Source organism: Manis javanica, chromosome 8 (genome assembly GCF_040802235.1).
Source record: "Manis javanica isolate MJ-LG chromosome 8, MJ_LKY, whole genome shotgun sequence".
NCBI lineage: Eukaryota > Metazoa > Chordata > Mammalia > Pholidota > Manidae > Manis > Manis javanica.
This window is the reverse complement of record NC_133163.1, coordinates 5,741,673-6,029,223: the sequence shown is the minus strand read 5'-3', so window position 1 is coordinate 6,029,223 and position 287,551 is coordinate 5,741,673. Positions and strand designations below refer to the sequence as shown.

Genomic DNA, 287,551 nt, shown 5'->3' with positions numbered 1-287,551 from the left:
CCTGGGCCCTGTGGCCGCAGGTTCCAGCCCAGCATGCACAGGCCATGGTTTACAGTTGGGCAAGCCCTGCATCTCTCCAGAGTAGCCCCTGACAGGACTGAGGGTGTTTGCCTGGTTTGACAGGTGGGTGTTGGCCATGGGATGGGAAGAGGCCGCAGTGACACAAAGCTGTTGCCGATGGTAACTGGAGTCTTTCCTCAGCCAATCATTCCACCTGGACCTCAGTACAAATTATTGTTTTCAATTACCACCTGTGTATTCCTTCCCATGCAACTTATTGATGTAAAATTACAGCTACACCGGTATAAATAAGTTATGCTGCAGTTGTAAAATGGAAGAAATTTTGTTGTAGCAATTATGTTCAGCAAGATGACAAAATAAATTTCCAGAGCTGTGCCTGCAGTAACCTGGGGAATTTAAACCTCATAATTTCCATTCATTTCAGATAATTTGGAGTAATTTCTATATGTAATAACTTTGTAATGAAAAACACAGCGGTACTGAAGTGATTTCGTTCCATTTTTTTCTCCTATGGTATACATGGCACAAAATAAATGATAAAAATAATATTTCCTTTTTATATGTGTATGTGTTGAGTAATTCCTTCAGCAAAAAATCATAAACTAATACCCGGACTAAATCTCTGTCCACAAAATGAAAAATAAATTGAGTTAAAGAAAGTGAGAAAGTATAAAAGGCTTTGGATGTTTTATTGTGAGTTTATTGAATTGTCTATTCCCATGCTCCTTCTGATCTCTAAGGGTTATAGTTCCCAAGTAAGGGGCAAATGCAGGCGAGCCCCGAGACTCCTGGGTGGTGGGGGTGGCAAGCAGGCTCCGACAGCTAGAATATCCATGCCAGGTGGCGATGTCTCCCCCAGAAAAACGTTAGGAAACACAGTCTCCTCCTGACATGAGCTGGGCTGTTCCCAGTTGCTGCTTTATCAAGGTTTTTAGCTGCGACTCTCTCTGCAACTGGAAATAATGACCTAACAGGCTGGCCAGTGGTCACATAGATCTTCCTTTAATTAAAGACATGGCAAGGTGTGCGGCGTTCCCTAGCTGCACCAGTCTCTGCCCAGCCTCTGATTCGACACCCACCACTGGTGCACACAGCCCCCAAATGCCCCACCTAATCCACGTAATCCCGCAGAGGCTCCCACTGGGTTGTTAGAAGGTGATAAACTTTACAGTGGCTGCATTAGCTCCCAGCGCCATGCAATCAGCCTCAGCTGGCACCACAGCATTCACCAAGGGGTTCCTGTAAATGAAACACAGACACTGGGTCTGGATGAGGCATCTACTCCCTACAACCTGCCTCCCAGAAGTGATGGCCAGGCCGATTGTCAGCACCCCACCTCAAGCCAAGAGAGCAGCCTGTTGCCTCAAACTAGAGGCTCCCCTCTGACCTGCAAAATCCTGCCACTGCCAGCAGCCAGAGGTGCAAACCCGGAGCATCAGGCTGTGGAAAGGCACCCAGTGGCTGCATGGTCTGGGGAGAGGAGACAGGGCAGCATTCTTTTCTCAGGCTCAGTGAGCCCCCTATCAGATAGGGCTTCAGAACACCGGGGAGCTGCCTCTCAGCAGCCCATCTCAGCAGAGGTAAGGGGCATGTGCAAAGTGCCTGGCCCAGGCTCTGGCACATAGCAGTCCCTTCATAAACATCCCTGCGATTCATTCTTTCAACAGCGCACATTAATGGTTGGGGGGGGGCCTGCTATGCGCCAGGCACCAAGTGGGGTTCTGGAGCCCAGAGACAGCAGTACTGAGTCATGGTTGGTACCCAGATTCCTCACTCAGACAAACCTGAATCTGACGCACTGTCCCTGTTTGGAGGAATGTGCAAGGAGAAACAAACATCAGGACATGGTTACAGGGCCTGCAGAGGCCGCAAGAGTATTACCGGTGCCTTGAGTGCCACGAGAACAAAGGAGTAGGTGGCAGGGGTCCTGGGCACAGATTCCAGAATTCCAAGACCCTCAAGGCCTACCAGGTCAAGAGAGACAATCTAATGAGACCATTCACAGTTTATCTTATCTGTGCTGGGAAGAGAAGGCCCTTCACCTCTGGGAGCCCGAGGCACATCGCTAACAGGCAGATCCAGAAGCAACCCCAGGCTGTCTCTGTACGGCCACCACGCCATCCTCCACCCAGATCCCATCACCAGCCATCCTGTAAGGCCACAGCAGCAGCAGGCAGCTGGGGACACGATGAGATGTGGAACTGCAACAGCCAAAGCAACGTTAGTGCAGGATGAGGACACAGAGCACGAGCGAGGAACAACGCCTCCAAAGGGGTTAGTAGAAGAGGGTTTTTGTTTTTTCTTTTGGGTCAGTAAAATCTAGGAAAACATGACCACCACTCAGAAACCCAGTCCTTAAGGCAGAAAGAATCAAAAGATCTGGAGATGCTGAGTGTCCAGGAGGGCTGAGCGGAAGGAACGGGCGTGTGCAGCAGAGGGGGGCGGACTAGACCAACACTTCTGCAGGGTTCATTTTGGAACAGACAAGCAGTGCATGTGGGGGCAGAGCGCGACAGGGGACAAAGCCCTTTCACTTCCCCTAGTGTGTCCTTCCACACTTGTGAGAGTGCGGGGCACAGGACACCACAACCTGTTCCCCAACCTCCAAGAGGCGCTGTACCCACCATTAGCTGGGAGACCTCAGCAGCCACTTCCTTTCTCGGCACCCCAGGTCATCCTATATTACATCCAAGACTGTTGTGTGGCGTACATCAGATTGTATCTGAAACCTGTCACAGGGCGTGGCAAGTAGCAGGCATTTAATAAATTACATGCATGATGATCACACTCACATTCAACCCAACGTATGGCTCACACTTCAGCACCTCATTTCAGGAGTGAAAAGGGGAAACCTCCCCAGGTTTCCATCATGAACATATTCAATACTGAGGATGCACTTACTATGTGCCAGGGACTGGGCTAACCGCTGGGAATACCCAGAGGAAAGCATCATAGTCTTCTTCTGCGAGGGGATTACAGCACGACCCTGCGCTCCCAGCTCCTCCAAGCCGATGGCCGGAGTCTGCCCGCTCCCCTCGGCCTGCGGCAGGCACGTAGTAGGGTATGAATAATGAGCCAGCCAGACCTCGATACAAGACCTCGTACGTCTGCAAACGTACGAGGCCCGGAAAAAGGTAAGGCACACAAAACAGGCTGGGAGGGAGCCCCAAAGAGTGTTAGCAGGCACCATCTCAGAGATGGGGACCCGCAGGCCATTGTCCTTGCCTTCTCTCAGTGTCCAACTTCCCCATAGCTGGCGTTTATGGCTTTTATGATCAGCTCCCCAATATGAACACAAAAGTGGTGCTGCTGTATTTCAAGGGTGGGGCTGCGGCGTGAATAGACCACCTGGGAAAAAAAGCCGGAAGGAGATCCGGAGGGCCAGCCATGGTTGCATCAGGATGATGGGACAGCAGGGGCTTCTAAAAGAACTTTATTTCCAAAATCTCCTAAAATGCCGTTAAAGACTTGCCACACATTTTAATAAACTTTTGTAAAAGAATCGAGGGAGCCACCACCAGGCTGTGAAGGGCTTCGTGGGGCTGTCCAGAGCCCAGTGCAGACTGAAACATGGTCCTGACCTGGGACCATCCCGGGTGCAGGGGGACCCAGGGCCAAGTCGAACAGCACCCCTTTGAGAAGCTGCCGTGTTGTCTCCTCATCCCCTTTGGTCTGGGAGCCTCCATCACCTCCCAGGCTAAGGCAAGACTCTCAGAAGTCCAAAGTTGCTGATTTTAAATGCCACCTGCTGGGGACGCCGGCGACATGGAGCCCAGGCTTCCCACGTGGTTGCAGCCTCCGGAAGCAGCCTCTCGGGCTCTGTGCTGGGTGTGTGCTAAGTGTGGGGTACTTGGAGACGCTCACAATGAAGAATGTCCTCTTGAAGCTTCCCCCTCCTTCCCACCTTCTGTCATCCGGGGAGATAATTCATTTATGCAGCTTTCACAGAAGACTGACATTTTCGACTTTTTTAGCAGAATAAATTTATAAGGTAAATTAGGGGGTGGGAGCCCTAGTGTCCTAGGCAGATTCAAACTGGTAATTACAAAGGGCCTAATTATGTATTCACCACGGAGCCTTCTGGAACAGGGAAGGCTATGGGGTGGCTCTCCTTCCCCCTGCAGAGGACGTTCCCTGGAAACCTTCGCAACCAGCGTCTGAGATGCTGTTGCTTGGAGCCTGGGCTGCCGCGGGGAAGCGCTCTGTCTCAGGTCCCTGCGCCCTGAGATACGTGGGGAAAATCCTGACGTTCGTCAGGGCGCCCAGGTTTTTACCCAACAGCGATGAGGTCAAATACTTTTCAGATTAAGGGTCCTGACTTGGGTAAAATAAAACTCAAAAGAAAAAAAAAGGGAGAGAGAGAAGTAGTTTTCTTTTAAATCTTGCCACCTCTTCCCTCCGTTTTTCCTGGAGTTCCACATCTACTTCTACAAGCCTAAGGTATCAAAATGATCACTGTCACGGCCGTGTGACCTGCTTGGCAGGATACCCCATGGGAGAGGGAAATATCTTATTTACTTCTCTGTCTCAGCATGGGGTCTGGCCTCAATATAGCCTCTGAATGAAAGAATGAATGAAGGGCCAGCGAAAGCGCACAATGGCCCTTGGAAGAGAAAGACCCTGGGCCTCGGCAAAGTGGTGAACTGGGCAAAAACCATGCCCTCCTCAGGACATGTTTGGCAGTGTAAGCGCACTCCTCATGCAAAGCCCCCTCCAGGCGGCTGGCTGCCTCATCTTCCAATGCCTTCCCTGTCCTCAAAGTGTCTGGGCGTTCACCTGTGGCTCTCTTGTGGGTTGCATTGTGTCCCCACCACATATGTTGGAGTCCTGCCTCCTTGAAAGTGACCTTGTTTGGAAATAGGGTCATTGCAGATGTGAAGAGTTAAGGGGAGGTCATACTGGATTAGGGCAAACCTTAATCCAATGTGACTGGTGTCCTTATAAGGACAGGACACACAGAGCGACACACAGGGAGAAGACAAGGATGTGCACAGGGACAAGGATGCCCAGCAGCCTCCAAAACCTGGAAGCAGCCAGGAAGCATCCTCCCCTGAAGCCCTCCGAGGGAGCCTGGCCCTGTCCTCACCTTGACTTCAGGCTTCTGGCCTCCAAAACTGTGAGGCAATGAATCTCTCTTGCTTGCAGCCCCCTAGTCTGCATGGCTTTGTCCCAGCAGCCCCGGGACGCTGACGCATGCACCTGCTGTGAGCAAGGCCCAGGCAGCAGAGCTGGGCAACGTGGAGGAGGGCCCTGCTTTCAGGGCTGAGGCCCCAGGCCTTTCCTGCAGCCCACAAGTGCTACATTTGCCAAGAGAATTTTGACAAGAACTGCTGGCCCTCCTTGTCACCCCCCAAATGAGTAGTGATGACTGGACTAGAAATACCTCAAGGCCAAGAGCTGGTAGGTTCACCCTGCCATCCAGAACCCCAACTCATCCATCCCACACCAGCCTCTCTTCCTGGCTCAGTGCTGGGCATATGCTTCAAATCCCAATCACAGTGACAGCCACCCTACAGGGGAGGGAATTCTCGGAAGCTCAAGAGCCTGCCAGCCGCCCTCGGGTCACACCCCCCAGTAAGCACACACTCAAAAAAGCCAGCACCTTCCGTAACTCTTCAGCCACTTGAGGTGTTAGCTTGGTGTGTGGCTGGGTTTCATTTTCAGTTTGGGGTTTAATACAAGAATAGAAACAAGAGACAAGAAAGAGCTGACTACTTCATAGCAGTGGTAGCAGATGACCACACAGTGCCAAGGAAGATGGAACTGGATACAAGACAGATCTCTGCACTGGCACCATTTGCATAAAGCATGGCGCACCCCCCACCCCTGGAGTCACCCAGGCAAGTAAACCCAGCCCTGCTCCTGCACGTGGATGATCAGAAGGAAACCTTTACCTTTCTCCCCAGGTACCCTCTTAAGGGAGCTCAGGCCAGGCCAGGACAGACTCGGGATGGCTCTGCTGCTTGGCCCCTGTGTGAGCAGCTGCAGAGAGGTGATGGGGAATTCACACTTCTCAGAAGTGCTGGGTTCACACCCAGACACAGGCGGCTGCAACTTTGACCAAACGGATGCGCAAATGGCCATGGTGAGGGGATGTCGCCCTGTCAGACTCTGAACCTCCAGGGAAAGTGGAGTCATGGGGCTGGGGTTCCAGACGGGACCTAACAGTCTGTGTCCCTGCTGCGTGCCAGGCACTGGTGGGACATTCACACCCACTCCCCAACACGCCCACCCTATGAGATGTTGGTATCCCACTTCACAGGAAGGGAAGCCAAGCCATGCAGCTAGCCAGTAGCAGCAAAGCCAGGCTGGCGGCCATAACCAGCTACTCTCTGACCGTAAGAGGTTCACACAAGAAACAACTGAAGTTTCCATGAAGATATAGGCTTTGCTGGCTGGCAGCCCTGCTACCTCTCCAGCTGCTCCTTGTGGCCTCCGGGGCCACTGCAGGGGAAAAGGGACTTCAGAGAGTCACACAGGTTCTTAACTGCTTCAGCCCAGAAGTGGCACACATCACTTCTACTCACAGCCCATGGGCCTGAGCTAGTCACGTGACCCAACCTAACTGCAACGGGAAACGTCAACAGGCTGCCTGGAATACTGCACGGGATCAGATACCTGTCCCAAGGAAAAGGGCAAATCGGCCTTAACTTGCAGTTTCTTCCCCAGCTGGTGTGAGGAAGGGGAATATGGCTCCGTGACAGTGACATGCCCAGTTGGTTGCATAGCTACTCAGGAGTCCTACTCTGGGCCAGCCGGGTTTTTCCCATCCTCCGAGAGTTACCGATGGCACTGTTCTGTACCCAGCTTGCACCGGGGAAGTGCGGGGCCTTCGGGGAAACACAGAGGTCTCCATCTGGGAGCCTCTGCTCCTCGGTGCTTGACTCTCATCAGGAGCAGCAGACCTGCAGGACTCGGAGCTGACCAGTCGGCCCCTCAGAAGGAGTGGGGCACAGGGGAGCCCTCTGGGCCAGAAAAGGGTCCGTTTGACATGCCCATCAAAAGAGACTTTCGAACTCTAGAAGGTGTGTGGGATAATGTGAAACACGCAGGCTTCACTTCAAACCCTCAAAATAATGTTTGATGGACGGATTTAGAACAGAGAACTTTTCCGCTGGGAGGAGCCACGAGATGATGCTGTCCACCTACCTCGGGAGGGAGTCTGAGGCCAGGGGAAGAGGGGGCGCCTCCGTGCCCCTGATCCCAGGCGGTGGCTGCAGCCCCCACCAATCCCCAAATCCCTTTTCAGCCTGTCAATCAACAAATGAGAAACAAGTTGTAAAGAAACCATAGGACTTTGACTGCAGTGGACCCACAAAGTCTTGGAGAAAGCGCCTGAGTCCCTGTCACCTAGGACAGACTGCGTGGCAGGGAAACAGAGGGGGTGCAGGGAACCTTCAATGATCAGGAAGAAAGGGGCCACTCAGGGCTTCGCTCCTTCTGGGCTGTCCACCCCCGGTCTCCCCGCATTGCTGCCACCCACGCCCTGTGCCAGCGAGAGGCCAGCCTCACCTCAGACAGGCCGTCTCCCCTCAGAAAGGCCCTAAAGAAACCAGGGACCGACTCAGGAGGGATGTGGGTCCAGGTGGTAAGGAGCTCCGTCCTATTCCACATGGGCACCACCTTCATTGAGGCATGTTGGGATTTCCCTGGGAGGTGCCCTTTCCGCGGGGCCCCCTGGCACACAGGCCACCAGTGCCGGGTCTCACTGCTCTGCTTTGTTCTCCTGGGACCAGAGGCCCAGATGCCACCAAATGCGCGAAACCAAAACCCTCCAAACTGCAAAGGGGTCTTGTCACCGTGGGTTGGGGTGGACGCAATTCCACCATTAACACTTAGGGTGAAAGGAATCCAGGAGATGGTGGTTTAAGCAGACAGGGAAACTGAGGCCCACCGGCGGGGCACTCTGAGTCCAGCCTCAGCCCCAGCCGGGCCACCTTCACCACTTTGCAGGTCCCTGCAGACCCAGCACGGTGCTCGCATGGCCTCCATCCCCACACGGCTTCCCTCTGCCTGGGGCTCCGGCAGGTCCTGAGCAGGCACGCACAGGGCCTCCCCCCGAAAGCACACCCTCACCCTCCTCCAGCAGGTGCTCGCTCCATCCTCTGCTCCACCCAGTCCTGCTCCTGCTCCAGTCGCAACCATCCCAGCTCCCCAGGGCTTCCCCCTGCCCCTCACCTGTGCAGAGACTGCCACTCACTCACTGGCGTCCCGCCTCCAGCCCAAGGAGATTCCAGATGAATGCATGGACCAGCCAGTGCTGGAGCAGTGGGGGAGGAGTAACCCGGGGGCGCTAGGGGGTGACCGGGGGAGCAGGCATTAGGACAGCGAGGACTGAGTCCAGCGAGAGCCGAGGTGGCTGCGAGCAGGCAGCAGGGGCCCCCCACCCGCCACCCCCCAAGATGCCACCTCTGCAGAAAGGTGAGGCCAACACGAGCAGAATACAAAAGTGAATGTACAGCAGGTCACCACAAAGAAAAAGAAATATTAGAAAATACTCCATGATATTTTTAATAAAAGGTAAAGAACAAAAGGAACATAGAGATGGACAGAGAAAGAAGAAAGGGAGGGAGGGATTAAAAAGAGAAGAAGGAAAGAAGCGGTTTACAGGGAGGGAGAGACTGGAAAGACAGACTGGAAGGAGACGTGCTGGCTCATGTCCAGGAACCAGACGCTAAAGGCCCCCAAAGGAATCTAAGCAGAGGTGGACATAGTAGAACGTGGTGTCCCAACACTCTGGAGTTAGCCTGGGTTGGAGTTAGAAAGGGTTGAAGGGGTTGACCATGGCCTTGAGACGCCAGCAAGGGGCCAAGAACGGGCCCAGATTCGAGAAGGGCTGCCCACCTGGACACAGACTGGGGTGCAGGGTGGCAGAAAGGAGCAGGTCCCCTACTGAGCAGAGCCCTGGGGGCTGCTGGGGCTCTTTGCTTCGCACCAGCCTCCCGCCCCCACAGAGCAAGCCCAGGCACAGCTCTCCCCGCCGCCCAGGTGGCCGAGAGGGACCCACACACCACCTCCGCAGCATGTCTCATGGACAGGCCAACAGGGGGCCAAGACCCCCCTGACCTGCATCTGCGCAGCCAGCCAGGAAATATCCTCCTCCTCTGGCCTCTGCAAAACGCAAGCCTCACTTTGTTTTCATGTCGTCTTAAACATGTCCTGAGGCTCTGCTACATGTGAAGGCTCATGAGGTGGGAGATAAGGGTTGTCAGGGAAACTGAATTCAAATCAGAGCTCTGGTACTCCCTTGCAGCGTGACCTCGGGCAAGGGGCTTCACCCCCCCAAGCCTCAGGTTGCTCATCTCTAAAGTGGGAATCATAGCAGGACTCTGAAAACCCACTGGGATAATGCAAATGAAAATACCAAGTTTAGTATCTGGTTTTACAAGGTGCCTGATAGATGTAAACAGAGCCCAGATAAATGACTAATACCACGGAGAAGGAAGCAAGTTCCAAGGAGTTGTCTGTCGTGCAAAAACAAAGGCAAGGTCATGGGAAGCTTCCCAGAGGCCCCTTCACCTCCCTTCCAAGGCTCATCACTTCCTCCAGGAAGACTTCCCTGACTGCTTAGCTGGGTCAGGCCCCACCTCAGGACTCCCAGCAGCCTCTGAGCTTCATCCGTCACATGTGTCACTCACTAGGTTGTGAATCACTCACTGGGTTGTGAATCTCTCTAAGTCCACCTCTGCTGCCAAAATAAATGGCCTGGGGGGCCAGAGATGAAGGCCTCTTCGCCTCTGAGCCCCCAGAGTGCCATAGTAATGACGCATTCTCAGTATAGGGCGAACGGCTTGCATATTAGTGGCTTTAATTAAAACACACTGCAATATTTCCACATCTCCCCCAGGTACCACTCCATTTCCCCAAGAAAAGCAAATTCTTAGAAGAAGGCATCTATACACTAGGTTGAATTATTGTCTTCTTACTCTCTTGAAGCTACTCCATCAGCTCTGGCTCCCCAGCTCTGCCCAGCTGCTCTTGTCAAGGTCACCAGTGATCTCCACATTGCTAAATCCAGCGGTCACACTCTATCCTCACTGTGCAGACCATCGGCACCTGTGGCCCAGCTGACGTCTCCGTCCTCTTTGGTGGGCTTCAAGGAGGTCGGTGTCCTGGCTTTTCCTTCCCGTCTCTGCTCAGCATTGTCTTTTCTGGTCCCTCCTCATCTCTCAACTCTGGACACAGGACCGTCCCGGGGGGCATCCCTGGGTCCTCATCTCAATGTACACTCACTCCTTGGTGACGTCAACCTTCAAGTGGCTTTAAATGCTATCCTCATGCAAGTGACCCTCAAATTTATATCCCTACCCACCAATCTGCTTCCACATACCAACCACCCACTCCGCCTTCCCCACCAAGTGCCTAATCATACCCATCTCGAGCTGAGTTCTGAACTCTGTCACCCCCTCACTCAGCAGATGGCCAGTGCCCAGGCAAAAGCCCTCAGTCCTCCTGGCCTTTCCCTTTCTCCCACACCCCACACCCAAGCCATCGGTGTGGCCTTAAAAGCCTTTCCAGATACGCCATTTCTCACCACCCACACGCCACCCCCCTGGACCAAGAGCTTCCTAGTTGTTTTTTTTCTCTCCATCCTTGATTCTATTCTTAATAAGCAGTCTGACCCTTGAAACATACCTTTGAAACATCCCAGGATACAGTGTTAAGGCAAGGAGTGCAAGAGCATCTACAGCACACTTCATTTGCTGTAAGAGAAACATCCTTGCCTGTGTCACCAGAAAGCAGCCAAGGTTGGCCACGGCATCACTTCACTAGGCTGCCATAGCAAAGAACCGTAGACCGAACAGCTTAAACCACAGAAAAGTATTTCCTTACAGTTTGGAGGCTGGAGGTCTGAGACCAAAGCGTCAGCAGGGCTGGTTTCTTCTGCAGCCCCCTCCTTGGCTTGCAGACGGCCACCTTCCCTCTGTGCTTGTCTATGTCCTAATCTCCCCTCCCAAAAGGACACCAGTCATATGGTTCAGGGCTCACCCAGGTGACCTCATCTTACAGTAATCACCTCTCCAAAGACCCCATCTCCAAATACAGTCACCCTCTGAGGTGCTGAGGGTTAGGGCTTCAACCTATGGATTTGCAAGTATGCAATTCAGACAGTAACAGCTACCTACAGGCTTTGGATGACAGTGGGCCGCGAGACCGAGGAATAACACTTCCTGACTATAATATTCTGCATGGTCCTGACCACGTTAACGGTACACCTGTTCAGAAAAGAAAACCAACAGGGTTGGGGAGAACCAGAATACAAACAGAATACAGAGATATATTTCAAATAAAATACAAGTATACTGAAGGAGAAATCTAAGTAAGCTTTGAACAGAGTATTGACTTTATATGCCCCCAGACGATAGAAAAACTACTTTAAATAAATACTGAATTCTAATTAGTAGGCTTCCTTTTTGCAAAGGAAGGGGTTAGCAATTCTGAAAGGACTCTGCACATTTTAGGATGGAACAAGTAAGTGAACATATTGATCACAGGTGCTGGGGGTTTTTTTTTACTGTCAAGAAAGGAGTAGCTAACACAGAAAGGGGGAAAAGTAAAATGAACCAAGAGGCTTTGTGTGGAATTGGAGGTGTACCGGTGTGGACTCCTGGATTTAAGAAAGATAGAGACAGAAGTAAACATAAATGCGTGTGTAGTGTGTGTGCGCATGTGTGGCAGGGGAACACGCGTAAAATGTCCCAGTTCTATCTTCTAAAGGAGCAGAGTAGCAATGAGCATATGCATGGAGCTGAGGAGGTTTAGAAATACCACTGTCCACTAAGAGGGATCAATGGCTGCTTCCAGAGCCGGGACAGGGAAAGTACAAGATGAGCTTCAAACATCTTTTTGTGGCAAAAAGTAAGGAAGTACTCGAGAAAATGATGGAGCATTTCGAAGACCAGACTGAAGGGGCTTCCCAGGGGCAAATCTAGGACAATGCGAGCATCAAAATAAATACTGGCAACAAATGATTATGACCTATAGAACAAAGTAAGGATCTGTGCATCCACACTGACTCATAAATAATTGAGAACATAAGAAGAAGAACTATTCCTTACAATGTAAAGCCAACTAATGAAAGTAGAAAGAATGACGCAATTAGAAAACCACCACTGGACAGTAATAATAATAAACAAATTCACGCAGGAGTCATTAATAGATGCCAAAACTAGGAGAAAAGCATCTGAGGAATGACAAGATATTTAAATAGTCTCTGTCTTCTCATGTGATACTTTTTAACTACAAGAAGTAAAATAGTCAGTACACTGGAGAAACCTGGCAGATACCCTTTTAACCAATTGACTGAAGTTAACATCTCCAGCGACAGGACTAATTGACAGCACGTGTCTCTTGATATGATGCACCGAGGACACATCACTTCTGTGGCATTCCTGCCCAAAATGCCTAATGGGAGCACAAACATGAGCCATCAACAAGCTCAATCTACTAATAACTGGGTGCTGACCAGTTATTCATGACAAAATAACTGGTCAGCATCATGAAACAGGAGACTGACGAGGTGGGGCAAATGAGTACCAGGTGGCCCTCCGTTTTCTTCTAGCCTCAAGGATATTACTGGGACAACTGGTAAAATCTAAATAAAGACTGACTTTGGTTTAGATAATCGTTTTGAACCAATATTAGTTTCCTGACTTTGATGATCAGACTGTGATTATGTGAGAGTAATCCTTGTTTTTTAGGAAGTACAGACCCTGAAAAATGCAGAAGTAAAGAGGCATCATATCTACATCTTATTTTTAAATAGCTCAGGAGAGAGAGAAATAGAGAGAGAGGAAGAATGAGGGGAAGCGAATGTCGTGAGGTCTTACCATTTGGGGTGTCTGCAAGGGGAGTCTCTGAAAAGCATTTGTCCTCTTCTCGCAGCTTTTGTGTAAGTCTGAAATTATATCAGGTAATTAGTCAATGAAGGTAGTAAATTGCAAAACCACTCCTGGCACTTCCTATCTTCCCACTATGATTTATTTTGTTCTGCAGCAGTTATTCACATATCAATATGGCATATTGTACTTATTTTCTTATTATCTCTCTTCACCTACCAGAACATAAGCCCCACGAGGGCAGAGAATTGGATCCATTTTGTTCACTGTGTTCCCAGCACCTAAATCAGTGATCGCAACAGAACTGTAATAATAAATGTTTGTTAGATGTGCAATTTGCACTGTTGTGCTGAGTATTTGTTGAGTGACTTTGTGGGAGAAATGAACGTTAAGCTGTGCCTGAAAATGATGTCCTCTCTAGCTAAAGACATCTCTCAGGAGAGGGACTCAGAGTCAGTATTCAAAGGCAGACATTAGCGGGGAGATCCTGAGAGAGCAGCCCCCACAGCGTCACTGGAACCTGTTTTGTTGCGTGGCTTGTTCAACCTGGTTCTGATGAGTCTCTTCCCCCCTCCAACAGGAGCAAGGCCCTGTTGGCAGCACCCCATGAGAAATGCCCAACACATGGCTCTTCTTAGCCCCCAAGGCGAAATGGAAATGAATTCACCAGTAGCCACCAGAACCCACCAAGACCCAGGACTACGAGTAGAAACTCCCTGTCTTACCTGACGGCTTCAGCCCTGGGCAAGTTCTCTTGATTTAGTGAGACGGGAAAATGACAATGGAATGTTCTGGGGGTGAAAGAGTTTATACCCAACTTTATTCCCACAGTGGCAGATCAATCACTAGAATCCTGTCCACTCAGAGCGAGTCTGTATGCAGCAAGCCGGGCTCTGCCTCTAGGCCCCTCTGTCTGCACAGCCGTCCTCTGGGCCCCTCTGTCCGCACAGCCATCCCGCACAGCTGTCCTCTGGGCCTCTGTCCTCAGTGCTGCCACCACTCCAGCCTCTGCTCTGCTCTCCTGCAGCCTTGCAGCCCTGCCACCGTGTAGCCCAGAGCACTGGGCGGAGCTCTATATATAGAGTCAACAGCAATGTACTGCCCACAGGTGTGCAGTGAGCTAGTCAACCAGGGCCAGGTGAGAATCCTGGCCAAAGGAACTCTCATTTTATCCACAGCAATGTTTCAAAAATGACACAAAGAGAGATTTAAAATATGACTAGCATACAAGTATTTTTAAATATTTTGTAATTTAAAATCTTCCCCTAAATAAATGTCCAGGCACATACAGTTTCCCTGAAGAATTCTTTCAAGTATTTAAATGAGAAGTAAGGTCAATATTATACAAACTTTTCCAGAGAATAAGATTATGCTGGTCTCATAGTATTAATTGGAAAACATGCCCTCTTTTTCTGTTCTCAGGAAAATTTGTTTATAGCACATTATATAGAGAGGAAAAAGAAAATTAAATAGTGACTTCTCATCAGAAACAATAAAGGTTGAAATGTATTGAAATTTTATATTTGAAGTAGTCAAAGAAATATAAAACTGTCACCAGAAAACCGTCCTTCAAACATGAAAGCAAAATAGAAACCAAAAAAATTAGTCCTAGAAGAAAACTGTAGGGAGAGGACACTAGACGGTAATCTGGGTCTCTGTGAAAGAAGAGCAAGGATCAGAAATGGCAAATATGTGGATAAATTTTAGGATGTGTATGTTTCCTATCTTAATGTCTTTAAAAGGCATATGACTGTTTAAATCAAAACTCGCAATACTGTGTTGAATACATACCATTGCAATATATATGATGAATGAATATGATAAATGAAACTATTGTTTCAAGATTCCTACATTTTATCTGAAGTATTTCAACATAAACTCTAAGTAGATAAGTTAAAGGTGACTATTTTCATCTCAGGATACTCATTTAAGAAATAATGCTCATAAATACAGCTATAAATCCAATAGATGAATTTAAGGAAAGCATCAGAAAATTTGATCACCACAGAAAAGAGAAAGAGAGAAACAGAACACGACAAAGATAGAGGAGACGTAGAAAACATATCAAAGTGATGGACCCAAACCCTAGGAATTAGGTTAAATACAAAGACATGGGCTGTTTGAATGTAAAATGATGCAAAAGATAGACCATGCAAACAGTGAGCATAAAAAATGTGGAATGGCTGTATTAAAATTACACAAAGCAGACTTTATAATAGGAAGAATTACTAAAGAGAAAAGAGACATTTCATAATAATACAAGAATCAATAGGGCAGGAAAATGTAAAAATCATAAATACATGTGCACTTAAAAACAGGGCTTCAAAATACATGAAGCAAGACTGATAGAATTAAAGGAAAGAAGAGACATATCAACAATCACAGTTGGAGATTTTAAAACATATTTTTAAAGTAAATGGTAGAACCGGAGAGAAAAAATCAATAAGGATATGGAAGATTTAACAATACTATAAAGCACGTTAACTAATTGATATTTACAGGATAATCCAGTCAACATCTGCAGAATGCACATTCTTTTAAAGTGCATACAGAATGTTCTCCAAGATAGACCGTATACTGGGTCTTAAAATAAGTCTCACGGGTAAGATTCCTCAAGGGAGGAACAACTAAGACAGGCACAGTTGCAGGGGGGCCATCAGGTGAGAAATTGGGGATCAACAGAGGTGAGGCCTAGAACCTCACCCCCCTGTTTTGAGAGAAATCTTCTGCATTCATGGATGTTTTGTTGCCCTTGTCTAGCTCGGATTAACACATAGTCTACAGGCACACACCTGATCATCTACATTTGCCCTCTTACAGCACTAAACTATGTTTTCTACCTTTATCTTGCATCTACCTACCACTTCAGCATTTTATTTAAAAAATAATAATAATAAGGGAGAAATGTGGGATTCACATATAAATCAAGTATAAAAATCAAACGAATAATCATAATTGACCTGATTGTTTATAGTTCATGATGCATGATCAACACCAAAAGTTTCTGTGATATGACTGCCCTTGCCCTGTTCACCATGTAAGAACTTATTCACTATGTAAGAACTTGTTCACCATGTAAGAACTTGTTCGTTATGCTTCAGAAGATTGGAGACTGTTGAGAATTAGGCTTGGGGTTGATTAATGATTGTGCATTGAGTCCCCTATACAGAATTTTACTGTTGTTAACAACCATATGATCATTAAATATGAGAGATGCCCTCTCAAAAAAAATAATAATAAAAAAAATAAAATAAGTCTCAATAGATTTCAAAAGGTTGAACCCTTACAGAGTACATGTTCTGACTAAAATGGAGTTAAATTAATTATCAATAACAATGAGATGCCTAAATAGCCCAAGGTATTTGGAAATTAAACAACATACTTCTAAATAACCCCTGGGTCAACAAAGAAATTTCAATCAAAATAGAAAATACTTTGAATCAAATGATAATAAAAACACACGTGAAGATGTGAAGATGTGTGAGATATAGATAAAGCGATGCTAACAGGGAAAGTTATGGTTTAAAATGCACACAGTAGAAAAAAAGAAAGGCCCCAAATCTGTGCTGTACTACATTGAAAAGCTTTAAGAAAAGGATTGAAATCAAAGTAAGCAGAAACAAATAAATAATAAAGAGAAGTCAATGAAATAAAAAAACAAACAGCAGAGCGAATCAGTGAAACATATTAGTTAGTTTTTTGACAAGATCAGCAAAATTGATAAACTCTAGCTAGAGTAATCAAGAAAACAAGTACCAGTTTCAAGAATGAAAGGGGGAACACAGCCACAAATCGCACAGACATGAAAAGGATAGCAGGCAGTGGTGTGCTGCATGCCAGCTCCGGCGAGGGGAAAAAGAGGTTCGATTTGCGGTGTCTGCTGATTTCCGTGTTGTGAATACTGCCTCCATGGCTGCTTTTGGGCTATCAGTGTAACATCACTCACTGACTGCGAAGTTAGAAAGATGCTCACCACTGACTCTTGTAAGCTTTTCAGAACTGGCTTCACACATCAGTATCCCTCACAAAAATAAACATAAAAATCCTTACTAAAATACTGTAAAAAAAAAAACTTCATGCCAATAAATTCAACTTAAGTGAAACAAATTTTTGAAAGTCATGAATTATCAAAAGTAACTCAAAAAGAAATCAAAACAAGTAGCCCATAACCACTACTGGCGTTGAATGTGTAATTTAAAAATCCTCTGACCAAAAGCAATGCCTGGCGAATGTACCTGCACTGGTGATTTCTATCAACCATTTAAGGAATAGATAATACCAGTCCTACACAAACTCTTTTGGAAAGTAGAGAAGGAAGAAATACTTCCTAATTCATTTTCGGAGACCCTGACACCAACATCAGACAAAGATATTATAAGAAAAGGAACCTATAAACCATATCCCTTACAAAATGCACACAAGTCTTCATAAATACTAGCAAGTCAAATCTGGCAATACATAAAAATGATAATACATCATAACCAAGGAGAGTTTATCCCAGAAATGAAAAGTTGATTTAAGATTTGAAAAATCAATCAACGTAGTTTATCATATCAGTAGAATAAAGGAGAAAAACCACAGGATCATTGCAATAAATGCAGAAAAGTCATTTGTAAAAATTCAACATTCATGCATGTTTAAAAACTCAGCAAACTACAAATGGAAGGAAACTTCCGCATCCTGATAAAGGGTACATACATGAAACTCCAGCTCACATCATAACTTAACATAAAAGATGGAATGGTTTCCCCCAAAGACTAGGAGCAAGGCAATATATTGAGTCAAATGCAATGTACACATGCCTTCTCATCCACTCTTCTACAGAAGTGGAAGACACAGGTACAAAAGACAGGTTTGAGATTGTGCAAAGCCACGTTATTCATTATAGGCCCAGAATGGAAACAACTCAAGCGTCTATCTGTAGTAGAATGGATAAATAAATTGTAGTATGGTCATAAAATGGAATACTATAGGTCAACAAGGCAAAAAATGAACTACTGATATATGCAATAATATGGGTGAATCTCTTGAAGCCAGATAGGTACACAACATCTACATACTGTATTAGTCCATATATATGAAGTTCAAAAACAATGTCACCAGAGAGGTAACATTGGAGGGAAAGCAGTGACTGCAGGGGAACATCAAGGGGCTCCTGGGATGCTTTCCATGCCCTGATATATGTGGTGGTTCCATAAATGGGTTGACTTTCAAGAAATTCATTAGTTTATATGATTATGGTCTGTGTGTGGCTTTCTATGTATGTTACACTTCCATTTTTTAATTACTTTAAATGATGGTGCATCTACGCTATAAAATGTCATAGAACCATATTTGAATGTGATAATATTCCCTATATGTACTTATTTGATAATCTCCTCAAGACATCTTAAGGGAAAATAATTTTAAAATCATATTGCATAATATTAAACTCTAGAATGATCAATTTTATTTTACACTTAAGTGTGTGTATACATACACACACACACATACATTTTAGATGGATGGACAGATAAAAAGATGTTAAGTTGATAGTACTGAAGGAAGCATGAGGATACGATACATTCAAAATTCACAAGTGAGAGTCCCAACCTGGATGAAACTTTTCACAGGAAATATCTAAGTCAGTTACCTATCAAGTCTGGGCTCACCAGAGTAATCTATCTTGTGTGTAAGCTGCTGTCTGTAGATAATTTTGAAACAATAATAAAAACAACTAAAAGTTGACCTGGTTTTTGTGAACACCATGCACTGGCCATTTTAAATAATGCCAGTAATAAAATACTCCCCTGGGAAAGGTATCTTTACTTGCTCTAAGTTCTAAATAATTGCTGCTATCACATTTGAGTTTTAATAATATGTAGACAAGTTTCAAATTAGCACATTTTTATTACTTACCTTTTATTGAATATTATGTCCTATGTTAATTGAAGGGACTTCCAGTTGAATGGCTTGCACCCAATACACATGAACTTAGTTACCTGTGTTCATTTAGGAAGTTAGTTCATGTGTCTGGGAATTGCTCAAGCTTACAAACTGAGAGGTATATTTTTGTTTGGAACTGTACCCTTTAGTTCATACATTAAATGTTTTACCAAATTAAATATATTTAACATTGTTATTTCTTTTTGAATTGTTCATTGATTTAGAACTAAATAGCAATCAAAAAAACTGATTATTACTGATTACTGTATGATTATTACTGTTATATTGAGGAGGGACAATGTTAAAAAATCATCTGTTTCAGGTGTTATAGTCAATGTTCCTACTTCACAGGGATACTGTAAGGATTTGGTGTGAAATGTATACAAAGTTCATGGCACACTGCCTAATGCACAGCAGATGCTTGATGCATGGTGACTCTCATTATTAATATTCAGAAGCAATTGGTCCCATTCTATCTTCTCTACTCTCCCCCCCTCTGTTTCCAGACTTCGCTTGAGAAGTTGAGATTCAAATTGAGATCAAAGTTCCAACTATGTGCCAAGCCCTGTGATTAGTAGTTTATATGCATCACCTCATTTATTTCTACAAAAACTCTATTAGCACTATTTTTATCCCTATCTAATATATTATAAAACTACAGAGAGTTGAAGTAATTTCTCAAATGTATTTGTGAATAAATGGAAGTTGGATGCTTTTCTGATATTAATCCTGCAAGCTGTGATCACCGTCGCCAACTTCCTCACCATCTTCACTGTCACCATCATCACCACCACCACTTACACACACTACCGTATGCACATGCTTTGTCTGCTATACTCCATACGAAGCCACTTCTCAGCTCTTCATTCCTTCCCACACTTCACAACTTTCATCTGGGAGCATTTCCCATCCGTTTAAAGAATATTCTTTAAAATTCCTTTAGTGAGGGCCTATTGGTGGCAAATTTTCAGGTTTTGTTTATTTAAATGTAACTGTATTTAATCCCCATTGTTAAAAGATGTTTTCACTGGGTATAGAATCCCAGGTTGGCAATTATTTCTTTTTCTCAGCCCATTTAAGATCTCATTCCCAGCATTCTGGCTCCTACGCCTTTATGTCTAATCTATCTTTTCTCCCCTGCTTATAACACCTCTTGCTGGTTTTTAGGGCCTTGCTCTTGCATTGTGCATGGTTGGTTTTTTTTAATTTAACTTGTTCGGAATTTATTGGGCTTCTGAGGATTGTTCTTTCCTCGATTCTGGAAAGTTCTCAGCCATTATCTCCTGACATGGTTGGCTTTGCCCCATTCCTTCCCCCCCTCCCACCATCTCCAATCTCTCCTCCCTTCTTCTCTCCTCTCCTTTCCTCTTGGAGATGTGATCAGACTGCATTTGAACTCCCCACCCTACCTTTTAGGTCTGTTGGCCTCTTGTCCACATTTTCCGTATCTTTGTGTCTTTGGGCTAATTGTCAATGATTTCCTTATATCTACCTTCAAGTTTACTAATTATTTCTTAAGCTTCATCTAAACTGCTATTAAATCTGTCCATTGAGTTTTTAAGTCCAATTATTATATGTATTTTTTTCATTTCTCAGAGTTTGTTTTCTAATCTACTTCCTTCTTACTGATTTTAAACCTCCTCTAACTTCTAAAATACACTAAGCACAAATTTTTGCATTTATTGTATAATCCTAATATCTGAAGTTTTTCATAATATGATTATCTGATTCTGTTCTCTCTCTTACCCCTCTGTCTCCTGTTCCTCATGCGTCTAGTGATTTTTAAATCAGAGTTGCTCATTTTCCATGGATCTTTAACTCTGGAAAGTTTTTAAAGCCTGGGATGAACGTGGTTTCCTCTTGATAGAATTTGTGTTCTTTTCTGTCAGATACCTGGGATCATTCCCAGGATGGGGCCACTTTAAGTAAAGTCTTGAAGTTCTTCGGGGTCCCCGGTTGTGTGAATTCAGGCTACAAACTATCCTTAGTTACAAATCCTCAGAGGAAGTTCCATTTCCCTTTCCCCCAGCCCCAAGGTCCGAGACAGGCAGTCTCCCTTGCATTCTTGGGAACGGGGGTGGGCTGGTTATTAGTCCACTCTTTCATAGAAGGTGTGCCCCTCTGTGTCCCTAGCTTCATATGGAACTTCTCATCTTGGGCAGGTCCTAAGTTGTGCCCTCTTATTCCCTTGCCTCCAGGGCAGATAACATCACTGCTCAAATACACCTGGTTCCACAGATGCTCCCAAGTCAAAAGCTAGCTTCAGTCCTCAGCTGGCCTTCCCAAGCCTCTGTCTTCACTTATTTCCTGGCTGAGTGTACCTTACTTTCTCATCAGCTCATGGATGTATTTGAGATTCTTTCAATCCGAGATTTTTGGTTGTTTCAAGTAATAGAAATGTCCATGTGGTCCTTAGTGTTGCCAGAAATTCCTGGGCCTCAATTTTCCTGTCTTCAGCCGTGAGTCATTCCATGAGGGAGTGACAGTTGAGGTTAGAAGGAAGGCTGGTACTAGATGGTTAATGCCGCCAATGCCAAGCTGAGCCATTTCTGCCCTCTTCTTAGGCACTGGGGAGCCCTGGTAGTTGTGTGAACAGGCGAGTGACACAATCAACCAAATTGAGACAGAAATTATGTCTGCTTCACCATCAATTTATGTCCAACATCTAGCACACTGAAGGCACCCCACAAACATTTGATGAATGAATGAATGGGTGGATGTATGAAGTCTCTTGGCCTGGCCTCTAAATTGAGGCCATACAATACGCCTCTGCTAGTTTACTCTGGATTTGCTGTTAGCTGCATATCTGGATAGCACCTTAAATAATTTTAATAAACATTTCCAAGCATGCATTCTCTGAGTGTTTCCTGCTGTCCGTGGCTACTCACTGGCAGCTCCAGAATCCCCTCCTTGTCCTTGACGAGCTGTCCTGGACATGCTCTAGCAATCCCTGGACATCCGGCCAATTTTCCAACAAGTCTTTCCTCGCTACTGTCTTTTTCAGCCCAGCCCAGCTCCCCTGTTAGGTGTACGGGGACCAGATCCCACCTCCCAGCCATGGGGATGAGCCCACAGTCCAGTCTGGGCCCGCTGATCACGTCTGATTGGTCCAGAAGTGACTGTGGGATGCAAGGTGGCCTGTTGTTTTCTGGGTGGAGCTGATGGAGAAGAGTCCTTTCCTCTCAGTCACTAAGCTGGAAGGGTATGATCTGGAACTGCCTCAGGCTAGAAACTCCCCAAAGTCTGCTCTGTATACACATGCAGGGAAAAACAGAGAGTAAAAGATGGAGAGAGAGAGAGAGAGAGAGAGAGAGAGAGAGAGAGAGAGAGAGAGAGAGAAAATAAGCCAGCAGTGCTGTCTAAGCCTCTACCTCCATCTCCAGGAATCCTGCGTCAGCCGCACCTCGTCCTGGAGGATATTTTATCACATGAGCTCTTTTCCCCCTTAAGGTTTTTTGAGTTGGAACCCTGTCATTCTCAATCAAAAGGATTTCAATTAATTCAGACAACTCTGCAGGGTGTGTTAGTTTGAGGATATTTGTTCCTTGTTCATTTATTTATTCAATCAAATGAATACAGTTTTCTACCAATTTCTTCGGGTAACTGGTGGCACAGAAGTTTCTCAGATACCACCTCCACCTGCTGTTCTCCAGCCTCCTGTAACTGTCAGGAACAGGTGCCCTGGCCACCAAGCAACATGTGAGATGACAGGTAAGTAAGGATAACCTGGCCACCAAGCATCGTGTGTGCGTGTGTGTGTGTGTATGTTGGTAGATACATATGTGGTAATACATATGTGTGTGGTGACCTCATCAGATCATGGGAAAGAAGTTGGTCCATGCCTGGCCCATGTTAACTGCTACTATTTGTACATGATGGAGAGCAGGTTAGTGGGATGAGGGGCAGGGGATGAAGAAAGAGGGATGTGGGATTATATGGAGGGGCTCCAAGAGAAGACCTCTGCTTCTGGACTGTGGTGGTTCTGAAATGAATCTGCATGTGTGACAACATGCCATAGGACTACACACCAAAACATGCCCAAAGACCAGCGCACCCAGAAATGTGAAATTTGAGTTAAGGTTTCTCATCCAGTTCATCATAGTGAGCCAACCCAGTTCCTGGTTTTGATAACATACATAGTCCTGTCAGACTTCACCACTGGAAGAGGCTGAGTAATGGGTGAAGGGTGGTGGGTAAAATGGCAACTGTTTTTGTGGTTTCCTTGTGAGTCTATAATTATTTAAAGATAATATTTAAGTTAAAAAGAAATGTGGGCAAAATAAAAACCCCTCAGAAGTGCAGGTAGTGCCTGTCACTGCTGTTGTAGATATGTTGCAATGTAATTTTCACTCGTCGCTTGAAATCCCATCATTTGAAATTATAACAGTTGGTAGATCTGATCATTGGCTGCATCTTACTATTTAATGCATTCATAAAGAAGCACGGGTATGTCTATATCTCAGGTTTGTTTTTAAATATCTTGATATCTGTATTTCAGGATAACCAGTTTCCTTGGTAGCCTTCTGGTTTTGAATTATGTATTAAGAAAGCCTGGTTCTGAAAAGGGGGCCACTTGACTGCCTAGCCTCTCAGCAAGGAGAAGATTAAGAGCCTTGCCTGGTACACAGAGTCAAAGCTGACAACCTTGGGCCAGAGAAGGAAACTAAGGCCCGGGCAAGGTGGTTAGCACAGCAATGCAAGGTCTCTGATTCCCAGACTCACTCGGGAGAAAAACCTCTCTTCCAGGAGGAAAAGAAAGTTCCTCTCCCCACCACCACTGGCCACCCCTGGGTAGGTGTTTATTCTGCCAGGTGGAGTCCATCTGGGTCCACTCTGGGGCCACACGGTGGCCTTTGAGACAGAGAACAATGCCACATTGTGGCCCTGGCTTCAGATGAAAGAGAAACTTGGCCTGGTTGCCCAGGCAGCCGCGACTGCCCTCCTAATACTAATACAAAGAGGGTGCGCCCACCCCACCCTAGCCACTTTCGCTGTTGCGGCAGTTGTGAAGACTGTGATCCCGCTGCCTTCTAATGGACGGTCAAAGGCCAGCGCGCCGGGCACTTTTATTGTCTGCTGCCTCAGTAATCTTTACCCTCCCGATGGCCAAAGGGCTGAAGCCCAGAGAGACAAAGCAAACATGGGCTGGGCACCAGGCTAGAGCGACTCAAGGCCACCAGGACTGGAGGGGGGCCATTCACTGCTTCCACTGCCCCCGCTATAGCTGCCCAGCACCCCTAAGCCACAGAGCTGGTCCAAATGCCAGGGTTGAATGCCCAAGGCCAGCCCCCAGGATAACACCAAAATCTCTCTCTTGCTGGGAGTGCAATAAGGGAGCCCCGGGCAATGGCTGCTAGCTTGTGACTGCAGGTTCAGGGAAAGAGGGCACATGCCACACCAGCCATGCTCACCCCAGCCTGTGGCCAAGGTGCAGAGCTGGCTGGCACCACTCTAGGAGCAAACACTTCTGCTGGGGTCAGCCAAGGGGAGAAAGGGACTAAGTGAGCAGTAAGATCCAGCCAATGACCACATACATCCCTATCGAACAGGCCTGGGGCTCGCCCGCCTCCCTCACTCATCTGCTCATTCCCCCTGGGGCCTCAGTCGACTCACCTGTGAAACGGAGGCACTGACATGCCTCAGTGTCCCTGTAGGCTGCTGCCATGTACTGAGCATTCGCCACCGCCAAGGACATACTTAACTCAATTCTGACAACGTCCAAGAAGTGGGACTCCCCGTCCACGCTTCGCAACAGGAAAGTAGAGTAGAGAGAGGTGGACTTGCCCAGTGGCGACGCCAAGATCTGCCAAAGGGTCTCAGTGATCCCAAAGCTGCCCTCTTTCCACTCAACTGCACCTGAAGACCCTCCTGGCCAACGTGGACTGAGCCCACTCACGGCGGTGCTGAGACGGAGACCACAGCTCCACCTGGAAGATGAGGACAGTGGAGCTCCGTCCCTGTACTGTGAGCAGTGTGTTCCAGTTCACGCCTGAGTCCGCTGATACCACATCCTTTCACTTCCTCTCAAACTGAGGAGGGCTGCCCACATCCATGGAAAACTATTCTTGTTGCTCTCATGAGAGCATTTAGACACAAAGCCGAGGACCGAATCCATTTTAAGGTGCAAAGACAGAGCCCCAAGATTCCCTAATGGGCCCTGGCGAATCAAGGGTACCTGTCCCTGTCAGCAACCTCACTCTCTGATCAGAGCTCTTGTCACCGTGCAGGGAAAGGACAGAGTAAGAGAAATGGACCGAATCTAACCCCATCCCCACCCCAACGGCAGGGGCTGCAGATGGGGGGAAATACGCTGGAGGTATATAGGGTGCTATTATTCTGGTTGGGATTCCCTGATCCCATTTCTCCACAAAGCTGGGTGGGCAGCTCCAGGTCTCTTGTGCTGACAGAACTTCCGCCATCTCTGGGTGTCCAGGGCTGGGGCCCCAGCCAAGCCCTCACCAACCCTGCTAATAAAGTTACCTTCTGTGCCTGGGGCAGAAGGTCAGGAAAAAGCCAGCAACAGTTTGAAGAAGGTTATGGTCTTGGGATCTGCACCAGGGTGGGGCACAGGGAGGGAGAAAGATAAGAGTGGACAATAAAAGATAGGCAGAAAGAGACAGCGAGGGGGAGGCTGGCACAGGAGTGTGGCCCCTGGTGGTGCCCTCTATTTACAGCCCATAAAGGGCACATAAACAGGCATCAGCGGCAGTCTTATCTCCCCTTCTGGATCTGTGAATGATCGTCCAGAGCCCGCCACTGGCCTCAGAAACCACAGCTGCCCTGGCCACACAGTGGGAACCGAGTCATCAGCAACAGGAAGCCCTGGATGGAGGCTCTGCCCAGCCCTGCCCACAGGCTGGACAGTCCTGGACCGGTCAGCTTCCCCCTGGGGCTGCAAAGCCTTGGCTGCTGGGCAGCAAGGCCCTGGACGTTTTCTGTGAAACATGCTCTCCTCTAGGCCAGGGCGACCCCCTCCAGGAGAGGGTCCAGGAAGGACAGTGACCTCCCTTCCAACCGGGAGGCGGCCAGGACCAGCGCGACATGTGGCTGGACTGCAGGGTCATGCCGGAAAGGGGAACTGACTGGTGCTTTCTGCACCTTTGTGAATGACTTAGCAGCACCCAAAGCAGCCCGGAGAACATTGTAGGCACCCCGTAAACGGTGAATGCTTTTACTACTCATGATCCACAATAATCCTCGTATTAGCCGGTGAGATGCGCCTGACTCTGGCCCCACGAGAATGCACCTTGTCGGCCTCCAGTCTCGGGGAGCTCCATTGACCTGCACCCCACCCCAAGCCCCTGTGGTGCTCTGGAAACCACCATCTCCACTTTTGCAGCAAAGTCAAGGCCTGACTTCCCATGCGCTGCTCCCGTTCAAGGGCTGAGCAGGGCAGGGTCCTCACACCTCTCAAGGGCCAGTGGGCATGGTGGCCTCAGGTCCCCTTCTAGGATCCTTCTGAAATACGTAGGGGTATCATGGATATGGAACGGGGTTCTTCCCAATGCCCAGGCACATGCAGCCAGGGCCCAGGGCCGCTCGGGGGTTAGATGGCTGACCCTGCTGACCCTTCTCCGTGTGCCACCACCGGCCCACCCCACAACCCATTCTCTGCCCTGCTCTGTGGCCCAGGGGCTGCCAGCCAGCACTGTTGGGGTGGCTTTGCCATCTGACATCCTGCTGAGCCCAGCAGTGGGGAGCCCCACTGGGGCAGAGGAGGATGGGCAGAGCGAGAGCCTGGGTATTTCTTGGCTTTCTTAGCTTTGTGCTGCACGGCTGCAGCTTTTGTCCGATGGCCCCCTCCCCTGCCAGCTGGGGCTCCCAGCTTCCCGCCATGGCTCCCCACCCGGGCGCTGCAGTGACCCTGCTGGGCCATTTGCCAGCTCACGCCTCTGTAAAGGGCCTGCTGCTGCTCCTTCCCTTCCTGTCTGGGACCCTGCTCACTGCAGGACTGGGGCTGGAGGCGCTCACCCTCAGCACAGCTGAACGGCCAGCAGAAGCCCGGTGGCCCTTGACCCTCACCCCGGGCCACAAGAGCAGGTGTCCTCCCTCCCACACCTGCCCACCAGAGCGTCTCCCAGTCAGCCATCTTCTTGGGTGGCAGGGTGGCTGCCCACCCGAGCCCCCCTGGGAAGGGAAAGAGAACAGGAGAGGTGCACAGTGTCAGAGAGAGTGCACAGCAAGCACCGCTGTGTGTGATGCGGCACGTGAGGGTCCCCACGGGCCAAGAAGACACAGAGTGAGGGGATGCAGCCTGAGCTCTGGCTGCCTCCTCACCCGAGATGGCCACCTCGGATGGGACGGGGCGCTGGTGGGCATCCAGAGACCACGGGATGACCTAATGCCAGGAGCCAGGCCACGGGTGGGCAGGCTGAAGAGAGTCAGTTCTACAACACCAGGGACCTGTGGCCCTGGTGACCCCATACCCACCCCCTGAGGAGAGCCAGCACCTGCACCAGGCTGGCCACCCAGGGGACGTCAGGTCTGCCGTCAAGGGCGAGGGAGCCCTGTGCTAGGTGGGAGGCTGGAGTTCTTAGCTGCCCTGGATTTTGCCCAAGGGCCCAAGGGGTTAAAAGAAAGGGCAGAGGAGATGTGACATGTCAAGATGGGCCAGAGAGGGGAGAAAGCAAAGTCGTTGGTCCCTGGGGTTTAAAGAGCAGGTTTAAAAACCTGAGAGAAAATTATCCTGGCTGGCAAAGCTAGAAATCAGACAATGACTGGTCACCCTCTGCCTGCCCCCACACCTCCTACCCCTGTGCTCTGTCCCCTCCTTGGGACACAGGTCCGTGCCTCCCTGTCTCGTGCTAATACCACAGCCCCAGGTGAGGCACTGCACTCCCCATGCTCCAGGGGAACCTGACAGAGGGGCCGGCGCAACACACTGTCTCCTTCTGGCAGGGGCCTGGGATCCAGAGCAGCCTTGTGCCTGTCTCCAGCTCTTGAACATTCAATGCATACCTGCTACACATCCATTCTGCAGTCTATACGCATCTTACTCGGTTCTCACAACGGCTTGGGGCCTCCACATGCTGCATGACCCTGTAGCTCTCTGAACCTCAGTTTCTTCCATTTAAAATGGGCCTCATAACACCCTCGTGGCTGTCTTAGACTGCAGATTGGGGGGATATGCATCCAGACTGCTTTGGAAATGGAGTGTCGCGAGCCCTCTGAGGGCACAGACCTGCCCTGTCTTGGCACCCAAGCTCCATGGATAAAGCCTGACATGGTGGGGAGGAAACCCCTGGGAAGCATTTGCTAGGAAAATGAATGTAGTTTATTCACCTCTTTTTTATAAATAACTTTTGGGCTTACTATTTTTAAATAAAAGATTAAAGATACAGGTAAGTGGCATTTTGTGGAAACCCAAATTACAAGGATTAGCTGCAACATGATGTGTCGTCATGAATGAAGTCTGTGAATGAACAGAACTGGCATTAAGGTAGCCCCCACCCCACCCCCCATTTTAAGGGTCAACAAAAAATCGCACAACTCCAATGTGGGCAGGGCAGAGGGCACTGTTAATGATGTGCTCCAGCTCTCACCACAAGGGGGTGCCACTCTAGCTGGTAATCCCTTCCTGGGCCCTGGTCCTGCTGCCCTTCTGGTGGGAGGCCTGAACCTGGTGCGCTCCTGTCTCAGGAAGGCCAGGCTGGAGGCCCAGGGCAGCTGCAGGGTGTGGTCTGTGGGGCTGTCACACGGGCCCCAGTGCTGGGGGGCCAGGGGCCGCAGAGGGGTGACGCTCCAGAGTCAGAGCCTGGGCCCCCGGCTGACCACACAGGCGGGCCGCCTGGGCAGAGCCTTTGTGGAGGGGGTGAGAAAACACCCCTGAGCTGAGCCTCAAGCTGGGTTCTCACCTCCACCTACCATGTGGAGGCCCCTGCCGCCACTTCCTCCCCCGACTGTCCTTAGTCACCAAGGTCCTGACTGGTCACTCCGCTGGCGCCCTAGGACAGCATTAAGGATTCGGAAGGACACGCTTGCCCTGAAGAGCCATTCCTGGAGGCACCTCACTCAGGCACACCTACCCGGCTGCAGCTGTCAGGGCTCCACGGGAGGTCGCATACCCAGCACAGGGAGAAGCCCCCAGCAGCTCGGGGTGAGCAGGCAGCCCTGGGGGTCCCTGCCTCGGTGATGCTGAGACAAAGCACCTTCCCAGCTGTTCCTGTCCTGCTCCCAGGCCACTCTGCTCAGGAGCCAGGCCAGAGGACCCCGGGTCAGCTCACTGAGGACACCTGGCTTTCCTCACCCTTGTGGGTGGTACCACTGCCTGGTCACAGGTGTCAGCAGCTACACACTCAGTCTGTGACCAGACACACCCCAGGGGCCCCTGGGGCTGCTCTGCCAGGCCTTCTCATTCCGCAGCTGGCTTACTGGGGGCGTTGGTGGGCACATGCGCACACGCACACGCACTCAGACATGTGTGCACACAGGCACACGCACCCACACACGCCTCCCCCAGCACAGGGGGCCTCAGGGAAGAGGAGTCTGAGGTTTCCAGGGCCTGCTTGCCGACATGTCTGGAACCCCAGTTCTCCCGGTCCACCCCCCCCCCAGCCCAGTTCCCTCCTCTTTCAGTCCTGAGACCCACCCACAGGTCCTGTCCCAGGGAAGTAAGTCATACTTCCTCCCCAGCAGCCTGCCTGCCGTCCTAGCCTGGTTACCGGGGGAAGCCTCTTCTGGCATGAGAGTGGCGCTGCGTGCCAGGACCCAGACCCTGGCCTCTGGCTGGTCGCCTGGCCTCAGTCCTGGCCTCACCTACTTACGTCTTCCTGTGTGATCCTGGGCAAAACTCACCTAACACCTCTGAGCCTCCATGTCTTCCTGTTTTGAAATCTCAAACACATGCACAGGTGGAAACACACCTCCACCACCTCTGCTACTTCTGCCTAATTCTAGCTTACTCAACTGCCCCTTCCTCCCAGAAGTCCTCTTTGATCTCCCTAGGCAGTCAGCGCCTTTACCCTCTGGTCCTGTTGTCTGTGTCACTGTTCCTGTGACACTCCCTGCCTGCTGTGACTGCCCAAGGGCAGAAGCTGGTGTGACCCTGGTGCCCAAAACTGGGGGCCACGCAGAGCCAGGTGGTAGCACCTCTCTGGAAGGCCCCTGGCACCACAGGGACCAGGAAGGGGTGGGAAGCAGGCTGTAAGGATGCAGGTTTCCCATCTGCTGGGTTCGCTCCTCCCCTCCTGCAGCTTTTGCGTGGTGACCCCAGTACCCCGTGTTTCCCAACCCCCCCAAGGCTCCAGGAGGCATCCTCCTCTGGAACACGTTTGGGTCCTGGGGACTCTGCAGAAGCTCCCCCTACCCAAGGCAGTTCTCCCTCCAGGCGCCCCCATTTCCTGCTCCCTGGCTGCCGCTGGCCTGGCGTGCTTCCAGCCCTCCTCCCCAGGACTGCCACCCGACCCTTGGCTCAGGCAGCATCTGTCCCCCCTCAAATCTCCTGCCTGCCTGGGCTCCAACTCCCAGCCCCTGCCCTCTAAGCCACCCTGTTGGAGGGAAGAGAGCAGGCCACAGATTGAGATGCTGAGGTCTGAGCTCGGCCCCTGATGTCACCGTTGCACCTGGGCCTCAGCGCTCTTACCTGCAGACTGGCGACAGAGGCCCTGGCCACGAGAGGGCCATGGCAGCGCAAGTGAGCGCGGGCGCCCACCCCAGACCTCCCATCATGCTGCTTCTGTTTCCTGTTTCCCTGCACCCCGACTGAGCCAGGCCCCTCCTGCACGGCCCTTTCCACTCCTTACCCTCTAGTGCCTCCTCCTCCAGGAAGCCTTTCAGTTGCCCAGCCTTAGGGATGGCTTTCCCCCCAGACCCCTCAACCCAGGTGCAAGCTCTGAGCGTCATGAGCCTGCCTGGTTCTCCTCATTTGCCTCCTGTCTATTCATTTCTTAACTTTTCAGTCTCTTTGAAGGCGAAGAGAGGTTTTGCCCACAAGGGATTGCCTGGTGGGCACCCGGCCTGGGGGTCAGGGGAGCCCTGACTCTTCCCCTTGCAGCTGCAAATCACTCCACCTCTCCCAGCCTCAGTTCCTCATCTGTGCAGTCGGGGTAAAATGGGTGCCGCCTTGCAGGGCGCAGTGAGGGCTCATGGGTAACACGCCTGAGTACTTAGCCCAGGACTCGGCATGTGGCTGATGTTTAATAAATGGCAACTTAGAAAACAAAGCCCAAACCATCAGGCCTCTTCCTCTTCCTCCTGTTTTCCTGTTTGGCTGGAACGTGTGGATCCCAGTCCTCGGCCACCTAGTGGCAGTGGCTCGGGTGATTCCGACTGCCGGCAAGCCTCTTTCCCCTCTGGGCCTCTCTGTGAGTCTGGGCATTGCCAGCCTGGTAGTGCAGGAGCCCGGACTATTCCGGGGCAGCAGGACAGCTCCGCCAGCCCCAGCCCCAGGCAGTGGGGCACCCAGGGCACACGCTCCGAGCCTGCCTAGGCCTCCAGCTGAACCCAAAGGGCTGGCAGGCGTCCAGAGAGGCCAGCACGTGGCAAAGGACATCAGGAACTGGCCCTGCCACTCCGCCTCAGCTACTGGGGGCCACAGCTGCCCAGTGGGTGCAAACCCCAGGGAGGAACACATCTCAGAGACACTAAGATATGAGAAAATGTGCACATTAGCGTTAAGGAGAAGCTGTCCTGGTGTCTGGGTCTGCTCAGCCGCCATAGCAGAATGCCACCGACGGGGGGGCTTCCACACAGAAATGTATGTCTCACAGGTCTGGAGGCTGGATGTCCGAGATCATTCTGAGGCCTCTTCTCTTGGCTTGGAGGTGGCCTTTGCTCAGTGGGGGCGGTGCGAGAAGGTGAGACTTCGGCATTTCTTCTGAGGAGCACCCAATCCTATCAGATAGGGGTTCCACTCTGATGACTTCATTTAGCAATTCCTTCTTTAGAGGCCCCAGCTCCAAATACAGCCACCCTGGGGGTTGGAGCTTCAACATATGAATTTGGGGGACACAGACATTTAGACCATAGGGCAGGCGACAGCGGCACAGTCTGAATTCAGAGCCCAGTCAATCCGGGGTGTCTGCCCCGGCCCCAAATGGGAGAGTCAGAAGGGAAGCAAGAGAGAATCGCCCCCCAAGGGTCCTCAGGCAGCTTACCCTTCACCCTTCGGCTTCAGCCCAGAGAGGGGGACGGGCCAACCACTCGGTGTTCCGGGACCTTCCCATGGGACTCCTCCTGGGCACACGTGCAGGACGTGGCTGTGCACACATAGCCACATGTGCACACAGATATTCAGGTATGTTCTCCAGGACACGTGTGTTGTTTTGTGGCCACATGTACATACAAGATCACATGTGAACTCACACACTGCATTTCCCTATACCCTCCCCTACATTTTGCTGTTATGCTCTTTTATGACAAGGTTTCCTACCAAATCTGAATTCCTGTCCTTGTCCTATCGCTTCAAGATTTATATATTCAAGATTCTGGCTTTTAAGGTCCCAAACGTGCAGAAGCAAACAGGAACCTGAATAGGAATGTGTGTGAGTCACCAGGGACTTCGAAGTCAATCACTGTTCGACTGGCAGGCCCAGGGCCCGGTGTCTCGTTATCAGAATTCCACATTGGTGGCTCCCCAGATGTCAAGACGGGGGCCTGGGACAAGGCAGGTTTACAGGGACCTGGAAGCCCAGTGGCCCTGCCTGGGGAGACCCTGGATGTGAATGGGAGCCTCAATTTGTCCTCGTCAGCTGAGACCCATCTCCACTCCCAGATTAACCCAGAAGACAGGCTGGGCCAGACCTTAATTTGAGTCCAAGCTCCATATGCATTAGCTGTGTGACCCATGGCAAGTTACCTACCTTCTCTGAGCCTCGGTGTCATCATCCATAAAATGGGGATAATAGTGAGGATTAAATGAAATAATGTACACAAAGTGCTTAACACAGAGCTACTATTAAACACTAGCTACTATTATTGTTATTATTGTCAGTCAAGGGTCAGGGGACTGGGCCCCTCAGGCTCTATTTGCCTGAAGCACAGAGAAGCCACCTGGGAAGGAATTGACTCTCAGAAGAGGTGAATGAGGCCCAGGGACCTCAGGTCCTAGGAAGAAGATGAGTCTGGGTCAGGACCCTGGGCCCCTCCAGCTCCCCCTGGGTGCCATGGCTGTACCCTAGAGCCGCAGAGCCTGCTCTTACCTCTGGCAGGTGCTGGGGGTGACTTGGCTCTTGGGGTCCAGTCGAGGTGACCCTGGCTCTGGAAGCCACAAAAGGCAGTGTCTGAAGGTCCCTGGGGGACTAGAGCCAGAGAGGGGAATGGCAGGCCTAAGGGGGGCGTCGGGGGGGGCTTCACTTCCTGCTACAGCAAGCAGAGCTGGACCACAGAAATATCCCCTGGTTCCTGCATCCTAACCCTGATATTATGGAACGGGAACCATATTTGCTCTTCCTTATTGGCAAGAAAGCAAAAAGGTGAATCGGGACATACAGCGCGAGCCCCCAGGAGGACACTCCAGCCTTCTCCTGCCCCCCGTGTGTTCCTAAGGATGGTCCCCGCCGTGCCCTTTTACCTGTGCAGACTTACAGAAAACGATGCTGTTTGTTTACTCCACAAGAATTTCCCAAGGACCCTACAGACACCAGACGCTGGGGATTCTGTGTCAGACAAGGCAGACCCCTTCCCTACCCACAGCAGCTGGCCATCCCTCAGGGAGCCAGGTGCCCGGACCTGAAGGGGCACAGCTTTGGAGCCAATGGACAAGCTAGGCTTCAGATCCCAGCTCGGCTGCCCACTGGGCTGGACTCTGCTTGACCATCTGTGGGGTGGGCATGGCCAGCCTGACTCACGTGGTTCCTGGGAGGTTCATGAAAGGAGACGCCTTTTTGTGAAGTTTCAACAAGTAAAACTGAACAACATACCTCTTCTAATACTTACATGTGAAAAACTATGTGATTTTCTTTTTTCATTTCAAACACAGGAGTCAGGAGTGCGGTCACCCAGGCAGAGCGTGAGCCAGGGCCCTCAGTAGAAGCAAGTCACTGACAATTTCAGCTCTCACGGTGGATGGTGGGGCCATGGGGTTTACTAGTTACATACATGTGACATAAACATGCCCTGGAACCATCAGGAGCGAGCGGCATAAACCAAGGACCCTAATGATCCGATCCTGTGTTCCTGAGGTTCTGGAAGGAATTAAGACAGAATGAAATGGTGCCCGTAAGGCACCTGGCTCATAGGAGGCACTTAACAAATGCCTCCTCCCCATCTTCCTTCCTGAAATATGACATTTCCCTTGCTTTTAAAAAGCGGATTTGTGCCATCCCAGGGAATTTCAGATGAGACAAAAAGCACATCTCCGTCCTGAAAAACCAGTCTGCTTCCTCCACAGCTGCTCAGTCATCACAGTGGCAGGTGACAAGCGTCTACTGTGGCGACCTGTGCTGGGCCCGCCCAGCACCTTGGCTGTCTGCAGCGAGGCCACCTGCGCCCGGCGAGGCCCTCCGCAGGCTGATGCACATGGGACCAGCCACAGGGAGCAGCTGCCGCTCCAGGGGCGGCCGTGACAAGAGCTTCAGATTCCCTGTCACCAGGTTCCCCAGACGGGCAGAGCCACCAGTGACCAGACATGCACACACACGGACAGGCAGACAGAGACTGATTAGAAGGAAGCGGCTCCCGTGAGTAGGGGGGCTGGCAAGCACCAAGATGTGCATCCATCACGCGGGAGATCCGGACAGTCCACGCGGCAGTCTCGGGCCAAATCCTAAGGCCGGAGGCCCGCGGGGGGCACACTGGGTGTTGCCCACGGGAGGTCTGGCAGGATGAAGGCCCTGGAAAAACCAACATTTCAGTTCAAAGGCAGGAAAAAAGGGGATGTTCCGGCCAGAAGGCATTCTGGCAGGAGGGATTCCCTCTTAGCTGGAGGAGGACCGGCCTTTTGGGGTAGGGGTGGGGGCTATTCAGGCCTTCAACTGACTGGGGACAGCCCACCCGGCCCACGTTAGGAGTACACTGGTTTTCTCCGTCTACTGACTTCAGTGTTAATCTCATCCAAAACGCCCTCACAGGAACGCCCTGAATAGTGTTTGAGCAGATGTCTGAGCACCCCGAGGCCCAGTGAAGTTGCCACACAAAAGTAACCACATGGGAGCTCAGCGTCAGGGCACCTGCTCACCCTGGACCCATAGATGGGGCCTGGCTGAGCTGCCCTTCAGCACTACGCCCCTGTGCACGTTAGAGACAGAATCAGAAGCCTCTGGGACGGTTCCTGTTGAGCTGACCCAAGGAGGAGGCTGGCAGCCTCACTGCCCGACCTCTTCTGTGTGTAGGTTGGCAGATTCAGCAAATAAAAATACGGGACAGCCAGTCAAATGTAAGTCAGGAAACTGATGAGCAACTGCCTCAGTAGAAGTATGTCCCTGCAATACCTGCCTACATTTGACAGGCTCACCCCTTCCGGCCTCACCGTTGTTTCCGCTTTATCCTGACTCCCCCAGTTCCTTCGGGCCTGGGGGCTGTGGCTTCCCACCTCAGCCTCCCCTGGCAGAACTCTCTCCTCTGCTTGGACCTAAGCGATTTGTTCCCCGCCCCCCCCCCCCCCCCCCCCACCGTGCTCAGCTCCTGATTTAGACCTTGCGGGCTGAGCAAGCCTCATTGCTCCTGTGTCCTGGCAGGTGTCCTGAATGGCCCCAGGTCACTCCTCCAAGTGTGTCTGTGGGCTCTGAAGGTGCTAGAAGCCTAGGTGCTCTGAGCCCAGCACATGAAGAGCCTATAATGGAAATGTTAGTGCTGCAGCCACCCAGTGAGATACTTCTGTTTGGTGGCACCTACACCTCAGCCCCCATCAGACATGCTCACCTGGCCTGTGTCTGATCAGCCATAAGAGATGAGTACCCCAGACTGAGTTGGGGGAAGCAGGCCCCACCTTCCAGGGAAGGTCACTCATGTGACCTTCAGCGAGCCATTCACCTTTGCTGTTATTTCCTCATCACCAGAGTCCTGCTCGTCAGCCTCAAGTTTGTTCTCCCACCCAAAATCCTGCGATTCTGTTTCTGATGCACCAGATAATCTGGCTAGTGTCAGGAGAGAGAGGCTCAAGCAAGATTCAATCTGCCCCAGAATAAACATTCATCCATTTGTTCAACAAACAGCGAAGGTTTGCTCATTGATGGCGCTTAGAACGAAATCACCCACACACTTGAAATGTTCACAAATGCTGACTTTCAACGATGCCAATTTTGTGGTGAAAACATTGGAGAGAGTGGTCTGGTCTTCCGAGACAAGATGCCGGCCAAGCCTCTCCGGCTAACGCCAAAAGGATCTGGTTGATCTTGACATTGTGTAGAGCCTACATTTTGCCATTTTATTTGCGTTATGCTTAGAGGAACAGACAGAAGAATGAGGGATGGACGCCGAGATAAAGGGGATCTCAGGTAGAGAGCCATGGTGATGGAGAACCATCTGACCCTTCTCTGGATCCTGCAGGACACAAAGGGAATCCTTGTTGGACAGCTGCGAACGGGTCAATAATCAACTTTCCCCACCTGCTGTGAATCAACATCATCTTAGTGGTGCAAAGTTTTTCCCCAAATGACAGAGTATTCTTAGGTTTCCCCATAGGAACAATTTATAAGGTCTTCAGAACCTCCATGACAGTAATAAAAGTCATTCAAGCCTGAAAGAACCATTAAAAATCAAACTGGGGTAAGTGTAATAAATCACCTTCACCAAATATCTTAGCACAGATGGGGAGCCTGAGGCTCAGAGAGGGAAAGCGACTCACCAAGGTTGCACAGGTGGGTGAGGTGGCTGACAGAGGACCCCCACTCAGGTCACCAAGCCAAATGAAGAGATCGTAAAAGTACTCGTGGCCACGTCACGGGGACCTTGCCCCCCAAACCACCGAGATACCAGTTTGTACACTGCAGAAAGCAGTGGCACCATGTCCATAGCCAGAAAGCCACGTCCATCTGCCCTGCTTCAGGCCACGTGGGGGCTTTTACAGTGGCAGGGTGGTGGGAGTCCCTGCACCAGTTATTATTAATTGAATGGCCCTAGAAAACCAGACATGAGTTTCAAAGGGACTCTCCCTGCAGGTTTTAGACAGGGACAGTCAGATGATGGAAAGTCTATGCTGAGACCACACATATATCAGGCTGGCTGTGACAGTGTCTGGAATCCAGGCCGCAGGTGGAGCCCTGCTAACCCCTCCATCAAGTCCTGACACGCCGCCTGCATCTCCCCGAGTCTCTGCGCCTGAGAAAGGGGTGGCCCCAATACACAGAGGAGATGAATTCTAGGAATTTGATCTTTCAACACCCAAGAAGCTGGAGCCTGGGGCCAGAAATTCCTGCCTCTTTAAGTGGCTTTGGTGTTTCTGGGACATGACATCCCTGCCCTTGATTCTCATCAGCCCTCCTTCATTCATCCATCCATGGAGGCAGGGAGCACCTACTGTGTGTCAGGCCTGCAGCCACTGGGCCTCAGACTGAGCACCGCCATGCATCCCCACCCCCTCTGTGCCCAACACCCTATGCCCAATTTCAGGGCACACAGCACCCCACTTTGCACCTGCCCTTGACATCTGTGAAACCCCCACCTGACTGTGACACTCACAGGTGGTGACCAACAGAGGACAGGATCCAGTTAAGGTGAGGTCATGTGTGTGGACCCTAACCCAATGTGGCCACATCTGTGTAAAAGGAGAAACGTGGACCCACACACAGGGACACACCAGGTGAAGATGACGGCAGAAATCAGCACGATGTGTCTACAGTCCAAGGAATTCCAAACGCTGCCAGTGACACCCCGAAAGCTCAGGGAGAAGCTGGGAGCAGGTTCTCCCTCCCAGCCCTTGGAAGGAACCAGCTCAGCTGACACCTTGGCCTTGACTTCCAGCATCCGGAACTGCAGGAATGTAACTTTCTGCCGCTTAAGCTGCCCGGCGTGTGGTCTTTGGGGCGGCAGCCCTAGTGAAAGCACACATGTTAGCAGAGGTCTGGTGGGATCCGACATGGCAGCGAGCTGAGCGCCAGGGAAAGAGGCTGGGCTGCAGAGTCGGTGCGTGATGATGATAAACAGCTCACAGCGCACTTCTGGGCAGTAGGCATCCTCTATGACACGGTCTGTGCTCTCTCACCGGCCTTGCAAGGCAGGCACTGGAACCACCCTCTATTTAGAGAGGAGGACACAGAGGTCACCCACTGGCTTGCTGGGCAGGGGTGGGATCTGCACCCAGGCCATCCTGCTCCAGAGCGGGCTCCGTGTTCGGTCAGGCAAGCATGTGTTGGTCCCAGTTCTGCCTCAACCAAATGGGGGCCCCCATGCCCTCCTGGAGAGGTGGTGAGGAAAGGGGCCAGGTGAAGTGCCCAGGACTGAGCCTGCAGAAGTGACTTGCCTTGGGGGTGACTGCAATGAAGATTCATGCACTGCCAGCTCCAGGACAAGGCTGAGCATGCTCCAGACCATCTGACAGGAACAGAGGGAGGGCGGGCGGGGTGGATGGGAGCGGGGTGGCCTCCTGAAGCAGTGGCCATGCCTTCACAGCTGGCCGGAAGGCTGTGGTTTGCAGACCATGACACCCACAGCCTGAGTCTTGTCTCCAGGAGGCCTCTTTGCAAGCCCCTGGCAAAGCGCCTTCCACCCCTTTGCCACATTAGGACTCGGTGCTTGGGCCCGTGTCCGCTGGCCTCACATGCCAGATGCTCCCAGTCCCCGTGCCCTTCACAGGACCAAGGCGCCCACTGCCCCTCTGCCATTTCACCCTGGACTTTGAAAGGCAGGGTTAAGGCCTCTCCTTACGGTCACCCCTCTCACCCTCTGGCACATCCAAAGGCAGTTTGAGACAGTGGGGACAGAGGGGACAAGCACACAGGAGGCCCACCCTTGGGCCACCTCTCTGAATTGTAAGGGTAAGCCACCTCCTCTCTCACCTTATTGTCCTGGCCTTAAGCCCCTCTAGAAAGGAGCCCACTGCCCATCCCGATAATCCACCCCCCACCCCACTGCTTTGGGGTTGTCCTTCCAAAATACGGCCATGCTAGGGCCCACACCCAGGCCTCGACGGCCCCTCAGGGCCCTCAGGAGACAGGCTGGCACTCCCTCCCACCTGGCTTCTCAGCCTCAACCGCCGTCGCCGCTGACCAGGACCCCCAGCCACGCATCTCGCACATCCGCCTCTCCCTCTGCCGCTGCTGCTTCATCCTGCCACAAGGCCCTTCCTCCTCTTCCCAAATCCATTCCTCAACACCCTTGGCCACTGTGAAGGCTCCCCGAGAGCCTGGAGCGACCTCCCGACTTCCTCTCCCCTTCTCACCCAACACTCCACCCTGCCCTAGAGGTCAGATTAAGTTCCCTAAAATGTGCCGAAGACCATGTGCCTCTCCTGCTCAAAAACCATCCATGGCTCCCACCACTTGTGAGAAAGCCCCCACTCTCTGCCTTCCCGTGCCTGCTGCCAGCCACCCCCCACCCCCCCGCTCCCGCTCACAGGCTGCACTCATTCTACACCCTTTTTGGGGCTGGATGGACCTGGGTTTAATTTCTACTCCTTTGTAACCTTGGCCATGTCACTAAATGTCTGTCTCCAGGTCTTTGTGGGAAATATTCAACTATGTGAGTCTCTAAAGACCCTCACACTCTGAGATACTAGTGCCGGGGGAGAGGCCAGTTGTCAGAGTCCCTTCGCAGGGCCACCATGCATTCAGGAGCCAGCCAGCAGCCACCAATAACTTTTGCACGGGGCTCATGTGCATGACCCTGTGGTTTGATCTGCAGAAACCACTAACCTTTGGAGTCTCAGAGAGGATTAAAATAGGAAACCATCTCCGCCTCCCACGCGGGGCAGACAGTTTTCACAGCTCACACGGCACTTCAGCTCACTCAGAGAACTGCGGCTGCCGCTTTAGCATTTTCAGACGTGATGATCAATACTTAAAAATGGATAAAAATGGAAAGGTGAGTGGCGATGCCGGCAGGATGTCTGCTTACCGAAAGCCTTCACCTGCCCGCAGGAACATCTCCTCTTACTTCTGGACAGGTCCAAGGTAGGACCAGCACACACACACACACACGTACACAAGCATTTGTACAAAAATGTGCATAAAGAAATGCATGTAAACATACACTCACAAACATCCACAAATCTACACAGAGCCAAACCCACATGTATACCCTAACCTACCCACAGGCCCATCCAATGGCCAGATGCACACCAGGTGTCCCACCCACACACATGTACATGCCCCACTCTCTTCTTAGGGTGATGCCCACCTTGACCCTGTGTCCACACCCCAGAGCGCCGCCTCTGGACTCTGATCTGCCTCTAGTCAAAACACGAAGACAGACCCGCACACAGCCTCGCGCCTTCTCTGTTATCTAACACATAAGCACATGTCGGCATAAGCTGCATACACATAAGTGTCCACTCCAGGGTGACTTCCTGAGAAGTGGAGGGGGCTCCAGTGTTGGGGCTCCTCCCTTGCAGGGCCCCTCAGCAGGTCTGAAAGGAGCTGCGCGTGGTGGGCATGGGGAAGTCGAGGCTGGAAGACCGGCCCCAGCTAGGCTGTTTTACTACACTGCCACCAGAAGAAGAGAGACTCATCACCCTGCATTTGGGAGCTGAGGTGGCCCTGGGGAGACCCTAGAGGTCATCCCCTTCTCCCATCCTGCGAACAGGGAGACTGAGGCCCAGGGATAGGAGCAGGTGAGAGGCCTGCTCCCAGGCTGGCCCTTTGTTCACACCTAGTATCCTTGCCCCTCGTGCTGGCACACAGGTGGCCTTTCCTCCTGCTGCCAGAAGGTGGTGGGCAAGTGTTTAGGCCTTGACCTCTACCTACCCCAAGTGCTGAGCTCTGGGAGGTGTCCTTTGGTCATGGGTAAATGCCGATGGAAGCCTCAGGGTGTAGAAATGAAAGTCGCAACTCTGTCCCGTAGGAGCTCCAGGGCTGGGGAGCCAGGTGTGCCCGGAGGCCGAGGCTGGACAGAATGCACAGGGGGCGGGGCCTCCAGGGCAGAGGGGCCCGGAGAGCCTTCAGGAGCGGCAAGTGGCCTGGCACGGCTAGAGCGGGTGGGGCAGGCTGCTGGCACTTGCCCATGGCTTGCCTGAGCGCCAGGATGGGCTTCTGGCATCAAAGTCACTTCTTCTGGAGCTGCTGGCTCCAAAAACACCGAGGAGGAACTTCCCTCCGTTCCTAGCTAGCAGTTTGCTTTCTGGGCAACCTTTACCATCTCCGAGTTACATGCTCGAAGGAGATTTCAGGGTGTCACGCTGACATTTCAACTCCTCCAAGCTGCTCGTCACCTCCGTGTTTTATTTCTATGCAGCGTATAAGAGGGTGGTGTCTGGCCAGCCCTGGAGGCCAAGGAGCAGGTCTGGCTTTTTCTTGGGGAACATTTGAAAAGCTTTTGGCAGGACCTTGAATGCATGTGAGAGGGGGCTGCCAGGCCCACTGGAAAACTACAGAGAGGGAAGTAAAAAGAGTTCCAGAAAGCAAGGGCACCTCCTGAGCCTACAGTCTAAGGAAAGCACCTGCCAGGAGGCTTCCCCAGCCATGGCTAAGATGTAGACAGGACCGTAACCTGGGAAAGGCAACCTCCCTGTTTGATGCAATGCAACCCAGGGCCAGCCAGGCTCCCACCCCTGCAGGAGGTTTGTCTGCTTGATGAGGGTCTTGGAGCCTCAGTCTCAAGATCTACAAAACCAGGCCAATAATCAGTAGCTCATAGGGGCTCTGTGCTTTGTAAAATGGAAAGCACCATCTGTACATAAGGGATTATTGTTCTCTAGTGGCAGACAGACAAAGGATGAACCTGAATCCCAGAGTCACTACCAGGAGCAGAGCCGCCCACCAAACGGGACGGATGTAGGAACCGGGGACCCTCTCCTGTCTTAGGATACCACAGTATTTAGAGGACACCTCTGTTAGCACAGCTTCCCCTGCCTCCCAGGATAGTGCCCACTGCCTGAGAGCATCATTTCATGTGTGATGCAACTGAACAGCAGCCGGTAAGCTGGGTTTTGGGAGCATAAAAGGAGCAGAAGCCAGCCTGGAGGAGGCCCAGGGCAGAGCATGGGAAAACCGAGTGACCAGTCTTTCAAGATGTCTTCATTGGAAGGTCACTCGGGGTGAAGGGAGATTTTTTTAAAAGATCTTGAGCTGGTTTAAATATTGATGGGAAGGAGCCAGGTGTGGGAGAGGAGAAAGGTGAAGTATGGTCAGGGGGAAACTGATTGTCTAAGGTCCCTGAAAAGGGGAAGAGACGGGATTTGGTGTGCAGGGTGGGGGGACTGGCTGTGTGAGCTACCCATCTCAAGGGGTAGCTATCAGGGTTAATAATATGAACGCTTATAAGCCAAGTACTTAGTGAGGTAGTCAGCACATAGTAAAAGCTATTCTGTGTTAAATAATATTATTTAAGAATTGGGAATAAATGTTCATTGGTCAAATGCCTTTCAGGCATCTTTTGAGATAATCACATATGTTTTTTTTCTTAGGTAACCTACTGATGCAATTTCTTATACTAATAGATTTTCCTTAACATTAAACCATTCTTATATTCCTGGGACAAAGTCTATGTCCCAGGGGACTTTGATGAATAATTAACATGCTATTGAATTTGACTTGTATTTTACTTAGAATTTTCACATCTGTGTTTATAAGACAGGTCAATCATTTTATTTTGAGGTTAGCTTTGATGTTTGGTGACATGATTATTTTAGTTTTGCAAGATTATTTGGGTAGTTTTTGGTCTTTTCTATGCTTCTGAAGAATTATACATCTGTTCCTTAAATATTCTAAGTGGCTTATATATAAAACTACCTAGCCTGCAACCTTCTTTTAAAGGTATTTTTATGAAAATTTCAATGTGTTCTAAAATTATTGAAGTTTTTGATATCTTCTCAAGACATTTGGTAATTCATAGTGTTCCAGATAATTGCCTATTTTCATTTAGATTTTCAAGGTATTAGCATAATTATATATATATATATTATTCTTTTACTGCAATTATGTCCTCTTTGACACATTGTAGTTTGTATTTTTTATTTAATTGAAGTCACCAGATTTTTGAAGTTTTTGTATATTTCAAATAAACTCACATTAGTTGGCTGTTTCTCACTGCATTAACTTTAGCTTTAACTTTTTTGTATTGAGGTTGCTTTTCCTCCTTTTCTAATTTATTGGTTGAATACTTAAATCATTACATGTTTTAGTGTTCTGTTTTGATAAATATTGCATTTAATACTATGAATCTGCCTTGAAGAATAGCTTTATTCTTATCAGGTATAGTGGTTTTATTTTCATTACTTTCCAAATATTCTGTAAATGTATTTTATTCCTCTATGTTCCCATAGTTAAGAACACTTTTCTTAAAAAAAAGAGTTATGCTTTAATTTTATTTTGATCAGAAAATGTGATCTCTGAAATTTATGTTGTTGGAATACAATGGGAATTTTTTTATGGCCTCACATATCCTGGGCTCTGGTCAATGTCCCATGGATGCTTGAAAATAAGGTGCATTCTTGCCTGCTGGAACAAAGGTGGACATTTTATTGATATTATCCTTCTGAGAGTCCTTGCCTTTCATTAGATTATTTAACTCATTTCCAGCCTTATTTCTGTTTTCTAATTTTATGCTTCCTGTGTCTTGGCTCCTTATTATTCTCTGCTCTCTCTTTCTTGCTCTCTATGTAAAGCTTTGCTCCCTTTTACCTGCTGTGGTTGGAAGGGAGGAAGGAGGAGCTACAGAGGAAATGTCTGGGGGATGGATCTGTTCACTCTCTCGCGTGTAGTCATGCCTAGGCTGGTGTCCACTTGTGCCAAAAGGTAAGGACTCATACCCCTAAGGTATGCAGTTTCCTGAATGTCTACTATCCCTCAAAGAGCTGTTTGTTAGATGCTTGCCACATTGTGTTAAAAGATTCACATACTCCCTGGAGCTGGCGCCCTTAGGACTTCAGCCTCCTCCCAGCAGTGGTCCAGCTTCGCACAAACTCTACAAGTGTGTGTGTGTGTGTGTGTGTGCCTTCCTCTGTGTTACACCAATGTGACAAACCCTTCTGCCCTGGCTTTGTCATCTACTACATTAGGGGGCAACATTTTAGTTCTATTAGTGATCACCTTAAAAATAATCAAATGTACACGCAAGCTTACATTTCTACACTTGCACAAGTCAAGACCAATAGAACAATACTTGACTGATTGCTATGCATTGTCCATAATTTCTCATGCTTTACTCCTTCCCTGCCCCCAGGTCTTTGTTGTTTCAGTCTGGGGTTATAGATCCAGCCCTTTTCTCAGGCAGTTTTTAATGTTATAAGTCTTTTCTTTTTTTTCATGAATTTCGGGGCCTTCTTCATTCAACTGTGCCGCTCTGTTTAGAGTGGAGTTTGTCCCTAAGCCTGCGTGTTCGGTCAGCCTGCGGGGCTTCCATTCCTGAGGTCTTGGTTCTGATTCCCCTCCCGGGTGGCTGTCCATCTTCGTCTAATTATTTTCTGAGGAAGTAAAATGAGCCGTATTTCTCCTAGTCTGCCTATCTAAGGGCACTTCCCTGCAGCCTCCACTCATGAAAGACACTTGGCTGGTACATAACTCTGCCCACAATCTTCTCCCCTCACAAATCTAAAGAGAACCCTTTGTTTCTTCAAGTGTGTAGGATTCAGAGGAGAAGTCTGAAGCGAGCCTGTTTTTAAGTCATTCTTAGGTAACTGCTTTCTAATATCTGTCTCCTCAGGGAAGAAAACTTGCAAAACACAAAGAAAACTAACTCGTCACCTACAGTCACATCACACAGAGGTAAGACTGTGAATATGTCAGTGGGCATCTCTTTCTCATCTTTTCCGCTCAGACGTTAAGACACAACCGTATCTACAAAGCTGAGCAGAGAACAAGAGCCACGGACAAAAAAATATATCGACAGATAATGTTTGATTAAACTTTTCAACTATTCGGAAGAGAATTAGGATGGGAATCTGATTCTATGCAACTTTTATTAGTAGAAAACCACTTTCTCTTTGTGCTTCTAAAATTCATTTTAAACCAATATTTAATGAATATCCATGGGGACTGGAAACAACTTTAATTCCTAATGGGTATGTGTGGACCGCATGCCTCACTGTAGGAGGAAACGGAATCCACCATTCGTGCGGTGGTGCCAGCATGTGCCCAGGGCCAGGCTGGCTGGGAAGCAGGACCTTCACCTCCCTCCCTCATGTGCGCCCTCATCTGACCTGTGGTGAAGGCCTGTCCTGTCCAGCTAGCCTATCTGCTTTGCTCCCTTTCCCCTGCCCCAGTCTAGCTGGGGCCACCCACCTCTCATGGGGGCATGGGGACCACTACCTGTCTTGTCTGTTCCGCTCTCCTCACCCCAGATATATCACTGGGCTCACAGCTCGCCGATGCTTCAACAGAACCTCTGGTTCTTTGCATCTCTTGTGTTCTCTCTTCCAGAATGTTCTTACCTTCCTTGACCATCTCCTCACCATCACCTCAGCCTAATTACCCCCTCCCTCCCAGTTCAGCATTATTTCTATGCCTTATCCAAATACCACCTCCTCGAGGAAGTCTTCTCCAACTTCCACTAAACTCCCCAGCACTTTCTCCGTCCTTCTCAGAAACACTTGCCACATTATAGGATGGTTCTAAGAGGTGTTTTCCTGATGACCAAAATATTTTCCAAACCAAAATCCAGCGTGTATAATCTGTCTAGAGCAAATAGGCTTTGAGAGAGAAAGAAAAAAATAAAACAACACCACTTAATGAACTTGGAGCTTTTCCAGAAAATCTAGGATATGTGATTGCTAGATTGTTCTTCCTCCACCAAGAGAAAGTAAAACAAAATGGAGCCAGCGGACCTGCTTAACCATTTGCTATCCAGGCAGGCACATCACCCCTACAGCCTCCAGCATGTCACTGTGAAATGACTGTAATTACAGTGTCATCGGGAGTACTTGATAGGAAAAAGAGGGACAGTGGTTAATGTGCTTATAATGAATGAAAATGAGCTTTGGAAATTACAAACTCTGTGAGTGGCTTCACGAGTGTCTTCTCTTTGTGTCCCCCTTCATCCCCAGTGTCCCAGTTTTTTGTGAGGTTCAGGGAAAATCCCCTCCACCGGCCTGAGAATTTCTGTCATCACCATGTAACCGTTTTCCCCTCTTATGGAAAACAGATGGGACTAACAGATTGCAGCTATTGTCTCCTGTTCTTAAGCAAGGTACACAAGGATCTGTGTGTCCCCTTGCAGAAGACAGGCTCTATAACTGCCACAGGGAAGGGAACGTGTGAGGGCTGCAAATATCCTCAGAGTTCCTCTTTGTTTAGAAGTCAAGCCTGCTTGGTGTATCAATCAGGATTGCGCTCAACCACATGTGACTGAAAACCCAAAATAACAGTGACTAAGGCACCGGAGAAATTTATTTCTCTTTCACATTAAAGAGATCCAGAAGTAGGAAATGCAGGACTGACATGAGGGACACAGGACCATCAAGAATCTGGGCTCTTTCTAGCACTCTGCTCCACCATCACTAAAGTGAGACCCTCATGATCTAAAATGGCTGCTAGAGTTCCAGCCATCACATCCATGTCCCAGACAGCAGGACAGGGGAAGGATTGAAGAAGGGCATGCTCCTAACTTTCTAAGGTGAACTTTGAAAGTTGCACAGAACACTTCTTCTTATCCTTAATTAGCCATAATTTTTTCATTTTGCTGCAAAGAAAACAGGAAAGCAGTCTTTTGGATAGGTAGCAATTGTGTGAGCTAAAAATCAAGGTACTGAGATGGCCCTAAACTCAGCTGGAAGAAGATTCCAGGGACTCCTGAAGGGGAAAGCAGGGTGAGGAACAAGAGATCTTGCTAGGTGCCTTTGGCTTTTTTGAGGGGTGGGAGTGGGGGTTTTTGATGGGATGTGGTCTGATTCAGCCACCCTGGCACAGAAGGAAGTATCTAAAATGCCTATTAGGAGTCCCAGCCAATCCACTGGACCATCCTTCTCTGGTGACTGTTATGAAAATCTCCTACCTCAAGGGAGAGTGTCTGAGTTGCATTTCTGTTGTGACCTAGGGACCAAAGCCTGGAGCTCTGGATTGTGACAGGAGGAGACTTTAGGAAGGGAAGCATGACATTTCACTCCAGGACCCACACAGATGAGGGGCTCTGAGTGTGATTAATGCAGATAGTAAAAGGGACGTGTGTTAATATCTGTATCCTAAGCTGCTGAAAGAGGAACTATTTGTTACATGTTCCTCTTTATGTTACATGTTATCCTAAGCTGCTGAAAGAGGAACTAAATGTTACATGTAGAAACATGGAGTGTGGTCTGACTGTTCAGGGGGCCCGAGTCTCTCTTTTGCTGGGGAAACCTCAGGTATAAATGCAGGAGGGTGTGAGGGGGGCAAGCTGGAACACATGAGCCTGTGTGAGCACATAAGCCTGACACTTGATCCTACACATACAAAGAGCAGGTGCCAAGAAGTGTGGAGCAGGAAGGGCACTTAAGGTCACATGCATGCACACACACACACACACACACACACACACATGCACACCTATATGTTCATGCACACACACACACACACATATACACACAAGCATGCACACACAACACACACATACACACACGTGCATGCACACACACACTCATACATACACACACACACATGCACACATAGTCTTCCAGAGAGGAAAGGACTTGGCCAAGGAGGCACAGGATGGAACCTGTTAACAGGAGATAACCCGAGAGGGAGATAACTGTGCCCAAAGCTACAAATGTGGGGAAATAAACTCCAGCCACCATTTGCCCAGGAAGATGGAGATGATTCTCCAGGAAGCAGATAAGCCAGGGCCCAGGAAGTGGCGCCCCATCCAGGGGCTCCCTGATGACTATCACTTCACAAGGCCTGTCCCAAAGTCTGGAACCCAGCTTGAATTCAGCAAGTGGGGAAATCTGCAGAGATGTGGACATGGCCACCCAGGTTCCCAAGCAGAGGGATGGCAAAGTAGGACATGTGTGACCACGGGGCAAGTCAATCTGTCCTGAAAAAGGGCCAAGCCAAGTGTTCCAAAGTCCTCCACGTCTGTCCCCTGGAGACAGAGCTGAACATGGACTGATGGTAACACTGAGCCAGCCCCCAGGGCCCTGACCCCAGACACCTGAGGAATCTCGGGCAGCTCACATAACATTCCTGGGACTCTGTGCCCTCATATGCCACACAGGATGCCTGAACTAAGTGATCTCAAAGGGCCACGGCAGCTCTGAGAGTCCTGCTCTCTATGGAAGTCAGCGGGGACAGCATAAGCCTAGTAGGGCCAGGAAGGGGCGGGGGGAAGGGGAGGGAGGGGCAGCACCCAGGGCACCTGTGTACTGAGTGTAATTTCCATCTCCAAGTGCCATTTCTCCTCTCTGTGCCTCCCTCATCAGCTAAATGAAAAGGAAAACCTCTGCTCTGACTACCTTATAGGATTGTTGTTAGGATCAAGGCATAATGCCTTGCCAACTGGCAGGCACTAAGTACCAGGCACAGGTGGGCATTTTTTAAACGTTGTTTTTAGTTAACTGGATGGGGAATGGAGAGGCGCAGACTCCAGGCATGTGACCCTGGGTGAGCCCCTGCTCTCTGGCCTGCTCCTCACTGTTGCAGTGGGACATCAGTGCACCGGATCCCTGCACTCATGGGCCACTCTTCTGTGAACCAGATGTTGCCTCACCTGAGCGTCCAACACCCTGAGAGGTAGGAAGTACCCCCATGTGCTGGGACTCTCGGTCCTGCACTGAGCGTGGTGACCTGCTGATGTCACCATCTGCAACTCCGCAGAGGTAGCCAGGGAGGTAGGAGAGGATTTGTTCATATTGTAGTATGTAGGACTGCCCACTAAGTTATTACATTTGTGTTTTATTTGACTCTAAGTGCCGTGCTGATGAATAAATGTTCCCAGAGGAGGCATCTGTCTTGCTTATCCTGGCTGTAGCTCATTTATGTGTCCATCTTGGCTTGCTTGAGTTATAAACCATTTTAGATAGCTGGAAAGAAGTGAATCCTATGCCATCTGTCCTTTTTGACTCCATCACCCTATTTGGGCGATGTATTTTTTAACCCCTGAGGGCTAGCCTCTAGGGGTACAAAGCAAAACAAGATTTTGTAGAATACCGTACTGTTCTGCCAAGGGTTTGTAACACTTGGTACTGTCACATGGAATTGGATGGGGTTCTATGCCATGTTCTAGGTAACAAGGTGCGGTTCCCAGATTTGCCAGTGGAGTTCCAGGAAGACTGGTAGGGTTTCTCCCACCACTTCCCAAGCTAGGGGAGAGATCCCACTCAGTCTCAGATGGGAGCTGAATAGGGAAGATGGGAGCCTAGCAGGTTTGGGGAGATGGTAGGTGCAAAAGGCTTAGGGTGCTGAGATTCAGGTGGCCAAGCCAAGGCCACTTACCCAAGGAAAAGCCACTGAGTGGAGGTCCCAGGCACAGAGTGGGGTCTAAGTGGGGCACCTAGGAGGAGGCAGGGCCTGGACCAGAGCCTTTCTAGAAGACAGTGAACGAAGGGGTCCAGCCTCTGGGAGACCCTGACAGGCCAGGCCAGAGGCTAAGGCAGAACAGCCAGGTCCTGCATTCTGGAGGGTAATCAGCGACCACAACAGGCAGTGACGATTAGAAAATGCACTGGATCTGAGAGCTAACTACATCGAAGGAAAAAACATTTCATTATATCCCTGAAATATTAATCTCCTAATACTGCTCTTTACTCTCAGTCTTTCCTTCCCCAGCCCCCAGGGCTCATGGGCCGTCCCTCCCCTCCTCCTGCCCCGGAGCTCAGCCCTAGGCACAGAGCCCTCGCGCCTGAAGCAGCCCGGCAACACCAAGACCCCCGTGAAAGTGTCACAGGGCCAGGAAATCGTTCCATATTCCCAGGGGCTGAATGGAAATGCAGTTTCAGCCCCTCTCCGGCCTCTTGAACAGACTCGAAAAGCACACGGTTTTGCTCTTAGTGGCCCTCATCAGTGTGGCTACACCAGCAGCTACTAACAGCTTTATATATCTTTGCTTAAAACTCCAGAGAACAAATCAAATATTTCCTTAAAATTTCATGGGGTTTAGGAGACACCTTTTTCTAAAACGTGGAGTTCCTGGTGGAAGCAGAGGTAGATTAAGCCAAAAGGGAACCCCTGGCCTTTCTCCATGTCCTCATCCGCTCCGGGACCCTGGGGTCCGGAGAGTGGGACCCCTGCTTCATCACACCCGCCATTTGCCTAACTCGAACTGGAGCTCAAAGGGGGTAAGAATCCCACCAATGTATGCGCTTCATGCACAAATGTGGGGCCAGTGCTCCCTGTTTCCTTCTCCCTCCTACTACTGCAGACCCATAGCCCCTCCTCTGGCAAAGTCACACACACACACACACACACGACATGTCCACAGCACAAGTACACGTGTGCACACACATACACACATGCACACAAGCCCGGGGATTTGGGGGGGTCCTCCAGAAGGTCTTACATAGGTTTATACACAAGAACAGAAGCTTCGGGCCAGTCGTGGGGTGTGCCCACTGTCTCACTATGGGTCCGGCCCTCCCATCACCTAAACCCACCCACCTGCCTGGCCCCAGCACACCTGGAGGGCACCCGCTGCTTCCTCAGGTCACCCTGCATCCCTGACACTACTGCTGCCCCACTACTGCCCTCGGGCTGGGGCTTGGGCTGGGGCGTGCGACAGTCTCCAGGCCACTGACAGGGGTCCCGGCAAAGGTGGAAAAGGATTCCCCCCACACTACTGTTCCCTTCCGCACCCAGGTGGGGGAGGCTCGTGCACCCAGGCCTCATCTGCACTGTCCCTATGCTGACTAGTAAGGTCTGAATAGGAGAAGCTTATGGGTAGTCATCAAAAGAGTGCCAATGGAAAACAGCAGTGTTCATTCATCCACTAAACAGTTACCTTTTAACGACACCATGCTAGGTGCTTTCTGTAGATGAATTAGATTCACACATTTTAGAGCTTAATCTGGCAGAGGAATCAAACACAGCAATAAATTATTCAGAAAGGTATATTAAAGTACAGAGAATTGGTCAACTCTCTGTAAATGGCCAGAACTCTTTTTGGCTTTGTGGGTCATGTGATCTCTGTCACACCTACTCAACTATGCCATTGTTGAGCAGCCTTAGACACTGTGTATGTGAATGGGTGTGTGTACCAATAAAACTTTATTTACAAAAACAGGCAGTAGGCCACATTTAGCCCTCAGGCTATGGTTTGCTAACCCTCAGTGTACGGTAATGTTAGCTGCTGCTATAGACAAACTTGAAAATGTCCTGATAGAAGTTTCTCTTTCACTTATGAAAAACCCTAAACAGGCATTTCTGGTTAGTGGGCAGTTGTCCTCTAAGCTTTGATTCAGATTCCAGACTCCTGCCACCCAGATTCCAGCATCTTCCAGCGTAGCTCTGAGGGCACTCTGCTCGCTAAGCCCTTGAGAGGACAAAAGAGAGGACAGGAGTCCTGCTTTTGGGCGCCTTGCCTCTAAGTGGCACACGTCACTCCCCACAGGCCCAGCTGGTGAACACCAGTCACGAGGTCCCCGAGATGCCCAGGGACCTGGGAAAGTCCCTCCCAGCCACGACTCCACCCTGAGGCCAGCTGCATGGCCTTGGTGAACACCTGGCCTTCTCTGCCACAGACAGGTGATAGGAAATTATTGGAAGGAGGTACAAGGCACAGAAGAAGGCCTGATATAGTCTGGAAAGAACTGAGGTTTTGAGGCACTGAAGTTTCTTGGATGCACGAGGGTGAAAAGGGCCTTATGAACTGACAGCCCAAAAGAAGACGGGCAGGCAGCTGACAGCCAGCAGTGAGGGGGAGGCCGGTCCCGAGCAAGGAGGCCCTGGGCCAGGGTCCGAGGATGCAGGCCTCCTCTTTAAGGCCACAGAGAGCCAGGGGTGGGGTGATTTTATTAGATGTGTATCATAGAAGAGTTATTCTTGTGTGGTGGAGATAAGAGAACTTGGAGGCAGGGAAATGAGAGTTCCTCAATGGTATTTACAAGCAGGGAAAGAAGGAGGGCTCTAGGTCACTTCAGGATGTACAGCTACAAATTGTGTCCACAGTTAGGCATGCGTGTTTCTCGGCTCATGAGTGGGTGGGTGGTGAGGACACTCACAGAGATCAGAAAGCCATGAGGTGCAGATGTGGAGAGAGGAGATGAGGTTTTTGGACTTGCTGAACCATCTGTGGTAGGGGACACCCAGATGAAGAGAGAAAGGGCATCAAGGCCGGGCCCCGAGGGCTGCCCACTGAGTTCTGGACATCAGGGCACCAGTGAGGCGGCAGGGGTGCATCTGCGAGACAGTGCCTGCCCCAAGGAGCTGTCTGGGGAGAGGGCGGACCAGGCACGGCGCAGGTGGTATGTCACAATCTACACGAGAGAACATCGATTTCAAACAGGTGGGCCATACAAACCAGCGAGAAGAGACGGAAAAAAGACCTTGACACCCATTCATCAGCGGTTGCGGATCAACAAGACCAGATGTTGCTGCACCAAAAATGCAAAGAATTTCATAATTTATCCTGCAGACAAGAGATCCTGTTAAGGTTGGGGCAGGCAGCCTGGAGTTGCAGGTCAGCCCGGAACTCTCAGGTGGGTGGGGGTGGGGAATGTACCCACCAGTTACCAGCTGATGCCTGGCGGTGTCAGACACACACCTCCATCGATGCCTGCCATGGGGCAGAGATGCCACTGTGGAAAAGCAGCAATATCAGGATCCAGATGTCCCCGAGCTAGGCTCCTAGAAGGGGCCCATGTGACCCCAACTTTCTGAACATCCCTCCTCTGGTGCCCTTGTGACTGAAACCCCAGTGTGGCTCTTGCCCCTCTTCCAGGGGCCAGGCCCTCTCCTGGGCAGGCCACCCCCATGTTGCTGAGTCTCCGCACAGCCCAGGCCTCAGGGACTGCTCCCGCTGTTTGCCTGGGGTCAGGGGCAGGGGAGGGAGTCCAGGGGCAGAGAAGGAAGGGATGTGCCCAAGCCCCCACTGCCGGGACCCCACAGGAGCCATTTGCACACAAGCTTTGGAGTTAGAACTGAGGATCTACAAAATAATGAGTTATAAGAAATATATACTGGGCCATTCAGAACAACCAAATATAAATTTCCCACGCATATTTGGTCTCCATCCACAGTTCTGAAAAGACTTCAGAGCCTTGAAGGTGACATGGGAGTCTTGTCACATTAATGAGAGACTCTTAGACCCCACCCAAGGGCAGGGGCTGGAGGCTGATGATTTAGACAATCCTGACTAGGCAGTGAAGCCCTTACAGAGGGTTCTGAGGAAAGGAGGTCTCCCTTTGGTACCCTGCTTCTCTGCAGGAGAGAGCCAGAACGCCTCCTCGCGCCACCGAGCCAGGCCCCAGCTCCGTGAGGATAGAAGCCCCTGTTTTTGTAACCCTGACCTGTGTATCTCTTCGCCTGGCTGGTAACCTGTGTCCTTTACAGTATCCTTCATAAAACTGGCAAATGTAAGTGTTTTCCTGAGTTCTGTGAGCCGCTCTAGCAGATTAATGGAACCTAAGGGCGAGGTCATGGGAACCTCCAGTCTGCAGCTAGTTGGTCAGAAACACAGTAAGAGCCTGGGGCTTTCCACTCAAGCTTGGAGTTGGGGGGTGGAGGGCAGTCTTGTAGGATGGAGCCCTTAACCTGGGGAATTGGTGCTGTCTCCGGGCAGACTGAGAACTGAGTTGAGATCCTGGACACCCATTGGTGTTCGAGAATCACTTGGTGTTGTGCACGGGAAGACCGCCACCACCCCACACAAGCATTAGAATCAGGTCCGGTGATCTGAGAGGAGTTTCTGGGTGTTGAACAGAGAATCACATGAGTTATTATGTCTCAAGTGCTTAAAGAATGAATGGTCAATTAAAAAACCCAGTTGGGACTCTCAAACCCAGTTCATTCTGTTAGGCTGGACTGGTTCCCAAGGGGCCTGCAATGGTGTATCAGTGGTGCCTGGCTATTTTACACAGGCAGCGTTACCCATAATGGGTAATAATTTCTTTCTGAATTTCCAGAGCTATGACATTTACTCTCACAGCAAAGCCTTGTGTTCTGTGAAATCAAGGCCTCTCACCTAGGGGTGGGGGGGTCCTGGATTCAAACTGAGCCCGGGGCATGTTGAGGAGAGATTGGGAATGTGGGCTTGGCACCCCCACAGGCCAAATTCTCAGCAACACATCACAAGGTTCATACACCATGACCATGTGGGGTTGATCTCTGCAAGCAAGGACTCATCAACATGCACAAATCAATCAATGTGTATTAACAGAAAGGAAGATAAAAATCATACAATCATCTCAATAAATGCAGAAAAAGCATTTGACAAAATACAACATCCATTTATGATAAAAAGCTCAACAAACCAGGGACAGAAGGAACATACCCCAACGTAATAAAGGCTGTCTATGGCAAATCGCAGCTGACACCATGTTCAGTGGTGAAAGGCTGAAAGCTTCCCCTCCAAGAGCAAGAACATGGTAGATGCCCACTCTCCCCACTCCAGTTCTCCAAGTCTTAGCTTGGAGCAGTCAGGCAAGACAAAGGAAAGGAGGAAGTAAGATGGTCTGTATTTGGAGATGGCACACTCTTATACAGAGGAAATTCTAAAATCTCCACTAAAAATAACTGTTGGAACTAATCAACAGATTCAGAAACTTACAGAAATCAATTGCATTTCTATACACCAAGGACAAAACATCTGAAAAATAAACTATCCCATTCACAATGGCATCAAAAAATAAAATACTTAGGAATACATTTAACCAAGGGAGTGAAAGATCCTTTCCATTCCACTGAAGCACAGTGGAAACTACAAGACTTTGATGAAAGAAAGTGGCAAACAAATGGAAAGATTCCATGTTCAGAGATCAGAAGAATTACTATTGCTAACAGGGCCATACTACCCAAAGCCATCAACAGGTTCAATGTGATTCCTATCAAAATTCTCCCCCAAATCGCTCCTTGAGAGGGACCTCACTAAGCCATCAGCCACCACAGACCCCCTCCCACCTTCCAGCTGCCTGCAGCCATGGCTGCTGTTGTCCTCTGCCCACCAAGAGCCCTGTGGGGACAGTCTCTGAAGCACCCACGGGAGGGGACGTTGGCAGCCGGGAGGTCTGCACTCAAGCCCCCGAACAGACAATGATGAGCGCCAGCAGGGCAGGGAGACGGACGTATAAATGACCATCTACAGGCCCGCAATGGCCCCTGGAGGGTAGGTCTCTGCTCCTCTGTGCCCAGCCTGGGCCTGGCAGGTGGCAGGTGCCTGAGATGCATATGTGGTGGGGTCTGGAGGAAGGGGTGCATAGAGGAATACTGAGGGGAGGGAGGCAGGCGTTTGGTGGGAAAGAACAGATTCTAGGTCGGGGCATTCCTCTGGGGTGGCAGAGGGTCCCGGGTGGCTGCCTCGCTGGGCCTTAGGGAGAAGTCCCCACCCACGTTCTGTGTGGGCCTGGCCGCCCTCCCCCAAGGCCGGGTCAGGCATCCTTTCCCACAGCCCCGACTGCAGGTTCTCACCCACTTTCTGTGCCCCTCGCCAGGCTGGGACCTCCGTGGGTGCAGGGACACAAGGCCAGGCACGTGGAGAGCATTCAGCTCTATTTGGGCGAGGAGTGGACGGGCCTCTCTGAGGTTGGGGGCTGGAACAGGGCTGGATAGAGGCGGCGGTGGAAGGGGGAGGGGCTCCCCTGCTCCCCCCACCCCCACCCCGGGCCCCTTCGGTCCCGAGTGGCTGGGACCCAGCGAGGAAGCCGGCCGGCAGCGGCATCCAGACTGCCGGGAGTGGTGACTCAGCTGCCATCTGCTATTTAACGAGAAGATGACAAGCCAGTTGGCGTGCTTCCCCCCTTGTCTTTAATATGGCGAATCGAAAAATGTGACTTTCTTGATCTGTATTTTAATGATTCTGACTTGCTCACTCTTACTTCTCTTAATTCAGCAGTAAATAAAGCTGTGATTTGCCCAGGAATCCCTACTAGGTTTTGTTTAAAATTTTGCTTTGGGGGTTTGGGTCTTTATCGGGGGGCTAGGAGGGTTTTGCCACTTCACACCCTTCCCGACTGCCCCGGAAGAGGCCGGTTCAATTCAGGGTTTGCTCCTTGACTCACAAAGAAATAGGGGCTGGGAACCCTGGGAACACCCACCCCAAATGCAGCCCATTTTAGAGAAAACGGGCGCCGTGTCAGGTGACACCCTGGCCGCGCAGGGAGGTTGAAGCCGAGGGTGCCCGGTCCCAGGCGGGCCGTAGCTGGCCCCGCGGGACCCCGGGCAGGCCCCTCTCCGTCTCAAGCCTCAGGTGTGGGGCTGTGGGAGGAAGGCGGCCTGGCCGATCCCCGGGGGGCCTGGGATTCAGCTCTACATTTCGGGTTCTCCTGGGCAGACTCTCTGTGGTTTGGGTGAGCACAACGTTCTAACGTTCCGGAGGGGACCCTGCCCCCACCACGCGCTGCTCACCTGACCTGGGGCGCCCTGCCCGGGTGCGGACATTCCTTGGGCTCAGGTCTGGGGATGGGAAGCATGACCGTGCCCACTGCCCTCACCGAGCCCTGAGGACCGAGGGCTGCCATCCGTGCAGGTGCCCTGCTGGGCTCCCCTCTGGGGCGGAGGCACCAGGAGAGCACCGGTCCCTGACCCTCAAGCCCATCTGTCGTCGGGAGGGGCTTACTGGGGGCACCCCCCCCTCGCCTGGGCCCTGGGCCTCTGACCCGCTAGCCCGGAGCAGGCTTTCAGTAGCTTCCAGCCAGGGAGGCCATTAGACTCGTGAGAACACAGCTTGCGGAGCGTAACAAACCAGAGACTGAATCTCTGAATGAGCCGTCCGGCCTTAGGCGAGAGACTCCTAGGACTCAGTTTCTCCGTCTGTGCGGCAGGGCTGGAATGCCCGCTCACCATGGGCAGGAGGAGCCCACGAAACCGTGTGCCACATCACGGGGGCCACTGGGTCTTGAGACGACATTGCTGCGTTTTCCTCATGTGCGACAAGCTCGGCTCAAGCGCCCAGGCACCGGGCACCCTGCCCCCGGCTTGGAGCCAGCAGACCCCCGCCTGTCGGAGCCCCCCGCGGGAGAGGGCTGCGATCCGGCCACGTGCTCTGCCGCAGGCCAAGAGCCCCACTCACGTGACCATCGGCAGTGGATTGATGAAATTAAGCACAGATGGCTACTTTGTTGTTGTTCTTTGAACTGACAGCTGCTGGTATAAAAATAAATTAAATTAAATTTCACATAAGTTAGACTTTTTTGTGTGTGTTTTTTTTTTTAAGTGATCTAAGTTTTTTGTGTTGTTGTCGTTAAATTGTTTTCTTTCTTTTTAACATACGGAGGCAGAGAAAACTCTAGGGCAGTAGAAACAAGAGTTTCAAGGAGAACACCCCAATGGGACGCCCGGACTTGGAGAAAAGTCCCATCTCACCTTCCCACAGCCCCACGTCCTTCAAACCTTTGAAGTCAGAGAGGGGCAGGGTTAAAAAAAAAAAAATTGGCTCCTTTGTTTTAAGAGCTAAGGACCAGGGAGTCAAACAGGGCTGGCTTTGAATCCACGTTCACAACCAGCTAACCACGTGCCCTTGGCCGAGTCATTCACCTTCCCTGCAGCCCCATGTTTCCTATCTGAGGGACAGATAATGCCAGTGCCTCCCTGGAAGGCACCTCAGTGCTCAGCAATTCTTGGCTTATTACAAACTGCATGACCTTGAATGAATAGAGATCTGTAGTCCCAAGGGCGGATTCTTATGAAGCCTATATGCAAGAGTATATGGGAAGAAGCCCCCAGGGCCACCTGTCTCCCAGCCAGCTCTCAGAAACCACCCCCAAGGCCAGCCTCACCTATCCACTCAACCCCTTCCACCCCCGTTCCCCACACCCTGTGCTCCAGGTGTGCACTGGGCACAACCACATGCATACACAGAAGTGGGGGCTTGGCCTGGGTCTGGAGTGGGCGGCCTCCATCCCGCCCCTGTGGCTATGTTCTTGGGCAGCCCACCTCCTGGCCCCAGCTGACTGGTCCTGAGGCATCATTTGGCCCAGGCAGGGCAATCAAAGCCCTTCCCTGGGAGAGAGAGAGAGAACCCTTGTGTGGTGGGTGATAAGCTGTGCACCTCTGGAGAGGTGGTCTGGAGAGAATGAGGCCAGCCTGTGAATGTGGCAGAGGTGGGAGATTGGAGAGGAGGTCGGGTCTGCTCTCCTGCAGCCCCCCTCCCTCCTCACCATTCCCCCAGTTCAGCTGCTCAACCTGGCTGCAGCTTCTTCCTCTCTAAGCTTGCTTCAGCTTGGTGGCTGTCACTGTGCCCCAAATGCTGCATGCATCCATCCCTGGCCAGAGGATGAGGATACGCTACTGATGACAGTAGTAGGTAGAGTCCATGAAAGATCACAGGAGGGCTGAGACAGTAAGTGGCAGGTGCCCAGGAAGCGACAGGCCAGCTCTCCAGAGAGTGTGACAGCTGCCTGGGGGAGGCAGTGCTAGAACAAGGCAGGAAGGACAGGGTGGCTTTGGACATGGGGACAGGGGGACTTCCAAACAGAAGGAGCAGTGTGAGCAATGGCACGGGGAGGGGAAAGATAGGCATGCAGCCACGTGCAAGGTGGGGTGAAGGGAAGATGGGAAATGATGCCAGGGAGGTGGGCAGGGTCAGATCATAGAAGGCCTATGCGTCATGCTAAGGGGTAAATGTTTCTCTACAGTGAGGAATGGCCAGAATGTGAGCGTGCATGTGTGCACACACACACACACACACACACACACCACTGCTCTTCCCTCTCAATCCTCTGGCAGGCACTTCTTATTGACCCAAGCATTCCTCCCCTCTAAGGTGAGACATGGCTTCAGAAGCCTTCTTAAAGATCAATGTTCCAGGCTGACTGGAGGTGGCATGTGGAGTACAATCTATTTGCCACTCCAGTCATGCAGGATGCTCCGGCTCTGCACACACCCACCACCCGCACCCTGCCCTCAGGAGACTGACTTGGTGCTGCCTGGGTGTTAGCAGGGGCACTGAAGGCCGCTGGGAGGAATCAAGCGAAGAGGCAGGGAGATGAGACAGGCAGCCATAGAAATAAACCAAATAGCCATGGTAGGATCAGAGGCCAAGATGGAGGAAAGGAGAGGCATGAGAAACTTTGAAGGGCTTGGCATTGGCTGGAGGTGAAGAAGATGAGAAGGGGAAACTGAGGACGAGTCCAGGCTCGCACCTGGGGCCTGGGGGCAGGATTGGGTCTGGGCAGATTTGGGTAACAGCTTTGCAAAGAACCTGTGACCCCTCTAGGGGCCACATTTCCAAGCCAAGCCTCCAGCAAGAGGGCTCTAGCCCCACATCTCCGGGGATGAGTTCTCAGGAAGGGTGCCGGCGTAGCCCAGAGGGTGGAGGAAAATAAGCAGGAGGCCTGAAGGTTGGGAAGGAAGGTGAGCTCATCTGCCCCCAGGAAACAGCTTCCTGAGAATCTAAAGGTATGACCAGGCCCAGCGAGCTGGCTGCTCAGCCACTACTGGCTTTAGACAAGACCCTCCCCTTCCCTGGGCCTCCCACTGCTGTCCATAAATAAGGGAATGGATAAGACCAGCGGCTTTCAAGTTTGTTTTGTTAAGCAGTTGAACCCTTTTCTTAAATTCCACAAAAGCCCCTAAGTATATAGAAAGGGGTCCCAACTTAAAACCACACTCCACCTCTGTCTAGTGAGAGGGGGCAAAGAACCACACTTTGGGTATTAGCAGCTCCCTGCCCTGAGGGCAGAGGTGTGCTCCTTTACAGAAAGAAGAAAATCAGAGCCACTGCATTTCAAGGGCAGGAAAGGGGAGCAAGGCCCCTGAGAGAGGGAAGCGGCCCAATGCAGGGCCCTGGCCCACCCCAGTTCTGATGAAGCACCCCAGGCACAGGTTCCCTGGACCCTGGCAGCCTGTGGGACTGAAGTGCTGGCCTCAAATCCCGTGACCCAAGCTTGGCCTGGGGACAGGGAGCACGGGCCTCCTCCACTGGGCAACAGGGAGCCCGCATCCTCCGACAGACAGATGGGACAGTTCTGGACAGCACAGAGCCCCCCAGGAGGGAGCACAGGGCTGGACTCGGGCGCACCGGGTCGAGAAGGAGGATGAGCTGGCCCCCTTCCCGGATGCCTGCGCTCCAGGCTGGCGCAGCTCTGGGGAAAGGGCAGAGCCGCCCAAGCGGAGGCCCCGGACGCCCCGTTGAGGGAGGAGCACTACTGCTTCATTAGAAAGGTCGCGCACCACGGCCACATTTTCATCAGTTTACAGGGTGCTTCTTAGAACTCATTTTATGCCAACCAGGAAACAGAAGTTGCTCTTGTTGGAGAAAGATGACCATTCCTGGATCTCATGATTGCCCACCTGCCCCAGCAAGGTGGCCCTCGGACCCAAAATACATGGTGGGAAACCCCAGGCGCAGAGAATTTCTAAGACTACCCACTCCCCCACCCACACACTCAAAATGTTATTCTCCATGGGGCCTGGAGAAAGCTCTGGACTAGAAGTCAGAAAAACAGGGTTCCTGGGCCCCGCTCTGCTGTATAACAGCCAAGTGGCCCTGCGACAATCGCTTCTCACCAGCGCATTCTGATAGAACTTTCTGCAATGTCAAAATATTCCATACCGCACTGTCCAGCCACTAGCCACAGGTGCCTATTGAGCATCTGAAATGTGGCTGATACGACCGAAGAACTGAACATTTGAAATGTTATTAAATTGTAATAGCTACATGTGGCACCCATGCTGGCAGTCCAGCTTCCAATGCTGAGTCTCTATTTTCTAATCTATAAAATGGGGCTGTGAATCCCTACCACTCAAGGGATGTGAGGGGTGAAAAGAGCTAATAGGTACAAAGGAACTTCACAAACTAAAAACTGGTGACACGTGGTCACCGTGCTGGAGCACAGGGCACTCCTGACTCTGACGACAACACGTTATTCAGCAGGAACTGGGGCTGATGGATCCTTTCCCACAGGAAGCTGACAAGTCAGTCCAGCTGTTTGCAAATGCAGGTGCTTTTATTTTCACCCACGGAGGGGAGAAGAGGCAGAGGGTAAAACAGAGACCCCAGGTCAAGCACAGCATGACGCTTCTCCTGACTTGGTTTCCCAATTTTTTAGGAACAGAAGTTGGATCAGGTGAGCTTTTTGGTATGTAACTGGTTTGATGCTCTCTGGTTTCAAAAAATCTGTATAACAATAACAATCATTTGATGATGATAAACAGCAGTAGCAACTACCACTTTACAAATGCTTTGCACTTGTGTTTTAATCCCCATCAGTGAGGTACGGTTTATTGCCTTCCTTGGATAGATGATGAAGCCGAGGCTCAGAGAGACGAAGCGGCTTGCGCCAACTCAGCACGCAGCCAGCACAGCCCGAGCCACCCTCCTGCACAGCTCACAGTCCGATTCTACCTGTGACATCGCATCACTCCCTCCTTACAGGGGCTGGCAGACCTGAGGCTGCCCCATGCCTGGAGTCACAACTCTCAACCTTGTAGGCAGCACCTGATCACATCCCTCAGTCAAAAGTGGGGACCAAGGCCTTGAGGACAAAAGGAATTCACTTCAGCCACATGGCCAGTGAGCAGGGGTACATCAGACTAAAAGTGGCTCAGGGGAGGTCAGAGAAAGGTTGCTTCCCATTGTGATGGGCTCCTTGCTGACACAGGCAGGCCTGGGTGTGGAAGGAGCCCCTGCAGCAGACAGAAAGACCGCTTGAGGGAAAAGTCCACTGAGCACTGCCGGCTGAGCAACCTTTGTGGAAAATGACCGCTGCCCCCTTCCCCAGCACAGGGAAGCCGCTTTAGATGCAGCTGTCGGTACTCTGGGGCACTTCTGTCCAAGGGCTGAATCCAAGGACTCACATCCAAGGTCCTCGCTGCTTATTGAGCACAGGTGCTTGTGATAGTCAGCAGTCCTGGCCAGGTGAGGGCCACCCTGCTGCCAAAAAGGCCCCTAGGAAGGGCATGGAGCTATGGACTGGGAACAAGTCCCTCCCTCCATGGGGCTGGACCTCAGGCCTGGGTCCCTGGCCACATGGCCAGAACAGCCTGGCAGCTGCCCGTCCCAGTAGCACTGAGAGAAGAGGATTTCAAGTAAATTAAAAACAAGCATGTGTGTTTCTCCTTTGCCCATCTGTGGCAGTTTCTCGAAGCACCAGCTCTTGGAGAGGGGAAGGAACAAGGCGGAAGTAAAATGGCTCTTGGAGAAGCTGGAAAAATTAGCAATTAGGAGGGAAAATTGTAATGAGAAAATGAGCCTTAATAAGGCAAACACAATACTGCAGCGGCTTTTTTCTTGCTCTCTCGCCGAAAACAAGCGGTGACTTCATGTCTGGGTTTCTCTGCTTTCTTGTGGCAGAGCCAACTGGGAAAGAGCTGGAGAAAAATGCCTCCGTTGTCCCTAGACAGCGGCCCTAGCATCCAGGAAAGAGAAGGCTCCCTGAATGACGGTGAGCAGGAGAGTCCGATGGCGCCTCACGTGGGACACCTGCTCCACTCTGGGTGCTGCACGCTGGGCACACACTCCGCTAGTCAGGATGGGCTCGCTCGTGCTACACTAACTACCCGGATTCTCAGTGGCTTAACCCAGCAACATCTATATCTCACTCATGCTATAAATCTGACACAGGTCGCTCAGCATGGTCCTTCAGGGACCTGGTTCAGCCAGAGGGTCTGTCCTGACACCCACTTGCATGGTTGTCATCTTGGGGGCAAGGGAAGGAGTGGGTACTGAACCTCTGGCTCATTCCTCCAGTTCACTGCCTAAGCCAGTCACATGGCCACACCTAACTTCAAGGGGGCAGGAAACTATAATCCTAATGAGCCCAAATGAAGACCTGGAAAATCTGTGACCAGCCCTAATGACCCCCACACGTGTGTCATCCACCCCTCGGGTAGGCAGCAGTTACTAATGCTACTGTCCTCGCCTCCCAGGGAAGACTGAGCCTCAAAGATGGGACATGATGAGTTCACTCACTCACCCATGTATTCACCTAGGCTCGGCCACCTAGGTGTACATTCATTCAACAACTAATATATCTTGGCTTCCTGATTTTCTGTAATTCATCAACATCCAGCCAGCATTTCTTGAGAATAAGCACTGGGCCAGGCACCAGAGGGGAACAGAACACATAGTCCCTGCAATTATGGAGTTCATGCTCTGGGGGTAGACAGACTAAAAAGAAAGCATGTGAATAAATAAGAAAGCGACAGATTATGAAACCTAAGAAGGAAATTATTAGAACAGTGAGATGAGCATTCTGGATGAATGAATGAGTATACACGTGAGGGAATGAACATTTTTCTCACTTACCCCTCAAGACCCAGCTCAAGGGCTAGACAGACAACCAAGAGTGGGATGCTGGAATCAGAAGTCAAGGTGCAGGTTCCATTTCTGCCACTTTCTAGAAATATAAGTTAAATTACTTAATCTCTGTGGGCCTCAGTTTCCCCACTCTATGAAGAGGATAAAGTAACCTGCAAAGAAGTCTTTACTTAAAGAGATTATATACAGTGTCCAGCATAAGCCAGGTACCCAGTACATATTAAATAAATGGTGGCTGGCACTCTAATTACTGCCACTCACAGAACATAGATCAGATGAAGGGAGAGAAGCCCTAGAGGTGACTCAGATGCAAAAAAATTGAGCAGGAAACTGGTGGGGGCTCGGCTCTGCTCCTGGCTGGGCCGCCTTCCAGTCTGCAAAGTGGGAAGTTTGGGTTTTGCCTGGGCCTATGATTAACATCTTTAAGGGCCAGCAGACAGATACCCTCAGTGTGGAACAGCAGCCTCTTTTATAAATATTGATACTGATCAGTATCGCTGGGCCTTGCTTGCAGAACTTCAGCAGTCTGCAGACCCTGGAATTCATCCATGGTGACATTGCTGAAAGCCTGTACCTGGCTGGCTGCCCCCGAGCAGGCCTCTAGCCACCTCCAGAGGACCGGTCCAGGGACCCATCGAGGGCTCACCTGGCACCATCCAGGAATTCAGCCCCAGGGTACCAGCAGGACGCCTGAGCAGAGCCCTCTGCCACAGGTCAGGGGCAGGGCCTTCACTGAGCATTTAGAGTGCCCCGTGAGCAGCTCTGATCGGCTCAGGTTGCTGCCCTCTGCAGTCGCCTTTGGCTCCACCCACAAGCCCTGGCCCAGCCAGCTATGCAGGCTGGGAACGCCGTGGCACTGCACTCAGGACAGCGAGTGGTGCCTATTCAAGGCCCCGCTGCCAGGAGAGCTTGGTCACCTGGGCTGCCGCAGCCCCTTGCCCCGCACTGATCATGGGGAGCCACTTCCTCTTTCACCCGCAGAATGGGGCAAGTGGACTGACAACCCCTCCTGGTCCTGATCTGATCACCTTACACCCACGCGGGGTCTGATTCCTGGCCAACTCCTGCCCCATCCAGGAAAGGGCAGCCCAGCCACCACACGCGTGGACCTCAAGGACACAAGGGGAAGGGAAGGGCATCCCAGAAGGTGGCCTGAAGCTCCCAGCCCCTTAGATACACAGCAGGCAGGCAGCACCTGGGACACATCATCTGGCCTCTCCAAGCCATTTCCTCTCCAGCTGGCATTTCAAGCACCGGCCCAGCTAGCGGGGCACCAGCCCCATACCGTCTGTGGACTGAAGGCTTCTCTCTGCAGAGGATTAGAAGGGAAGTGAATTAAGGCCCAGAGTAGCCGAGCGTTTCCGGCCCTCCCACAGCCAAGCCGGTCCCTTCTAGCCCGGAAAGGCCAGCGCGGGAGAAACAGCTGGGCCGCCTGTGCAGTGTAAGTTAATGGGAGTTATAATTTCTCCGGTGCCTCGGTCTAGAAATGGGAGTGATGTGCATAATTTATGGGGGTCTGAGTCTGCGCAGCCAGGCGGGGCGCCTGCCTCCTCACAGTTGGATGGATGTGAGAGAAAAGTAAAGCACTCCAGGGGGGGCCTGCCCAGAGCTGCCGTCCTGGCCCGGATCCTCAGCCCAGCTCTTTGGAAAACTGAGCACCCGGGGGTGGAGGAGGGGCCTCGAGCTACCACTGCCCTGGGCTCCAGTTTCCTGGGGCAGCAACGTGTAAAGGGATGCCCAGTGTTTTCACTGGTTGTGACGTTTACAGCTTGGAGTCAGTCCAGCTGGAGAGGAGGCATTCCAGCAGCCATGGGATCCTCTCATTTGCCCTCAGTCCTGATGCCAAGCTGGGTGTTTATTTTTTCAACTTCCCCCCCTAGAATATCAGCTCTATGAGGGCAAAGGTCCCTGTGGGTTTCATTGACTGCTGTTGCCTCGGCATATAGAATAAGGTGCGGTCCATATGTACTCAGTAAATATTTGTCGAATGACAGAGCAAGCTCAGGATCTCAGCAGAATGAAGGAGACGGGGTGTAGAGTTCAACGAGAGATGCGTGTTTGACTCCTAGTTCTACCACAGACCTGCTGTGTGACCTTGAACAACTTAAACCTCTTTTTAAACTCTGTACCTCTCTTTCCTTCTCTGCAAAGTGGTAATTACTGGGTTGTTATCTTGGAACCCTAATGGGGCATCCTCAAGTCGGGAACGAGGCTAGTGAAGAAGACATGGCAGCCATGAGGCCCGGCTCTAGAGTCCAAGCCACTGACCAATGGTTTCCAACCAGAGCAGATTCTGCCCTTGCCCTGTCCCACCCAGGAGACATTTAGCAATGGACACATTTTTCATTGTAACAGGGGAGGAATGCTACTGACATCTAATGGATGCAGGCCAGGGCTGTGGCCGAACGCCCTGCAATGCACAGGACAGACCCCTGACAGAGGATTACCCGACCCAAAATGTCAGTAGTGCTAAGGTTGAGAAACCCTGGTCTAGACCACGGAGGGTGTCAGGGCCTCAGATTCCCCATCTGCAAAATGGGAGGAAGTAAAGGTGATCATAGTATGGGTGGACTTCCACCGACTCAGAGCCTCCCAGCCTCCAAACCTGCCATTGTTCAGAGGGTAGGAGGAGAGGGGACGGTGGGCAACAGGTGCCTCCCAGGGAGAGTATGCTCCCCTGAGCTCCTGAGGGAGTGGGTGGGTGGGTGGGGGGCTCAGGGTCTCTCCCCCAACGTCAGTCAGCACAGGAAGGGGGAGCAAGGGCAGCCCTGATGGATGGCGAGCAACCATGTCCCTAGAAAGAAAAGATCTTCCCCATGTTTCTTCCTTAATTATACCTTTAAAGGCAAACCAGACATCAGTCTTCACTCCTGCCAGGTGCCCCACTAACCACGTTTCCTTAGATGGGCCCTGCCCCCAGGAAGCTCAGGGAGGGCCCAGTGAGCTCTGCACAGGGTAACTGGGCGCTCAGGTGTCCAGACTGGGGAACAGTAGGTTCCAGAACCACCTCCACACTTCCAGAGCCACAGACTCTGAGGGTCAGGAAATGCCAAGGTTCCAGATCCACCCACCAGGGCTCTACAGCCAATGGCCGTTTGATTCGGGAACTGCACACCATGGCGCTGGGCCCTCTAGAACCATGCCCAGGAGCTCGAGGCAGCAAAGGTTCAGGAGCAGTGAGTCCCCTGACTCTGGAAGCAGGGGCTTGAGCATGCTACCTCTTGCTTAGGGACCCTGTTCCCACTGACCTCGTGCGGTCCAAGCCATCACAGAGACCCAGGGCTGCCAGCCGCACGGTTCTGCGTGTTGCAGTTGCATGGCTGACCGAGTGCTAAGACTAGGGTGCCCAGAATCCCATGTTTTCCTGCTGGGGTCAGCTCCCTGCAGGAAGTGAGGGAGGAGTGTCGGCCACCCCGGAAGATCCCACACAGGCCAGGCACCCAGGGCTGGCTCCCTCTGGAAGCGCATCCTTTAGGGCTTCTACTAGCAGGAACACAGCTGAGCCGTTTTGTCCAGGAGTCTGGTTGGAAAGAGCCCTTGTGCTCAATAATACATTCCCCCAAATGAGGACATCCATCAGGTGGCAGAGGCAGCCGGCAGCCCCGCCTGGGTCAGGCCAGGACGGTGCATCTGTCCCGGCACAAGGCACAGGCTGCCTCCCAGAGCCCTGCCGCTTCCCCAGCCCATGGGGGCCTTTAGTGAGGCGACAGCTCAGCCAGCCTGACAGGCTCCGCTCCTCTGCCCAGCAGCCTGAATATTCCACGCGCCTGAATAATGCAGGCCTCCCCCACCAGCACACCACCTGGGGCTGCCGGGAAGTGTGGAGGGAAAGGCAGTGGGATTGGGATTTTCTCCCAGCCCGTGACTGCGCTGAGCTGAGGAGGTTCCTGCTAGGCTAGGGCCCAGGCCTGATAACATGCGGGCTCGGGGTATGGGGAGAGGGGCCAGGGGCGCCTCCCCTCTCCCACCCTCCGGGGCGTTTAAAGCATCTGTGAGTTGGAAGGGAAAGAGGGAGGTGGGAGCCAGGTCTCGACCCCGTGACTCACTAACTGTGGGCCCTGCACGAACCACTTGGCATCACTGAGTCTGTTTCCAAATCTGCACACTGAAGATACCACCTTGGGGCATGAAATGAGGCTGGATGTAGGAGAGGAAAGTGCCAACGGGAAATTTCAACATGCATTACCTCCCTCTGCTCGCCCACGTGGCATCGCCACCCCCACCCTCAGCCCCACCGCACCATCCTCACATCCTTGGACCAAGCAGGGGCCGGAGGCCTTGCGTTCGTCACACCCGCTGTTCTGACCGTAAAACATCCTGACCGCTTCACAGAGTATGTCTGGCCCACAGATTTGGGGGCTGGAAAGGAGGAACTTTGCTGGAGACAGTCAGAATGTCTAGCTGCAGAGGTCAAAGAAGAGAGTCCCCAAACCTTGCTGCCCGGCTCTTTAAAAACTCCTTTGTTTTTTAAATTAAAAAAAAAATAGTATATGCTCATTATAACAATTCAAATAAAAGCATACTTAAAACCCTAACAGCCTCTCCCACCCCAGCATAATCCCATAAGAACAATGATAACCAAGTGAATTAACACACATTCATTTCTGTTTCCATGTTAATAGACTGCTCGGGCTGCCGCAAAATAGTACCGCACACTCAGTGGCTTAAACAATAGGAATTCATTGTTCTCAATCATCTGATCTCACTTGATGTGCAAGAAAAAGGTATCTGCAGGGCTGTGTCCCTCTGAAGGTTCCAGAGAAGGATATGTTCCAACCCTCTTTCCTGACTTGTAGTCGTTTCTCAGCTTGTTGGACAGTATCACTCTGTTCTACACGTGGTGTTTCCCTGTGAGGGTATTTTGTCCAAACATCTCCTTTTTGTAAGGACTCCAGCCATGCTGGGTTAGGGACCACCCTATTTCAGTGTGACCTCATCTTAACTCATTTCATCTGCAGAGACTTTATCTCCAAGCAGGGGCTGTCCTTAGGTACTGGGGGTTAAGAACTTCAGAGGGACACAATTCAACCCATAACACTTCTGCAACTTTCTTGTTTCACTTAAGCATTTATCATAAAAAATCTCTCCAGGTCAGTATATTGTTACAGCTCATATATATTCAGCCATAAAAAAGAAAGAGAGCTTGCCACTTACCACAACATGGATGGTCGTAGAGGGTATTACGCTCACTGAAATAAGCCAGGTGGAGAAAGACAAGTACCATATGATTTCACTTATTTGTGGAATCTAAAAACAAAACAAAACAAAATGAACAAAACAGCAGTAGACTTGTAGACACTGAGAAGTGACTGGTGGTTACCATGGGGGAGGGGATGAGGTGGGTGGTGGAGTGAATGAGGGGGATGAAGGGCTCAAAAATCTCAATTCATAATATGAGTTGGTCACAGGGATGGAAATACACATGGAGAAGTTAGCCAGTGGTTCCATAACATCTTTCTTTGTTGACAGACAATAACTGCACTGGTTGGGATAAGGATGTAATAATGTGGGTAACTGTTTAACCACTGTGTTGTATATTTGAAACCAATATAAGATTGTGTACCAACTATACTTCAATTATATATATATATATATATATATATATATATATATATATATATATATATATAGTTACATAGTTATATTATTATAGCTCATTCTTTCAACAAACAAAAACAGCTTTATTGAGATATAATTCACATACCATACAACTGACCCACTCAAAGCATGTAACTCAACGGCTTTTAGTATACTCAAAGATGTGTACAGTGGACATCACAGTCAATTTTAGGACATTTTTATCATCTCAAAAAGAAACCCCTATTATTTAACTACTGTTCACCCACTTACCATGCATCCCCTAAGTTCCCTATCCATCCCAGCCCCCAGCAACCACTAATTTATTTCATGTCTATAGATTTGCCTATTCTGTGCATTTCATATAAAAGGAGTCATATACTATGTGGTCTTTTGTGGCTGGCTTTTTTCACTTAGCATAGTATTTTAAAGGTTCATCCATGCTGTAGCATGAATCAGTACTTCATTCCTTTTTGTAACAGAATAATATTCCATTGTATGGATACAGTACATTTTGTTTATCTGTTCATTAGTTGATGGGCATTTGTATTGTTTCTAACTTCTGGCTATAAATAATGATGCAATGAACATCCATATAAATAAATATCTGTATACAAGTTTTTGTGTGGACAAGTATTTTCATTCTTCTTGGGCATATACTGAGTAGTAGACTTGCTGAGTAATACGCTAACTTTGCTTTCATCATTTGCCAGATGGTTTTTAAACATGGCTGCGCCATTTTACGTACCCAACAGCTATGTGTGATGGTTCTAATTTCTGTATACCCTCATCATCACTTGTTATTATCTCACTTTCTAATCTCGCCATCCTGGTGGGTGTGATGTCTCATAGTTGGGCTTATATTTTACTAATGACGATGATGTTGAGCATCTTTTCAGCTGCTTATTAACCATTTGTATATCTTCTTTGGAGAAATGTCTATTCAAGTCCTTTGGCCATATTTAAATTGGATAATTTGTTTCTTTATTATTTATTGTTACATGAGTTCTTTATATATCTTGCATATGATTCTCTTATCAGATATACATGATTTGCAAATACTTTCTCCCATTCTGTCATGGGTTGTCTTTTAACTCTATTGATATTTTTGAAACAAAAAGCTGTAATTTTGATGAAGTCTATCAATCCATTCCTTTGTTGCCCTTTCTTTTCTTTTGTTGCTCTTCTGTCGTATGCCTCTGATGTCATAGCTAAGAATCCACTGCCATAACTGAGGTCATAAAGACTTACCCATGTAGGTTTTTCTTAATTGAAGTATAGTTGACATAATGCTATATCAGTGTCAGGTATACAGCATCATGCTTCAAAATTTATATATTACAAAATGCTCAGCACAAGTACAGTTACACAGTTACCATCTGCCCTTGTGTCTTCTTCTAAGAGTTTCGTGACTTCGGTCTAGTTTACTTTGGTTCATCAGGCCATTTTGAGTTAATTTTTGTATGCGGTGTGAGGTAAAGATCCAACTTCATTCTCTTGCATGTGACTATCCAGTTGACCCACCATTTATTGAAAAGACTGTAATTTTCCCCATTGAATGGTCTTGGCACCTTTGTAGAAAATTTTTTAAAAATCAGTTCACTGAAGACACATGGGTTTATTTCTAGACTCTCAACTCTGTTCCACTGACCTATATGTACAGCCTCATGCCCATACCACAGTCTTCATTACTGTTGCTTTGTCATAAGCTTAGAAATCAGAAGTGTGTCTTCCAACTTTCTCTTTTTCAAGATTCTTTAGCCATTCTGAATCCCTTGCAATTCTATATGCACTTTAAAAATTATCTTGGCTATTTCTATAAAGAAATTAGCTGAGACTCTGATAGGGATTATGTTGAATCTGTAGATAATTTGAAAAGCATCGCCATCTTAACAATACTAAATCTTACAATCTATGTAAGTGGGATGTTTTGCCATTCATTTAGATTTTAATTTCTTTCAACAGTGTTTTGTAGTTTTCAGAGTATAAGTGTTGTGCTTCTTTTTTAAAGTTTATTCCTAAGTATTTTATTCTTTTTGATGCTATCATGAATGAAAAGTTTCAAGTATTTTTTAAAATATTTTTTTAAAACTTCTGTTCCCGTTGCAAATGTGATGATTTTCCCATTTCTGTTTCTGTTTATTGCAAATATAAAGAAAATCTTTTTTTGTTACTTATGTATCTGGAATCCAGCCACCTTAGCTTTTTGTTATTGAATTGCTTGAATTTTCTAGATACATAATCATACAACCTGCAAATAAGGACAGTTGTATCACTTCTTTTCACATATAGAATAAAGACAATCTTCTTTGTTCATTTTCTTCAAAATTACATTAACTAGAACAATGTTGAGTAATAATGGTAATAACGCATCCTCTCTTGGTCCTAAGTGGCCTTAGAACTTTTGTTTGCTGTTCAGTCTGGGTGACCCTTACATGTTTAAGTAGTTTTCTTATATTCCATTTTACTTAGGAGAGTATAGTATTTAAAATCATTGTCTGGAATCAGACACTATAAATCTCAATTATAAGTTACTAAATTTGTCACCTTAAAGAACTTATTCAATCTCTTTCCTTATCTGTAAAGTGGGACTAATAATGGTTCTAACCTTACAGTTGTTATGATGACTGCATCATTCCTCTATCTTCTGACGTTCAGGGTGCCAAAGGGAAGTATGATTTTAATCTAGACTCAACTCTAGTAGTTTAACCTTATTCCTCTGCCTGGAATTTTGAAAGCTTTAAAAAATTTTTCCCTGGAATTTAGGAATTTTGCCAGGCTAATCCTGCCTGAAATGTGGTGTGCCCTATTGATCTGAAAACGTTTGGGAGTCTATTGAGGCGGGTAAAAGGCAGTGACCTCAGACTTGTGTACTTGGTCATGATATCATTCATCTGTGAGTGCCAAAATTAAATATTTTTTTAAATTCTAGGCTATGATGATGTCAGTTATTGATGCTGATGTAGAACAACAGGAACTTTATATACTGGTGGGAGTGTAAATTACCAAAACCACTTTTTACACTATGTAATAAAGTTGATGAAATGAATATCCCGTGACCCAGCTTTTCCACCCCAGGGTGTAAACCTTAGAGGATTCTGGCCCATGAATCCTCTGGGATTCCACCCAAATTTCCACCCAAAAGGAAACCACCCAAATTTCATCAGGAGAAGAAGGAACCCACAAACTGTGGTCTACTCATAGGACAGAATGCCACACATGGTGAAAAAGAATGAACCGCTCCATGTATGATCTTGGGAACATCACTTGGAGCAAAAAAACAAAGAGGGCAGAAGGATAGGTACAAAATACTCAATCACAGAAGGATCAAAAGCGCGCAAAACTAAACATCGCCATGCTTAGGGCCACACACACGTGGTAAACAATGATAAAAACCGCGAGAATGATAAAAGACTAAAAATTATGGCGTACGATTGCTGAATGAGGGAAGGCAGGCAGAGGACGGGACCTGGGAGGGTCCACAGAGAGCTTCAAAGTTGGTATCACCCTGTTTCTTAAGCAAGGAGGTGGGTACACAAGGGTTCCTATATGGTTACTCTTTATACCTCGTGCATTTTCACAAATGCTCTTTTGTTAGCCTGTCTAACTGAGCAAACATTTTATAAAGAATGTGGCTCATGAGGGGGGAAGGGGCTTGCTGTGAAAGGGGCAGGCAGTAGCCAGAGGGCCATGTGGGGTTGGGATGGCCGCATACCAGTGTGGGAGTGGTAACAGGGATCTGTTCAGGGGCATTGTTTGTAAGAGAATTTAAAACATACTCAAACCAACTAGCATCAGTGGTCCAGACAGCACCAGGTGCCCACCTTCCACAGAGAGTCCGTTCATGACTGCACACTTTCTCTGCACCATGTCACAATGCAAAGAATTAATACTTTTCTCCACTCTAATATCCCCAATAAATCTATAAATTCAACACAATCCCTATCAAAATCTGATCAAGATTTTAATAGGATTTGACAAGCTGATTCTAATATTCAGAGGGAAGAGTAAATGTTCAAGAATAGCCGAGACAGCTTGAAAAATGAAAAAACAAAGAGGGGAATTTTGCCCGACAAGATGTCAAAGCATATTATAAAGTAATTTTAATAAATATAATGTGATATTAGGACATGAATAGATAAATAGATCCTTGGAATAAAAAACAGAAGGTCAAAAAAAACAGGCCCAGGTATATATTGGAATTTAATATATGAACAAAGGTGGTATTTCAAATCAGTGGGGAAACGGTGGATTATTCAATAAATACTGAAATAATTTACTACCTGAGAAAAATAAAATTCCCACTTCATATCGTTAACAAAAATTCGTGGCATAAAGACAAATGTTTTTTAAAAACCTGCAAAAGTAATAAAAGAAAACATAAGAGAATACATTTATGACCCCAAGGAATCAAACAAGATTTAAAGAAAAGAAAAATTAATAAATTTCACTACAGAATTTAAAAGTCTGTATGAAGAAAGATAATATGAAGTTAAAGGAGAAGTGACAGATTTACAATATATACAACAAACTAAGGATTAATGCCCAAAATATATAAAGAAATTCCTTTAACAAGAAAATAAGGAGAAGATATGAATAGACAAGATGTAGAACAGAAATTATAAAGGGTTGAGACACATATCAGAAGATGCTCAACTTATTAGTTAAAAAGGAAAATGCAAATTAATTTGACATATTTTTTCCCCATCAGATCGGCAAAAAATTTGAATGTTTCAACACCAAGTGTTAGAGAGCATGTAGGGAAATAGGTTCTCTCATACACTGCTGGTGAGATTATAAATGGGTAAAGTTACTTTTGGGATCAGTCTGGCAATCTCCATTTAAATGGAATATGCAGCCTGCCTGCCTTCTTTTTTTCTTGAATACTCAGATCAAAAGCCCCTGGATAAGGCTGAGCAGGGTAATGCCCACCAGAGGGAGGAAGGCAGCAGCCCAGCAAGGGAGTGGGAAACTGAACAGGTCTAAGCTAGGTGAGATTTTCCACGTTGAGGGCCAAAATCATGGTACATCAAGGGCCCAGTGGGGTGAGAGGGCATCTGGGCAGCCGAGCCTGGGGTTTTGGAGCACAGCAGAGAGAGCAGGGTGAGAGTGGCCACCTCCTGGGGGACTGGTCCCATAAGCAGACGTCCTGAGGGTACATGGGAGCCTGGATTCTCACTGTCAGAGGAGAGAGTTACGGATATGGAAAGGAAGAAAACTAGGATAAACTCCATGGTACTGCAATGGAATCAGAGGTGTGAAATATGCATAGAGAGCATACAGATGTAAATGGGTGTGTGTCAACAGGTCTGCGTTTAGCTCTGTCCAGAGACAGCCTGGGAGGCCAACACCCCAATAATAACGAGCACACCTACTGTGCAGATCCTGGCTGCTAATTCTAAGGCCCACAAAACAGAAACAGGAACAGGGCTCCTTGGAGAAACAGTTGATTATTGACAAGATGCATCTGTAATATCTTGTTCCAACAGAAGATAAGGAAGTGCTCAAGGAATGATGAGGACGCCAGGAACACCTGGAAAGGCTGGCCCGCTGGCCAGGTAAGGGGCACGTTGAATACTGAAATAAGGCAAAAAACAATCATAATAATGGTAGTAATAGGTGAGGAATGAGGTATTTCCATATCACACACACAAAATCAACACTCCCCCCTTGCACACACCTAAGTACTTCCTAGTTACAGAGAGGAATGGAGTCACTCTGCAGTTGGCAAATCTTTCCTGACTGAATGAACAAAGCCACCCTCGCTGGCCACAGGACGACTGCAAGTCTTGTACCTCCTCAGGGGGTGCAGCGAGCAGAACAAAGCCACTTCTGCTGTGCTCCTGAGGAAGATGCAGAACCTGGATCTAACCATGAATAAATAAGACACATCCCAAATGAGGGGCACCCTATCACATCACATAACAGGCTGGCATCCTCCGAGTGTCCAAGTCAGGAAAGCCAAGGGACTACAGAACTGAGGCGACAGGATGCCCGGATGTGAGACGTAGTCTGGACCCTTTCGCTATAAAGGGCGTTGTCAGGACACTAGCTGAGAGCTCTCTGAGCTTCTCCTGCTCCTCCTGACCTTTTGTGGGTGTGGCTGGGGGTGAGGCGGCCAGGAGCTCCCCAAGGGGTGGCCGGGTCTGTATCTGTCACCAGGGAGGCGCTGGCATGTTGTAGGCACTTTGTAGGTGATCTTTAAAAGGGGAGCGTTGGAGTCACAAAGCCAACCTGCCTAGCAGGGAAGGGCTGCTCCTGGAACTGTGTTCACCTCTTGATTCTTTGAGAACTACGTCAGCTTTGTGATTTGTGACAAAATCTTGTAACTCAGCTTCAGTTTTCTTGTTGCTAAAATGGAAACAATAATAAGTTCGACTGGAAAATCTGTTGCAGCTACGTGGAGAGAAGCTGAGCTCCCAGTGTCCATGACAGGACCCCTGGGCCGTACCCTTCCTCTCCTTCTAGACCAGTCTATGCTGGCTCCTGTCTCCCAGGGCCCTAAGGGCCCTGTGATCAGCCAGCCCTTGAGCCAGACACCTGGGGGCCAGGACAAACCAGCCATGGTCCTGCCTTCAGTCTGATGGGAGCAGCAGACCATAAACCAGGACACAGTGGAACACATGCCTGGGGGACCCCCAGGGAAAGAGAGAGGACGGCTGCCCTGGGTTTGAAGAGAGAAACCACTGGACTGGACTGAGGCAGGGCCCAGGCGTCCATTTCATCCCGGGGCCCCACACAGCGTGGAGTGGCATCAGTGACAAGCCCAAGCCACCCTCAGTTTGAGTCTCTGCTCTGTGCTAAGCAACCCATTGAAAGGATTTCACGAAACCCATAAAGCAAGCTTGCAAATAAGTGCTATTCCTGCCCCATTTTATAGATGAAGCAATTGAGGCATGGGGAGGTAAACTCACCTGCCCAGGCAGCTGTGACTTGAACACAGGCCTGCCTGCTTCCCATACTGCAGCCACAGAGAATGGACAATGAGGTCAGGGGGCCCTTCTGCAGAAACGCCAGCCTCCCCAGAGCTGGCTCCTTGCCTGGCCACTGGCCGGGGCCAGCGTCTGCCTGCGGCGAGGGCTCCTGTGCAGCCGAGAAGGGGCCGATGAGCACCTCAGTTAGCCCAGAAGGATTTGCATGTTTTTATTAAAACTGTCACAGGAAGTCCAGACATTTGAAGCACTGCTGAGCATATACACATTTGATATTAATTAAAACCTAAGATGACAGACTCCAGGAAAAGGAATAATTTTCTTCTCTCGGATAAATGACCTTTCAGGAGAGCTTGTTCTTCAGCTCCGGGTGGTTGTTACCAGAAATTATTGAGTGTCTTCAGTGAGGCTGGGATCGCCAGCTCTAGTCACAGAGTCCGGCCTCCTGGCAAGGGGAGGGGCTGCCCTCCCCAGGCCCCCTGGCCACCTGCTTCACCTGCCAAGCCACGAGTGATGTCCACGGTGAACAAAGAACAAACTCCGTTGAGGATGCAGCTCTCTGCCTCTCAGGGGCCCCTGCAGCCGCCCAGAGGGCAAGTCCTCACCCAGCTCCTCAGCTTCCCAGCAACGGGACCTCCCGCTTCTCATTGGCCTCATCTCAGGCCCACGGCCACGGCCACCCCTGACCTTGGTCACCCCTCCACAATGCAGCTCCAGCCCCTTTCCGTCTGTCCCCCCCACCGCACCCCTGCCCCAGCACCCTCACTTTGCAGTTCTGGGGCTCAGCCCAGAGACCCCACCTTTTCATCAGCCTACCCCCCACCTCTAAAGGGCTCGCCTGCGACTGCCCCCAGAGAAGGCCTCAGGCCCTCACGCCCCGGCCCCTCTTCCTCTAAACCCCAAACTGCGGCCAGCATTTTGCAAGTGGGCTGACCTTCATCCTCCATTCTGACACCAAAGCAGCCCGCGCGGCCAGAGAAGAGCATGCCCGCTGTACTAGCGGGCTCCCTGGAATCAGCGCTCACTGGGCCTCCTGGCACACTCACTTGGCCCACACCCCCGTGTGCCAGCTCTGCCGCCCGCGGGACCGCCTTTCCCCCTTTCCCAGATGTCTGCTCCTGCTCCCAGGCCTACTTGCCCTCCCCTCGCCTCCCTCCCCCGCAGTGTGCACACTCTGCCTGTCCCCCAGGAAGTGCCCCTTGGCCTATCCGCTGGTCATTTATTAGGCTGACTGGCCACCAGTGTTCCCCACGGCTGACCACTCTGCCCAGATGCCCCCTTTTCTCCCGCCCACGGGCATGGCCCTCCTGATTTCCCTCCCACTCCCCAGCCTAAGTGTCAGGCCGCCCTGGTCCAGGACCCTCCTCCCAGTGCACTGGCACGCAGGCAATCCTGTGCAGACCACCTGAGCCTCCATGTACCACCGCCGCCCTGCCAAGCACTGGTCCTGGGCCTGGACTGAGCACAGCTAGGGCACAGGCAGACCAGGCGAGAGGGAGCAACCCTGGCCCAGGATTCCCCACCAGGGTGGTGCACAGTTGCACTTCTAGTGGGGGTCCCAGGGGACCGTCAGGGAGGCTCAAGAGCCCTCTGTTCCCAAAGCCAGACTAGGCAGGAAGCCTGAGGCTGCAGGGGCCTAGGCCTGCCTGGACACATGCCAGGGCCACCTCCCAGGGGCCTGTGCACCTCACTGTCCACCAGACACCAGGGCAGGAACTGGCCCCTCAGACCTGAGCCCCTCCGCATCTGTCACCCTCGGCTTGTAGGCTGAGGCGGCCTGGTCCAAAGTACTGTTTGGGAGCGAATGCTGCAAAACCAGGAGGAGCCTGGTGTGTCTGGACGCGCACCCTGGGCTCCAGGGCCTCCCTGCCCGCATGGCTCCACCTGCAGCTCTGCCCCCGTGCTCCCACCGTCTTCCTCACCCCAGAAACAGCTATCACGTCCCTGCAGCCCGGCCCACACCAGGTACTGCCCTGCTCACAGCCAGCCCAGCGTCTGGGCGCCCCAGTCCGCTTGCTCTCCCCACCCGGCCGCTGGCCTCTCATTGCCCTTGCCGCGCCCCCAGGCTCCTTTCCAGCCTAGGGGACCTGGGGCAGCTGCCCGATCATAGCTCAGCACGCATCACCTTCCTGAAGCCGCCCCCCAACCCCCAGCCACCTGACAACCTGCCCCGGCTTCTTTCCCTGGGGGTTCTCCTCATCCTCTGAAGTCATCTTACCTGCTCCCTGGTTTGCTGTGTGGTTCTCCCTGTAGAGCAGGAGCCCCACAAGGCCCCGAAGCTGTAGCCTGTCTCCCTGACGCAGGGCCCAGGCGGCGCAGGGGCCGCACAGGCCAGGGAGCGGACATGCCCAGCCCCAGCTCGGCGGGAGCCTGAGTCCAGCACTGGCTTTTCTCTCGGGGCCTTGATTTCCTCATCCACAAAGTGCACAACACCCCAACCTGCAACCCCACCTAGCTGGGGGCCATGCGGAAGATCAGACCCGATTGCATCTCGTCCGGGTAAGGGGCGCAAAGTTTCCTACATGACCTGGCCTCACACAGGCTCCCTCTGCAGGGCTGCTGGCGAAAGCTGAGGAACTCCCACCGTCCGCCCACTCTGTGCTCCGTAAGCCTGTTTATTTTCACAAAAAGGTGTCTGGTGTCCCGAGCTATCTGTGCATGCCATCTGTGTCAGTCCGCGCACGCACTGCGGTGATCAACACCAAGCCCCTCCTAATGGAGAGAAAGCTTCTTTAGGAGTACTATTTTTTGCAAGATAAATAGCTGGTGGGAAAGAAATACCACATAATAGAATACAGTCACGGAAGAGAATAATATAGCTGGGTGCAGAGTGGGTAGTGAAAATAGTTCAGTTTGCTTTTAACTAAGAGGAAAGAGAGGTGAGAAGTGGCAACCTCGGGGTGGAATTTCCCAGGCAAATGCCTGGCCCTGGAAGGCGTTCTTCTCACCAGTGACGGTGTCGGGGAAGGAGAATGCACCAGTCACAAGGCATAATAGCTTCATCTTCCCATTAACTGGGAGGGAACGAGTTTGCCCTCTGTGGGCCTCGGTGTGCCTCCTCTAGGCATGAGGGTAATAAAATCTACCTTCTGGACATATAGATTTAGCATGCGTGGCCAGGGCATGGGGGCGAAGGGATCTGCACACTCTCATGGGGAAACAAGGAGTGGTTTCCAGTGGAGAATTCGGGGAGATGGTGAAGGCATAGTGAGGCCCATCACATCTTTACATCCCCCTGCTTGGAGAAATGAACGTCCTTCAGGGAGGGGCACTGGGGGATGTCTTTATGATCCAGGGTTCAGAAACACGATGTCCCAAAGCCGAATCTGAGGAATCTCTGGCCTTGGGGCATTTTTTTTTGTGGAGGCAGACAAAAACAGATCTTTAAGCTCCCTGGGAAGGCCAGTGGGAGAGGCAGCAGGAAGGGCCTACTGACTTTGGGGAGGTGCCACCTGGGCTACATTATGCAGGAAAAGAGTTTTGGTTGTCATGGCAAGCTGTGACTTGATCACTCCGATGTGAGGTCAGAAGGGCCACTCCTAAGACACCAGCAGGAGCTGCTATTGGCTGAGCTTGAAAACATGCCTGAAAAACCCTGTCCTTTTCCTTGGGTGGTCGACCAGGCTCTCAGCATCTCATTTGGAAAACCAGAAAGCACCACTTGGACCCTCTGTACCACTACAGATTTGTCTGATGTTTCATCAGCAGTGGACCGAGGGTGTGCATCTTGGCAAGAATCTCACGGAGGCCACACTGTCCTGCTCAGTGTCCTGTTTGGGGATTCATGGTACCCGCGTCTCATCACTGTTGACATGGTCCTTGGCACTCAGTCTGCTGGGATTCTCCGCTGTAAAGTTCCTGTCTTTCCTTGGTAATTAATAAATTCTTGGGGCATGTACTCTGAGACCATGCAAATCTTGTTTCTGCACAGATGAGCAGATACCTGTGTATCCCCTCCTTTATCACAAGAATAATAAGCTATAGAAACACTCTCTTACTTTTCTATTTTTGTTGAATCCTATGTCCATACCAGGTCACAGAGGCCTTCGTTCCCTTCTCTACAGCTGCGCAGTCCTCCATCATGTGGAGGAACCAGGGTTTATTCAACCCCTCTCCTACTGATGACCTTTGGAGGGGTTCCCAATATTTTGCCATCGCCAACAGCCCTGTGATGAGTGACCGTGCACACCTCCTATGGCACCGTTGCAGGTGTACCTTCAGGATAGATTCCTCGGCGTGGGAGCACTGCACAAACAGGTGAGCACGTGTGCAGTCATGTTTGGTGTTGCCAAGTTTCCCTTTGAAAGGCTTGCACGAATTTGCGCGAGAGGGCCATGCCATGTTGCATGCGGGGTCTATTTCCCCACAACCTTGCCAACAGAATGTGTGCTCGGTTTAATTTTTGTTCAACTGTTGGGGAGAAATGGTACTTTGGTGTCTCTCTAAACCGCATTTCTCAATGATGAGCAAGCTGGGGGGGCACTTCTTATGTTTGAGGCCTTTATGTGTGTGAATTGTCTGTCCATGTCTTCTCCCCATTTCTCTTGCAAGGTTTTGGTCCTTCTGCCTCTTAATTCTTAAGAGTTATGTATATAGTAGAGATACAGTGTTTTGCCCACGGTGATTGCTGTAAACATTTCCTCCCAATTTGTTGGGAGAAAACATCTTCTGACTTTGTCCTGGCAGGGTTTTTTTTCCATGCAATTAAAAAAAAAGTTATCTGGTCAAATCCATCCATCGTGTCTTGCCCCTGGGCTTTGAGGGACAGTTAGAAAACCTTCCCCCAGCCCGGCACAGTCCTTCATCAAGGACCCTGGGGCAAGAAAGGGCAGGCAGAGGATGCCAGGCTTTGCTGGAAACAAGACGGGGCCAGTTTCAGGGAGTTTGGGAGGATTGCAAAGGGACTCGCACAGGTGGCCCCTGCACACTTCTGCTTTGGGTAGATGTGCCAAAATTGAGGTAAACACCCATGCTTCGCGAAGACTCAGATTATTTCATGCGAGGTCCAACTGTGCGGGTCCCTGCCCTCACCGGGCACCCCTGGAGGGAGGAGGGGCCAGAGGGGCCGAGCATGTGGGCATGCATGTGTGTGTGTGTGTGGTGCTGTGGCCGCTCCATGTTATGGCGCCGCTCACCCATCTCACAGATGGGAACCTGATGTTCCGTCAAATAACCTGCCACTGTCAAAGAGGCAGTGGTGGAAGAGCTGGTCCCAGTCCACCTCCCTTCCTCCTCAGCTCTGAGGCTGTTGGTGGCTGGGCCTGCTCACTTCCCTCAGGGCCACTGCTGCAGATGCCTGGGCACCTTCCGCTCCTGCCCAGGGCCCTGCTACACCAGGCAGGGCCCTATAGGGACCTCGCCAAAACTCAGAGGGCCTCCCTAGAGAAAAGCAAGCTTCTTTCGCCTGCCAGGGGAGGTGCTGTGACAGGCCGCAGTCCCCTTCTGAGGGGTCCTCCTCATCAGCCCGGGCTCTTGCTCCAGCCTCAGAATGGCCGGGCACCACCCACCCCAACCACCTTCCTGTCCACTGGGGAAGCTGCTGCTGTGTGCTGGGGGTAGGCTCCCTCACTGCCTCCTCTGGGCGGCCCTTGTGTGGGCACTTGTCCTTCTGATGTGCCCAGAGAAGCCCTGACCCCACCCAGTTTGGGGGTTTGGCCCCCTGTAAATACTGAGCAAATCATACGGTAAAATCTCTAAAGCAACCTATTGTGGAAAAGGGAGCAGAGAGACGGGGCAGCAGAGAGCAGCGGCCCCAGTGATGGGCAGGGACGGAAAGCAGGGGAGCAGGAGGACAGAGGAAGGAGGGACCAGGGAAGATGCCACGTGGGGCATCTTGCAGACTGCAGGGGCAGGTCCCCTAGCAGGGCAGAGGTCAAAGGGAAGAAAAATGAAAGCCAGAGTAGCCTCTCTATAGTTTCTTGTAGGCCACATGGCCTATTTTAGCACCAAGCCCCACAGAGGGCTCCTGGCGTCAGGTGTGCCCAGATTTCACGTGGTGCACAGCCTGCAGGGTACTTCGTTTGGGGCACAAGCTGCTCTGCTCTCTCACTTTCCCTCCGTGGCATCTGCATGCAGGTGGCCCTCACTGCACACAGTTCCTGAGGACCTGGTGCTAACGGGGGTTTTGTAAACCAAGTCAAATTGTCTCCCAGCTACTAATCTTTAGGAAAGTGATCTGTCCTTGAAACTATGTAACCACCCTCTGAGCTTCTGTCCATCAAGGCATCTGCCCACACTGTTCTCAGGCACGACCTTGGTGGAAGTGCTGAGAGTAAAGCATTATAGTCAGTCACCATTCTAATAATTTGCCGAATTACATATATTTTTAAAAGACTACTTTTTGCTGTTCATAGTTCCAAGCCCTCTTGCTGAGCTAAACAGCTAGAACTCCTTTTTTCTTTGGCATTATTCTGGGCGCCTGCGAGGTACAGCAGACAGACAGACGTGTAAATAGGGCCTCGGTATCAACTGCAAAGTGAAATTGTGGCCAGGGCACCGCGGAGATGGCGTCAGTTGTAGAGCTAAGCGTAAAGGACAGGTGGGGACGACATCAGGGCCTGGAGCCTATGGGGCGAAAGAGGCTGGGTACTGCATCCTTGGTGCTTGTTGGATAAAGGAATGCAACGGGAATGTGGTTGTTACCTAACGGTTCCATAACGCTGTGCTCATCTGTGCTGAGCAGCCCTTTACACAACACGGTGACCACAGCAAGCCCCGAGCATACCCCGTGCAAACAAAGCCCACCTTCTGCATCAGGCTCTTGTCTATACCTGGGAAGATACCTGCTCTCGGCGGGGAATCCGCACCTGGCGGGCCCGTCGCAGCCGGCACTGCCACCAGGGGGCGCAATCAGAGCAGGGGACAGGGGATTGCCCAGAAGGGGGCTCCCATGAAGGCCTGTGGGGAGTTGGGACCCCAGACTGGAGAGGCGTGCAGGTTTGGTGCTGATGCGGGTGGAAAAGGAGGTATAGGTTTTTTTGGTGGACTTTGCTGATTCCCAGGCCGTGAACAGGTAAAAACCCCCTTCCTCACCCACACACCTGGGTGGTTCAATCTGGGGGGGCTACGCAGCAGTGTGGAGGAAGGGGCTAGAGCGCTCCCCACCATCAGCTGGCACCCTTGGCCTCTGGTTCCGGTGACCCAGCCGCCTTGATTGCTCTTTCTGCCTGTCGTCTGTGGGTTCATTTGAGGGACGCCGCCAAGCAGGTGAAACTCTGGTTAACTCACGTTGTACTTTGTGCAAGTTGGCAGAAATTACTTATTTTAAAATATGCAGATTCAATAGTTGAAGCCTGCAGTCTACATAATTGAATGACTAGAATCCTGAGATGATTTAACAAGCGCATATACTCATATTATCCTACTAACTGCACATATTATTTGGGCTTAATTTTTCTATTTCCTCAGCTTGTAATCTACTTTCCTTCCCATCAGATACACAGCATTCTATTCTTCCAGTATCAGCTGTTTTATAATCATCACCCTGACAGCAGAACTACATCCTTGTATTCATTTAATAACTATTTATCATACCCTATCTTCCCATTTTCAAAAAGGAATAAGTTAAGTGCTCCAGAAATTGGAAAAAAATTGAAATTTGACCTTTATTAACTGGGTTAATTGTCAAAATCTCTGCTTGTAAAAAAAATTAATGACCAAAAAGTGTAACTTTTAGAGTTTCAAAGATTAGGTTAATGTCCAAAGAAGTATAAACTTTGACCTTTTTGACACATGTCGTAAGTAACATCTACCCTAATAAATTGCTAGCTGTGAGCAATTATAAAATTTTCCCAGTATCCAATCACGCAGTTTAATTGCTGCTGGAAATTCTGGCTTCCTTACAGATAACCTGGAGAATGACTTGATGCCTCTGGGAGTCATTTTGTATTTGTTTCGGGGAGGTATTTGTTCATTTGGATTTCCAGACCCTGAAATGTCCATGGATGGAAGCCTCAGCACCTTGACCAAAGGCCCCTGCGGCAGCCAGCATAGGGCTTGCCATGGGAACCAAGAGGAAGCAGAAACCTGGGACCCTCTCATTTCCTGGTGACTTGTCTACTTTAGGTAGACTGGGGTAGCTGTGGCCCTGTGATTTTTTGTCTTATTGACAGACAGTCAAGTCCACCCCAAATGGACAGGGAGTTTTGAATGCCACCATTTGGGGACCAGTGTGTGGAAATGGGACCCAGCCCCCCACCATTCACGCTCTCATACACCATTCTCAGCACAGGTCTTGGTTTCAGCAGAGGACACAGGGACTGCTCTGTCGTTTATGGAGTAACCCCCCCCACCAACTGTGAGGCTGTGGTCCCCTCGTGTACTTCCCTCCTGTGATGTACCCCCCATTGCTGGGGATATGGAAGATCCCAGAATGTTGGAAAACCTGGAAACATAGTATCTACAAACATGAAGATGATCCTGGTTCCCTGAGGCATCTTTTCAAAGCATTTAAATTGTGAAAAGAAATCAGAGAATTAAATCCTCTATTATTTGGTGTACTATATATAAAGTACACCTTATAAGAAATAAGAAATGCACCTTAGCCAAGGGAGGGGGGGTAAAGGTTAGAAAGAAACACAGGTAATCTATGACTTTGCATACTGGGGAATGAGAAGCCCCGGCCAGTCCCTTTCTGTTGGGAATAGAAGAAAGGAATGTCCGAGAAGACCTAGTCTGAGCAGCCTCCCCAGCAGGCCCTCTGCTGCCGCCAGGGATGCACTGGGTGTGGTCCTGGTCCTCAGTAGGTTCCCAGCCCACAAGCTCCCCCAGCCCACAAGCTCCCCCTGCCACGTTTGGTACCCTAAGCCAAGGACAGTGCCGTACACATCAGACACTCACTGTCAGCTGAGCCAGTGGCCGTCACAGACTGGAAGCACATTAGGAAAAACTGGCACAAGACTGCATTACCACATCTCACTTTCCCACCAGCTCAGCACAGTGAGATGACCCAGGCTTTGTCATCTATGGGACAGGGCTTCTGCTGCCCACCTCTGCCATGCAGGTAAGCAGGTGACAGCAGATCACATCCACATGGGCCTAATGGGGAAGGACCTGCACTTTGAGGGCCTTGAGTCTCACTGCCTGGAGCCTCAGAGCAGAGTGGAAGTAACCCATGTTTCTCCTCTGCTGGAAACTAGGGTTCCAGGATGCCCTTTCTCACCCCTTGTCCCTTCCCCAAGCCAACTTCTGTTGAATGGTGTAAGGTGAATACCCAAAGGAGGGGAGAGCTCTTATGTCACCACAAAGAGCTGTGAGCCACATATCACTTGGCTTCTGGCATACTGAGTACCCAACCCAGCCAACTTGCACAGAGTAGCCAGGCCCACCTGTCAAACGGGCTTTGCCAAGATGGTAGCTTTTGTTCACATCCTTGGCACGGGAGTCACTGGCCCCCCCAGCATCTCAACATGCAGCAAAAATGCACACAACCAGGCTGCTCTCCACCTCCAAAGATGCTCAGTGCCCCAGTCTAGCAAAACTCCCATTGTGCAGTCTTTATGTAAAACGCCACCTTTGTTTGAGCCCATGCCTCTGTTAGGGCTCCTGCCTGGTAAGGGAGGAGGACAGAGGGGGAGAAGGGCGGGAGGGTGACAAACGTGCCCAGCCCCACACAAGAGGGCAGGGCATGAATTCCTATTGCCCCTTCCCCCTGCAACCACATCTCAAAAACACCCAGTCAGGACCTTTTAAAACCCGAGGAGGGTCCCACCCACCTCCCGTGACTGTAATCACACTGCGGTCTTAATGGTGTAGCACTTAATGCATTAGTAACAGAAGCCCAAAGCTAGTCTTTTGACAATCACCAATGACCAAAATACAACTTTCCTTGTAATTTTGTACGAAAAAGCAGTAACTTTCTCTAGATGCATGTCAGGATTCACTTGACAGCATGATCTGGTGCCAGCTGGAGTATTACTTCCAAAACGAGGCCTGTGGAGGCAGCGCGGTCGCCACCGCTGTCTCTGGCAGTGCCGGCAGTTGTCATCTGCACCCGTGTTCAGAGGCGAGCTTGTTTTGAGTCGCCTGTGAAGATTTACTTGAAAATTTAGAGCCAAGAAATTCAGAGGTGCCTGCTACAGGATGGCTCTTCATACTTAAAAATATGTATGTAAAAAATAAGTAAATGAAATGTCTTCAGTCTAAGATACCTGCCAAGTGTGGGTGACGACGGTGAATGTGACAGTGACACGCTGAACTGAGGCCTCCAAGCTGGAAACACAGGGCTGATGGCAGACTTCACTGTCCACGCGAGACCTCTCTCTTCCAGGATACAAAGCTTGACTTCTACTATTGAGTTCACAGGCTCACTGCCTTACCCATCCCGTAACACTGGGAGCCATTTATTGAATAAGTCCTATGACCCTGACACGATGCTAGACTGACATATTGTTGCGGGTTGTGTGGTTACTCCATTTTGCAGATATGAAAACCGAGGCCCCGGGCATTAGGACACTTGCCAAGGGCTAAGCCCACACCAGGGAGCAGAGTGGGTGAGGGCTCTGCACTAGGGCGGCCTGACTTTGACGCCCGTGCTATCTGGGCAGGCAGATTCTTCTCAGGGCTGAAGTCTTACAATAGGCTTGAAGGCAAACTCCCGACGGGCCTCCAAGTCTTGCTAGTTACACTGCAGTGAGTCTGCTCATCAGCTCCTTTTAGGAAAAGCAAGTTTGGATGAATGGAAGGTGGAGAGTGTAGGCATGGGGAGCTCCTGGGGGTCCCAGGACCCCCTGTGCAGAAGGAGGGAAGGGGGGCAGGGGACAAACCTCCCACCGTCTGGAGGTGCACACCAGTGGCTTTTGGGGCATTGAGGCAGAGGCTGCACCCTAAAGGCAGCTCCTCCAAACCATGTGTTGTTAAGATGGAAAGAGATGTCCTGGGGTGCAAGTCACATCACAGTGGACGACTTGACACGATTCCTTCTGACAGAAGATAAATAATAAGTTAGGGGAAGACACGGAGTCACAGTGGCCAGTGCAGACTTAGTTTTTAGCATCTGACGCAGGACCTTGGGTGCCCACAGCTAAGCTGGGTGGCCAATGGAGTAAACCTCATTGGAAACATGCCTGGAAAGACTTGGGTGAGCCCACGTGGTGGGGGACTGCACCAAGAAGGCAGAGCCCCTCGGGAACAATCCTTACACCCCAGCTAGCAGACCCTTAAAATGAGCAGTGGCTCCAGGGCTGCTGTGCCACTGCATGGAGACAGTGCCCCGAGGGTGGCTGCGGAGACCCTGCCCTGCAGGAGGTACCCGGACACAACTCCAAGCTGATGCGCAACTGACAGGACCAGTGCTTTGGGGCTGGCCCTGGGCCACCCCCTTCCTGGCCCGCTTCCGCATGGCTGGCCAACTGCCTTTCCAACCTCTCCATGTGACTAACAGGTGGCAGGTCGTGCAATGACTGAGTGGCTCGGGAATGGAATACTGGCTACTCTAGTCATTCGAAATTCCCCCAATCCTGCGGCTCTTATCTGGTCCTGCCACTCACCCAGCTTCACAACTTGCCCCCTTTCAACCAGAACACTCTTGAAGAGTCAGGGCACAAGCAGGAACAAGAAAGCAGCGGAAGGAGTGAGGTCTTAATGCCCACTTGGTGCTAGAGGTAGGGCCTCCTACCATGGGAGTGGCTGTCCCATCCATGCGGAAACCATCCCTGGTCGCAGCTCTAGGCCTGGACCATGCCACCTAACTTCCCTGTTGCCCGAAGCTGAAGAGCACAAGCTCCGAGAGAGTATTATACACACATATACCCACATCCATTTGTGCATATGCATACATGTATGTTCATGTGCATAAAATGGATAGATGGATGGACACACACATGCACACATGGATGTGCTAGAGCTGGACCACGAGTGGCCCCCAGTGAGGCTAAAAGAGACTGGGAGCAAAGACTCAGAGTTGGAGCTGAGTGTGACGATGTGTGCTAAATTGGCCATCTCCACAAACCACACCAAGGAGTCACAAACATAGGCTTCTCTGCTTTTTCATCTTGTTTCTGAACAAAACACCAATGGTGGCATTTGTGTTTAAAGGAGCTGACGATCGCTGTGTTTTTCCACCTAAGAAAGCCTACTCATTACAGGCAGGGCCCCTGCCCGGGCTCAGCATCCAGCCTCCCACCAGGATTTCTCTGGGAGGCCTGAGCTTCCTGGCAAAGTGCAGGGTCTACCCCCTCTCTTGAAACACCTGCCTGGGTGATTTGTTCAAATGGCTGCCTCACCACCTCAAGGGCAACAAGGATTTCCAAGGAATCTATGAGTGAGCCACAGAAGCTGGCAGCACCAGAGTGCAACTGTTGCTAAGTCCGGGCCTGAAGTTCCCTCATCCACGGGCACGTGCAAGCTGCCACCTGAAGAGCTGGGTGACTTTGCTGCCCCAAGTCCCACTAACATCTTCGCCTCCCAGGATCAGCTCAGAGTAAGAAAACCATACCAACCAACATGTACTGAATGCTCAGCACATAGAAGACACTCTACCAGAAGCTTTTATATGCATTACCTCGCTTGGTCATCCCAGCAGCTGCCAGAGGCAGGACACAAGACACCCTAAAAGGAAGTAACATGCCAGGCCTGCCCCCATCCCCAGGTCCCAGGGCTAGCAGGAGGGCAGGCTGTCACTGGAACCTGTGTGTGTTCTGAACCTGCACGCCCAGCCACCATGGGCAGCCTCCCCTGGTCTCTGCAAAATGATTAATAAAATCAGAGTACCCGGACATTTAAAATACCCTCTTCATGTCCGCCGCCCCGCTGACGGCCGGCAGCCTGCCCACATCCACCTGAGCAGTGAGTGTGGCCCCTCCTTCTGATCCACTGGCTGTGACTACGCCGTCTACAGATTCCTGAGAGGTCCCAGTCCTCCTTCACCCGTCAGTTCCTCAAATACATGCCTTCCGGAATCATGTTCCCACGAGGCTTCCTCTTCTGCCCAGCATGCCCAGGACCAGCGCTAAAGCTTCATTTAAATAACAAATTCACCCACAGTACATTTAAATACAACTCTGAGCTCCTCAAACTCAATGCATATGCAGAATGTTAGGAAAACACTGTATAAGATGCTGCTGGTTACATCAGCAGGATAAGCCCCAATGAGGTTATTGATTCCACTCTATACCGACCTGAAATTGACATTTAAATACAACTGAGCCAAATTCTTGGGCCAGGTAATAAGCTGTAGCCCATTAAACATGTTCATTTGACCAGTCAATAATGTAAACATGGCCCAAGAGATGCCACAAACAGCCTCTCACCAGAGCCATGGCTGGGGCCGACACCTTTCCATCCGGGCACTCAGGAACTCACTCCCTCAAAGCAACCACACTGATTCCCTGGTGTCTGTGGCCAGTGCTATTTTTAGCTCTGAGCTCAAGTCATAGGTACTCTCTTTGGATTGGTTTTTAAAAATTCTTTCACTCCAACATGTATGTATGAACCACCAACAAATATAATAAGCAATGATTCACAGGAAATTAATTCTCTCATTTTTAAATGGGGGTTTACTATAGCATAACCCTGTGTGTTGGGAACCTCGGGTTTATTTTTAATGCGTCACCCCATGTCTCAAAAACAAAAAATTACATACATCTTCTGGTGAGCCTATTCTAAAATCTATGGGAAGTCACCTATCAATTGCCAGTTTGTGTGGAAAGACTGGGTGGTTTTTCTAGGCTGGTGAAATATAATTGCTAACTGTTTACACAAATAACACACAGAGCTAACGAAACAGAAGCAGAAGCTGGCTTTTTTCCAATGACTAGCCTGAACAGCCTCATATCCAAAAGCATTAAGAAAGTAAACTTTAAAATGATTTGAGGAAAAGGTCTATTTTCGTGACAGATGGCAATGAGGGTTCTTCAATGCCAATTTCATCACTTACCCTCAATTTTCAAATGCTTAAGTTGTGGCAAGTGTTGATGCCAACCGTCAGCACACCAGCACTGATGTGCCCTGACTTCATGGGGCAAAGAGGGTAGCCAGCGTTTGCTGGGGTCCTGCCGACCTTCAACCACTGTGCCAGGCCCTTCTGCCCCAGAGGAAAGTTGTGCTGTTCACAGATACCTGCCTTCCAACACTGCAAAAATTCTGTTCAGTATCACTTTTATGTCACAAACACAGAGAGTGTCCTCAATTAGGAGCCTAACTTACACGATCAATTTCCGGTTTGATAGCCTTGGCCAGCAGACCCTGTCCATGAAGGACTAATGGGCAGAACAGTCTTCAGGTTCTAAAAACAAATTCAGCACCATCTTTCACCATACAAGTAAATGTAGAGAGAGGCCCAGGAGGGGACACACTGCCATGCCTGTTAGCAGTGCCATGAGGGCAAGAACTTGCACCCCAACTCCAGACCCCAGTGCCCTTCAGGGCCTTCTGGACCCCAATCTTTCCAAGGAATATTTTGAGCACCATCGCACCTCATAATGCTGCTTTATACCTGGGCTTTATATATAATTTCAAAGAACACACCTAATAGCTGGGCTTGAAAACTGTCCATCCGATGAGGGAACGTCTACAGGCGAGTCAGGCATGAAAGTCTTGGTCTCCGGGGTGTCTGCGCCAAGCAGAAAACTCCTTCAGTGCCACAGTCCTTCTTGCCTTCTGGGAATTAATATGGGAGTTTCACAGACAACTTCACATTTTTGGTAAAGGATGTCAGGCATAAGACTGATGGTATTGGCAACCACAGGCACACTCTTACTAAGAAGTTCAAATCGTGTACACATCAGCCATGTAGGGAAGCTACAGGCCCTCAACACCAGTACATGTTGCCAACCTCACGGTCAGATCAAAGCTGCCACTGGCATCGATGGAGCAGGCGGACCTGACCCACCCAGCTCTCTACAGCCAGGGGTCCTCAGTAAAGAAGCAAGCAATGTATCTGCTGATCTGTGTCTTTGCCAAGGAGAAACACTGACAACATTCTTAAAACTACCTATAGGCAGGAAGCAATGCTTGCCAAAATGGTTAGGTGAATAATTTATGTAGTGTTTTTCAAAATAAGTGATGTACTTAATAGTTAGGACATCAGAGACAATGTAAAACTTTGTAGGTGAGGAAGACAGGCAATGTGTGACCTGGACACTGGTGGCCTTCAGAAGACAGATCCCATCCCCACCCCAGGTCCCCATCCCAAGCCTTTACTTCCCCTAAAACGCAAGTGTTTCTCTTTTGTGTGTCCCTGCTGCCACCAGGCCCTCTCCAGGGAGCACCGCGTGGCCTGGTGCGGGAGCTGACTAGAGGCCTTTTATGCATCTGCGAGTTTCCAGGGCCAGCCTGACACACAGCACGGGCCAGTTCAAACACTGCCCAGGAGGTAGGTAGGAGGGGCTGCATAGGAAGGGCTTGATGCAAAGGGCCTGGCCCACTCTGAAGGAAAGGAACAGACAAAAACATTAATCATGTTTTCCTTTTAATAAGGCTTTTTACTCAAAAGTGTAGCTTTGAAAATCTCTAGCTTGTTGTGAAAACCAGAAGAGCCAGGGAGCCGCCTCACTCTGACACCACTACGGGAAGCTGTGGCCACCGTGTTTGTAATCTCTCCATCACCAACGCTGGAAATCAAATGCACCACTTTAAAATCAGAGTCAACATTTAAAACTAGGAGGATGATGCATGTCCTATTTTGATTTGAGGAGAAAGGACAAGTTCTTAATACAGTGAAACAAAACACACAAAGTAAACAAATCTTTAGAAATCACTAGATCTGTGTATGTGTGTATTTATATAATTAGGATTATCATCAACATTTAAAACTATGAAAAATAAGGTTGCCACCTTACCTGTTCTTTTGGTACTGGGGTGTTTTTTTTTTTTAAGGGGGAAAAAAAGATTTTGCCAGACTCTCAAGTTTCCTAACCTGCAGCCTGATCTCCGCCGTGCCACTGCCCCACCTCCACACTGGCGCCCAGCGCACCACCGTCAAGTCCTGTTGGCAGGAGGCAGAGCCGGCTCTAATTCTGCTTGTCAAGATGACAGGCCCACAAAAGCACAGCCGTGAGAGGGACTGAATTCTTCCCCAGGAAGAAAATACAAGTGCCCACGACGGGTCTGCAGAATCTTCCAAGGCGCCTCTTCGCCTTTGTTGCCGTGGTTTGAGAGCTTGTCTGTTTTGCCCGGGAACAAGATGGCAATCTCAATCCAAAGGGAAGCTAGATTTTTAAATAACTTAAAAAATCATTTTCATATAAAGCAGCAAAAACATATTTTCCTCTCTGTGGAAAGAAAAATGTGAACAAGGAAACACAGCAATGTAAATGGACTGTTCACAAACGTTTACTAAACTGAATTCCCCAGCAGCCGGCGCCCCTCAGAGCTACCCTTTAACGTCCCCAGTGCTGTCTGAAGAAGATCCTTTGGCGTCTTCAGTTGCTCTTTTACTTTCCTCTTGATTTACATTTTCCTTTCCTGACCTGGCCCCGTTGGGGATAGAGTTTTCACCATTTACAAGCCCATTTTCCACGGCCTTTGCCCTGCTGACAGCCTCCGAGAGGCTGAGGGCCTCCTGCCCGCCGGCCTCCTCCTCCAGGTTCCTCAGCACCAGGGGCAGCCGTGCCCCGGCCGCACCCATTTCCAGCGGTCCGGGGCTACTCTCCTCGTACTTGGGGAGCAGGGCCTTCGCCTCCATCTGTCTGCGGTAGTATTCCCGGTTCACGGCTGCACTCTTCACTGCTTTTTCCAAAATCTCTTTCTCACCTAAGCGCAACTTGACAGCCATGGTGGCCCGAACAGAAAGGTCACGGTTTTTCAAGAAGGACTTGTCTTCCTGAAAAATGAAATACAGCAAAACTAATTAGAAGACGCCTAAATCAGCAAAAACACAGTGACAGAAGGCAGATCAGTTGGTACCGATAATGGGGACATAAAGGAAATCTGGGGGGTGTGACAGAAGGCTCTAGAACTTGACTGTTGAGGTGGTTGCAGGACTATATATGTCTATAAAAATGTTCACTTTAGAAGTGTACTTGATGAAACCATCATGACACAAGATAAGTCTAAACCAAACAATGCTCTGACACCTGTGACAGAGGACTCCGCTTACTCTCAGGACTGTCCTGTCGGGTACAGCGATGGAGCCCCGGGGCTCAATGCCGGCCTGAATGAGTGAATGAAGGAGGGCCTGAAGTTACTGGTTTGATGGTAAACTTTAAAAGCACAAGTGTCTCAATGTGATCCTTGGTAAGTGCAAACATGCTGAGTGGAGAGATATTAATAAGTTGAATGGAAAATGTCAAATACCCAATGGTTTGCTGAAGAATTATAGTAATTTACATTTAGGGAGGAAATCTCTTACTAAAAGTCTTTAAAACATGACAAAGCTCATTCAAGCCATCTAATTACCTCAATAGTTGTTTTGTATGTTTTTAGAAGAAGCAAGGCTCGATCTTCAAGAAATGTCCAAAGTCTGACTTCATTGTCCCAGCTGACAGGGTATTCAGAGTTGCCCAAGGTGAAGATTCTGTCGATAGCATTATCTCCTAGCAAATGCTCCTTCAGTTCTTCTACAAGAAATGCAAATGGCCGTCTGTTAGGGGGGCAGCATTACTTCTCATTTTAACAAGAAATCCACCTTAGAAAATACAATCTCTAACATCATCTTCTTGTGGGTAAAAGCTCTCTCCCTATTCAATCAACCAGGCCATTTCTTGACCCTCCAGAGGAGAGCCAGAGATAAGTTTCAAGAAGGAAAAAGAGGCGACATCTTCGTGATTTGGAATCCAGATCAAGCCCTGGCAGAGCACACACTCCCTTTTTCCCTGTTCCTATGTGGGACCCTGAGAGCCTTTAGACTGGCTCACAACACACCTTTAAAGGACCATCTACAGTGACATACCTCCGTCTAACAATAGCCTTCTTGCAAGCATACACTCAGTCACAACTGGGTCAAAAGACATTTAGGTGAGCAATGTAAACAGTAAGAGCGAACAGCACAACGATCTGACAATCCTTCTCAATTTAAATCAGATCGGTGCTTATTCCAGTAGTTGACCTGACAGAGCTATTTATCTCATCTTATAACAAGTAAGCCACAAACTGAAAGAAACAAGAAAATGGACTATGAAAATCTTAGTTAATGAAAAATGTGTTTTATCCCTCACTGGTCTGGAATTTAAGTAGGAATTTACAAATAAACACAACTGAACATCTCAATTACCTTCAAATATATTTAAGAAGAGGCAAGAATTCAGCTACTGCTCTGAGCATTCTATCTCCTGGCACATTATCTTCAAGAGACCAAAACATGCCGATCCTTTTCATGTTCAAGAAATATACCCATGCTTCTTATGTAATTATAAGACAGTATCTCTTTCAGAGCGAAATGCCCCACAGCTGTCACTATTTACAATGCAAATGGAAGAACTTCTGCTGCCAGCAAACCAAACTTTTATTAGTATTAGTTAGAGTAATTCAAAGGACACATTGATTGTCTTGACATGCCAAATTGTCTTTCTATGACTAAAGAGAAACTAAAGAGAATCAACGGACCTAAAATGATTCCAGCAGGTTTTCTTTAAAAAAAAAAAAAAGTTAATCTAATGTTCAAAATAGAAATGTATTAAGCTGCATTTGTTAGCAAAAGATCATGGCACAATTCAGAATTTTCAGGTTTTGGTCCCTCAGTTCATATTCTTTCTATAAAGTAATGAAGATTTAAAAACTTTCCACAGTGGCAGAACTTCTTTTCAGGAGACCCCAATATTAAGGTTACTATTCTTTTTTTCTTCCTCAACACACTCAACCTTTGCCTCCAGCGCAGGCAAAGGGGAGGCAGAAGCAGCACCTTTTCTCCGGACTCACTGCAGAAAGGGAGAATCAGAACCAACGAGAGGGGCCTGAAATAGTGTCGCCAGGAGACCCGCCTTGGGACACTGGGGAAGCGACCCAAAGGCTTCAGGAGTGGGTCTCCCTCCCTGCTTTCCTCTAGCTAACAAACCCTTGCCCGAGTCCCCGCACTTCGGCGTCGGCCCGACTCTCTGAGGGGCGTCTCGCCTTCTCCCGGCCTCCGTGGGAATGTGTGCCTGTTCACCCCAGAGGCGGGCCGGAGACCTCGCTCGTAGGCCTGGCCCCAGGTCGATCACTGGTTCCTCCTGACCCCTAGGGTGCCAGGATCTGTTCCACGGATTTAGTCATTTGTGAAGCTGCACAGTGGCTGCCTGGGGCGTGGGCTCTGGGTTCCGAGTCAGGCTCACCCCTGCTAACTGAGTGGCCAGATCACAGATCACTCATTCTTGGACTGGAGTTTCATTTAGCATGGTACCTGGCACACAGTGGGTGCTCACAAATTACAGGCACTGTCATCACCACCCTTTCTCTTAATTATAAATCCCTTCAGGGTATGATCTGTGACCTTCGGTTTTGTAACCCAGTATTACAGTGTATGAAAAGCCCAGAGCCAACCCTTACCTGGTGTTCACTAAGTTGGATTGATGAACACTAAATACACAATTGCCAAAAGCTCTCACTTGAGTGATGCTGAGTCTACAGCAAAAATGGCTTTAGCAATACACATTATTTAACTCTTTCTGTGCCTGATTAGAGGCTACAGACAAGAACATTATACTCTTTAAATGGATTCTGTTTGCAGTGTTATCTACTCTGACTGTATGCTAAAAGGCCTGCTGGCAACTGCAGATTCAGAATACAGAGCTGGTTAACAAATGAAGTCCTGTGGCCCACGTGGGCCATTGCTGACCACATGGCTTCACAGTGTCAGGGATCACTGCCTCTAGGCGAATTAGACAGAAGTATACTGTGGGGAAAATAAGGCTCTGTCACTCTTGGCTAATAAGCACATCAAACACACCCATCTACAAATACATAATTTTGATACATTTAAGACAATCCAAGGTGTTTTAAATTTTCTTCCACTGCAGTAGAGAATTGTTTTATTATAAGAGAATACTGACAACACATCAAGGATTTAATAAAACATTTAATCCACTTCCTTCTCCAATACTGGCATCTTACCTCCCCCCAGAAAGGGCTTTAGTTTTAAGCAATTTTATCCTTAACCTGAAACCCTAATGCTTTATTTATACTTTATGAATCTTTAAAAAGTCAACATTTTTTTTAAATGATTTACCTTCCGTCATGCAGAATACTCGGAGAAAAGCCAGGAGCTGGGCAGAGATGGGTGGCTCCGTGAAATGCAGCGCAAACACGCTGGAACTGACAAGAGCAGGAAGCCAGATCAATCACGCTGTGTGGGCACCCGCTTGCTCCCAAGTGAAATCCCTAAACCCACGATCCACGTGCTCGTCCACTGGGCCGGGCACGAGTTACTCCAGTGCCTCATCTGAACCATGAAAGCAGAGTCTTCAGCCCGTGCCAAACGCAGAGGGCAGGCATGGACTGGCCGCTGAGGCCCGCGGCAGGCACCTCTGCAGGCAGCTCTCACGGCCTAACAGCCTCATATTCGGGTGCACACAACACACTGAGAGAATCAAGCACACCCACGGTGCTGAGACAATGTCAACAATAACTTAGGTTTAGTTCACATTTTTATCATTAATTAAATATTGCCAAGTTCAATAAAAAAGTCTGGATAATCCATTTTCACTAAACTTGGTTCCTCCATTCTCTGGAGAACTAATACATCATAATTCTTATCTTTTTTATCATTTTGTACCTCAAATGCAAGAAAATCTTTAAGAATTTAACCAGGAATTCTTGAAATCACTGAGGGACATGACTTCATTACAGAAACTAATGGTGGCTAAGAACTAAATTGAAACAAACTGATCCAGGTCAGTCACCCTTTCAAGGTGGAGAAAATGAATGCTACCAAAGTAATTAATTACTTAATTTTATGAGGATTTGTGGCGATATTCTCTAGAACTGGTTGTGAATGCTCCCAATGACATATTATGTTTATATGAAAATGATGGTAAATCACCATGCATCTCAATGCTTCAAATATGTAATAGGGACAAGGGGACGAAGACAAACTACTGCAAAGATATTTTATTAACACACCAATTAGAAACTATGCAACTGGAAATATTTCAGGTACCACAGGAAAAAGCTGACCGATTTTGTCTACGTACGTGGGGATGCCAGCGCGAGCCAAGACCTCAGCCTTCATGGCATAGAGTCTGTCACTTTTACTCACTCCAAGCTTTATTTTCACTCTGTCGTGTGAATTATTGTCAAAGAAAAAACCACTGTGGATCACAAACTCTGCATTTGACCGAGTGCCATAAAAAATGTAAATCTGAGATGCAGTAAAGAAAAAATAAAGGGATATAAAAGAAACTTAACATCCATTCTCAATACAGAGCCGGGCAAAGGATCAGTTCTCAAATAGTGCAACCTCACACTAACCAGACCACATACACCTATTCTGAGTATCTCCTGTAGGCAGGGTGAACTCACCAATACCTGCAGCTGCCCAACTTCCCAAGCTGTCTGATGGAAAGGAGCCCCCACCCAGCCACCGGTGGCACAGGCCTGACTAGCACACAGAGGAAGGAGCAGCCCAGGGCCCAGAGGGTACCCAGCCTGCCTCACAATCCCCTTCTCCTTCTGAGGGACACCAAAACCATTACTTTACGACTATACTTCACAATTCACCACCGTCTTCCTCTCCTTTTAATACAACAGAGTCTCTTCTGCAGCAGAAGTTAAAGCAAGGTCTGTCTCATTTCTAGACCCTGTGGCCATTCTGCCCCTGGCAGGAGGGTCACTACCAACTTTCTGCAGAAGGAACAGATCAATACTTTGTCAGACTACTGTTTTTCATTCTGTCCCAATTGCAACACCAATGGTTTATGTGACTCCTCTGTCTTGTATTATCTGCTTGGCCATAAGGCTGATAGGTAGAATGCAGGTATTTGTAGATGTGTATTTTCAAACTTACTGAAAGGTTTAACCCTGCCCAAATTATTAGATAAAAATTCACAAATTAAACTCAAAGTACAAGAAGACAGATCTCTGGGTCCCAATGCCCTTATGTTCTTGCCACTTAAATAAATTGCCTCTTTATAAAGAAGGTTCTAATCAACAGAACAGGAAATGAAAACAGTGCAGTTTATGCAATTGAAAAATTTGTTCTGTTGTCACAACAAAATATTTTCAGTTGACAGCATTATAAATATTAGGCCAATTGTACAAATAACTGCATTTAAATCTTTTTTTTCTTTGCTGACCAAAGTTCCAGTTTGAGGCAAAATATGTTTATTACAACTTTAGGCCCCAAAATGTGTTTCCAAAACAATCCTAAAATATAAATCCCCAACTTTTCTGCCCAACTTAAATACCTTGTTAATGGTATCAACATGACATGAATTCAGTGCCCCCTGGGTAGCCTGTAAGATACCACATGAGATGAAACCAACCTGCTCTCCAGCCCGGAAATCCTGCAGCGCCACGCACTCGCAGCGGTCATCCTCCAGGTTGTAGCCAGTGGTGATCTAGGCAGGGAGAGAGGATGGAATGATAACAAATCAAAGAGATCGACACACAGGAGGCTTTTTTGATGATGAGAGCATAAAAGATATCCAAAGGTACTGGAGAGGGTATACCAAGGTGCTTTATAAAACTGACAAAGAACAGCTTGGTTATTTTAATTGATTCTGTTGACACCAGGAATTCCTATGGGAGATTCCATACCTGAAGTAAAGGATGAACTCTTAGGAAAATATATTGCATAGACAATCATTTGCTGGTCTCAACCAAACAATCATTTATTACAAAGTTACTGCCTTTGAGCCCACAGACTGAAGGAGTATCTCCACCTCTAGAAAAACTCTAATTGACTGGCAAACATCATCTTTCCTTCGTATTTGGCACTAAGAAACAGAAGTGGGTCTTCTATTGGACAAAGAACCAGGGAAAAAGCTGTTTCTGAATTAAGTACATATTTTACTCTGAAATTAGAGAAATTAAAACTTTCAGATAAGGCAAGGAAAAATAACTTAGCTGTATCCTATTCACATTTTGTTTTCATAGCTGTTACAGATTTTATTATCTGTAGGGTTTTTTTCTTTATTGAAGTATAGCTGATATACATTATTATATTGGTTTCAAGTATACAAATAGTGACTCGACAGTTATCTATATTATTAAATGCTCGCCCCAACTAGTGTAGTTAGTATCTGTCAACAAAGAAAGATGTTACAGAACTACCGACTGTATCTACAGTCCTCCGCTCTACCGGCTGAGCTGTGGACAGAAGTACCTATTCATTTTCTTTCTGTTGAGAGCTATATTGTGAGTGTTTCTGAGCACATTACAAATAAATACAGAAAATCCACTAACTACATGAAAAGCCACAGCTTGTCCTCGTCTCTCCTGTCCTAGTGGGAGCCAAGCAACGTCATGGTCGCGGCACACAAGCACCAAGACCTTCTTCGCACCACGACTGGTCAGCATTTTATCTGCTGAATTATCCTTTGGATTATTTCCTTCCCTGTCAGTGCCCTGCATGGCTGAGGTCCTTACTCTTTCTTGCTTGCTTATGATTTGCAAAAACCTTCCAACTGGTCTCAAATTCCAGTACTGTCCCTCCTGTATCCATAGCAAAATTACAACACTGACCTCCTGTTTAAAACCCTTCAGTGCCTTCAGAAAAAAAAATCCCCGTTCTTGAGCAAGACCAAGGGGATCTTTACAAAGGGGCCTCCACCTCCCTCTGGCTTTTCTACAAGCCACTTGCCTGCCAGGCAGGCTCCCTCGTGCCTGGAACTACCTTCGCGTTTTGCCTGAGCCAGGGCTTCTTTGGGGACGCCTCCCCTCACCCACCCACCTCTCCACCCCTCCCTCCCCCAATCCCCTGACGTCCCTCCCACCCAACACCGGGTATTTCTCTGTGTACCTGCCCCACTGTCAGCCCTGGAGCACCCTTTTGACTGCATCCCTGGTGCTTAGCAGACTGTACCTAACACCTAACATTGCCTTTGAGAATATTTACTTGATGCATGAACCCCCAGAGCAAAGAAAAGGGTCCCCAATTCATATTATAAGCTCCTGCTCAGAAGAGTCTGTCTCTCAGAGCAGCCTCCAGTCTCTCAAACTGTGTAAACTGTAAGTGCTCATTAATCCCTCTGACCTCCTCATTTTTTCTGGGAGAATCAAAATGCCAAGACAGCTACAAGTGCTACCTGCTAAGAGAGGCACCAACAGCTTGGAGCACGAGATTACTTCTGACTCCAGGAAACAGCATTCAGGGATGGAAGGCCATGTGATGCTAATCTTTAAACCCAGTACCCCCAGAACCACTGCTTTATCAATATATCCAGAAACCCTTCCTACTTCTGATTTGTAGAGACTAATGAGAAATACGAAAGCAATGAGAAATAAATGAAGCCAGGGATTCTGGCACATTTCCACTCACAGAACAGTTTAAACACCTGATAAAATCAGGTCCATGAAGTCCCTGCCCAACATTAAAACCACTTTTCTGAGCCCAAAACATGACCTTGATAATAAGATATGGAATAGGAATTGCATTTTCCTGGGGACCTGACAGGTAGGTGTGCAGGAGGGATGGGGGAAGGCCCACCAATACAAAAAATAAACAGGCAGAAATACAGGACACAGGCAGTGGGGGTGACTACAGCAGGACAAGAAGCAAGGGTGTGGGGGGAGCTGTGGTGGTCTCACACCAGGTGCTCAGGACACCTTGTTTGAGGAGGTCTGTGAGCAGCCACACAGACATCTCAGGAGCTGTGTTTCAGACAGAGGGCACAGCCAGTGCAAAGGCCCTGATGCGGGTGTGTTCTGGTGTCTGAGGAACCAAGCAGGCCTGTGTGTGTCCAGGGTACAGTGGGCATGGGCTGAGCAGGGGCCTTGTCTGCTGCCGTAAAAACTCAGGCTTTTACTTTGAGACTGGAAGCCTCATGAAAACCTAAATGTTTTAGATTTTTTTTGATACTCAAGACACAAATACTTGAGAAAGAGCCCCAGAAAAATTCACACATATTTTAAAGATATATTATTTCTTACAGCTTCACAGTACAGCTTATAAGCTTATCTAAACTTGTTTCTCCAAGTTCACATTTGCCAGAATCTCTTGGCCTAGGTGCCCATCCAACATTTATTTTCTTCTATACCTCCTCGTTGCTACTGGTGTGGGATTTCTGTCGCACACTTGACTCTCCCATCTCTACTCCCATAACCAGGTTTTGGGGACACTGTTAGGAGCACACAGGGTTCCTGGGTTACAAATTTCTGCCTACTCCCTCAGTGACAGTCAGAATAGACAGACAACAATTGTCAGGATAGATACACACAAGAAAGAAAACCTACTGTCTGAAAAGCCAGGCCTTAACTTCAAGGACTTTATTTTTAAAAAGATTAACTGTTAATACATATAATATACAACTTGATAGTGTTAAAATAATCCTTAAATTCTATCTTTTTAAGAAGATTAGCTGTTACTACATGTAATATACAACTTGATAATGTTAAAATAGATCCTTAAATTCTACCTACTAGACAATATTTCCCATGAAGTCTTATAATTATAATGGGAAACAGTTCAGTGAAGGTACAGAGTTAAGTATGTAGGGAAATGACCACTTTAATAAAAAGCACTAATGTCTGGTATAAACCTTCTCAAGGTTAGCAATGTTTCTGCCAAGACTGTGGTAGTTAAAGCCTTCATAAACAGACTAGAGAAAATACAGCATTACTGGTTGTCATCAATTAATTATTTTTGAGATACTTTTTTTTTTTTTACTTCTAGAGGGAAAGAAGTGAATAGTTTAATCCTATTTACATAAAAGCAACACAAAAACCAGGTGTGTGGGTTTGTGAGGGTGCAAAAGAACAGCAAGGAGGGGTTCCCACGAAGACATTAACCAGTTACCCGGAAGTGCCGAGGATGGAGCCAGGGGCTTCTGGGCCAGGGAAGCTCCGAGTTTACTGCAGGGGTTTCTGTATTGTTTGGTTGGTTTTGTTTGTTTACAATAAAGTATGATTTCTTTTTAATTTCAGAAATAAAAGAATAAACTCTAATGATCAATAAGGTTTGGGAACCAATGTCTAATCCAATAAAAGAAAAAGAAAGATACTACAGTCAAATATTAAAAGCTACCTGAATAATTTTAAGACTTCAATTTTTTGATCAGTTTAAAACGGCTCTGAAGGGAAAAAAAAGAACAAGAATGTAAAATTTTCTTCATTAATGAGAGTGAGTGACAAAATAGTCACTATTGCTTAATATGGCTAATTAAATTAAGCATCTAAATTAAGACAAAAATATAATTATAAAAGTGGAACTATTCTTTCTTTACAATTTAGGAGGTTACATATTGCTAGGCCTTCCCAAATTCACACTAGGATATTCTACCTGAAGTGTCTGGCACACATTACATGTATATGTGGAAGTATATGTGAAATACTCATTTACAGCATTGTTTTAGTGTATTTATAATACTGCTAATTAACAACAGAGAAAGCTGATACTGAGAAAAGGTGAACACAGAAAACTAACCAAATCAGTAAATTATATAACATTTAAAAATTCAAAATACCCTGAAGTCGATCGTATTTCTATCTACTAATATCGGGAAATCTTCTCAGACAACCATCTCCCAGAGAGTGTGCCGACCTCCACCGTCTCTTGGAATCCGAAGAATGCTGAGAGACAGCGCAGCTCCCTCGCTCCCTCCTTACCCACCCTCACTGTACATCGTAATCGACGATCATAAAATTTCCCTATTTCCTTAATGTCTCCTACCCAGCACTTCCTGTGTCTGATGATGCCAACCAACTCCTGTGTTCAAGGCCAAGAGCCAAACACCTTCGTGCGCCCTCTTCCCACCCCACACCACGGAAACCAGTACCGGCCCCTGAACAAAAGCAGGTTAATAAACAGGCCAAGGTTGTGTCAGAGTATCAGGTGGAGGGAGAGGACATGGGAAAGAATGACAGAAACGTGCATAACTGGAAATACAGCCAGCAAAAAACGAAAACAAGGAACATAAAAGGAGAAACAAGAAAGAAAGGGTTTTTCAATAAAATGGTATTTTTAAAAAGAAACTTTGGTTTAGTCTGTGGTTCAGTAAGATAAGAAAATGAATGTCTAGGCTAGAATTATGGCTTAGCAAATAAATGCAGTTCACTGTGATTTTAGAAAGGAGTATAAGATTCAAGTTCCCCATTTGCAGGATTAAGTAAACACAGTGAGAGAAAAACACCAGTTTCCATTTGTGGGAGGCAGGGAGAGGCGGCCCCATTTGTCTTGTTCGTTCCCTTGGGAGGGAGGCAGCAAGGGGAGAATGACTGGTGAGTGGGACGCCCCCTTTCAAGCCCGACCATCACAGCTTCCCGGACTCAAGACAAGCAGGGAAGGTCGTTACCAGGCCGTTGGTGTGGTTGCACATGTCCCATAATGGAATCAGCGCCAGGGTTACCCGGGAGCCATCCTCCGTGGGAATTTGGTTTTGTCGGGTCATAACAGAAGAGACGGCCCACCTGTAACGATCAGAGCAGAGGTGACCATAGTGTGAACGCTTAGAAGCTGTCACAGTAATAACTCAACCAGAAACTAAGGCCGGACTTCTCTCCGTCTATCAAAACCCTTGCTTGGTACCAAAGCTATGGCTGCCGTCCTTCACTGTCATTTCACATTATACACCTAGAGCTGAGGGAAGGAGCAGGGAAATGGAAGGGAAAGGGGAGCCCCAGGAAACCCTGGAGTGAGCGATGGCAGGAGGATGTCCAGGAAGAGAGAGGGCCCGGCAGGAGGGCCATAAACAGGGTCTTCACTTTGCCCAGACCCCTTCCCCCTTCCCCCTCTTATACCCAAATGCTGACTCTGCACCTATTTTAAGCTCAGTGAAAAGGAAACAGTATTAACTCCTTTCTGATCAGAAATCCTCTAAGAACTCTACAAAATGTACCATGCTATTTTCCTTACGTTGTGCAGTGAATTAAATCTCTTTGTTAAAAAAAAGTCCCCATATTATACTAAAATAGTCTATTTAAAAAGAAAAAAAATCCTCAAGACCACCCGACAACTAATGTTAGTCTGTAGCATCACTTGGCTACCTCCACTGATTCCCGACCACTACAGGTTAAGGGCGAGTTCTACATGGCTATTAAAATGCTGATATTTATCCCAGCTGTCCACTGTAACTTCTGAAAGGCTTTAAACGGTCACAGCAGGTCACTACTTACTGAGGTATTTCTCACTTCCAAGTTCCCCCCACTCCCACAACACACACACCCGCCATGCACATATCCACCCCAACACACACACACACCAACCTGTAGTCCTCGTAAGTGAAAGAATCCTTCAAGGGCAGTTTGTTGGCATGAGGATGGGTCTGGGAATTAGAAGTTTTGGAAAGCGGAGTGAAAAGACAGAAACGAAGTACAGAAGTCAGTCGGCAGAATTCCATTATTTCGTTGCCTACCAGGTCCTAACGAGAGCCAAATGAAGCAGGAGGCATCCCACCGAGCAACCGAGGGATCACCATGCTATTAAGCTCTCATACATCACTGTCAACTTAATTTGTTGTGCCCAGCAGCCGCCATAAATCTGCTTCTTCATATTTCGATACTAGAACCCACGGGCACCGCACAAAAATAAAATTTAAGGTGGACCGACTTCACAGAGGTAGGCACACCCACGTGATGAGTATCTGACCCAAACAGAGCCCTCCGGAGCCTCTGAGGCTGGATGCCCCTCCAGGCCTACCCTCGGGTCTCTGGCATGATACCCTGCACATGCCTTACGAGCAGATTTCAATCTCTTTTCACTTCGATAAAAGGAATAATTAAAGGCATTCTAATAAATGGGAAGTTCTATCATTCATCTCAGACTTAAATCATTTGGATGGGAATCACCTTGTTATGTGCAAATGAATCCCGTATAGTAAAATGCAGCTCAAGTACTGAAAATCAAGAAAAATAGATTTTTGAAATTATAAATGTCACAAACAAGACAAAGATAAAACAGAGACTGACATATTTAGATGTTACCACCTCTGGGGGGTGGGGACAAAAGAACATTTGGTAAAAATACCCAAAACTTCACAATTATGAGAAAATTTTATGCATTTCATATTCGCTCTTCACAATGCCCCCCCGACCTCAGACCTTTCAGGCACTTACAAACTTTGCTTCAATTAAGAAATTAAAAGCTGTAACAGTATAATTTTAATCTTCAGTTTCAATTACAGTCTGATAGACAGATTGCAGTAAGTGATCAAATGAACAAATGGTTATTTCTGAGACACAAATGGAGTTCTGCTGCACGTCTGTGAACCACTGTTAATGCACGGGCTCCGTGCTGTATGCAGTTTTTACTCTTGACGCATTAGCATCACAAGTGCACAGTAATTCATCATCGCTCACTGTAATGTACTCGCTGGCACCGTACACAGGACAGTAGGGGATGAGGTAAAAGTGGCTCAAACCGTAAATCAATTAGAAAACAAAAGCTTGTGCTCAGTGCGCAATTTTAGGCAAATTATATATTACAAAAGACTGGCAATTGGGTGTTAGCTCCCAGGTGCCTGCTTCTTCCACCTAATTCTTAGCCCAGTGTTAACCCTTTGGAAGAAAAGTCAAAATATAAAATTATAATTTATGTAATTTTAAAACAATGTGATAATATAAAGAAAATTGAAGAAGATAATGTGTATAGTAACATATTGCCCAGGATCATTTTCTAGCAGCTATGGGTAGATAAGGAAATCGTACCTGTGGTGTAACAAAAAAAAAAAACAAAAAAAACCCAATACGTGGTCAACCACAGCGAGAATCCGAGACTGAAGCTTCCTATCCCCTGCTCTCGGCCATGAACTCCACGGCTATGTTCCAAGAGTCCCGAAGATGCTTTCCATTCAATTATGAAACAGTCACGACAGTGTTCAGCAGATAATAACATTCCCTCCACCCAAACCTAATCTGAAAGACCAAAGAAAGACTTCAGAACTTTAAAGAAAAGGAATTCTATTGCTAAAATTTCCTTTCACTTATAACAACATGAAACTTCACATCTCAGCCCCTGGAAATGTTGCACACCCCTTCGCTTTCCGAACTCTAAGAGGTGGGAAAGCACTGCTGTTTTTGTTATTTTAAAATATTTTTAATTCATTTAAACTATGGAATGCACTTCGGTATTTTGAAAGCTGGTAAATCCCAATGCTAAATTCATCAAGTACTAAAATTTTGATCTGCACCCCCCACCAAAAAAAGTTTGACTTACTGAATAGGAGAAAATATGACAATCTTAAAAATTAGAATGCTGAACGTCAACATGACTTCAGGAAGAACCTTCCAACATTAAAGATCTTGAAACAGCTTTGGATTCTACAAACACCATTCAAACAAGGGTGACTTTCTCAAGAACCAAAAAGATGGAAAATTAACCCTCCAAAATGTTTCCCTTCCTACTATTTACGTACATTTCTTACTGAAAATGTTAAGTGCATGCATACAGTCCTGATGAAGCCATAAAGAGAACTCAAGAAAAGAAACGTGCAAATGCTTTCTTCAGATTCATTTTGAAGATTTCTTTGGCTATAGGGTTATGTAATATTTGCAGAATCTGTTAGAATTAATTGTTCTTATCTGCTTAAAAAGATAGGGTGTGCCTACTGTACATAATTCTGGTATAAAAAGCTATTCTGCCACAGACACATGCACTTAACAGTTACACTGAAGCAAAATTTAATTTGACACGATGGAGAAAGGCAACTTCCATGTCAACAGGGCTCCCACTACTGTGACACTACCGCCACCTACCGGTGTCATGGTAGAATAGGTTATAGTCCACCGCTGAATTACTGCCCGGGATAGGCCTTCATAGCAACTTACTGTAAGCCCTTACTGGGTTTACAGGGAATGGCTACTGTTTCAAGCTTTACTCAAACAAAATGCCGTTTCTAGAAAAACCTACACTACCTCTTAGAATCATTATCTAATTGTTTTACAAGGATCTGGAAACAGACAAATACTGAAAATGATTTACATGTGAAAGACATTTAACTTTGAAAAGAAGTATTTTCACATATCATGAACAAGGTATAATGAACAAGAATAAGACAATGTATATTCCAAACATTTTTTTAAATTTAAGCTAGACATAATTTTCTTTTTTAAACACCAAGCCTTTTTTTCCTTGAAGACAAGTTAAGGTTTAAAAGTACATCTTTGCAAAAATTATGATATAAACCTAAAGTTATTTGAAAGTTCCTAAAATGTTCTTAAATCAAAATATTTAAGGTCATACTTTACAGGAACTGAACATTCCTCATTTTGTAAAGCAAAATCCTCTAAGGGTTTTGTTTATCATGATATGATGTCTCCAAGAGAAGACATTCCTAACCTGCACTTTAAAAACAAAAAACAGGAACTTCTGTGGCCAGTTGATCTCAGCTGTGATTTGTTTCCAAGACATAACTGCACACGGGATGCACGCAGCAGTCTTCCAGCAGTTCAGAAGGACGGCAGTGATGGGGTCTCCCGGGCCCGGGGAACCAAGGGGTGCAGGTCTGGGCTATGCTGAAGTCCTAACTCCCTCCCCACCATCCACCCCCGTAAACACGCAACACAGCTTTCTGGCAGATTTTTTAAGTGACTGATAATCGTACTGTTGTGAGCATCACAAAAATTTGTAGTTGGAGACAAACAGCTGCAATAGCTCATGATCAGACTTGAAGCCTGAAGACTTGCTTTTAAAAGAGGATTCTCATTTCCTTGTGCTGAGCCAGACGATTCAATGAGGCTCTCTTCCACTCCTTTTCCTACCAAAAGGAGGTACTCCCACCAAAAGAGGCACAGTAATATTGTACCTAGTACAAAATAATCACTGTGTTTGGGAAAGATTAATATCTAAAATCGTTTGTTTGGCTTCAATAAAAGGAAGTAATATTGTTAAATATGTAAGTATGACATTTTGAAGAATTTACCATATGCACGGGCCTGGTAGCTATGCTTAAGGAAATTAAAACCACTACAGTCAGCATATTTGATCCTTATTAAAGTTCCGTCTTGAACTATCACTCACATAAAACAAAAATAAACCAAGAAGAAATTTAAATGAAACCTATGGATTACAAGAGTTTGAAGATGAAAAAATGAACAATATTCTGGCTTTAAAAAATTGATTTAGCATGCAGCTTCTCTTTATAGTCCCTTGATAAAAATGAAATCTCCCTAACAAACACTTAATAAAACCTGTCAATATCTCTGGAAAGAAAAATGACACAAATGCATTAAGTATTAAATACCCTTGGAAAAAGTCACATATTCCATGAATTTTTGATGTACTATCTTGACATTAATGTAAAACCTTGATATTTATAATTGACAGATATTTAATAAAGTATAAAAGAAGATGGCTGCTCTGCAGCATGCAAATTTCTTAGGATGATCAGAAATGAGAGATACAGACACATACTTAAACTAAATAAACAGTTAATATGTGGTATACGAATCAGCTGCAGTCTTATTTTAAGCTTGTACAACAAACCTTTGTGGAGAACCAAATAAGCAGAATTCATTATTATGTGAATTTCTAATTTAGAAACATCTAGTATATGAAACAGCTTTGAAACCTTAAGAGAGTCTGCAGAGGAACAAAATGCATTTAACTTAAAGGGTATTTTTGTTAGTTTTTAACATCTAACAAAAAGCATTTTTTTAATGAAATAAACACTTCCATATATAGATATATGTGGAGAGGTTATTTCCTAAAACAATTCTCAACAAACATATCTAACCTTATAAAAAGATTCAAAACCCTCTAAGGCCAAAAACAAAAAAGGATTAGAACACATATATGGCCTCTAAGACATAAACATTTCTCAAAATCAGATCTTTACTTTTCTAATAAATGCGCACTCACCTCTACCTAGACTGATTTTTATAAGGAAACCAAGTTGAAAACATTTAATAATCACCTTCAATGAGGCATTCAAATATACTACATCTTGGCTCAGTTCATAAAAATGATTCCTCAATACTGTATTTTAAAGAATTTATAGCCTGCTACAGTATATAATCAATTCTTAATTTCAAAAAAATATATAGTAATTCAGTGACTTATTAATGGCTCTACCGTATCAGAAATAACAAAATATAATGTAGAAGTTGTACTTAGTTTGTCCCGATAAAAAAACCCATAAGAGCATGCAATTACGATTTTCTAACTAAAATGTCCAGCACTGTACATGGCTTTACTTCTTAAGCATATATTAAAAGGGACAGTTAGGTTAACTAACTGTGGATAGATACACCTAATTCTAGTGATGGCTCCATTTATTTTACTTCCACAAGGATAAATCAGTCACAGAACCTCAGATTTGATCTTTTTGGGTGGATGCAATTGTAAGTTTTGGATATGTGACCCCATCTCATACAACCAAGAGATCTTTGGTGCTTTCAATGCCACTTGAGAAATTCTTCCAGAGGACAGCCCTGTGGCATCCACCCTTAGCCCAGCACAGACCAGGTATCTCAACAAATGCTAGGTTCTCTGCAAGAAAAGAAATGGGAAGAAACAGGCAACAGGCAGCTTCACCAGCTCCGTGAAGCTGGACAGAGCCCCGCTCCTCTTCCTGCAAACCTACACCGATTGCAGAGGGAGAGAAGTAAAGAGGGATTTCCTCCTGACGGAGACATGGGAGAAGGGAAACAAAAAGATGAAAAGTGGAATCGTGGAAGGACAGCAAAAGACGGCAGGCAGAGAAAACAGAAGGAGGGTAGAAAGAAAGAGCAAGTGGGGCAGGGAGGCCAGAGGCAAATGAGCCCCGAGCACACTGAGGGTCCCCGTTTCCCGAGGAAGGCTGGTCAGGAGCAACAGGTAAGATGGCACGTTTCTAGAAGGTTAATCAACCCTCTGCTTAGATTTCATTTTCTAAGTGGACATATCATGGTTTAACAAAATGACAAATCAAAAAATATCTACTCAATCCAGAATTTAGTTTTGATGATCATAAATCAGAATCAAAGCATGGTTCGTGAATTTGGCTCTTGAGGGAAAAAAATCAATTTTTAAGACTTTTATCTTTAAATAGAGATTACATCCATCATGAAGTTCTTTGAATTCACTCAATACCATCAAATAAATACATCAATACACATTAAACTTAAATTGTTTGCTGTTCACTTTTATATATTTAATTTTTCTATAACAAATATGCATTATCTTATAATAAAAATTTTTAATAAAGAAAATGAGATGGAGAAATATCAATATTGTTCAATAAATTTATAGATTACTTTAAGATGGAAGAATGGACTTTTTGAATTTGAAAGACATTTAAATCTATAACCTACATCCACTTTAACGTGAAATTTGTTGAAAAATAGCAAATGGTATGCCTCTTGAAAACCTGTTACCATTTGTAAACCCTGAAGATGGACAATAAGCTATGAACCAAATATAGTCATAATGAATCAACATTTTTGACTGTCGACCATTTATCCATTCAGCAAATATTTACTGACTTAGAGAAAAGATGAAAATAGGTTAGGACTAGAAATTCATTCATTCAACAAGTATTTTATTTAATGACTGTCTCTGAAGTGGAAGGCACTCCGCTAGGTGCTATGTGACAGATGAACAAAAAAACTGTTAACATCTTCAGGGGGTTCTGTCTAGCAGCAATCAGGTTAAGTGACTTAAAAAGAAAATAGGAGATGTTAACGCTCAGATGCCCCTCCAACCAGGTTTCCCTGCTCTGTGTCCCCCCAACCCCATTCTCTCCTTTCCCAGGCTGACTGCGTGCATGTGTGTGTGTGTGTGTGTGTGTGTGTGTGTGTGTGTGTCCATGTCTTTTTGACCACCAGGAAATCCCCAATGGAGATTCCATTCACACAATGCCACAAAGAAATCCTCTTCCTCCAAGTGAGAAGGAAACACTCCTGTCCTTTTCCTGGGACATCAGGGCAGACGCAAACTTAGATTTCCTGGTGGACTTAGATTTCCTCTCTATGTATCCATAATGTCCTGAATGACAAGTAAGAATACAGAAGGTGACAACTTCCCAAATCAGCATGACCCCAAAGGGGATGAGATGTAGGGCCCGGGCAGCCAGGTAATCGGGCTGATATCACAAGCCAGGGCAATCTGGCGTCCACGCCCCCCTTCAGAGAGCTCCCGCCCACACGGATAACCATGCTGCAGAGGCCTGCCCACGGGCCTCCGGAGAAACACCTTGGTTTTCTTCTCCTTCATCTTCCACTTCTTAAAAACAGAGTATGTGCCCACTACCTTCTCTCTCTTTTATCTTTTTCAATCTCTTTAAACATATTTATTTGAGAAAGCTCTATGCTATTTTAAGAATCCAACAAGAAGCAAAATGGACCACGCCCAGCCAGCAGTCCAGGGTACCAAATCCCCCCCCCAGTTTCTTTCCACTAAACTCCAAATCAGCCGGCAGAGTGCGCACCTGTGACAAGGGCAGCCCCTCACTCAGAGCATCTCATGCCAGCACACCCAACCCCTGGCCTTCCGTTTCCTCACCTGAGGAGCAGGTCAGACAAGCTAGTTCTAGCTTCTTTCAGACTCTAAATCCTTTATTTATGTGCCTGTTGACCCTGCCCTCCACCCCCAGACAAATGATGTCAATTTGCTGCTTAACTTAAGGATCTTAAACCATGATTAAACCTCTGCTCTGGTCTGCAAAAACCTTATTCTAACACATGATCAGTGCTTATTCATAAGGTACATATACTTGTAGTTCCTCAAAGTTATCATTAAAGAAACTAGAAATAAACAGAATGGTAAAAAGCAGCTATTGTTTCAGAAGAACACATTTGCATCCAAAAAGAGGCTAGAATTTTTATCAGCTTCATAGTAATTTATCTTTCATTTCAAGCTATTTTAGATTTCAATGATTCAAGACAAAAACTTTGAAGAAATTTAATTTCTGGTTAAATTAATTAAGCTAGCATGATCAGAGCCACCAGGCATTTACAAAAGGAAAGCACTACGACCACCATTATGAAAACAATTTCCTTGATAGGGTGACTGACATTCAGGGCATATAACCCTTTTTCCTAGAAAAGGTACTGACATGGCTTGGTACATGGGAAAGCTCTCTGTATTTCTGAGAGAGAGAGAGAGAGAGAGAGAGAGAGAGGGAGAGAGAGACTGAGAGAAAAGGAGCAAATTACGATCTGCTAAGCACTCTTGAGAACTTTACATGTATCATATAATTTAACCACGGTGATTCCTATGAAATAGGCACTATTATTAGCCCCATTCTACTGATGCAAAACCAAGGGGGAGAGAAGTTAATAGCATGTCCTAGGTAACCCAGTTAATAAATGATGCGGATGGTATAATGACCTAGGCAACAGTTTTCTGAACAATAGACACAGAAAAAGCATTTGACAAAATTCAACATTCATTCATGACACAAACTCTCAACAAAGGGGGTGTAGAGGGAACATACCTGAACAAAATAAAAGCTGTATATGACAAACCATAGCTAACATCATACTCAATGGTGAAAAGCTGGAAGTCTTCCCTCTAAGATCAGAAACAAGACAGGGATGTTCACTCTCAACACTTTTATTCAACATGGTCCTGGAAGTCCTAACCACAGCAATCAAACAAGAAAAATTTTAAGAAGGCATCCAAATGGGTAAGGAAGATGTAAAATGATCACTATTTACAGATGACATGCTACTGTATATAGACAATCCTAAAGACTCCACCAAAAAACTATTTGAATTAATCAACTCAGTAAAGTTGAAGAATACAAAGTCAATACACAGAAATCTATTGTATTTTGAATATACATGAATAATGGAACTAGCAGAAAGAGAAACTAAAAAAAAACCCTATTTATGATTGCATCAGAAAGAATAAAATAACTAGGAATAAATTTAAGCAAGGAGGTGAAAGACCAGTACTCTGAAATCTATAAGACACTGACAAAAGAAATTGAAGACAATATAAAGGAAAGATAAACCATGCTATGGATTGGAAGAATTAATATTGTTAAAGTGTCCACACTGCCCAAAGCAATCTACAGACTCAATGCAATCCCTATCAAAATACCAATGACATTTTTTCATAAAATTAGAACAATTCTAAAATTTTTATGGAATCACAAAAAATTTAGGTTAACCCTGAATAGCCTAAACAATCTTGAGAAAGAACAACAAGGCTGGAAATATCATGCTCCCTTCTTTCAAACCATACTATAAAGCTATAATAATCAAAATAGTATGATACTGGCACAAAAATAGTCACATAGATCAATCAAACAAAATAAAGAGCCCAGAAATAAAACCACATTTATAAGGTAAATTAATCTACAACAAAGGAGATACAAATCTCTTCAATAAGTGGTCTTAGGAAAACTGGACAGTTACACGTAAAAGAATGAAACTGGACCACTTTCTTACACCATACACAAAAATAAACTCAAAATGGGTTAGAGACCTAAATGTAAGACCTGAAGCCATAAAACTAAAAAAAAAAAAAAAAGAGTAAACTCTCAAACTTCATCATTAGCAATTTTTTTCTGGGTATGTCTTCCCAGGGAAGAAAAACAAAAACAAAAATAAACATGTGGGATTACATCAAACTAAAAGTTCTGCACAGTGAAGGAAACCATCAACAAAACAAAAAGGCAACTGACTGGATGGGAGAATCTGAAAATGATATATCCAATCAGGAGTTAATACCCAAAAGAAATCCAAAAGAATTCATACAACTCAATACCAAAAAACAAATAATGTGATTTAAAAATGCACAGAGGACTTGAGTAGACATTTTTCCAAAGAAAACATACAGATGACAAACAGGCACATGAAAGATATTCAACATCACTAATCATCAGGAAAATGCAAATCAAAACTACAAAGAGATATCACTTTACACCAGTCAGAGTGGCAGAAATAACAAGTGTTGGTGAAGATGTGAAGAAAAGGGAACCCTTCTGCACTTCTGGTAGTAACATAAAATGTTGCAGCCACTGTGGAAAGCAGTATGGAGGTTTCTCAAAAAAATTAAAAATAGAAAAACCTTATGACCCAGTAATTCTACTTCTGGGAATTTACCTGAAGAAAATGAAAACAGTAATTTGAAAAGATACATGCACCTGTATGTTCACTGCAGCATTATTAACAATTGCCAAGACATGGAAGCAATCTAAGTGCCTGTCAATAAATGACTAGATAAAAAAGATGTGGTGTATATATGTGATGGAGTATCACTCAGCCAAAAAAAAAGAATGAAGTCTTGCCATTGTGACACCATGGATGGACCTAGAGGGTATTATGCTCAGTGAAATAAGTCAGACGACACTGTATAATTTCATTTACATGTGGAATCTAAAAAACAAAACACAACAGAAACACTTATACGTACACAGAACAATCTGATAGTTGCTATAGGGAAGGAAGTGGGAGAATGGGCAAAATAAGGGAAAGGAATTAGAAGGTACAAACTTCCAGTTGCAAAATAATAAGACACTGGAATGCAATGGGGATATAATCAGTAATACTGTAACAGCTTTGGTGATGGACTGTAGCTATAGTGTCATTGGCACTTTGTAATGCATATAAATGTTATCACTATGTTGTAAGCCTGAAACTAATACAATATTACTGTATGTCAACCTCACTTCAGTGAAATAAAATAAAAATAAAATTCAGCATAGAGATATTTTAAAGGATATTATAAAGCTTAGAGGCAGGCAATATTAGCAAAACTAAGACTGAATCTATTATTTCCCAAACCACCAGAAAAGACACCATATTTAGCTAAAAGTTACTATCTATAGTCCTAAAACCCTCAGCCCAGATGGTAGCTTAAGAGATAATATGGCCCAACTGCCTTCACTGGATGTGAAGAACCCTGGTCCCAGAAAACATATACATACCAAATCTATGTATGTAGGTTATGCATACTCCTTCCCTTCGTTACATTTTACAACACAGGAGTCACATTTGAAGTTTATTTTCCAGTATTTTCTTCAACAGAATAATGCCACACTAGTGTCCCAACAACTTCCAATATTCCTATCATTTTCCTGATAGCACTTAACAGCCTCTACAAAACCCCACAGCTTCATCAATCATTAAACCAGTACAATCACCAAGTTCCCACACAGCACTCTCTCTGCCTACTTTCAAATCCCCTAGTTATCCTGCTGATAGGGAAGTGAACCTTGGCCCCTTAAAGGTGAAGCTGAATTAGTTTATGAATAGCTGCTAATGAGAAGTGAGCTGTAGGGGTTGTACCCTGTAATGAGAGACCCCATATATATCAGACCCGGGACTCTGCCAAAGATGGGCCAAATTCTGATTAATCAATCCCAATGATTAGGAGGACCCCCACAATTGAGTGAGCCCCTGAAACATCCACATCGTCAGGCACCCCACATGAATCCATACATCACATATGCTCCTTTGTCACCAGCTGCCATGAGTTTACTTTGGTGAATCCCAATGATAACAGAAACTAGGGCAAAGATGCCTGCTGCACCATGTCCGGGGCTGGCTGCAGGAGGGCTGAGAACACAGCTCCAAGATCCAGCACGCATCCCCAGGCACTGGCACACAGGGGCTCCTAGGCGCGGTCTGGGGACACAGCTAGTTGTGAGTGAGCTGGTTCCTTCTTCAGCTCAGGATTATTCATGTCCCTCCTTTTCTCTATTTCCCATGCTCAAACTGCTCAAAAGCTACCAAAGAGAAGATTACCAACACTATTTATCTGTGTCACTGTTGCTGGAGCAAAATTACAATTGTTCCAGGGGAGGGAAGAGGGGGGTGCAGAGGTGCCTGAACAAGAGTTAACCACTCCCTCTTGCTGTAACATACATCCTGCTAAAGAGCTAGTACTCAGAAAAGCCTAGGTGCCCTCCTGAAAGGGGACTTTCAAACGTTATTACCCTGAAATTTGATAAATAAAAGAAATATTTTCATTATTAGTGGTAAAAATACCCCCACTAAAACTGCAATGAACTGAATTATAGGGTTACATTTATTAGAGTTAAAATAGAACATTATTACAGTAAGTCAAGACACTCATTTGACTAACCAAATGTAATTTAAAATGTCTGTATGGCTTTGGGTAGAGTAGCTGAGAGCTTTTCTTTTTCATTAAGCAAAATATTTTATATTCATTTTCAGTTAATAAAAAAAAAATCCCTCTCTCATTTTACTAAGTGCAACATAGGTACCAGGACTCTTTCAAGCGTTTTTGCACCAAAATGGGGGGAAAAAAAGATAGGCACTAAGATGTCATCAGTAATTTACTGGCTATATCCCCACTGAGCATTAAACTTTCTTAGAAAAAGGAACCATAAAGAAACACTTTTGTTAGATCTCCATTAAAACTGAGCCAGGTATAGAAGGGAGAAGAGGAACGGGGTGCAGGTAGGCTGCGCTGGGGCAACACCACGCTCTGCCTGGCTTCCATCTCTCAAGCCAGTGACAGTTAGCAGGAGTCAAAAAATGCGCATCTGACTGTGTCCTTCCCTGTAAAAATTATCCTTTGCCTTATATTTTAATTAAACGCTTTACTGACCAGTAGTTATGAAGTGGATTTCATTCTCATTTTCTTCAGAAAAAATATATCTCATGTTCTAAGAATAATATCATTTTGTTGGATCAATTTCTGGGAACAAATTTTCAATAAAAGAATAGCTTAATCAGTTCCTATCGTTTAAGCACTATCTATAAAACAGATAAATATTAAATTATTTACTTGGAACAGAAAGCAAGAAATATACTGAGTTAAGTAATCTTTTGATGTAAGGTGACTTTTGATTATAGTCACAGGGGAGAAAAGATTTCAAACTGGGTACTGAAGACCAGGTCTAACTCCTAACCTAGAGCCCTGAAACCTGGGGAGCACTTACACTCAGGGAACAGGAATGGTGGTGGGACAGAAGCCCCGGGGAGGGTGAGCTGAGAGGAAAGAATGGTGGCAGGCAGGGCAAGGAGGCTGTGGTCCCAGGACCCCCGAGGGCATGTCCCTGGCAGGGCAGTGGAGAGGACCCAGGCCGCAGGGGCTTGAAGAACTCTGAGTGTGGAATAGTCTTGATAAATGCTGTGGTTAAGACAGAAGATGGACAGGACATTATCTCAAAGGCATAGGGACATTCTATAAGGCAGGCAGATAAAGCTAGGATGGAAGGAAAGACGGAGGATGAAGGGAAACGAAGAGACAGAGCACAGAACACTGTCACAGAGCTCCTGACAGGCCACAGGCCGGCCTCAGTGGTGGGGCGTCACCCCTCAGAGGGAGGAAAGGAAGTGAGACCATAAACTCAGATGCAGACAAAAGAACAGAAGTTGCTATCACATGGTCTTAGTTTTCTCAGTGAAGGAAGAATGGGGGAGCCCAGGAGTGGCTCAGAACTGAGGAAACTCGGGAACAATTCCCAGAGGCACAAGGTAGAAGACAGCAAGGCATGGGGATGTATCTCTCTGGCCAGGCTGAGAAGGTTTGACTTGCCTCAGCGTTAACTGTTACCTGGACACTGTTCACAGCACCCCAGAGCCCTGGAGCTGGGAGAGTGGATGATAAGGAGACCGTGGGGTCGTTGACAATCATATGCAGTAAAGTCAAGATGGGAGAAACCTGAGAGGGCTTCGGAGGGTGCTCATGGTGGAGGCAGGAGGGCTAAGTTTGTCTCAACGGAGGGCTGACAGCTGTGGCCACAGCAAGGCCAGCTTTATTTTACTCTCCACAACTTTGACAATAAACTACACCATGTGAATGGTTACCAGCTACATTACCACGTCAAGTAACACTCCCCTGGGTTTGTTCCCCGAACCAGTCCTGAGCAGGCCGCCTTGCCAAGTTAAGGCAGGCAGGCAGGGACTCTGCCATCAGCACACATACCATGGCCCTAACCTCGGCGGTGCAGGGCGCCAGCGCAGCCAGCCCAGCAGGCAGACAGAGCCCCAGCACGATCCAGGGTCCAGGCAGCCTCAGTGCCCAGCCCGTGCCCAGCCCGTGCCAGCTCTGCATGAGTGACCAGGAGCAAGGGCCCGAGGTTTCTGCGGGCGGGTGAGTGGTCTCAGCAAAAGCAAGCATTCAGAAAGCGCCAGCAGATATCTTCTCTGTCCCGCCATATCCACTCTATGCCAGTTGCAAGCAGCGTTCTGACTCCAAATGCGGCACTGACGGCCCCCTTGCTGCAGGCCTAGACACAGCCTGGGGCTACTGGTAAAGGGCAACACGGCCGCCTCCTTCATAAGAGACAGGAGGCAAGTGGAGCTCAGATTTAGTCTCAAACTGCACAGGCTGGGGAAGGTGTGGAAGAGAACCTCTTCCGGAACACTTAATGAATCTACTGCAAAAAGAAAAAAATCTGTTTTCCCATCTGCACTTCCAGACACATATAATAAAGTGACATTTTCCAACATAGGTTTTTCTAGATCATTAGTTTTGTCAATTAAGACTCTATGCTCAGCAAGATGACCATTGTTTTTCCATTCATCCTTAAACTTCTGAATCAGAAAGTTGCAAAATCTGGAAGTAATCTTACTTTTCCCTTTAAAAACCTGATATGGAAAAGTGTCCCCCCAATTTTCACAACTAATACTTGATGTTACTTTCAAATTAAAATAATATACCCCTTTCTACTGATTCACTTAGCCAAATCCTAAGATAGTCTAAGATCCCTCCTCCTCCAAACCTACATATGAACTCCAGTGACCTCTGAATTTCTAACACACGCAGTCTGCAGAACCCTACATCGAAGCAGGCCCCCTGCAGGGGGAGACGCCTGCCAGAGGGTGGAGAGGCAGCAAGGCGGCTCTTAGCTTCTGCCCCATGGAGCTTCCTGTCTGGCAGACGGTGGGATCAGACAGGGCAAGGGGGACAGTGCAGAGCAGGGAAGAGGGGTTCCGGGGCAGGGGACAGGTGGCTAGAGGGGCTGGGAGGGGGCAGGGCCTGCAGAGAAGGCCCAGGCCTTTCCCCTCAACCTACCAAAGCCAGGAGCTGGTAAATGTGCTGCATCCAGGTGCACCGTTCTGGAGTCATCTTTTCCCGTCAAGTCACAAGCTCAATTTGAAGGAAAAGTGAGACTGCCTATCAGTCACCACTGTGGAGATTTCTTTTTAATTAGCCCTTTATTTAACTTATAAAGAGGGGGCCTCTCCAAAGCAGATGCATATTTGAATTAGAAGAGCAGCATGTGGATACCCGGAAAGGCCGCTCGCGGGAGCTCCTGGGGTGGAGTCCGCCGGCCTAGTGTGCTTCCTTGTCAAGGAGTCCGCCTCGCCCCCTCACACGAATAGGCCCCAACACGCCAGGCTCGAGTCTGCTGATAAGGCAGGTGGGGCCCGTGGTCAGAAGCGATGGGCTGGGGTTGCATGGGTGGTTCTGAAATGTGGCTGGAGAATCCAGGAGCTTGGCAGGCCAGTCCCATCACAGGTGCAATGAAAACAACACCTACCCGCCAGCTAGGTTGCTGGCACTTGAAAGGCATTTACACTCTGGTATCCCACCAGAGAAAAGGAATTAACTGGTGAATTAATAGAAATGATGAAGAGGGCCTTCTTTAGGGAAAGTAATCTACCATAGGATGAAATCAAAACGGAATGGAGAAAGTAAGGAATGGGGAAGGGGGCCGTGAAGTTTGGGAATCCGTAAAAACTACTGCCTGATGTGGCAAGGGCCTCAAGGGGCCTCTGGCCAACCACCAGTAAGAAACTGAGACCTTGAGGACCATGATCCTGCCGTCAGTCCTGGGAGTGAGCGTGGAAGCAGCCCCTTCCCCAGCTGAGGCTTCCACGAGACCACACCCTGACTGCAGCCTATGACAGACCCTGAGCAGAGGGCCTGGCGAGGCCACACCTGGATTCCCGACCCACAGCAACTGTGAGATAATGAATGTGTGTTGTTTTAAGCCTCAAAAAAAAAAAACTAGGAGACTGGGCTAACTTCTCAAAAAATTCACACAAGCACATACACCCTTTTGTTTCCACGGCTCCCAGCCTAGTGTTTGGCATGTAATAACACTCAGGTTTGCTGTAGTAACAAGTGTTTTCAAAATCTCCGTGGCTCCGAACAACCAAGTTCTGTTATTCACTCAGTACATGTTCACTGTGGGTGTGCTGGGCTCAGCTTCATGGCATCTTCACTCCAGAACACAATGTTAGTGCCTTTTCTGCCTTTCAGGAAAGAGGAAATGAACATCCTCGCAGGAAAAATGGAAGATGCATGAGATGGGGAGTAAGTGACATGAGGCCTGATACCACCAAGGGTCTGGGTAAGAGGCACAAAGAGAGCAAAGCGAAGACAAAAAGGCTAGAGAAGATAAAGGGGAACTTTGAGAAGGACAGGGAGAGACCAAGGAAACTAAAGGTGGACAAAACACCTCAATTCTCTTTAAATTGGAAGCAGGAGATTTTGCTTAGAATGAGGGGTGACTGGTCTGTTTGATGACTACCATTAAAGTGGTGACACAATTTACTGTCCCTTTTGCCTCCCCTGCTCCCTTATGCTCAGCATCCACTCACTCTCCTGAGAAGTAATTCTCCATTGCAATCCTAAGTTTATAGCTTTTGGAGCTACCAAGTTCTTTGAAACATACGCTATATACTCTGAACAAAGGCACTGGCTAGTTAAAATGTGATAAACGGTTGCTTCTGCACTGGTAGTCTCAAGCAGCATCAAATCCAATATAGAAACCCATCTGAGTTCTCTTTAATTCCAAAGTCACTTATGAAAATAAGGCAGTCTCCATAAGGTCTATCTTACGTGCTTATGGATTTATTTTGGTCTCGGCGACTCCATACACGTTTTTGTTCTTTGAAACAGATGCAAATCTTGAAGCATAGGGAAATATAAGATATTCTAGACAGGTTCTGATTGCAAGCACTTTGCGACCCCAAAGTCCGACAGTCCAGGACACTGTTCTCCAGGTGTGCTGCATCCGGGCCTTCAGCCTGCACCTACAGATCCCCAGAGCTGAGCCCAGGTAACACCATTCTAAACAATTTACGCAGGTGACTTACACTCACTCAAGCCAAATCCAGGAACTGGGTTTACTGCTAGCTGCCACCAAGGAGGAAAACAGTCAGATCTCTGTTATCAATCAAACCCCTCCCCACCCTTGCATGAAAGATGGCAAAATGCAGTCCAGGAGAAGCTAAATTTCACACTAGGGTTTCTGGCCCCACCTTTATCCAGATATGCCCACATGAGTTTCTAGGTAATTGAAACCCTACCAAACAGAATAAATAAAACTAAATTTTCCTCCTTAAGCTATTGTGTATTTTCTAATATTTTCTATTATATATATGCATATAATTTTAAAAATTATTTCACTTAAAAAAAGTCAAACAGGTCTCTGGCACCAAAGGTAAAAGACTTCAGGCACATCGCCCTTTTTCTCAGGGTCTCTAACATAGTCTGACCTGCAAATAATGAGAATTTATTCAACAGACATTTATTACATGCCAAACACTAGGCTGGGAGCTGTGGAAACAAAATGGAAAAAAAAATGTGTTCTCACCCCTCCAACAGCTCAAAATGGCCCAGCTAAAGAAATTGGTGAAATCCAGCAAGTGATCATTAATGAACAAAGTTCTGCATCTGCTACGTAGAGGAGAGGCAGGTAAAGTTGTGCCCTGGCTCACGTATCACTTTCTTTCCCCACAGCAGACCCACTGTGACCCATCACCCTACTTAACTTCACGCACTGAACACCAAAACATAGCATTTCCATTACTAGTCACACCTGCTTTCAGTAGACTGGCTGTTACATGCAGAACAGGGTCAGACTGGGGCAGGTCCTGAATTTCATTGTTATCCAAATCCACTCTCACAATAGCAATACAAACAATAAACATTTATTGAACACCTAGTATGCACCAGGCACATAAAACATCAGATTTTCACAAATGTCAACCTCACAGTAAAGCTATAGGATAGGCACCCACCATTACCCGACATTTTACAGATAAAGAAATGCCCAGGCCACACTGCTAGTGCGTTTCTGAATCCACTCTCCTAATCACTTCAAGTGCTGTCTCTACATAACAGAACACATATCAGAGTAAGAATTTTTTTTTTTAATTGGTGGGCCCACAATGTGGGTACCTTCCATTGATGTGAATATTATAGTCCACAAAGCCCCTCTCACTTCCCATTTACTCCTTCCAACACCAAGAAGGCTGTGCCTGGGGCTCCATTACCAGGAGAGGGGACTGAGGCCAAGGGAGCCACCTCCCTGAGGTTCTTTAGAGGCAGAGCTGTGACTCAACGCAGGTGTTGATTCCAAATCGAGAGCTCTTTCTGGTGTGTATCATTCACATAAATGCAGAGAAAGGGCAACAAGTGGTGCCCCAAAATAGGGACATGCATTTTTAAGGATATTAGAGCAAGACCTAATCATTTAACTCTAGATGAACTTCTTGCTGGGCTCAGTTTCAACAACAAAACAACTACCATCTCATGACATATACCAGACAATGTGATTTCTTTCCCTCATCTGACTAATCTACAGCCATAAATTCTTGTATGAAATTATATTTTAATGTAAGAATACTATGAATCTATTCGAAATGACCATTAAACATGGGAAAAAGTATCCTAACAACTCTTCCATCCTTGCCAACCTCTTGAACAGCTGTCCACAAGGCTCAAGGACACCACTTCTGAACATACATTCTCCTCCTCTCAACTATCCAAAAAACATCACAACCCATTTTACTAGCATTTGTATATTTAAGTGGTCAGTTTTAGACCTGACAAATGTAAAGAAATCTGAACTGCAATGGCAAAAACACTTAAATTCCCTTCTGTATGGCAAATGTCTAGCTAATCATAATGCATCTATGCAAAAAAAGATTGGTAACAGTCTGATAAAACACAGCACACTTTTAGAGTCAGTGTATTTTATTAAATGAATCTTTTGTGCAGGAGTTTTCATTATGGTTGTAACCTGAGACTGAAAAAGCAACAACAAAAACTCTAAATCAAGTTCTTAATAACTGGATTGGACAGGGAAAACTTTTTTGTCTTTCTGCCCATGCCAGGCCATTTATGCTCATGCTCCAAATACTGCTTTTAGGCGACCAACACCAAAACCTCAGCCCCACAGGTTTGTATGTTCTATATAAATTTCCTGGTAATTCATGTACTGAGTTTTGCTTTCAACAAAAAGCTATGGGCACAGAAGTATAAGAATTGAAATTTCTCTCAGATTCTTCTCATCACATACAAGGGCTTGAGAGAGAGATTCCCTGACTCACGTGTGGAAGGCGAAGCAACAAAGCTTCTGGGAGCGGACACACAAGGACACCTTCGTGACCCTGTGCGAGGCCACAGTCCCCAATCCAGCACCACTGACATCCAGCCAAATCCCACTGGGAACGTCCTGTGCACAGCAGGCTGAGCAGCACCCCTAGCCCAGCTGTGAGGGCCAAAAATGTCCCCAACTCCAGGACGCAAATTGCTCGCAGCTGAGAACCTCTGGGCCAGGTGAAGACTTCTTTTAAAAGGACACAAAAAACACTATATTTAAAATATAAAACTGATAAATCAGACTTCATTAAAATTAAGAACTCTGCTCATCAATTAAGAAAGTGACTAGGCAAGCAACAAACTGGGAGGACATGGTCACAAAACATGCCTTTTTAAGGATATGTGTCCAGAAGGAAACGCCACATTATAAGCAGGCGACAGAGGGGGAAGGGAGATGGGGAGTTATTAACATTTACAAGGTTTCTGTTTGGGGAGATGAGAAGTTTTGGAAACACTGGCGATGGTCGCGCAAATAAAGAATTTAAGTAAGGCCACTGAATTGTGCATTTAAAAATTATAGTCAAGAGGGGCGCAGCCAGGATGGCAGCGTGAGTAGAGCAGTGGAAATCTCCTCCCAAAACCACATATATCTATGAAAATATAACAAAGACAATGCTTCCTAAAATAGAGACCAGAGGACACAGAACAACATCCAGACCGCATCCACACCTGCGAGAACTCAGCGCCTCACAAAGGGGGTAAGATACAAACCCCGGCCCGGCGGGTCCCGAGCACCCCTCCCCCGAGCTCCCAGCGGGAAGAGAGGAGTCAGAGCGGGAGGGAGAAGGAGCCCAGGGCTGCTGAACACCCAGCCCCAGCCATCCACACCAGAGCACAGACACAGTGCATGCACAGGGCCCTGGATACTAGGGAAACAGGGCAGCAAGAACGGTGAGAGGGTACCGGAGGCCGGCTCCGGAGGACAAAAGAAAAGCAAGTGGCCATCTTTTTGTTGTTGTTGTTGTTGTTTTGTTTTGTTTTGGCGAGCGCTTTCTGGAAGTCTTAAAGGGATAGGGATCCCAATACTAGGGAAACAGGGCAGCAAGTCCGGTGAGCGGGTGCCCAAGGCTGGCGCCAGAGAATAAAGAAAAACGAACGGCCAATTTTTTTTTTTTTTGTGGTCGTTTTGTTTTGGCGGGTGCTTTTTGAAAGTCTTAAAGGGGCAGGGCTGGACACTTAGTCCAGAGGGAGGGAATCCCAGGATCTCTGGGCACTCTAATCCCCTGGGCTGCAGGGAGCACGGAGTCCCCTTACAGAGATAAATAGCCTCCCGGTGGCTCCCCCTCCAACGGGGCTCCACCACTTTGGAGCAGCTGTCCGAGCCAGGCCACACCCACAGCTACAGCCGAGATAAACTCCATAGCAGCTGGGCAGGAAGCAGAAGCCCTGTCTGCGCGCAGCTACCCAGCACAAGCCACTAGAGGTCGCTATTCTCCCAGGAGAGGAAGGCCACAAACCAACAAGAAGGGAAGTTCTTCCAGCCGTCACTAGTCCCAGCTCTGCAAACTATTCCTATCACCATGAAAAGACAAAATTACAGGCAAACCAAGATCACAGAGAATCCAGAGAAGGAGACAGACCTAACCAGTCTTCCTGACAAAGAATTCAAAATAAAAATCATAAACATGCTGACAGAGATGCAGAGAAATACACAAGAGAAATGGGATGAAGTCCGGAGGGAGATCACAGATGTCAGGAAGGAGAATACAGAAATGAAACAAACTCTGGAAGGATTTATAAGCAGAATGGATAAGATGCAAGAGGCCATTGATGGAATAGAAACCAGAGAACAGGAACGCATAGAAGCTGACAGAGAGAGAGATAAAAGGGTCTCTAGGAATGAAACAATATTAAGAGAACTGTGTGACCAATCCAAAAGGAACAATATCCGTATTATAGGGATACCAGAAGAAGAAGAGAGAGGAAAACGGACGGAAAATATCTTGGAAGAAATAATTGCTGAAAACTTCCCCAAACTGGGGGAGGAAATAATCGAACAGACCATGGAAATACACTGAACCCCCAACAGAAAGGATCCAAGGAGGACAACACCAAGACACATAATAATTAAAATGGCAAAGATCAAGGACAAGGAAACAGTTTTAAAGGCAGCTAGAGAAAAAAAAGGTCACCTATAAAGGAAAACCCATAAGGCTAACATCAGACTTCTCGACAGAAACCCTACAGACCAGAAGAGAATGGCATGATATATTTAATGCAATGAAACAGAAGGGCCTTGAACCAAGGATACTGTATCCAGCACGACTATCATTTAAATATGATGGTGGGATTAAACAATTCCCAAGACAAGCAAAAGCTGAGGGAATTTGCTTCCCACAAACCACCTCTACAGGGCATCTTACAGGGACTGCTCTAAATGGGAGCATTCCTAGAAAGAGCACAGAACAAAACACCCAACATATGAAGAATGGAGGAGGAGGAATAAGAACGGAGAGAAGAAAAGAATCTCCAGACAGTGTATGTAACAGCTCAACAAGTGAGCTAAGTTAGGCAGTAAGATACTAAAGAGGCTAACCTTGAACAGTTGGTAACCACGAATTTAAAGCCTGCAATGGCAATAAGTACATATCTTTCAATAGTCACCCTAAATGTAAATGGATTGAATGTACCAATCAAAAGACACAGAGTAATAGAATGGATAAAAAAGCAAGACCGTCTATATGCTGCTTACAAGAAACTCACCTCAAACCCAAAGACATGTACAGACTAAAAGTCAAGGGATGGAAAAACATATTTCAGGCAAACAACAGCGAGAAGAAAGCAGGGGTTGCAGTACTAATATCAGACAAAATAGACTTCAAAACAAAGAAAGTAACAAGAGATAAAGAAGGACACTACATAATGATAAAGGGCTCAGTCCAACAAGAGGATATAACCATTCTAAATATATATGCACCCAACACAGGAGCACCAGCATATGTGAAACAAATACTAACAGAACTAAAGGGGGAAATAGACTGCAATGCATTCATTTTAGGAGACCTCAACACACCACTCACCCCAAAAGATAGATCCACTAGGCAGAAAATTAGTAAGGACATGGAAGCACTGAACAAAACAGTAGAGCGGATGGACCTAATAGACATCTATAGAACTCTACATCCAAAAGCAACAGGATAAACTTTCTTCTCAAGTGCACATCGAACATTCTCCAGGATAGACCACATACTAGCCCACAAAAAGAGCCTCAGCAAAATCCAAAATATTGAAATTCTACCAACCAATTTTTCAGACCACAAAGGTATAAAAGTAGAAATAAATTCTACAAAAGAAAACAAAAAGGCTCACAAACACATGGAGGTTTAACAACATGCTCCTAAATAATCAATGGATCAACAAACAAATTAAAATAGAGATCAAGGAATATATAGAAACAAATGACAACAACAACACAAAGCCCCAACTTCTGTGGGACGCAGAGAAAGCAGTCCTAAGAGGAAAGTATATAGTGATCCAGGCACACTTGAAGAAGGAAGAACAATCCCAAATGAATAGTCTAACATCACAATTATCAAAATTGGAAAAAGAAGAACAAATGAGGCCTAAAGTCAGCAGAATGAGGGACATAATAAAGATCAGCGAAGAAATAAACAAAATTGAGAAGAATAAAACAATAGCAAAAATCAATGAAACCAAGAGCTGGTTCTTTGAGAAAAAATAAACAAAATCGATTAGCCTCCAGCCAAACTTATTAAGAGAAAAGGAGAATCAACACAAATCAACAGAATCAGAAATGAGAATGGAAAAATCATGACAGAATCCACAAAAATACAAAGAATTATTAAAGACTACTATGAAAACCTATATGCCAACAAGCTGGAAAACCTAGAAGAAATGGACAACTTCCTAGAAAAATACAACCTTCCAAGACCGACCAAGGAAGAAACACAAAAGTTAAACAAACCAATTAAAAGCAAAGAAATTGAAATGGTAATCAAAAAACTACCCAAGAACAAAGCACCCGGGCTGGATGGATTTACCTCGGAATTTTATCAGACACACAGAGAAGACATAATACCCATACTCCTTAAAGTGTTCCAAAAAATAGAAGAGGAGGGAATACTTCTAAACTCATTCTATGAAGCCAACATCACCCTAATACCAAAACCAGGCAAAGACCCCACCAAAAAAGAAAATTACAGACCAATATCCCTGATGAATGTAGATGTAAAAATACTTAAAAAATGTTAGCTAACCGAATTCAAAAGTTTATCAAAAGGATCATACACCATGACCAATTGGGATTCATCCCAGGGATGCAACATCATCCACCACATCAACAAAAAGAAAGACAAAAACCACATGATCATCTCCCTCCATAGATGCTGAGAAAGCATTTGACAAAATTCAACATCCATTCATGATAAAAACTCTCAGCAAAATGGGAATAGAGGGCAAGTACCTCAACATAATAAAGGCCATATATGATAAACCCACAGCCAGCATTATACTGAACAGCGAGAAGCTGAAAGCTTTTCCTCTGAGATCAGGAACTAGACAGGGATGCCCACTCTCCCCACTGCTATTTAACATAGTACTGGAGGTCCTAGCCACGGCAATCAGACAAAACAAAGAAATAGAAGGCATCCAGATTGGTAAAGAAGAAGTTAAACTGTCACTATTTGCAGACGACATGATATTGTACATAAAAAACCCTAAAGACTCCACCCCAAAACTACTAGAACTGATATCGGAATACAGCAAAGTTGCAGGATACAAAATTAACACACAGAAATCTGTAGCTTTCCTATACACTAACAATGAACCAAAAGAAAGAGAAATCAGGAAAACAATTCCATTCACAATTGCATCAAAAAGAATAAAATACCTAGGAATAAATCTAACCAAAGAAGTGAATGACCTATACTCTGAAAACTACAAGTCACTCTTAAGAGAAATTAAAGGGGACACTAACAAATGGAAACTCATCCCATGCTCAAGGCTAGGAAGAATTAATATCGTCAAAATGGCCATCCTGCCGAAAGCAATATACAAATTTGATGCAATCCCTCTCAAATTACCAGCAACATTCTTCAATGAATTGGAACAAATAATTCAAAAATTCATATGGAAACACCAAAGACCCCAAATAGCCAAAGCAATCCTGAGAAAGAAGAATAAAGTAGGGGGGATCTCACTCCCCAACTTCAAGCTCTACTATAAAGCCATAGTAATCAAGACAATTTGGTACTGGCACAAGAACAGAGCCACAGACCAGTGGAACAGACTAGAGACTCCAGACATTAACCCAAACATATATGGTCAACTAATATTTGATAAAGGAGCCATGGACATACAATGGCAAAATGACAGTCTCTTCAACAGATGGTGCTGGCAAAACTGGACAGCTACATGTAGGAGAATGAAACTGGACCACTGTCTAACCCCATATACAAAAGTAAATTCAAAATGGATCAAAGACCTGAATGTAAGTCATGAAACCATTAAACGCATGGAAAAAAACATAGGCAAAAACCTCTTAGACATAAACATGAGTGACCTCTTCTTGAACATATCTCCCTGGGCAAGGAAAACAACAGCAAAAATGAACAAGTGGGACTATATTAAGCTGAAAAGCTTCTGTACAGCAAAAGACTCCATTAATGGAACAAAAAGGAACCCTACAGTATGGGAGAATATATTTGTAAATGACAGATCCGATAAAGGCTTGACGTCCAAAATATATAAAGAGCTCACACACCTCAACAAACAAAAATCAAATAATCCAATTAAAAAATGGGCAGAGGAACTGAACAGACAGTTCTCCAAAAAATAAATACAGATGGCCAACAGACACATGAAAAGATGCTCCACATCACTAATTATCAGAGAAATGCAAATTAAAACTACAATGAGGTATCACCTCACACCAGTAAGGATGGCTGCCATCCAAAAGACAAACAACAACAAATGTTGGCGAGGCTGTGGAGAAAGGGGAACCCTCCTGCACTGCTGGTGGGAATCTAAGTTAGTTCAACCATTGTGGAAAGCAGTATGGAGGTTCATCAAAATGCTCATAACAGACTTACCATTTGACCCAGGAATTCCACTCCTAGGAATTTACCCTAGGAACGCAGCAATCAAGTTTGAGAAAGACAGATGCACCCCTATGTTTATCGCAGCACTATTTACAATAGCCAAGAATTGGAAGCAACCTAAATGTCCATCGGTAGATGAATGGATAAAGAAGATGTGGTACATATACACAATGGAATACTACTCAGCTATAAGAAGAGGGCAAATCCTACCATTTGCAGCAACATGGATGGACCTGGAGGGTATTATGCTCAGTGAAATAAGCCAAGCGGAGAAAGAGAAATACCAAATGATTTCACTCATCTGTGGAGTATAAGAACAAAGGAAAAACTGAAGGAACAAAACAGCAGCAGAATCACAGAACCCAAGAATGGACTAACAGGTACCAAAAGGAAAGGGACTGGGGAGGATGGGTGGGTAGGGAAGGATAATGGGGCGGGGGGAGAAGAAGAGGGGTATTAAGATTAGCATGCATGGGGGGTGGGAGAAAGGGCAGGGCTATACAAGACAGAGAAGACAAGTAGTGATTCTATAACATTTTGCTATGCTGATGGACAGTGACTGTAAAGGGGTTTATAGGGGAGACCTGGTATAGGGGAGAGCCTAGTAAACATAATATTCTTCATGTAAGTGTAGATTAAAGATAACAAAAAAAAAAAGAAAGAGAAGGGGGATAACTCCCTGATAGGATAAAACTAACTGTAAATCAATGATTAATGCATGCTTTAAATATCCTTAATTTTGATCACTTAAAGGGTGTCAGATGATCGGCTATGGATGTATACTTCTCTGATAATATTCCTTTCTCTACACAATGGTATAAAGGGCATATCAAAGTGTGGGCAAAGGGTCTGTTTGTGTTTATACAGAGGATCAAAGCCCAATTTGGCTACCCAGAAAATGAACTAAGATATGATATGAAGAAGAACTTCCAACTTCAGCACTCTCTGGAAGAGACATACCAGAAGATGATCATCAAAAACCCTCAACAAAGATCCAGGCGATGCTGCAGTTGTAACTGCATTCATCCCACTGGTTCCTGGACTTGCCATTGGAATGAAGGAGATATCTAAGCTGGCCTGTGCATACAGCAAAACAACAAATTTGACTGGATCTATACTATTGGAACTCAACCAAGTATTAGGAGAAGTGCAAGTTGTAGTGCTCCAAAATCTTACAACTACAGACTATCTACTGTTAAAAGAACATATGGGATGTGAACAGTTCCCAGGAATGGGTTGTTTTAATTTGTCTGATTTCTCTCAGACTGTTCAAGTACAGTTGGACAATATCCATTATATCATAGGCAAATTTTCACAAATGCCTAGGGTGCCTAACTGGTTTTCTTGGCTTCACTGGAGATGGCTGGTAATTATAGATCTGCTTTAGTTATGTAACTGTATTCCTATTATGTTTATGTGTGTGTGCAATTTAATTAGGAGTTTAAAACCTATACACGCTTAAGTTACTCTACAAGAAGAGATATGTCAAAGAAATTATCAATCTTCCCATGTTTTCTTCCATATGCTACCTCTATAGCTTTTCTTCTTCCTTCCTAATTACAACCCTCAAATAGAATTCGTGCCTCATATCGAATTCACCGAGTATCATAACTCCTCCAAGTGGTAAAGATACCTCAAGACAAATGCTGGGCATAGAAGCCACAGGGCATAAATCTGCAAAGAAGTAAAAAGCTAAGCTTTTCAAACAATATGGCTTCTCTCTCACTTACCAACTTTACATTTCCCTGTATGGCCCCGGAAGATGACTGGTTAGCCAGAGACAGGTAAGATTCCTCAAGGGAGGAACAACCTAAGACAGGCACAGTCGCAGGGGGGCCATCAGGTGAGAAATTGGGGATCAACAGAGGTGAGGCTTAGAACCTCACCCCCTCTGTTTTGAAAGAAATCTTCTGCATCCATGGATGTATTATTGCCCTTGTCTAGCTTGGATTAACACATAGTCTACAGGCACACACCTGATCATCTACAATTGCTCTCTTACAGCACTAGACTATGTTTTCTACCTTTATCTTGCATCTACCTACCACTTCAGCATTTTATTTTTAAAAAATAATAATAATAATAATAAAGGGAGAAATGTGGGATTCACATATAAATCAAGTATAAAAATCAAACAAATATTCATATTTGACCTGATTGTTTATAGTTCATAATGAGTGATCAAATCCGAAAGTTTCTGTGATGACTGCCCTTGTACTGTTCAACATGTAAGAACTTATTCACTATGTAAGAATTTGTTCACCATGTAAGAACTTGTTCGTTATGCTTCAGAAGATTGGAGACTGATGAGAATTAGGCTGGGGGTGGATTAATGATTGTGCATCGAGCATTGACTCCCCTATACAGAATTTTATTGTTGTTAACAATCATTTGATCAATAAATATGATCTCTCAAAAAAAAAATTATAGTCAAAATGGCAAATTTTATATTTATTTTACCACAATTTAAAAACCTAATAACGTAATATATTGCCCCCCAAAAATACACACTGGATTTTGAATGTTTATTATAAAAAAACATAAAATATATCACTAGCCATTTTATACTGATTACGTGTTTGAAGGATAATCTTTTGTGTATATTGAATTAAATACATTATAATTTTGTTTGAAATGAGTAGATTTGAACAGGCACTTCCCTTAAGAGGAATCCCAAAGTTAGTAAGTATATGAAGGGAAGTGAAGTCAGAACTGCAATGAGAACCACCGCACACCCGAGAGACTGCTGAAAGCACACCCGTGAAGGGACAGAACCCCCAGAAGGCCCACATGTTGCTGGCAGGGCAAACTGGTCCCACCACTTTAGAAAATGGTTTGTCAACGTCTATGACGCTGCAGATGTGACTGCCCCCAGGTCCACAGGGATTCTGCTCCCAAGAGAATACCCAGCAGAAAGGAAAGCACGTGTCCACAAGAAGGCGTACACAAGATTAGTCATGGCAGCTTCCTTCATTATAGCCAGACACTGGCAACAACCAAACAGTCCACAGGAGAACGTACAACAGACTGTGTACGCACACACACGAGAGGATGAGGTACCGCTGAAGCCACACTCAGACAACGTCTCCTAGGCGTCAGCTACACTGAGCACAGACCCAGAGCTGAAGAGGCCATACCGTGCAACCCCACTTACAGGAAGCTCGAGGACAGGCACAACTTACTGGGGTGACAGCCAGAAAACGGCTACTTCCCTCCTGAAAGGATGGGTGGGTGCTGACAGGAAAAGGAGACTGGGGAGCTCTCTAGGTTACCAGAGATCTTCTGCATCTTGATCTTGGTTGTGGTCACTCAGGATAAAAATGAATCTGTATTTAATACATGTGTACTTCATATGTGTAAGTTAGATCTCAATTCAAATAAATAAAAAGTCAACAGAAAATTGCCCAATAAATAAGTCAATGAACGTTTATGGAGTGAGGGACCAGCTCCCCACATTAAGGATGAGGTCAGCGATATACAGTGGACAAGATACTTGACGGTCAGATAGGAATTTTAGTTCTGGTGCACCAGTAATTAGGGATGGATGTAAGTCCCAGCATCGCCAAACCAGCAAATAGGCCTCACTTTCTTCAACTGCCAAACAGGAATAACAACCACCAGACCTGGCAGGGCTGTTGTGAGGACTCAATGGAATTGTGCTGAATGCAGATCATGATGTTAATGGCTCACAAGTGCTACTGCACTAGTTCTGTTCCCTCCTGTCCAGACTCTGTCTCTCTCGGCCCTCATTTCCTCTGCCCCATCCACACCATGCTCCAACCCCATCAAGTAGCCATGCTATGCCCTTGGCCCTCTACCTGGCAAACTCCTGGACCTTCTTCAGGGTCAGGTGCATACCCACCTCTGTGAAGCCTCTCCTGACTCCATGCTTTTTCTGCTACTTCCCTTGACTCTGGGCAGGCTCCCCACAGGTGCTATTATATCTCTGTACCAGATCTGGTTTTCCACTAGGTGAACACAGAAGCTGAGTCATCAGCTCTGGGCAGCCCCAGCACGCGACAATGCTCCCCATGGGTCAGTGGGGTTTGGTGACGTGTGGGAGCTGCTGGAGAGAAGGCTGGAGGTGTGACTGCGAGGCATGGGAGCAGTGTGCGTGGGACAGACTGATCCTCCCGTGGGTCTTCTCAGCGTCGGGGTGCTCAGGGTACACTGGTCCTATGCCTCACCAGCTCCAGCAAGCTCGACATTAACTGAAACACTTTGTCACTATGCCGCCCCCTTCAGGTGACGAAGTGTCAGTGTTTAGACACGGCAGCTGTGTCGTGGTGGTCCCTCAGGTGGGCCTACTTGCCGGTTAGTGAGAAGCCAATGTCCTTACAGTTCTGGAAACCACAGCCACTAGCTCACTTTAGACTAATGAACGACCACACCCGAGAAAGGACTTCAAAGCCGGTGGTAGCATTTCTCATGGAAACGCCATTACATAAAAAACTGGCTTATTAATTTTAAGTGACTTCACAGCATTTAAGGAAAAAACATGAGACTGACACAAATATTTTAAAACTCATTAGAGCCGGTCTTGAAATCACAGATATATTTAAATTGAAAGCTGATTGTCTGACAGCTTTTCATTCAGACACACTATTGTGTGTGTGTCACCATGGTTAAGGTTGAGTGAGCACTTCCATTAAAACCTTCACTTTCACAAGCTTATAATTTCACAATAAAAATCTGCTCCAGGCTTGACTTTTGCATACAAAAGATTCCTGCTTGAAATATATATTCCACAGTACAAAATAAACCTGTCTGGACTGAAAACTCAGATACAAAATTACTTTTGGTTTGTTGTGGGTTTAAACTAAATGTCAGAACAAGCTAGAAATTTCGGATTGAAAATTTCCTTCCTAAACCACAAACACTACAAATAGAGAAAGGTTGGTAGCTAGTTTAGTAGCAAGAGGGAGAAGGTAAACGTCAAACCAATTTATTCCAGAAGTCTCAAGATCATCCTTAACTATCTCCCAAACTTCACATGCAGCTTTTGTCACCAGATACTGTCAATCTACCCTTAAGAACTTCCCAAATCCCGCAGGCTAGGTGCTCTTCTGGCCTCCCCGCTGCTGAGGGTTATCTTTAAGCAAGCAGCAAACCCTGACCAACAGATCACATCCCCTGCAGCTCCCTGGCACCTGCAGAACAGAAATCCTGAGGCCAGCTGAAGGTCCTCACACCTGGTGCCCACAGCATGGGTGGGCTCACCCTCTCCCTCCCCGTGTCCCTCTAGCCCAGCTCCTATGAACAGGCCTTTCTGTCTCATCTTCTTGCCTCTGACATACAGGACAGGGATTTCCTTTAAGACATTACTGAAGGGTGCTCAAATCCAGCTTCTGGTTAATCGTGTCAACAGCATGTTTTACGTTTTAAAAACACATTTGTATCTGTTGATATCAGCTGTTTTCACAGTCTGAGTGAGACAGGGCAGGCTGTAGCTGTGGAAACTGAGACTCAGGGAGTTTGAGCCATGCAAGTACCCCATAAACAGAACTGCTAAAAACACAGCCATTTCACCCCATGCTGGCCTTTGGCACAGAAGCCATAAGCATCCCAGGGAGATGCACGCATAGACTTCTGGTAGCTGGTCCCCGTGAATCCACAATGACTTCTCTAAATCCAGAGGCTGTGGCTGTCTTCTCGGTCTCCTCTGTGTAAGGCCTGCTCATCTCTAACTCCAGACCTTCACTCAACCAGACAATTTTACCCTTCAAACCCCAACTGAGGGACCACCTGACTTCCCCAGGCATCACAGAGATCACACAGCAGTCAAGGGCTCAGGCCACCAGTGCTGCTCGTCAGCTTCCTGCTAACTGTTTCCCTCCCATTTCTTCTATAAACTTCTAGAAGTCAGGGAACTTATATTACTTTTCCCTTTCCTTATAGCACCTGCCACTGAACTTGAGGAGAAGCAAGCATTCAGTAAAACTCCACTATTATCAGAAAATATTTTAAGTAGGTAGTTATCTCACTTACTTAACAAAAACAGGTACTATTTTTTTTTCCTGATGGGGCTGAATATATATCAAAATAATGACAGTATCCATGCTGTTTCTGACTACCAATTTTCAGAAATCACTTTTCCTTTAAGCTGAAAGAATAAAGTTGATTTGTGAAAGGACAAATTACTCGATCCAAAATGGGTGACCAAGCTTGAGAACTAAAGAACACAGCTGGGCCTAAAAGTAACCACTCTCCAAAAATATGATTCAGGTCCAAACTGTTGATAATTGTAGAGCATTTGGGCAGCCATATGTGAGTGAGGTGGAGATACCTAGTCATTTCCAGGAGGGATACATCTGCCTCAGACATCTACATATAACACACAGAGGAGGCTAACTCACTGAGTGACACAAAGAGTAAACACAGGGGTCAGAGCGGTCAGGAGGCCCGGCTGGAGAGGAACTTGGCATGGACGCAGCCACAGGAGGGCCTCATCCAAAAGAAGATCTGGGCAGAAGGTACGGGAAAATGGCGCAGCATGAGTCTGCAGAGAGGCCTATGAATCAGCCAGAGGCCGAGCAATGACCGCTGGGTAAGGATGAAGGGAAAGCAGAAGCTAACAGAGCTGTGGAAGCGTATTCACATCACCCAGTTTTCTGGGGAGTATAGAAGGTACTTTTCTTTTTTAACAAAGGAAAATACAGCAGCCCAAGAGAATGCAAACCAGTCATCTGGAGAGCTGTCAGACCGAACCTGCAAGCAGAGGGTCTGATCAATTGCCAACTCACTGCAAATTCCCTCTCATGGAACACAGAGGAAGCAAGGATAGCACACGGCCGTCCCAAGCCACAGGACCCTGAAGAGAGTATGCACGTTCTGGTAGACTCGGACAGTCCTCACTAAGCTGGCTTCTCTGACGTCCTACCATTTTGCATTTGTCCCTGTAGAGACAAAAGTGTCTGATGGGACCTCTGTACAAATTAGAGAAGTAGCTGTCCCTGAGGATGCAGCTCTGCAGGGACACAGCTTGGGGAGTTGGGGACAAGTTGGCCACACATGACTTGGGGAGTTGGGGACAAGTTGGCCATACATGTGGAAACCTGGAAGGCCCTTGGTCCCCCCACTTAACAAGCCCTGCCTGAGCCTCCTGTGTGACAAGCCCTGGGCTGGCAGCAGTGCCACACTGGTGCCCAGGAAAGAAAGGTCCCTGCTGTGAAGCTCATAGTACAGCAGAGACAGATAACAAATAAATACAAAGCCATCACAGACGGTGACAAGTGTTGTGAGAAATAAACAGCATGTTAACTGGGATGGTTAACTTCATGAGTCAGCTTGGCTGGGCCATGGTGCCCAGATATTTGGTCAAACATTATTCTGGATATTTCTATAAGGCTGTTTTTGGATGAGATTAACATTTAAATTGGTGGACTGTGAGTAAAGCAAATTACCCTCTGCCCTGTGCCAGTTGAAGGCCTCATAGAAGGCCACACCCAATCAGTTCAAGGCCTCAACAGAAAAAGGCAGACATCCCCCAAACAAGAGGAAATCCTGCCAGCAGATGGCCTTCAGACCCAAACAGCAACATCAGCTCTTTTCTGGGTCTCCACCCTGCTGGTCTACCCTATAAATTCTGGACTTGCCAGCCTCCACAATCACATGAGCCAATTCCTTAAAATAAACCTCCCCTCTCTATACACACACATCCTATTGGTTCTGTTTCTCTGGAGAATCCTCACACACTCACTAACACACTAACAGGATAAGAGGGATCTACTTTACGGTGAGAGAAAACCTCAGTCAGGACGCACCTCTGAGCTAAGGGCAGAGGAGTGAGGAGCCACGCACTCACAGGACTGGGAAGACTGCCCCTGGCAGAAAGGGAGTAGACGGCAAAGCCCTGAGACCAGAGGCGGCTGGAGAGACTGGGGAAGTGCTCAAGAGCAGAGGGGGCGGGCTCTGTGAGGGGGGAGGCGCAGCTGGCAATCGGGCCGGGCCGAAGGGGGTAAAGGGGCCTCTCAGCAGCCCTGCCCTCTAGGGTTATCCCAGGTACCAGGGAAACCAGTGGCATGGTAAGATTCGCATGCCAACAAGCTCCTCTAGCTCTGCACCCGGAGCTACACTGCTGGGGCCAGGAGCGGAGAGACGCTCTAGAAACGCGGATGGACGGCAGCCTGGACTGGGTGGCAGTCACCACTGGAAGAAACATGAATTCCAAAATAAAACAAAGATAGTAAGAAAGCTCCCAACTATTTTAAACAAGTACATCTCTCTGTAGACCAAAAAAATAATCTGACCTTCAATGTTAAGAACTTATACATGTGTCACGGAATCACTACTGGTGGTCTTTTACGAATCAAGAGAAATAAGCCATTTGAGAATAAGAAGTAGGCAAAGCTTGCCATAAAAGTAGAAGAATTAAGCTAAGAACTCAGATAACACCAGCCTGCGCCTGACCCCTTGCAGGTTCTGGAAGAGCTGTAAGCATACGCTCAGAGTGGTGGAACTCAGAAGACGCATGGCACAGGTTCTGCCCCTGAAGTGGGGGAGGGGATGGGCTCTGGAGTCCGATCTGGATTTGGGACCCAGCCTGGTCACTGCCTTGCCGTGAGGCCTCAGCAGTGCTGCTTCCTCAGCCACAAAGTGAGGCAACCGTGCCTGCCTCCGGGCTACAGGCAGGATGGAATGAAGCAATGCACGTGTCGGACCAGAGCTCTAGTAAATGTAGTAAATGTTATTTGTTGCTGTTTCAGCCCCTGGCTAACTGCTTTATTCATTCAGCAAACGCTCACTGAGCTCCCTCTATGTGTTAAGCACATTCTAGCCAAGCATGAAACAAAGTCCTGACCTTGGTGAGCTTAAGTTCCAGCTGGACAGACAGACAGACAAATGAAGAAATACATAACACACTGTTTGGCACTGACAGCTTTAGGAAAGAAAGCAAAGTAAGAGGGTAGCAAGTGCCAGGGAACATCTCTGAGATGTCAGAGCAGCAGCCCAGGGATATTCGTAATGATACATCTTCACAAGGGCAGAGGGGCTCCAGCCGTTACAGTCAAGGAGGCGGATGGACGCAAACCCCATTCACCTCCACCAGGCCTCCCATCCCAGCACTCGCTTTCCATCACCGACCTGGATGAGAGGGACATGCGCACATCACACTGGGAGGAGGAACCGTTAAAACGGGAATGCAGTACCTAACCACAAGGCCCTAAACAAATGTAAGTCCTCTTTTACATTAGTGAGAATTATCTTCCCCAAATGCCACTTCTCCCATTTTAAAAACCAAAGAAAAAAAATCCTCCTCAAGCTTTCAGACGAAAGCACTCTTCCTTCTCTGAACTTCCACATTTTTCTTTTTTAAATCTGTGCCCTTAAATGTCACATTTACTAAATTAGTTATACATGCCCAGAATGTGAACTTCTAATTAATTTGTTAAACAATCGATTCCAAGCAGGAATGTCGCACAGGGAAGGTGTTTGCTGAATGAATGCTTCAGCTGGGGAGGAGGGGACAGGTGGGACAGAGGACTTGTGGCAGAAGATGGAATCTACTCCTCTGCTCTAAAGGTTAGAAAATAAAACTACGAGTTGGAGGTTCTAGGGAGGTCTGTTCTGCCTCCACATAAAGAATGGCTATGTGATTATAGTCCTCGGACACTGAAAGGGGCTGCCTTGAAAAAGGCTGTGTGCCCAGCCCTGCAGACATATCTGCTTCTTAATTTTTATACAGCTGGCCAGCAGGCATCCCTCTCCTTCCTACAGATAGAAACTCAGATGCCAACTTAACCTGACCAGATGTACCTGACAGGGATAAGCTCAGACTCAGAGCAATGGTTCTATATCCTATGAAACACTGATAGAAAGGTCAAAGCTGGCAAGCTGGGTGCAGAATGGACAGCAGGGCAGTCAGAAGAACCTGCTTTAACAAGACTACTTCTAAACCTATTTCTTGGCACTCCTCTGGGTAATCTGCCCAGCAGAAACTCATTGCTAGAATGAATTTCCACAACAGTAAAAGACGTCCACCCTAGTGGGCTCTCAGCCCACAAGGGCTAGAATAAAGCACCAAATATCCAAATCAGGGGATCAGCCACATCAGCCCCTGGTAGGAGTAACACGCAGTACAAAGGAGGAAAGCAAACACCAGCGAGGCACACCAACCCTCAGGCCCCCACGTCCAAGGATGCTGGGAAGACTGCACTTGCAGTTCCAATCACCCGCATCTTACAAACCAACAGCTATAGAACCGGGCCTGTCTGTGCACTCATCAACTCACCAGTTCTGTTAAAACAACCATCCTCACCATCTCAGTAGATGCAGGTCTATAAATTCGCACAAGCTCACCCAAGGCTAAGCTTGGTTCACTGTTCCACTTGGTATTCAAATGCAGCGGGAGCAAAAAATCCCAACTATGCTTCACGTTCAGCTGCTGAGAAGTTCCAGTCCCAGTGCGATTAAGTCATATGTTAGTAATGTCACAGTGGGTGTCATGGAGGTCCTCCACCGTCTCCACTTCCTTTTTATGATTTATCACAAATGTCTTCTTGCAAGTCGACGATGGACACAAAGAGAGGCCATGGGATGGCTGCAGCCTAAACCACTAAGATAAGTGTGGAAAAAGTGAAGGGTCCTGTGGCTTGGATTCTCACCTGGCCCTGGTCGGCTAGCTCACTACACACGTGTGGGCAATATGCTGCTATTGACTCTATATAAAGAGCCCTGCCCAGTGCTCTGGGTGACACCGTGGCACGGCTGCAAGACTGCAGGAGAGCAGAGCAGAGGTTGGAGTGGCGGCAGTGTCAAGGACAGAGGCCCAGAGGGTGGCCGTGTGGGCAGAGATGCCCAGAGGCAGAGACCAGCTTGCTGCATGCAGACTCGCTCTGAGTGGACAAGATTTTAGTGATTGACCTGCCACTATGGAAATAAAGTTGGGTATAACCCTTTCACCCCAAGAACGTTCTACTGTTATTTCTTTGGTCACACTGAATCCATAGTGAACTTGCCTGGGGCTGAAACCCATTGGCAAGATAATAAGGAAATGGAAAACAAGCCAGTTCTGCAGAAGTACAGAATCTGAGTGTCAGTAGCAACCAATGTAAATGGTCACAAATGTGCCTTGACTCGGAAGAGAGTTTTCAAAAGGGCACATAACCGAGTTCTCAGAAAATATAGGCAGGTTCCCCTTTAAAACCCCAAACTAAAAGAAAACAAAACCACAACACTCCTGTCCCAGAGAGCAGGTAATATACTCACCAGACACAGACCTTAGGGGGCACTAAGAAAAAAAGCAGATTTCAAGGAAGAATTTTTTTGAAGTTTTTACTTTTTTTTTTTTAGACTTGAGATTTTCATAAAATGTTCTACTCATCAAACTTGTGGAAGAGCCCCAGGGCTGGTAAAGGGGGACTGGAGGGGAGAGAGAAGGAACTGTAAAAAGGAGGGGGCCGTGGGGACAGAGGAAGGTAGGGAGCGTGCAGCCCCTCGGGTGGCACAGATCTGGGCGTTGGTCAGCTTTTTTGCCCTCAAACTGTCTGCTCATCCATAAAATGAGGTGATGCCAGCTTTGGGTAATGATAGGGACTGAAGGAGTCCTGTCAAGCCCCTTGGCCCACCACTGGCACACGGGGGCATCTGCTCAATAAACACTACCTTCAGGGTTTTAACTGTCTCTGACCTGCTTTAACTTCTCTGGGCAGAAGTTAATCTACCACCCATGTGGGCCTGATATTGGGGGTTTCTTCTGAGTCTAATCTGGTTAGTTCTGTCTCAGATGCTCATGGGAAGGCAAAAATTCCTGACTTCTTCGCCCAGAAGAATAAGAGGAGACCAAGTTGCACAGTGCTGGACACCCGGCAGGCAGGCCTGCATCCTGCCACTAGGGCGTGTGTATGATCTTGTCCTGTGAGGTCTGGTTACTTCACCTGTGCAGCTGCTACCACTAACACACACACCTGGGTGACATGTAGGGCGGAGATGGGGGACGATCTATACGCCTTGCTTTGTTGGACAACTATGCCTAAGTCTGATTGGCAAAGTGAGAGGTTTTTTGAAAGGGGCCCAGGGCTGGGAGTCAAGCAACCAGATTACACAAAGCAGGGAAGCTGTGGTTCCCTGGCAGGCCCCAGAGGAGGGCGGCCAGTGAGAAGCCAGAGGGGTGGCAAGGGCAGGAGACATCAGGCACAAGCACACAAGGCTGACGGGAGACCCTGGAATCTGTGCCTAAAGACCTGGGCAGGGGGACGCGTGACCCCCCCACACTGACGCACCCACTAATACCCCAGGGAGCACCCACCCTCCGGCACCAGCATGGGAACACAGGCCAATGGGACTTCAGGCACAGCCTTCTCCAGTTAGAGCTGTGAACACAGAGAAAAGCATTTCATTTCCTGAGTCCCCCAAAGTCTGCCTGTCCGGATCGCTGTAAGTGTGCAAAACAAGTGAACACCGTTAAAAACACAAATTAGATTTTTTAAATCTGCAGCCTTTAATTATGAAAACTAGATACATGTTGAGAATGAATAATTTATAAAATCAGAAACCTTCAATATGGACACAATAAGGACAATGCTCCTAGACACTTAACACAGATTAATAATGGTGAAGGTCAGCTGCCAGAAAGAGGCGAGGATCTGGGTCAGGGCAGCCCAGCCAGCCAGCCAGCGGCTCTCGTGAAGATAAAGGCACTGGAAACTCTCCAGAGCACATGGAAGACTGAACTGCTTTTCCTAAGTTTTGGTGTTCTCACATCTTTTATATCATTAAAATCAAACAGTAAGGACAATAATAAAGAGATCACTAGCTTCATCCCAGCCTGGGGGGAAAAGCCAACAGCACCTCTAAGACTGAGTATCTCCCACCTCCATGCAGCGAGAGACAGGGTGGGACAGGAGGCACATGCCTTTCCAGAGCTGGAGGAGAACACAGCAGCTGGGCCCCGAGCAGGCTGCCAGGGCGGCCCTGACAAGCAGGGGCCTCACAGGCAGGAGAGCCACGCTCAAGTCTCCGTACACCACAGCCCAAGAAAGACCTTAAACAAGACTGTTCTGCCCTTAAAACTAGACCACTTCTTGTCCCAAAATTAAGACCAGAGACAGCTTTAGACACTGAAGGACCTGCTCCGAACCCAGCCCCAGGGTGTGGGCACCCTAAACCTCTGGTCTCCAGTCCTAGTTTGCAAAGGGAAGACCACCAGCTCCCTCACAGGTGACTGTGAGGAGTACAGCCCTGAGAAGAGGGCAGACAAGGCACCAGGAATATCCCTGGGTTCCTAGATGTGCTCAGGAGACACTCGAACCAACCTCAGCCCAGCCTGTTTCATCAGGCCAGTCCTATGGGCTCACAGCCCAGAAAACTACTTCCTTGATGAGCCCAGGCCCAGGCTAACTCAGCTGAACAACCTAAAAACAGAAATCATCCTTTCCCTGGACACTGAGTGACCCCTCCCCTGGGCCATCACTGCGGAAGCGAGGCCTAGCTCTGGATTCGCTGCTAACTAGCCCGGCACCTCCAGCCTCAGGCAGCCCACTAGACCCTCAGCCTCTCCCCTAACTGCTCCTTCCCCTGTCACTTCTGCAGCTACTCACAGATGTGACACAGACATGAAGCTGGCTCAGAACAAAAATGTCACCTTTGGAACACGTATGCCTCCAGGGGAAAACTTAAGTGGGAAGAGGGGCAGGAGAATGGTATCTAGGAAGCAGTGCCCACCCATGGCTGTGCTTTCAACTTTGTACTATGTTTGCAACTTTTTTGTAGCTCTAAGAAATTATTTCAAAAGAAAAAGAAAAAAACTCATTGTTTCTCTAGAGATGCTAGTCGCTATTCCAGGTGCAGGCACTCACACACTTGAAAAACACTCAACATTATTAGTTGAATTAATTAATTAATTAAACAGTCAAGAAGAGAAAATGGGTTAAAAACATGAAGAGCAGTAAATCCAGGGTCAGGAGAAGGTGGTGGTGGGCTAGTTTATCTGGGAAGGATAAAAAAAAAAAGTATTGGTTTCCAGGTGGGAGACGGACCAACGGCAGAGAAGGTGAGCAAGCAGAGCCCCTGCCACCTGAGAGAGGCCATGAGGAATACCACCTCGGCACAAGCTCAGCAGCGCCCGTCATGACGTCACCAAATGTGTGTGCACATTCTCCCGCACAGTGCGCGGGGCTACACGTCTACAGACAGCTTTAGATGTTGACGCGTATCACCTGAGAGTTTCAGGGTGTTGGGATCTTTAAGTAAACTATGCCCACTGTTTTTACTTTTATCTGTTGCTCTTTCCTTAAGGCCTTCTGTATGATCAGATTTCTATACGTACAAGCGCGTTTTAGGAAAGCACAAGCTAAATCTATCACTGCCAATTCACATATTATGCTGTTCTTGTGTGGCTGTCACAGACAAGCAGAACACTGAGAAATGGGAGAAGCAACTGTTTGTATTTAGCCACAACTGCCACAGGATGCCAAGAGCCAGAAGTGCCATCCTTCTCCGCCTCTGGGTGGGCCCTGTTTCCAGCAAGTTGTGAGTGCGGCTGCTCAAATCTCCTGCCACAGCCCTGGCTAGGTATGCGGCATTGCTCGTTCAAGGAAGACAGCCAACTTAAGACTGCCTTTTCCATCCTCGAGTGTAAGACAGGAAAAGTAGAAGCTTACAGCAACACAGGAAGGCAGAAGTCTTGCTTGTCTTGAAACAAGACTCATGGCGGTTTATGTGCGAATGCGTCTCTGCACCTACATCCCTGTTCCTGCACCTCTCAACTCTTCAACCAACACATAAGAGCAAATCCAAGTGAGGTAGAACAAATCAGCGATCACGAGGTCAACAGAAAATAGTTATTTTATAAATATGCCTCTATGGTAGCGAGCCTGTATATTTGCATTTACTTAAAAGAACATATTCAAGATCAACAACACAGGGAAATGACACTGTTAACCTCAGGACAAGCTGGCATCCCACAGGGCAATGCCTGGTCCACCTAAGGACATTATCAATTAAATGAACAGTTCATTCATAGGATTTGTTCATTTCTCTTTCATTGACATGGGTGAGAAATATTTGGACTATCATTCATCTGTGTTAAGTCAAATTTGGTAAGATTCACTTCACGTTGATGCAATTACACTGCTTCACAGCTGGGTTCAAGCCAAATCCTATTTCTTCACTGATTTCTATCACAAAACTAGTCATATGTTTCCATGCAAAAGTTCCAATTTGGAGCTGAATTTTGGAGTGTCCTGCTCCAAAAGTATACTTTTATAGGTTTAAAACTGCAACAGTTTTATATGCCAGGTCCTGCCTTCCACCTTACTCCTCTCTTCTTCCCTGGTCTCCATTTCACAAATTGGAAGAAATTTCACCACCGCTTAGGTTTCTCAATCCACACAAGCCTTTTCCAGCATTTGGCTGAGCCACGACATCTAAATTTAGCCTTGAGTCTGGGTGTTGACATTTCTCAACCATTAAGCTGCAGTGTAATGTTTCACCAGCAGGTGCCATATCTTAACACAAGGTATGCTCTCTAAATCCCTTGAGTTTGAGGCTTCTTATCACATATTGTCATTTGTTGAAAAGCTAAAAGACACACTGAATACCTCAAAAAGAACACAATGAAAAAAAACTTATAAGACCATAAGGCCAAGCCCCTACTATATGAGGATAAGCAGAGGCCAAGACTTAAACCCTGTAAAGCTACAAGTTAAAGTTCTGAGCTAACAGGTGGCCACAATAAAAAGCCCCTGACCAAGAAAATATGCTGAAGAAAAGAGCACAGGAAATTATTTTTTGATTTTTTAGGAAAGAATAACCAAAGAGAGAGAGAGAAAGACTTGAAAATAAAAAAAATGCAATACAGAGAAATCTACCTGAAGGAATTTATAATCACTAGAAGTTAGTACTAGCACTGCTTTTCTTTTAGAATAAACACTCTAAAGCCTGAAGCCAGATGTAAGGCTGAACTACAATGCTTTTCTGTGCCCCTCTCCCAGGGACTGGGATCTCCACCACAGACACATGGAACCAAATCTTGCTTGCTGTCACACTGTGGGTACACGGGAGAGAGTGACCAAGAGCCATGGCCGGCAGCCCTTCAAGCCTCAGTCAGCTCAGAAGAAAAATAACGGATTTCAGATTAGGCAGACGGCTGGTACAGGCCCCAGGAAAATGAATTTCAGTGGGAAGTCAACTAAAAACTGCAAATCGGGATAGGGAATTTGGATCTCGCAAATGGTATGCAAGTGTTTGATACAGTGCACATCACGTTTCTCTGAGGAGAGGGTTCCCATTACACTGAAAGAGATTAAGAGCCAGAAATCACATAGGGGCATGTCACTGTAATGGGAGTGTTAAATATGAACTGATGAATGCTCCTCATTCACTCCACCTGAGTGATAACAACATACCAAGAAAGAGCAAAAGCCCAGAATGCGACCCTGGAAAAGCCTGAGAAAGAGATCTGGTTTGGCACCGAGGGGAGAAAACATGCCACTAACAAACAAGAGTACAGTAGTAACATTTGTGTTTGCTCTCAACTACTAAAGACTTCTGCAACCAATGAGAACATTCTAAAACCAGAAAAACAGCTAGAATCAAAATATGATTTTTAAAAAGATAATTTTTGCTTAAAACGGTTTTCTGTTATCATGAATCCTTATGCAAAAACCTTCCACTCCTTGGCCTCTACCCTCCTGGCTGTCACAGCAGTGCATCTCATTGTAGGCCGCCTGTAGCTCCTATTCCAACAGGCACTCATATTAACCCACTGATTAGGACATTTTCTACAAAACCTCATTATGATGCATTTTCAATTTATAATGATTCCCTTCTAACAGCTTAATTTTATTAATGTTAAATGACTGTCACTTTTCCTTCTTCTGAAAAAGAACCACCCCTAACCCAATCACAATGTTGGGATAACAGTGTTTACTACGTGCAAAGCTGTGCTTCTCCCCAGAAATGTGGGTGCCCCAGGGATACATGGTATGGCATAAAGGCTCACAGGGGAAACTGGGCGGTTTTCCTACCATGCCACTATGACTTGATGGTAAGCCATTAACATGATTTTAAAACCACAGCAAACATAAAATCCAACCCCACACGGGCTGCCAACAGTTATACTGAAAAATGAGTCTCATATTTTTATCTTATAGATCAGAAAACAGAGAGGGGTATAGCAACTAATTCCAAATTATATTTAAATAGCAAGGAAGATGTGGAATTAGGATTTCAACTCAGGTTTGTCTTACTACAAAGCTCAAGTTTTTTCAGTGCAGCCACTGGCCTCTCTCTTGGCCATGGCTGCTTATCCCATCGCTGCTTCAACCCTCCCTTGAATCACGCTCAGGACTGTGCTCCTTTCCCTCCATCATTCAAATGCCCCCTTCCTGATTAAACTGTCCCCAGCTAATATGGACATGGGATGACACCCCAGCACATTGAGTTCACTTTCAAAATGCAATTCCAAGGATCTCAACTCAGTAACTCATCCAAATCTGCACTAGTTTGTAAAGAGTAATTTAAATTTTATGCTTAGATTTTTTTTCTATGTTGGTTCCCCTGTTTTTATATCCTTAACGAGTCAAATGACTCCAAAAATGATTTTATATTTGTAGGTTGCTAAAAATAAGTGATGTTTGTTAAATGACAACAAGCAAGAATGCACTTTAAAATACGTTCTCTTAACCACACCAGGTGGCTAAAGCCAGGAAGGCTGTGAAATGAGCTAATGAGAAGACTTTCTGACATGGAGGTACAGTGACCAGTGACCAGTGTCAGTCAGGCCCCAGACAATCAATCATTAGAAGGGAATGATGGTGATATTTGGAATCATGTAGACATATGAGATTATTTGTTTCTATATATGAATACACAGCGTTGTTTCTCAGCCTCAGCACTACTGACATTTTTGGGCTATGCACGCTTGGGCTGTGCTTTACCACATACCGGGTAGAGCAGCCCAGGAGCTGACTCCTGAGCAACTGGGAAAGGGGAGACTCAGGAGGCAAAGACGCTGCCCCTCTCTCAGCCCTGGAGGGAACGAGCACCACCTAACTGCTGCGCAACTGGAAAGCAGAGCTAATGCTGCCTGAACCACCACAGCACAGAAAGGAGTAATCAGATGTGATTCCCATGCTCACAGCTGTACAGATTTTTATGAATCTTACTTAGCACTAATTAAAAGTAATACACAGTACACTCTGAAAGACATAAGAACTCAGTATTAGAATTTAGTAAATGAATTGTATTTTACCATACACACACACACATACACACACGTGTGTGTCTGTGTGTATTTATGAACCCACATATGAACTTTCATTTCCTTGGAAAATTTGTACATGGCACACCTTTTTTAATTAGATACATTTTATAGGTTCTAAAATTTCATTGCAATTTTTTATTTCAGAAAATCTTTCATAACTTAGTGACTTTCATAACTGCTGCTTACAGTAACACTGAACACTGATGAAGTCAGGTACAATCAAACCGTATTTCAGTGATATTTCTGTAAAAACAGAAATAGCAGACTAGAATTAGAATGCCTTTTAACTTAAAAAGCAAACTGTTAAGCACCCTAAATAAGATGTCAAGTGGAACATTTATGCAGTTACCAGCTGCTCACCTGGATGACTTTGTAGAAATAGGCATACTGCCGAGCTGTGTTCTTATACTGGCTGAAGACATCATGTACTGCTTGTGTTGACTGAAGATGCCGAACTTCATCTTCTTCAAAGTAGAGAGGCGTGTCGTACTCGCAGGGCAGGGTCTGAATGTAAGGCTGCCAGAAAGAGTTAGGGTCGGCTCGCTCACACAGTAGATGAAAGGCCAGTGTGATGTTTCCCATGGCTTGAAGAATTCGGTCTTGAGAATATAAGGGCCCTGAATTAACCCAGAAGTTAACAGCGTAAGTTCCATAACTACTTCAAAAAGTATTCACTCAAAATATCCATTAAAGTTAAGAAATAACTGAAAAGTCTGTAACATTTAAAGTAACATGCACCTTTCTTTTGACATCCTACTATATCAGATTATAAGCACAGAAGACATGACAGAGATGTAGGAGAGTATTTCACTAGTTGAGAAAACAACCAAATATGGTGCTTCGCTCCACAAAATAAATCTTACATATTTTTGTCATTTGCACTTTGCCTTGAACAAACAGTCAGAAATTATTCTCACCCAACATTGAATTTTTAGCAGATTCAACAGTCATTAGTAATTTTCGTGGAACCCATAAAAATAATTCTTCTGCCTAGGAAGAAAAACATAAGAAAACAGCAGAGTTATCGAAACACAGTTACAATCCTCAATCCAAGTACTATGGTTAGAAATCCAATCATGCAAGAAATACAGTTTGAGGTGTACATTAGCACTTCATGTCTTCATTACTAATTATCAAGTGTATTTTTATATGTAAACATTTATGGTATAGTTAAATGAGTAGAGGCACAGTTTAAAATCCTGTTTCCAACAGAAAAACTATGTATACTGAGAAGAAATTAAAAATAGGGCTTTCAACTTTAATTTGAAGCAAATATAGTAATTTGGGGCAAAGTACAAAATTAGTTATTCTTTGCTGTACTTGTATTTTTAAGTTCTCAAAACAAAACATTTCTACCTCCAACAAAAACCCTAATTTGTCAACATAAATGACCCTGCTATTGAATTTTTGAAGCCAGAGTAACATCCCTTCCTCCACATGCTTGTCTTTAAAGCACCTAGTAACCAGCAAAAGCACAAGCCCAAAGACATATTTTGGCTAATTTTCTTCCCCAAAGAATTATCTCATATTTTAACAATAGGAGATGTTTCATTATGTCCTATGTATGTCTATCCTGCTTAAAACACACACACAGTAGTGGCTGGCCTGTGGTGCTGGCACCACAAGTGTCCTCATTATGTCCAAACTCACCAAAATGTATAAATCAAACATGTACAAACTTTTGTATTTCATTTATCTCAGTAAAGCTACACAAAAAAACATGCACATACTGAAGACAGACCAGAGCTATGATGTCCGGGCAGCTCTCACACAAATGATGCATCTCCTCTGATAAGAGGGAAGAACTCCTGCCTTTCACCAACCTCTGTGACCTGAATTATTTTTATGTGTGTCTTGTCCCTTACTACAGATTATAAGCAGCATGAAGAAAGAGATCTTAGTTTTTTGTTAAGCCTGGTGTAATAACAAGCACACATACTAGGTATTTAACAGATATTTAAGAAACCAGTGTATAATTTATCAATGTATTGATGAAAGGTTAACTACAATTTGACCAAAAATGTTGCTAGAGGTTTGAAGGGGCCCAAATAAATAACACCCATTCCTGCACCCAAGTTCTGAACCAACCAAAAGAGACACAAGACTACAACAGATGGTCATCAAAATATCACCTACTGAATCCCAGAATTAGACAGACTCCCCCACCTAGTTACAGGCAGAACTGGAGCCCCACAGGCCTCCCCACGTGTGGTCTGCCTCTGTAAAACTTATAGGATGGAGAGAGAACAGTGGGATAAATGCAGACAGGCAAGCAACCAAGACAGGTTCATTCTCCCCAAATCCTCAAACTAAGTTACACCTTCCCTCGTGCAGAGGCACGAGTGAGGTGCAGAGCCTGAGAATGTCTGTCTCTGCCTCTGGGCAGTGCTGTTCCTGCACCTGGAAGGAACAACCAAGAGGAGAGAAGAGCATTGGGCTCCCAGCGAATGCACACTCTCATTCCCCTTTCTGCTGTTACGTTTCAGTAGGTGGTACACCCACTCAGTTTCCACTCAGGTGCCACTCCAGAAAACTGCTCAATGTCCTTGACACTGTCCATCCTCCATCCCACATCCAGTCTGTCACAAACAAGGTCCTGTGTGACCTCCCGCCAAACCACCCACATCCTTCTCTTTATTTAAATCCCAAATCCTCTGAGACATGCTCCATGTCTCCTAACAGGGATCAGAATTTGCCCCAAGTCCTTGGTCAGTAACACAGCTCCCACGGAGGACAAGCTGGCAGGGGCTGCCTAGAACACCGGGCCTCAGTGGCCAGTGTGCAGACTGCTGTGGAGGAGAGGGAGCGTGGCTGCGTGCTGCCCGTTTGCCCACGAGGCCCAGAACAAACCGAAGGCGTCCGTCTCCGCACCGTGTGCCCTCCACACTGCACCACGATCCAAGCACACTGAGCCCCTCCAGACCAGCAGTTCATCAACTCACCTTGATATCTCTTGTGGCTCTCAAACCACAGCCTTCTTCTTTGAAGTTAACCATCTCAAATCCCTCGGCAGAAGCTCCATTTTCAGAGGCCCATTTCATGAGATCAGGAAAGTAATCTTCTCTTTTTCCATCAAAAGTAACAGACAGACCTACAGCAATCATGTGTTAGAAAACCAGAGCTACTTTTAGGACATTTATCATTCAAGCTGCTCTCAGAAAATAAACAGACCATACATAACATTGGAAGTAGTGATAATGCTCCAATCTTTAAAAAAATCAAAAACTAATCACCAGAGACAGATGGTAATTAAACTTACTGTGGTAACCATTTCATAATGTATATAAATATGGAATTATGTTGTACACCTGACACTAATACAACATTGGACGCCAATTACTCTTCAATAAAAAGGAAGAAAGGAAAGCATAAATAGGTTAAAAAATTTCTTAAATACACTGGAAAGGGCTGAAATCATACAAACTATGTTCTCTAACAACATAATTAAACTAGGAGTAAACGGAAAAGAAAGATATCTTGGAAGTCCCCAAACATTTGGAAATTAAACAGCATACTTCTAAATGACCCATGGGCAAAAGGGGAAATCACAAGGAAAAAAAGAAAACAGAAAACCTAATCACTAGGTACTCACAGAACATAACTAGTGATGGGAAAGGCAGATTAAAATCCTCAACTCCCTGTCAGCTATGGAGAAATATTTAGTGATCTGAGGAAGCAGGAATATTGGCTGGTAGGTTCAGTTAGGTGAGAAGAGACACTGCAGATGGACAGGGCAGCTTTCCGCTTTAAGCCCAATGGCCAGTCTCTCAGGCTCATTCATCATCCAGCTCAACGCAAGTCTCATGAAAACCAAAATCAACAGCTCATATAAGTGCACAAGGGGGCAGTTGTGAAGCTGAGCACAAACTAGAAAGCTCTGCTGCACAATTCTGTGGGATGACTTAAGTGAGTTGGATCTCTGTATCACTAGAAATAAAATATAACATTGTTTTTTTTAATTCAAGTGGTATGATACCATTTATGTAAATTTCTAAGACACCAATTACTATCATATATTGTTATGGGGTTTTACACATGGTAGGCAAACACTGTCAGTAAAGACAAACTTCCTGAGGAAGGGAAAGAGATGGAAGCACAGGGCTTCAGCTCTATCCGTAACACTTATTTCTTAAAGACAAATACAAAAGCAAAACAAAGGGCAGAGAGAGGAGGTGGGAGAGAAGGAAAGAACTGGAACCAGTAAGACTTTGTGTGGATTCAGCTTGGGCAGTGGATTCATAGGCACCATTATGTTATTGTCTAGACTTTTCAGCATGTTAGAAATACTCAAAAAGATGAAAAGCTATGCACAGGAAAACCCATTATGTTCGGACAGATAAAGGGAGAGGACAGGGACTCCACAAACCCGATGTAATCACCAGTCAACTGTACTCGCGAAGGGGCTGCCCACACAGTGCTGGCCACATGAGATGGGCAGACGCCGCCTAAAGGAACAGACTGATGTGTCGGGGATAGTTCCCGACACAACTTGCTCTCACCTCCTGAGAACTAACAAACGATCTAGCTTTAGGGCCAGGTGAAGCCAACGGCCTCTACTCAGAAGAGGTTCTCGGGCTATATACACGTTTTTCAGCCTGATGTGGTGAGCCATGATAAGCACAGTCGGCCACGTAATGCAAATGAACACGTTAGAAAGGCACCTGTCACCATGCGGGGTGTAAGACCATCTGACCTAAAGACTGCTTTTGTAGAGGTGTATGGGAGAGCAAGAAAACTGCTGCTTCTGAGAGAAAATAGGAAACAAACCCTCTGCTGACTTACTCTCATAACAATAAATAAAAAGGGCGTCTAAGCAGGTTTTTCCCATCCTTTTAAATGTAGGCTCCATGTTTCGTTTCTCCTTCTCCTGTCCTCGTGGCCCTGCATACCAATCCCTGCTTTCTTGCTTTACAGACAAAAACAATCAGTATATTGAATATGCTTTTTAAACTGACACTTGGCCCCATCACCAACCTGAGAATCATTAAGACATCTGAATTTACCCCATAAAACACAGCTTAGGAAATAAAACCACATCTCTTACTTGAGGTCATCATAAATCTTGGTGAAATACTAACCAGTCCGTATATTTGTGTGCTGCCCACTCACAGCATTATGCACTGACCTCAAACTCTAACATAAACACAATATGGAAAAGCATATTTCAATATCTATTTCATTAAATAAAGGTGGTGTCATTTTAGCCCCCAGACACATACATTTTTTCTCCCTAAACGCAACACGTTTACCCCCACAAAACAGGCAACAGCATCCCAGTGCTGGGAGGGATCAGGGCAATGTCCCACCACAACCTCTCTGCCGCCGAGGCGACCTTCTAGCGACCCCGCAGAGAGGCACGGGGGGCACTGAGACCTCTGCTGCTACCTAGGCCTTTCAGACTCAGGCCAAGTCTGCGCATCACTCGATTAAGGTCTGATGGATCATTCCAGACAATTTACCTTTCTGTTTTTTTCGAATTTTCTCGACTAGGGACCTGATCTGCACATACTCCTCCCATTCTTTTCCTGGACCCGGTGCAGGACTGCTGCATTCTGTAACAGAAAAGCCATAGAACTCAAACATTTCTTTCAACTCCACCACTTCATCTTCAGAAGAGGACTTGGGTTTTGTTATTGCTAAAGGACAAAGATACCACAGCATGATGATAAAGGTGAGAAGTATAAATCAAGTGTACTTTTCAAAGCATATAAACCAAAGCATCTGAAACCATTCAAATGCCACTCATTAAACTCTGGCCCAGCACCTGAGTGTGAGCACCTAGCGTGCATCTACCTCGTTCTTGTTGCTCTGATCAGCTTTCCTCAGAATACACTTGGAAACAGGAAAATCTAAAAAGGTGAGCTGAAATGCAAAGCATTTCCCTAAAAACTCCTCAAGATGGTGAAAAGAAGGTAATATTTAAAGTTAACGTTTCTTTCTAGTTAAACCCCATAACAATGTCTCTCTGGGGGAACCAGTTAAATTGGACATAAGGACAATTAGTCAACAAATATTTCACATCCATGTGTAGGGCTCTATATTAAGCACTCTGGGGGAGTTACAAAAAGAGGTGGCACAGTTGCTGCTAAAAAAGAAGCTAAGATTCGACTGCAGGGCCAGAACCAAAGACCACGCTCGGCCTGGGAGGCTGCGCCCCAGCACTGGCCTGTCAGCAGCACACTCCTTTGTGAGCGGCCATTCTGGTTTAGACAGCGAGCCCCTCCCATGCTCCTGCCAGCCTTCCTGCCGCCCCTGCTCTCACAGAAGAGAGTCAATGTGGTAAATAATGCACAGAAACTAGCTCTGTGCTAACCCAGAACTACTTAAGTTAACCAGTCTTACTTCATTCTTCCACCAGCAAATACCGACTGAGGGGAGGGGAGGCCCTGCAATACAAGAAAGAACCTGTCCTCACACTGCTTACGGCCCAGTGGGCAAGTGAGGCAGGGAGCGGTCGGCACACAGTGCTCTGTGGGGCACCCACACGGCTCTTGGAGATGGAGTCCATGGAAGCACTTCGGTAGGACCTGACCCTGACTTGGTTGCTGCCTGCTTCTGGGCAGGAGAGAAAGCTAAATTTTTATTTGGGGTTTAGCCTATCACATAATCTAAACATAAACAGGCAAAGAAAATGAACTAAATGTAGCTAATGGAGTGACCACACCTTTGAAACAAGCAGCCCCAATTTAAATTCACAATTAAAAAAGGAAGTTACCAGGTTATGTTAAGTAACTAAAGCAAGCATAGGCACTGAATAGCTATCTAATTCCCTTGAACCAAGAACTCATCACTTCAGCTCGTGAAAACTGGAAAACTACTACTGAATTACAGAAAATAAAGGAACCACTCTAGTCAGGGCACAGAGTTCCAATGGCATGCTGGCTGACAGGCACGCCGTGCTCAATTTGGGCTGTACAGCCCCTATCACACCTTCACGAGCAGTAGCTCATGTGGTCCTCATTACAGTCTTTATTTACCCATGTGGACACCGAGACTCAGGGATGAAGTAATTTGTCCAAGGCCACACTGTTAAAAAGTAGTAGAGCACATCCTTGCCCACCAGCCCAGGGAAGACACGTTTTGGGTTGCTGTGCTTTAGAAGTTTTACGTTCAATCCACACAAGCCTCATTAATAGTTCCACAGTCCTGAAAGGCCCCAGCATCACCATTTACAGACGGGTGACTGTAAGGCAGAGGCGTTCTGCAACTCGCCCAGGTCACACAGCTAGGAGGCTGGGGTGTGAACACAAGTGTGTGCCCCATCATGCTTCGCCAAAGTGACTCTCCCTGGCAGCACCCAGGACGCAGAGCAGTGAAAGCGCACGTGCCCCACCTGAAGGCAGGAAGGCCGAGAGTAACTTACTCTGCAACAGCTCACTGGTTAAGTTCAAGGTTTCCTTCGGGGACATACTTGCTGGAGCACCAGTGCCTGATTTTTGTGTTTTTACTCGACTCTTCTTACCCATTTTCTGACTACAGAGAAAAAAGAAAAGACAGAGAAAAGCATTACATTTCCAAAGAACAAAGTCAAGTGATAAAACGTGGCATGCCAGTGGCATAGCCTTGACATGCTAATATCTTACCTCATAGGCACCATATCCTGAAGTTCCCTTCCAGAAAAAGAAATGCGTAACAAATATTATATTTGGAGGCTGACTTGCCAATGGGTTTCAGCCCCGGGCAAGTTCACTATGGATTCAGTGTGACCAAAGAAATGACAATAAAATGCTGAAAGGGTTATACCCAACTTTATTTCCATGGTGGCAGGTCAATCACCAAAATCCCATTCACTCAGAGTGAGTACGCATGCAGCAAGCTGATCTCTGCCTCTGGGCCTCTGTCCTCGGCGCTGCCACCACTCCGGCCTCTGCTCTGCTCTCCTGCAGCCTTGCAGCCATGCCACCATGTCACCCAGACCACTGGGCACAGCTCTTTATATAGTCAATAGCAACGTATTGCCCACATGTGTGTAGTGAGCTAACCAACCAGGGCCAGGTGAGAATCCTGGCCACAGGAACCTTCATTTTATCCACAGAGGTTCTCAAATGAAAAACAATCTGCTTTTGGAGAAGACAAGTAATGACTCCATAACATCTTATTATGTTGATAGACAGTGACTGCAATGGGGGGGTGAAGACTTGATAACAGGTGAATGTTGAAAACACTGTGTTGTATATGTGCAACCAACATAAGATTGTCTATCAATGATACTTTAATAAAAACAAGAGAAAAACAATTTGCTTTGTAGTCTCTGGAAGAAAAATTTGTTCCTTTTCACCTACAAAACTATAGCAGAAGCAAATTTTACCCTCTCCATACCTAACACTCTTAGGCCCTCTCTGTACCTCCTGAGGGCACCTCTGCAGAGGACCACTGCCCTTGCCTGAGAATAACAAAGGCCACCCATAAGTCTGCAAAGGACTTTGTTTTTGGTGGTTTTGTATTTTGGGTTTTTTCTGAAGTATAGCTGGCATACAGTATTAGTTCTAGGTATACAACATAGTGATTCAACATTTGTATACATTATGAAGTGATCACCAGGATAATGCTAGCTGCCATCTGTCACCATATAAAGTTGTTACAATACTATTAGCTGTACTCCCTCTGCTGCACAGTGTATTCTCATGACTTAATTTATAATTGGAAGTCAGTACCTTTCAATCCTCTTCCCCTATCTTGTGCTTCCCCTTAGGAAGGACTTTAATCACAGTCCCAAACACAGTTTGGCAGGGGAGAACCATAGAAGCCCTGGCCTCTCCCCTCAGCCCTGCTAGCAAGCCTGCTTGTTTTAGGCTCTAGACAACTGGAGTGTTACTCTGTTGAGGCCCTCTGGGCATCCCCCTTTTCTTAGCAAGCCAGGAGGGAAGTGAGCCCCACATAGCCATGCTCTCCTGCACCAGCCCTCACAGTGTGGGGGGGATACCCGGACTACCAAACAGGCTACCTCACTCTGCCCGCAGCTCCTGACCTCACTTCACATCTTCCCTTAAGGATCCCCCCAACTCCCATGGCTCCTCAGCATTTAGATACCTGTCCTGAGAAAATGATCATTAATTAAAATAGCAGAAGGAACCCTGTATGCAGCACTTCAACCTCTGCCAGGTCCTGGGCTAAGATCTATCTCTGAAATTCAATCTGCCTAGACCCTCTAATCAGCGAAGTTATCCTCATCTTTCAGATGAGTTCTCAGAAAGGTCAAGTTCTTCGTCTTTGTCCAAGGTCACACACCAGGTAAGAGGCACAGCTAGAAATGGAACTCCCATCTGCCTGATCCTAAATCCTGTGCTCAGCCACTACCCCCCCTGCCTCTGCTAACATACAGTGGAAAAGCACAGGGCGTTAGAGGCTAGAGGGTCTGCCAGAGCCAACATCCAGCCATGTCCTGCCAAGTGCCTTCGCCCTTGGGAGTCTCAGGCCACCTGTCCAATGCATCTCTTGATCATCTCTTACTTAGACAGTAACTCTAGTCTCTTATGTGCCTCCCTGCCCAAGCCCACTGCTACTGCTCTGTCCCCAAACTGTCACCCCCACCCCAGCACTTGGGAGACCAGCAATACCAGTGGCAGCCAGCACCTCACACACCTCTACTCTGTCCCGCTACTTCCTCCACTACACCCCTCACCTACCACACCTGAGTCTCTGGTTAACTCTTGCTTTCTCCAAAAACCGGGCTAAGTCTTCCCCTTCCTAATACTCCCTTCTTCTGTTACCCCCCGGACCCCACTGCACTGAAAGACATGGGCCAGCATCAGTTTTCCTCCTAGATAACAGGCTCCCTGAGGGCACCCTCCCCGGCTTACTTCTGTTTGCGTCTCCAACTTCGAGCCCAGAACTCAGCCCGCAGCAGGTTCTCGGCACAGGATGCTCTGTGAATTCCTAAGAGCATTCCTTCCTTCAGGCAGTTCTTATGTGAGGTCAAATATGTATTCCTGAAGTCTCTACCCAAGGGCCAAGGTTTCTATCTCCTTGGAACATCCAGAAAATGTCCACTTCCTGCTCCAAGTGAGACCATTAAACATCTGGTCACAATGACCTGCAAACACAGTAGATTCCTCTGGCAGTAACATTCTGTAGTCAAACACTTACGGCTCAAGTTGTTGTCAAGATTTCTTTTTCCTTAAGACAGGTAACTGCTGGCTTTTAGAAATGAGTAATTGGCATAGAAATACAACACAGATGAAACTTTGAAACACATCAGTAAATTAGCACCTGAGAGAGCAGCTATATAGAGTATAATCTACGAAGGCCGGTCACTGAAGCCACTCCCCATTAAGACCCTCACCCCAATTCTTTCCTCCCTTACTGATTCATTTCTCTGCCTTTTCTTTTCCCCCTTTACACTCACAGTAATTTTTAAAAAATCAATACACTCATGTCGTGGGCTATTATGAAGGCAAGGGAAGGATACTGTGGAGTCTCAACATTCCAGGGACTCTCCCTTCCCACCCCTCTACCCAAACTTTGCCTTTATAAACAAAGGGGTCACTACACACAGGGAAGCACAGCACCTGATGAGCACATGGCCACCACCCCAACCAGGGAACCAGCGTACTAAGCCCTCCGAGACTCCCTCAGCCTCTGCTACTCACGGGCCATCCCCATCTTTTGACTAATATGCAAGTGGCACCCATAATCAACAACCGCTCATGACCAATCAAGTAATTCTTTTACACAAATAATCTGTATAGTGGAATGAATGCATCAGGAGAAAAAAGATACAGTGCATTTAGAGACCTTGGCTGGCTGGGGTGGTGGGTAGTGAAGGATGGTACTGGAAATGTCACCCATTTTTCAAAGTACAGTTCACACATACTGAACCTGAACAGACTGAGATGGGTTTCAGCTGTGTTTTTGTTTTAATTCTAAATGTAAAGGATATATATTTGTATTTTTCCTGAATTGCTTTCAACAAAATGTAACTAGAATAAACATTTTGGATTACATTTATTTGGCAATTTATCCAGGAGACCTTAGCTTTAACACAGCATCTGTTTTTCAATGTATCCATCTACCCAGCTTTTCAGATGGATTGACAGAAAGAGAGAGTGATCCTATGGTTTCCTCCTACCTCAGGCACCCAGCTGTAAATGTACTTGAAGGGAGTGTGAGAACCTGTCTAATCTTTATGTCGGAAGAAAAGAATCTCGCTAAAATATTTTGCAGGCCATTAGGATCAGATTACTACATTCCAAATTAAATACACAACTTAAAAGGATGATGGTTTAGGAAAATGAAGCACTCCCAAATTGTAAAGTATTTCACTTTTCTCTCCTGTGCGATGTTTTCTCTCCTACAGAAAATGGTAATATACAGTCCTTGCTATGTTAACTGACACCAGTGCCTATCACAAACATGTTCTCTCTTTGCACAGTAGCAGGGCCCAGTAGTAGGGTCAAGCCAAAGTAACTCATACCACTTTAAATGGCTGACTAAGCACCCATCAGTCCAATCTCTATCGAAGGAGGTGCTAATGTGCCACAACTCAATACCAACAAGTCAAGGCAAGGAGGCAGACAAGAGGGTAGAATTAGTTTCAACTGAGGAGCTACTAAAGTACCAAGATGAATGTAGACCTACAAGGTTCATGTAAGTAAAATTTAATCTTTATACAGAATAATTTGGCCATCAGAAAGACAGAGATATATAAACACAAATTTTAGATTTAAAAAAAAAACAGATGTTTCTTGCTACAATGTTTTTGCTATTTTTCCACTAATTTACATGATAATTTTAGAGACGCGTAAACCATTTCTGATTGACTTTTCAATATAGGATAGCTTCAGTTCTAAACTGCTGAATTAAGTTATAAATACACTTAAATTGAAATGAGGCTTCTATTTAAAGGATGTTGAAAAAAAACCCTCATAAAGCAAATAATCATTTGGTATCATGAAGAATCCTTTCCTATTATATCTCTTTAAAATAAAATAGAAAAATGTTAAGCATGAAGGAACTGAGGTAATCTGCCAAGAAATTACTTTCAAACCACCCACATTCCTCCAATAAAGGTTCAAGACTCCAGAATTGTGGAATATCAGGTTTGGAGAGATTCTGGGGGTTCTCTGTGTTAATCCTCAACCGTGAACAGTTTTAAATTAATGACGTCTAACGCTACACAGCAGTGATGGCTGGCAAAGTGCTTTGCCATCCACCGCCAAACTCCAGTCTGAACACCCTGGGGCCGCGTCACCCCCAGAAGAGACGCACCACTAAGGCCAGCTGCCGCGGCCAAGTACCAGAGGCAGGAACAGAGCAGCGGTGCAGAGGGTGCTCCTCTGCTCGCCCACAACAGGCCCCCGGCTGCTGTGCATTCACTTCTGTGGCAGAGCTCCTACTACTGTTTGAAAGTTCGTCATCCTATTTAACCTGTTCCAATTCTGCCTTTCAAAGAGAAACAACCACCCTTCACATTTTTGAAGACAGCTTTCTGACTCACCAAAGTCTTCTTTTCTCCAGGGACCTAACATGGCCCCTCGCGATTTACCTCTCCAAAGCGGACCAAACCACCTCTGCATACTACACCTCAGTGAAAGGTTTTTTCCTCAGTCAACAAAACCCTACATATGTGCTCTGAGAGGGGCATAGTTCAACAGGACCATTGCCTTCCTGGAACTCAACTCACAGAGGTTTTACTGACACACAAGAGACCTCCCTAGCTCTTCTACCAGCCAAGTGAGCAAGGGAATTACTTCATTCCTTCAGTGTCCATTTCTTGAGTCATGCAAAGATGAGTGAGATAGGGTCCCATAGCCTTTAGGACTATCAACTAAAGCCTTTTGATACATAAACTGACCTCCAGTAAGATAGAGGCACTATAATGATCAAACAACTGAGTTTTTGAGGCACTATAATGATCAAACAACTGAGTTTTTGAACCTAAATGCAATTATTCATGCTAACTGTCATACTGTTTGTTTCTAGGCTACTGAAATTATGTCATCCCTGCCACATCTGGGCCCTATGGCAGGTCCCCAACATGATCATCTTCATAACCTCATCATTTCAGCATTTACTTTATCAGAACTGAGGTAAGCATTTTACACAATTGATAAAGATACATTATGCCCCCTTTACAGATGAGAAAGTTTAAGTTTAGAGGTTGATTAATTTTATGCAAGATTATCAATAGATTCTTGGGTGGTGGCAGAGCCTCACTAGCACATCTTGATAGAAAACTTTACTGATAATATTTCATGGATTCAGCTCAAAACTAAGCACTTACAAAGGTTCTGAAGGTTTGTTATCATCTCTGAAATGCAAAGTAACAATATTCCCTTACAGTAGTAAAACTACGATGTAAAGATTTTATCTTTAGCCTTTTAAAGCATGCAGACATTTTGCTGGCCTTGTTCAAATATATGGGAGTGGCCTCAGCCCAAACAGAAGCCATGAGCAAACCTTCCAAATAAGCTTGTGCCCATTCCCACATACCCAACACTGATCTTTGTGATGCCACTCTTGTCATGGATCAAAAAACTGCAGAAACCAAGTAGATGATCATGACATGTAACAATGCTAAATCATTAAATCAACAAATGAAAAACTTTATTAGTCATTAGTAAATGTGTTACAGTAGAAGCAACTTTACTGAGTATCTTTCAACACTAATTCTTACTTTCTCTTAACTGTACTTAATAGAAAACTATTGCTATTGAAGAGTCATGCCTATTTTCTGATTGAAACCTTTAAAGCACTTAGTCATAGAACTTTTTTAGACCTTGTTATGTTCTAATGAATTATATCCTAAAAAAAGTGGAACATGAAACTCAGAGTCATAAATAGGTATGTAATAAGCCTAAAATATTGCTTATTTATCAAGAGTTCTATGTAGATACCTAATTATCTACATTCTCTAGACAATTCTTTAGTCCTTCTAAAAAACAGGGAAAACATTTCTTTCTGGTCTGTCCCTTTTGCCCTTCCCTCCCTCCACACCCTCATTACTGAAGCTATGTATGTAAAACATTAAAATTTTACTTTGGCTTGGCAATCAGTATCCCTCAGATCCCTTTCAAAATCTTAACTTCAGAGTTGGACGTGTCTTTCAGTGTCAGCCAAGAGTGTTTGGACATATCTTGATTATTAATTAACTTCTATTTGGAAGTACTTGATTAAGAAAGGGTTTCAAAGTCTTAACTTTGGTATTTGAATTTTATAATCATTTGGAATCACTGTTCTTCAAATTGATTTCACTTGAAAACTGTCAATACCTGTATCTGTACCTCTTGTTTTACAATCTGTTTATTTCTAAAACCTAGAGGACACTCCCAAATGGTAATGGGGTCTATGGAGCTAATCTCTGGCTTGAGTTACTCGATGAATTTAACAACAAAAAACAAGCAGGACTTCTAATCTTGCCAATTCTGATAAAAAAGCTTTTTTTCCCTAAGACTATTAAGTGACCTAATAAAAAGTCTCAACTCCTTTGTAATAGAAAAATATATGTGTTAACATTTTGTCATAAGTTTTTCTTTAAGAATAAATGTTACGTAATTTAATTATAGTATTTACAAATCAAAACATTTAACCTCTCCTATTTTATGAGTAGAAAAATGAGATAAAAGGAAATCCAATATACAGAAGTCAATTTTGCCAAGTAAGATACACGTGTAAATGCAACAAAAGTGAAAACCGGAAAAATTTCAAAGCAAGGAATCCTTAATCTAATACTCTTAACTGGTTAACTATGACTCAGAATGAACTAATACCAAGATAAACAGTTCTATGACTACAGCAAGAGAAAAAGGATGCAGCAAATTAAAATATTTTTTCACTGATAAAATAATGGGCCCAAATGTAATACTAACTGAGAAAACAAATTGGCCACGAGCAACTTCCAAAGTAACATAAGAATAAAGATATAGTCAATGTACTGTTAAAAATGCTTAATGTCATCTTAATAAATGGCTCCTATTCCTCTGTGAGGAAACCATATCATGGCTGCAGTCCCAGGACTGAGGAACAAGCAGAGGAAACAAGCTTCTAACTCTTTCTCCACACCCCCGATGGAAGCACCAGGCACAGACAACCAGTTTCTAAAGACAATCTCCCAGTAAAAGGTATTCATCAAACTACACCAAAAAAAGGTAACAGTATTAGTCACATTTCTAAAAGCTACTTCAGATTAGTGATAAGATAAAAGGAGACATGATATTCAAACATTTTAAGTGATCTGGAAAGCCTCAAACTGAAGGACACCCAGTAAAAATGAATCCAAAGTAACCCTGAGCTAGCAGCTCAGATTTTTACACATATTTTTACTAAAATTCCACACCTGGTTTTACTGAATTCAATGCTTATCTACTGGATATTTACTTCAAGCAAGCCTCGTGCTAATAACCCTGATAACTTTTCTCTAGCTGTTGTCTTTGTCATTCTTTTCTAGATGTGAGAGCCCCAAGTTTTTAGGATGCTATTGTGAGCTCGCAAAAAAAATTTTTCCAATGGTCGAACTTTAGAGTGGAACGATATTTGAGTACAACCCTCACATCTTTCTCATTTTCCAGTGGCTTTTAAAGCAAAGGTTTGGTCATCACTGAATATGTGGCCTAAAAGTTCACTACACAGAGCAGCTCAGTAAGTGTTACTTTCTTAGTGACAGTCTTACTGCATTCCTGACAGAACTGAACCAAAACTTTCATTTCCACACCACATTCAGGTGTAAATGTTTTAATCTTTAAGTCCAAAATCATTCCTATGCCAGGAAAAAAGCACTGAGAAATGTCAGCATAATGGAGAAGAGATGAGAAGCAGCAACCATTTTACTCTCAGACTAGAGCTCCATGTCAGATATTACCTTGCAATTTTAAGTGCATACAAAACAGAGCAGACAGGAAGGGGGAGCAGGAGCCTAAAAACAGAGGTTGTTTGGGGTCCCAATAAAGAGGCTGTTCTGTGGCTTAGAACTCGGCTTACAAACCACTTTCTTGGGCCACAGAAAACCACCTCCTTAAATTGCTGGCATTTTACCAAAATATCAATCACAGCAGCCCCGGGGACTAATTTGGGTAAGGAAGGACTACATGCATAGCAGCCTATAGACACAATGTATCACAGTTCAAGCAAGTCTTGCCAAACTTTCACAGTGGAGAGGAACGCAGCTTTTTATTTTATTATATTCTCCAGCTAAATGCATTCACTTAAAATGGGGGGAAAAAAAACTCTCCAAGACTATCCTTGGCTAGTTCAGTTTTGAAATACAGCGGGGTTATTAAAAAAAAACGGGGGAGGGAGAGGTTACCATTTACTACACACGATAAAATTGACTTGAAGGTGTCCAGGTGAGTTTTGACAAACTCACACCTCTGTGCAGCCACCACCACTATCAAGCTATGGATTGCCCAGCGCTGAAACATTAACTCCGGGGATTCTTAAAAGCAAAATTAACCTGTCACATACTTTAAAAGTATTTTGGCTTTTGAAACAACAACGCCTTCATTTGGAAAAGGAAAACAATACCATCCAAGCTATCCTCAAGGTGTCAGTACTCGGCGGAGGTGAGGCCCCCGCAGCAGCGGCGCCCGTCACCTACGGGAGCCTTTTCCCCGAGCGGAAGCGGGGCTCAGAGCTGCGTCGCCAGGCCGGAGCCACGAGGAAAATAAGTTTAATGCCAGAACGACGAACTCCAAAGCACTGAATTTTTCTCCCTAGTAGGGCACAGAGCGTGTGGAAGACGGCCAGGGCGCGTGGGAAGAAAATGACCTATTTCCAACGACTGTTTTTATGACTGGACAGTGAGGGAGAGAAGCAGGGACCGGTCCCCGGGACCCGCGGTTTGGAGAGAGGAACACACAAGCCGCACAGCCCTCCCCGGCAGCGCTGACGGCGGGAGGAAGGAAGGAAGCGCGGGCGCGGGCGCGAGCCGGCCGCACGCAGAGCCGAGCCGCGAGGGCCGAGGGCCGAGGGCCGAGGGCCGGGCCGGTGGGCACCGCAGCCCAGAGGTCCCTGCACCTGCCGCCTCCTCCCGGCGGGCTTAACAGCGACCGGAGCGTGGGGCGCCCGAGGGCACACGGGGCTGCAGCCAGCGCGCCCCGCCCGGCAGGGCCGGAGGGCAGAGGCCGAGCGGCGCCTCCGACTCCGCCGGGCCCCACACCAGCCTTCCCGACCGAGCATACGGCACACGCCGCCCTCCGCACCCACGCCCGGAGCGGCGGCACAGATCTGGCCGGACACTGCCGCAGGGCGCCGGCCGGCCGGGGGGCCTTCGCAGCGCCCGGGGGGCGAGGGCGCGCGCGCGGAAGGGTGGCCGCCGGCACTCACCTGCCCGCTTGCCCCTTCGCGCAGCCGCGGCGGCGCCACACTCCGGCCGGTCCCACCGTCCGCCTCAACCAAGCCCCAGGCGGTGGTTGCGGCGGCGGCGGCGGCGGCGGCGGCGGCGGCAGCAGCAGCGGCAGCCGGACTGCAGGGGCGGGACGGCGGCCTGAGACGGCCCCGCCGCCGCGGCCCAACCCGACTGCTCCCGCCCCAGGGCCCCGCCCCAGGGCCGCCGCCGCCGTCGCCCATTGGCCCACGGCTCAGACGCGTGGAGGGCCACCCGTCAACCAATCAGAAGAAAGTAGAGCTCCCAAACCAGGGAAGAGTCGCCAGTCTCCTCCCAGCCCCGCCCCCCGGGTCGGTCGTCGCAGCTGACAGGAGGTGGGCCCGGCCGGGGTCGCATCTCGTCGGTCCGGCCTCCCTGGGCGATCGGGAATTCGAGAGCAACCGAACGTGCTAACGGAACTCGAACCTGAGAGGCGGGGCCCACGGCACCACTCCTCCAGTCAGCGCCGGGCGTGGAAGCAGTCCAGCCAATTGTGGTCTCCGAAGCAGCCAGGGACCGGGCCGGCTGCTGGTCCGGGGAAGAACGGTTAGGAGGCGGCAGAGGGAGGCCGCGCCAAGTCGTTGGTTTTCCGTCGTTGACGCAGCGCGATGACGTAGCGTCCCCGACATTCCATTTCCAAGATGGCTGCGGTCGGCGTGGAGAGACGTCGCTAAGAGGCTTACCTGAGGCGAGGGGTGAGTGACCGACTGACCGCGGACAGCGCTACTCCGCTCCCGCTTACCAGGAGGTCGGAGTAGAGTATGACCACCTGCTTCCATCCCCTGGCGGAGTCTCTCTTCCCGAATTCCGCCTCTTGTACCCCACCCCCACCCCCGGTACAGATCGAAGTTAGCGGGCGACGGCGGGGCGGCGGGACGGGCTTCGGGAGAGGGTCTGGGGCGCAGAAGCGAGGCAGGGAGGCCGGCGCAGACAGTAGAACAGGTAGTGGCCCTCGCAGTTGGGGGGGGGCGGTTTGGGTTTACGGACTTTCTGTTAGGTGAGGAAAAGGGGCGGGGGTCTTACACATGCGCGCACGCAGCCTCAAAACTGCACACTGCTCACATCTTCCCAGTTATTTCTCAGTGTGACGGTCTCATCCTTGGTTAGGCCCGAGACTTTAGGTATTCTACATCTGGGATACTCCGGCTTTGGAGTCCGAAGAGCCGCCTAACAAGGATGGGTCAAAGATTAAGGAAAAGGCCCTTCCGCGGTTAGGTTCGTTCTTGCCAACACACGGTCTTACCGACCCTCCTTGGTGGTTTGGTGTCTGACGAAAGGAATTGTTCTTCGGAATGTTGAGGCCTAAGTCTAGAGGTTATCTGAAAGCTCTTAAGACTATTACCAGCACAAAGCACGGTCAGTAACGCTGCCTGAATTTGAATTGATTGCCAGTTCAACGGAGCTTTCGCTAAGTCATCTGACGTTAGGAACGACTTCTAAGAGTAGTTACTTGAGGGTAGCCTTTTATGGTTGTTACGGTAAACTCGAAAATGCCCGTGTCTCTTGCTCTAAATCGCTCTTTAGAGATACCTGGCACTGTGCTTTGCCATTGTAGGCGCTGATTAAAGGTTTGTATGAATGATGTTGCTAGATGGAGAGCGCCTTCTTGTATCTTCAGCACCTGAAGCAGCGCGTGACCTTTAGTAAACTTTTTGCAGAATGAAGAGTAGATGAATGATGATAGTCATGGTGGTATTGATAAGACATTTTGGTTAGCATTGTATGTGTTCTCAGGATGCTTGACTGTTAAATAATTTTGACTGTAAATGTAATAGTTAACCAGGATTTTTTTTTCCCCCGGAGGCAGTACCATTGGTGTCTCGTTTTAGGGTTTGTTTTCCTTTTGCCTCATTTTGATTATATTGTGATGCATTATGCAGACCTATTGAGTTGATTCTTGCTGAAAGCCTGTGTGACTTTTATTCCAGTTTGAAAACGTAGTTTGCACCAACAACCAATGAAGAAACATTCTAATTGCTAATGAGGTCCTTAAGTTCTAAATGCCATTTCTAAAGTTGAATGTCATAAAAAATTGGTCATAGTTTTGGCCTGCAAATGAATGACAGTTGACCCTTGAACAACATGGGGTTGGGACACTAGCACCCTTTCACCCTTCAGTGGAAAATTCGATAACTTTTGCCTCCCCAAAAGCTTAACTATTAATAACCTACAGTTGAGGGGAAGCCTTCCTGATAACATAAACCACCCATTAACACATTTTGTACATTATATGTATTATCTACTGTATTCTTACAATAAACTATGCTGGAGAAAAGATTTTTTTCAAATTGTCACAAATCTCCAAAAATTTGTCCAATTTATTTAATGAAAAAAATGCATGTGTGAGTGGGCCCATGCAGTTCATCTCCCATGTTGTGTTGTTTAGAAGTCAACTGTGGTTTATTTCAGGGGATTATGTTTGAAAGCAATGAATTCACTGAATGTCTAGAAGAAAGAAAAATGTTTTCTTTTTGTTTTTGTGAAAACTGGTTAAGGACAAACAAGATCAAGAGTAGTAAGTCCAAGGTAATTGGGATTATGGAGAACATCTAATTGCATTGAATCTAATTCATATTTTTAGGGTCAGCTAAGTGATATACCAGAGTTCTTGTAGAGAAGATTGTAAAATCATTGTTCATAGCTTTCTGAGGAATCCTAACAGTGCAGTTAATGGTAGAAGACTGGAGTCTGGTAAATATTTCAGTTCTTGCAGAGAGCATTTAGATGGCTCTTGGATGCTAAAACTTGTTAATAATTTTAGAACCTTGTTGGGAGAGCAAAAAAAAGAGTTTGTGAGTACTTAGGAAAGGAGGGTTCCCTCAAACTAGCACAGCTTCCATAAAAGGCCAGGTGACACAAATCATGTTTACTTTTGTTAAAAGTTTACCAGACTGGGGTGGTGGATACGGAATTGCTGAACATGAGCCCATTTAGGTTCCTTAGGACCCTAAACATAATCTCTCTTCTTATCTTGGTAGACACAAGAGATGAATGTGCACTGGATAAGGTCTGCTTAAATGGAATTATATCTACTCTTATTACCAAATGCAAAATGTTGATAAATGGGTTGATACCTGACTGAAGGGAAACCAGAGATAAGCTACAGAGCTCTGGTCTTGCCCTTACTCTGGTTAGCACTTTTTTATCACCAAGTTTATGCCCTTACTTTTTAATATTTACATGATATTTGTTTAAAGCAAATGAATTCTTAAAAATTTGACTTTTTTGTTGTTGTTATCATTAATCTACAATTACCATGAAGAACATTATGTTTACTAGGGTCCCCCCTTCACCAAGTCCCCCCCACAAACCCCATCAGTCACTGTCCATCCACGTAGTAAGATGTTGTAGAATCACTACTTGTCTTCTCTGTGTTGCACAGCCCTCCCCGTGCCCCCCGCCACATTATACATGCTAATCATAATACCCCCTTCTTTTTTCCCCGCCTTTATCCCTCCCTTCCCTCCCTTCCCTCCCATTCTCCACAGTCCCTTTCCCTTTGGTAACTGTTAGTCCATTCTTGGGTTCTGTGATTCTGCTGCTGTTTTGTTCCTTCAGTTTTTCTTTGTTCTTATACTCCACATATGAGTGAAATCATTTGGTATTTGTCGTTCTCCACCTGGCTTATTTCACTGAGCATAATACTCTCTAGCTCCATCCATGTTGCAAATGGTAGGATTTGTTTTCTTCTTATGGATGAATAATATTCCATTGTGTATATGTACCACATCTTCTTTATCCATTCATCTACTGATGGACACTTAGGTTGCTTCCATTTCTTGGCTATTGTAAATAGTGCGGCTATAAACATAGGGGTGCATCTGTCTTTTTCAAACTTGAGTGCTGCATTCTTAGGGTAAATTCCTAAAAGTGGAATTCCTCAGTCAAATGGTATTTCTGTTTTGAGCTTTTTGAGGAACCTCCATACTGCTTTCCATAGTGGTTGAACTAATGTACATCCATACCAGCAGTGTAGGAGGGTTCCCCTTTCTCCACAAACTTGCCAACATTTGTTGTTGTTTGTCTTTTAGATAGTAGCCATCCTTACTGGTGTGAGGTGATATCTCACTGTGATTTTACTTTGCATTTCTCTGATAACTAGCAATGTGGAGCATCTTTTCATGTGTCTATTGGCCATCTGAATTTCTTCTCTGGAGAACTGTTGAGCTTCTCTCCCCATTTTTTAATTGGATTATTTGCTTTTTGTTTGTTGGGGTGTGTGAGCTCTTTATATATTTTGGATGTCAACCCTTTATCGGATCTGTCATTTATGAATATATTCTCCCATACTGTAGGGTACCTTTTTGTTCTATTAATGGTGTCCTTTGCTGTACAGAAGCTTTTCAGCTTGATATAGTCCCACTTGTTCATTTTTGCTTTTGTTTCCTTGCCCAGGGAGATAACTTCATGAAGAAGTTGCTCATGTTTATGTCCAAGAGATTTTTGCCTATGTTTTTTTCTAAGAGTTTTATGGTTTCATGACTTACATTCAGGACTTTGATCCATTTCGAATTTACTTTTGTGTATGGGGTTAGATAGTGATCCAATTTGATTCTCTTACATGTAGCTGTCCAGTTTTACCAGCACCATCTGTTGAAGAGACTGTCACTTCCCCATTGTATGTCCATGGTTCTTTTATCGTATATTAATTGACCATATATGTTTGGGATAATGTCTGGAGTCTCTATTCTGTTCCACTGGTGTATGACTCTGTTCTTGTGCCAGTACCAAGTTGTCTTGATTACTGTGGCTTTGTAGTAGAGCTTGAAGTTGGGGAGCGAGATCCCCCCCCCACTTTTTCTTCCTTCTCAGGATTGCTTTGGCTATTCAGGGTCTTTGGTGTTTCCATATGAATTTTTGAACTATTTGTTCCAGTTCGTTGAAGAATGCTGTTGGTAATTTGATAGGGATTGCATTGAATCTGTATATTGCTTTGGGCAGGATGGCCATTTTGATGATATTAATTCTTCCTAGCCAAGAGCATGGGATGAGTTTCCATTTGTTAGTGTCTCTTTAATTTCTCTTAAGAGTGTCTTATAGTTTTCAGGGTATAGGTCTTTTACTTACTTTGTTAGGTTTATTCCTAGGTATTTTATTCTTTTTGATGCAATTGTGAATGGAATTGTTTTCCTGGTTTCTCTTTCTATTGGTTCATTGTTAGTGTATAGGAAAGCCACAGATTTCTGTGTGTTAATTTTGTATCCTGCAACTTTGCTGTATGCCGATATCAGTCTTAGTAGTTTTGGAGTGGAGTCTTTAGGGTTTTTTATGTACAATATCATGTCATCTACAAATAGTGACAGTTTAACTTCTTCTTTACCAATCTGGATTCCTTGTATTTCTTTGTTTTGTCTAATTGCCGTGGCTAGGACCTCCAGTACTATGCTGAATAACAGTGGGGAGAGTGGGCATCCCTGTCTTGTTCCCGATCTCAGAAGAAAAGCTTTCAGCTTCTCTCTGTTCAGTATGATGTTGGCTGTGAGTTTATCATATATGGCCTTTATTATGTTGAGGTACTTGCCCTCTATACCCATTTTGTTGAGAGTTTTTATCATGAATGGATATTGAATTTTGTTGAATGCTTTTTCAGCATCTATGGAGATGATCATGTGGTTTTTGTCCTCCTTTTTGTTGATGTGGTGGATGATGTTGATGGATTTTCAAATGTTGTACCATCCTTGGATCCCTGGGATGAATCCACTTGGTCATGGTGTATGATCCTTTTGATACATTTTTGAATTCGGTTTGCTAATATTTTGTTGAGTATTTTTGCATCTACGGTCATCAGGGATATTGGTCTGTAATTTTCTTTTTTGGTGGGGTCTTTGCCTGGTTTTGGCATTAGGGTGATGTTGGCTTCATAGAATGAGTTTGGGAGTATTCCCTCCTCTTCTATTTTTTGGAAAACTTTAAGGAGAATGGGTATTATGTCTTCTCTGTATGTCTGATAAAATTCCGAGGTAAATCCATCTGGCCTGGGGATTTTGTTCTTGGGTAGTTTTTTGATTACCATTTCAATTCTTTTGCTTGTAATTGGATCGTTTTATTTTTGTGTTTCTTCCTTGGTCAGTCTTGGAAGGTTGTATTTTTCTAGGAAGTTGTCCATTTCTTCTAGGTTTTCCAGCTTATTAGCATATAGGTTTTCATAGTATTCTCTAATAATTCTTTGTATTTCTGTGGGATCTGTCATGATTTTTCCTTTCTCGTTTCTGATTCTGTTGATGTGTGTTGATTCTCTTTTTCTCTTAATAAGTTTGGCTAAAGGCTTATCTATTTTGTGTATTTTCTCAACTAGCTCTTGGTTTCATTGATTTTTTTCTATTGTTGTATTCTCAATTTTATTTATTTCTTCTCTGATCTTTATTATGTCCCTCCTTCTGCCGACTTTAGGCCTCATTTGTTCTTCTTTTTCCAACGTCAATAATTGCGACGTTAGACTATTCATTTGGGATTGTTCTTCCTTACTTTAAGTATGCCTGGATTGCTATATACTTTCCTCTTAAGACTGCTTCACTGCGCCCCACAGAAGTTGGGGCTTTGTGTTGTTGTCATTTGTTTCCATGTATTGCTTGATCTCTTTTAATTTGGTCATTGATCCATTGATTATTTAGGAGCATGTTGTTAAGCTTCCATGTGTTTGTGAGCCTTTTTGCTTTCTTTGTACAATTTATAGTTTTATACCTTTGTGGTCTGAAAAGTTGGTTGGTAGGATTTCAATCTCTGAATTTACTGAGGCTCTGTTTGTGTCCTAGTATGTAGTCTATTCTGGAGAATGTTCTTGAGAAGAATGTGTATCCTGTTGCTTTTGGGTGTAGTGTTCTGTAGATGTCTGTTAGGTCCATCTGTTCTAGTGTGTTGTTCAGCGCCTCTGTGTCCTTACTTATTTTCTGTTTTGTGGATCTATCCTTTGGAGTGAGTGGTGTATTGAAGTCTCCTAAAATGAATGCATTGCATTCTATTTCCTCCTTTAGTTCTGTTAGTATTTGTTTCACATATGCTGGTGCTCCTGTGTTGGGTGCATATATATTTAGAATGGTTATATCCTCTTGTTGGACTGAGCCCTTTATCATTATGTAATGTCCTTCTTTATCTCTTGTTACTTTCTTTGTTTTGAAGTCTATTTTGTCTGATACTAGTACTACAACACCTGCTTTTTTCTCCCTGTTGTTTGCATGAAATATCTTTTTCCATCCCTTGACTTTTAGTCTGTGCATGTCTTTGGGTTTGAGGTGAGTCTCTTGTAAGCAGCATATAGATGGGTCTTGCTTTTTTATCCATTCTGTTACTCTGTGTCTTTTGATTGGTGCATTCAGTCCATTTACTTTAGGGTGACTATTGAAAGATATTTACTTACTGCCATTGCAGGCTTTAGGTTCATGGTTACCAAAGGTTCAAGGTTATCTTCTTTTCTATCTTACTGTGTAACTTAACTCGCTTGTTGAGCTATTATAAACACTGTCTGGTGATTCTTTATTTTTCTCCCTTATTATTCCTTCTCCTCCATTCTTTATATGTTGGTTGTTTTATTCTGTGCTCTTTTGTGTTTCCTTTAAGTGCTTTTGTGGGTAGTTGATTTTATTTTTTGCCTTTAGTTAGTATTTGGTTGGTCTGCTTTCTTTGCTGTGATTTTATTTTCTCTGGTGACATCTGTTTAGCCTTAGGAGTGCTCCCATCTAGAGCAGTCCCTCTAAAATACCCTGTAGAGGTGGTTTGTGGGAGGCAAATTCCCTCAACTTTTGCTTGTCTGGGAATTGTTTAATCCCTCCTTCATATATAAATGATAATCGTGCTGGATACAGTATTCTTGGTTCAAGGTCCTTCTGTTTCATTGCATTAAATATATCATGCCTTTCTCTTCTGGCCTGTAAGGTTTCTGTTGAGAAGTCTGATGATAGCCTGATGGGTTTTCCTTTGTATGTGACCTTTTTCCTCTCTCGGTGCCTTTAATATTCTGTCCTTGTCCTTGATCTTTGCCATTTTAATTATTATGTGTCTTGGTGTTGTCCTCCTTGGGTCCCTTCTCCAAGTTTCAATATTTGAGGCATGCTTCTCAAATTAATAAATGCACCCAAAACCTTTAGTGGTAACCAGCCAGCATGTTAGATGACAACTAAGATTCAAAGAGTTCTTAAGGGCTGAAATAATTGGCCAAAACGAACAAGATGTGAATTTGCCAGGAATGATTAATGTACACAAACTCAGTTGTGTGTGTTTGAGATAAGGAAGACCTGACCTGAAAAAAAAAAAATGGTTCTAGAATGTCATGTTCCAGTTATGAAAATGAAGTGTAGTGTATTCCCCCAACTGAGGAAAAGCAGCATCTTAGTCTAATGGCAAATGGGGGCTCTACCATTTAGTGGTTGAATTAGGCAAGTTACTTCCTGTCTCTTGACTCCATTTTCTCTGATGGATTGTAAAGATAAGGAAGTGCTGCAACTAAGTGGGCACACAATGGGCATGCTGCTGAGTGTTAGTAAACACCCGTCCTCTGTGTACTATGCAGATCCAGATCGCATGAAGAATATTGTTTTGCATTTTGATTGCTGATGTTTGGGAAGATCTTAAAACACTAAAAACCGTGTTAAAAAATGAGGGTGTGTTTTTACCCTGCAGAAGAAAAGGGAATGGAGAAGTTGTCGAGAAAGGTATTTTCAAAGCTAAGGGAACTAGGCAGGAGCCACTGAGAGTTACTGAAAGGTAGATTTCATTCATTCATCTATCAGATGAATCAGTCTGCCCCACTGCACTTCTGAAAAGGTTTTTCTATTTGCGTATGTGCATATATCTACCTTATTTAGATAATTCTTATACCATACAAATCACCCATTTAAAGTGAATATCTACCAGATAGATCTAGGGGATGAACAGAACAGATAAACATCAGTATCAGACTAATACAGGAATTAATGTGAACACCAGTTATTGATACCCAGAATGCCATAGGCTGCTTTGTTGACTTTTAAGGTCCCATTAATGAAAGTGGCCAAATGAAGTTACTGAGTGACCAAATATTACTGATGTTTAGAGGGAGTTTCTGTAATGGGTGAGAAAATTGAGTAGTGACCTTTGTATTATTTCCAACTTGTAAGTGTCCATAATTCTAAATTTGAAAATGCATTAACCTTTCATCATGTAAAATGGTATATCTAAAGCACATTTCTGAAAGACGCCAAAGTGCCTTGGCATGCTGCTTATTGATCGAGAGAGTTTTACTTTGTGGAGCTCATAAACCTCTCAGTCATTTTCACAGTAATCATGAGCTGCTAATGAGAAAATGTGTAACTTTAGGGTCTTGTGAAAAAATAATTAAAGAGTAATAGGGAACAGGGTTTTACAATTGAGGCAAGAACTTTTCCAGGGGCATGAATGATTTAGAGGACTGTTTTATTCTGTTCATGTATGTTTGTTTTCACTGTGTTGCCTGTGTTCTTGTTCTGCCCCAGGGTCTAAAGGCAGCTCTGCTAGGTTATTAGCATGGGGTTTGGCCAGCGACAGCAAGGTCAAACCCACTGTGACTGAGCCGCTGTGGACCCAGTCTTCTCCATCCCTTCTTCGTTCCTGCTGGGTTCTAACCCTCTTCCCCACTCTGCCCCTTTCATCTCAGCAGGTGTCTTGGCACTCCACTTACCAGAGAAATTGAAGATACTCTTTTATGATTTATTTCCTCACCCTTAAATAAGTTTTAAATAGCTTCCTCAAACTTTTCCTTCCCTCTGTCTCAGAGAAAGCTTTTCCTTCCTAAAGATAACTGTTTTACTATGCTTTTTGTTATCCCTTGGCTCATACGCCTCCTCTAGTGGCTCCCTCCCCTCTGGTTCAGACATCCTTCACTATTCAGACATCCTTAACGCTCTTTTATGCAGAAAAAAAACCCCAAAAAGAACCTGTTCATTATTTAAAACCCTTTCTAGTTTTCCTCCTGCCCCACTACACTTCTGAAAAGGTTTTTCTATTTATATATGTGCATGTATCTACTTTATTGAGGTAATTCATGTACCATACAAATCACCCATTTAAAGTATAAGTGGTTTTTAGTATTTTTACAGTTGTGCAGCCATCACAATAATCAGTTTTCAGTGTCTCTTAAAACTAATCACCACTACTAGTAACCTTTCCTTAATTCCTTGTCCTTTAATTTTTCTTCAGCATCTGTCACTGTTGACTACCACCTCGGGCTTAAAGCTGGTACCTTTCGGTTCCTCCTTCAGGTAAGGTTGCAGATTTTCCCACCTTTTGGCAATTCCTTCCCTTCTTTCTTGTGGTGCTTCTTCCTGCTTCCTCGGCTTCTTTAGAGTTCTGTCCCCAGACCCCTTCTTTTTTGGTCTCCATCTGTCCCCATGACTTTAGTTGTCAGGCCCATACAGATGAATCCAAGTAGGTATGTTCTTTTCAGATCTCAACAGGCCTGTTAATCTGCCTGGTGGACATTTCCCCACAAGTGTCTTACAAGTTCTTCATGCCTGGTATTTATAGAACCACTTCTTTTCCTTCTCCCCATCCCCCATCAGAACCAGCTCTTTCTCTTCCCCATTCTTCTCATAGGCGCCACCCTTCTCTGTCAGTCAAACAAACTTGAAGTCATCTCTTGCCATTCTTTGCCTCACAGCCAGTTATGATGCCTCTCCACTCCCGTTGTCGGGGGCAGGCCCTCCTTAGGTGAGTTCACCAGCTGCTGTGGCCCCTGACTGCTCTTCCTCCTGCAGACCTCTAACGGCCCCCATCTCATCACTCTCATTACCATGCTTGGTTATTTTCCACGGCACTTACCACTGTCTGACAAATACTAACCATATTTGTTTCTGTGTCTCTGTGTCTGCCACTAAAACATAAGCTTCTGGTGGGGCAGAGACCTTGCCTCTCTTATTTCCCGCTTTGTCATTGAGGCCTGACTCATAGTAAATGCTCCATAAATATATGAATGAATAAGTATATGGAAACTGTCCAGTTCATATATGTGAAAGTAGAGACTCCCAACTATCACTGATGAATAAATTACAGATATGCTGAGATAGCAATTTCCTCAGCCAATTGGCCAGCTGCCTTCTCTACAAGAATGTACATGAATCTTTATTACTTTATTAATAACCACATACCAGGAACATCTCAAATGTCCATCCACAGTAGCATGTGTAGATAGTTTGTGTTACGTTTATAGACTGGATACTGTGCAGCAGAATTTCTCAACTTTAGCACTGTTGACATTTTGGAACAGTTAGTTCCTTGCCCAGGGCGGGGGGCGGGGGTTGTTCTGTGCATTATAGAATGCTCGGGAACATTCCTGGCCTCTACCCACTGTGCCACCCTCAGCCCTCCAATTACAGCAACCAGAAATGTCTCCAGACAGAGCCAGATGTCCCCTGCAGGGAAGGTTCACCTGTGGCTGGAAACCAGTGCTATACAGTAATGAATGGGCACTGCTTTATGCAACAAGGATGAACCCCACAAGCATCACATTGAGCAAAAGAAACCAGTGGTAAAGAGTGATGCCATATCATTCCACTGATGGAAATAAGAGGTCAGGATAGAGGTTATAGTGATTAGAAGAATGAGGGGAATTTCTGGCATGTTGGTGATATTCTGCTTCTCAACTGTATGGTATTACACAAGTGTCTCATTTTGTGAAAATTAATAAACTACACTTTTTTAATGAGTGTACTACTATTGTATGCTATACTGCAATTAAAAATTGTTTTAGTTTATAAAACCACTAGCCACACATAAGCAAGTATTTGGCTTTTGGGAAATTCTGATCCAGAGGGGATGAGTCCTCCGGGTCTCCTAAGCAGTTCATCTGAGTTTGTCCCCCAACTTTTTATTAAGAGTACAATGACTCCTTGCTTATCTATGGCCTAGACTGGACACATGTTAACATTTTGCCACCTTTGCTGTGTGGTTGTATGCATTTGAAAGTGAAATGCAGACATCATGATACTTTACCCCTAAATGCTGCAGCCTAAGAATAAAATCACTCTCCTGTGTAATCCCAATATCAGTATTACCTGTAAGAAAATGAACAAAATGGAGTTAGAGGGTATTATGCTCAGTGAAATAAGTCAGACAGAGAAAGACAAATACCAAATGATTTCCCTCATTTGTGGAGCATAACAATGAAGCAAAACTAAAAGAACAAAATAGCAGCAGACTCACAGACTCCAAAAAGGGACTAGTGGTTACCAAAGGGGAGGGGTGGGGGAGGGCAGGTGGAGAGGGAGGGAGAAGGGGATTGTGGGGTATCATGATTGGTGCACATGGTGTGTGTGGGGTCACAGGGAAGACAGTGTATCTCAGAGAAGACAAATAGGGACTCTGTGGCATCTTACTGCACTGATGGACAATGACTGCGGTGGGGTATGGGGGGACTCAATAAGGGTGAATGTAATAACCACATTGTTTTTCTTGTGAAACCTTCATAAGAGTGTATATCAATGATGCCTTAATAAAAAAAATGAACAACCCCATAGCCTCTAACAGACACCATCTTGAGATTTCTCTGTTCAAAATTTCTTTTAATCTTTTTTTTTTTTAAACCAGGATCCAGTCAAGGTAAGGTTCACGCATTACGTTTGATTGTTATGCCTCTTTAGTCTTTTTAAATCGAGGAAGGGTTGCGCCTACCTTTTAGTTCTTTTATGACATTAGCTTTTTTTTTTTTTAAGAGACCAGGTCAGCTGTAGAATGTTGCACCTTCTGACTGTGACTGATAGTTCCCTTGTGCTGTTTAACTTGTTCTTGTGCCCCCAGTATCAACCGTACCCTGGAAGTTACAACTAAAGGCTTGTTGGTTGGATTTAGGTTAGGCTTTAGGAGAGTAAGAATACTGCTTGGGTGGTTAGTACTTCATTTTGTAACACATCAGGAAGCACATACAGCAGGTTTTCAGTGTTAGCAATGCCAAGTTCAATTGTTTTTGTTAAGGTAAAGATACTTTTTTCACAATAATTATCACCACTGCCAGCAAAGTGAATTTGTCTTACATATATACATTTTTTTAATATTACTGTAGACTCCTGGATTGTTTATTCTCTTTTACAGTCATAGTCATTTCTCTTTTTATTATTCACATTCCTTGACTTTGTCCAGTGGGAGTCCATGCTGGCTCCTGTGTCACTGAATAAGCTTTCCAGGCAGGCCCTGACTCCAGACTATGAAGGAGACCAGTTCCTTTGAGAGGGTAATAGTGTTGAAAACTAAGATTTGGGCCCTAGGTATATTATTCCTTTGTATAGGAATGTCATTGCTTCTAAGTACTTGAAATGAATAGAGCTAGGATATTTATGTATACATTTTTAACCATGATTTAATATTTTCGATTAAAATTTAATATTACAGGTTCTTAGCCTTTGATCTTGTGTGTGTATGTATTTCCTTTGCATTAACAATCTTGATTTCTAACATTAACATTTATATATTTGCTTTTATCCTACATTATACAAAAAAAAACTGATTTAACAATTTCAGTATCAATGATACAAACTGTGTCACTAAAGAAGTTGAAGATTTCTTTGCAGTTTTTTTGGTCCTTGGAATATATCTCATTCAGCACAGAACAAGGTCAGAAATTACTTACAATGATTTTCTGTGTGGTTATCTTGCCTTTTTGTTATATACCAGGTTTTATTTTGAGTTTTAGGATTTGCTTTTGTCTTTTTAGTTGAGTTCATGAATATGTCAAATATTTGCATGATCCAAAAGTCAAAGTTGAAAAAGGACTCAGGAGCCAACCTGAAAGAGCTCCTTCCAAGTGGCTGTAGCTGGAAAGATTTGAACAAAAATAATGATAGTATTGGAGAATGACTCACAGAACAAAATCAATAGTAGTGAGTCCATACTAATGTAAATAAATGATTGAATAAGTGAGTGAGGGAGAAGGAAAGAGAAAAATCACCGTTTGAACACCACAGGAATAACTTGCAGGTCAGATCCTCAGATGAATACTAAAATTAACAGGCAAAACTTGAAGAAGAGACTCGTACTTCACATAGTTTTTTGTTATCGCGAAATATTTTCCCCCAAGGGTTTTTACTAATTGTTGTGGTACTTTTAACATATGTCTGCACATTCTCTCTATTTGTCCTTCCAGGAGGTGGAGCTGAAGTCCTTCTGTGTGGGCTGGACCTTGTGACTCACCTCGTAGGAATAGGAAATGGAAAGGGAGAAGAATAGCTTACAGTGAGAACCCTGGCAGGCCCCATCTTAACAAAAAAATCATGGTTAATATCAGCTCTAAGAAGCCACTCTGATGTCATCTGTCCCCTAATGGGAGGGGAGAGGGCACTTCACCTCTGTGGCACTGTTCCTTAAAATTCCAGTCTATTCTTGGGAAAACGTCAGACAAACCTAAATCTGAGACATTTTAATCTGCCTAGTACTCTTAATAACTGGCAAAATCATGGAAAACAAGGAAACATGAGAAACTGTTCCATGTTAGAAGATGTGACTGTGGAAATATGACACGTGAAGGTGGTGGAGCATCCTGGATTAGATCCTGGAGCAGAAAAGGGATTTTATTTTTTTTTAACTCAAAATCCCAGACAAGGCTATAGTTCAGTTAACTGTGGGACTCCCGGGTGCAGGGAGGGGCACACCCAGCCCTGCGCCCTGCCCCATCCCCTCTCCCACTACAAATGAAGTGGGGGCCCAGAAAAAGTTTGGCTCCCCAGGTAACTGCCGGCTTTGGACCAGAGCCCGGCCACAGTGCTGCTGTTCCCTTGGCAGCCAGACTAACCTGTTTCTAGCTGCCTCCTTGGAGACCTTCTGTTGCCGTATCCGAGAAATTACCATTCTCCGTATTATTTGCAATCTTTGCCTCCATTGGAATATGTCAACAACTTACCTATATCAGTGGCCTCTGGATGAGAACCCTTGTTTTTGTTTTCTCAACCTGAAGCCTTTGGACAATCTCTACTCTAAAAGAGAAGAGGATGAGAATAGAAGAATGTAAAGGAGATCCTTCCTCCTCCTGTGCACCCCCTCCCTCCACCCACCCCCCCCATACCCAGTTCATATTGCTCTCGGTTCAGTGACTCGTGCACATGTGAATTCATCCAGTTTGGTGGCTCTTCCAGGGGAATCAGTAAACTAAAGGGAAAACTTTATTGGGTGCTGGATGGAAGAGAGGGATAATTTTGGAACATAAATCTTTTTTACTGGGGGTCAGGGTAAGACAGGCATGGGTTTTACTGGAGAACAAGATGTAGACCAGCATGAGGAAACTAGATCTGATGAGGAAAGGCAGAAAAATGCAATGGAAATACCCTTCCATTTAAATGACCATGAAATCTGGCATTTATTATACTGTGGTCACTTAACGTGTTAAATTGGCTTTGGAGGTGAGCCTGGGCTTCAAACTGCCAATCAGTAGTATTGCTTCTGTGGAAAATTCGATCTGAAATCAAGTACAGTCTGACAGTAGGTCGTTTACAGTGGCGGGGATCGCTCACTGTGGGACAGCCCTTTCAACTCTGCCTCTTCTTGTTCTCTTAAGATTCTAACATTTTCAGAAAATCTTTTGGAAAGAACAAATCTGCTTCAATAAATGAAGGAGAATAAAGAAAATTCAAGCCCTTCGGTAACCTCAGCAAACCTGGACCACACAAAACCATGTTGGTACTGGGATAAGAAAGACTTGGCTCATACACCCTCACAACTTGAAGGACTCGATCCAGCCACGGAGGCCCGGTACCGCCGAGAAGGGGCTCGGTTCATCTTTGATGTGGGCACGCGTTTGGGACTGTATCCTGAGTCTCCTTGGAATCTATCATAGACAGGCTTCCTACCACCACTACCAAGAATTAAATTAGATACTACACACAAAATACATAGTCATATCTCTGTACTAAAATGGCTCTTAAATGTCTTTGTTATATAAATGTTATTTCTGATTTGTTTAGCTCTTCAGAGGATCTCTGTTCGTGTTCATCATTTAAATGTGTAGCCTTAGCCATTGAGCAGTGGCCACTTGGGGGCGAAACACGCACCCAGTGATGACAGTAAAGGTAAAGGTCTTCCTAAAGGACGGAAGGGCCCTGCTGCACTAAAAGCATAGCCCTCAACTTGCTCCTTCTCGTACCAGCGTCCTGACCCACCGAGCCTCCTATCCACCTGCTTTGTGGCTCATAGTGTTTACTTTACCACTGATTTTGTTGTGACTGTTTGCCTTTATCACTGCTCCACACTTAACTAAGAACGTAACCTGCAAAATTCTTGGCTAAAGTCCTTAACCAGAACAACAGACACTATGATACCCTGGCAACTGGAATAATTTATTTTCATCGCTTCTATATGTTTCATTCCTTCAAGCAATTCCCAAGATATGTAAGTGTTTGAATAGTGTGATGATTCTCTATCACATGTATTATTTCCACAGAGTTTAGTGGACTCATTGTAGTCTCTCTTATTTTTATATTTTCCAGAAAGTATTTTTATATGGTATATACTATATATAAACAAAACCAAGTTTGAACTTTATTTTTTTCCAATTAATCATATTCATATCTTTCTTTAGACCGGCATGGACCATGGTCATATTGGTCCTTGTGTGAACATGTACTTCCTTGTTACCTTTCCTGAGATAAATGTGGGCTCACAATTGAGGCCAAACAATGGCCAAGATGGATGAAAATTCTTCATGCCATGTGTCTCATTCTTCAGTTACTCCTTAAACGTGCTCTGTGCACTGTCTTGTGCTCTGTGGGCAAGCCCGCCTCAAGTAGCTTCCAGTCCAGGGTAGATGGTGTGAGACGTACAGAGCACACGGTAGGGAGTGCGGCCACAGTAGGGGCACCGCGGAAGGCCGTAGCATTCTAAGGAGACATTGATTATATCGGAGGGGGATCAGGGAACATGCTAGGGAAGAGTGCATTTTTGTGACTTTTTTCCTTTCTGGCATCTACTTTGCTGACATAACATTTTCTCCAGAAAATTATATTTAAAATAATTTATGAAGCCAGATTCAGGGGTGGTTATGTATGTAAAATTTCCTTCACACTTTTAGAATGCCAGAGTATTTATAAATGAGGGAGAGGAAGGTGGGAGAATGAGGGTACCAGTTTATAGTGAAACCCAAAATTCCTTGCTTCTGTTCCTCTGTGAACTTTGGTAACAGTATCTGAGGAGCTTCTGTTTCCCTTTCAGGTGACAGGAGCTTGTTGTCTGTTTTTGGCTGGGAAAGTAGAAGAAACACCAAAAAAATGTAAAGATATCATCAAAACAGCTCGTAGTTTATTAAATGATGTACAGTTTGGCCAGTTTGGAGATGACCCAAAGGTAACTTCCACCTTCATATCTTGATTCCTCATAGCAATGTTATGATAGAGTTTCCAGTGTTGACAGTGGCTGTGGCCCCTGTATCTGCCAGTCCCTTAAGTCCCAAAGAAAGCCTCATCTGGCAGGTTCTCTTCCTGGCTTCTGTAAAAGAGAAGGGAACTGTAGTCTACACTGAGGTGGTACTCGCCCATGTGCCAAGCCATGTTCTGAGCACTTCAGGGACAGCAGCACATTTAATGGGTAGAAACAAAAATCTTCTCACGGCTGTTAACACTCCCAGATCCAGAAGTAATTTGGCTTCTTAGGTTCAGCAGTGATGCAGGGCCACACCTCCAGCCAGCTTCTGGGTATACAGTGAGTACAGGTGCTCTGTGTACACACACGTGTCTCCACATGCTGTGTCTTTTGCCTCCCAAGAACGTTGGAAAGCATTGACATTTGCAGCTGTTTTCAGACACCCAAATTGATATCGGTCATACCATCCATTCTGTCCCTTCCCCACAACCCCTGCCAGTGTCAGGAAATGGTGCTGAAATAATTGTACATATGTTTTTATTATGTTCTAAAGAGACCACTTTCAGAGACCAGTGGCAGCTTTCCCACACCCCCACTCCTGTCAGTGTCCCCATTGTAGCCCTAATAGCACTTGTTAATTATCCTTCATAACATTTAGTAGAAGTTTTTAATTACATAGATTTTAATCAAATAATCACAGAACTCTCCTCAGTTATAAGGCTAAGAGAACAAAGACCCTGTCTGTTTTGTCTGGTGCCTAGCACTGTAACTAGACGAGTAGGCATTTAGCAGATACATGCTAAGTAAATGACAGGCTAATGTTATGGGAAGAAATGCAAAATCAGTTAAAGCAAAGCTAACCAAGATGAAGTTCAACACCATACACAGTCTTGTTTTTTTTCAAATGGCTGGTATTACCTGACACAACAGTTACCCTCTCTGTGCCAACAGTATCAGATGTGTATATGTAAACTATGTGTGTTCTTTTTCCTCCTTGCTTTGAGGAGCTAGTTAACAGAGGTCTAGAATGCATTTGCATATTTCATGGTTGTGATTAAAATGTAGGTAACCCTTAAACAATACAGGGGGTTCGGAGTACTGACGCTACCCTGAATACCCAGTAATCCGCCTCTTAAGTCCTGACTTCCCAAAAACTTTCGTGCTGTTGACTGGAAGCCTTACAGATAACTTAAACAGCAGATTAAGACATATTTCATATATTGTATTCTTATAATAAAGTAAGCTAGAGAAAAGATCATTTTCAAATTGTTGCAGATCTCCAAAAATTTTCCAATTTCTGAAGAAATCCACGTATAAGTGGACCCACATGGTTTAAACCCATATGTTGTTCAAGGGTCAGCTGGCTGCACTGTTGATGTGGGTGACTCTGTCCCTTGAACTTAGTTATAAATCCATTCAAATGTGAGCCTATTAGGAATTCCTACTATGAGTGATCAAAAATGCAATTTTATAAATATCATGTAACTATCAGATAGTTTTCAATACCAGGGTTTTGGACTCCTACAGATAGGAAGATAGCTGTAGGAACTGCGGGCCTGGGCGCAGGCACTGTGCTGCTGTGTGTCTGAGGGTGCCTTTGGAGAAGTCTTTTTTTACTTCCAGGCTTTACCCACTGTTTAGGTTTTGCACAGGAAACCAAGACCAGTCCAGGCAGTGAGGTAGCTCTGCGGCTCACGTGCTCCCAAACGTAGAAGAGGGGAGTAGCCTTGCGAGACCCAGCTCTGCGCCCTGGCCCTCCTCTCCTGTGTAGTCGCCCAGACATGACCTGGGGTGCAGTGACAAAAGGAAAAGGCCCTGGGATCTGGGAGTAGTGAAAACTCTGTGGAAGGTATTTTCCTTGCCCAAGAGGAGAACAGAATGGTTATGTTGGGGAGGCAATGTAAGCAATCAGGAGAAGCAAGGTGGTGAATTATGTGGAACTTCTTGCCGGAATGAGCTTTGCTTTAACTGTGTGGTTCCCCCGAGTATGTTAGTTTCTTCCGTATTCAGCAAATACGTGTTCCAGTCACTGTTTGACAGTAGACATAAAACAGGTGGCAAACAGACGTGGCCTTTGCCCTCATGGGTTTTACAGTTGAGTGGTGGGATAGATTTTAACCAAATAATCATGTAACTATCTGATTATGACTGTGGTAAGTCCTATAAAAGACTATGTGAAAGTGCAGTGAGGGCATTCAAGCTGGGACCGGAGACAAGGCCCCAGACAAGGGTGCAGCTGAGGGACAACTCCCCGAAGGATGGTGTTCACACACAGACCTATAATTACCCCATTGCTTGAATGTTTGGAAACACAAAGGGAGGCCAGGCCTCGGGCTCTCTGTAATGCTATACGGGCCATCTCACACTTGGTAAAAGAGTGCTTTAAATTTAGAAGAGACACTGAAGCTTCTGGAAAACAGGTGATAACAAAACCAGGCAAAAATTTTAAAAAAACAGTGTTAGCAGGATTTTTTTTATACTGTGTGAAAGTTTCTAGGATTTTAAAAAGCTTTCCTGAGAGAGCACTTGGGAAATTAGGGTAAAGAAAGCTTAGTCCTGCTGTGTATTTGGAAAAATAAACCAAGAGAGAGTCATCTTTTATATTCTGGGTCTAAAGCCATTCCCCAAAGTGAAGGCCAATTACCTGCACGTCTTCCGCTGGCTGGAGTTACAGAGAGCCTCAGGGCTCCATAAAGTCCTTTGGTCTCTCTAAATAAGTGATTCTAATTGTTCTTCCTGCATCTTGACTGTATTTTACATTGTCCTTAAGTTCTTAGATACACTACATCAGGCTGTACAGAGGTTGAATTCTAGAAGTACCTGTTTGTGTACAGTAGCTAGTTAGAAAGTATAACCAAAGAGATTCTATTTACCATAGCAACAAAGAAAAATATCCAGGAATAATAAGCCTTATAAGAAATTGTGAAAACCGTATGGGCATTAGGGAAGTGGGGGAAGCATTAAAACTACTGAAGGACTGAGAACATTTTAATAAATAAATTTTTGATAGGAAGAGTCAATGTAGTTAAAAATCTACTTTCCCAATATTGCTTTCTAAGTTCAGTAAGTTCCCAATCAGAACATCAATAACTTTGATATTTCAGAGAGAGATACTAAGTAACATGATACTAAAATTCAGGGTGTAGGGAACATGCAGAAACAAACAACTTTTTGAAAGAGTAGTAATTGAATTTTCCCTTCCAAATGTTAAATCCCTTGATCCGGGTACAGAAGTAGACAGATCAGTGAACAGGAAAGATTTCATGTGCATATGCGAGTACATATAGATAGTATAGGATCTGGTTTAGTAAAGGAGAAATGAATGGTTTATTCTGTAAATAATGTTGGATAGCTTACTTCAAACAGCTGAAGGATTTAAACAAAAATGTGCCCACTGTTTACACATTATGTATATATATTCAACTGGTACAACTCACTGAGTTTAAATGAAGCTACCATTAGCATATAATCTCTTCCTTGCTTAAAGTTTCCAATGAAAATTCCTAAGGGATTGCATTTTTTTGATGGAGGTCTGGAAAAAAACTATAGTTGAGTTAACTGATCTATAAAGTAAATATCTGCTTTGTAAAGCATGACTCATGTATGGAAGATGGTAACATTTCTAAGAATGTTTATTTTAATAGTTTCCAGTATGTTTAAGAAGTTAACTCTTAACTGTTTCATTCTTTTCAGAGTTTATCATTGTCTCTGAGCATGTTAAAAGCCTCAGTGGGAAAGAGAAAAAATGAAAATAGTTGTAAAAATGTAACTTGAGGGGAAGATAAATAGGAAAGCTCTCTTTTTTAGTGCTACTTCAGACCTAATTGAAATTACTATCCCAACATTTGTTATTTTATTTCTAGGAAGAGGTAATGGTTCTGGAGAGAATCTTACTACAAACCATAAAGTTTGATTTACAAGTAGAACATCCATACCAATTCCTACTCAAGTATGCAAAACAACTCAAAGGTAAGGGCACAGAATTATTTAGAGTTTCCATTTTGAAATCAAGTCTTTATAATTTGATGACACTCAGATTATGCTTCTCACGAAGCAAGTAGGGAAGTTTGTTGCGTGGTGTACGCAGACATTGCTTATGCAGACAATTCTATATTATAGCCGTGAATACTATTTCCTTTTATGTGTAAACAGACTCTGTCATCCAGTTGCCGAGTGATAGAAGGCAGAGAAATGAGTCAGAATTTTTTAAATAGCTAAAGAAAGCCAGCCTTGGAGCCAAGTCTCCCATGAATGGTGGCTCAGCACAGGTAGAGTGGAAGGAGACTGTAGGTGGGACTTGTACCCGCTGGGTGGTGCTAAGTGTACCGTGGGCTTTAAATAAATACCTGCTGCTGCCGTGCATGATTTTTTTCTTTCTTTCATCTATTCTAATCTACCTTCTTTTCTCATTTCCAGGTGATAAAAACAAAATTCAAAAGTTGGTTCAAATGGCATGGACATTTGTAAATGACAGGTACACATGTTCAAATGTTGATTTCATTGTATATTATGGGTCATTTAACCCAATCAAGGAAACTGACTTGCCCCAACTTGAAGAGCCAGCTAAGGGCTGAGCTGGAGCTAAAGTCCAGGTCTTCTGCTTCCCAGCAGAGTCATGGCATGCATATAAGAGGCTAAAATCTTATCACCTGTTTCAAACATAAGTCCAAAACCACACACCTGAGAATTTTGACAACAAAATACTTAGAACCCCTTTGGTTCTGCCCAAATATGCTTCCTTATAATGGTTTTAGAGTCTTTATGTTCTTAGAGCCCAGGGACCTATAAGGTGCCATGTGGGGAACAGAATGCCTGTGAGTAGGTTTGTCATCATTTGAGGAGACATGTCCATTGCTAGGATTTCAACAGTTTAAAGAACATAAGCCATTTTCATTTGTATTTTATGACTGATTTTTGAATGTGCTAAAATTCTGATTTTTTAAGGAACAAATTAATAAACTATGGTAAAAGTATCTTATTTTGATAACTTTTAGAAGATGTAAAACTTGCTTTTTTATCTCTAATGCTTTATTTGATCTTGTTTAAGGAAGATTACTTAAGCAAACTGACATTTACATATGTCATCTTATCTCCAATCATCGGATGATCATAAACATGTGCTCATCCAAGTCACCTCTTTTTCTTGTTGAATAGTCTCTGCACGACCTTGTCACTGCAGTGGGAACCAGAGATCATAGCAGTAGCAGTGATGTATCTCGCAGGACGTTTGTGCAAATTCGAAATACAGGAATGGACTTCCAAACCCATGTACAGGAGGTGGTGGGAGCAGTTTGTACAGGACGTCCCCGTGGACGTTTTGGAAGGTACTGGGCACACTGAGCTCTTGTTCTTCTCCATGAACCTTGAATCCCAAGAACAGGTCTCCCCACCTAGGCCCATACACGCTGTTAATTCATTTCTCTGACGGTGATGTTCTCTCCAGCCCAGCACTCAGTTTCAGTGAGCTAAGTACACACACCAGTGCCGTGAGCAGAGAGTTTGGGCAGGTTGCAGATACGATCCTCACTTACTGATTCTTGTAATGGAATCATACCTGAAAGTGGAGTGGGCTGGGTTTTCCCTAGGTAAAATTTGACTTAAAATGCGTCGATTTGTCATAAATGTGATTGTTGCCTGTTGTTTAGATATCTGCCACCAAATCCTGGATCTCTACTCACAAGGAAAACAACAGATGCCTCACCACACACCCCATCAGCTGCAGCAGCCCCCATCTCTGCAGCCGACACCACAAGTGCCACCAGTGCCACCATCACTGCCGCCTCCAGGCTCTGACCCGCCCCCACCACCGCAGAAGGACACTCAGCAGTCAGCCCCGCCGCCACCAGCCCCACCGCCCCGGAAGCCCTCCCCCCAGCCCAGTCCTCCCCGACCAGCCAAACGAGCTGTGGTGAGTGGGCTGGCACACAGGCCCTGCCATTTCTGAGGCATCGCCGGGACGCTGACAGCGAGGGTGGCATGTCTGGCTCCCCATTGTCGCATCCATGTGTGGAGCCTGAAGACTAGTGTCCTCGCCTGCAGGGCCCTGAAGCCCATGAGGGCATCATCTCCGCGTCTGCACCCCAGCTGCTGAGTGGGTGTCCAGTCCTCTGGCTCCGTCGTCTTTGGTGCTTTGAGTGACACAGAGAATGGGTAAAAGTTTCTCCCAGCGGCAGCACCCCAGCCAGTGGAGGAAGCCCTTGGTGGTACACAGCTGGCTCCCAAAGGCAGGCAGCAGCGTAAACTTCCATCAGCAGAGTCCACTCTTGGCTTCAGGGCAGTGTGTCAGAGGGCCTGAGATAGCATTGCTCAGAACGCACTGTTCAGAAAAGTTAGTGATTCTGTTTGGAAAGGAAAAGGGGAAGAGGAAGGAAGCAGAAATGATGGTCTGTTACATGCCAGGTTCACCCTGCAACTTGACGAAGTTAATTTTTGTCTGAGGCCGTGTTCTGTGCGCTGATCCTCCTAGTGCCTGGGTAAATCGGTTTTCCTTACTGCCCCCAGGGTCTTGGTTAACAATTGGTATTTTCTGTTGTAACAGGTTGTTTCTCCCAAGGAAGAGAAAGCAGCAGGTAATATCCTGTTCTCATGTTTTATTTCTTCAGTTTATGTTTATTAATCAAAAACTTAAATTCTTGGTCAAAATTCTTGCCTTTCAAATGTAGATTGGCCTCAAAATTTAACCTCACAGCCCATCAAAAACCACGCTGCCTGCTCTCAGAAAAAGTAGATTGTCTCCTCTGTCCCGACTGTGTATTTTTAGACTGTAGTCTGACAAAAATCATCAAAAAATTTCATGGCAACAAAAATGTATGCAGTAACATATATAAACATGTAGCTCTGATGTAAGAGAACTGTCACCATTCTAAAAATGCTTCTTTGGAGAGGTTAGTTCCGCCCACCAGAGCAGAGAGAGTGCAGGGCCCCAGGCACCCCCACACTCCCGCCCCGCAGCCGCGTGCTGGGGAGGGGGGGCGGCACGGCGCACAGCGGGGACTGGGCCCTGCTGCTGAGGGGGCCAGACCTTTCAACACTGTTTTTGTTTTGTTTTTTGTTTTTTGTGGAGCCTAAGCTAAAGTTGGGTAATTTGTTTCTATATTGGAAATAAAGCATGAGGAAGATCTGGAAGATGACAGAGCAGGAAATTGGAAGTGTTTCGTGTCTTGTTCCTCAGCCCTGATGCACTGAACTCTTTGAAGGCACAGACCGTCTTTACACATTTCCGTTTCTGTTGCTTTGGTTCCAGAATAGGAACTCAGTGAATTGTTTATTGAACTATGGTGAGATCTTTAAGTTATGAAAAACCTCCATTCTTAGCAGGATCTTTCAGGAAATGATGAGTTGAGTATAGGTGAACTCTTTTTTAGCCGCAAACAGGCAGTGTGAGACATGGAGAGTGGGCTGTGCTCCTTGCCACGTGGACTTGCAGGCGAGCTGCACTGACTCCTGCACTGACTCCTGCGTCTGTAAGGGAGGCAGGCATGAGCCAGTGGTGACCTTGGAGGGCTTGCCTTTGGGTGGCCACCTCTGAGGGGGGCGGAGCCTTTAGGCTGAAGGACACAAGAGAGCAAAGGACTTGGAAATAGAGAGAGGAGTCTGGAGTGTGAAAAGCTGAAAGGGAGTAGCTTTTGATAGGGCTGAAAGTGTGAAACCAACTGATGGGGGCCTCCTGGGGGAATATTAGTCTTACATAAACAGTGGGATTCATCAGCGATTTTTGAGCAGAATGGCAAAGTCTGAGCTCATTTTAGAGTTTCCTGGCAGCAGTAATAGGACAAATGGTGCAGAACCAGGCTTGGGTATCTGACAGACTGGGCAAAGGCCAAGTCAGAATGGGATCTTGGGGCCAGAAAGGGAGGGAGGCTGCAGACCCAGCCTCCAGGTAGGGTCTCCAGCACACAGCCGCAAGTGGCAGGCCACCGGGAGCCTGAAACACGCCAGCTCAAATTACCATGTGCCCCCGATGCGGAAGCCACACAGGGTTTCCGAGAGTTAGTAAGAAACAAGAATGTAAAAAATATTACTAATAAATTTTTATGTTAATTACACATTGAAATCAAATTTTTAATATATCACATTAAATATTAAAATTTCACCTCTTTTTAACATGGCCACTAGGAAATTTAAAATTATGTGAATTCTACGTGTCTCTCCTTAGACTTATGTTGAGGAGCACTGGTAGCGACGGTGTGGGCTGGCTGGCTGTGGAGGGGTGGCTGGAGGTGGCGTCCGAGGGCAGCACAATGCGCATGACGGGGCTGTGTGCCTGGCAGTGTCTGCCAGGCCTCTGGCTGGACCTACAAGTCAGGACCAGGGCTGCGGAGGAGGAGGAAGCTAGAGGTGTAGATCTGCAGTCCACACACCTATATTCTGAGGAAGAGGATAGGGAGAGATGTCCCTGGACCTTGAATTCAGCCTGTGCTTGGAACAGAGGAAGCCAAGAAAGTGGTCAGCAGTGCCAGAGTAGAATCCGATCAGAGCAACGCACAAGCCAGATGAAGTGAGCTTCGGGAGGAAAAGGCCAAAAAACACAGAAAGCAGAGTGTTGATCGTGTGCACATCTGCCTTTATGAGCAAAGGGGTTGGACTTGGGGCCTGCCTTGGCGACTTGACGTTGTCCCTGTGGTGGCTGTTCATGTGTAGCTGCCCAGACCCTGAGGGTGGGCTCTTTCCTCTGCCCCAAGTGGTCCCAACTGCTTCTATGAAAGCTCACCAGCCCCCAGTCTCTGCTGGGGCCAGTCAGTGTGCCTCTGATGCACTGCCAACTGGGAGCAAATACATGTGAGAGAGAAAATAAAATGTGCTGAGTAAGAATAAAAATGTGGGGCTTCTCCTGTGAGCTCTCGGGCCTTTCTGTGTGTTCCGTGTGCCAGCAAGCACTCCGATAGGGGACCCTTGGTAACTGAGAAGGTGCTCGTTGGGAGGGCTTGTCTTAATGCCGGCAACTGGATCGATGTGGAAAATGGGCTGACTCTAAGAGAAGCTGGGGGTTGCTTTCTGGAGGGTGCTAGGAAGGTGTTTGATTTGTTCCCTTGAAAGGACCATATAGTGCTTTAGCTGAGGGCTTCCTCCTGCCCCCTAAAGCCTTGGTCATGCTGCTCTTTTTCCCCTAAAGAAATTCCTAAACAGTGTATTTGTCTTTCTTTTGCCCTCTGACATGTTTATTCACGTGAAGGGTTATGAGTGGCTTTTTAATCTGTTTTTCTTTTTAGAACCACCACCACCTAAAATTCCCAAAATTGAGACCACTCACCCTCCATTACCTCCAGCCCACCCACCTGCAGGTAAGTGTGAAAGCCGCTTGGGAATGCCAGCTTGCCTCTCCTCGTTAAAGGACAGACTTGGGGAGGCCTGGGGGAAAGTTTGTAGAAGGGAGACTATAGGGAAATATAAAAAGGTAATGGCCACGGATCTTACAAAATTGTTTTGTTTTGTTTTTACAAACATTTTGAGGATGTTGTAAATTCTAAGTATATCTTGAATATCCTCTCACCTCTCACATATAGAAATGCTGAACAACCCAGGATAAATGAAGCTAGAGTCAGTTTTAGGAAAACAAAGCCCAGCCAGTGTAAGATCATGTACCCAGTCCCAGGCAGTATCGCTGTGGATCTCAGACTTGAGCCTCTCACATCTGTTTCCTCTTGGCAGGATATCTTCTCAGTACATTTTGAAGAACAAGTAATTATTCATACAGTCACATGGAGAACAAATTTAAGAGTTCTCAACAGGTACACAGTGAACTGGGAAGCTTCCTTGACATCATTACAAATAAAGAATAGTCATAAGGAATGTATCATTCTTCACCTGTGGCAGCATTTTGAAAGACAAAGCATCAAACTGGAGAAGGCAGGAGTTGTGTTTTCTGCAGGGTGGTGCATATTCCAGAGACTTCTCTGAACCCCTGCCAGCACCTCCTGCTTCAGGGGGCTGCACTAACGCTGGTTGCTGCCTATAGCAAGCTAATATGTACTGCTAATTCAATTTCTTCTGCTTATAGTCAGTCCCGGTAGTTGATAAGCTTTGAGAAAACAGGCATCATTTTCTACTCTGGGACAAAGCCCACAGTTCCCAGTTCAGCATGAAGCTTGCTTAAAAAGACACATGCAGTTGGTCCTTGGAATTTAGGGAGCATCTCCTCAGGAACTGTGATTCCCAGCGCCTGGGCGGGGAAGCCCAGGACAGGCGCAAGCGGCACACAGCAGAGGCCAAGGCCAGTGCTGGCCTGGCATGAAGAGCTCCGACTGGGGCAGTGGGGGTGCGACCCAGGCCTGGCAGCCCTGGTGCCTGAAGCACGAGGTGCCCAGTCACTCTTTTGTAGTTGTTTATGGCAGATGGGGGAGGGCAGGAGGGCTTGGAGGAGGAGGAGCAGGAGGCTGTGGTGTTGGGGGGGAACGGAGGTAGAGCCGCCGTTCCTGAGAGCCAAGAAGGGAGGAGGCGCGTAGGGCACCAGGCGTGTTTCAGCGGGTGGGCGGCTGCTGGTGGTCAGATGTCAGCAGCACATGCTGGCTGGGAGCTGGGGTCCCAGCCTGAGTGCGCTGCTGACCTGAGGAGGCAGCAGACTTGCATGTTATAGGAGGTGATCTCTTCACGTTGGAAGAGCACGTGTGGACTCAGGTGGCCATGGGGTGACACACAGGAGGGACTCAGGGGGATGGGCACTTTTCTGCACTGGCCTTGGGCTCATACTTTGTGTCCTCTAGTCAGCTTCTAGAACCAAAGGGTCTGGCCCTGCCCAGGGCCCAGGCCGATTCTCCATGGGTGTGTCTGGCCTTCTGACTGGGTGAGTACAGGCAGGCCCAGGGACATGTCTGTTGCTGAAAGATGTCCTGGCCAACCTGAAATTCTGCTGTCACTTTGGTGAGAACAGTAAGGGAACAGACACCGCAGGCCATTGGCTGACAGAGCAGTGTGGGCGTGGCTGTGTCCCAGCGCACCGGCCTCGCCGTGCCACCTTGAGCACAGTCGGGCCTGTGCGGAGCTCCAGGGGCACCTGGGACAGTGCTGGGGACTGGAAACCACTGCATGGCCTGTGGCCCCTTTGTTGTGTTCTCTGCAACTGGAGGTTTTGCTTCTTTGACTTCTGGGCTGCCTTGGGAAGAGATGTTCTTGGTGATCGGCCCCCCCGGGGGGTATGCAGTGTTGTTCCCTCGGAGTCTGACCACGGATGAGCAGGGGGTTAGTTGCAGGGGAAAACGTGAGGCGAGGCCCAGGAAGAGGTGGGTGGGCAGGCAGCGCTCGGGGTGCGGGGCATAGTGGGGGACCGCGACGCCTCGGGCGCTGTGCAAGCGTGCAGTGGGGCTGCATCTTGTCCCAGAATTGCTACTTTGGTGACTGCTTTGGGACCACCAGAGTTTGTCCATTATGTTTTTTTATATTAAGGTATCATTGATATGCACTCTTATGAAGGTTTCATATGAGCAACTAGTCTGTCCATTCCCTTCTAAATGCCCCCGACTCGTTTGACCAGCTCCCAGGCTGTGGGCTAGGTGCGGTGCTGCAGACGGCAGCACAGCATGTCCCTGCCACAAGGTTTCTGGAGGAGACACAGGCAGAGGGGCCCCAAACGTGTCTGCAGGTGTTCATACCGGGATGAGGAGGCTGGGTCCCCAGGGCAGCAGGGGCTCCATGCTTGCATGCAGGCTCTGCCAATAGCTGGTGTGAGGACAGAGCGAGGGGACCCAGGACAGCAAGGGGTGGGATGGAGGCCCGTGTAACAAGGAACAAGCTGATGGCATCAGGACATGAGCACAAATCGCAAAGGTAACAGCTACTTGCTGCTCTCTGTGAAAGTGGCACTTGAGAAGCAACAGCCTGCTGGTGCTGTCCCAGGGTCCAGGCATCCGGGGGTGGCCTGTGGAGCCGCCCGGGGCTGGCCAGTGACTTATCTCTCCTCTGCAGACCGGAAGCCCCCCCTCGCGGCTGCCTTAAGTGAGGCTGAGCCACCGGGCCCTGTGGATGCCAGTGAGCTGCCCAAAGTCCAGATTCCTCCTCCGGCCCACCCAGCCCCTGTGCACCAGCCACCACCATTGCCGCACCGGCCACCACCGCCCCCACCTTCCAGCTACATGACCGGGATGTCCACCACCAGCTCCTACATGTCCGGAGAGGGCTACCAGAGCCTGCAGTCCATGATGAAGACCGAGGGCCCATCCTACGGCGCCATGCCCCCAGCCTACGGCCCGCCAGCCCACCTGCCCTACCACCCACACGTGTACCCCCCCAACCCTCCCCCCCCACCGGTGCCCCCTCCTCCAGCCTCCTTCCCCCCACCTGCTATTCCTCCCCCAACTCCAGGCTACCCCCCACCCCCACCCACCTACAACCCTAACTTCCCACCCCCACCCCCGCGCCTGCCCCCCACCCACGCAGTCCCACCTCACCCTCCTCCAGGCCTGGGCCTGCCACCAGCTAGCTACCCGCCCCCAGCTGTCCCCCCCGGAGGACAGCCCCCCGTGCCCCCACCCATTCCCCCACCCGGCATGCCTCCAGTTGGGGGGCTAGGGCGGGCAGCCTGGATGAGATAGCCTGATGCCTTTTTATCCCTTTGTTTTTTTTTAACAAATGTTTTTCTAATAAACTTGAAGAGGAGTTCAAGGGGGTAAACAGCAGGTTACCTGTGTAATACTAGAGTTTTACAGTGTGGGAGGAAGCGGACGGGACCACGAGATGAAATCCGGTGGTCCTCCGACGTGTGGAGCAGGGAGACGGCGGCTTTTGGTGGAGCCTGGGCGCCAGCCGTGCCTGACTGGCCCCGTTTCAGCTGGTGTCACCGGAGCCCTGCACCCGGCTGCTTTACGCTGGTGAGGATGTTAACCAGCCATATTGGCTCAGCAAAGAGCTTCGGTCAGGAGTGAATTTCCTTCTAGAGATCAGTGCCTATTTTTCCTGGAAACTCAAGTTTTCAATATTTCAGTTCCATCTGAAGTTAAGCTGTTGTCATCACTTTAATTCTGTGATGTCCTCTCCCGTGACACCCAGTAAATCAGGTGAACCTCTTTTTTTATTAAGGAGATATTTACGTCTTTTGTATTAAAGTTACTTTGAAGGGGTTGCCTTGGATGGCTTTTTGCTTGTTCCTCCAGGGAGAAGGGGAGAAATGTACCGAGAACGTAAAGTATGTTTACACGGATTTGCAAATTCCTGTACAGAGATATATTTTTTAAGTGTGACTGTAACAGCATACTGTGAATTCCACCTTGGTTACAAACAAGACTCCTTCAGTCAGTTATTCAAATAAAATCATTCTGAAAGTACCCCTGTTTGCTACTGGTGGAAGGAAGGTGGGGCCTCAGGTCGTAAGCAGTCCCCGGTTTGAAGTCTGGAACAGAGTGGGCTCTGGCCCCACGGCCGAGGAGCGGGCAGCGGGGAGAGTCTGCCAGGGCACTGCCCTCCAGGCCAGACTCCACACGCTGCGCCTGCGCTGCCTTGCTGGGAGGAGCCAGTCTGGAACTGCCAAACGTACCTGCGTGAGCACAGGTTCCCAGGTTAGACAGGGACTTACTTGGGTGTGAAATCCTTTCTGTTTCTGGCCTGTGACTATAGACAGAGGCCATGGGAATCACAGTTAGTGGTCCATACCATCTACCCTGGGGCGGGACTGGCTGTCCAGGGGAGGGGGCTGCTCACGGCCGAACCCCCATCTGAGGGCCTCCCAGGGACTCCAACCCTATGCCCAGCAACCCCACAGCCCAAGACAGACAAGCACCATGCACCTGCCACGAGGCTTGCAGAGAGCCTTTATTTATCTAGTGCAAAGTATACACTATCACAATTTTCTCTTTGCTCCTTTTACTAAAATAGTTCAAATCAGTGTTTTTACCACGCTATCAAAAAGTTCTATTTTTTCCTCTCCCCAAATCAATGTGGTTCAATCGCAGGTAGAAACGGCCCAGGAGTCCACAGCTCCCAGCTCTTCCCGGGGCTGGGGAGGGGACTGGCCCCGTTTTCCCAGCATCCTGGTCTACAGCTGCCAGCTGGGGACAGGAACCAGACGTTCCAGCCCATTCCAGAAAGCAGCACAAGTATTACCCCCTCCCCCATTATGAAAATATACACCTCTACCGCTCTGCAGTCATGCATTTAGTTTCTTTAAAAAAAAAAAAATTCAGTAGTATGTTGTTTCCTCTCAAGTTTTCAAGAAAAAAACAATGAAAGGTCACTTCTTTCAAACACTGATGTGTAGCTAATAACTTTTGGATAAAAATGTGCCACCCTAAAAAATGTGCTCAGTAGATTCCGATTCCAGGATGAGCTTGGCCACCTGGTGTGAGGCTGGAAGGGTGACATCATCACAGTGGGAACTGAAGCCACAGAACAGGTGCCACACTGGGCTTCAATAGAGTCAGAGTATTTGAAACGGAAAGGGGCCCTCATGTAAGGACACCAAGTTCAGTAACACCCTCAACCCCACCATGAGTTTTAGAGCTAAGGCTCCAGAAGGTTGGAGTCACCCAGTGTCACCCCATGCGTGCTCCGTTAGTGGCAGAGCTGGGACCCGTGCTGAGCTGGCCCTGACTGCCCCTGTACTGAGGCCCTCTGACCCTCCCCAGCCTGCCCACTGTGCCCCCCTCATGGAGTCAAGCAGAGGCGCTGCTGGTTTTTAACAGCTTATTACATTAGGTGACTGTCAGAGGTGCAGTTGTGTCCTAGAAAGCCACCCGCATGCAGTGCTGGCCCGGACACAGCAGGGGCGGGAAGGAGAGAGACCTCTGTACCTGGCTGCTGCTGCGTCCACAGCAGGCGGGCAGCTCCTTCTGGCAGAAAACGCCCCACCTATGCTCTGATGCCACTGCAGCATGAGACAGGGCGCTTCCCCCGGAGAGGAAGGTCCCTCGGAGGCTATTCTTCCCTGGGTGTGTTTGCAGGAGAGCTGCACACACCAGGAGCCTTTACTTATTGCTTATTTTCAGTGGTGGCCAAAACAACTGCATCCAAGTGTGACAAATGGGCTCCCAGATGTGGCTCCCACCCGAAATGGACCCATACGCACCTTGGGGCTGCTCTGTGAATCTTTGGATTCCCAGACCCAGAAAGAGTGTCTGTCCCCCCCAGCTCACTGGCCACTTGAGCAGGAATCACCCAGTGCCACAACCAAAGATGTTCCCCAGCTCCCACGCACACCTGCAGTGACGGAGCTCACCACCTGACCTGCGGCGAGCTCCTTCCTGAAAGAGCCCAGAGTTCCCTGTAACACCCAGGGCAAGAGGGACACACCTGTCACTACTGGAAGCCCCACTTAGCACTTCCCTGGGCACAACAGGCCACCAGCCTTTCCCCTGAGAGTAAGACCCAAGGGTGACAGTGGCAAACAGGTGGAGACGCTGCTCAGAGTCCCTGCTGGGGATCAGAGCAGGACTTAACTTTACGTCCCCTGCCTGTCCACATCCCTCACGTGGGCCTGGACGGGGCCTGCCCCAAGGGAAGATGGCCGGGATCCTTCAAGCCACAGGAAGCCCTGAGTCCCGCTGCGAGTGCAGGGCGTTGGCTGGCGGGCGAGGACCTGGACCGACTCGTAGACACCAGGGCTGGTCACAGAATTCACAGTGGCCTGTCCCGCCTTCCAGCGTCTGGGAGCTCATGTGCCACAGGTCATTTACCCCTCTGGGCCTCATTTCCTCACAGATTCAGAGATTTATATATCGCACTTTACAGTTTGTACATGGCCATTTACACCAAAGGTTTCATTTGATCCCCAGGCCCCTGCAAGGAGGGCCTTGCACCACCCATTCTACAGCGGAGGGCACAGACCGGGAGAGGGGAGGCTACAGTCCCCCGCTGGAGGGAGGGAGGCGGCGGGCCTCAGCTCGGGCCCAAGCTCCGCCCGGCCCACCCGCCAGCAGCCTCTCCAGCAGGTGGACACCCCCCCCCCCCCGCAGCTCGCGGCCATACAGGCACAAGCCGACCAAGCCGACGGCCTCGCACGGGGGGCGTAGCCGGAAACCCGGGACCTCACCTTCCCACCGGGGGCCTAGAGAGGCTGAGCGGCTTGCTGAAGGTCACCCAGCAAGTGGAAGCCAGAGCCAGGGAGGCCAGGCTCCCCCAGGGAGGGCAGAACTCGCCACCTGCAGCACACACAGCTCTGTCCCCAGGGCCCAGGAGGGGGCCAGGCTTGGGGCTCCACAGCTGAGCAGAGGCCAGCCCGGACACACTCCCACAGCCCTCCTACTTCCTGGCCCATCGGGTGAACCACACAGAGATGCCTCAGGCACCAGGCACGAGGGACCCGAAAAGACAGGGCACAACCTGGCATGGGGCGGGGGACACAGCAGAGAATGTGTTTTGAGGTGAGGGTGTGAACTAAAAACAAGCAGCAGCCTGCGGCAGGGAGCTGGACAAGTGGGGCAGAGGATGGGCCTCGGAAGCCTCCAGCCAGCCTTGGGCATAAGTTTCCTCGTCCCTGACTTGGGACCCAGCGCTCGGTGAGCCAGCATCCAGGCCACAGCAGGTGGGTGAGAAGTGGTGCCCCGAAGTCAGGTCCAGCTGCCAGTTGCCTCTCTCCCACGAGGGTGGCCGCCAGGGGTAGAGGGCTTGATGAGGTACCCTTCCTTAAGGCTGGGCTCGGCCTGGATGGTTCCTGGGCTGGCCTCTCAGAGCAGCCTTCAGCCTCCAACCAAGGAGCCCAGAGCCCAGCCCGGCAGCAGTAAGGAGGCCGTCCAGGCCGCTGCACGGCAAAGAACGGTGGCAGCCACTCTCGCAGATTGCTGGTGTGTGCGAGGCAGGAGATGGAGGCCCGGCTGTCCATGTGCTGGACCCACGGCAGCCAGGCAACGGTGGGCAGCGGCCTATATACAGTTCACCACAGGAAAACAAGGTGACTCAGCTCGAGGGCCTGCCGACTCCCCCTCGGGCCCAGCAGGACCAGCCCGTGTCCACAGGGCCCCAGGCAGGGCCAGTCCGTGTCCACAGAGCAACAGCCCTACAAAGGCCCCTTGAACTGGTTCCCAGACAGGTGCTGCCGGATGGAGGGCTTGGAGCTGGCGGCATCTCCCAGTTTCCTCCAGACCACCTGCGGGAGGGGTGAGATGTGAGTGGGGAGCCGCCTGAGCCTGCCTGCTGGCCTGCGCACACCTCCTCACTGCTCTGCAAAGTCACCCACATCCCCAGAGCCAAGCGGCCGGGAGGAGAAACTGAGGCCCTGGGAGGCCCAGACAGGTCTTTGCATGTCCACCCTCATGGCTGTGCCTGCCGTCCTAAGTAGGCCACCACTGGGGAGCAGACTTGGTCTCGCAGCGGTTCAGGGGGTCCCACGGACCCAGAAGCAGCCTAGAAGGGGGTTCAGAACACCCCACCCCACATGAGGCCTGGGGTTCAGCCCCATGAACCTCCCCTCCCTGCCGGCTCCTCTAAGAGCCCAGATACAACCCGTGCCAGCCAGCCAATCATGGAGGAGGCTCTCCCGGGCAGACCCAGAGTAGCCCAGCTACCAAACACAAAGCCCTGCAGGTGCTCGAGCCCCGGCGTAAGTGCCACCTGAAGGTCGGCAGCCACCAGAGGCCCCAGACACCCAGGGAATGCGGGGCTCCTGGGATGGGCGGACCTGCAGAATCAGGCACCCTCTTCTCTGGGTGGGGCAGGGGGATAAGAGCGGGTCGGGGTTCCACCCTCCCACACAGGGAAGGCACGGCCACGGTGGCAGCGCTGGGCCCAGGACACCCCTAACTGCGCCCAGCCCAGGAGGCGCCTCACGTTGCACATCTCACGGACGATGGCCTTCTCCTTCTCGCTGAGGTCCTCCTCACAGCTGTCCTGAAGCTGCCGGTCCAGGTTCTCGTGCACCTCCAGGACCTGCGGGGACAGTCCCGGGGCCGGGCAGCGGCGGCCAGATGGGCACAGCCATCTTAGACAGGGGCTCCCTCCAACTTGCGACTAACAGGCACAGGACCGGAGGCTGGAGCCAGCTCCCACACGTGGGCCATGTGTACACACACAGCTGCATATGCGTGTGTGTGTGCCACATCCCAGCTACTGCCCCAGGTGCAAGGTATGCCTCCCCACCCGCACACCCACCCTGGGGGCGGTGCACTGTGGCCATGCACACACAGGTGAAGGGATGCAGGGATGTGCTCCAGGTGCAGGTGCTGAGCTGCCCCAGGAGAAACCAGCGCTTCCTGGTACCTGCGTCTGGAGGCCCCAAGCAGGGAGGAGGGGCTGAGCCTGGAGGCCTAAGCCCGAGGCCTGCCGCAGTCCTGCCCCAACTCTCTGCCCAGGGGGAGTGCTTGCCCCCCTCCCCCACCTCAGTTTCCCCAGTCACGGGGGTGACACGTGGTTCACACACTTGCTACCACCCCCCAGCTCCTATGAACCACTCCCCCAAAGTGTTCCAGGCAACCCCCCACAGAGCAGAAAGCCCCCATCCTGCTGCTCAGATGCCCCTGGACTCAGAAGAGAATGTGGGGTCAAGGTCCCATGGTCCCACCAGGGATCCAGGGGCTCCCGAGGGAGTGAAAATGGGGTGAGGGTGGGCAGGGCTAGCCCCTCACCTTCATCGCATGCACAACAGCCTCTGGCTTCTGTCCTGCAGAGCTGTAGCCAGCAGAGACCGGCGAGGAAAGCTCAGCCCCGGGGCAGGACGGGCCCTGCGGGAAGGAATCACACGCCTTGCCCCAAATGGCTCCCAGGTGGCGGCCGCAGGCGCGAGCAGCAGCTGAGAGAGGACCACGGGAGCTCTGGCTGGGGGAGCTGGAGCCGGGCCGATGAGGGCGAGGACGTGGGGTGGGGGGCGACCGGGCCTCGGTTGGACGGCAGCACCCAGATACACCCCCAGCACCCTGCGGGCTCCTCACACAGCCCATGTGGAAGGTCACACAGGTCACCGGTGCAGCTCAGAGAGGACAGAGACTCAAACAGCTCACCTACCCAAGCTCAGGGGCCTGACTCCACAGACCTTCCCACCAGCCAGCCAGGATGTGAGTTCAAGCCGACCCCACCCACAGGGCACCCCTGCTTCCTGGTCCTGCCCCCAGCCCCCGGTCCTGTCCAGGCACCTGGGGGAAGCCCCCTCATTCAGCAAGCACTCTTATTGGAAACCAGGTGCCCAACTCCCACACCAGCCTGTGGGAGCCGGGCTGAGGCAAGGCAGGGCTCCAGCCTCCCAGCACCCTGCCCCCCTGTGTGCCCAGGGCCCCCCAGCATCTCCTCTGGGGTTCTTGGCCCAGGTGGCCATGAGAGCAGGGCTTCTGCCTCGGGCTACAGGGGGTCGCTGGGCCCAGGCCCCCGTGGAACAAGCTCAGCGACAAGGCCCCAGGGAAGGAGCCGCAGGCCCAGCAGGAGCCACGAGGTGGGGAGACACCGGGAGTGGGCCTGGGGAACCAACAAGCACCAGACACTAGAGAGAAGACGCCAGCACCCGGCAAGCTCCTGTGCAAGGGAAGCTGGGTCCCCTGCTCATCCTTCCCTCCCCTGAGCCTCGGCCCCCTGCTCAGGCAGTGGGTCCACACGACTCCTCCAGTGCCCAGGCGGCTCACTGAGCTCCACGGATGGGGCCACAGCCCTGTCCACGCTGTGCAGAGACCGACCCTCAGGGCCTGGGACCTTCTGCTGCGGGCCGACCCCTCCGCACTCCCCTCAACTGCCCACCAACCTGGATCTGCTTCCAGGCCTTGCGGGCTCCACCAGGCAGGGAAGCGGGGCTTGGGCGAGGCTCTACCGGCCGTGACTCGAGGCAGGGCCGGACCCATTCAGGGCCTTGATTTCCTTGTCAGGACAAGAGAAAGGCTCCTGGTCCCCGGGTGTGTACAGTGCGCTGGGATGCTGCCCAGCAGCTGTTTCCCTAGCTCCTGCCCATGCCGCCTTGCCTCTGGTGCCCGGGCCATATTTGTCATATGGGAGAACCCCAGAAGGAGAGAGGTGGATGGAAGGCGGGCCACCTGAGCCGGAGGGCTGCACTCCTCCGACTGGCCAGCAGGGGGAGACAGCCACACACGTGCCTGACCCTTGGCACCTCAGGCGCTACAACCCACTGGAACCTCAAAACCACTGTGCTGAGTGAAAGCAGCCAGCCACAGAGGACGGCATATTACGTTCCATCCACAGGAAATGTCCAGGATAGACAAGTCTACAGAGGCAGAAAGTGTGTTAGTTGCCAGGGACTGGGGTAGGAGGAGCAGGAAGGAAATGCTAAGGGGGACAGAGTTTCTTTTGGGGCTGATGAAAATGCGCTATTGTGATAATTGCACAAATCTGAGAATATACTAAAAAAAACCCACTGAATTCTGTGCTTAAAAATAAAGTCAATTGTCAAAAAAAACAGCGGGGTAGCCAGCCTCCCCGAGGGCCCTTGAGCCTCCTCTCCACCGACAGCTCCCTCCCTGGGCCCTGAGTCCGGGGTCCAGTGGGGTCCCTGCACCCTGCCCCCCAGCCACATGGGCCAGTGACCCAAATCGGGGAGAAGCTGGGGGTCCCCGAGCGAGCGGACAGGACACTCGGCAGGTGGTGCAGGCGGGCAGGGGTGGGGGAATGGGGAGGGAGGGGGTGAGGAGGCTGGGACAGCCAGCCCGGCAGGGGTGTCCTCTCTCCACAGGGCCACGGGCTTCACCTTGGGACCCGCTGACACATGGCCTCTCTGCTCACCATCCCTGGGACCTGCATGTGACCTCATGGAAGATGTGCCCAGGTACTGAAGAGCCGGGGCCCAGAAGCCTCAGGGCACAGAGGGTCCCCCCATACAAGCCTTCGCGTGCTAGACATGGGCTCCCCAGGACCAAGGAAGGGCGCCGCGCCCTGTGTACACCCCAAGAGGCCTGACCTCTGAGCCTCGGCAGCCTCAGTGGCTCTCCATCCTCTCCACCAACCCCAGGGACCTGCCCCCCAAGCCCTGGAGGAGCCCCAGCTGGCCTCTGGCCTCCAAGCCCAAGGCAACCTGGTGCCAACACTAACTAGCCAGTGACCCCGGCAACCCACCCACCCTTTGGGCAATCCCCTCCTGTCCAAAGTGGGGTGACAGCCCCTCACATGCACCATGCTCTGCAGGGTCAAAGGAGGTGAGGCTACAGAGCCCCTCCCATGGCCCCCTCGAGGGAACCTTCCAGAACACTGATGGGCAACGCGGAGGCCTGGGGCTCAGCCGGGGGAGTTCTCTCCAGAGAGACTGGGGAGTGAGCCCACGGACCAGGCTGCACCATGCTTCACAGTTTGCAGACCACTGGGAAGGCTTCGGTGCCCCACGCTCTGTAACCATGGCATGTTCAAGTCCCACAGAGGAGCAGAATGAACAGCAGGGACAGATGAGGACAGGAGCATGAAGGACTGAGGTGCCAACTTGCCAGGGCACCACCCAGCTTTACAGAGCCTTCATCAGGAAGCATGGGGAGCCTCGTTCAGCCACAGGCTCCTGGATGAATGTCTGGACTATGTGCCTCAGCAGCCACAGTCCTGGAGCGGGTGTGAGGGCCTCCGCAGAGACAGAGCGCTCGGCCAGCAGCCTGCAGCAGTTACCAGCCTGCTTCTGCCCGCACCGAACCCAGCGGGGCTCTGCTGAGAACCCTGAGGCCACCCCTGCTGGCCAGGTGGAGGGAAGGCCACCCCCCTCCTCCTGTTGGCCACCTCCTGCTGGCCAGGAGCCCAGGGTGGAAGTCCAGGCACGCGTGCCCACCTTGCAGAGTGGCCTCAGGCCGGCCCAGTTCCTCATCCGTTCCATGTGGACAGTCGGGGTCCCTGCCTCGCTGTGGGGCCTACAGGCATGGAGAGCCCCCTGCCCAGCACTGCTCCCAACAGACACTCAACAAACTCGGCTGTTCTTACATCACCTACAGAGCATGCGGGCAAGTGCTCCTTGGGTGGTGGGCTTTAGCACACTCACAGATTGCTGTAATCACCGCATTTCCATCATGCCCAGAAGAAACGCCATACCCGTTAGCCACCGCCCGGACCCGGCCCCTGCGACCACTACGTGCTTTGTGCCCCTAGGCACAGGCTGTCACACAGGGACGACAGGTGCATGCACCCACAGGGCGCAGTCCTGAGCTGGCCATCCACATCCCAGGGCGCTGGCCCCACACCGCCCCCTCCCTTCTCCAGCAGGGCAGGCAGTAGCCCGGGACAGTCGGGGAGGCCCCGCTGATACCTGAGGCACACAGCCACAAACTGAGCTCCTCCCCATCCTCAGTACAAGTCTAGGGCAGCAACCCGCACACACACCCCACATTCCCACCCGGAGCTCCAGCGCCTGCCGGGCTTCCTCCCACAGTGGGGAGTGACACCGGCTGCAGAGCCACACAGCAGCATAATGGCCAGGCCTAGGCAGCTGCTCTGTGTCCTCCAGGCTGCCCCAAGCTGCCACAGTGTCACCCGAGCTAGGCCTCCACCTCTACCCAGACCCTGGGCCCCTACAGGGCTCCAAGGGTCAGGGAGCCCAGGCCCTTCCTGGGAAGGGGGAGGCCAGGGCCAGAGTGAGGGGAATGAGGAAGGCCAAGCCTTGACCCACTGCCCTCCCTGACCTGGAAGCAGCTTGGGCAGAGGCCGAGGACCCCGATGCTGGCTCAGCCACAGACCACCCACGGGCCCCCGCAGGCCGCTGGCGGTTCTGACTGAGCCTTGCCCCTCCGCTGGCATGTGGACAGGGAATTCCAGAGGCACTGGGTCCACATGCGAACAGTGAGCTCCGAAAGGAGGAGCTCTTACGTTCTGCAGGGCATCCTGGTAGGAGGGAGGCAGGCTCGCCAGCTGGGACTCTGAGTGGTATGGAGAGAAACCTTTCCGCAGCGTCCGGTACTCTCCAGGGCCCGCCAGCTGCAGAGGAGAGACAGGAGAGAGGTTAGATGCGAGGCGCTGGGCAGAGGGGGCACAAGGACTTGGGCTGCCCACCGGACCAGACACCCCTGCCATGGCCTCCGCGTGGCTGATGCACCTGCATGCAGCCCTGCGGTGTCCGTCCTCACAGCATCATCCACAGCCCTTCACACCCATCCCCCCATGCGATATCACTGCCACATCGCTGCCACGGGACCAGGGGCTTTGTTTTGCTCCACGACATATGCTTTATAAGCGTCTGTTGAGTGGCTGAATCAAACAGCTGAGTGAATGTGTGTGTAACCTCCCCACCCCTGACCTGGTTCTTCTGCTCCAGTGTCCAGCACTGGGGGGCCTCGCCCCAGGCCTGCGGCACACTGTGCCCTCTCCAGCCCCGAGGGCCCACATGCATGGGAAGTCCTCCCGCCTCCAGCAGGTGCTGGAGCTCCCCCCAGAGTGGGCCTGTCAGGGTGCTCAGCTCAGGCCGCCTGTTAGCCTCCACATAAGACAAGAGCCCCCAAATGTGGACACTGGGTCTCAGTCCCCTGTGTCCACAGAGAACAGGACAGGCTGGGCTCCTAACGGCGCCCAGTGCATGCTTGGGGCTGGGGGCCAAAGGAGTTCACAGGTGAATGAATGAATGATCGAACAAATGAACAAATGAACAGACACATACGTAGCCTTTGGTGGCTTCCCTTGGGGCAAAGCAAACACCACAGAGGCTGGGGGCCAGGAGCCAGCGTAGGAAAGGACCCATGGGTCACAGTCGGCCCAACACAAGCCGCTGGGCCAGCTGAACAGAAGCAGGCCTTTCGGGGCTCTGTCACTGAGACCTGGGGCGGATTTCTGGCCCAAACACCTTTTTCTACTTCAAAGGAACAGGGGGAATGCGGTTGGCAGATAAAATGCAGTAGAATGTCCCATCAATCAGCAGGCTGTTGAGTAATGCAAGCAAACAAACCTCGGAGCGGAGGTGGCCAGGACAGGGTGATGGTGCCAAGGCCAGGCCTGGGGCTTCCTCCTGCAGCTCGCCCGCGGGCAGCCCAGAGAGATCTGCACAAACCCCCTGCCGGCCAGGCACTGGGCCCAGGCCCCCATTCCCAGCAGGGTCTCCAGCCCCACTGACTCCCTGGGGTTTTCTCTCCAGCCCCATCAGACCCAGGTCAAACCCCCCGGGTCTCAACGGGGTGCTCGGGTGGTGCACAGCAGTGCCTGGTAAGCGTCTGTGGGATAAGGTAGAAGGAGGCACCCCAGGAGTGCCAGAGGGGACACTGCACAGAGTGGCACAGGCAGGCCATGATTAAAGGCTCCCCCAGGGGCCTGCTGGTACTATTCCTGCAGTTGTGGCCTCCGGGAGGACATGAGTGACAGTAAAGGTCCCCAAGGGGCACAGAGGGGAGAGAAGTGCAGACCCACCCTCCATGATGGCTCCAAAGTGTGGCAGCGTATCACCAGGGAGACCCTGGACATGGCCCTCAGTCTTTGACCGCTACCCCGAGTCATGGCCATGCCTGGGTTCACAGGAGGCATTAGAGCCCAAGGTACAGTGCTCCTGACCCAGCCAGGGGTCCAATCACGCTGAGCCTTGGAACCACCAAGCACCAAAAAGAGAAAGAGGCCACAGCCCCTGCCCCGCCCCGTCGCCCAGCACTCACTCACCCCCCACCATGGCTGGGCCCCCTCATCAGGGGACCCATGCCTCCCTAGCCCGCCTCCTCGGAGGGGGGACAGTCGTCACCCCCAGCTCCACTCAAAGGCAAAAATCCCAAACCAAGTTATTTTCCTGGCCAATCTCTGCAACAGTTACAAAACCTTCTCCAGTGCACCAAACACACAGAACATGCACACCTGTTGCACAGAGCACCGACCTGGCCCTGACACGCTTCTGCAGGAACCACCCCACCTGCCTTGCAGACTGGTGAGAAGAAGGGACCAGGTGTCAGAGCTACCTGGCCCAACACACACAGTGACATTTACTTGGCCAGGGATCTGAGCCACCGCTCCCCTGCCAGTCCCTGAGACCAGGACAGCTGGGCGCTGAGTGTCCTTCGCTGCATGCCATCTAGATCCTGTTCTGGGCTGTCCCCTCCTCCACGGCTCCTCTGGCCCTGGACCAAATGGCTTCAGCAACACACACGCCATCACTGAAAACACTGGTTTGTCTTGTCTCCTCCCTCCCTCCAGATAATTTCCTTGGGAGGAGCTGTGTGTACAAGGGGTGGGGAGTTTTTTAATTAGCAGCATGCAATTCCCACCCCTGCTTTCGGTGATCACCTATAAATACTTGCACATCCACAGAATTTTATTAGCAAGCCACAAAGCTGGCAGGAGAAATGCACAATCTCTCATTAGGGGCAACGTGGCTAATGATGCATTGAAATCAGGAACCACAATTGCACTTAAATCCAAATTAAAAATCCTGGTATTCACCCACAGGTGTCCTGGAAGAATGAAATCCCAGGGTTTTTATTGCTGAGGGGAAGTGGAGCTGAAATGGCCTTCTAGTGTGGCTGGGTTTGCACCTGGCAGGTAAGGAAGGTTCGGGAGAAATGGGCACAATGCCGTTCACCGGGAGAGAGTGCCTGCCCCGCCGCCTGCGGTCTCCCCACCGTGGGTCCTTCAGAACTCCGGGAGCAAGTTGCTGACTCCCAGAGCAGGTGGTCCCCGAACCCTTAGAAGGGAAGGAAGCAAGCGTCTGCTGCAAACCGAGCCCTGCCCCTTCCACCCCATCCTGTCCCCTAACAGGGGCAGCTCAAGAGGAAGGCAGTGCCGAACACCTGAAGTGGGGACCGCAGGGCGGGTACTCATGGGTAAGCACTGACCAGGGCGTCCCCAGTGGCAGCCTGCCCCAGGCAACTGCTGACCGCCGACTCAGGGCCCAGGCCGATCCATATGCAGTGACCAGCGACAAGACCCCTGTGAGGGCATCACCCCAAGGGACCTTCCGCCTGCTGGCCCTCTCGGTGCAGGGAGGGGTGGTGTCTCCAGCACGCAGAAGGGGTTCCAACCCCCAGGGGCAGAGGCTAGCACTGGGTGCCCTGGGACCCCTCCTTCCTCCAGGACCCGGACCCACTCCCCACTCGGGCCAGCTGGGAGCCACCACTGACTCATGCAGCCTGGGCAGACCCCTCCTCCCACTTTGCACCAAAGGGCTCTTGCTGCAAAGTGGGGGTACACTGACTAGCCTGCTGCCCTCGCAAGTTGGGCAAATCCATTGAGAGATGGGTGGGAAGGGCCCGCGTGCAGCAGCCCGGGAGAGCCTGTTGCTATTGCTCCGTAAAGCTGGGGATTAATGCCAGCTCAGAGAGAGGGCAGATCCTGGAAAGAAACCCCAAGGTAGGACCAGGGCACCTGGGCAATGGGCAGTGCCCAGGAAGGGGCGGGAGGGTACTGGGAGGAACCCAGAGAAGACAGGGCACCACACGGCACTCAAAGCAGCCCCCACCCCAGACACCACGGCAAACGAGTCCCAGCAGGCAGCGCTACCTGAAGCCAGTTTCCCGGGTGGCCACAGAGCCGGGGCAGCTGCAAGGGGAGAGGGTAGCATCACCCAGCACACCCCAGACATGACCCTCACCTCTGCCACCCCTCCCCTGGACACCCGTTAGCCCAAAGCCACCGGGCTCAGCTGGTCCGCAGTGGGTCCAAGGGCAGGGATGGGGGATCCCCACAGTGCCTTACAGGAGCCCCCCAGTTTTCGAAACCCCAGCTTCAGCAAGGACAGAGCACCTGCCGCACGGGGCAGGAGGGCCTGCCCAAGGCTCCCACAGGCAGCAGCCCTTCTGAGGGGCCGGGCGCTGCGCTGGCCTGGAGGGGCCCCCAGATCCAAGCCAGCTGCGAGGGGCCGCTCCCACAGATGGCCGCGGCTCGCCCAGGGAGTCGGAGCACGGCAAGCGCTTCTTGCTCTTCTGTACAGCAGGCTCCGGGCACACATTCATTTATCCGCCCAGCAGGAGAGTTAGATAAGGGAAGGCCAGAGCAGAGGCCGGAGCAGCCGTGACAGCCACCCACAGCCCAGCCCAGCCCAGCCAGGCTCGGAGAACCCACAGGAAAAATGGTAGTGCGCACGGGGGCTCACGATGAATCACAGCACGGAAGCAGCTGTGTTGATGAGATTTTAAAGCTCACATGAGAAGGAAAATACGAACTGCAGTACAGTAATTTAGTCTGTGAACGCTCTGGCACGTTTTTAATTAAAGCTATTTTGGAGTTAAATAGAGGCCATGGGGGCAGGGGACGGGCCAGTGGGCGTGGGAATCTGTAGACACTCTCTGCCCTCCCGCCCAAACCCAAATCATGCCCTTAAGACAGAATAATGTTGTTCTCTCCTGCTTTTCGCCAAAAGGCAGATTTCCCACTTTGCACAGGGCTGGAGGCTTCTGAGCAACTTGATTTCAATGAAAGACTGAAGTGCCAGAATCACAGTTTCACAAGCTGAAGCCTAGGCGGCCGAGACCAGAATCCCTCCACGGCAGCATTCTTCAAGACTCCCAAGGACGGTTACCCATCACTTGATTACCTCCAGAGATGATATGCTCTCTATCTTATGAAACAGCTCGCCCTTGGGCAAGCAGACCTTCCTTATTCTGGGCAAGAACCAGCCTCCCCTCTTGGCCGAGAACTCGGGTGAGGGCAGCCACGGGCTCCCCACAATGCAGCCACCCAGCCCAGTTGTGCTGAGCAGTGGAGACACAGGTATGACCACTCGGAGCCTGCAGCCCGTCCTCGAGTAGCTGACAGTCCAGCAGAGGTGTGGGCCAGGCTCCCCAAGGCAGCATCATGACACCCTATCAGCCAGTGAGGGCAGCCCGTGGGGCTGACAGCTCACAGCAAGTGCCACGTCCCCTGGGGTGGCCGGGGAAGGCTGTTGGCAGGAGGCTGTGCCTGGGCTGGGAGCCCCTGACTTGCAGGAAGCCAGGAGGAAGAAGGCTAAGTCAACCCCACCTTCCCTGGCCCCCCTTAGAAGGAGGCCAGTACTCTCAGTGTGGGCCCTGCCCACAGGGCTGTCCCCACCTGCACTGTCCCCTAGCAGACCCCTTGTGCTCATGAGTCCTGAGCGCTGAGACAAGGAGGTAGTCAGATGAGGGTGCGAGCAGGACTGGATGGATTGGTCCCTGAGGGCAGGTTTCAACCCGGTCAGCCCTGCACGCCCAGGACCATGCACACAGCAGGTCACCAATTTCACACTAAGAAGGTACGCAGACTGGTACCCTCTCAGCCACCCCAGGAATCCAAAGGCAAATGGGGGTGTTAACTGCCACCAGGAAGCCTTGAGTGCCCAGGAGGGCCCTTCTCCAACTCAGAAAAACCATGTTCCTCTACGACTAACAGAACCCACCCGCCCTCAGGGCCAAACTCTGGTGACAGCAGGTGGCAGGAGCTGTAGGAGCCCATCTGGAACCCACCAGCCCCTGGGTGCCTTCTGGCTGCAGGCTGAGGGTCAGTCCTTCTGCTGCCGCAAGAGGACAAGGACCTGCGATGCCCCAGGGGGCCAAGTCCCTAGCACCAGATGCTGCCCCTTCTTGGGGTACTGGGTGGGGCCCTGATACTTGCCCACTGGGAGGCCCTAGACAAGCCCCCTGCACACCGGCAGAGTCCCCACTGAGGAAGAGACAAGGGCCAGGTCCTGGGTGCCCCCTCCCCCGCCGACACACACAGGCCCACTCGGCGACCATCCTGCTTCACAAGACTGCTGAGGAGAAAGACAAGTTCTGCTAGAGAAATATGGCACTTGGCACATCTCCAGCATGGTCTCTGAGTTCCCAGCCATGACCCCTTACCAGCACTAAGCTGGGCACAGGCACAGTCTTCCCCCAAATCCCAACCTGAACGCCTGCAGCCAGCAAGCCTGGGTCCCAGTGCAGGTCGCACAACCCCCCTGATTGCCCAGATGGAGACAGACCCTCACTGCTGCAGCCCCCAGGCCGACTGCTTGGAACTGAGGTGCATTTCCCTAGAGGGACAATGTGGTCCAGGACAGGAGGAGACCCTCCCATCCCTGTGCAGAAGCAACCACAAGCGGTGTCCCACTTGGACAGCAGAATAACACTGCGAACAGCATCCCGAATTCGGGGCTTGAGCACCCACCCCGCTGCTCTGAGGGAACAGCAAGACAGCCGCACTGCAGCACCCACAAGGCCGCCGGACCCAGTGGCCCAAGGCTTTGGCCACCAGACGTGGTCCTGGCGTCACCCCACAGTGCAGTGGCTGGGGTGAATGACACCCTGCCCTGTTCTCTGGGTGGGCACCTGCTCCAAAGCAGAAGCCCCCCAGCCCTAACGCTTCCCCCACCACCCCGGTTTCCTGGTGTCGTTTCTGCAGTCTGCTCCTTAGCAACCACGACCAGCCCGGGTCAGGACCCCTTGGAAGGTTTGGGTCTAAGGAGACCCAGCCACAGGCAGCAGAGACCCCCAGCCCATCCCTGGGCTCGCCAGCCCTGAGGTGGCACATGTCTTATGGCCATGCCCTTCTGCAGTAAGGGACCTTAAGCCGACATACAAAGTCACAAAACCAGCCTTGTAATGCAATGCCTGGCTGCACACCTGAGCATGGGTGTGGTGGAGTGGGGGGGAACCTGACCGTGGACCGTGCTCCCCGAGTCCTGCAGGGCTGTGGGGAGTGTTCACTCTGCGTGGGCAGGGCCGGGGCGTATGAGGACAGTGGGGCTGCGTGTGGTCAGGGTCGTCAGCCTCCCAGCAGCCACCCAGTGGGCAGAAGGGTGCTGCGGGCTTCCTGAGCAGGGCAGTGGCACCAAGCCCACTGGTCACCTGGCAACGGGACCAGTAGTGAAGCCTCCCTGGGGTTGGTTCGCAGAGAAATGCTCTGGGCATCCCAGCTGACTCCTTAGGGGCTGGGGTGCAGCAGGGGAGGGGCAGAGGACAGTAAGAAGGGATGGGTACAAAGGGGAAAGAAGCTGGAGCTCAGTGGGGCCGGCCACAGCCCCCCACCAGCGGGGAAGGCCCCTGGTCCTGGCAGTCACACTCCCTCTGTGCTGCAGCTGCCCAGGGTGAGTGGAGACACAGGCCCGTCCTCCCGTGTGCCTGCCTGCCTCTCCACCCCGCACCGCCCTCATCCCCGAGTGGCTGACCCACCATCCCTGTGCTGGGGACATAATAGGATGAGGCGTGGCACTGTCTGTGGGCACTGGCCAGGCCAAGGAGGGGGAGCGTCCAGGGGCAAGGAGGCCTCCACGCAGGTCTGAGCGAGGGCCTGCCAGCCCACCTCTCAGGCCTCGATCTAACCGTCTGCAGGCCAGGCAAAGCAGCCTATTTCTTCAGCAATTTTGCATTGCACCATGTCTGGGACGGCCCAGTGCTGGCCCTCAACAAGCTTGCGGACGTCTGGGGGCTGTGACAGAGGGGACCCTGGAGGTCTTGGAGCAAGGATTAGGTCTATGGTCCCAGAGTTGCAGGAGGTGACTCCAGGCTGGAATGGGGGCAGGTGGGATGTAAAGGGGAAAGGCAGCTGCCGGGAACAGGGGTGGACGCTGGAGCAGGGCGTGGGCAGGGCTCACACTGGCCTTCAGGTACAGCAGGCACCACCCCCTGCCATCCACCCCCATTCCAGCCTACCTGTGCAAGGGGCTTGTCGCCCTCGAGCAGCCGCACCTCGGACTCCAGCTGCCGCATGTAGGTGGACGAGGGATCTGGAATGACATAAGGGAGGGCACGTCAGCATCAGATGCAGGGTCCAGTGGGAAAGGCCGGCCTCCTCCACTCCTCACTGTGGGCCTCTGGCCCTGGGTTTCTGGGACCTGCAGGAAGGAGACCAGGTTGTCCTGGACAGATTCCTTCAGCCTCCACAATGCCTCAAGTCCAAAAAGAGTTCTCCCAACACCCCCAATGGGATCCTACAACCAGGGGACAGCCCACCCCACAGTCCAAGTCCAGAGAGCCCCCTCCTCTACACAGCAGGCAAAATGAGGCTCCTGACCTGGACACGTCAGTATCTGGGGGTGCTCTGCTCCCCTGCCTGACGTGCAGGAACTCCCGCTGTGAGCTGTGGAGGGGACCTTACTGCAGCTAAGCCAGCGCCTTTCCCGTGGGACTCTTGTACGGATGAGAGTAGTCAGGAGTCAAGTGCCGGGCCGGGCCAGGGAGCCGCTCCCCAACCAGGCACCCCCACTTTCTGACTGTACCCACGGGTGAGACCCACCCACCCTCCCCACCTAACCCTGGTTTATAGTCACATCAGAAGAGCAGGCAGAACCCTGGTCCTATCCCCCCATCAGGCTGGAAGCCAGTATCAAAGAAAAAAAGTGACCACTAAGTCACTCCAGGCCAGGTCGCTAGGAGGGAAGCTGTCTGGATGGAGGCCAAGGGCAACACCCCAGGGCCGAGGGGCCAGGGGGACGGAGGAGGGGCCAGGAAAGGTCAGGGCAGGCGCAGGTGCAGAGGAAGGAGCGGCGGCCAGAGAGTCAGCTCCCCAGCCAGACGGCACCTGGTAAGGGCCGGGACGCCTCCCGCCGGCAAGAGCACCTCGCCAGAGCTCACTTGGCTCAGACAGCAGCCTGGAAGCCATCCGCCCCCAGGCCCGTCCCTGCTCTTCCCGCCGCACCCTCCTGCCCCTCCAGAGGACACAGGCGCCTCCCAAACTGCACCGCCAGCCCTTTATCTCAGAAGGCACCAGACCTTTGACCAGAGCCAGCTCTTTCGTGCCCACACCGCTGCCTTGGGGGGCTCTGGAACAGACCCCACAAACTCTTGACACTCCTGGGTGAGCAGTGGGGGCTTGACGCTGCTGGAGGACACGCTGGACCGTCTGCAGCCGTGGGAATAATGAAGCCCCTCGGGGTCCTCCCCACCGCATGACCGACACGGGTGTCACACCCCTCCCTCTTGATGCCCTGCAGGACTGGGGCGCCACTCCCTCCCCAGAACGCCATGACCTTCCCACACTGGGGCATGGCCTAGGCAAGGGGTTCCTGCCCATCAGCACGGCCATCCCCAGTTATGCCCCCTGACCTGCCTGCCAAGGGTCACTCTGTTCCCCAAGCCATGGGAAGGCCCCCCAGGAGCCCCACCCACCCGGCCCCAGACAGACCCAGGAGCATTCAGCCCAGCCCTGGGCAGGAATGGGGGGGCCAGCCACACCCACTGGCTGCTGGGGAATTACACAACCAGCTCATGCTCCAGTGCGCACCAGTCACCTCTCAGGAATGTGGAGCCTTCTAGAGAGGGAGGCAGACGCTCCCCCGCAAGGCCCACCGCTCACCCCCAGAGCCAACACTGGTAACCGCAGGGCAGCCCCGTGTGCACACCCAACACCGTGCAGATCCCACCACTGGGGCAGGGACCCGGCCAGCCAGGCCGCCACAGCTGTCTGAAGGCACCACTCACACCTTTCTAAAGCCGGTGGTCACTACGGTCCATGCCCTGTGCCTGCCCCCAGCCCCAGGTAACTCCCCCAGCAGCCAAAACCAAGGAGCAGTTCCCACCCCTTTCCCACAGCCACCCATGCAAACAGGCCAGATGGGAAAGGCTTCCATGGTCAGGGTGTGCTGAGCCCCTCTGAGCACAGGGACAGAGATGAGGGTCAGCCCAGCCTCCAGCCCTATGTGTCCCTGGCATACTGGTTGCAGGAGGGTTTCCTGGGATGCTACCTGGGAAGCAGGCGACGAGGTGACCCCCAAGGCACTCCCAGCTCTCATCCTTATACATTAAGACAAGGAGGCCTGAGTAACAACTACCTGACCTTTGTGTGGTCTCCCTCTGCGTGGGAGCGTGTGGTGGCTCTGAGCAGAGCTGACAGCACCTTGCTGTTGTGAGAAGCTGGCAGAGGCTCCCAGAAAGGAGGCACTGGTCAAGCCTCTCTCCTGCCCAGTCCTCGGGGGCAGCTGCAAGCCAGCACCCCACCCCCCCATAACCTGCCACTCACCACAGCCCCCAGCAGGGGACACTTCCAGGCACAGCCCTGAACTCAGGAGGCGGCCCAAGGGCCCGAGGTGGGTCGCTAACTCACACACTGGCTGTAGAGCCACAGAACCACAGAGCTCCCTGGCTGTGGGCATGGTTCTGTCTCCCTCTGCCCTTTCTAGGGAGTGATCCAGGAGCTCCCAGCGCACCCCTTCCTGGTCAGACGGCAGTCAGAGTCACAGACTGGGATGGAGTGCGCAGACGTGCCGCCTGCCTCAGCGCCCTTGCTGGGCAGCAGGCAGGCTGAGCACACCTGCTCCCTTGGCCACAGTGGGGGCGACACCAGAAGGGACATGGGATGCACCACAAAGCCCAACGACACGCCAGCACCAAACCTCAGGCCCACAGGCCACAGTTCACGGGCCAGCAGCCCTCCCTCGGGGGCCACACATGGGCGCAGACGGGGAGTCACCCCCGGCTCAGCCAGGCGGGCTTTGCCCCAAACCCCAAACTACTGCTGAGAACAAAGATACGTCAGACCACTAGGGGTGTTGTATTCTTCTTTTCAATTTCAAAAGAACAATATGAGGACCTTAAAATATTTGAAATCATCCAGTGCAGCCAATGGAATCTATCTTAAGAATTAATTCTAATTGTGAAGAATGCAGACGGCATTACAGTGGCCAAAACTGGAAGCAACTATCAGTTCAACAATGGCAGAGAGTTACTCCCCGTCATCATTCACATGATGTTTAGCAAGTTTTCCTCCTAAACAATATGGAAAAACACTTAAACACCAGCGGAAAGAACTAGACACACAATTATATATATAATTGCCACTATGTTTAAAAATATCTATGCAGCAAAATGAAGTCAGGAAGGGGGCACACCGAAATATTGACAGTGGTGTTGCTCACATGAGTGAACAAGCGAGTTTGTATTCATTCACACCATTTCTTGTTAAGTTTCAAATGATCTACTTCTATAATAGGGAGAAACCTGTCTTATATTTAAAAAAAAAAAAAGGAGAATGGATTAAATGATTGCACCTGCACCTTGCAGAGCCAGGCACTGATGTCACTGAAGCAGAAGGGTGGCCCAGACAGGCGCACCCAACGGCCACCGCCTTCTCTCAGCTCTGGTCTGGGCGCCTTTCTCAAGACCCAGCCCTGAGGCTGCCTGACCCTGCAGAGCTCAACGGTACTCGGGGCTGCCTCCTGGAAGTCCTGGAGAAGCGCCCCTGCCACGCTGGGCCCCTTCCCCACACTTGGCACCCCAGACCAGGCTCTGCACACTGCCAGGGGCTAGCAAGCCGGGCATCTGGTCGCTGGTGGGTCAGAGCAGGTCCCTGCATCAAGGAAGAATGGGAGCAAGGTGGACCCTCTGGGGCAGAAGGAAGGATGGGCAGGAGGGTGGGGGACCCTGGGAAGGACCTGGCTCCCTGGGAGGATGAGCCCTCCAGGCAGCCCTGGGCAACCTGTGATCCCACTGGGCGCCTCTGAACCCCAGCCTCTTGGAGACAAGCATGTAATTAAATTAATCTCAGGGCTGGCAAAAGGGAGGGACGGAGCCACACGGGAAGGACACGTCATTTCCCAGCTTGGCTGCCTGTGGGGAAAGTGAGGGGGTGACTACGGAAAGGACCTCAGGCTGGGCTGGCCAGGGCGTCTCGCCGATCTTCCCGGCTCCTCCGAGGGCCCGCTGGACCAGCTGCAGTGGATTCACGCTCCCGCACCCATCTCGGGGTGTGGGACTCCATGCAACACTCTCACTTTCAGGGGCCAGAACATCGGCCCTCAGTCGCTGCCTCCTCACAGACCCTCCGTCCCTGGAGTGGGCTGGATGTGTGCAGCCCGCTGGCGGGTGGCAGCCTTGGAGCCTGCGGGGTCTGCGGCCCCTCCCCACTGGCGCTGTTCAGCTCCACGGAGGACCCCACCCTGGGGCCTGGTGCTGGCCACCGGGCTGCCCCGCCTCTTGGACACTGTGAGGCCAGCCCAGGCCACATCTCCCTTCCTGGCCTGGTCTCCTCCGTGGCTCACCTGCAGTCCAAGTCAGGGCCCTTCCCCACCTAGCTCACCACAGGCCCTGAGCAGGCCCCCAGAAACTGAAGCCCAAGAGGACCTCACCCTGCTGGGGGGCCGGACCAGCTGCCCCGGAGGAACAGGTTCTCAATCTGAGGAGCTCTTCCTGCGGCAGCTGCAGTGGGAGTAAGGGGCACTCGCAGCCTGTGGCCATGCCAGGCTCCCTGCACCCCACGGGGACACCCAGACAAGGAGCTGCCGAGGCCACAGGAGGCAGAGGGTGGGGGCGCCTCCATCTCACCCAGCAGCACTGGCCACTCCTCTCGGACCAGCCTCACTGTGAGGGGGCATCACACCCTGGCTGAGACGGGGCTGCAGTTACGAGCAGGTTACCTGGGAGGCGACCCGGGAAGCCCAGGTTGGGGTGTGAGGAGGGAATGGCAGGCACTAAGGAAGGGGTGTCATCCACTGGGGAGCCCCGACAGGAGGGGCTGTTAGTGCCCCAGCATTGCCCACCCACAGAGTGGACAGGAAAAGCTGCCAGGTAGAGCTGCGGGTGCCAACAGGTGAAGTGGGAGGTGGGCACAGATGCAGTTAGCACCTTGGGGGCCTGAGCAGGGTGCCAACGGTGGTGGCATCAGAGGAAGTGGAGGCTGGGGGTGCACAGTGACACACAGGGACACACGGAGCCTGCCTCTCCAGCTGCTGCCCCTTCTGGGGACCCCTCCTCCCTGCCCCCTTTCCAGCTCCCTCCCACTGAGTGGGGTCCCCACAAGGTGTCCAGCACAGGCAGGACACTGGCAGGAGACCCAGCCACACCACGCCTTAGGCTTCCTCCCTGGGGGCTCAGGCCCGGTGCTCCGAGGCTCTGCCTGGAGATGGCTGACATTTCCACGATGCTGCTCAGTTGATTAAACTCCCTTCTCCTTCCACTTCATTAGGAGGGATCGGTGTCAGAGCCGCAGCTCCGAGGGGCCGAAGGGCCTTATTAAACACACGCACCATCCTCAGTCCAGGCTGCCTTCTCGCTGCCGCTGAGGATGGGAACAGCATTTGAGAGTGTCCACATTCCTGGGAGTTGATTTCCTTGCTTCTTGCCTTTTCCCCCAACCAGGACGCACCCTCAAGGGGACAGGCAAGTGCCTATATGTACCTGCAAGTCATGGAATCTGAAACCCAGTAGGGCCTGCCTGGGAGGTGTCCCCACTCAGCACCATGGAGCCTGCGTCTCCAACCACACGCCCTACCCACCTCGTGACCCGGTGGGGCTGTCAGCCCTGACACCACTCAGCCCACAGGTAACCTCAGCCCCTTCACCCTGCCCCCGGCCCCCACCACAGGGAGGTACAGCCCCTCCCCCAGGGGCAGCGACGCACCCAGTCACAGCCAGGTCACATCCAGGGCCAGTGGGAAAACCAGCGGCAGGGAGCTCTGACCAGTGCCAGGCACAGGGGCACTGCAAGGGTCTGAATGTATGTGCCCCCCCCAAATCCCTATGTCAAAACCTAAAGCCACTGCAACAGTGTTTGGAGGTGGGGCCTCTGGGGGTGAATAGGTTGCAAGGGTAGAGCCCTCATGAGCGAGATTAGTGCCCTTACAGAAGAGAGCCCAGGGAGCACCCTCCCGGCTCTCACCATGCCAGGGCAGAGTACAGAGACCACTGTCTAGGATTCACCAGACCCTGAATCTGCCAGCACCTTGATCTTGGACTTTCAGCCTCCGTAACTGTGAGAAACGAATCCCATTGTTTACAAGCCACCCAGCCCGTGGCATCTTGTTCTAGCAGTCTGAATGGGAGAAGGCAGACAGAGCTGGCGGAGGGCGCTCCCACAGAGCCACCAACAAGCCTGCACTCGGTGGGCCTTACACACTTGGGTTCTCAGTGTTTCTCACTGAGAGCAGGCGATCAGCTGCCGGGTTACAGATGAAACTGACCCCTGTGGAGGTGAAGTAACTGTCACGGACCAGGCAGGGTGGAGGCGCCTCCTCTTCTCAGACAGCCTCCCCTCCCCTCCAGCTCAGTGCAGCCCTATGCTTGAGATGGCAGCACAGGCCACCCTTCTCGAAGCAGCCCGTCCTGCTGGGAAGCTGCTGGCCCATGGCTGGTGCTCGATCCCAGGCAGTGCTGCACCTGCCCTGACCAAGGCCACACCTCGGATACACGACCACGGCCAGGTCTCCCCCCACAAGGCCCAGGCACCAACCCAACAAAGCCTGAAAGTGGTCCTGTCTTCCTAAGGGACTTGGAGGTATTCTGACCCCAGGCCCACCTGCTGCCTGGACCACAGGTATTCTCAGTGGTTACCAAAGAATAGAATTCCTGCAAAGCAGAGAGTCCCCAAGTCTAGAGCTGGACAGTGAATGATTTCACAGCAGTCCAGACGGCCAGTGAGGGGTGAGCTCCCCATCACTAGAGGAAAGCAAGCAAAGGCTGAAAAGGCTGAATGGACTCTTGCTTGGGCATCCTCTGCTGGACAGAAGCCCCTGGAACACAGAAGGCTCCTGACAGAACTGTGAGGAGGCACAGGGAGCCACTTACCAACCTCACTCTGCTGCCCTCTAACCCTCCCTGGGCCCTTCCAGTGGGTGGCAGAAAGCCTGTCCTATACAGGAAAAAAAGGATGCTCAGAGAGTGCATCTGCCCAGGGTCACAGAGCCAGGTGCCAGCAGGACCAGCACTCACACACGCTTGTCCAGGGGCATGGTCCCCTTCTGTGAGGGTCCCTCAGCCTCACAAAGGAGCTGCAGGAATAACCATGTTTGTTGAAGGCCAAGAGTGGAGTGAAGAGGTACAGCCCAGGGGTGAGGGGGAGAGAGCAAGGATGTGCTGAGAGGGAGAAATCAGGGACTCCTTCCTGAAGGAGGTGGCATCTGAGCTGAGCACTGATGAACAAGAAGGACTCTGATAGGCAGAAAAGCGGGGTGGCAGGTCCACAGCATGTGCAAAAGCACAGAGTAGGTTCTAGAGTCCCCGAGCTGATGCCCAGTAGCACTTGCCTCCTGGCACTCACGGCAGCTCCTGAGGTGCGGGCTGAATGTGAGACGGGTATTATTTATGGATGAAGGCGAGAGGGCTGACGGAGGCATAGCAGGGGAGCATCAGGTTCTTATGAGGACACCTCGTGGCATGCAGCCCTAAGCCGGCCGGCTGGGAGAGCTGGCACACTGGCCCCACCACCACCTCCCCCAGCCTGGCCTGGCCCCCTGAGAGCCTGTGGTGGGTCTGCAGGGTGGTACGGGCCATGGCAGCCAGCTGCACACTCAAGCCATGACCTCCAGGGCCCTGGGTAGGGGCAGGAGTCCTCACGTCCACACAGGGCATTGAGAAGGGACGTTCTTTCCATTTGCACATGCAAACTTTAGTGAGCACCTCATGGGTGCCCCAAGCAAAACCCGACCCTCCTGTCACGCACGTCACCCCACCCAGCTGATAGAGGAAGTCCTGTTACTACCACCCCTGTTTAGAGAAGAGAAGCCTGAGTCTCAGAGAAGTTAACTAGCAAGTGCAAAGTCACACCGTGGAAACAGCACCGGCAGCCTCTAAGCCTCTCGGGGTCACGATGTCCAAAGACTGACCCAACTCCCCCAACATGCCCAGAGACACGGCATGCGTGGAAACCTCAAATCCCACCTGGCCAGCTCTAGAGATGAAATGGAACAGCCATGAGCAGGCCCCTACCCTCTCCACCCTGAGCCACAGGGGAAAGAAAAGTAAAGGGCACAGAGATAAATCAATTATATAATGAAAACTGGGATCTCTCCACGCTGGCTGCTCAGCCTCTCCAATGAGGCGTGTGGCTGTCACCTGGCTGCCACCTGCCCCTCTGTATGCCCTGTGTGCACCTCCAGGGAGACCCACAGATCAGCGCTCTGCCCACCCAGGGTCAAGGGGGTGCCAGCATTTCGTTCCAGGAAAGCCATGAGCCTCCCGCCCTTGAGGCAGCGGCCGAGCAGAGGCCTGTCCGACTGAGCTCGGTTAGAATGCACCCTGGTTTGCGCCTGCCTGGCAGTGCCTGGTGTGCTCAACCCAAAATGCACTCATTTCTCTGCCTGTGGCTTAGGAAGCCTGGCAAGTCAAGCTGAAAGGGTGGCATTGTTTCAAACCAGGAGGGAAGGGGAGAAAACGAATTCCTTTCCTGGGTCTTCAGTTTTCACACCCAGAAATTAGCCTGTGTGTGCAGGTGACCATGCTGGTGACAGTGCTGTTAATGTCCCCTCCCCTACAACCCCAATTTCACTCCAAATGGTTGCAAGTTACTGATGGAGGCCAAGAGCAGACGTCCCTGGCCCTGCCTGGCAAGAACATCAAGCCGCACAGAAGCCAAGTGGCACAGGGCTGTGGCTCTCAGCACAGCCGCATACACACGCACCCGGCTAGGGGCCTTTTAACATGTGATCTCTCCGCCACCCCAAGACCAACTGAACTGGACTCCAAGGGAGGGCCTGGAAATTGACAGACATTTCAGACACCCTCCAGGTGAATTCAACATACACGTGGGGCTTGGAACCCCTGATCCATGCTGAACAGTGACCATTCAAGTTATTCACTTCTCAGACTCGGTCCCCGAGGGACCCCAAATCCGCCTGGCTCTGACTATTAATTGGGGGGCTGAACTACAGAGATAAGAAGATAGGACATGCAGAATTGAGGTTGGCTGGAGGGTGGGTACATTTATTGAACCCTGGACTATATGTGCCAAGCCACTCAGTAGCAAAAAAGGGGAGATCTTTGCTGGTTTCAGAAGGGAGAGTTGCTTTTATCAGTAGATGTCAGTCAAGTCTCTACTGAGTGCCAGGACCTGCGTGAGGGGTTGGTGGAGCCAGAATGGGGCCGACTGTCCAGCAGGAGGTGGGCACATGGGGAGGCCGGGGTGGGGCAGGACACCAGGGGGTGTGCAGGGGAGGGAGGTGTGGCCAGTGGGGCAGGCTCAGGAAACACAGAAAACCTTGGTGCAGCTGGGTCCTCAGACCCAGGGCACCTGCTCCCAGACACAGGGGAGTGGCTGGAGGTGAGGCCTGCAGGTCCGACTCAGAGGCGGGACTCAGAGGCTCAGCTTGGAAGCAAAAGAAAGAAGGGGCTCTAGGCAGTCAGCTCTGTGGCAGCATCAAGCCTGGACAGTGTTTCCCTGACTCAATGAAAACAGGAATAAATCACCACAAGCCAGGGGGTGGGGTTCCAGGGAATCCAGAAGAGAACTCCATGTGGATGGTGTCCATGGAGGGCAGGCTGGAAGCCTGCAGACCTGGCCCATGTGGCATTCTATGCCAGTGGAGGAAAGACGGACTGTTCCCTGAATAGGGCTGCAGCAACTGGCTGGCCACCAAGAAGTGTACAATTCGATCCCAACCTCACACCACACAGAAAGCAGTTGCAAGAAAAGTCAGAAAGCTGTATGTGAAAAGTCAACTTTTAAAACCTGGGCTTTTCTGATACATGCTACACCATGAATGAACCTTAACAACTTTACACTATGGGAAAGAAACCAGTCACAGAAGACCACATACTGTTATGATTCCATTTATATGAAATATAGACCAGGCAAATTCCCAGAGCCGGAGAGTAGCTTAGTGGCTGCCAGAAGCCAAAGGGGAAGGAGGAAGGGAAGTGACTGCTAATGGGTACATACTTCTGTCGGGGAAGATGAAAATAATCTGCAATTAGTGGTATTAGTTGTGCAACTCTGAATATACTAAAAAGTACTGAATTTTACACTTCCACATATATATTTATATATGTAAACCACATGAATTCTATCTCAACACAGCTGTTATTAAAAAGACCAAATGCAGCTTTTAGGTAAGAAAGGATTTCTTAACCAAGAAATGAAAAGAACCCGTCATTGAAGGGAAAGTCTGTCAAACCTCACCATGTGACATTACAAGCCCTGCCCAACAGTGGACAGGAGATTTGTGAGCATAGCTGGGGGCCCAGGCACCCTGGGAGGGGCCGTGTGCAAGTCCCATGTCAGGATGGAGAAAGGAGCATAGAGAACACAAAACTCCCACCCATCAATGGGGAGACATGTGGGAATGAGCAAGGGCTACGTGAAAAGTGAGTCACAGACAGAAATGTGTGAGAAGCCACCCAACTGCAAGCATAACCAGGGAACCACAAATTAAGACCACAAGATGCCACTTTAGTCACCAGATAGGCAGAACATGAAAAGTGGTAACACAATGTGGTGGTGGGTATGTAAGAACCAGTGCCTGTGGGGTGCCTGCCCACTGGCACAGCAGATCGGACAGCAAGTAGGCAGTTTCCAAATGCTGAAGACATACGTTCAGGTCCCTGAGAAACCCCGGGACAGGTACACAAGGAGAGACGTTCAAGAGCACACCCCCAGCACTGGTTAAAGTAGCGAAAAATTGGAGACCGCATAATTGTCTACCCCTAGAGGCCAGATAAACTGTGGTTTAACCGAAGGATGAGATACTCCACAGAGCTAGAAATGAACAAACTGGAGTCCCACAGATGGACGGGGAACACAGCCCAAACATGTGATGTGGCTGGGGGACAAGGAACTGAGGGATGTGCACACATGTGATGCCTCATAGAAAGTGTGGGGACCTGCAGGGCATTGCCACACAGTATTTACGGCTCTATGGCCTGCAGAGAAATAAACTACTATGGAAGAGAATCATGAACACCAAATTCCAGGCAAGGCTCTCACTGGGGTGGGCGGAGGTGGCACGCAGGGCACCTCTATCTGCCTGTAACACTTCATTTCATAAAAGGCAAGGATCTGAAGCTAAAATGCTTTATAGATGACAAGCTGATAAAGGCAGCCAGTGGAATAAATCGTTGTATCATCGTGCTCCAAGCTTGTTGCTTTTTATATATTTCTTTATAAAAAAATGCTTTTTAAATAAAAGGAAGAAAGTTGGGGCAGCACCATAGACCCTCTGGCGTACACACTGGAAACTCCTGGTGTTAGAACACCCCCTCCCGGGTCCCAGTTCCCAGGCTGTCCGTGGAAAACCTCACAAAAAGCCCTGCAATGGGATCTCCTTTGCCGCCCCACCCCTCCGCCCCTTGGGAGAAGCCCAACTGCAGCAGGTTAAGAGCCAGTGGGGAGAGAGGGGTTCACAGGGAATGGGAGGCTGACAGCAGCAGGAAGCCGCCCTCCTGCAGACAGGAGACAAGAGAGGGTCCTCTCCCTGCCCCAACCTGCCCTGTGGCCATGAACAAGCCCTTCCCGTGCCCAGGACCCAGAAAAATTGGGGCAGGAGGCCCATACAACCCAGAGAGCAGGACAGGAACATGACTCAGCACCTCTGCAAGATAGCATCGCTGTAATTAGGCAGGGCAGCGACGACCCGCCTGCTGAGAAATGGCAAACTCGGCGTGGGGACAGCAGAGTCCCCATGCTGCACTTCCTGCTCTCATAAAACCCACAGCAGGGTGACTGTTGACCACGGGATCATGGCGAGGCCAGCGTGATGGTGCCATCTGCCCAGAGGTCCGGCGGGGGGACACACTCTTCCAGCGGTGGCAAAGGACCAACTCCTCCCATACACAGGACATGTTGCAAGAGGAGAAAACTGGTGCCAGCAACTCAAACAACGGAAGCCGTGCACAAGGGAGAGCTCCAAGATTCCTGTCGGGCAGAAGCAGTGCGGGGAAGCGGGTCAAGGGTCCCAGCCCTGGCCACACCCTCCATGCAACTCAGGCCTCAGTCTCCCCATGCGGCATCACAAGGGACTTGTTCTGGATAAAGATCTCAGCCTGGACTTGTGAGCTGTACTCAGCAGACCGCCATGCCCCCCTAGATGCCCACCATAACTCCCTGCATCTTCAAATCCATGACCTCAGAGGCAAAAGAGACTCTGCAGACTGGACTAAGGTTACGGAACCCAAGAGGCGAGGTCAGCCTGGGCCATCCGGGTGGGCCCCCTCTAAGCGCCTAAGACAGCCAACCTCCCCACACTGCGGGCACAGAGAGTGTGACTATGAAGGCACGGCCAGAGAAATGTACCCCCACCAAGGAATGCAGGTGCCCCTAGGGGCTGGGACAGGCAGGGGGCCCCCTCTCCCCTCGAGGCTCCTGAAGGAGCAGAGCCCTGCTGACACTTGGTTTGAGCGCTTCTGGCCCCCAGAGGGGTAAGATAAAGAATCGGTGTTCTTCAGCCACCAAGGTGTGGGAATCTGTGGCAGCAGTCAGGAAAACAAAAGTTTGCAGCTGTGTGACTTCAGGCCTAGCCACTCTGAGCTTCAGTTTCTTTTAAAAATAAGATAAAAAGCCAACTTTGGATGGCTGCTGTGAGGACTAAGAAGGGCAGCAGCTCTGAAAGCCCCCAGCACATGCCTGGAACTCAGTAGTCATTCAATAAAAAGCACCCACCTCCCCACTCCCCCCGCTGATGGCATCACCTTGATGGGAAGGAGCAGAGAGCTGAGGCTGCCCCGCTGCCGACCGGGACAGGCCCACCTCAAGCTGAGCCACCAGCTCGGCACTGAGTTAGCGTCACACCGGGCCCGGGGCGTCAGGCTCCACTCGGCGCCCCTGCATGACTGCCCACCTGGGGCCCCCACCTCCCGTCAGAGCTAGCAGACAGTGCATCACCACGAGCTGTAAAAAGTGGGCTATGAACCCTACTTAGGAAGGTCACACCTGAGCATTATTTGAAGCAAACGTTGTAGCATTTTTACATAAAGCAAACACCCTCTTCTCTATTTCAGGTCGAGATTCTTAAGCAGGGTAGAGTGCTGGGACCACCAAGCTGGCTGTGACATGGGAACAAGCAGCCTGGTTCCATACGTAGCAGAGAAGCCCTCCCAACCTTAAACGGAGGCCAGGGCAGGCGAGAGTCCTGGAGCAGTGACACACCTGCACGTGCCCTCCGAGGCCATTGTGGGGTCTCCTTGAGGCTGGCTGCAGGGAGGCAGGGACGCCTCCCCCCCACCCAGGCCAGGTCCTCCTTCCAGCTGACAGGGAGGAGGTGGGCAGAGCCTTATTCCCCACCATGCTGTGCGAGCGTCTGGGCATGAGGTCAGCAGGTCTGAGCTGGCTGCTTGTGCTGGGCAGGAGGGTCCCCCCACAAGCTCAGTGTCCCTTGGTTCAGTGGGATGTCTCAGGCCCCCAGAGCTACCCAAAGGGAAGGGCAGGCATCCTGCAGGCCACCCATCCAGAGAAGGGCTGCAGTGCTCTGAGCACTGGTGTGATGGGGGCTCTGCATATCCGAGGTGCAGGGGGCCTGCGCCCCAGCTATCACCCACTTGCATTTCTGCCCTGCCAGCTCTCCAGTGACCCTCAGGCCTGGGCTGCCTTTCACCCAGTCTGCTTTTCAGCTGAAGTTGCCCTTTGGACCCACGGTTCTCCCCACAAGGGGCAGGGTGCACACGCTTTCAGGACTCAAAGGTCACCTGCTCACCTTGGGCAGGGCTTGGAAAACCCTCCACTCCCCGCTGTGACATCAGTGGGTGGCCCAAAAGAGGAGTGACAGGCCAGGAAACTGTTGTCCTGATGGCCAGGCACTTGGTCACCACGGGCCAGGGCGTGTGATCCTGAGTGGGACAGTGACCTCCCCTGCAGAGCCAGAGCAGATCAGGTGAGGCCTGGGGCCAGCCGGGCCTCTCTGTGATCACAGCTGTGTGACCTCACACCAGTGACTAAACAGCTTGGCCTCTGCGTTCTCATCGGTCATGGGAGGCATGATGCCCCCTCGATGGGCTGCCAGGAGGATCCCAGGACACCCAGGCCAGGCCAACACAGCTCAGGAATTTGGGGGGCAGTAAACAATCTCACAGTTGTTCTAGAGCCTTCACCAGTACATGCTCAGAATTCGAATCCCCAAATGGCTCCTGAGCACGGGACTTCCCTGGGGCCTCAGTGCCACCACCTGTAGAGGAGGCCTACCTCTCAGAGCTCTCCTCGGTGGGCTGCTCCACATGGCCTGCCAAGTCCCCCCAGACCCGCAGCTGCTGGGGTGGTCTGGCAGCACTTGCTCCCCAAATCCCTCCTCACTGCCTTCCCCCCTCAACTCCCAGCCTCACTCCTCCCTGCCCTGGACACCATGCTCTGCCGCTCGGCTGAAGGGCAGGCACCTCTGCCGCTGGGGCTCCCCCAGCCCCCGCCCACTGCAGCTGGCTGGGGCCTCCACCTGGGTGCGGGGCCCGGGCCGCGAGTACTTCTGCACTGGAGCCCCCGTGCCTCCTCACAGACTCCTGCAGGGCTGCATCACACACCATGCCGGTGTTAGAGGAGGCTGGCCACCCTCACATCCCTGCGTGCTGCTCAATGCCAGGACAGAGCAGGAACCATTAGCCCCCCAGCACCGAACACCCGCCTTGGGCTCTGGGAGGTGCCGGTGAAGCTCCTCATTGTAAAGGGCGCCCCACAGGGGCAGAATCTGCCCAGGTGCCTGGGCTCGAGTCCTGGCCCCGCCACCACGAGCTGCGTGACCCTGAGCAGGCCCCTCCCCTCTCTGGGACCCAGACCACCCCTCTGTGCGAGGGAGTTGAAAGCCACCATGGGCCCTTCTGGCATAGGTGGGCATGGAAGGCACAGGGGGGTGGTGGGCACAGGTGGGTATCATGGGGACAGGTGGGTATCGGCATGGTGGGCACAGGGGAGTGTGGTGGGGACAGGTGTGCGTGGTGGGCATGGCAGGCACAGGGGAGGTGGGAACAGGTGGGTATCATGGGCATGGTAGGCACAGGGGAGTGCGATGGGGACAGGCATGCGTGACAGGCACAGGTGGGCATAGTGGGTACACGGGATGTGGTGAGGACAGGGGATGTGGTGGGCATGGTGGGCACAGAGGTGTGTGGTGGGCACAGGAGGGTATCATGGGGACAGGTGGGTATTGTGGGTGTGGTAGGCACAGGGGAGTGTGGTGGGGACAGGGGGTGTGGTGGGCACAGGTGGGCACGGTGGGGACAAGTGTGTGTGGTGGGCACAGTGGGCATAGTGGGCACACAGGTGGGCATGGTGGGGACAGGGTGTGTTGGGCACAGTGGGCATAGTGGGCATGGCAGGGACAGGTGTGCATGGTGGGCACAGGTGGGCACAGTGGGCACCGGATGTGGTGGGGATGGAGGGTGTGGTGAGCACAGTGGGCATGGCAGGGACGGGGGTGTGGTGGGCACAGTGGGCATGGGCCCATCACTGTGGCACACTGCCTACCTATGCAGAGCAATGTGAGGAGAACCGACTGGAAGGTCAGGAGAGCCTGCCAGGATGAGGTCAGTGTTTGGTTACTAAGGAGAATAAATAGGCCCCTCCTGCAGAAGAACCTTGGGGAAGTGAGGTGGGGCGTGGGGTGCTAGGGAGGTGTCATCACTGCCACAGGTGACAGGTGGCAGCTGGCTGCCAGGAACTGCCCCACAGCCAACTCCAGGTCTCAGTGGGGAGGGCAGCACAAGGTCTGGGAAGGGATCCCGAGGGGGCCTCGGGGGTCAAGGCTAGAGGGCCTTAAAGGTCAGCGTGTCCCACCTTCTCCTAACACTGGGGTGGACGGGGGATCCCAGGTGTTCACCAACCAGTCCAAGGTCATAAGCTGTCTGCAGAGAGCCAGGACAATAGAAGGCGCCCTGGGTCCCCTGCTTCGCAGTGACCCTCTGAGGACACAAGTCAAACCCCGACTCGCATCTCCTCCCTGGCATATAGCCAGCTGCCTGTCCCGGGCAAGGTGACAATGACAACAGTAATGAGAACCAGGGATTACAACCACACTGGATAAAGTAAGAATCCTAGTGTCCACGCTGACAAAAAACATGTCCGCACACAGGCTGATGAGGGGGGAGGGGTAGGCCCCTCCCATCAGAACGCCACCGCCAAGTGTGGAAGGACAGCGGGCATTACCAGGGTCAGTGGAAGCTCACCCAGCACCTGGTGAGGACCCAGAAGCCTGCAGGGCCCCAAGGTGCCTCCCACAGTAACTTATTAAGGGCAAAGATATGCTCCCCAGCGGCACCATGGGCAGACCCATGGGAAACCCCCAGAACCAAATGCTGGAGCTTGCTCCCAGGACTGGCACATGTCAGGTGCCTCCCGACAGGACGTGCCCATGACATGGCCTCCCATCCGGGACTTTCCTGCCCAAACGCAGCCTGAATCCAATCGTCAGGCAACGGGAGACAGAGTCAAATGCGCAGCTGCTCCGTACTCTCCAGAGATGTCTGTGAGGTATCACAGAAGACGGAAGGCCAATTCCGAATGAAAGAAGGTGTAAGCGAGTATACACTGTGCGACCCGGACTGGCTCCTGGGTCAGAATATAACTGCGTAAAGCTTTGTGAGGGCACAAGCGGTGTGTCCATGTTCTACATCCTGATGCCGGCCACCGTCCAGCCACCGTGGAAGTGAACGTCTGCGTTCTTCAGGAACGCACACCAAAACACTTAGTGCAGGAGGAAACAGCCCACATACAAAGAAGGAAAATGCAGTGAGGTGGCGCCAGGGGACCCACACACCTGCCCTCAGAGATGTCTCAGGGTAAAACCGGGGAGAGTGCCCAGGACATTCTAGTCACACTGTGTTCCACCGACATGAGGACCCTTTAGCCGTTTCCCAGAGACCTCCACGGAGGTGACTCAGTGCTCCGCCGCGGTCCCCAAGCCAATCAGGACCACGCAGCCAGAAGTCCACTGCTGTGGATGAGAGGCAGCCGCCTGTGCCATCAGGGAGCAATCTTGTGTTCATCCACACACGTTACATAACTCCCGGTTAACCCACTCGAAGAGATGTTTTTATAGACACTGACGAGGTTTACAAAGACCAAGAAGGAAAAAATATCTCAGGCAATGTTGAGTGAAGAAAGCCAGATTCCTCATTAAATACACACTGAGATTATCAGCAGCCCAAACACTCATCCAGGGGCAGAAAACAAACAGCTGGATCACAGGGGAGACAGTCTTCAGAGCAGGGTCTCGGCACTGCGCTAAACGTGTGTTGCGCTTTTCTGTCTACTTTTCCACGACTTCCTGTTTCTCTAATGAATATATGTATCTTCTGAGAAATAAATCAGTCAAACCTGGGCCTGGGCCTCACCCCAGCTCTGCACACAGCCATGGGATTCCTCTCCTGGTAGGAACCGGCTCACACCAGCTGAATCCCTGGGCAGATGGGCCCTGGACACCAGGGACGGGGACCCAGGCACTCTCAGCCCACAGCTGCCTCTGAGTGGGTGCCACCACGGCTTCGCCCTTGCCCTGGCAAGCAGAGGGCCCCCAGATGGCACACGCAGCCTCACAGCTGCCCACATGCACAGTGCGGGAGGACTCTTAGCTCAGACACTGCTGGGACAGGGCCTCCGTGGGGCAGGGGCAGGTGGGGGTGGGGGTGGGAGGGGGTCTGGACTGGGAGATCTTAGGATGGCTCCAGAACCCCCTGGGTCTCAGTTTTCCCATTTGTAAACTGGTGCAATCATTGGAACGAACTTCTGCTGGCAAAACCACCTTGAGTAAAACCACAGGGCAGGGGGGATGGCAAACACCTAAGGCGGCCTTTCTAGAGCCCTCTAACATGCCACACACTGGACAGGCACTCAGCACTCTGAATTCTGATTCTCAAAGCAGGGACCCAAGGCGGCGGGTGCCAGGCCCACTTTGGAGGAGGAAACGGAGGCTCAGAGACATCCAGTCAGTCCTGCCCAGGCCCTTTCCACGTGAACATTCCAATGCCTTTGAATGAGGGTGCAAAGGAGATGCATGCTGTCGGAGGGCCCTGGAGCAAGCTCAGCTACCCATGCCCTTGACAGCGACTCCAGCCCCAAGGCCTGGAGGAAGGGCCATGTGAGTCACAGCTCCCAACACGGGCACAGTTTGGTTAACCAACAACCACAGCCCAGCTCTGTCCCATGAGGGAGCTCCCAAAAGTCTGAGAAATTCTTTCTACAGAAGCGAACCAAGGTCCAAAGAGAAGGGTCAAGCCTCCCAGGAGTTGCAGAGCCAGGAGAAGACAGGCCCGGCCCTGCCAGGGCCTGCCCACTGCCCACCACAGTCCCTGTAGGATTCCCGCTGCACTGGGTGGGCCAAATGGCTCCCCCAAGCCCCAGGGCCAAAGAGCTTAACAGAAACACAGTCATGCTCTGAGAGTCACCCTTTGCTTAGCCAAAGCCATACTGTGCTACAGCCATGGGCTAGAGCACTCCGTCCAGCCAGATGACTCAGTCACATGAGGGCACCAGCACTGCTGCTCACCCCACAGGGCACCCAGTGGGAGCATCAGTGGCCACCCTGTGCTGGGCCAGGCCAAGCCCTGGCCTATAACCCCTCACCACGTCCCACCTTGTTCAGTGGACTGGACCAAGTGACCTCTGACCTGGTTCTCCACTCCTCGCAAGGTCCTTCTACCCCAAGGCCCAAACACAGCCTGGCCAAGGGAGGGCCGGCCATGCCAGGGCCAGGCACTGGGGCAGTCCCCTGCCCTTCTCCCTGTTTCCCGGGGGAGGCTGCATTCAAGGGGGCTCTGCCACCCTTTCCAACAGAGCCTAAGAGACACTGACCACTCAGCTCCCAACTCGGCGCAGAGATTCTGCTCATGCAACAAACACAGGGCCAGCCTCCACCAAGGCAGCGAGGCAGAGGCCAGAGGGGGCAGTCGCCATGGCGCCCACCACAGCTCCCCCCAAGCCAGCACCTGAAGGGGGTATGGTCCCCTTGGACCCAGGGCCAGAGGGCCTCTGAAAGGACAGATGTGAAAAGACCCCACAGACCCGAAGTCAGGGCTGGGAGACCCTCGGCCCCCAACCCACAAGACTTAGGGAGACCTCATCCCTCCAGGGTCCAAGATAATGTCCAAGGCTGTTTCGCTGGGATGTGCCAGTGGCTCAGCAGGTGGTCAGGCCTGAGCCACCCTCAATGGCAGCAGAGCACGGGACCCACACTTGGCCTCCCTCTGGGGAGACCCACAGGGCAGCCCGCCCTCCCGCGGACAGTCAGGACAGCAGAAGTGGCCCCCCCCCACTACCCGGTGGGCACCCCCGCCACTACCCGGTGAGCCCCCCCATGGCAAGTGGGCAGATCCTGAGCTCCTGGTTTACGGAGAGTAAGCAGCCCCAAGGAGCTGTCATGGCCACCCAGGGGTTACCCCAGGTAAGTGGGTGTGGGCAGGTCCCGGGCCGGGTCCCGGGCGGGGGCGGGGGCGGGTCGGGTCCCACCCACAGGCGGGTCCCACCACCCACCCACCTCCTCAGCCTCAGGGGTTCCAGGGCCCAAGCAGCCCAAGAGACCCCTGGATACAGTCCTCATATGTCATTCTCAGTTGGTCACTTTAAGATGCAGCCCATTCCGCTCCGCACAGAAGCCAGCGGTCACCAGGTTTGATGTGTTTGGCTCCTGGGGTCCCCTCTTTGGTGACCAGGAGCACAAGCTCCCAGTGGGGGAGCCAGGAAGAGGCTAGCTTGGGCGGGCTCCTGCCGGGTCACAGACCCCCAGCTCTGAGGGTCCCAGCCTCTGCCCTGTGGGCCCTCACCACACCAAGACCACCCAAGGGCTTCTGCGGGCTTTAAAAACTGGTCCCCACCCTGACCCAACAGTCAAACCACCCCCAAAGCGGCCTGGGCCTGAGCCCACCCAACCACAGGAGAGAAGCTTCCAGCAGTGCAGGCCCTTCTCCTGGCTCCAAGGGGAGGGGAGGAAAGAAGAAAGGTTTATCTCACAGGGCATTCTTCAGGACCATCCGCTGGGTGCCAGCCCCCACTGCCCACCTCCACACCTGTGCCCAACATTCAGGGGTCACACGGATCGGGGGACAGACAGCACAGGTCCACAGGGAGCCGCAGCCGCGGTGGGCCCACAGCCCACCTCCCTCCTGGGCCTGCCGAGCTCTGTGCAGGGGCGGCGGGAGGCTGTGCCCCACCGGAGTGACACCCCCAGAGCCCCAGGGGACCTCGTGAAGCAGGAGCACCCGGAGGTAACTTTGCTGTGACAGGCAAAACTAAGCCTCGGCATGTCTGGGTCTGAGCACTGGGACGGCAGGAGCTCGGGGGAGTTACTCTGGTAACCAAACCACACTGGCATTGCTCCATTTACCTGGCATGAAATGACGCTCGCTCAGGGAATCCGCTTGGGACCGGCCAGGGCCTCCTGGGACAGCAGGGTCAGAGAGATGAGGGGCTCCAAGCCACAGAGCCTGGGGACCCACAGCTGTCCTGTGGATGGGCACAGCCAGGCATGGATGCCCGCCGGGTGCCCCCTCTTGCTGTGCCCTGGACTCACAGCCTCCAAGGACAGGGCCTGCTCAGCAGCTCAGAGCAACAAAGGGGAGGATGCCAAGGTGAGGCACCCACAGACAGGGGTGGCACACACAGTTGGGGGCAGCACAGGGGCCAGGCTATGCCAGGGCAGGCAGGGCCTCTGCCTGGGAATCCAGCTCTACCATCACATTCCACGCCCTTGGGCCCCCCCACCCCCACCACCCCATCCACATCACAGCATGGCCATCGGAGCACAACAAAGGCCAGAAGCGGACTCAGATGCTCCCAGGCCTGGAATGGGGGAGCTGCTTGGCTGAGCACAGGCACAGCTGGGGAACTGGAACCCCAGGGCCACAAGTTCAACGCCGGGGCTCTCAGAGAACCCACAAGCTCCCAGCACCATGCCCCACACACACTGGGGCCCAGGAGTCGGCGGGGAGGCCAGGCAGAGGGCACACAGGTGGGGCCGGGGAGGGAAGGCGGTGGAGAGGGGGCTCTATGCCTGGACCCACCTGCTTACTTTGGCACCTGAACATCTGAGCTGCCACAGTCCCAGCCATGAACGCAGCTCCTCTGTGGCAGCACCAGGGCCAAGATTAAATTGGTCAGTGGGTCACAGTTCATGGAAGGCCTAGTGCCGCATCTGACCCAGCAATCTGTGTCCCCTCCCCTGGGCACCACATGGTGGCCTCAGCACAGAGATGTTTCAACGTGATCCTTCCCCAGAAATGCCCAGCAGGCAGCCAGCCCAGTGTCAGCCCCACAGGTGAGGACGTGCTCTGCCACGGCCCCCATCTTTGGGGAAGGCCACCCTCCCACAAAATGCACAGCATGGGACCGAGGGGAGCGGCACCCTGGAGCAAGCCGGCCCAGCCCCGGTCTGTGCAGCCCTGAGCAGGCAGCACGTGTCCCCAAGCCTCAGGTCCTGCACCCCATTCTGCCTCTGCTGCCATGACCCTGTCCTCTCGTGGCCTCAAGTGCAGTGGCAAGCCTGGCTCATCTCTCTGCTCCCACGAGCCCCCACCCGTGGCCACACTGAGGTGGAGTCAACACTTCTCAATTGGCAAAGGAGAACTCACGAACCCCTGGGGGTCCAGCCCACGGGGTGGGAGGCGGACACAGTCACCTCACTGAACAGGGGCTGAAACCCAGGCTCCGAAGACAGGCAGCCCAGCCACAGCCACGGTGTCAGAGCCAGGGTTTGAATGAGGGCTGCCCCACATAGGAGACCACGTCCAAAACCCACCCCGGGACCAAACGGGGCTTGTACATAGGAGGAAAGCTTATCCAGGACAGGGTCCCGCCTGCCCCAGGTGATGTGTGCGCCCAAGAGCTGTCCTGGACACCAGAGATCAGGAAGGAGCTACCTCCTCCTCCCCCTGCGCACCTCACATATGCACGAGTGCACACACAGGTATGCACAATCACGCTCACACCCACCTGGGTACACACTCACAGGTATATGCACCTTCACACACACAAGCCCTGCCACTCCAGGGTCCTGACGCTGAGGGAAAATGGTATAGAGTTGGGAAGCAGTCAAGGGGTCATTTATTTTAATTATTAAAACAGCAGCCACTTGCTTTCAAGCCATCTATAATGCCACTTAATTACTTAGTACATAAAACTGCCTCAGCATCTTAGCAGAGCAATAAATCAGCTCAGAACCAGAGTTGTTCAATGCATTCTAGCTGAAGATTCCTTGGGGTGGGGAGTCATTCCTTGACACATTCCCCCAACAAAAGAGATAAACTGGATCTTGCTCTGAATCCGCGGCTGCAGCAGGACAAATGGGACCGGCTCCCACCAGCGGGATGTGCACTGGGAGGCCCCTGCCAGCACCCTCCCTCCTGCTTCTCTGTCCGCTGGTCCAAGCCACTGTTCCCCTCTGCGCTCCATCCTTTGTGTGGCCCACAATAGCCCCACCAGATGGCGTGGCATGGTGAGCAGCCTCTTCAAGCCCATCAGTCATCCTGTTGGGACCCAGCAGGGCTGTGGGCAGGACACCTGAGAGCTGGCCCAAGCTGTGCCCCGCTTGCCTTGCCCTACCACATCCTGGTCCATGGGCACAGCCAGCTTAGAGCAAGGCTGGGCCTTTGGAAGCACCTCAAGCAGGTGCATGCCCCCCAGAGGAGCAGGAAGGACCACCAGGTGATTCGGTGGTCACTCTGCCTCTATGAGACACCAGGACAAAATGGGGAGGGCGACAGCAGGCAGGGAGGCGCCAGCACTGTGCCCCCCTGATGCTGGCAGAAGACACAGGACAATGCTTGCCAGCAGGCAGACATAAATCACCCCTCCCCACAGGCAGTCTTAGCCCCACATGTGCCAGCATCCCCAGCACACTTCTCTGTGGGCAAGAGGTCCTGTGAATGGCACACGAGGGAGCAGGTGGGTTGTGCCATTCCTGGGCTGGAGCCAGACCGGCTGGTAGAGTCTAGCCTTCCCTCTGAAGATGGTCCCCTGGAGCGCATAGAGGTGGTGGGCACCAGTTCTCAGCAGTGGACCCCTCCCTGGGCTGTCTGCAAACCTGGCCGTCGCAGATACTGCTCCAGTGAGTGGTCTGTGCATGTGCCATTTGCTCATGGACCAGTTTACCTGTAGGGCAAATTCCCAGTGGTAAGATCCACTGGGCCAAAGGGGACACGCCTTTACAGTTTTCTAAAAATCACCACATCCCCTTCCGCCCCCCACAGGGCCTGGCCCCCCACCCTGCCATCCGTGTGCAGCAAAGCGTTCTCTCCCATGAGCACGTGCGAAGGAAGTTTCCTGTTCTGTTCTGGGCTCTTCGAAGAGGAGCCCGCCGGCTGGAGGCCTTTTAGCCCCACAAGCTGCCTCCTTGCTGCTTTCTGGTCCTCTTACCTGGGAAGTGCTTCCTCTGTCCCAAGTCACCCCCCTCCCACCCCTCAGTATCTGGAGAGTGGCTGGAAGGGGGGAGCAGGACCCGGCTGACCCCAGGACACACCCCCCTGCAGAGGCTCACCGTGCAGCTGCGTCAGGCTCAACAAGACTGAGCCAGTAGTTTCCTGAGGCCCGTCCTCCACAGAGCCTTCTAGGGTTGCCCCCTGGGGCTGCACGCTCTCAACTACCTGCCCTCTGCCCCAGAAACCTTGAGCTCTTTTTGATTCTTGTCTCATCTTGTAACTTTTTCCTGAATCAGCCTCCATCATCTGTGAGCTGCCTGAGGACAGGGACTCATCTGAGGTGTGTGTGCATCCCCTAGGTCTGGCATGGAGCCTGGCATGGGTCCCAGTGGCAGGAAGGCTCTGGGTAAGGCCATCAGGAAGCCTGTTGGTTCATCCAGGACCCTCTCCCGACAAAAGAAGCAATGTCTGGACTGTTATGTCCCCTAAGTAATTGTCCAAATTAAACTGTCCTTACAGAAGATGGGCACCAGCCAAGCTGAGACCTTCCGGACGACTGGGTTGGCTTAGAGGGAGACTGGGCAGGTGGCGGGTGGTGGGGAGCGGGCAGTGAGGAACGTGCACTTGTCCACAGAGCGCTCAGGGAACTGCCAGGAATCTGCACAGCGCAGCGGCCACTGAGGACAGGCAGTCCCTTTACAGGAGAAGGGGAAACGGACCCTCCCAGGGCGTCCTCAGGCCGCTGAGCGCGCAGCCAAGCGGCTGCACTCGGGGCTTAGTCACGGGCCACTGAGCGCACTGTCCCCAGCTGGCTTTGCCAACGAGAGCCAACCCAGACTAAAGCACAGCCACTCGAGGACCCTGATTCCTGGTCCCTGGTCCCCACGTACCGCATTAACTCCCACCGCCCTGCCGGCTCCCGCAGCCCAGCTTGCCACAGCCCCTAAGAGCCCCAGGGGCTGAGACGCTGCATGGTGCCTGGTTGGGAGGACTGCAGGCTGCGGGGTGAGGAACTGACTCCCCAGGGTCACATCGCTCAACGGGGGCAGCCGCAGGACCAGCCGAGATCCCTGAGCTGCCGAGTATGAGTGCATCCCTGAGAGGGAGCTGACCTAGCTGGGCTGCTCCAGGTGCTTTAAAAAGCTTCAAGGTATACAGACACCAAGCTCATTCACCCCATCCCTTTGTTGGAGCCTCACAACAAGCCCTTGGACCAGCTTTTATTAAGTTCTCCATCTTACAGATGAAGAAACTGAGGTTCAGAAAGAGTCCATAACTGACCAAGCTTACTCCGCAAATGAGGGTGCCAGAATTTGCACCCAGATCACCTTCCTGCAGACCCAGGCAGAGCTCCATGCCCCACCGAGGGCATCGCAGGGCCTGGTACAGACACCTGCCCACCAGTCAGGCAAACACAGCTGTTATGCAAGCAGCTGCATGCAGGGATGCAGGGACCACATGAACACACAAGCTTGCACTGTGCCACAGAGCATGGCTTCAGCACACCCCTCTGTCCCCACTGAAGGTCCAGGAGTTAAAACACAGGGATGGACACAAGAAAACCCCTGCCCCAGAGGTGAGCTGCCAGACCAGGGTCTCTGGGGAGAGGAAATCAAGGGAGGAAGGGCAGCCGAGTCCGCTGTGGGGCTGGGCCTGGGGCTCCTTCTGCATTCCCCACAGCTTTCAGTGAGCGGGCGGAAGATGGTTTTGAAATGTCGGCTGGGAAAGGGTGTGCCAGGCACCAGGGGCCTCCAGGCAAAAGCAACAATCAGCCCTTCCCCCAGGAGCAGCCCGGCTAGTGCGATGGCCTCTGCGCTGCCCAGCCTGCTCTGACAGACATGCTGTCCCTTCCTCACAGAGGCCCGCTCCCCAGCTGCCACCAAAGCCCAGGACTCAGGCTTCAAGGCAATCTCCTCGGTCATGGAACTTCGAGTGCTGGGAGGCCATCTGACCCTGGGGTGGGGACACGGGGCCTGGCACCTCTCTGCCCCGCACTCGCTTAGAGGGAAGAATGTGGGCTTCAATCGCCCCATAAAGGTCAGACAACCTAGGCCCCTCCACAAGATGATTCAAAACCTGAGCAGCAGTAACCGGGACAAATGCAAGCTCCGGAGTGAGTGCAGGCCTAGAACTTAGGCCACTGCACTGCACATGCACTGCCCCTGGGGCAGCCTGTTTCCTGTCATTCACGTAGCCACAGAAGGGGGCGCACTTGCCCAGGCCCAGACCAGGAGGTGGGCAGGCAGGACTGAGCAATGGGAAGACCTGCCTGGCCGCACCCACCCCCACCCGCCTTGCCCTGGATGTGGGAGCCCAGCAGGACGCCAGCGCCCGCCCCGCCAGCCCCCACTGCCTAATACCCATTGTTCCATTAATGCATCCACACTGGGCACCCCAACCCAAGCAGAAAAGACACCCAAAGAGCCTCGAACATAAACAGCCGTCCGGCACGCTGAGCCAGGGCAGGGGGGCCCAAAGAAAAGGCATAATGACACATGAGGGGCTCACTGGCGGCCCCCCACCCCGTGGCAAGGGAAGGGAGCTGCAGGCGAGCTGAGGCCAACTGATGCGGCCAGCTTTCTAGGGGTGGGGAGGTTAGGGAAGGAAGTGGCAGGGTCCCGCTCATAGGACGCCTGCTCCTTGGGAAAGTGCTTTAAGACGCTGTCTTCCTGAGCTCCAACTACCCGGAAGCTTGCCCACAGCCGCCGCCGCCTCTCCCAAAGTGTGCTCAGCACTCACTGTGTGCCAGGCACTCTGCCAAGCCCATCACACCATTTACCTTGGACCTACGAGGTGGGCACTATCACTGCCCCATTTCAGGTGGGGAAGCTGAACATCGAGGTGGTGGTATAAACTGCCCACATCACCCACAATGGTACCTGGTGAGTCTAAGACTTTGAACCAGGGCAGACCCACTCAGAGTCAGGATTCTCATCACTGACCCAGGGCCTCCTGCCTCCCCTCCCTCCCCCAGGCCAGGGAAGGGGGATGGGCATCCTGTTCACACCCTCCTGGACAGTGAGCAAGGTGCCAAGGTCCCTTGACTCCCTGACACATAAGCACCTTTCCCCGCCTGCCTCTCTGAACTCTGTACCCATTCACAGCAGGGAATCCTCATGGTGGCAGAGGCCTCTGAACAAACCCCGCCCCATGCCCAGCAACCACTGGTACCTGGACAGGAGGCCCGCACAGCACACCACATCACGTCCCTCCCAGCTAGGGTGGCCGCCTCCTGAAGAAGGTGGTAGGCTCTCAGGGCCAAGGCCTCGGTCACTTCCCCGTCCCTCGCCCTCCGCTGAAGGGAGGGGCCAGGTGGCTCCACCCCAAGTTGAGCTGGAACCTCAATTTCATCCCCACATCCCAGCCTCCGAGGTCAGGGGGCTGCTGTGACATCCAACACACCCATGGGTGGGGCCCCAGGCCCACGCAGCCCAGACCTGTCTACCCGTCTAGCTTGGCCCATCTCTGGGCCTGCACTTGGCCCCCCTCACCTAGGAGACAGGGTGGTCAGTCCCACCCTGATCCCCAGTCTGGGCTGACCTCAGGAGGAAATGCCAGGGGCAGGCAGGACACCTGGAAAAGCATGTCGGCTCCCCGCATTCTGGGTCCCACTGCAGGCCTGCTCTGGGGCAGCGGAGGCAGGGCCACTCTCAGGACCCAAGGGCATGCAGCAGAGGGGCCTCCGTCCACCCCGGGGAGTCACAGCAGCAACAGCCGTTCTGCAGGTGGACGAGGCAAGGGAGCCTCCTGCGCCGTGGCCCCCTAGGGCCCCTGGACACTTGGAAGGAGCTCCCCATTGCAGCAGAAGGGACCCAGCCGGACACGGCAGACACCAGCTCTTTCAGGATGGGGTACACTGCCTCAAGGCCTGTGTTTGGGACCTTTCCCTGCTGCCCACCGATCTGCGCCCAAACTCCTGGCCTCACTGGCCTGGGCTAGCCTGCACAGGGTCACTGTGCCAGCCTCTGTCCCCTCCTGCCCCTGCTTGGGGAGGGTCGGCTCAGGGCCAGGGTCTCAGAGTCCTAGTCGCCTCTGCCACTTGGGTGCCTCCCTGCTGGAGCGGAGGGCCAGTCTTACGTATGTGGGGGTGTCCACAGCTGTTCTAAAGCACAGCGGCAGGAAAGGCCTATGGCCCCCTGGCTGTGCCATAGCACACTGAGCAGCCCAGGTCCCCTCCCCAAGGCAGGGGTCTGATAGCCAGTGCCTGCATTTCCAAAGAGCTGGGCTGGGCCAGGGTCCCTGGGACCCTCCCCAGGCTTCTACAACCCTCTGCCCTCTTCACACTGGAACCTCTGCCCAGGGCATCCTGAGGCAAATCCTGCCTCCCCAGCTGCCGTACAGGGTTGGGGGCCAGCCCCAGGGGTCTCCTCTGTGAACCCTCAGACACAGGCAAACGCTAAGAAGGCAGAACCCTCCTGAAGGGCTGGCAGGTGCGCCAGGCAAGGACATGAGGCTGCTGCTCAGGAGGGGAACAGCCACTGGGCCTGGGACAGCGCTGAGGGGTGTGAGCGGCACGGAGCGGAGCTGATGAGGGCGCAGCAGTGGGGCCCTCAAGGAGGCTGAGGCTGGACCTTCCTGGGGTCAGGGACAGGGCAGGCAGCCACACATCCCACAGATGTGAGGATTACTGTGGGTCGCGTTGCTATTAGTGGTTTGGCCAAAAGCCAGACACAGGCTCTGAGAAAAAGGCAGATAACGCCTGACTCCAGTGAGGCTGTCAACAAAGAGGAGGATTTTACAACATGGACAAAACTGGCCATGGAGCAGGGCTGGGGAGGGGCTTCTGCAGGGCCTCTGAAGGGCCCCCACCCTTGCTCTGCCTTGAACGTCGTCCTGGAAGGCAGACAAGGCTCTACACCCAGAGGAGGCTGGCGGCTCACACAGCAACGGGACCCTGGCCTTTCTCTGAGCGGCGGTGGGCTGACAGAGTCCCAGGGATCCCCAGAGGCAACAGCCGAGGAGAAGGTACTGCAGGAGTCAGGGCTCGGGGGACAGACAGGGCAGGTCACATCCTAACTGTCGGCCTGACTGTCCAGCCGGGGTCCCCAAACCCAGCCACACAACATCTGTCTTTAACAAAAGAGCCACATGACCCATCTGCCTTATCCATAAGGATGCAAACCCTGACCCCCAGGGCTGGCCCTCCTGCACGGGGGCTAAAACCAGGAGCCCGGAGCCCAGCAATCATGCCATATGGGTCTCGGGTTTCTGGAGCTGATGTCCCTGAGCAAACACACCACTGGGCCGGGGGGCATCTACCCAGCTGGGACAGGCGGTATTCCCACAGTGCCCGCGTCCAGCAGCAGCCCCCACCATGGCCTGGAGATTCAGGCAATTACAGGCCAGCCTGGCACTGGGACAAAACCCTCAATGCAGCATCCAGGGGATCCCAGGGGGACAAAGCCAGGCACATCCAGCCCAAAGCAGGATCCCGCACCACCCTGGCTGCCTGGGATTAGGGGTCCTCCAGGAGCCAGATACGCCCTGTCCAGACGGTAACCTTCCCAGCCACTGACCGAAGCAAACACAGACCTCATGAGCACACGCAGCTTCGGAGGGGCAGCAGAAAGACCCAGGCCCTGAATATAAATGGAGAGGCAGAGGCCACCAAGGAGAGAGGTGGGCACAAAGTCCCAGCTGGGTGGGCACATGCCACTGACCGGGGCAGGCAAACAGTCTGGATGGCCCCTGGAGATGGAAAGGGGCCTCCTTCTTTCCCAAATCCTGGGCTCCAAGCTGCAAAACTACCCCCCACCCCACTGCCCACCCAGCCTTGCCTGCCAGGGGCTCACTCCCTCCAGCAACCACCAGGCAAGATGGCAATGCATGGCGGGAGGGATGGAGACAAAGGAGGGCCAGACTCAGGGACAACCAGGCCACCAGCCAACCACATACCAGGGGTGACCAGAAACGCAGCCATGGGGAAGGGGATGGAGTCCCCAGAGACCAGCCCCTCCAGAACTGCCAGTCAGGAACCCAATCATCACCAGGGCACCTCAGCAGGGTCTGCCTGCCAGGGCTTCTGCAACCATCGGTCACAGCACCAGTGACCATCCTAATGGCTACACCCCAGCTCCCACGGCTGCGATGACCAGGTGTCTTTGGTACACAAAATGGTGCCGACTTTGTACAACAGAGCTGTACCCTCAGCCCCATTTGATGGATGAGTACAAGTTCAGAGAAGCACAAAAATGGCCCCAAGGCAGTGGTGACCAGCGACCCTGGGCCAGGTTGCTCAGGAGAGGAGAGGCCAGGGTCCTCCACCACCAGGAAACTCGAACAGTTGAGGAAGGGTAGACTTCTCTAGTGCCTTAGATTCTTTGCTTCCCCACCATTCACAGAAAGATTTATACCACCAGGAACTCCTTGGAGAGAAAGGTGGACAGGAAATCGAATCACAGATATAGGGTAATTTGGGGCCTGTCCGAGGCCTGATGCATTTAAGTATTTCACACCAGCAGATGCCTGGCTCCGTGACCCTGTGGCTGTTGTTGTAACCCTGGCTCTGCCAGGCTGATTAGGACAAGAATCCCACTCCCCTTACGCTCCTGTCCTCTGACACGTGGGTGACCAGGAACATCACAGCTGCCCAGCTTCCTGTCCCTCTCTCTTGACCAGGGGCCATAGGGGCAAAGGGGTTGGGGCACAAGCAATGAGCTAGAAACTCCTCGGCGTGGGTATCCTACCCCACAAGGGCATCTCCAGAAGCTGGAGGTCCAGGGGCTCCCCACACAGTGCCCTTTAACCCCAACCCAACCCAGCCCCTGGAAGTCTCTGGAAGTCAGTGGCAGGGGTCAGTTTCCCCTCATACCCTCCCCAGCCTTCAGCCACACGTTCACAGGGCAGTGGGCAGTAAAGGAACCAGAGGGTGGGGTCCCACCACAGCCAGCCTGGCAGGGTCCCAACAATGTTCCTGAATGGCTAAACTATGGTCCTCCCTGGGAATTCCTCCATCCCCAGGGGACAGCTGCGCCTCCTCCAAAAATGAAGTGTTTTTTCCAAAAAATAAGAAATACTTCAGACGTAAGTCCGAAGGTCAGAATATTGGGGGTGTTTGCACCATTGCTGCCAGCTTCCACCCTACTTTTTCACAAGGACGCTGAAGGCTGCCCTTTGTCACCGAGATGTCACAGGGCCTCCCATGTAGCTCCCACCCCATGCCGTCCTCCACTGGGAAGCCAGACAGCCTCAAGGAGTGTGAATGAGATGGTGTCACCTCCGCTTGGCTTTAGATAAAATCCCAACTCCAACATCTCTGCCCCTCTGCCCCTCAGTCACCTAAGTCCAGCCACCATGGCCTTCATCCTGCCTGAACACCTCCAGGGACAGCCCCCCGGTCACCGAAGCCCTGTCCAGGCAGCCCTCCTCCCAGATGCCATGCCTGCCACCACCGGTCATATGCCCTCCCCACACTCACAAGTATATGAAACCAGCCTGTCCACTGATTTGTTACCCCCCCAATTTGTTACCCCACTGATTTGTTACATCTTCCTTGCTCCTGGACGTATCCCAGAAATGAGACGGGTGCAACATGAACCAGGTTATCAGTGAACAGCTGACAGAGAAGGCACCCCAAATGCTGGGAGCCGCTCAGGAATGGACTCCACTCCCTCTTCTCTCGTGGCCCTGGGGCCACCCTGACCAGGCTGCCGCACCTCTGACCCCCCTCCTGTCTATGAGGCTGGACGACCTCAGAGCCAGGGTGCTGTGGCGACCACGGAGACACCACGTGTGAAGGCCGAGAGTAGAGCCTGGTCCTAAGGGGGGCAAGTAAAGCTGCCACGGTTTCTGGGATGGCCACTGAATGTCTCCTGGAGCCCCAGCGTCCCTGTCCAGCCCTGCTGTTGCCATTGTCCAGCAAGCCCACAGATGTGCCAGCAGAGCAGTGACAAGGGCAGGTGACAAGACCCCCTGGCTGTCCCCTTCAGGGAAGGAGCCCCCAGGAAGCTGGCTCAGCCTAGTTTTCCCATTGGGGGTTGCTATGATCTGAATGTGTGTGTTCCTGCACAATTCATGTGTTGAAATCCTTACCCACAGGGGGATGGCATTAGGAGGCAGGGCCTCTGGGAGGTGCTTCAGCCATGAGGTTGGAGCCCCATGATGGGACTGGTGCCTTATAAAAGGGGCCCCAGAGAGTCCCCGAGCCCCTTCCACCACATTGAGGGCACAGCAAGAGGGTGCCAGCTGTGACCCAGGAGGCAGGTTCTCACCAGACTCCCAGTCCAGCTTCCAGAACTATGAGACTTAAATTTGGGTTGTTTATAAGCCAGCCACTCTGCATTTTGTCAGAGCACACAAGATGGATGAGAAAGGGGTGCTGTTCCCAGGTCCCCATCTTCCCAACCCCTCAGGGAAGTTATGTTTTGAGAACCATGGAAGGTCATTTAGTTCACACACAGAAGGACCCTCTGCTGTCATCAATAAGAGCAGAGAATTCCAGCCGCCCGGCCACCAGGAAGCATCAGCTGTCATCAATGTGCAGGGACCGGCCAAGGCTACAGCCTCCAAGTCAGCCGCCCCTCCCCAAAGCTGGGCCTCAGTTTCCCCATAGATGAGTGGGCCAAAGAGCAAGTGGTCAGTGATGAGGGTGATGAGGCCCCCAGGGCTCGGCTGCTCTGGCAGCCTCAGCAAACACTCCACGTTGCCCTTGTGCACAGCGACCCTCTGCAGCAGCATTTGGCTCCAACTGCTGCCACCCTCATCTCGGGATGGCAGCCTTCAGGAGGACTCACAGCCACGGCCCCTGAGTGCACCCCTCACCACCACCTCACCCTCTGCACCTCCTCAGGGCAAGGGCGGAGGGTGAAGACAGGCAGGTCCGAGTAGGGCCCCCTGCACCTGCTGGGTGACCCTGATCAAGTCCCCCACATCTCTGAGCCTTAGGTTTCTGGAAATGCTGATACCTCCAGCCCACTCCCTAGGGCCCATGTGCAAATGAGGGGCTTGCCAGAGGAGTCTCCCAGATCCTGCCTTGCTGAAATTCTGCTCATCACCCTGCAACATGAAGGAGAGATGGGGGAGGCCACATTCAGGAACTGCCTCTTGGAACCTGAGACCTGGACTGGACATCCTCGCTGACAAAGGGCACCCTCAGCTGCCAGCTTTGTGCAGCAGGTCAATTCTGGGCCCTGAGGACCTGCTTGTTCCTCCTATACAGCTGCCCTCTCTGACCTCCACGACCTCACAGCCCAGCAGGGAGCCTGCCCCCGGGGCCACTCAATGAAGCCGTGAAGAAGTAAAACCTGCTCTGGGACTTCCCTGTGTGCTCCACAGCAGAAGCAGTTAGACGTCAGCACGAGTCTCGCCTGGATCCCAGCAGCCAACGTGCTCTGGCTGGACAGTATCCTGCCCACTGCCCACTCTCCCCACCCAACCCCACAGGGCCTGGGACCCCCTCCAAACACACACACACACACTGCCCTGCCCTGCCCTCCCAGGAAAGTCCCACCCAGAGCCAGGGCACTGGGGGTTAGGGTGAAGGAGACCCGGGAAGCTCACCAGGCTGGTGAGGTGGGGCACCAGGGAACCGGGAGGAGGGGCCTGGAATTCAGGGAATGTAGGGAGATAAGGAGAGGGCAGGAGGCAGCCAGTGCTGGGGGCCACAACCAGGGGATTCCAAGCGCCAGCTAGGGGCTGTAGATGTGATTTAGTCGGCCCTGGTGCCCGCCCTGAGGGCAGTCCCGCCTAGCAATGGCTCCACCACGCTCAGCTCTGTGACCTGGGGGCATTCCTAAACCTGTTTCCAGTTCTACAAAGCGGAACCAATGGCGGGCCTGCCACAGGGGTTTCTGAAGCTAATGGACTCATGGGTCATGTCCTCACCCAGGGCCACCCAAGCAAGCTGCTCAGTGGGGTGCTGGCCAGCCCATGGGTCACCCCATTTTTACAGCCAGAGCCCCCGAGAAGTGAATGACTGCCAAGGTCACCGAGCAAATGGTTGCAACTTGTGCAGGGAGGAAAGGCTTCCTGGAGGGCCGGGACTGCAGCCAGAGGGTGGCCTTTCGGATCTCAGCTGGGACAGTCGGTGCTGCCTCCTTCCTGTTTAACTGGCACCACCCCCAGGATCCGGCCTGTTCTGCTGGAGTTCCCTGACACAGCAGACTTGGGGTGGGGCCCCTTCCTGACCAGACCCTCGGCCAGTGCACAAGGCATTAGGATGCTCAGCAGGCATTAGTCGGCTGTGACTGCGCACAGGGTGTGACAAAGACCTTGAGAGATGCGAGAAGCCCCGTGACTCCAGAGCACAGATCCTGGTCGCCCCCTGCCATCAGGTCCCCACTGGCTCTGCACTCACCCTGCCGGCCCCAGGCCTTCTGTCTTGGAAGTGCCCAGCCATGCAGCACCAGGCTGGCACCAGCACCCAGTATTGCTCAGTAGAGCTCAACAAAGTGCACACTGCCAACATCAAAGGAAACCATCCAGGTGTCCTGAGCTGGACATCTAAGTGGCAGGGGCCCCACCTGCCTCTGGCCCTCGAAGTCCAGCTCTGTGTGCAAGGCCTTGCTCTGCTCAGCTACAGTCCTGCTGCTGCCCCACTCCAGGATCCTGGCCCTGCCCCAAGGGGCCAGGACATTCACAGCCCATCAGAGATCCAACAAAACCCATGGGGAGGCGGCTCCTGGAAGCAGGAGCCTGCCCGGGAACACCCAGGGCTGCAGGTACAGGCTGACCCTCACATACCCTCACATATGGGCTGTTTCATGGCTGCTGGCAAAAGGCAGGGGTGGACATCAGGCATCTGGGTCACGTCCCTGGCTAAATCAGATCCCTGTGAGCCGAGATAATCCTCTCCCTTCCTGTCCAAAACTCAAGCTGCAACGGAAAACCCCAGCTTCACATACCACCCACTCTGCAAACCACCCCTGTTCATGGGCCTGTCGGGGGGATGACTAGGCTAATGGTCACTCTCCTCCCACCCTCAAGGAGAAACCACAACCCCATAAAGGGGGCCAAAGGCATGTCCAAAGGTCTGACAGATCGCAAAGTCAAGTTCTGATATTTGGTGGAGGTTTCTAGATGCCTTAGCAAAAGCTGGAGCCGTGGCTGCTAGCCTTCTCCATTAACACCTAAAACCCAGGCCCGGAGGCAGTGAGCGCGGCCCCTAGGGTCACTGCAGATGCGGGAGCCAGCCAGACAGCACACAACGTCACATTCTGCTCCGACTCAGGGGACCAAGCTGGCCCGGGGGAAGTTCCTCCCAGGAGACTCACCCCAACCTCTGCCTGGCAACCACTGTCCTTAGGACACACATGTCATGATGCTCACTGTGGCACCTGTCACAGGCCCTGCAGACTCGCCTCTGAGAGTCTGTGAGACCAAGGGAGTGCTCAACAAGGAGCCCAGGCCCACACCCACACGCAAATGCTGGGGCATGCGGGGTGCCGATGGTTACAGAGCTCCGGCAGTTCCCCCAGAGGGTCACCCTGCACCCTTTCCCACCCAACCTGGAGAGAAGAACAGGGCCCCTGCGGAGACCTGCGGGGGACCAAGCAAACACGTTCAAGGCCTCTTTGGGTGTACAATATTCCCAGCCCAAGACATTGTGGGAATCTGTCAGAGAAGGACAGACCAGCAGTCACTCTGCAGGAAACCAGGGCTCAGAGAGGGCAAGCCATATGCCCGAAGTAACACAGAAAGTCAGCGACTCTTTCCATGCCACCCTCTCCACCCCGCCACCCAAGTACCCCCACTCCCTGATCAGCTCTGCAGTTGCCTGGAGGCCTCATGTTAACACAGGGAGCGGGGTGCAGGGAGAAGCAGCTCCGCCTTTACCACCCTAGGCCCGTTTCAACCCACCCCGAGAAGCATTACTCCTGGCCCCCCCTCTCTGTTTCTGAGTCTGCATCTTGCTGATCATCTGCTCAGGCCATGGAGTGAACACATAGTGAATAAACCGCAGCACTACTGCCTCTCCAGAACCTGCTGCATGCTGGGTATGTGTCCGTGATGAGCATGGCACCTCCTGAGAGTCCCGGAGCCCCCTTAACAGCCAAGGACACTGAGGCTCAGAAGGAAACAATCTGCCCAGCGAGCAGCTGGCTGCAGTGGGTCACACTGGGCCTCCACAGCACATCCCCAGGGCTCCTCCTCCACAGCCAGGCAGGTCCCAGGGTGTGCCCCAGGAACCAGGGTGAGGATGCCGCCTGCCACCATGGGTACCGGACTTGCTGGACCCATTGTCTCCCAGGCACCATCTCTCAGGGGAAACGCACACACCAGAGCCGGCTGGGGGCACCTCGGGACTCCAGGCTCCCTGGCTCCAAAAGGCCTCCAATCCGTGACCTAGACAGCTCCTTCCTGCTCTGTGCCTCAGTTTCCTCACCTGCAACAAGGCCTTCATGAGCAATAGACAGGGGGGTGCTGGTTCCCAACCCATGCCTGGGACAGCGTGGGGGTGTGGATCAGCAATGACCCTCCTCCACATGCTCAGCTGGGGCTGTGGAGGGAGGGCGGGGCTGCGAGCGTGTAAACACTAACATGGATGCAGCCTGCATCCACTCCTCACCTAGAACCTTCCGTGGGCAAAGTCACTCCGCTCAGCAGATTATTAAATACTCACCCCAGGAAAGAGCTTGGAGAAGTCAGCCCTACCCTGGGGAGGGGATGGGGGAAGCAGCATTGATATTAAAAGAGTGAAATTGTCCCCTCTCCCAATTACACGTGAAGAACTCACCAATGGCCCAGCAGTTGTGAGCATTTAACTAAAGAGTGGAAGCTCATTTAACTAAAAAATAGAAGCTGTGGGGAGGGCTGCTTTCAGGCCACTGAATGTGACCAAGGGAGGTGGGTGCAGGGCATGTGGGCAGGCCATGGAGACACACTCACACACACTCTGTGGTGTAGACACACATTCTCACACATACTCACATGGACCCACACATTCTCATACACTCACGCACACACACAGATGCTCATGGATACACACTTATGTAGACACACACACACTCTCTCACACACACACCCCTTGCCCCTTCCTGCCTTCTGCACTCCGTATCTTCCCCAGGTCAGCCTCCTCAGCAGCCCTACAATCCAGGACCCATTTCCTCTCCTGCTCCATGCTGGGCACTGGGCCCTGGGTAGGCCAGGCAGAACCCAGCACGCTGTCCTCGGGCACCTGGTCAAGGTGAACACTGGGAGGCCACACGCCCCTCGCCTCGGCTTCCCATGCCCATGTCTACAGCTCAGTTAATCTGAGAAGCCCTGGGGGCAGGCAGAGGGCACCCCCCACCCCAGGCTCTTGCCGGCTCACCCAACAGGACCCCCAGGGCACACACCAAGGGCCCAGGGTATTGCAGACACCCCCTGGCAGCCAGGGGCCACTGACCAAGTCACCCACACTCTGCTCTTAGCCTTCCAGACCCCAGTCCTAAACAGCTCTGCCGAGAAACACAGAAGGACCATGCGGGCCGCAAGGCAAGGACACAGGTCGGGGTGGGTGAAGGCAGGGTCAGGTGGGCAGCGGCTAGCTGCTGCTGGGGACCCTCAGGCGCCCTGCCAGCTGCCCCGCCCTCCCAAGATGGCTGGGAGAGGCTCACACACCAACTCCTGCTGCTGTCACCTCTCCTGACCCTCACCTTCTTCATCTTACTAAAGGGGACACTGAGGCCAGAACCCCCAGCGGGCTCAGTCCCACAGCTCCGAGTGTCTCAGCCTGGGGGGCAGCAGGCTGGGGGGCATGGAGTGGCTCCAGCAGCGTCCACTCTGGTTGGGACTACTGGGGTGGGGCCACCCTTCATCTCGGCCTCTCATTCCCGGAGACACTGCTGAAGAGCAGACACCTTCCAAGCACTCAGTCATCCAGGGGCCCCTGGGACAGGAAGCAAGGGGCCTGGCCCCTGGGCCCAGAGGAAGGAGGGGCCAGGCAGCTCAGTGTGACCCTAAGGTGACACCACAGGGCCCAAGGGCCTGGCCTGCCCTGCCAAGGGTCACCAGCACCCACTGGTCATGCCTCGGGCACTCCCCAAGAAGGTAGGGGTGCCAGGTCAACGACCGTTATGATGCAGTGTCCTAAGAATTCATGGCAGAGGCTGGCACTGAAACACTCCCAGTCCGACACAATGACACTCATCTCAAGGAGAGCCACACCAAGCTCCCAGGGGAGGCAGGCGGGACTATTCAGACAATGAGGGAGGGAGGGAGGGAGGAGCTAGAAATGGGAAACGAAGGAGCCGCATTTCAGCCACAGCTTGAAAACAAGCAGGGTTTTCCAAACCAGCGGCGAGCAGGCAGGGAAGGGAACTGGAGCTCAGAAAGACAACCAGGGCAAAGCAGGGGCACAAAGATGCCTGCATGCGATTCAGGAACGGCTACTGGCCTGGGGCCGTGGAAGCTCTGCGGAAAGAGCAGAAAATAGCCTAAGTTAGACCACAGAGTACTGAAGCTTTGTTCCCAACTCTACACTGAGGTGAGGGTCCTTGCAGGGGCAGGGGCAGGGCAGAGGCCGTGTTTCATGTAGAACATTCCAGAGAGGCAGGGTGAGGCCTCCAGGTGGAGGCCCTGCAGGCAAGGCCAGTTGGGAGGCTGGCTCCAGGAACACTGGGGCAGAGGGTGGGTGTGGAAGGGTGAAATCCCAGCACCACTGGGAGGCATGGAGCGAAGCAGGCGACCCCAAAGCCACAAGCTGGCAGACCCATGCTCACATCTGCCCAGGGTCACCACAGACAGCCATGCTCGGCAGCGTGGACAGAAACCCACGAGCAGGCCCCCAACCATGCCACGCACACACAGGTCTAGACCCCGCCTGCACAGGATGTGGCTCCAGAAGTTCCACTCCAAGTTCCCTCTTGGGACGGAGCTGCCGGGCAGGACAGAGCATGGCACCTCAGGCCTGGGGTCTGGCCTCAACTCCCCTGCATCACAGCACGCTGGTGGGCAGCAGTCCAACGGCCTGCCCTGGGGTCTGCGTGCCCTGGCCCAGGGCATCCACTGACCCCACCCAGCTGGCCCCAACCGTTGCACCTTTTGTTTCTAGGGCCCCATTGTCTGCGATCCTCTCGCCTGCCTGCTCCAGGCCAAAGGAGGATTTGCAAAGGGATTTCTCAATGGGCTTGCAGAAACATCCTGTCAGCAGGACCTGCTGCTCACGGCCTGGCCTTGAAAGGTCACAAAGGGACAGGCAGCACCAGGTTTGAGCAGCTATTCTAAACCAAGCCATCTCCGGGCTGCATGGTTCTATACAAGGAGCAGGTTGGAGAAGAGGTTGTTGAGGCTCTAAAACTAATCTGTTGTCTTAATCACTACTGACCCAGTCACAGCAAGTCCCTGCATTTTGCAAACACTCATTTGCTTCTCCCAGCAGCTGTGAAGGTCACCCAAGTGTGTCACATGTGCCCTGGGGGACACTGAAGCTCACAGAGTTGATGGAACATCCAAGATCACGGGCCCAGCATGGGCAGAGTTGGGAGTGAACTCTTCCTCCGCCTCACTCCACCCACTGCCATCTGGCCCCTGCATGACCTTGTCCTGTCACAGACACACACCCTCATGTTCACTCAGGTTCAGCTGTCCCCCAACCAGTGGGGGTTGGGGGGACCCCCGGTAGAGGCTTGTGTGACTCCACGGCTGTCCCCTCCTCACACACAAGGGGTACCAGGCCTGCCCCTCACACCACCCCAACAGGAAGGGGGCTGAGCATCATCCCTCCTGAAAGGTCCCAGGCAGGGACGTCCACATGAGGCAGGAACAAGAAAAGGGCCACTCAAACCGCGAGTCCGAAAAAGTCAATCACTTGATAAGATATTCTCAACTTCTCCTGGGAGAAGAAACGAGATTCCAACTGTAGGAAATCATGTGGCGAAATTTGTTTTTTAAAAAGTGTGCCTTGGGTAGGATCCTGAATGAAGTATTACATAAAGGATAATATTTATCTATTAAATATTTAGCCTGAAAAAAGTGCAGATTCCAGTTAATACTAACTCATCACTATTGGCCCATTCATTGTAACAAATGTGCAATACACTGTAGGAAGTCAGTCCTGGGGGACACAAGATGTGTGTGTGTGTGTGTGTGTGTGTGTGTGTGTAGGATTTATAGCACTCTACCATCTTCTCAATGATTCTATACATTTTAAAATAAATAGAAAAATGTATTTTTTAAAGTGTGTATAACCCCTCTATACATGTGACAAAACCCCATAAAACTCCACACACACAGAGGAGAGCAGGTAAGAACAGGGGCCGTCTGACTCCAGTGTGCAGGCTGATCGCCGTGTGCTGAAGCTCTGGTCGTCTGGGTGGTGGTCAAGCTCTAGGCTTACGTAGGATGCCGCCACCAGGGGAAGCTAGGGGGAGGGCACATGGGTGCCTGTATTACCTTTACAACTTCCTTTGAGTCTGTAATTAATTTCAAAATAAAAAGTTAGAACTCCCTCTGGACCCAAGCATTTCCTCTTCCAGGACAGGACAAAATGTTTACATCATTTCTCTCCAGAGGGAAGGATTATGGATGATTTTTAAGTTTTGACTTTGAACTTCATGCATGTCTTCCATGCTTTCCGCAATGAGCGATGGATTATTTAGGGGAGAGCGAGCCTCTGCATCTCCACCAGTAGATGATGGGAGTGGGGAGCTGGGGCGTGAAAAGGCCAGGTGAGAGGACAGCTAGAGGGGGCTCCCCACCCCCCGCCAGGAGCCCCTGCAGGTGCCCCCCTCCCCTTCCTACTCACACTCCCGCCCTTAGAGCCCAAAGGGGCCACCTTGCTCCCCAAGGGGTTCGCACATCAGCAGGCATGCCAGCCCCTGGCGCTCCGGTCAGGGGATCCCAGGACATACTAGGAAGGCTGAACTCAGCCTCGTGGGCAGGATCAGGGGGTCTCAGACCAAACCAAAGGCTGAGGCAACATCTGGGGTGTATGACGACGCATCAGGAGAAATCTGTGACATGGGGCTCCCTGGGGAAAGCAAATATCATGTGGCTCCGGAGCCAAGAAATGCCAGAACAAGCGTTCAAGTTCATCAAACTGCCCCCTGCCTACAGAGAGGAGAAAACTCGCACCGGACTCCCTCTCCACCCTGCACACAGGCGGGATACAGGCACAGGGACGAGAGGCAGTTGTGAAACCTCATGGGCTTCTTTTCCTCATCTGTGCCATGGGCCTGAGACCAGCCACCCCTGCGCCAAGGGCGCCTCTCCTGAAAGTTCACAATGATAAATGCACCGTCAGGAAGCGCGCTCTTTAATGAGGCATCGTTTCCCAACGCCAGCTCATCACTCTAGCTTCATGAGCAGCTCTTTCGGCCGAGCAGCTCAGGTGACGTGCCGGCGAGTCCCTGGCCCCCACTGGCTGCCCCTGCCACTGCCCATCCAGGTCCCCCAAGCAGAGAGAAGCTGTGCCTGCTGCACATGCAGCCCCAAGTCCTGCCAGGGGGCCTCAGGGCTGGCACGCCACCACCAAGCCTCCAGAGCTATCCAGGGTGCCCTGCCTTTCTGACCCAGGGGCCTGCTTGTTCCTGCAGGTGGGGGTGGGAAGGGCAGACCCAGCAGGACAGGAGCACACACAGCAATGGCCAAGATCCAGGCCAGGCCTGCCAGTGCCTTGCAGTCCCCCGACCAGGGCAGCCTGTCCACTGGGACCTTCCCCATCCCATAAACTCCCCTCCTGGGGGCATTAAAGAATAAAATCTAGGGACAAGAGTAAAGGGCATCCCATCCTACTCAGCCACCTGCTTCAGGAGAGGCCCTGCACCCCAGGTTCAGAGCAGAGCCCCCTCGGGCCTGAGTCCCCCTCTGCCATCAGTCACCCCCCTTCTCATCCTCCATGAATCATGACCAAAAATAGCTTCACTGCCTGATGTTAATGGTCAGAACTAAGGCTCGTTCAAAGCCTGAGGGGGATTATTAGCTTCCTTACTTATTACAAAAGAAAAAAGAATCAAGAATGGTGTTCATGGATTAATTCCAACCCTCAGTGAGATCGCCTTAGAGATCCCTTATCCAGGGGTCACAGGTGACAAAGCAGAGCCAGAGGGGAGGCGGGGGAAGAGGGGCCAACTCAGTCACTCTGCCACTGGCCATTCCCCTGCCAGAGGGTCTCCCCTGCCACACTGGGCCAGCCTCTGGGGGAGATGGCCTTGGCAGAGCAGGTGGACCTGCCCCAGGACCGCCCTCCACCTGTGGGCCTGTGGCTCTCCCTGCCCAGGCCATTTCCCCATCGCAGCAGGCAGAGGGCCGCTCTCCCCGCTGCAGGCAGGCGGCCACTCCACGTCACAGGCGGCCTCAGAAATGTGTGCAGACAAATAGCCTTGAATCCCCATCAACGCCCCTTTCACCTCCCCAGGCTCACCTCCACCCCGACCTGCGGGCCCCTGCACCCCGAGACACACCCGGGCCTCCTTGGCCGCGTTCTCCAGTTGCGACGGTCCTTCCAGCTCCTTCCAGCTGCCCATCAGCAAACCACCCAGGGGCAAGCTGAGGATGATGCTGGGCAACAGGCATCTCAACGGGATCAGGGCCTTCCTCCCTTGCCCCCCTGGCATCCAGGATGTAAAGCACCAGCCAGCATGTGAGGAAATAAGCACCATTCAGAGCCAAACATCCCTGGCCGGTACTGCAGGACCCAAACCACCTTCTCCTCACCCCAAGGACTCCCCTGGGTGCCCCTAAGCCTGCCATTTTCATTAAGGTGAATGAGGCACCTGTGCATGTATATTTAGCCACAGAAAAGGGAGCCCACAGACCCATTCAAAAGTCACCAGAGGCCTGGTCTGTAGTAAGGAGGAAGGACCAAAGTTGCAACTGGAAAAAGAAAATTAGAAGACTCTCCTGATTTCATTCTCCTGCTGATGGGGAGTCGGCACGCAAGGCCTGGGAGAGCAAAGCCTCAGGGGGTGGGGGGAGGGGGCAAATGATCCCTCCTGGCTGCTGCCTGCTGATTCTGGGTCAGATCACTCCCCCATCTGGGCAAGCACTTGGAAGGTGGGGCTGAGGTTAGAAACCTGGCCACTGCGGGTCCTGAAAGCCCCAGAGCAGCAGGAATGTCAAAAAAAAAAAAAAAAAAAAAGGCCACCCAAGGGGCATGAGCTCAGGTGGATGAGCAGAAGGGGCCGGGCATCTAGACTTTACCAGGTTCCCTACAGGGTCTCTGAGCCCTGAGCACCGGGTCCAACTGCTTCATCTCACAGACGGTAAACCGAGGCCCAGGGCAAAGGCGAGAGACCAGGCAGAAAGGAAACAACAAGGAGAGAGAAGTCCAGAAGCCCAGCAAAGATTTGCATGAAAATACCTACCCAGCCCCCAAACCTGCACATAAATATGAACAATGTCAGGAAAGAGGCAAAGTGCTGTGACTCCTGACACGGTGGGCACCGAGCTTGCCATCCGAGCCCGCCCGGTGACAGGCATGAACCGAGACTCTCGGTGTCCAGCATGCCCGGCCAGCCAAGGGAGGAACCCATTCGATTTCACCCTGTGCTCTGCAGCGTGCGTGGGGTTTCCTGGCCGTGAGCATGCATTGAGTCTGTTTATCTTTATTTTTTAAAGGCTTCAGGGAGCAGCCTCACTAATCCTCCCACTACAGTTCTGGGTCTTTCCTGGACCACAGACCACTCTCAAACTCTGATAAAAACTATGCGTCATGTCCCAGGAAGAATGCATTAGTGACGGCCATTTCAGGGACCCAGGTCTTTTCTGAAGCCTGTCGTGCCCCTGCCCCCGTTAAGGAGCCCACTGAGCCGCACCTGCTGATGGCTCAGCACCAGGAGCGGGCAAAGCTGGCCCTGAAGGCAGCATGGACTGCCTGGGCCTCCTGTCACACCCCTAAAAGAAGGCCCGGGAGGCTTCAGCACTCCTACGTGGGCCGAATTTTTGGAGAGCAGACCTAGTGGGCTGCCCCGAGGCCTCCCTCCTGCCAAGAGGGTAGGGTTGCACCCAAAACAAGGGGTCTTTTCATCCCTCATCAGCCCCACAAGTTGGGAGCAGATCACGTTGCCCATGGCCAGGCTGGCATTCACGGGAACGAGGTCTTAACTCGGAAAGGGATGATGAAGGACAAGGTGGCAGCAGCACCAGGCTGGGGAGCACTGGGGGAGCATCCCAGGGCCTCCCAACCATGCTCTGGGAGCTGCTCCCTGCAGCTGGAAGGAGGAGGAATTCCATGGAGGGCAAAGGCCACAGTGCCAGCAGAGGCAGGCCCTGATGAGGCCCGGAAATGACCTCAGGCTGGGCAGAGGTACCCGCAGGAGGGAGAAGGATGGGCCAGCAGGTAGAGGTGCACCTCCAGGGCAGGGCACTGACATCAGGGACCCCCTGCCCACCACAGCCACACCACCACCACCACTGTCACTGCACTTCCCGAGCAAGACCGTTTAGAAGGGGCTCTCCTCTGACCCTCTCGGGCCCCGAGGTCAGGGAAGCCCGAACATTAGCCCCTCCTCTCAGGTGAGGCTCTGGCCTCAGCCAGGCCCTCACAGGGGGCAAGGGCGGGAGCTCCACCCCACTGGGGTCTCACCATGTCCAGGCTCAACAAGGACACAAGGAGGCCCAGTGAGCAGCGGGACCAAGCCCGGGGCCAGCACCTCAGGTATGGCACATAATGGCCTCATCCACCAGGGACACGATGGAGTAACGGCCCACAGCTGGACCCAGGGGGCTCATTTCGGTCAGGGAGATGAGATGGTAAGATTGCCCCTGCCCGCCACAGCTGTGAACAGCCATCAGCACAGGGGGCAGGAGGGCAGCCATGCTCAAAGCTGGCAACAGCCCAGCCGGGGTGGGCCTGAAGGACGCTCCAAGCAGAGGGGAGGGAAAGAGGGGAGAGGGGCTGGGGGCATGGGGATGTGCTGGCTGGCCTGTGTCCATTCCTCCACCACACCGCACCACCCCACCCCACCCCACTGTTTTAAGAGCCATTTTCTTTGTTTTCTGATCCCGCAGGCCTCTTGGCCTCATTTTGAGGACAAGAAGCTTATGGCTGGAAGCAAGGGGCTGGGTTCTGTGGGGGAGGCCTCCACATGTGAACCCACACACAAGGCCACTAGCAAAACTGGCATCCAGGGCTGCAGCATAACTGCCAAGAGCCTGGCTCAAGGCTTCCGAGTGGACAAAGGCAACTGGTCACACATCCTGACTGTCTACCCCTAAGGGTTGCCCTAAGCCTCAAAGGAACGGTAGGATTTCAGTGGGTAAAGGGCAATCCTGCCAGCCGAAGCCCTTAGAGCCTGTCGTGTGTGTGCCCGGGGCAAACAGGTCCTGAGGCCGGGGGGAGGGAAGGAAGGTCTGACACCACGCTCAGCACCAGTAGCTTCCTCTGCAGACCAGTGGGAGCCCACGGGCCCGGGAGTTCTGCACTTCAGCACTGCCCACCAGAGCGCCTGTAATGATGAAAATGTCCCCTTTCTGCACTGCCGACAAGGCACGAAGCACTTGCAAGGGAGCTAGTATGACTCAGAAACTGAAACTTTTTGTGTTACTTAATCCTAATTGAATTGAATTGAAGCAGCCGCTGTGGCTAGCAAGCAGCTCAGGGCAGGAGCCAGGAAACCTTGGGGGTGGGGGCCACCCGTGAGGCAGAGGGCACCGGTCTACTGCTGAGAGGGGGAGAGGCCCAAAGTCACCATGCACAGAGTCAATAGGACAGTGACTCCAGGACACGGGAAACCTAGGCCTCAAGGTCAGGAGTGAGAAGTAGAGAGAGACTGGGAGCTGTGGCCAGGAAGGGCATCTTCCCTTCCCTGCCACCACCACGCGCGTCTTAGGATCGGTGTGTGTGTTTGGGCAGAAGGGGCAGGAGAAGGATCCAGAAGCTGACGTCTGGGAGGATGGAGGCCACCAGCACACCACCCTGCTCTAGAAAACAAGCCCAGAGTGGGCATCAAACATCACCCAGAGGTCAGGACAATCGGAGCCACAGGACCAAGCCAGAGCAGCTTCCCAGGGTTGGGCCAAGAAGCGCCGGGTGGGAAGGAGGTGGCTGGGTGTCCTCAGAGAACTGGGCGGTGAAGGGAGGGAGCCTGTGGGACAGGATGACAGAACGGAGAGTATTTTGTTTACTGCTTCGGACTAGGAAACATGAGCCTGTTTGCAGAGGAAGGAGCCAGGAGAGACCTGCGAGAACAAGAGGAAGGAGACAATGGTGGAGGGAGGTCCCTCAGGAGGGCCTGGAAGAAGGGGAAGAGGGGGAAGGGAGCACCCCACCTCCCACCTGCCAGGACAGAGGCACTGAAAGGAGAAACCCGCTGTTTAATTTTCTGTCCCATACAAAAGTCATGTGTGCACATTCCAGAAAACATGTAAAACACAGAAAAAAGAGAAAGAGCGGGGCAGGAGCTTCCCATTGTCCCACCAGCTCCGAGAGGTGGGCGGCCGGAAACGGAGCCCTCAGAGAGCCCTGGCCGGCAGTGTGGCCAGAACCGCCACAAAGGGCCACTCCCAGGACGGGCTCATTAGGCAGAGGAGCCGGTAGGTCCATGGTGACAGCGGGCCATTCAGGCCCTCACCGCACACAATTGGGCCCTTGTGGGAGGCAGGGGGCGGGGTGCTCCCAAGCCTCTGATTCCAAGACAAGAGCGTGCCTCCTTATTGCCTTACAACCCAGGAGACAGGAAAGACAGATTTGGGGAGACAAAGAGGAGCTTCCCCTGACAGTGGATGGGCTGTTTTTGGAAATGGGTCGACTCTTCTCCATAGCGGCCGTCTCAGTGCCACAGGCCCTGCCTGCATCTGACCCCCTGAATGCAGCCCAAAAAGCACCCCCCACCCCCAATCTGGGGCAGCCCCTCACTCCGTGGTGATGCCGGGCAGTCTGTTCCAGCTCCCAGACTGGGGAGGTTGGGAAGAGAGCCAGCATGCACCCAGGGCCAGGATAGGTGCTCAGGCAATGGGTGTCAACCCAGCCTTCCACTGCCACCAGGCAGCCCCCTCCGAGCACACCAAAGCCATCTCGCTGGTGTCCACACAGCAGAGGTCAGCAAGGGGAATACACAAACAGGCCCATTTCCCCCTCACTGCTAATGTGAAGTGACACCAGCCTCCCGACCAGAGCTGGCAGGGCTCTGCCCTGGCCCAGGGTAGGGCAGCACCCTCACCCCACTAACCCGCTGACCCCTCATCACACGCGTGAGTGGCCCCAGCAAGCCCAGCGGCTTCTCTCCAGCAGCCTCTCTCCAGGGGCTGTGGCTGCCCAGCAGAACCCCAAGGAGCTCCCACAACACTGGGGCCTCCTCTGGGGGCAGGTTTGTAAGTCCCCAGAGTGGTAGCTAAGGTGCAGCCACAGCTGAGCAACCCCTATAAAGGCGTGTGTGTATTTGTTAGTAATTGTTGAGGGAGACAGGGGAGGGGCGGTATGCAGGTCACCACCCTTAGGGGAGGCCTTGATTTTTCTGGAGGCCATTTGGTGCCAAATGGAGCAAATGAAAAAAGACAGCCAGGTGGCCAAAGTGACTTGGTCACTGTCAGATCCAACACAAGAGGGAGTACCTTGTCCAGGGCGTCCTGGCCACCATTCCTCACCCTACGTGTGCTGAGCACCCACTCCATGCCAGGAAGGCGGCTATCGACTGAGGAAGTGGTGGGATATAAACAGGGGAACCTTAAGGCAAGAAAAGGCGGCCTTGTCCCATGCAAACCCCGCGCGGGAAGCGGAGCCCATGGTAATCCCCCAGGTGCCAAACCCATAACCTAGTCCTGTCAGAGGTGATTGCGTGGCGGAGGCAGGTGACCCCACTGGCCCTTCACCAGGCCAGCCTGGCCAGGCAGGGGTCTTGGCCCTAGCCAGTGCTGGACAGGTCACCTCCACCAGCCTGGATGCTCCAGCCTGAGACCTCAGTCCTTGGTCCCCAAGCTGAGGACCGACACCAGACAAGAGACAAAACCCCAAATGTGACAGGAGGGGCAGGAGGGGCAGCGAAGGCGGCCCTTTTCTTGTGCCTCTGTCCATAGCAGGAACTCCAAGTCCAGGGCCAAAGAGTGCTGGGTCTCTGGACCCTCGGCACTACCCATTCAAGCCTCCCATTGTACAGATAGGAAATGCGGGCCCGGAGAGAGGAAGGGGCTTGCACACTGTCAGGTTGTAAGTGGGCTGAAGCTATGGTTTACCTGTGTCATCCAATCTCCAGAGCAGTGCACCCCCAAAAGCCCCAGGCCTGGGGAACCCTCAGCTGACAGGCTGCTCTCCGGCCGGGCGGGTGGTCTGTGGCCAGGAAAGTAAATGACAGTCTATTTCCCTTTGCTCCTGGCTTCTCCACTGGCCAGAGGCCCTTTGCCATTTGTTATTTCCTGAATTCAAAAATGAGCATCTTCCCTTCCCTGCCACCACCACGCGCGTCTTAGGATCGGTGTGTGTGTTTGGTGTACCGCCTTCCCCTCTCTCGCTCTGGAAGGCTGTTAGGTCCGTGCGGCACTGGTGACTGATGGTGGAAAGGAAATGCCGTGCCTGGGAAAGCCGGAAACCCCTAAGCAAACCACACAGAGTCCTAAGGGCACTCCGAGGAGACTTGGAGAGGAAGGGGAGCCGCCCCAGGCTTGGCCACACGGGTGCTGAGCACTCCCTGTATTCCCACTTGGGGGCCCTCAGCCTATGGTGTCAGTCTGTCTGTCTCTGAGCTTGTGAGGCCAGGGCTCTGGGTCTCTTGACTCCCAGCCTTGGCACAGAAGGGCGGGTTCCAAAAATGTCTTTTGGATGGAAACAAAGGTGCCTGGCACTGGCTTCCCACAACAGGGAAAAGCCCTGCTGGGCCCCAGTGGGATCCCCACTTCAGCTAAGAGCTCAGAGCAGAGAGGCAAGTCACAAGGGTGGTGTGCAGGTGGGGGTGGGGGGTGGGGCCAGAGCTCCATCTGGGTGACCCTGGGGCCTGCACATGCCCAGGTGGCCCTTTCCTCCTGGCCTGATTATCCATCATGCACTCTTAGAAGAGCCCTGGTTTGGCCCTCAACCTCTTCAGGGTGTTAGGAGCTCAGCGGAGGGAGTGGCCAAAATCGGGAGCTAGGTCAGACCTCAAAGAGAGAGCAGGGCAGCATGCCAGGCACGGCAGAAGGAACAGCTGGTGCCAGGCACGCAGTGGGTCCAGTGGCATGGTGGGGGTTGAGGAAAGCAGCACAGGGGTGGGCCGGGGGGCATGTGGGGCAGGTGGAATCTCTGAAGCCCCTCCCACCCAACCCCACCGCCTCGCGCTCTTCCTCAGGCTGTGCGTAGTGCCAGCTGGGATCTTTTCTGATAGGCATTTCCAAGGGGATCTAGAGATACCTGTTCATGACCCACTTAGAAACCTTTACATAGCAACATCTCTCCCTTTCCCCTGCTCCCCACCTGCGCCTCTGTTTAAACTCCCAAGAACACTTACAAGAAAGACTCCTGATCCTTCTGCTGTGCTCCCTAGAGAGCCGGAGATGGGCAGTGATTCGTTCAAGAGCGGACATCCACCACGGGATGACCCAGCTGCAGACCTGCCCCAGAGCACTCCACCCACCTGCCCCTGCCAGCCTGCGGGGTAGGCGAGCGTGACAGCAGCTGGCTCGGCTGTCTGCTAGGAGGGGGACCATTGCTGACTTCTCGTGACCAAAGGAGCATCACATCCTTTTAGCAGACGAGCTTATTCCTCTGTCGCCAAACCTTTGGGGAAGCCACTATGGTCCCCTGTCAGCCTGCTCCAGGGAGATGGAATGCCTACTTCCCAGCTCTGAAATTCCAGAGCAGTCCTTGGGGATCCCAGGTATGGATGTGGGCACCCAGGCTGGAGGCATGGGCAGAACAGCTGCGGCTGTGAGCAAGTACAGAGCGAAGCTGCAGACAGCAAGAGCAGGCCGCCCATAGGTGCTGCTCCCTGAGCCCCAGCAGCTCAGGACTGCATGACCCATGAGGTCACAGGTCATAAGAATAGGGGCTAGGGCAGACTCTGGAGCAGACCTACCTGCTCTGAGAACCTGCAGAGAAGATTCTCTCCCATGCCACCACCACTGTCATGGCCACCCAGAGGCCCCAAGGCTTCCACCCCTGGGCCCCCAGCCCAGTCTACACCACAACAGAGTCCAGATTAATGCTCCTGAACTGCCGCTCCTGGAGCCAGGCCACATGAATGGCTGTGTGTGTGGCACAACTCAGACAGAGTAACCGCTTAATAAGCATCTGCTAAGGTTTCCCTCCCTGCTTAAGGGGCAAATTCTCTCAACAACCTAGCCCTGCCCTCACCCACCCCCACCTAATCTTTACTCACAGAACCCAGGTCCCAGAGCTGTCTGGGGTGCCCTATGGCGGTGGAGCCCTGCGCTGCGCTTCACCAGATGTCCACACTCCTAACGGAGAGCTCCCCACTTCCAGGATCAACACAACAGTCGCCCAGACCACTCTTCTATGAGCGCTGAAGTCTGAAACGCTGGCGCTGTGGGGCTCCAGCTTGGGGCTGCACGCTGGGCTAACCCCCTCGGGTACACAGCCCTCAAGGAGCGGCTCCCTGGCCCCAGGGCTCTTCTTCCTGCTCAGCATCCCGGTTCTTTCTGTTCACAGAAGGAGGCTTCCAGCACCTGCGCCCTCCAACTCCCCACACAGGTTGTGAGGATGCCTCACAGGCCCTAGGTTCAGACACATGGTGCAGGTGCAAACCTTAGCAGGCAGGTTCCTGCTGGAATGCTGTGTCCCTTCAATTCATCTGAAGGACTTGTTTGGCTCTGACATAAGTTAGGTGCTAAGCTCTCCTCTCAAGCATGTGTCAGAGGGTCCCCCATCCCCACCCCCAGGAGAGGTCTGCAGAAGTCCAGGAGACAGTGGAGGACCACTGAACCCATCCTCTGAGGCCCAGCTCTAAGACGAGGGGATTACTATCCTCTGGACAAAGATGAGGAAACAGAGGCTTAGAAGTTCAGTAAGCTGCCATGCTTACACAGCAGATGACAAGGCCAGGGTTCCCTCGGGTCTCCCTGACCCGGAGCCAGAGCCCTAACCAGCAGGCTGCCCCGGCCCTGGACCCACCCAGCGCTGAGTGCTCCAGGGGGAGGAGGGGGAGTAGGTGGTGGGAGACGGCCACGCCACACAGTTGACACGCGTCACTATGCTCCCTCTTCCCTCAATGCAAAGGCTGCCCATGGCTTCCCACCTTGCAGGTGAGAAACAGAGGCCCACAGAGGGTGTGGAACTCGCGTAAGGTCCCAGGCTTCCAGGTCTCTGTGCTGCATGATGTGGAAAGTCCCCATGGGCAAAAAATACAGACAATGAGTAACAAAGGATTTCCTTGCTAAATGGGCTGTTTCGGGGATGATATTAAACCAAGTTTGTGTCTTAAGAGCCGAGAGGCCAGGCCACAGCTGAGGGGTCTGATGGGGCCACCACAACAGAGGGAAGCTGTCTTGGCAGAGAGGTGGGAGGGAAAACACAAGAGGAGAGGAAGGACCCCCCAAAGTGGGCACCATGCTCACACACCCCCACTGTATGGCTCTCCAAGAGCCACACTGCTCCGCACAGGAACAGGAGAGGCTCGGGGTCTGGCTTCCTAAGAAGGGATGCGACATCTTTGCTGCATAGGTCCCACCCTGGGGCTCCCTCCCCACCCTCCTTGCATCCAGGGGTCACTGTGGCCCTGCTGGGGACCAAGCTCTGGGGAGGCCTTCCATTGCTGGCAGAGCCTCCCCTGCAGTCTCTCCCCATCCAACAGAGGGAGGCTGACAGTCCCAGCCCACAGGGGCAGACGGTACAGGGCTCAAGCCTCGACTCGGACCCAGGCACCCCCAGCCAGTCCCACAGGACCCGGAGCAAGTCACATCCCCTCTCCAAGCCTCAGTTTCCCCATCTTTGACTGGACACCTTTGGGAGCTCTGAAAAGAACAGAGTTGGAACTGGGACTTGGCATAAACTGTGACGTGCTGGGCACACCCTGGCCCTTCCCAGGGTTACCTGCCTGTTGGCTTCTCAGGGCCAGCCTTCCTTTTGTGCTTAGCCCTTGGGGCCCACACCCTGGGGCCCATAGGTGGAAGATCAGGGTCAGGTGGGGGAGGGAGAGGGAAGGGTTTATCTAATCCACCCCATTGTCTTCACTGACCTGTGCTCCCAGGCCTGTCGGGGTTCAGGAAAAACCTCCTTATAGCTGGTCTGGCCCAGGAGGCCCTGAGCTGGGAGGCCCCTCACAAAAGACCCATTCAGGGCCAGCAGGCTCTGTCTTTTTTTAAAGGCCCAGACCACCCTCGCTCCAACCTCCCTTTAAACCAACAAAAACACAAGCAGGAGAACAAGCCCATATTATTTTGAGAAACTCACGTTTTTAATCCAAACTTTTCAAAGTGACCAGGACCCATACAAAGGCTTGCTGGAGGTCCTGGTTTCTCTAGACTAGCTAAAGCGGAGTGGGCCACGGCAGTGGGGGGTAGGGAGGGACTTGGGGGGGGAGAATGAAGGTGGGGCACAGAGGACGATGGAGGGGCAGGAGAGAAATCGCTGGAAAGGCTTTTGTTTGGAAATCGCATCAGTGGAAGTGGGCAAACCCGACCTCCTGATTCTGGGGGTTCACCTACCTCTGCCCCCCCTGGATTAGAGCAAAGACCACTCTTGCTGAAGGCGAGCCCTGTCAAAAACAGCGGGAAAGAGGACTGTTTGCATATGCATTCACAGGCCTCACAGGCCCGCCAAGCCAGGCCCCAGCCAGGGACAGCCTTGAATACAGATGACCACCTCCTTCCACAGCCTCTGGGGCCTTTCAGGTCCCCCACAGCTTCCAGGAGAGGGCTACTGGGGCCAGGTCCGGCACATCAGCAGGTGCAACCAGACTCAGGCTCGGCTGCAAACATTCAGGCGGGCTGTCTAAACAGCAAACAGAGCTGTGAAGAGAACACGGAAATCTGTTTGACAAGCCCCCAAAGGGGTCTCTACCCAAGAGGAGCCTTAGAAGAAATATTCACAACAAGGATTATGACAACTACTGGCAACTACCGTATGCAGATCCTGATGCCCCTCGACCTTGTGTGGATAAAGGAGGCACTTTACAGAAGAGCAGAGAGAGGCTCAGTGAAACGAAGTTGCTTGCCCAAGAGGAGCAGAGATTCAAAAGCAAGACAGCCTGACCCCTCTGGGTAATGGGGTTATCAACCATCTGCTCAGTGGTCACTGATAAGGAAGTGACACTTCCCAGGCTGGAAGAATGAGGGCAAACCTGGGTCAGGAATCCAGAGAAGGGAGTCACCAGTGTCTGCTGATTAATGGTATCGGCCAAAAAGTGACAAGAGGGCAGAGATGCAAGCCAGCCCAGGGCCTGAGCAAAGGAGGACCCGGGCAGCTCCACTCAGGCAGCCCCACCCAGGGACCTGGAGCTGAGACACATCTAATCTCACTTGCCTCCCAGGCAAAGCTCAGAACCTCTCTGAGTCTCTACTTGCTTGTCTGTAAAATAGGAATAAGACTGCTTCTCAGGGTTCCTGTGGGATAAGCTGAGACCATGTACCTAAGACACAGGTCCAGTATGGGCCCCCACTTCCTGCACCACACGGACTGAGGCTCATTATCTTGCTAATTTCCAGCTCAGTCTTCCCACAACTTAAAACTATAGGTCTGAGTACAGAAAGTGCTTTTAAGAGAAGGGCCTTTCCTTGTTTCCAGGCATCCTCTTCATATCATTGGTAGAAAGAACATCCCAAGGCCACACATAACTTTAGGAGACAAAACTGAACAGCAGCAATCCAGCCAGTAACTGAAAATGGTGATAATAATGCAGAATGCATTTCACCCACCACAAAGCTTTGCCACCACAAAATCTGCAGCTGTCCTGGTTCCGAGCGTGTTTGGGGGCTTGAGGTGGGGGTCATGGATTCTGCAGGAAACCCCCTCATCCCACCCACCCCCCAGTGCAGTGGAAAAACTTGGGTGGAGCCAGGCCCCTGCCCCTGCATCACTCACCTCTGTAACCCAAAACCTAGGCCAGACGGGGGCTGCCCCTCCTTGTCTGAAACAGGACAGAACGTCCCTGCAAATATGCCACGACACTCAAGCACTTGGTGCCCTGCATAGCATCACTGTCACCAAGTGTCATGACACAGCTGAAAACTAACATTTCATTTCCCAGCCACCCACTGCAGTGATCCCTTCCTTCTCACTGCATTTGGGGAAACTGAGGCCCAGAAATCTGACCCAAGGCCTCCAAGAGTAGAAGCCAGAGAGGCTGGGAGGGGACTCTTCAAAGCCCAGACCCAGAAACACCAACAAATTAAACCACCGAACTTGGAGATACAATCTCTGGCCTTAAGGAGCCTTTGGTGGGGTGGGGGTGGATACAGTTACAAGGAGAAACCCAAGGTAGAATTGTAGATTGCTGATCTGTAACAAAAATATCCCTCCCAACCCAGTCCTACCCTGAACACACAGGCTGCGAAGGTAAATAAAGGAAAAACTCCGCTGCCAACACCCCACCTCCACCCGGTCAGTTCACACCAACACCCCACCTCCACCCGGTCAGTTCACACCCCAACACCTGCAGAGGCCACTTGGCCACCAAACCAAGAGACAGTCTCCCTCCTTTGCTCAGCCTGTCACTCGGGGTAAGAACAGTCATTTAAGGCCTAGACACATTTTCTCTGAACTAAGAAAACCTTTAAAGAGAACCAGAAAGGGCTGTTTAATCTCCACCTTCCAGCAAATAGTTCAGACAGCAACAATTGCCCGCATAACTGGGAGCCAAGCCACCAAAAATGTGGAAGAACAGGGAGGCAGGAGAGGAGCCAGGCAGCCAGGTGGAGGGCTGGGAAGGGGAGCCGGCTGCTGGGCTCCACGGACTCAAACGAGGGGACTGTGCGCTGGACCCACAGCCACATGGGTGTGGAAGACCAAGGCTGAGCTTTCCTGAGGCCAAAGGTCCTCCCACCCACACCCTGGCCACCAGCAGCGGTAGCACTTCTGTAAGGCAACCATAAGTTTGTAAGCCCCTTCAGAGGCTTCACTTCCACCTCAAATCCGCGTCCACAAGGCAGAGATGATCATCTCCATTCTGCAGATAGAAAAGTGAGGCAAGCAGAGGAGAAAGGCCAGGACGCATTCCAAGCACACATCCCTCTGGGAAGTCCTAGAGCCTTGGGTGAGAAAGGTCCCTCCACCCTGAGAAGTGCAGGGCTGAAAGCAAACCAGGAAGGGTCTCAGTTGGCCCTGGGTCCTCTGGCCCAGCTGCCCTCGGATCTCAGCTGGGCTCTGGGCTCCTTCCCAGCACTGCAGGCAGCACCGGAGGAAGCCAGGAGGAACTCCAGCCCCGGAACATATGTGGACGCTGCTCAGGTTTGTTGCTCCAAATAAGAGGGAAAATTTACTTGCACAAGAGCCTTTCATTTTTTTCTCATGAAGAACTTCCCGCTCCGGGGCAAGGAAGAATTTCCAGGCTGGAATAAGGCGCCCGCGGCCAGCCCCACTATGAGGGACACTAACACTGACAATTCAACAGAAGAGGAACTTTCCTGGGGTCTGGCGAGTCCCGGCCCCGCTGCGGATTTGGAGCTAGGCAGGGACACACCTCCACCACTAGACCAGAAACACAGCTGCCAAGGGACCCCTGAGGGTGGGCGCGGGACGTCCCTCCGCAGAGCCTGGAGGCCACCTGGAGGCGACGTCTAGAGCGGCGGCCACCCCCGGCGGAAGAGGGGGTGGGCCCGAGACCCGCGCGGCGCCGCCCGTGCGGTCCTTACCATGCAGGCCGTTGGGGATGCTCCGGTGGTGCGATGGCGCTGACAGGTCGTCCATGGACCTGCGCGTGGCGACGGGCTTGACATCGGGGGCCTTGTGCGGCCCGGGAGGCAGCAGCGGGGCCGGGCCGTGGAGGTGATGGTCCGGGCTGCCGCCGCTGCCTGCGCTCGATGTGCTGCTGCCGTCGCCCACGTCGCGGGCCCCCGCGCCCGCCGCGCCTCCCGCCAGCGGCCCGCTCAAGCTGGCCTGGCTGTCGATGGAGCTGCGGGAGCCCGCGCCGCCGCCACCGCCGCCGCCGCCCGCGGACCCCGCCAGCGCGGCGCGCTCCTCGTCCAGCAGCAGAACCATCTCCTTGAGCTCCAGGTTCTCGCGCAGCAGGGCCTCCTGGCGCGCCTCAAGCTCGCGCAGCTTCTGCTGCGAGCGGGCCACCTCGTGCCACACGGCGCCGGCCGCGTGGCGCCCAAACCTCTGCCACTCGCGGGCCAGCTTGCGCCCCTTCTGCCGGTCGTCGTCCAGGAAGCAGCAGAGCTCGCGCAGCTCCTGGTTGTCGTCCTGCAGCCGCTGGTTCACGTCCTTGAGGTTGCGAATCTCCAGCAGGTGCTGCTGCAGCCGCCGGTTCACGTCGCGCATCAGGCCGCCGTGCTCCAGCATGAGGCCCACCTTCTCGCCCTCGGCGCGCCGCAGCCGCCGCGCCAGCTCCTCCTTGCTCCAGCGCAGCAGCTCCTCGTCCGGCACTTGGCTCAGCTCCTCCGACGCCGCCGCCGCCGCCGCCGGGGGCTTCGCCATGGCGGGGCCGTCACCGCGGCATCACCCGCGCCCTCGCCGGGCCGGCGCCCCCCGCGCCGGGGCTGCGCTGGGCCGGTCCGCTCACCGGCGGGGGGCGACCGGGGGCGAGTGCGGGCCGCCCCGCGCCTTCCCGCGCGCCCTCCCGCAGCGCCCGCCCGGCCCTCCCGAGGACCCGCGCGTCTCGGGCTCGGCTGGTGCGGACGGCTGCTGCGTCGGCGGCCGCCGTACCGGGCCCTCTCCGGGCTAGGGCGAAGCAGGCGGAGGCCCGCCCCCGGCCCCGCTCCGGGAGCCCTGCCGCCCCGCCCACTCCGGGCGGGGAGGGGGCGGGGCGAAGCGTCCCGACCCCGCCTCCGGGCGTGCGAGGGGGCGGGTAGAGGGGGGCTGCCTGCACCGACGTCCCCCAGCGCGATGCGCCCGCCCGCCCGGCGCCCGGCCAGAGGCGCTTTCGAGCCGCGGGCCCGCCCTCCCGCCCGTCCGATTGGGCCTCTACGGGGGTGTGTGGGAGGGGCGGGGCGCACGCGGGGGGCGCCGCGTAGTGGTACAGTCTACCCCCTGGCTTCCAACCCCCTCCTGGCGGTTCAAGTTTCTACGCCCGGAGGACGCGGCCTGGGCCAATCCCTGGGCTACAGGGCGCTTTTAAAATGCAGGTAGGGCTGCGGGGAGGAGGACGGTGGGAAAGGTAGGGCAGGGCTTCCCTTAAAGGAGACGCGCGGGAGAGGGGGGCGCGCGGGAGTAGGGGACGCGCCCCTTCCCGGGCCCGCGTCCCTTGCCCGCCCTCCCTCGCCCCAAATAAACAAATACCCACGATCTGGAGGTCAGCTCCCCTTCTCCTCCCGGGGGTACCAGAGTCCAGCGTAGTCTGAGATGCGATGAACAATAGGACTCTGACACGGGGTCGCTCTCCCTAGCGGCAGGCTGGCTCTTTGTCCCCTTCCCTGCCCCCGTCCCCTGCCGGAGCGCGCAGAGGGGCTGCGTTTCCACTCCAGGCCAGAGCTGTGGCTTCGGCGTCCGCGCACCCGAGGGCCAGGGCCTCACTGTCGGGTCCCGGAGCGTGGTCCGTACCCTCTTCCCTTCCCGAGGAGGCGGGGGCGCCGGGAACCTGCCCAACCTCGCTCCCGGCCCGCAGCGGTTCCCGGAACACCGCTTCCCCGCCCACCCGACCTCTAGTCCCTGGGATTCGGGGGAGAATCTTTGGTTCGCGAGGTGGAGACCACGGGAGGATGGAGGGAGGTCTCCCACTGGGGTCTTAATCCCGGGGCCGGGGGCGCAGAGCCCGAGCAGGACCCCCTCCGCGCCGGCAGCCTCGCCCTGCACCCGGATCTTCCCACAGCCTGAATCTCTATGGTTATACTAGCGTCTCCAAAGCGCATCTAAGGCTCATCCGCTGCGAGCTAGTCGGAGGGGAGCGTCCTTCCCCCGGGACCCGCAAGGAGAGAAAACCCGTGCACTCGACCGTGAGCAGTCACTGCTGGGGCGCGCGCCCGAGCAGCAGCGTTCCCATTTACAGTCGCTCAACAATTTACTGGTTAACTATGTTAACGCAGCGCCTACTCTACCTCAGGCCTACTCTAGACCGCCGGGGGATTCTGCAGGGCCACTGCCCTCTGGGGGGACGTTAACACGTGGGGGTGTGGGGGAGAGAAGATAATAAACCAGGTAACTATGAGACTGCATTAAGTGCTGTGCGGGGGATTAAGACAAGCTGCTGTCACAGAAGGTGATAATCAGTTGCCTTAGATCCCGTGGTCAGGGAGGACCTCTGAGGAGGTGCATCTAAGCTGAGATCTGAAGAAAAGGGACAAAGATAAGAGGACGGGTACTCCAGGTGGAGGGAACAGCTAGTGCAAAGGCCCTAGCATTGTCCCGTTAGTGGCCTATTCAAGGAAGGCCACGGGTCTAGGAATCTGCGGGACAAGAGGTGTTAAAACTGAGGTGGGAGGGGCCAGATCCTGTTTGATTCTTCGGCAGCTGGGAAAGCAGTGGGGGTTCAGCGGAAAGCAACGTGATCTGGTTTGCCTTTTAAGAGGCTAATTCTAGCCCAAATGGGACGAAAGAGAAGGAAGGTACACAGAGAGGTCCAGATTCAGTACTTCATTCCCCATTCATCTGCCCCTCTCCAGATAGCTGTTCAGGAGAGGATGAGTCAGAAGGGCATAGCCTGAAAGGTTAAGCCCCAGGGGAGCTGAGGGTGCCCCAGACACTGCCCAGGTGAGCCAGCTCCTGGCTCCTGGGTGGAGGGGGGCATCCTCCCCGCAGGGCACCGTGCTCCACAGGCACAGCCCAGCACACCTGAGTTCGGGTTTGGAGAGGGAAAGGTTTCAGCTCACACCTGGGGAAGCTGTGGATCATTCCTACCCCAGGAAGCCAGATTATAGTAGTCCCCGCTTAGCTGTGGGAGATGCGTTCCAACATCCCCAGCGGATGCCTGAAACCATGGATAGTACTGAACCCTATACATACTATGTTTTTCCCTATACATACAAACCTATGATCCAGTTAATTTATAAATTAGGCATAGTAAGAGATTAATAACAGTAACTAATAATGCAATAGAACAATTACAACAATATACTGTAATGAAAGTTATGTGAATGTGGTCTCTCTTAAAATATCTTAAGGTACTGTGCTCACCCTTCTTGTGATGATGAGATGATAAAATGCCTGTGTGATGAGATGAGGTGAGGTGAGTGCTGTGGGCATTGTCATGTAGCTGTTAGGCTACTATTGACCTTCTGACAATAAGTCAGAAGACATTCATCTTCTTCCAGACCATGGTTGACCTCAGGTAACTGAAACCCCAGAAACTTGAACAGTAGATAAGGGGGAACTATTATAGTTCCCTGGAGGCCCCTCCAGAACAAAGCATGTTCGGAGAGCTGACCCTGGGAGAGTGAGGGGTGAGCATAGCACACACGGGCTCACTAGGGAGGTCCCTGAGACCATTAACACTGCACTGCAGGAGTCCCCTCCCCATTTCTTCGTGGCCCCAGAGGCTCCCGTAGCTTGCATCTCAGTCCTCTGATCCTCTGGGACTGGCATCTTCAGCTGAACTTTCCCAGAGAAAAACGAAGCCACCATCTAGACTGCGTTTGTTTGCATCATCTACAGACTGTGGACCAAAAGCCCCCTGTCAAGACCCATAAGTGCATCCCTGACATACCCTGAGGTAGCAAAGACAAGGGGCTGGAAATGAGGCCGCTGGGTGGCCTGAGGGAGAGTCTCTGCTCCCTCCATCATGGCTGGACAGGCTTGGGCAAAACAAAATAGGATGGCAGGAGGATGAGAGGACCCCAAGTTGAGACAGAGTCCTGAAGCAAGAGGGACTGTCCAAGCCAGAGCCCCCTGCCTGAGGGCCTATATGTCCCAGGGTCAAGCAAGAGGTGCCAAGCCCCCCAGAACATCCACAGTCCAACAGATATTGTACCCTGAGCCATGGTCTCAGAAATGTCAAGTGTCTTGGATTTTTAGCGCCATGCCATGACCAGCTCTGCTCCCCAGCATGGCTCCCCAGCACAGTGATTCTCTGGATGCCCAGTAAACCTACTTGGGGGTCTTTTAAAAAAGGGAGATGTGCCACCATTCCCACCCCCCTTTTTTTTTCTTCAAAATCTCCTGGGCTGTATGTGTCCATTGAAAGCCACAAAAATGTTTTTGAGAGCCAGGCGGGGCAAGAGCTGTATGCTAACACATAGCAGACAAAATATTCTCAAATGCAGGCTCTGTGAACCTGGAGAATGATAAGGACACACTGGTGGGAAGCAGATTCTCTCCCCACCGGGAGGGGAAGGAAGTTTCTCATTCTCCTCTGTGGCCAGTTCCCTGAGCACAGACTCCAGAGCAGGCACCATTTGATGTTTGCTGAATGAATGCATGACCCTTCAGTGGATGACCGATTGAATCTGAGCCTTCATTTTGAAGATGAGAAAAATGAGCCCCAGGAAGGGAAATGACTTGCCCTTGGTCACTTTCATTCATTGATTTACTGAATACACAAACATAATTAGATATGTATTTCTACTTGATGCATATATATGTACAATCATATATGCACAGGTGCATATATACATATGCATATACAATGCATGTAAATGTGCAGTGGTAAGTACCACAGAAGAGACAGCAGTACACATCACCACGGGAGCATCCTAAGGCAATGGGAGCAGCTTCCTGCAGGAGGTGGCACCTGAGTTGCATCTGGAAGAGTGGGTAGGAGTTTTTCGGATGAGGGGGAGGGAAGGGGAGGGAATACTCCAGGTGGAAGGAACAAGCGGAGGTCCAGAGGTGAGCAACAGTGTGATGTTGAAATATGGGTGCCTTATTGTTAGAGCACATGGAGTGGAAGGACACAGCAGGGGCGAGTCAGCAAGAGGGAGGCAGTGGGGCTGGGCTCCAGAGGGCTCTGTGAGTGGTGAGGGGAAGCAGGGCTGCTCCCTGGGGCTGATCAGTAACAGCATCAACAGGCAAAAGTCACCACCGCCACCACCTGCCGCTTACCCAGTGCCCACCAGGTGCTGGAAGCTATGCTAGCCTTCCCGTGATGATCATAACAACCCCATGGGACGGGGCCGTGAGCCCATCTAGTACTCAACATGGATTCCTGTTGGCTTGGCAGTTGGTCCCCATGAAGCTCAGGTCCCAGAGTGTGGACTATGGGCATGTGTAGAGGCTTGTGGACCCCAAGGACTCTGGTATGGACAGCAGCGGTGGCCGAATGTTTCTGCAGGTCAGCGAGGCAGTGGGGTTGGTCTGGGGTTGGACTTGGGTTTCTTCCCTGCAGCCTTCCCCTGGGTGGGGAGGGGACACTGAAATAGGGGAAGCACTATGCAGTGCTCAAAGACGGGCCCATAAGAATTCAAGGCCCATTGAGAAGCGACTCTAATTAGTATTAATAAAGTATTGTCGGACTTTGCACCACCTGTACACCCAGCACATGCTAGGGCTTTACACAGATTGTCTCACTGAAGCCCTGGGAGGCGGAGTGCTCTGTCCCCACTTTACAAAGGGGGAACTGAGGCTCACACAGGTTAAGCCACCTGTTCAAGGTCACACAGCTAGCAAGCGAATGAGCCAGGATTCAGATCCAGGACCATCTGAGCCCAAGAGAGTGCCTTACTGCCTCTCCCACCTCAACCACCCCTTCTCAGAGAAGAGGAGTGGATGGTGTGTGCGGCAGCTCCCTTGCACTATTGATGCTGGCCACCTGCACTGTACCAGGACCATATCCACCTTCAGACCCACCAGCCACAGTGGGCGCTTCCGGCCATTCGTGCTGACAGGTCACTGCAGGTTGTTAGCTGGTCTCCCAGCTCCTCTGTCACTGGCTTGCTGGGTGACCCCACTCTCTGACCCTTTCTGAGCCACAGTTTTCTCATCCAAGCTCTCCTCCAACAGAGCTGGTGTCAAGGACCTAGCAGAGCTTTTGCGAAGCTCTGGAGAGGGGAGCCTCGCCTCCTGTCCCTGGGTGGCCTCCCCATCCTCTGCGTACCCATTTTCCACAGGCGAGCACCAAGGCACACTGAAACAACAACTGTCCAGGAAACCTAGTTCTAGCCCCTTGCAAACTTGGCTGCAAAGGATACCGGGTATGTCTCTGGGCTGCCACCAATTTCACTTTGGGACGGGGGCAGCACAGAATATGGGGAGCCTCAAGAACCTAGAGTTTAGTGCTCAAGAGTCTCAATGCCCATATTTATAGGTGGGACGCTGCACTGAAGATGGGCTGCCAATAGGAGAGTTTGCCTGGATGTTGGCCCCCTGGAGGGCAACAATGGGAGGACCGAGGGGAGGGCTGGCTCACTCACACCCTTAACCAACTGCCAGGCCCCATTCTGGGCATCAGAAGCCAGCAATGCACAGGACCGGTGCCTAGACCCACTGATGCACAGTGGGATGTGTATAGCTGAAGCTCAAAGGGCCTCGTGGGCTGGCAAAAACCTCAAGGTTAATCTGAAGGCAGTGGAAGCAACAGAGAGGCACAGAGCAGGAGAGAGACACGGCCAGACTTTCATTTGGTAAAGAGCACACGACAAAAGGTGTCAAGAGAGGAATGGGTCAGAGAGGGTCAGCTGAGCCTGGGGGACCATGAGGGGGCTGCAAAACCAGACTGGCTAGAGGCCAGAGTTGGTCCCACTGGCTACCACGGACAGCCTCTGTACCAAGACACAGAATGACTGCGTCATGCAATGTCCGTGTCTTCAGCTTAATTAAATGATGCCAAACTGCTTTCCAAAGAGGTGGTGTTGACTCACACTCCCACCAGCAGGGTATAGAATGAGTCTTGTCCTGGTGATGGCTGGTGGTGTCACTCTGGTGGGTGAACTTTTGTGTACCTCCCACCACCCACTTTGTCTCCCTCGGGGCTCTCAGCAAGAAGCCCCAGCCAGATTCATACCCGAGATGCCCAGGACATCAGGGGAAAAGGGAGAAGCAGTATACACGTGTACCCGCTGGTGACTTACTTGAAATGTTTATATTTATCAAACTGATGCTTTCACACATGTACAGGTTTGATGCTGCGTGATTTATGCTACTTATAGGATAATTACAGTGTTTATTTATCCAGGTGATAGGTTCCAGGCCCCAGACACATGGTCTTTGAGCCCGCCGTGTATCTCTGTGACTGTCAGCATCACTGCTCTGGGAGGGGTGAGGCCGGGTGGGTGGCCCCAACTATGACAGGTTTCCATCTGCCTCTCGCTAACTGTATGCTCCTTGAGGACAAAGCCTTGCTCTTCTCTGGGAGGCCTGGTGGTGGTCTTTGGGTGTCTGCCACTGTACCACCTGAATCAGATGCCTCCGGGCCACACCTGTCCAGGCCCACATCCACGTCCCCTGGATGCCCTGCATGCCAGCCAGGCCCTGCATGCTGCCCTAGGCCCAAGGTCTACAATCAGCGAAGCTGCCCCACTGCTGAGATCAGAGACCAATCTCCTCTGGTGCCTGAATATTTCATGCACTGAGGGTGGAATGAAAGTCGGCAAAGACCTTAATTGTTAATGTGCTTCTGTCAGTGCAGGCCTAGCCCTCCCAGCCCCACCCCCGTTTGCCCCCTTCTGCTTGATAACAGCAATAGCAGTAACTCCTCCTGTCCCTGCCCTCTCCTGACCAGCTCTGGGTGAAGATGGGCTGAAATGGAGTTGCCCCCCTGCATCCCCACAGGTGAGCCCACAGCTGGGCAGAGAAGTTGTGACCTTAGTAACTTTTACAACCACACCATGAGACCTACCATTTTGTTCACTGATGCTCCCTGTGCCCACTCAGCATAGAGACTGGGGGCTCATGTTTGTTGATTGAATAAACGATAAAGGAGGGAGACGGATTAAGCAGAAAAGCCCGGATCTAGAGTCTGTGTCTGTGCTGTGATCCTTAACAGTGAGTAGCCCTGGCCAAGTCACACTCCCTCTCACGAGTCTGGACCTCACCTGGAAATGGAATCATTTCATCCTCCCCACGGGGTGGAGGCGGTGGTCAAATGTACAAGAAAAGGCGGCCTCAGAGCCTAAGCAGCACAGTGGATGGGTGCTGCTGTGCTGGGGAAAGGGCTGAGAGGCCTGGAGTCACCCAGAGCCCAGACTGGAATGAGGGTATTCAGGCTCTGGAAACCTGATGGAGTTGCTGAGCAGGCTTCGCTTGGCCAACAGCAGGACGCACAGCTCTGCAATGAAGAATCGCCTTCAGGGCATCCTGAGTGCTCAGAGCCCCTGCAGGCGGGTCAGGGTCCTCAGGAGGCAGCTGGTCAGGCTCTCCAAACAAGGCCAATGCGTCTGCTCAGGGGGTCTCAGCCTTAGGCACTACTAAAAGCTGGTAAAATGCAGATGCTCAGGCCTACCCCAGACCAATTCAATCAGAATTTCTGCAGAAGGAGAGTCCAGCGGGCAGGCCTGAGAAGCACTGAGTTAGATGAAGCCCTTATTCATTGGCATCATACTGTGCTACAAGGAGACACCCTCATTCCTGAGTGGCACACCCTTCCCCAAGTATCTGGACTTAGAGATCTTTCTCTAAGCTTAGCCAAATTTTCCAAATAATCTTCAAATGTGCTAAGACAGGGAAGGGGGCTAGGGATTCTGGAGTTCACTACAGTTCACTTAAGGCCCCTATTTTTTTTTTTTTTTTTTTTTTGCCCTGGATCTAATGGAATAGGATGTAGGGAAGAAAAGGATTACAGATATAATACCGAAATATTATCTGGGACTGATGGACACAAAGGGCTGGCATAGAACTGAAAAAGAGACCAAGCTGGGCAGATCATTATAAAATTTCAGGACACCATGACTGAGGAGATCTTAAAAACATCCAGAAAGAGAGAGAGAGAGAGGGAGAAAGAAGGCCACTGAAAATCAGAATCAGAAAAACACTGGCACCCTCCATGGCAATTCCAGAAACGGGAAGACTAGAGCGATGCCTCCAACATTCTGAAGGAAATGAATTCAGTACCCAAGCAATCAAGTACAACAGAAGGTAAGACATTCTCAGATTTTTGAAAATTATTATTTTATCCCCCAGACATCCTTTCCCTAAAACTAGGGATGAAACCAAGAAACAAGAGGACATGGAATTCAGGAAACGGAATCCCAAGGTAACGGCATAGGGGAAGCCAGAGGCTGAGGGCTTGGGACCGGGAGCGATCTGTACAGAGTGGAACCAGGGGGGAGGCCCCCAGGAGGAGTGGGCCAAGAGAGAACACGGTTCACAGACCTCCGGGGGGCTTGTCTGTCGCTGGAGGAATATCACAGCTCTGTCATGGTTTGGTCGTAAGTTAGGGATAAGCACAAAGAAAACCAAGCAAATTTGAAAACGAGGAAGCCATTATTAATCCCTAGGGAAACCCAAAAGTCCTCCAAGGAAGGAAATTCAGCCATAGGACATATGGTGGCTCAGTTGGCCAGAATGTCGATATAGTGTAATATGTAAACAATATTGGTTTAACCCAAAATTGTGATAGAGCCATATGGGGGCTGGGGGAGGGACTGGCACTTGAGATCAGGGACATAAGTGGACTAAACCCTCGTGATCCACAAGGACAGGCAGTGATGGTACCTAAATCAGAGTGACAATAAAAAGCATGATAAATGTGTTGTTTTCAAAGATGAAGGTAAGTTGCCGAAGAACCAGAAAGTAGCTGTTTCTGGGAAGGACGAATCAGGGTGGAGTCATGAGGCAGGGAATTTTTTTTTTTTTTCTATTTCAAAAAGAAGCCTTACAATTTTATTTGGTTTTTGAAACTCTGCATTTATATTTTAAATTTTTTAAAAATGTTTTTTTAAGCCTGGCATTGGACTTCTCATGAGAGACCCTGGAAGCTAGAAGACCACAGAGCAAGCGATCAGTCTCCTTAACAGTCTGTGGGAAAAGGATTTCCCCCTGGATTCTATGCCCACGGATAGAATCAGCCAAGTATGAGACTGGCATATAAACACTTTCAGAAATGCAAGATCACTAAATAAATAAGTAAACTAAATACTTGCTGGGCATCCTCTAGGAAGCTTTGGGAACACATGCCCTCCTAGGCAGTGAGAGAAGACCCCCTAGGAGGAAGGGCCCCTTACTGGGTGCATTGAAGGGCAAGCCCCGAGGCTGGCTGGGCTCCACCCCCCCACCCCCCCACCCTCATCAGAGGCCCCAGAGCAAAGGGCGAAGGGTTCAGCCTGGAAGGGCTCAGGGTGAACGGGGTGAGTTGCATCAGACATTCAAATGCCTGAGCGTTCGGCAGTACTGTCACCAGGTTCAGAGTGTACCCGATGGGAAAATCAAGGAAAGACACACAGAAATACCTTGTAAGGTTACTTTGGTTTGTTGCCTGGTTTTTAATGCATTAAACTCCAGGGCGTCAACAAAACCAAAAGAGAAAAGGACTGTCACTGAACCCCTTAGCGACTTTTCATGGAGTAACATTTACATAATCATAATAAAACCCTTGACCAGAGGTTAAGGAAGAACTGGATGAACCCCTTAGGGGATGCCAAGGGATGTAGGTGGAAGCAGGAGATCTGAAGCCTCATTTGTCACGACCAGAAGGTAATAAAAATGTCTAGAATTTAAACATCAATAGCAGTGGGAACACTTACTGAGAACTGTGGAGGCCAAAACCCAAGGAACAACCACAGTGGAAACTGGTCGTTCGGGGGAGTGACAAGGCCAGGAGGGCCAGGGAGATAGTTCATTTCTTCTGAACATTTTAGGGTTATTTGACTTATTCTTTTACCTAAGTGTATGCATTATTTTTGTTTACAATAAAAATATAATGTATCTAAATAATCATAAAATCCACCTCCGGGCCATGGCGCGTGAAACAGTGAAGGAGGAGCAGATATGTGCCCTGATGGCAGCCCAGGCCCTGAGGTTCTTGCTTGAAGGCTGGTGCTGTCAGCCCCCGAGTCTTGGCAGTCATTTCCAGTTTACAAAGTGCTCTCCAGGCAGTCCTGTGTCCTCCCAGCAAGCCCGCAAGGCAGGCAGGACTTAGTAGGCTCACTGAACAACAGAAGCTAAGTGTCATGAGTGTATTTGGGGGGCCCTTAGCAGGTGCGTCCTGCTGGGAAGGCGCGTGGAGGACCCAGCCAAGCGCTACAGGAGAAGCAGCCACACCGGAATTTCAGAGCTGGAGTCACTGCTCCTGGCTCAGGGGCTCTCAGCAGGTGGAGCGTGGTGGCGACCCCTGCAGAATCATCACAGCCAGCTTCCAGATAAGGTACTTGGCTGCTCCCCTGCTGCTGGACATGACGGTTATTTCCAGGGCTGTACTATTATAAGTAACTCCTGTGGGGACATGTTTGTGCTCAGCCTGGTTTTCCTGTTGGATTGTTTCCCTGGGATAAGTTCCCAGAAGTGGGATTCCTGAGTGGAAGGATGGACATTTTCCCACTTCTAATCCCCAGACCTAATCTAGTCTGGTCTCAGATTGAGGATCCGGCTTTTCTCTGGCTTCAAGGAGGGGCAGCTGGCAAGTTCCACCTGCCACTTCCGGAGGAAAATGACAGGTCAGACCCTTTCCTGTAAGAGCTAATTACCGGCTCTATGCATTCACGGCTGTCAGAGCAATGAGTGCCCAGGTGACTCAATGCCATCTTTCTGGGGCCTGCCTGGATTGCTTTGCCAGGTGGTGGTTGATTTTTCTCTGTGGAGGTCACAGGAAGTCACAGGACTGAGAAAAATCCCTTGGTCCTGGGGAGGCAAGACTGTCAGCAGCTTTGAGAAGAGGCCTGGAAACCCAGTGGGCAGATAATTCCTCCTCCCTTTAGACAACGAAGGGCTTCAGACTCCTGGCCCCTCTGGCCTGCCAGGCAGGAACGGCTGGCTGTTTCCAGGGGAAGAGGCACCCCCGGAGAGTCAAGGAGGCCCCTGCCATGATGTGGGCTCCTGGCCAGAGCCCCTCCAGTGCCTCCCATCCCAGCTTAGCAAACTCAGTCTGGGGGCAAGGTGCCCACTCCTCCCAAGGCAGCCCTTCCCCCACCTAGGTAGGCTGAGGTCAGGAATCAGCCCTTCACAGAAGGCCCTGAGACACACCTTTATATGTCCCCATGGAGGCTCCAGAGTCCCCTTTCTCCTGAGGGAGCAGAGAGAGAAGGTGGAGTGCCGGGAGCTGGGAGCTGTCCGGGCCCTGATCTCCCGGCTCCCACAGGGAGGCTGGGGTCTCAGCACGGGGTCTCTCCCTTTCTCTGCAGCGGACAGGTGGGCCAGGCCTCCGGGCAGGGCCTGAGCTGAGGGTCACCCCTCCAGAGCCTGTCTACAGGACACTGTGGCCCTGCCCCCATCAGGAGCACCTCCAATAGGAGCAGGGGGGAGCCAGACCTGTGAGGTCAGCCTCTCGGTGTCCAGGGGGTCCCACAGAGCCTGGCATCAGTTTGTGTCCCCCACGAGATTGTGAATCCTTTGGAGGCAGGGCCAGAGCCTGCTTTGTTTCAGACTCAAGGCAGTGACTTCTCTGTTCCTGCAGGCGGAAGAGCTGAGGCAGCAAGAACATCTCAGGCGGTGTGGTGCTGGGCGGGGGTCTGAGAGCTGAGTGCCCACCCTACAGCACTGACCAATACTGACCCTGCTCTGTCTGCCACGCCCACGTGACAGCCGAGGGAACCAAGGCCCAGGGTCACAGGGGGCTCGCCTGGGGGTCTGAAGACAGCTGTCTCATTCATGAGCTGTCGCTGCTATTCAGGCCTCCCTGACCCTCAGCCTCCCCAAGACCAGTCCTCCCAGCCACCGTCCACAGCTCCTCCCAGGCACAGGTGGCCGCCCTCTGTTCCTACCCCCAAAAGGGAATTTTATCCCCACCTCCCCACCCAAAGCTGCTGTCCACCTGGCCGTGGCACTCCTGGTCTCAGGGCAGCTGGATGACTGTCCCTGAGTGGGGCTGTGGACGTTCATGTGGGTCAGGCCAACCCCAGCTGTTGTGAGTGGGCAGGGCAGCCTTACGGTGTTGCTGGGCTGGCCCTTCCTGGTGCGGGGCCGCTGGCCACCTCCTGTGAAAGCCTCTCCCACAATGCCCAGTGGTGTGGAGCAGCACCCACAGAATGTCCACAGAATGTACCGAGAACCTTCTGGGCACAGGCCCAGGAAACAGACCTCCTGGTCTCAGCCTCAGGAGATGTACTTTTGAAAGACAATTTGGGAGGAAAAAAAAGCCTTGCCAGTAACTTTTCCATTTGTGCAACTGGCCCTGGGCCCCTGGATGCAGGTTATTCTGGCTCTCCCTGTTCTTTCCACCCTGCTGGTTTCCGTCCCTGTTCCACCTGCCGAGGCGCCTGGAAATGCCAGGCTCTCGTGGGGCGTTGCCACTGGCACATCTAATAAGCAACCTTGTCTCTGGGCCGCTCTGTCTGGGAGCTGGGACTTCTCCTAACCACCTCCTCTCCAGCACACATTTTCCACTCCACCAAAAGGACAACATAAAGAGCTTGTTCCCCAGACACATCATTGCCTGTCACACCTCCATGCTTTCGCCTCGGTGCTCCCTTAGTCTCAGACACCCTGCCCCTCTTCCTCACCATCTGACCCCCATGCCAGGACTTCTCCATGCCCCCTCCTGACCTGCCAGGCTCCCACAGGCCCCAGGGCTCCCTGATCGTAGTACCGCTGCACTGTGCTGGTCTCATCTGCCTATCTGCTAGGCCCCGTTTGCATCCTGGGGTCCTGGGGTCCCTGTAGGGGCGGCACTGTGCTGTTGAAAAAGCCCAGGCTCAGGTCCAGCCAGGCTTGTGCAAATGGCTGAACCTCTCTCTGAGCCTGTTTTCTCATTTGTCAAATGAGGTTCCTTGTCACCTTAAGCGTTGTGGCATGGATCACATCCCTCGTGTATACAATGTTCAGCATGTGAGGGGCCTCCGTGTCCACCTGCGATCACCTGCAGAATGAGTGAGCTGCTGTTCCTGTCCTCAGGTCACAGTCCAGCTGTGGCGACAGAGAGAGGGGCTGCAAAGAGACCAGTGGATGATGGGAACAGGGAGGGAGCAGGGACTTAGACCGGAGCTGGGAAGGCTTCGTGGCAGCACAGAGGAGGTGCTGAGCCTGAAAGGGGATGCCCAGCTCTATAGGCAGTGGAGGTAGGGAGAAAGGTCCAGGGAATAGCCCCACCTCCCTGACTTTTGTCACCATAGGGGTCTGTGTGTGTCTGATTCAATAGGAATGTGAGGGGCTGGAGCGCCTTAATCTGCATGTTGCCCCATGCCTGTCCCTTTAAGGCTGGCTCTGAGAACCACAGGTCCTTAAGGGATGAGTGCAGGGAAATCCTTCTCTATTAGCTCAAGACTAAAATGAGCTCAGCCCAGGAGAATGTGGGAGATTCGGGGGAAGTGGTGCATTTGTGATGAGATAGCCACATTTGGCAGGAAGGAGGGCCCAGAACCCCAGCCTCCCTGGGGCTGCTGCTCAAGAGATTTGGGGAATACAGGGGGCTCCTGGCTGCTCCAGGCAAATGGGCAGAGCAGAGGCGACAGGGTCCCCCAGGGCGTGCTGCTCAGGCTGCTCACCATGGCCCCACAAGCACTCAAGCCAGTTCTTAGGACAAAAGCTTCTGTTAAAATGTAAACGTTTTGTCTGGGAGAGGGAACACTTTGCTTTATTCCTGAGGGAAGGAAGGTGGAAGGTCATTTTTATGGAGTACCTGTGCATGAGATAGTCTATACCCTCTTCAGATCCACAAGGCAGCCTGGCAAGGTGAGCACACAGAAACCTGTGGGGTTGCCAAGTGCTTGGCAAGCCAGAATTGGGGCCCTCCACCTCATGACACCAGCCACTCATCCTTCTTGGCACATGGCTCCCTGAAGTGTGACATGAGACAGCGCAAGGGTTCAGGGGGTGCCCATCTCCAGCTCTGGGGCAACCCCACCTCCAGCGAGTTGTGTGGCCTGAACAAATACTGCACCTCTTGGGTTTCTCCTCAGCTGTGGACGGGGTACAACAGCACTTCTTAGGCCATGCCTGGAGGACAGAAAGAGATGGACAAAGTCGGGGACCCGGATCTGGGCCTAGGTTGCAGTGCAGGGCAAGGCTGCTCTGCTTACCAACTCACTCAGGTGCAGACATTTACAGCCCCAGCCCAACGCAGGGAGCTGATTCTGGCAGCAGCCGGAGTGGGAACCCACTCCATGCTCCCTGTGTGCCCCTCCTGGGATCTGAGGGCAGAGGGCAGAACAGCGGTCTTAAGTACAAGTTTGCTCATGGAACTGGTGGCCCCTGTGAGCCACCTGACCTTGTGGTCCCCCGATTAAGCATGTAACCACCATCCACGTCCCAGTCTCTTGCGTCAGGAGCCTTGTTCAGAACCATACAAAGAGGCCAGATGCAGAGTCCTTGCTTGGACCCTGACCTCTTGCCCCTCTCTAAGGCCAGACGGAGCCCCCGGCCCCCTGTGTCAGCCTATCTCTAGAACAGGTGGCCCCTCCAATCCATGTCTCCTGGGTGGAGAGGACTCTGGCGAAATAACAAGTCCTGCTCTTGTGAAATCTGCAGGTAACTTGAGGGTGAAGTGTGTAAGTCGCAGGCCGAGGAGAGCTCTCACAGGACCTGAGAACGCTTGAATACTGGTGAATTTTGAACTGTGGCTTCTGTGGGAAGCTGGTAGGCTCACCCTAAAAGCATGCGGCCATGTCCTGGGCCTCACTTCCTGTGGCTGCTGCTGGACCAAGGCCCTGCATCTGAGGTGTGTCCCAGGTCTGCCTGACCACAGTACCAAACTGCCTCCCGTGGTTATTATCATCATCACAATAGAATGGTAATAATAGTTGTAATTATTGAGGGTGGTGCTCCAGGCAGGCTGGTCTAGGTGACTATGTCACTGGGGCCAGGTGCCCAGAATTAGGCAGGGCCCTGTCCCAGCTGGCCCTGGAACCCTGCTAAAGCTGTGACCCATCACGCAGCCTGGGTCTGTGGGCCTGGAGGTCACAGCAAGGGCCTCTGTCCATCAGACCAGGCAGCTACTCCAATCCATCTGTTCCTGGATGCATTTGGTGATGGACCCAGTAGAGACTGGAGAATGGGAACACTAAGGCCTCAACCAGAGGCATTCATTGTTTTTATAAAGCACAGCCCCCAGCCCCCATGCAAGCTAAGCAGCCCCCTCCGCCCAAAAGGCAGCATGTCCTGCCTGTTACAAGGCAACAAACCTGGGCTTAAGTCCTGCGGCTTCTGCTCGCTCTCTTTGTGACCCTGGACAAGGGATTCACCTGTTGCTCCATTTCCCCATCGGCACTCAAGGTCATTGTGAGGACTGAGTGGGACAGAACTGCGCCTGGCCCACACTGGTGCTCACCCTAAATGTTTCCATCATTTCCCCTCCAGGTGGGCACTGCTGAAGGAGCGGCTGCCTGCCCTGACGCTGGAGGGAGAGTGGGCTCACCGACACGACTGCCGACCAAATTATGGGTGATTTTGACTATGGCATGGCTGGGTTCAAGTGTGCTAAATGTGTAAATGATAAGCCTGGGACAGTCCTGTGGCCCCAGTGGGCACTGGTTCTGGGCTGGTGAGGCCAGCGGGCTTGCTGTTCATGGGGCCCCAGGCCCCTGTGTTCGAGTTTGAGATCCCTGGGCCTCCTGGTTCCCACGGAGCTGAGAGGCCACCATGGAGCCTGCTGAACAGGTTCCTGGCTTCCCTGCTCCAGTCAGATTCCAGCTGGATCCTGTTCTGGTCTGTGCTGCCATTTGGGACTAAGGGAAAGAGATGGAAAACTGCTCAAAGCCCATTGCTGGCTCTGGTACGTGACCCATCCAGCTGCCCCAGTTCTGGGCTTTGGGGGCCAAGTCTGCAGCCACAGGCTGGGGGAATCCAGTGCCCGTGTCTGCCCAGAGCTCCCAATAGGATGGGTGCTGGCTGCTGGCTGCACAAAAGGGAATGCTCTGCTGCCAAGAGGTTGGGAAGGGTGGGGGCACCTGGGCCAGAAGCACCAGCATGAGGAAATGCAGGAGAGGTGGACCTGTCAGCTGCCTTTGGAGACAGGCAAATGGGCAGAGCAGAGGCCACAGGGTCCCCCAGGGCGTGCTGCTCAGGCAGGCTGGGGCCCCGTGTCCAGGCGGTGCTCAGGGGACGGGGCAGGGCCGGGCAGTGGGCTGTGAGTGCCCGGGCAGACAACTTCTTCCTCTCTGGTTTCTCTGAAGGAAAACAAAAATGCAAAAAACAACTGTTTAAAAACTTTTGTTCTTTTCCGGAGAGGTGAGTGGGGTCATGGGTGACCTTAGCTTCTTGTCCCCATATTCCTGGACAGAGAGGATGGAGGGGTGGTGGAGGGAGGCAGTGCTTCTGGAAATTCAAGAAGCCGCCTCCCAGCCCAGGTGCCTCCAAGGAGCCACTGTGCTGTGCTGGGCGCCTCTGGAGGTGGTGTGGCCACCAGCAGGCCCGGGTAGCTCCAAGGCGCCCCCTGGTGGCCCGAGATGTTGCTACAACCACTTGGGCTGGAATGTGCTCACGCGGACATCCATTGACACAGGACCTTACTAGGAGCTCCAGACCCGTGCCAGACACGGTGCCACTGGGGTAACATTGTCCTCCTCCAGCCCTGTGAGGTAGGCATCAACCCCACTTTATAGATGTGGACACCTGGAGAGGACTGTCCCATACCATCGGGCTGCTGCCAAAAATCCACTGTGAGGGAAACAAGCAAGAGGCAGACGGCAGAGCATAAATAAAAACAGCATGAATGTGTATTTATTTCCCAATCTGGAAAGACCCTCACTGCGGGCTGAAACTTATCTCCCTGGTTTAAACTCCTTCTCCTGGATGATCTTTTAAGCATCTGCAGGATGTCTAGTGCTAGCCACGCACCCCCAGGTGCTCACAGGCTGACTCCTGGCACATTCTCCTGCTGTGGCTGATGGCCAGAGGAGGCCTGGGCCCTGAGGAGAAAGGCTCAACCAATACCTGGGCTGCTCCCCTTAAGACAGAGAGCGCAGGTGCCCCAGTGGGCCAACAGACTGCCCTGTGGCTTCTCCGTCATCCTGAAGCAGGATCTATTGACCATGTAATTAGCGGATGTCTGGTCTGCAAGAGGCGATGGTTGCCTGCCCACACTGACTCTGTCTGGCCAGAAGTGGCCCTGGATGTTCTGCTGGACTATGTGTCCTGGGCTGGCAGCTGACAGTGCCCACTGGGCTCCTGCACATGTGGGCAATACAGCCTTCAGGCAAACAGGCTGGGACTCAGCTGCCAACAGCAGCCTGGTCTCACCTCTTCCCCAGTCCTGCTCAAGAGGTAGGGAAAGGGGCTGAGGGTGGAGGAGGGTCCTGCGTGGGGTCACTGGGGAAGTCCACAGCAGGGCTGGACATGGCCCTCAGGCCAGGCTGGGTCTGGATGGATGAGAAGGCAGCCTTTGGGGGCCTTGAATCATCTGCTGATGGCACAAAGTCAACATCTGGGGAAGAAAATCCGGAGGTTTTCTAAGCCACAGGGCTGACTTCTGGGGCTGTTTCCATCACACAGGGCTTGGGAGCACATCAGCTCAAAGGACCAGCTTTGTCCTGCTGCTGAGGCAGTGTCCTCCCCCAGCCCCGTAAACATCCTCCACTCCAGAGGCATTTGGTGAAATTGTCCAGGCCATCTGGCCCTTGGATATAGCAGGATCTCAAGTCTGGTGGAAATAGCAAAGCTGCAGCATTCATTCATTCGCTCACGCATTCATTCACCTTTTTGTCCATTCATGTCCTCATTTGTTCATACAAATAATAGAATTCCCAGCCTATGTCAGAGGCCAGACCTTGGGAGTCAACAGCCAGGATTCCTGCCTTCACGCTGCTGAAAATGGGACTAGAGGGGACTAGAGGACCAGTTCTAACTTCTAGTATTGAAGTTTGCTTTGTTTGAAATTTGTGTAGCTATTCTAGGTTCCTTCTGATTAATATGGTGTTATGTCTTTCTCTATCCTTTGATTTTTAACCCAAGTCTTTCTATTTGGTAGATAACCTATAATTGGGCCTTATTTTTTATCCACTCTGACCATCTATGAATTTTAATTGATGTATTTCCATCATTCACATTTAAAGTGATTATGGATAGAGTTGCTATTGCTAGTTAGTATCTACCATGTGTACTATTTTCTATTGATTACACGTGTTCTTGTTTTTTCCCTTTTTTCTCTCCCTCTGGTTTCACATGAGCATTTAATATATCATTTTATCTCCTTTTTAAGCATATCAGCTATACTTTTAAAAATTACTGATTGCTCTAGAGTATGCAATATACATTCTGTTTATGCTATAATTTTTTATTTAGACTTTATTTTAGAAAAATTTTATATTTACAGAAAATTTGAGAAGATAGTACAGAGGAATTAGACATTTCTAACTAATAATATTCCATCTTCAAATAATACTATTTTGTTTCCCATGCAGAGCAGGTACCTTGAAACAGAGTATTTCCAATTCCTCCCTCCCATCCCTTATGGCATTGCTGTCATTTATTTCACTTATCCACATGCTATAATCATCTAGCACATTGAATTTCTGTATCATTTTCCTTTTCCCTGAAGTATTTCTTTTAACATTTTTTTGAAGGGCAGATCTGCTGGTGATGAATTTCCTCAGCTTTTGTTTTTCTGAGAAAAGTCATTATTTCTCTTTCACATCTGGAGGATCATTTTGCTGGACATAGAATTCTAGGTTGATGGTTTTTAATTGCACCACTATAAATATGTCACTCTCTTTGTTCTTGAATGGTTTCGAATGAGAAACCTGCGGTCATTCTTCTCATTCCGCTCTGGTAAGGTACTTTTTTTCCCTTCTGGCTTTGTTCAAGATTATCTTGTTGTCTCTGGTTTTGAGTATAATATGCCTAGGTATAGTTGTCTTTGGTATTTATCCTGCTTTACATTTTCTTAGATTCTTGGGTCTGTTGTCTGGTATTTGTCATTGATTTTTTAAAATTCCCATCCGTTATTACTTGAAATATTTCCTCTGGTACATTCACTCTTTCTTCTCTTTCTGGTTTTCTAATCACATATTTGTTACTTTCAAAACTGTCCCATGGTTCTTGGATGCTCTGTTTGATTTTTTAACTTTCTTTTTGTATGCTAGTTTGGGACAGTCCTACTGACACATCTTCATGCTCACTGATTCCTCCCTTGGCAGTGTCCAGTTTCCTGGTGAACTCATCAAAGACATTCTTCATTTCTGTTACGGTGTTTTTCATTTCTACCATTTCTTTTCAGATTTTTTTTTCTTAATGGTCTCATCTCTCTGCTTATATTGTTCAACTGTTCTTGCATGTTGTCAACTTTTTCCATTAGAGACCTTAACATATTAATTGTAGTTATTTTAAATTCCCTCTCTGATAATTCCAAATTCTGCACCTTACCCAAGTCTGGTCCTAATGCTTTTTCCCTTCAGACTGTGTCTTGTCATTTGTCGTGCCCTGTAATTTTTTTCTTGAAAGCCAGGTGTGAGGTATCAGATAATAGGAACTGAGGTAAACGGACCTTCAGAGGGCAGATTTATGTTGCTCTGGCTGGGGGGTTACACTGTGTTTCAGGTTTGCTCTAGCTATAGGAGCGGAGCGGGGAGCTAAAGCTTCAAAT

The 287,551-nt window shown here is 50.2% G+C and overlaps 3 protein-coding genes and 1 long non-coding RNA gene across 19 annotated transcripts; 2 read left to right on the top strand and 2 right to left on the bottom strand.

The window, feature by feature from the left end:
• Nucleotides 1-90,967: 90,967 nt before the first annotated feature.
• Nucleotides 90,968-165,012, bottom strand: SETD3 (SET domain containing 3, actin N3(tau)-histidine methyltransferase). 5 transcript variants are annotated; one of them, XR_012133677.1, is made up of 14 exons: nucleotides 164,752-165,011; nucleotides 154,390-154,499; nucleotides 152,486-152,578; nucleotides 149,969-150,117; nucleotides 147,944-148,016; nucleotides 147,387-147,643; nucleotides 103,784-103,842; nucleotides 102,874-102,988; nucleotides 97,906-97,980; nucleotides 96,616-96,782; nucleotides 95,652-95,737; nucleotides 92,909-93,069; nucleotides 91,428-92,333; nucleotides 90,968-91,122 (listed from the first exon to the last, which is right to left on the bottom strand). XR_012133677.1 is itself a non-coding variant. In XM_036991635.2 (13 exons), exons 1-13 carry the CDS (start codon nucleotides 164,952-164,954, stop codon nucleotides 91,884-91,886), a joined length of 1,998 nt encoding a protein of 665 aa, XP_036847530.2. In that variant the 5' UTR covers nucleotides 164,955-165,011; the 3' UTR covers nucleotides 90,968-91,883. The 5 variants fall into 5 exon arrangements, 4 of the variants coding, with proteins under 4 accessions (XP_036847530.2, XP_036847533.1, XP_036847529.1 ...); XM_036991635.2 differs by having other exon boundaries at nucleotides 90,968-92,333; XM_036991638.2 differs by lacking the exon at nucleotides 164,752-165,011 and adding an exon at nucleotides 164,286-164,466 and having other exon boundaries at nucleotides 90,968-92,333.
• CCNK (cyclin K) lies at nucleotides 164,882-194,858 on the top strand. Of its 11 annotated transcripts, none has more exons than XM_073241871.1 (14): nucleotides 164,882-165,020; nucleotides 174,472-174,533; nucleotides 174,932-174,981; nucleotides 178,406-178,535; nucleotides 179,810-180,057; nucleotides 180,558-180,639; nucleotides 181,459-181,590; nucleotides 185,469-185,574; nucleotides 186,022-186,079; nucleotides 186,760-186,929; nucleotides 187,251-187,513; nucleotides 188,144-188,174; nucleotides 190,815-190,886; nucleotides 193,504-194,858. In XM_073241871.1, the coding sequence occupies exons 5-14, from the start codon at nucleotides 179,861-179,863 to the stop codon at nucleotides 194,127-194,129; spliced, it is 1,737 nt and encodes a 578-aa protein (XP_073097972.1). In that variant the 5' UTR covers nucleotides 164,882-165,020; nucleotides 174,472-174,533; nucleotides 174,932-174,981; nucleotides 178,406-178,535; nucleotides 179,810-179,860; the 3' UTR covers nucleotides 194,130-194,858. The 11 variants fall into 11 exon arrangements, with proteins under 11 accessions (XP_073097972.1, XP_073097976.1, XP_073097971.1 ...); XM_073241875.1 differs by having other exon boundaries at nucleotides 174,868-174,981; nucleotides 178,406-178,494; XM_073241870.1 differs by having other exon boundaries at nucleotides 174,868-174,981.
• Nucleotides 194,859-195,314: 456 nt separating this feature from the next.
• CCDC85C (coiled-coil domain containing 85C) lies at nucleotides 195,315-267,790 on the bottom strand. Of its 2 annotated transcripts, XM_073241880.1 has the most exons (7): nucleotides 266,778-267,790; nucleotides 211,902-211,975; nucleotides 204,223-204,330; nucleotides 200,085-200,180; nucleotides 199,612-199,725; nucleotides 199,291-199,389; nucleotides 195,315-198,610 (listed from the first exon to the last, which is right to left on the bottom strand). In XM_073241880.1, exons 1-7 carry the CDS (start codon nucleotides 267,559-267,561, stop codon nucleotides 198,521-198,523), a joined length of 1,365 nt encoding a protein of 454 aa, XP_073097981.1. In that variant the 5' UTR covers nucleotides 267,562-267,790; the 3' UTR covers nucleotides 195,315-198,520. The 2 variants fall into 2 exon arrangements, with proteins under 2 accessions (XP_073097981.1, XP_036847535.2); XM_036991640.2 differs by lacking the exon at nucleotides 199,612-199,725 and having other exon boundaries at nucleotides 266,778-267,782.
• Nucleotides 267,791-268,087: 297 nt separating this feature from the next.
• LOC140850698 (uncharacterized) lies at nucleotides 268,088-285,146 on the top strand. Its single transcript, XR_012133678.1, has 4 exons — nucleotides 268,088-268,208; nucleotides 276,067-276,139; nucleotides 276,829-278,248; nucleotides 282,502-285,146. It is a non-coding gene; the product is annotated as an uncharacterized lncRNA (long non-coding RNA).
• The last annotated feature ends 2,405 nt before the right edge of the window (nucleotides 285,147-287,551 follow it).

Excerpts from the sequence above, each read along its gene's own strand:
- SETD3 (XM_036991635.2), bottom strand. The coding sequence starts at position 164,954 with ATGTCGGGGACGCTACGTCATCGCGCTGCGTCAACGACGGAAAACCAA. Across the intron at positions 150,118-152,485 it reads AATTCGAAAAAAACAGAAAG|GTCTGTCTGTTACTTTTGAT; the intron begins GTAAATTGTCTG and ends TGATTGCTGTAG. Across the intron at positions 93,070-95,651 it reads AGTATTCTGCATGACGGAAG|AAGAACTGAAGGAGCATTTG; the intron begins GTAAATCATTTA and ends CATTTCTTGTAG.
- CCNK (XM_073241873.1), top strand. The coding sequence starts at position 179,861 with ATGAAGGAGAATAAAGAAAATTCAAGCCCTTCGGTAACCTCAGCAAAC. Across the intron at positions 181,591-185,468 it reads AGTTTGGAGATGACCCAAAG|GAAGAGGTAATGGTTCTGGA; the intron begins GTAACTTCCACC and ends TTTTATTTCTAG. Across the intron at positions 190,887-193,503 it reads TCCAGCCCACCCACCTGCAG|ACCGGAAGCCCCCCCTCGCG; the intron begins GTAAGTGTGAAA and ends TCTCCTCTGCAG.
- CCDC85C (XM_073241880.1), bottom strand. The coding sequence starts at position 267,561 with ATGGCGAAGCCCCCGGCGGCGGCGGCGGCGGCGTCGGAGGAGCTGAGC. Across the intron at positions 211,976-266,777 it reads CATCCCCAACGGCCTGCATG|ATCCCTCGTCCACCTACATG; the intron begins GTAAGGACCGCA and ends ATGTCATTCCAG. Across the intron at positions 199,726-200,084 it reads CTGTTGTGCATGCGATGAAG|ACGCAGGTACCAGGAAGCGC; the intron begins GTGAGGGGCTAG and ends TGGGGCCTCCAG.